The 264,100-nt window shown below is 36.7% G+C and overlaps 7 protein-coding genes and 6 non-coding genes across 18 annotated transcripts; 2 read left to right on the top strand and 11 right to left on the bottom strand.

Moving 5' to 3' along the window:
* Nucleotides 1-6,013: 6,013 nt before the first annotated feature.
* On the top strand, nt 6,014-79,565 carry LOC117335400 (lipoxygenase homology domain-containing protein 1-like). Of its 5 annotated transcripts, XR_004534398.1 has the most exons (49): nt 6,014-6,189; nt 10,637-10,790; nt 17,026-17,172; nt 17,902-18,056; nt 18,337-18,504; nt 19,543-19,716; nt 20,138-20,303; nt 20,454-20,698; nt 21,297-21,432; nt 21,920-22,064; nt 22,827-22,929; nt 39,774-39,906; nt 40,584-40,967; nt 41,271-41,654; nt 42,510-42,664; nt 43,791-43,948; nt 44,535-44,605; nt 45,692-45,885; nt 46,654-46,846; nt 50,343-50,357; nt 53,462-53,622; nt 54,080-54,166; nt 54,334-54,700; nt 56,690-56,841; nt 57,189-57,322; nt 57,454-57,596; nt 57,896-58,000; nt 58,446-58,554; nt 59,035-59,219; nt 59,783-59,961; nt 60,512-60,628; nt 60,975-60,983; nt 62,921-63,083; nt 63,510-63,664; nt 64,180-64,389; nt 64,841-65,012; nt 65,362-65,567; nt 66,058-66,247; nt 66,781-66,941; nt 67,224-67,310; nt 69,971-70,097; nt 70,728-70,958; nt 71,693-71,869; nt 72,336-72,471; nt 72,602-72,769; nt 73,235-73,350; nt 74,299-74,490; nt 75,047-77,601; nt 77,644-79,565. XR_004534398.1 is itself a non-coding variant. In XM_033895362.1 (48 exons), exons 2-48 carry the CDS (start codon nt 10,643-10,645, stop codon nt 75,226-75,228), a joined length of 7,695 nt encoding a protein of 2,564 aa, XP_033751253.1. In that variant the 5' UTR covers nt 6,014-6,189; nt 10,637-10,642; the 3' UTR covers nt 75,229-79,565. The 5 variants fall into 5 exon arrangements, 4 of the variants coding, with proteins under 4 accessions (XP_033751253.1, XP_033751255.1, XP_033751254.1 ...); XM_033895362.1 differs by having other exon boundaries at nt 75,047-79,565; XM_033895364.1 differs by lacking the exon at nt 50,343-50,357 and having other exon boundaries at nt 75,047-79,565.
* On the bottom strand, nt 28,154-36,531 carry LOC117335402 (putative leucine-rich repeat-containing protein DDB_G0290503). Its single transcript, XM_033895366.1, has 2 exons — nt 33,576-36,531; nt 28,154-28,994 (listed from the first exon to the last, which is right to left on the bottom strand). Exons 1-2 carry the CDS (start codon nt 35,794-35,796, stop codon nt 28,891-28,893), a joined length of 2,325 nt encoding a protein of 774 aa, XP_033751257.1. The 5' UTR covers nt 35,797-36,531; the 3' UTR covers nt 28,154-28,890.
* A 10,042-nt stretch (nt 79,566-89,607) lies between the features above and the next one.
* On the bottom strand, nt 89,608-99,495 carry LOC117336797. The gene is made up of 4 exons (XM_033897449.1): nt 96,584-99,495; nt 92,297-92,962; nt 91,731-91,893; nt 89,608-90,527 (listed from the first exon to the last, which is right to left on the bottom strand). Exons 1-4 carry the CDS (start codon nt 96,765-96,767, stop codon nt 90,236-90,238), a joined length of 1,305 nt encoding a protein of 434 aa, XP_033753340.1. The 5' UTR covers nt 96,768-99,495; the 3' UTR covers nt 89,608-90,235.
* Nucleotides 99,496-104,629: 5,134 nt separating this feature from the next.
* LOC117336613 lies at nt 104,630-111,165 on the bottom strand. The gene is made up of 2 exons (XM_033897225.1): nt 110,812-111,165; nt 104,630-105,452 (listed from the first exon to the last, which is right to left on the bottom strand). The coding sequence occupies exons 1-2, from the start codon at nt 110,823-110,825 to the stop codon at nt 104,630-104,632; spliced, it is 837 nt and encodes a 278-aa protein (XP_033753116.1). The 5' UTR covers nt 110,826-111,165.
* A 1,236-nt stretch (nt 111,166-112,401) lies between these two features.
* Nucleotides 112,402-120,363, bottom strand: LOC117336068 (40S ribosomal protein S11-like). Of its 2 annotated transcripts, none has more exons than XM_033896429.1 (4): nt 118,079-118,126; nt 116,035-116,238; nt 113,032-113,237; nt 112,402-112,561 (listed from the first exon to the last, which is right to left on the bottom strand). In XM_033896429.1, the coding sequence occupies exons 1-4, from the start codon at nt 118,109-118,111 to the stop codon at nt 112,438-112,440; spliced, it is 567 nt and encodes a 188-aa protein (XP_033752320.1). In that variant the 5' UTR covers nt 118,112-118,126; the 3' UTR covers nt 112,402-112,437. The 2 variants fall into 2 exon arrangements, with proteins under 2 accessions (XP_033752320.1, XP_033752322.1); XM_033896431.1 differs by lacking the exon at nt 118,079-118,126 and adding an exon at nt 120,249-120,363 and having other exon boundaries at nt 112,407-112,561; nt 116,035-116,163.
* LOC117336971 lies at nt 113,604-113,682 on the bottom strand. Its single transcript, XR_004534732.1, has one exon. It is a non-coding gene; the product is annotated as a small nucleolar RNA SNORD35 (small nucleolar RNA).
* On the bottom strand, nt 114,128-114,206 carry LOC117336974. The gene has a single exon (XR_004534735.1). It is a non-coding gene; the product is annotated as a small nucleolar RNA SNORD35 (small nucleolar RNA).
* LOC117336975 lies at nt 114,569-114,647 on the bottom strand. Its single transcript, XR_004534736.1, has one exon. It is a non-coding gene; the product is annotated as a small nucleolar RNA SNORD35 (small nucleolar RNA).
* On the bottom strand, nt 115,924-116,002 carry LOC117336972. The gene has a single exon (XR_004534733.1). It is a non-coding gene; the product is annotated as a small nucleolar RNA SNORD35 (small nucleolar RNA).
* Nucleotides 119,003-119,081, bottom strand: LOC117336970. Its single transcript, XR_004534731.1, has one exon. It is a non-coding gene; the product is annotated as a small nucleolar RNA SNORD35 (small nucleolar RNA).
* On the bottom strand, nt 119,535-119,613 carry LOC117336973. Its single transcript, XR_004534734.1, has one exon. It is a non-coding gene; the product is annotated as a small nucleolar RNA SNORD35 (small nucleolar RNA).
* Nucleotides 120,364-122,673: 2,310 nt separating the features above from the next.
* On the top strand, nt 122,674-125,870 carry LOC117336756 (NADH dehydrogenase [ubiquinone] flavoprotein 3, mitochondrial-like). The gene is made up of 3 exons (XM_033897389.1): nt 122,674-122,770; nt 124,976-125,066; nt 125,556-125,870. Exons 1-3 carry the CDS (start codon nt 122,726-122,728, stop codon nt 125,717-125,719), a joined length of 300 nt encoding a protein of 99 aa, XP_033753280.1. The 5' UTR covers nt 122,674-122,725; the 3' UTR covers nt 125,720-125,870.
* Nucleotides 125,871-138,143: 12,273 nt separating this feature from the next.
* On the bottom strand, nt 138,144-258,216 carry LOC117335705 (protein cycle-like). Its single transcript, XM_033895874.1, has 19 exons — nt 258,085-258,216; nt 209,013-209,246; nt 181,633-181,772; nt 180,706-180,777; nt 169,012-169,047; nt 165,870-166,027; nt 165,343-165,422; nt 164,962-165,054; nt 149,498-149,615; nt 148,123-148,290; nt 147,047-147,293; nt 146,200-146,306; nt 145,603-145,753; nt 144,572-144,669; nt 143,194-143,311; nt 141,738-141,813; nt 141,182-141,230; nt 140,778-140,870; nt 138,144-140,247 (listed from the first exon to the last, which is right to left on the bottom strand). The coding sequence occupies exons 3-19, from the start codon at nt 181,710-181,712 to the stop codon at nt 140,045-140,047; spliced, it is 1,947 nt and encodes a 648-aa protein (XP_033751765.1). The 5' UTR covers nt 181,713-181,772; nt 209,013-209,246; nt 258,085-258,216; the 3' UTR covers nt 138,144-140,044.
* Between the last annotated feature and the right edge of the window lie 5,884 nt (nt 258,217-264,100).

Below are 264,100 nucleotides of genomic sequence, written 5' to 3'. Positions count from 1 at the left end.
AACTTGGCTTGTTGTAGCGTCTTACATATACAACAGATTCTCGGTAATATCTATAATCCACCGGGTTCAATCGTACTGACCGGGCGCCGGTGCTTACACCTGGGCGTCGATGAATTTTACACCCAGGCAACGATAATTTCTATAGAAAATGAACGCCGAAGTCCGGATCGGGAGAACGGTTGAGATATGTTTCCTTTTTTTGATGTGATAATGCTGTCCTTCAAGGAAAATAAACCGACCACGGAACAATATGATAAATTGGCTATAACTTGCAAGGATAACGGACGGGAAAAACACTTTTCATGTTTTGCTAATTCGCCCACAGTGTAGGCGGGTATGACCAAATTATGCCCCAATCCACGAATTATGTAACATATACAGCAAAATTCGCGATCGAAATGACTGTAAATCTTACAGTTTATTGGAATTATATATTTTGACATTATCAAGTCTTATTGGATTGATTGGTAATAGTTAAATAGGAAAATTAGACATTTCCGTATTTTACACCTGTGGCAACGAAGACGCTCTGGAGCTTAACACCCGGGCTGATGTGCATGGTAGTGATGTAAAAATTACCAGAGTTGGCCTTTTGATGATTTCTGTTTATGTATTTTTTTGCATTTATGCTTCCCGATCAATACGTTACAGTTCATTCACGGAAAGGCCTCTTTAAAGGGTCGAGGAAACGGAAGTAAACACAGAAAACACCTACATACGTTTGTTCTGAATTCAGCAAAAGTCTTACCACAAGTCTTTTATCATGTGCACATGTAGATTGTAACACACAGATCGATAAGGTGTGCATTATGCGCATATTTGATAAGGCTTTAAGGTGTTTCTTAACATTAAACTTGTGATAACGATGGAGAACAAGGAATATACAATGTGTGGCTGATTGTGTTTCCTCTTCGCGAGATTAAATGTGTTTTCTGCATAAACGACCTCTGCAACTATTGAATGCATTTTTTTCCTTCTTTTTAGAATGAGAAAAAAACGAGTAATGCTGTGATATATTATATGATAATAATTACGGTGTAGTCAATAATGTCAGACCAGATTAATAGTACATGTATATAATACTGTCTTGATATGTATGATAATTATTGAATTAGGATATACGTATATTGTAGCTTTTCGCCGTTAGGACCGTTAGGGCCGTTGACACCTTGTATCATGTGATGGAAGGTCAAATGCAGTTGGTGTATCATGTGAAAGGAACGTCTCACGGTTGTCACACCACCGGTATTTGTATGGTCTGTGTGACCAAATGTATCCACTGTATCCAAGTGGTCTGTGTGACTCAACCTACACTAGTCTGTGTGACTAGATATCTTACTTTAGTCTGTGTGACAAATGAGACTGGTCTGTGTGCCCTGGTTACACTAGTCTGTGTGACCGATGGTGGCTGATTACCTGTGTGACTTGTCTGTGTGACCTGATTGCACGTGTGACTGTGACTCGATATTAGCTGGATCCGTGACCAATGACATTTGTGTATCAGTGGGTCGGGAATAAGAAGTACAGCGTTCTCCGAAAGCTACATAGACTTCAGGTGTCACTGATTTTGAAATATATCACATGTTATTAGTGAGAGAAATGATAGGCGAGAGAACCATTTAGAGTGTAAGTTATAAATACCGTATATAATGTAGTGACTATTCTTCCCTTATGTATTCGGGAATCAGTGTTCAAGTAATCCTGGTCGGTTCTTGTTACAACGTGCTAATAATCCAGGTGGTTTTCAGGTATTGCGTTTTTGTCGCTATTCGTTTTTATTTATTTATTTTTCAATTAAAAGAGGAGTTTTCGATTAAGTTGATAAGTCAGACTTTGCTTAATTAAGAAAAAAACAATTTTTGCACCTATGCCATAACCATATGGGATGGTAACCAATCCGGTACACCTGATTTCTCTGCTGGTGTTTAAGATGCATATGTTACTTGGCGTAGGTAGGTTTTTCTGTGTTTACTTCCGTTTCCTCGACCCTTTAAAGAGGCCTGTCCGTGAATGAACTGTAACTTATTGATCGGGAAGCATAAATGCAAAAAATACATAAACAAAAATCATCAAAAGGCCAACTCTGGTAATTTTTACATCACTACCACGTCAGCAAATTACGGCGCCCGAGTGTAAAGCTCCAGAGCGTCTTCGTTGCCACAGGTGTAAAATACGGAAATGTCTAATTTCCTATTTAACTATTACCAATCAATCCAACAAGACTTGATAATGTCAAAATAAATAATTCCAATAATCTGTGAGATTTACAGTCATTTCGATCGCGAATTTTGCAGTATATGTTACATAACTCGTGGATTGGGGCATAATTTGGTCATACCCGCCTACACTGTGGGCGAATTAGCAAAAAACGAGAGGTGTTTTTCCCGTCCGTTATCCTTGCAAGTTATAGCCAATTTATCATATTGTTCCGTGGTCGGTTTATTTTCCTTGAAGGACAGCATTATCACATCAAAAAAAGGAAATATACCTCAACCGTTCTCCCGATCCGGACTTCGGCGTTCATTTCCTATAGAAATTATCGTTGCCTGGGTGTAAAATTCATCGACGCCCAGGTGTAAGCACCGGCGCCCGGTCAGTACGATTGAACCCGGTGTAATCGTACTGGCTGGGGAATATTCAGTAATATCTATAATCGTGATGGCTGGGGAATATATTTCCTCGTGAGATATGAAGTTATTCAGTAATATCTAATCGTGATGGCTGGGGAATATATTTCCTTGTGAGATATGAAGTTATTCAGTAATATCTATAATCGTACTGGCTGGGGAATATATTTCCTCGTGAGATATGAAGTTATTCAGTAATATCTAATCGTGATGGCTGAGGAATATATTTCCTCGTGAGATGTGAAGTTATTCAGTAATATCTATAATCGTACTGGCTGGGGAATATATTTCCTTGTGAAATGAAGTTATTCATTAATATACCAGGTATAATCGAGATGGCTGAGAAACATATTTCCTTGAGAGATGAAGTTATTCAGTAATATATAATCGTGATGTCACGATACAGTGTTAGCTTTATTTATTTTACAATAATTACGATACATGTTATATCAACTTAAACTATTCACGTTGCTGAAGACCCAAATTGTGTGCTTCGATCTCACTTTGGAGGTGATGTGCGTTTTCCAGGAAGAAGAGATGACGAACGTATTGTCCTTTACTGTCGTGGTTGCGTACTTGTGCAGGAGACTTTTCTCTGATTGCTCTATATGGCATGCGACGGGCCTCCCGTATGTGTTTCAGTGAGGTAGCCACCAGCTACTACAAGGACATACCGCCTTTAACCCTGGTTCATCAATTGTTAACTGCTACCTTCATATATCAATATATGCATTGAAAGTATTAAAGGATCGTCAAAAAGCAACATAAAATCACAAGGTCCGTCACTATTCGTAAATAAACAACTCTTGTCCAACATTTGCATTGCGATAAACGAAAACGGTCCTGAAGAAAACCCACAGTTCTTGTCCGGATCGTAGTATCGAACTCCGGCCATTATGGTGATGATCAGTATTCTACAAGAGCCACGATGGCGTGTGAGAATCAGTGTTTTCGTCTGATATGCGTGACTTCCATTCAGATCACTGTCTATTCTCTTTGATATACCTATATATCTACACTCTATAATGCTATTTGTATAGATCAAACGGTCGACATTGATTTTTCAATAATGGATTTCCACGTTATGCGACACGAGTGCGTGCTTTCAACTTTCAGTGAAAAATATTCAGCACAAGCAGTAATTGATGACATATAAGGGGGAAGACTTACATGCATGACAATTCATATTAACCCATATTTGCCAAGCGTAGTCTTGTCTCTCTAGCTGTGTGGACGGACAACGCCACGTTGGGAAGTAAATGGTGATGGTCTGGCGTCCTTAAAAGATATTAAGTATCCTACTTGAAATATAAAAAAAAAAACTTGTAAAGTAAAAGTATATAAGGAAGAGTTCTTAAATTTTTTGTCCTGTTTTTTTTTTTTTTTATTTATTCATTCTGCATTGAAAAGCCCCCCACCCGCACCCCACCCCACCCCCTTATACACGGTGTGTATGGAAACCTTTCAACACCCAGAGATATGCACCGATTATCCGGACCATTTTGGGAAATTGCCACCTATAACGGATTTTTTTTTCAGCCAAGAAGTACAAGGGAAACATACATTGCTGGATTTTAGTTTCCTTACCTAAAACATATCATATTTAAAGATTTAAAATTTTGATTATTATATTGAGAAAACTAACAAAACGAAATGGGGCCTAAATTCGAACCCAAATTATAGGCATACATAGACGTTCCGGCGATGTCGATCGGTGAAAGAAATTGTTGTCTTCTGTTATTGTGTTATGTACAGAGAAATGAGATTCCCTTGTGTGATTGAATCGAAGAACTATGGTAAATTTTATGAAGGAGTTATGCATTTAAAATACGCTAATATCCGATAGGGTATACATTTACATACACTGCTTTTCACAGACATACACAAAATTGAACTCATGTGTACGATATAGAAATATACCTAATTAACACGAACAATGAAAAAACAATAAGACCAGCGTCTTAACAATGAGGTGGGCCTATCGAGTCATCAGACCGAATGTAATGTAGAATGTTGAAGGCACCATAGACTTTCCTCGTGATGCAATTTATTAATTTTCAATTTAAGTGCCAAAAATAAATAGAGCTCAAAATCTTGGAAGCTGGTTTTAGCGTAAAGCATGAAACTTTTGGTAAAAGATGTTCATGTATATAAGGATATACAACAGTTCATTCTTGTTTCAGTCCATCATAATTACTTTTTAGGAGTAGTAGAGTTTTGAACATTTAGTTTTTTTCATGTCAAATATTCACTAATCACATCTAGAAACTGTTTCGTTGTGTACATTTTCAAACTTTTCAAACCGGTTAATGTTTTTTTTAAATAACTTGAGCCGACCAATCCAGTACCGCTTACATCTGTTAGGGTCGTAACACATTGAATCGTCTTCAGTTACCTGTGTCTATTGGCAAATATGAATATTTTATGCCAACTGTTTAAGCAATTCATGTCCCTGATATCAGGGACAAATACATCAGGTTTTGATTTTGTTCATGGAATATGTATCTGACAATATCAGACATTTAAAATGATTAAATATGTCATGTTGATATCTCCCAATGAAACGATAAATTTGAAGAGATTCGATGTCGTTGCAAACGTGGAACTTAAGCAAGTCTACGGGACCTTGTGCAATTACAGCCGTTTGAAATGGATATAGAAATTTTAAACAAAATAGAAATAGATTATTTTCCATATCACGGTATTAGTTTGCGCATAAAATATCTATATGTCAAAAATCAAATGTAATGATGTCTTAATAAAAGTACAATTTGTAATTAATTGTATAAATGAAGTCAATCAGGGGGCATAACTCTACAACCACTTGACTTTTCGTACTATTATGTACTTTTGCTATATATTATTTTGTTGTTGTTCAATAATATTGAAAAAAGGTAGATTGAACATTTCTCAAAGACTTTTAGTAGAAAATGTTTGAAATTAATGTTAAAGTTAACGTTCTAAGTCGAGAATCTTACCAGAGACCTATATACTAAATTATTAACATAGGTCTCTGATCCAGAGTCTCTGTCTGATCTTACTAAATTCTAGATCTAGATCTAAATCTAGAATAAAACTTTGATCCTTTATTTAGCATCAAACATTGACGTTATAGATCTACATAATTCCTGTTTTATGTTATTATTTAAACAAATTTAAAGCAAGCAGGCAAATTGTGATTAATATGACTAGAATCTAGCCTTCTGTATAGTCTTATAGACTGTGTGCCGGTATACGTAGTACTCGGTAGTCTACAACGGCGCGAAATGAATTGGTGTTACTGCGCATGTGCTGTGAAACTCAGGCAACGCTTGTAAACAATGGCATACAAATCCTACTAGCACTGGCCCAAATGGGACTCGCTCCCACGTGTTTACATGAAACTACATGTCCGAGTACCCAGAAATACCCGTACAAAATGGCAGACCCGTATCCATTTAACTAACAGCAGAACTAAGGATACCAAACGTTATATTGTGTGAGATTTATTACCAAAAGGCCATTAGGAAGCACAAAACAGGTGCTCGTTTTGTATAGTATATTGGAATTACCAGTTCAGAAGGTATGTATTTTGTCTGTTTCCGTATTTATTATATTGGGTGTACAAGAGTTTACCACAACGACCGGTTGTTTGTTTACAAAATAAATTTACAACCGTATGTAACTATCACTTTAAATGCTATATATATTTAATAATTATCTACATGCAATAATTATATAGATATGTATAGTGTTGGTATACTGGACTGCATGTTATCAGGTGAAATATGACATTTTTATAGCCTGTTTTTGGCGAAAACCTTATTGATAATATGATTTGTTGATATTAAAGATAGTACAAGAGGGCTTCCTGTAGACTCTTGAGAGAGTCAGAAATAAAATAGGTTGATTTAATTGGTAATATATATAATTATATGTAACCAGCTGTACACATGTATACATGTATTTAAACACAGTATTCTGATTCATAGAGAATACATGGTCAGTGTCTTAAAATATAAGCTGTATTTTGGCGATGGGAAATAAAGACAATAAAAAAATAATCATCAAATATAATCATTTTGAAGTGAAGCAGTGTCAAAAATGACAGAAATATGTTCGCCTTTCACTTTGAAGTAGGTCAGTCAAATTGACGCACATGCTAAGATTCCAAAATTCAGCTGTTTTCCGTCACTGCTGTATACAACAAAAATATATACAGTGGGTGTATTCCAACAATACGGTTGCAGTTGTACATTTTATCAAGATAAAAACTTAATATATATTTTTATCCTACAGTAGGATAAAAATATATATTAAGTTTTTGTCTTGATAAAATGTCCATGTGGTTATGCTTTCACTCACTCAGATGTAACGTGATAGTAACTTGACAACCTTCGTAATCAATATGATATGCTAACCTCTTTTGCATTGATGATATAGTGACACTGTGATATCATCAATACAAAAAGGTAGCACATAACATATATTGATAATCACAGGTGTTTAACACACAACAATAAATGTATAATTTCACATTTCGGTATGCCCATTACTTGTGTCCAAAAACATATTTTTAGAAAAAAATATGGGCTAATTGCCAGATATTGCTGACGGACAATAAAACGACACATAGCTAGCATTAATACATACCTTTTATTCCATACATGCATAGTCAAGGATTGAATTGAAAAGAATCCATTGAACAGCTGTGAATTCATTGTAAATGCTTATCAGATTTATGAACAATTGTAAATGACAAAAAATTAGGTTAAAAATTTCATGAATTAAGTTCATCCTTGAATGAAGACCTCAGTAGAAGCATGAAATATATTCCTTTACTTTAGATCCTCCGCAGATCCAACAACCTCATATATATATGTGGCTTGAGGAAGAATCCTTTTTACAAATTTTATTTTCCTGAGATTTAATTTCTGAATGAAAATTTGACATCAGTTGTTTATTGCAATATCATCATCTCAAAGAAGTGATGTATATATCTATATATAAATATTCTATATGTAGTATATTTACACCTGTATAGTTCTGCCCCATATCTCCTCCTTCTACCCAGAAAATATTAATTATAATAAAAAAATCTGTCTTAAGATATTTGTTAAAAAATTAAAAGCTTTCAATTTTTGAAATTTATTTTTTACAGAGCAGAAGTCATTTGTTGATTATTTTATGCCGTAATTGATGATGATGATGATGATGATGATGATGATGCATTTTCATGATATTGTCAAATGGAGTCGAGATTTAAAAACTAATTCCTAGTAGTATGAGAAAATTTTAATAAGTACAATGGTGATATCTTAAAAAAAGGATAATTATAAAATTAAGGGTACATATGACACATTTCTCATCATAAATAATGTTCAGGTTAGAGCTACCGCCATTTGAAAATTACATTTTCCTAAAACTTAATTATTTGTTTCTTGGTTTAAACATGACAAAAAGAATTAGGCACAAGTTCTTACAACTTAGTTAGCCTTTGTCCTAACTTATATACATTTTACATACATCATGGCTGTCTTATCATGTACATTTAAATAGAATTTTTAATTAAATAAAGACCTAAGAGTTTGTAATTAGAGGAGATTTTTATTTATCCATGATTTGATATGGATCCTATACACATTTTGGTTTAAAAGTGGCTGTCTGAAATAAGGTAATAGAATTCAGTCAGCTGTCAAAAATTTGAGTTTGTAGGTATGCTTAAAATACGCAATTTATATTTTTAGGTCTGAGTAATATAAAATTATGCAGCTAGAATTACAAAGAATTTTAACAAGAGGTAATTACAGGTGGAATCACTAATTACAGGTGGAATCATGTGTTCAAAATGCAGATAATTATTACTGAAACATATGATTATATTATTATAGAATCACTATTTAAATGATATGTCACGCACTGCAACACAATAGGGAAATTTTATTTTTTTCTTTCTCTCGATATACTCTTTCTTTTACTCTATAGTTGTCCCCTTGTGCCAATCTTCCGTTGATGACCCTGACACTTAGAAGGACATTTAACCTAGAAAAAAAAGTCCCCTTTAATATCCCGTACCAGAGGGTATACTATCTGATCTATAAATACACAATGTTTATTTTGTCTGTTTATTATATACCATGGTGTCTAGGTTGATTAACACTGTAGTATCCGGTATTGATATTTTTTCCCATTAAGTGATTACTAAATAATCTATATATGTATAATGACGAATGTCTAGTAATTGCCCAAAGCTGTATAGGAACATGATGTACTTAGGTTAAATATCCATTAATATCAGGCCAATCGATTGTACCCTTAACCATAAGCTGGGGCGTATGTCATGTCATTAAAATAACCCCATGAAAATACAAGTGATGGGGTAGCACAGGTGTAACGAGTGTACGAATGGGTTTTTCCAGAAGCTCGTTAGGGCTGTAAAAGTCATAGTTCTAATCAATATTATTGATTTTTTGATAGATATTTCCTATACGCCTGACACAACACCGGCCATTGAGCCATAATTAACGTTTCCATCCTTCTCTTCAGATATATATTATCTCACCGGATGCACATTTTTGCCTGAATGAAAAACTGTTTTCTGATGAATAATTAAAGCTTAGAATAAACGTTATAAGGTTAATCAGCTGAGAAGAAATTTAATTTGTAAATGCATTTTTTGATTTATTTTGATATTTGTTTTATCAATTAATTACTGAATTTCCAAGATTTTCTGCAGATTTCCATTTTATGATTAATGAGCAGTAAATCAAAATGTATGTCACCCTTTGAAGAAATTTACCTTTAATTATTTCCAATTCATTACCATATAAATTCTCAAATCAACCCTTCCCCTAATGTTACATTTATTTGTCAACCATTTTCAGCTTACCGATTGATGATTCTACAGAATTGAAGAAGAGTGCTTACATTTGTGAGCAAGGGCTTAATATGTTAAATACGGGGTCTGTGGACTTTCTCCATTATTCCTCATCCTGTGTCATCCTTCTGCTCAATTAACAATTCCAAGGCCTTCAACGTATTTCATTGCTTCCAGATCCGTATAATGCATTGTGGTAAATTGGATTTTGAGTTGATTGAGTATTAAGTGACGTCTGGCCTTTCTCATGCAGACAGGCATTCATTGTTCTCCAATAAAACAAGTAAATGCTATGACTATCACTTGACCATTGAAAAAATATTTCTTCAGATCTTTCCTATACTTCTTTGGATACTGTAATTGTTGAAATTAACGAGAGTAGGTAATTTACGTTAAATGTGTGATGGCCATTTAGCTGTAAAAATCCCCACAGTGCGTATCATTTTGTGATGCATGTGGTAATTATGGAACAGACGAAAAAGAAAAAAATTCACGTAAATAACCTCCATGCGTATAGTTTACTTATCAAAATCGGTAAATTAACCCCCACAGAAATGACTACATTTACAGTTAGATCTTGCCACTGGGTGCTGCAAGGAATGTCACTCATAACAAGTGACAGCAATAAGTCACTCAAGTTTATTACATTTCGGTTAGAATGCAAACAAATGTTACATGGTTGTTATACAATAAGGCAACCCTGTAATTCATATCAAAGTTTTTGTGTCGGCCCCCTGACAGGATATATTACCTACAGTAACGAATGCATAATGGATATACATGTATTTGGATTGAGAAAACTACCAAATAAAATCAAAGCAGATACAATAATATCTAAATTAAAAAAGTAGAATTTTTTCAAAAAGATGTGTTTTAGTACTGTAATTGCTTATTGAAAAATGTTATAGACAGAGACTCTGACAATTGGCCGCATGATCGAATATGGCTGGTCATGTTTCTTCCTATATCTACCAACAACAGTCCCAGAAACAGGAGCAAATACTGTATCTATAAATTGGGAAAATTATTCTATAAATCATAAACATGTCACATATATATGTATCGTACAAAAACTTTGGAAGTGAATTACAAGAAAATTTGAAAGTTTCCATGGGAGGTTAATAGTGATTTAACATTGATTTATGATTTTCAGTGAAGAATGCAGGCACCATGTACGAACTCGGAGGCAGTGAAGAGATGCATGTCATTCCCAAACAAACCACTGTCCAGTCAGATGCGATATATTGAACCACGACCGCCTTATGCCGCCGGGAATAATGTGGTCAAACGTGAAAGACCATACTCTGGTATGTATGATCACACTTGGGTAAACTTTCATCATACTTTCATCTGGAATTTAGACACGCTCAGAGGGACATTGTCTCCACTTCCTGTGGTGATTTAACCATTCTGTCAATACATTTGAGTTAGATAAGTTTACTGGCTGATTTCGGTCAAAAATCATGAAAATAATAAGGCCTTCAGTGTGCTGTTTAGTGATGTAGCCACCAGCTACTACAAAAAGATTCCCCCTCAGAATGACCCTGGATGCTCATGGGGTGATTGACCCTGGAAACAAATAGCTCGAGTGCTTAAAGAGGGTTATATTATGTTATTCATTAAAAAATATGATTCACCCAGAGTGTTATTTAGTTAAGTGATAACACTTAATGATGATACAAATGTACATTTATAGATATCACTAAATCAATTAAACCTCTATTAAGATATCGCTTAATTGATTTTATAATGATATCACTAAATTGATTTTGTGATATCTTTAATTTTGATGGCAACTTTATCTTAAATTGTTTAAAAGTATCATAAATCCAAAACAGAGAAATCAAAGTTTTAATTAATAGTAAAACAAATTTCCGAACAGGTAGACTAGAACAGGTCTCATCTCCACGTTAAACAGGCTATAACATCTGATGTACTATAATACAGGGGTGATTCATAAAACGTTGAGGGGGACTTTTAAATCTTCAGAAAACGATACAATTGATGGGATAGGAGTCAAGGTGTCATCATCCTTTATAAAGGAATAGTAATAAAATATTGTACGACTTAAATCCACACAAACAGCGTGCTGATCGGCTTTAGGAATGCTGTGCACTTATCAGAGTGGCTTTAGAGGGCATGTATATGCTGTTGGTTGGCTTGAAGTTGTTTAATGCCAGAATTTCTACCTCATTGATACAAGTATATCATACATATATTTCAAAACTGGTGAGGTTTTTCTGAAGAAGTGTTCAATTTCTTTTAAGACATGTGATATGCTTTTGACAGGTAAGGGTTCCTAAAAAGACAGGTGAGGTATATCTGATAGGTGGGGGTTCCTAAAAATACAGATGAGGCATATCTGACAGGTAGGGGTTCCTAAAAATACAGGTAGAGGTTCATAATTGGACAGGTGAGGTATAGTTCCTTAAAAGACAGCTGAGGTATATATTTGACAGGTAGGGGTTCCTTAAAAGACATGTGAGGTATATTTGACAGGTAAGGGTTCCTTTAAAGACATGTGAGGTATAATTGACAGGTAAGGGTTCCTAATAAGACAGGTGAGATATATTTGAGAGGTAGGTTTTTTTTGACAGGTATAAGAGTTCCTTTAAGATAAGTGAGGTATATCTGATAGATGGGGGTTCCTGATAAGACATGCGATGTATATCTGATAGGTGGGGGTTCCTGATAAGACATGTGAGGTATATCTGATAGGTGGGGGTTCCTGATAAGACATGTGAGGTATATCTGATAGTTGGGGGTTCCTGATAAGACATGTGAGGTATATCTGATAGATGGGGGTTCCTGATAAGACATGTGAGGTATATCTGATAGGTGGGGGTTCCTGATAAGACATGTGAGGTATATCTGATAGGTGGGGGTTCCTGATAAGACATGTGAGGTATATCTGATAGGTGGGGGTTCCTGATAAGACATGTGAGGTATTTCTGATAGGTGGGGGTTCCTGATAAGACATGTGAGGCATAGAGTGGTGAGATATATTTGACAGGTAATTAAGGGTTCCTTAAAAAACATGTGAGGTATATCTGTTAGGTAGGGTTCCTGAACCCTGATAAGACCGGTGAGATATAATTTTCGCGATTGATCCACCTTCGTTTGTAGTCCGAGATTATGCAAATTGATATCAAAATAATATGCGTGGGGGAAATTTTCGCAATCGTGTAATAAGCGTAAATTTCCCCCTCTCATAAATTTCCATGTTTACAGTAGTATTAAGTAGGTTATTATTTGCGATCAGTAGATATACTAAAATGAAGTAAATGTGATTGGTCTTTGATCATATTTTCCCCGCTGACCATGGATATAGTATATCTACTCCTCATTACCTCCATGTTGTTTATGACTTCCAGCCAGGACAAACCTAATTGCACCATACTACCCCAATTACTGGAGGTCCCAATGACATCATGCCTCAATGAATATTCATCCCATACCACAACATTGATAACCTTGGTGATACTATTGATTTTATGCCATCAGAATTGCAAAAGACTGATTAGGTTACGTAACATTAATCAGACAGAAAACATGTCTATTTCAAGAGTATACCCAACTCTATGCATAACAACTGTAAATTGTTTTAGCTAAATTTTTAATGTACATTTATAAGTTAAACAGTAAACCAATATTAGTTTCATATATGAATTTGTGGTACAGATATTTAAAAAACAGATTACAGGTATTTTTAAGTCTTTTGTTACTGCTGTTGAACCGGAGGCCAGTTTTTCGTACTGTAGTACAATATTGCACTATTGGTGCAAAGAGTTTCGTGATCACACAACATTGTTTCATTAACGGTGCGAATATAATCAGACATCACTGGGGGCTAACAGGCAGATCAGTGTAGATAACGATGCCTCAGGCATATTGGTAACATATTGAATATGGAACGGAGCAAAATATCGTGATATAAACTGATCGAGTGGTACCGTATTTATATTTTTTAAATGTGCCTTTTACGATGTTGCTAGGCTGCAAACATAACATTTATTTAGGAAGCCAGGCAAAATTGCTAATCGGCAAAATGTTTCATAGTACGAAGAGAATTAAAAACTGACAATTTTTTTGGCAGGCATTAGAATTTAGGTTAAGCTGGCGAATTTCAGACACATTTTGTAAGATTTTACTTATTGATTTGGAGCATACATTTCATTGGTTTGAACCTTATTTCAGCATTTTAAGGTGAAATTTTGGGTGCGTAAATTACATAGTTTATTACGTTGTTTTGCAACAATTATAAACCATGTGACATATTAGTATCATTGTTCTTGAACGTTTACCTAGAGGAAGTCAAAACATGGGACTTCGGTGTGGTTTTACATCCAAGTAAAACAATAGGGTCATTTTTAAGGACAGCTAGATGTATGCTTTTTCACATTACGATAAAAGCCAGGTGTCTTCTCCACCGACTATGAATGAATGGTTTAAATACCAATATAAAAAATGGTAGTCAATTCTAGTAAAATGGTTTTAACTCTTGCCCACTGAAGATTGTTGTCTTTTTTTCACAGTTCATTGATTAGGAAATTATACACAGTATATATAAGATCTGTGTATGTCAACATTTGTATAAATGAATTCTGTATTTAGAGACAAGGTAAATGATGTAAACCCTTGGATTTTTAAGTAGACCTGTGCTGTATCACATCAGAAAATTATGTCCTAAAGGTTGCATTACATCATGCCTGGGTTCAAGTTTTTAGCCTTTCAACACACAATTCAGTTGCTTCATAATGCACAATAGTATTGGCTCGATCAGTTTTATGTGATTAGATCGTGCTGACAGGTGTAAACCTCACAGGTAAACATAGGTGCTCGTTAACACTTACCTGTAAATTATAGATGATTATTACCATGGGGATGTATGTATTTTTGTGCAGTTTGTACATTATTGATTGAAGGGCAAGTCTACAGGGACTTAGAAGTGTGGGAGATAGTAGGATATGACAAGTTGGCCATGAACATGTCTAGTTTTCTCCGCCAAGGTGTCGAGGCATGATAATCCTTGGCTCTACCTCCTTAGTCAAAGAAGCATGCTCTATCAGTAACTAAGACAATATAAACACTACCTGTTCCTTAATTTTACAGAAGCAATGGCAGTGTTAAGATATAGTACACTTTATATGGCACTTTTTGCCTTTAAGAAATCTTTTTAGATGCTACACACACCCTACATACAGCCTACATACAGCTTACATACAGCTTACATACATGCTACATACAGCCTACATACAGCCTACTGTACATACAGCCTACTATACATACAGCCTACTATACATACAGCCTACTATACATACAGCCTACTATACATACAGCCTACTATACATACAGCCTACATACATACAGCCTACTATACATACAGCCTACATACAGCCTACTATACATACAGCCTATTATACATACAGCCTACATACAGCCTACTATACATACAGCCTACTATACATACAGCCTACTATACATACAGCCTACTATACATACAGCCTACTATACATACAGCCTACATACATACAGCCTACTATACATACAGCCTACATACAGCCTACTATACATACAGCCTACTATACATACAGCCTACTATACATACAGCCTACTATACATACAGCCTACATACAGCCTACTATACATACAGCCTACTATACATACAGCCTACTATACATACAGCCTACTATACATACAGCCTACATACATACAGCCTACATACAGCCTACTATACATACAGCCTATTATACATACAGCCTACATACAGCCTACTATACATACAGCCTACTATACATACAGCCTACTATACATACAGCCTACTATACATACAGCCTACTATACATACAGCCTACATACAGCCTACTATACATACAGCCTACATACAGCCTACTATACATACAGCCTACTATACATACAGCCTACATACAGCCTACTATACATACAGCCTACTGTACATACAGCCTATATACAGCCTACTGTACATACAGCCTATTATACATACAGCCTACTATACATACAGCCTACTATACATACAGCCTATTATACATACAGCCTACTGTACATACAGCTCACTATAGATACAGCCTACTGTACATACAGCCTACTATACATACAGCCTACTATACATACAGCCTACTATACATACAGCCTACTATACATACAGCCTATGTACAGCCTACTGTGCATACAGCCTAATATACATACAGCCTACATACAGCCTGCTATACATACAGCCTACTATACATACAGCCTACTGTACATACAGCCTACTGTACATACAGCCTACTATACATACAGCCTACTGTACATACAGCCCACTGTACATACAGCCTACTATACATACAGCCTACTATACATACAGCCTACTATACATACAGCCTACTAAACATACAGCCTACTATACATACAGCCTACTATACATACAGCCTACTGTACATACAGCCTACTATACATACAGCCTACATACAGCCTACTATACATACAGCCTACTATACATACAGCCTACTGTACATACAGCTTACTATACATACAGCCTACTATACATACAGCCTACTATACATACAGCCTACTATACATACAGCCTACTGTACATACAGCCTACTATACATACAGCCTACTGTACATACAGCCTACTATACAGCCTACTATACATACAGCCTACTATACATACAGCCTGCTGTACATACAGCCTGCTGTACATACAGTCTACTGTACATACAGCCTACTGTACATACAGCCTACTATACATACAGCCTACTATACATACAGCCTACTATACATACAGCCTACTATACATACAGCCTACTGTACATACAGCCTACTATACATACAGCCTACTATACATACAGCCTACTATACATACAGCCTACTGTACATACAGCATACATACAGCCTACTGTACATACAGCCTACTATACATACAGCCTACATACAGCCTACTATACATACAGCCTACATACAGCCTACTATATATACAGCCTACTATACATACAGCCTACTATACATACAGCCTACTGTACATACAGCCTATATACAGCCTACTGTACATACAGCCTACTATACATACAGCCTACTATACATACAGCCTACTATACATACATCCTACTATACATACAGCCTACTGTACATACAGCCTACATACAGCCTACTATACATACAGCCTACTGTACATACAGCCTACTATACATACAGCCTACATACAGCCTACTATACATACAGCCTACATACAGCCTACTATACATACAGCCTACTATACATACAGCCTACATACAGCCTACTATACATACAGCCTACATACAGCCTACTATACATACAGCCTACTATACATACAGCCTACATACAGCCTACATGCAGCCTACTATACATACAGCCTACTATACATACAGCCTACATACAGCCTACATACAGCTTACTAAACATACAGCCTACTATACATACAGCCTACTATACATACAGCCTACATACAGCCTACTATACATACAGCCTACATATATATATCTAATTAACGAAAATCATGAAAGTTTTAATTGTATATTTCAGCTCCAATGCGACGCATCACAACCAACAATCACACAGAACCCTGGCGTGGGCCAAAGTATGACCGAACCCCCGCCCGGCCAAGTTACAACGTAACACTCAATCATCATACATGGGACACAGAGTTCAGTCGTCGTGCACCTTATGCCCGTAAGTACTATTTTTTAATGCCGATAAACCCATGCTTAGTAATAAGCCCACCCCTTTATCTAAAGACATGTACAGGTAATGATATCATTGTTTATAGTGTCAATTTTTGGACTGAACCTAATAACTGCTAATTAGGTCAGTTGGATGTATTTTTAGAGAAAATAGTAGATACATGTATATCAGAATGCCCAGTATTACTGTAGACTGCCATATTTCTGGATGAGACATATCCAGTTTTCATTTATTCAAACACCTGCCATGTCCCCACGTAATCTGTTTGAACATTTTGTCCTAATATCAGATATCTGAATATCTGTATAACTGCAGAAAAATACGTGCCCATGATGAGTCTGGATATGCGACATTCTGCTGTACTGATAAACTAAACAACTTTTATATAATAAACAGAAAGAATGACTCATTTGTATCCAAATTTTGTTATTTCATACATTTTGCTAGAAAAAGAAATTAGCTTGATCCCATTGTCACCATATTATGTGTAATATTTTGACTGACAAAGATCCTGTTGTCGTATTATGTGTAATATTTTGACTGACAAACATACTGTTGTCATTTGTGTAATATTTTGACTGATAAAGATCCTGTCATCATATTATGTGTAATATTTTGACTGACAAACATACTGTTGTCGTCATATTATGTGTAATATTTTGACTGACGAAGATCCCGTTGTCGTCATATTATGTGTAATATTTTGCATGTTTGTAGCAAGAAGAAAAGATGTTTATTCAAACTCCATGTATGATCCTGTAGACAGAGGAGGGAAGACACCCCCCTTCCCACCGTACGACCCCCTCAATGACCCTCACCTCACAGAATACTTCGACAGACGCTTTGGACTCATACAGGCAGCTTCAGCTACGGTAAGTATAATGAGAGAGTTTGAACAACAGCTGGATCATTTAATAGCTGATATCAAAAATTAAAAAATTATTTTAATTTGATTTGTACCTCTCAGCCAAATTGCTACAATTAATAATGTAAAAAGAAGAATTTTTCCCTTTACATAAATATTCTCATAGAATAATTGAATGATGGTAATTTTAAAGAAAAAGAAACAGGAGTATGATTTTGTTTTTATGCATTTGTTACTGGTACATGGTGTTTTAATGTTTTAAATATGTATTGTGTTTTCCTGTACAGAAACGAGGCTGGGGGTCGCGACCTTCCAGCGCCAGTAGTTATATGTCTGGAGGCAGTAAAAGAATTAAAAAGTCGAGTGGCATAGGAAGTTCCTCTGGTGAAAAGTCTACGTTGTACAAGGTCGCTGTTCTCACAGGGGACCTCAAAAATGCAAGCACAGATGCCAAAGTAAGATTTATAAATAAACGCCTCTACATTTAATTAACTGTATAAATCCACAAAAAAACCTATCCACAAATAAGCCTCTTCTTCGAATCATCAAGTTTAAAAGTGGTTCACAAATAAGCCCGGGGGGGGGGGGGGGGGGGGGGGGGGGGCGCTTAATTATTTGAAGATAAATACAGTACTAAACCAGTACACTAGGGGGGCTTATTTGAGGATAAATACAGTACTAAACCAGTACACTAGGGGGGCTTATTTGAGGATAAATACAATACTAAACCAGTACACTAGGGGGAGGGGGGCTTATTTGAGGATAAATACAGTACTAAACCAGTACACTAGGGGGAGGGGGCTTATTTGAGGATAAATACAGTACTAAACCAGTACACTAGGGGAAGGGGGGCTTATTTGAGGATAAATACAGTACTAAACCAGTACACTAGGGAGGTTTATTTGAGGATAAATACAGTACTAAACCAGTACACTAGGGGGGCTTATTTGAGGATAAATACAGTACTAAACCAGTACACTAGGGGGAGGGGGGCTTATTTGAGGATAAATACAGTACTAAACCAGTACACTAGGGGGAGGGGGGTTTATTTGAGGATAAATACAGTACTAAACATTTACACTAGGGGGAGGGGGGTTTATTTGAGGATAAATACAGTACTAAACCAGTACACTAGGGGGGCTTATTTGAGGATAAATACAGTACTAAACCAGTACACTAGGGGGGCTTATTTGAGGATAAATACAGTACTAAACCAGTACACTAGGGGGAGGGGGGCTTATCTGAGGATAAATACAGTACTAAACCAGTACACTAGGGGGGCTTATTTGAGGATAAATACAGTACTAAACCTTTACACTAGGGGGAGGGGGCTTATTTGAGGATAAATACAGTACTAAACCTTTACACTAGGGGAGGGGAATTATTTGAGTATGTGCATTGATTGGAGTAGTTTCAAATTCACCAAAATGCTATGTTCCTAGTGTCTGGCTATTTGTACGAATCCATGAACAATTCTTGTTTTTTTCCCCCAGGTTTTCATCACTCTAAAGGGGCTTAAGGGCAAGATACCTAAAACAAGGCTGACCAAGAAAGCTGGCTCAGTAAAATCCAACAAAGATGTTGCTTTCAGATTCTCCCGGGATAGTACTCACATTTTCAAAGTCCGCGGACCGAATGTGGGCAACCTCAAGTCGGTCATTATTGAGGTGAGGGTCATGTGGTAAAATTACCGTATGAAAAATCTTTGTTCTAAAATATTGTTTGAAATGCCTAATCAGTAAGAAGATCTGCTGATGTAGGAACTATGTTTATATTGAACTTCCATAAATTGATACTGAATTTGTTTTCCATTCTTGGTAAGGAATCTACTGGTATTAAAACATTTTGACTATTAAAGGTGTATTATGAAATTGATATCCCATTAACTTTTTCCAGGCACAAAAATGTGTGTAAATGTTCAGAGATCATTATAGAAATATAAGGTTTGCGGTAAATTCATGGTTTGAAAATGACCTCTCATTTCCATACATAAGGAGATACTTTGCTTTTGAGAATCGAAAAAAAAGGCATATACATGCTATTTAGAGATCTGATTTTTTTTTTTTTTTTTTTTTTTTTCGTAAACAGCACAATGGTACAAAGAAAGAGGATGCCTGGTTTTTAAGGGAGATTGAAGTTGTTCACGTCAAGACGAAAAAGAGCTGGGTGTTTGTGTGTAACCAATGGCTGTCCCTGGTCCACGGCGACCAACAGACGCAACGTGAACTTTTCCCTCGCATGTCACCTAAAACAAGTAAGTTGTCCTAGCAACGGTGTGTGAAATCTCCAATAGTTCACTCATATACCACCTCAAACTGAAGTGAAACAGGAAGTTAAGCTACAGAAATACACATTGCTAGAAACAGATTATAATCTTATTTTCATAAATTGCATTGTGTTACAGCTTATGAGATCGTGGCAGTTACCGGGGACAAGATGAACGCCGCAACGAATGCCAATGTGTATTTGACAATTTATGGTAGAACTGGTGCTACTGAAAAAATACCACTGAAAAACAACACTGGCAAAATGTTTGAACGAGGCAGTAGTGACATTTTCAAAGTGAACACAAGATGTGTAGGTCCGATGCGTAAAGTGCGTGTTGAACATGATAACACAGGGCTCGGCGCTGGCTGGTACTTGGAAAGGGTAAGCTTTGTTTTACATGTATGGTATTTCTCTCATATTCATACCGTATCACTCGATCAAAGCTATGTATCCTGTGGGTTTCAGTCACAAGTTGTAATTAGCTTTGATTGTTGATCCAATCCAATTCGACTTTAAAAAAAAAAAATTAAAATCCTAATTTTATTTTTTATGGACCTGCACAGTATATGCACAAATTTATGGTATTTCTCTATCCATAATGCATCACTCGATCAAAACTATTGGCCTACATTAATATAGGTTTAATAGTATTGAAAATTCCCCCCCATTTGCTTAAATTTTCCCCATAATATTCATTAATATTTTAATTTTGGAAATAGTAATTGGAAGTGAATCTGGAGCTTGTTTGTTTTTGAAACACATCATCTCACAAATATAGGTCACCATCACTATTTTTAGAATCTGAATATAACAATATTGCCTGCATTTTCCTGAATAAAGTACATGTACTCCATATATTTTTTATCAAAACTCCTGCAATGTTGCCTCTTTATCATGTGACATGATGATGTCATGCAATGTTAGTTGTGGTTACCTTGGTAACAGAATTTTTATTTTGACATGTTTTTATTATCGGTAGATTGTCGTATCCGACATGAAGCACCAACAGTGGAAATACTTTTTCCCGTGCGGACAATGGCTTGCACGGGATGAGGGAGATGGCGCCATCTGTCGGGACCTCATTGGCAGCAAAGACCCGTTTGGTATCAGAAAAGGTAAGTATTGGTATATTATTTGTTAATTTAAACAAATCATGACGTAAAATGTTAATCAAGAAGCTCCCAAAATTATACTGAAGTTCTCCGATAATTTCATACTTCCAAACATGTATGAAAATGTCACAAAGTGGTTGTCTAATGGTGTCTGGTGTATATATTTGTTTGAATATTCATTTGGTATACAACTTATTTGACAATGAAGGGTGTTAAAATAGATAGAAAAAAATTTGTTTTAGGAAGATTTTTTTAACTAGAAAAACATTGTGTTTTTATATAAAAACAATAGCTGGAAAATATTGTTTTTTGTGTACTTTTGTTTGTTTTTTTATGCAGAATTGAGCCTATTGCATTGGGAATGTAAAAAATGTACTTATAAAAATAGGGTACAGTTGTTTGGAAGGAGCAATATGATACGTTATGCAATTATTTTGCACCTTCTTTTTCCAATTTTTTTTTCTTCTAAAATTTAATTTTTCTACTGTAGAGAGCAAGTATAAAATCACAGTCTACACTGGTGATAATCGGGGAGCTGGTACAGACGCCAACGTATACGTCACAATATTTGGGGAAGTTGGAGACTCTGGAGAGAAACGACTTGACTCAACTTCGAACAATTACAGACGAGGAAAGTAAGTGTATATCTTGTTAAATAAAAATCTTCCTACCTGGAGGAAACATGAAAAACCGTGAAAATAATATATAATAATGTATGGAATAAGTTAATGCATGTGTATAAATAAACAGACCTTTAAAATATACTACGTTAAGGAAAATATTGGTATTCCAGAATTAGTCTGAAGATTTGGATTGTTGGATTGTGTACTTACCTCCCTTTACACATCAGATTGCCAAAAATGTATATAATAGTGTTCTACTACAATAATTTTTATGGGCCAATTTTTTATGGAGATGAGTCTCTGATTAATATTCTCAGGAAATTTTACCAGTGTTATCATCATTTCCTTTTATATACTTATATATTTTCTATATCATTATTAATCAAATTCTAATAAATTTTTGTATTTTACAATATATTACACTTTAAATCAAAGTCTAACAATTGGTTAACAGTAGAATGTATAATATTAAACTTATAATATTAAAAATTAAATTATATTATATTAACTACCCCGTAATGTTAGTTACAGATCACATACTTGTATATCCAGCAATTAGCCCATGTAAGGTAGTAAATGTCTATTGCAGTTCAGTAAAAATGATACAAAATATTATTTTCCTTTTTCCTGCACTGTAATAAGCCCACCTCTACTTGAAGTCAAAGTTCAATTGTTAGCCTCCTTGGGTTTATCACAGGATCTTTACAGGTACTGTAAATAAATTCCAAACAATTCAATTGTTTTAAGTGTTGACATTATTCTTTTCCCTTGCAGGTCTGATGAGTTCATGGTGAAGGCGCCATGTTTGGGGAGGTTGGAACGTATCCGGATTGGACATGACAATTCAGGATTTGGTCCAGGCTGGTTCTTGGACAAGGTGGGTTTAGGTTTCCATGTCATTTTTTGGACCAAGGTTTCTGACCAAGGTGTCTGACCAAGGTGTCTGGCCAAGGTGTCTGACCAAGACTTGTACCCTCTCTACACTTTTCAGCTGGTTGTAAAAATAGTTTTTAACCTTTTATAGAATTTAAACAGAATATAGAAAAAGATTCTGTGTTAAAATTTTTTTTTCAAGTTATCATATTGGATATGTATTTATGGAAACAGAAAGTAGTTCTATATATAGACACTCAAATACAGTTTTTTTGTATATCGGGGCACAGATGTGACAAAAACCAAGTGCTCTTTTCAGGTGTTATAAGATGTAAATGGGAACTATCCATGTCAATGCATAAAAATAACTGGAAAGTGATAATCAAGTTGTAATTGCCTAAGTTTCTGATTAGTTGAAATTATAAAGTGATGTCATAATATTATACAGTCTCTTAGTTGATTACCATCAAATAATCACTGGTATGTAAAAGAATAAAAAAACAATAACAAAAATGGATGAATAATCTAGATGAAAAAAAGTGTAAACAAGATGAATCAGACCTTCCTAGATATATCAGTTATACATAGGGGTCAGGGGTCATTGTAAACCAGGGTCAGATTAGACAGTGAAGTCATCATTGTAAGGTCAGATTAGACAGTGAAGTCATCATTGTAAGGTCAGATTAGACAGGGAAATCATCATTGTAAGGTCAGATTAGACAAGGAAGTCATCATTGTAAGGTCAGATTAGACAGTGAATTCATCATTGTAAGGTCAGATTAGACAGGGCAGTCATCATTGTAAGGTCAGATTAGACAGTGAAGTCATCATTGTAAGGTCAGATTAGACAGTGATGTCATCATTGTAAGGTCAGATTAGACAGTGAAGTCATCATTGTAAGGTCAGATTATACAGTGAAGTCATCATTGTAAGGTCAGATTAGACAGTGAAGTCATCATTGTAAGGTCAGATTAGACAGGGATGTCATCATTGTAAGGTCAGATTAGACAGGGAAGTCATCATTGTAAGGTCAGATTAGACAGTGAAGTCATCATTGTAAGGTCAGATTAGACAGGGAAGTCATCATTGTAAGGTCAGATTAGACAGTGATGTTATCATTGTAAGGTCAGATTAGACAGTGATGTCATCATTGTAAGGTCAGATTAGACAGTGATGTCATCATTGTACGGTCAGAATAGACAGTGATGTCATCATTGTAAGGTCAGATTAGACAGGGACGTCATCATTGTAAGGTCAGATTAGACAGGGAAATCATCATTGTAAGGTCAGATTAGACAGGGAAGTCATCATTGTAAGGTCAGATTAGACAGGGAAGTCATCATTGTAAGGTCAGATTAGACAGTGAATTCATCATTGTAAGGTCAGATTAGACAGGGCAGTCATCATTGTAAGGTCAGATTAGACAGTGAAGTCATCATTGTAAGGTCAGATTAGACAGTGATGTCATCATTGTAAGGTCAGATTAGACAGTGAAGTCATCATTGTAAGGTCAGATTAGACAGTGAAGTCATCATTGTAAGGTCAGATTAGACAGTGAAGTCATCATTGTAAGGTCAGATTAGACAGGGATGTCATCATTGTAAGGTCAGATTAGACAGGGAAGTCATCATTGTAAGGTCAGATTAGACAGTGAAGTCATCATTGTAAGGTCAGATTAGACAGGGAAGTCATCATTGTAAGGTCAGATTAGACAGTGATGTCATCATTGTAAGGTCAGATTAGACAGGGAAATCATCATTGTAAGGTCAGATTAGACAGGGATGTCATCATTGTAAGGTCAGATTAGACAGGGAAGTCATCATTGTAAGGTCAGATTAGACAGTGAAGTCATCATTGTAAGGTCAGATTAGACAGTGATGTCATCATTGTACGGTCAGAATAGACAGTGATGTCATCATTGTAAGGTCAGATTAGACAGGGACGTCATCATTGTAAGGTCAGATTAGACAGGGAAATCATCATTGTAAGGTCAGATTAGACAGGGAAGTCATCATTGTAAGGTCAGATTAGACAGTGAAGTCATCATTGTAAGGTCAGATTAGACAGTGAAGTCATCATTGTAAGGTCAGATTAGACAGGGAAGTCATCATTGTTAGGTCAGATTAGACAGGGAAGTCATCATTGTAAGGTCAGATTAGACAGTGAAGTCATCATTGTAAGGTCAGATTAGACAGGGATGTTATCATTGTATGTTAGATAAGATAGGGAAGTCATCATTGTTAGGTCAGATTAGACAGTGAAGTCATCATTGTAAGGTCAGATTAGACAGGGAAATCATCATTGTAAGGTCAGATTAGACAGTGAAGTCATCATTGTAAGGTCAGATTAGACAGGGAAATCTTCATTGTAAGGTCAGATTAGACAGGTAAGTCATCATTGTAAGGTCAGATTAGACAGGGACGTCATCATTGTAAGATAAGATTAGACAGTGAGGTCATCATTGTAAGGTCAGATTAGACAGTGAAGTCATCACTGTAAGGTCAGATTAGACAGTGAAGTCATCATTGTAAGGTCAGATTAGACAGTGAAGTCATCATTGTAAGGTCAGATTAGACAGTGAAGTCATCATTGTAAGGTCAGATTAGACAGTGATGTCTTCATTGTAAGGTCAGATTAGACAGTGATGTCATCATCGAAAGGTCAGATTAGACAGGGAAGTCATCATTGTAAGGTCAGATTAGACAGGGAAGTCATCATTGTAAGGTCAGATTAGACAGGGAAGTCATCATTGTAAGGTCAGATTAGACAGTGAAGTCATCATTGTAAGGTCAGATTAGACAGGGAAGTCATCATTGTCAGGTCAGATTAGACAGGGAAGTCATCATCGTAAGGTCAGATTAGACAGGGAAGTCATCATTGTAAGGTCAGATTAGACAGGGAAGTCATCATTGTAACGTCAGATTAGACAGGGAAGTCATCATTGTAAGGTCAGATTAGACAGGGAAGTCATCATTGTAAGGTCAGATTAGACAGTGAAGTCATCATTGTAAGGTCAGATTAGACAGTAAAGTCATCATTGTAAGGTCAGATTAGACAGTGAAGTCATCATTTTAAGGTCAGATTAGACAGGGATGTCATTATTGTAAGGTCAGATTAGACAGGGAAGTCGTCATTGTAAGGTCAGATTAGACAGGGAAGTCATCATTGTAAGGTCAGATTAGACAGGGAAGTCATCATTGAAAGGTCAGATTAGACAGGGAAGTCATCATTGTAAGGTCAGATTAGACAAGGAAGTCATCATTGTAAGGTCAGATTAGACAGTGAAGTCATCATTGTAAGGTCAGATAAGATAGGGAAGTCATTATTGTAAGGTCAGATTAGACAGTGAAGTCATTGGTGTGAACAGAAAATAAGGCTGTCTTGACCAGTATTTATGTATACAATGCATTAGTTGTACTTTTGAGTCTGAATCATTGGCCTGGCTTGTTTTCTGTAAAATACATCTAAAATCAGGTGGCAACTTGTGTGTGTGATTTAAAGCTTTGGAATAAAGCCAAAGTATTGTCGGATCTATAGATAAGAAGTACCACATAACCATCGTTATCAGTGACATAACACTCATTACAGTAATTGTGTTGTGAATGTACAGATTGTATGTATTAAATTAGCATCTAGCTGAGCTCTGATAGGCTATATGTTCTCATTGTTTCAATTGTAATATTCCAAAATTACATAGAGAAAAAAAGTTTGGAGTTGTTGACATGATTCCTCGGTGGCCGAGTGGTTAAGGTGTCCTGACAGTTAATTACTAGCACTCTACCTCTGGGTTGCGAGATTGAAACCTACGTGGGGCAGTTGCCTGGTACTCACCGTAGGCCGGTGGTTTTTCTCCGGGTACCCCAGCTTTCCTCCACCTCCAAAACCTGGCACATCCTTAAATGGCCCTGGCTGTTAATAGGACATTAAACAAACATGAACCAAAATGATATCTCACAGATTGATAAGATTTCTTGCTCTCTTATGAAAGAGATCTTGCAGCATGACCACTTCCTACACAGTGATGCTATAATTCTAAGTATAAGATATCCTGTTCTGTTATAAAAGGCCTTTCCCTAGTGACAAGTTCCTACACAGTGATATTTCTACTAGTTGATAAGATGTGTTGTTCTCTCATAAAAGGTCTTACTCTAGTGACAAGTTCCTACACTGTGGTGCGCTCCCTGATTGATAAGATGTGTTGTTCTCTCAGAAAAGGTCTTACTCTAGTGACAAGTTCCTACACTGTGGTGCGCTCCCTGATTGATAAGATGTGTTGTTCTCTCAGAAAAGGTCTTACTCTAGTGACAAGTTCCTACACGGTGGTGCACTCCCTGATTGATAAGATGTGTTGTTCTCTCATAAAAGGTCTTACTCTAGTGACAAGTTCCTACACTGTGGTGCGCTCCCTGATTGATAAGATGTGTTGTTCTCTCATAAAAGGTCTTACTCTAGCGACAAGTTCCTACACTGTGGTGCGCTCCCTGATTGATAAGATGTGTTGTTCTCTCATAAAAGGTCTTACTCTAGTGACAAGTTCCTACACTGTGGTGCGCTCCCTGATTGATAAGATGTGTTGTTCTCTCAGAAAAGGTCTTACTCTAGCGACAAGTTCCTACACTGTGGTGCGCTCCCTGATTGATAAGATGTGTTGTTCTCTCATAAAAGGTCTTACTCTAGTGACAAGTTCCTACACGGTGGTGTTATGATTCCATGTAGTGTAAATCATCCTCCCCTCTCTTCCCTGTAGACTAAGCAGTGCTGAGTATGTTTATCTAAACGCCATCTGGTGGTGCACAAATAGTCACCAGGTGGAGCCTCTGTGTTTTCAAGACGTAAACTGACATGAGTCAAGGCAACAAGTATTCATGCTGGGTCATTGTGACCTATATAATGCTATCAAGGTCATATGAAAAGAGTGGAATTCAGGATATAGCAATATCAGTATTGATTACAAATAATAAAGATAAAGACATATTGGAAATATATTTCTATTGCAATATTTTGAACTGCAATTTCTTCCTTTGTGAATTGATTGATTTTTTTTTTCTGGAGTCTTTCTTAAAAATGTATGTCAATACCAGTACATGTCATCAATATTATGATATATATAGAGCCCTGTCCCATCTATCCTGTATACAAACATACAAAATCTATTTGTCGTAGCCGATAGCCAACATAGTATGGGATGATCTCCCTGCTAATAGATGAAATATCATCAAAACATTTCAAATATAAAAAATATTCAATTTTATTGTATTTGCATTGCTGACAGCCTTTCACAATTGTACATGTATTCTCATTGTCCCTGTTGGAGAGAAACTAGTCTTAGCATTCCTGTACACATTTAATTTCACAACCTGTCTTTGATACACTGGAATTCTTCAACAGAAACATTCTTCAAACAGGAGTTATCTCCCATTGTTAATATGTTAATTACATTCTGTACAAATCTTTCCATTCATTCCTGAAATTCATGCACAAACTATATTTTTTGTTCATTCACATTTTTTCTTTAAATTATTATTTATTAAATAATTTATCAAAATTATTGTTTTATGACTGTCTCCGACAGTTAATCACAGTTATCTTTCCTTCTCTAGAGTTTTCTCCCCTTGCACATTGTTGCCATTATTTTTTTGTCATTGTATCACAAAAAAGGATATCTCCCCTTTTCTTTGTCAGTTCCTGCAGGAGTTATCTCCCCTTTGTTTTGTTTCATCGCCATTTGCTTTGTTAGAGTTATCTCCCCCTGTATGAGAAAGGATATCTTCCCATTTGTATCCTTAATACACAATGTTCTCTACTCTTGAAGGGGAAAATATATCCTGCTTTCTGTCTGTTAATTGTCCTTATATTAAACTCATTGACATTCTTCACTTTCCTTCTGTTATCACAGAGTGATATTTGTTGTAGAGATTCTAACCTCCTTGTCACATAAGCTTCTGTTTCTGGTCAGATAAACTGGTCAGGGTATTTTGACACCACACTCATACCAGCTTGCAACAGGAGTCAGGATGGGAGACATGTTGGCAAGGTGGGGCTCCTGACCCCAGTCTGCTCGCATATATGCTGTGGAAAAACAACAATATGTTTATAAATGTATAATGGCATGTTTAATTGAAGAAATCAACATTTATGCTGCAATCAAATTTTTGTTGTAAATGTTTTTTGATCTACAGGCATGGCTTACTGTCTGCATTCTCTCCCTCCTATCCCTTCACATTCTCAGCAACTCCTTAAAGCACCATCCCCATTTTGTCAACCCCTTTTTCCTAATCCCCATTCTGACCAACCCCTACCTCAACCTCATTCTAAACAATACTGTGTGCTATTCCCCATTCTAACCAACTCCCTGACCCCTCTCTCCATTCCTACCAACCCCTTTGTCACATTCCCATTCTCACCAAACCCAGTCTCTATCCAATACTCACCCACCCCGGTCCCTTTGCTATTCTCACAACCCTCTGCCTCTGCCCTATTAAAACAAAATTATTTCATCTTCCCATTCTCACCGATTGTCACCAATTCCTGTCTCTACCTTATTATCAATCCCATTCTCACCAACACCTTAATTTGCTATTTCCCAATTCTCACTAATCCTGGTGGTCTCCCCATCTGACCAATTCCTTGCCCCCTTCCCATACTCACCAACCTCCTACCCCCACCACTTTTTCACTAACACGTTGTCCGTTTTCCATCTCATTAACCCCCTGCCCCCTCCCATTTCATGAAACCTTGAGCCCTCCCAAATATCACTGGCTCCTGCCCTCTCCCCATTCACACCACCTGCCCCATTTTCACTAACCCATGCCCTCTCCACATTCTCACTAACCCCCTGCCCTCTCCCAATTCTCACTAACCTCCTGCCCTCTCCCCATTCTCACTAGCCCCCTGCCCTCTCCCCATTCTCACTAGCCCCCCTGCCCTCTCCCCATTCTCACTAACCCCTTGCCCTCTCCCCATTCTCACTAACTCCCTGCCCTCTCCCCATTCTCACTAACCTCCTGCCCTCTCCCCATTCTCACTAGCCCCCTGCCCTCTCCCCATTCTCACTAGCCCCCTGCCCTCTCCCCATTCTCACTAACCCCTTGCCCTCTCCCCATTCTCACTAACTCCCTGCCCTCTCCCCCATTCTCACTAACCCCCTGCCCTCTCCCTATTCTCACTAGCCCCCTGCCCTCTCCCCATTTTCACTAGCCCCCTGCTCCCTCCCCATTTTCACTAGCCCCCTGCCATCTCCCCATTCTCACTGACCCCTTGCCCTCTCCCCATTCTCCCCAACTCCTCGTCCTGATTCTTCCATGACCTGATGTGAGAAGAACTAAAACACTTTAAGATGGTTTTTGTTTTTGTTGACCGCAGAGTTAATGATATGGCTAATTGAAATATGATAAAAAAATAAACCCAAGAAAGTACACATGATTGAGCTCAATTATCTGATCTGACTGCTTGCCAGCATATAACCTTGACAATTTATCATATTAGTTTATTATGGCCAAACGAACCTTAGATACCACCTGTTTACAGATATACCCCCTCCCTATTTATACTTGAAAACTCACCATGTGTTTATAGTCACAACAGTATTCCTATCTATAAAGGAAGTATATGTTTCCAGTAACCACCTGTCAAAACTATAAACCTGCTGGCCACTTGTCTACAGTGATATCCTGTCTATTGGTTTATCTGATTAAAAATTTACCAAGTAAAGTTTTTCTATATTTTTAAGATATTATGTTTACATGTTTTTAAATTGCTCTCTTGCTTAGAAAGATGAAGTTTTGTTTTCTAAGATTAAAAATCTAGATATCATCATTATATCAGTTTAACAAGATATAAAATGTGTCTTTGAAGACTTAAATTGACTATGAAGGAAACAGAATCTAATTTGTTTCCTCTTGGCATGGATCTCAGAGCAGATAATTTTACAGACAAAGAATGGCCAGTGCAGGAATACACCACACCAACAGTGCCAATTTATAAATCAAGTGTGAATCATGGCTGATTAGGGGCTGAAACAGACTAGACAAGTGTGAATTCTGGAGGATGTGGGGGTGGGGGTGGGGGTATCTGGTTGTAGTGTCGGAGAGGGTAGCTTTGAAAGTTCGAGGGGCTTAACAAATGGAAAGTCTAGGGTCTGGAGGATGTGGGGGTGGGGGTGGGGGTATCTGGTTGTAGTGTCGGAGACGGTAGCTTTGAAAGTTCGAGGGGCTTAACAAATGGAAAGTCTAGGGTCTGGAGGATGTGGGGGTGGGGGTGGGGGTATCTGGTTGTAGTGTCGGAGAGGGTAGCTTTGAAAGTTCGAGGGGCTTAACAAATGGAAAGTCTAGGGTCTGGAGGATGTGGGGGTGGGGGTGGGGGTATCTGGTTGTAGTGTCGGAGAGGGTAGCTTTGAAAGTTCGAGGGGCTTAACAAATGGAAAGTCTAGGGTCTGGAGGATGTGGGGTTGGGGTTATCTGATTGTAGTTTCGGTGAGAGTAGCTTTGAAAGTCTAGGGTCTAGGGGTGTGTGGGGTGGGGTATTCGGTTGTGGGAGAGGTTAGTTTTGAAAGCATTGGAGAGTGTGTAGTCTGGGGGATGTTGGACGGTGTGTAGTCTGGGGGATGTTGGATGGTGTGTAGTCTGGGAGATGTTGGATGGTGTGTAGTCTGGGAGATGTTGGATGGTGTGTAGTCTGGGGGATGTTGGATGGTGTGTAGTCTGGGGGATGTTGGATGGTGTGTAGTCAGGGGGATGTTGGATGGTGTGTAGTCTGGGGGATGTTGGATGGTGTGTAGTCTGGGAGATGTTGGATGATGTGTAGTCCGGGAGATGTTGGATAGTGTGTAGTCTGGGGGATGTTGGATGGTGTGTAGTCCGGGAGATGTTGGATGGTGTGTAGTCCGGGAGATGTTGGATGGTGTGTAGTCTGGGGGATGTTGGATGGTGTGTAGTCCGGGAGATGTTGGATGGTGTGTAGTCAGGGGGATGTTGGATTGTGTGTAGTCTGGGGGATGTTGGACGGTGTGTAGTCTGGGGGATGTTGGATGGTGTGTAGTCTGGGGGATGTTGGATTGTGTAGTCTGGGGGATGTTGGACGGTGTGTAGTCTGGGGGATGTTGGATGGTGTGTAGTCTGGGGGATGTTGGATGGTGTGTAGTCTGGGGATGTTGGATGGTGTGTAGTCTGGGGGATGTTGGACGGTGTGTAGTCTGGGGGATGTTGGACGGTGTGTAGTCTGGGGGATGTTGGATGGTGTGTAGTCTGGGGGATGTTGGACGGTGTGTAGTCTGGGGGATGTTGGACGGTGTGTAGTCTGGGGAATGTTGGATGGTGTGTAGTCTGGGGGATGTTGGACAGTGTGTAGTCTGGGGGATGTTGGACAGTGTGTAGTCTGGGGGATGTTGGACGGTGTGTAGTCTGGGGGATGTTGGACGGTGTGTAGTCTGGGGGATGTTGGATGGTGTGTAGTCTGGGGGATGTTGGACAGTGTGTAGTCTGGGGGATGTTGGACATGTGTGTAGTCTGGGGGATGTTGGACGGTGTGTAGTCTGGGGGATGTTGGATTGTGTGTAGTCTGGGGGATGTTGGATGGTGTGTAGTCTGGGGGATGTTGGACAGTGTGTAGTCTGGGGGATGTTGGATGGTGTGTAGTCTGGGGGATGTTGGATGGTGTGTAGTCTGGGGGATGTTGGATGGTGTGTAGTCTGGGGGATGTTGGACGGTGTGTAGTCTGGGAGATGTTGGACGGTGTGTAGTCTGGGGGATGTTGGATGGTGTGTAGTCTGGGGGATGTTGGATGGTGTGTAGTCTGGGGGATGTTGGATGGTGTGTAGTCTGGGGGATGTTGGACGGTGTGTAGTCTGGGGGATGTTGGACGGTGTGTAGTCTGGGGGATGTTGGATGGTGTGTAGTCTGGGGGATGTTGGATTGTGTAGTCTGGGGGATGTTGGACGGTGTGTAGTCTGGGGGATGTTGGATGGTGTGTAGTCTGGGGGATGTTGGATGGTGTGTAGTCTGGGGGATGTTGGATTGTGTAGTCTGGGGGATGTTGGACGGTGTGTAGTCTGGGGGATGTTGGACAGTGTGTAGTCTGGGGGATGTTGGACGGTGTGTAGTCTGGGGGATGTTGGACGGTGTGTAGTCTGGTGGATGTTGGATGGTGTGTAGTCTGGGGGATGTTGGATGGTGTGTAGTCTGGGGGATGTTGGATGGTGTGTAGTCTGGGGGATGTTGGATGGTGTGTAGTCAGGGGGATGTTGGATGGTGTGTAGTCTGGGGGATGTTGGATGGTGTGTAGTCTGGGAGATGTTGGATGATGTGTAGTCCGGGAGATGTTGGATAGTGTGTAGTCTCGGTGTGGGAGTAGTTAAGTTGGTGCATATAAAGGAGAGGGTGTGTGAAATGGTGACTAGACAATCGTAAATTCCAGAGGAAGGTGTTTTGAGTTTGATTGGGTGAGGTGGTACTTTTGGCCATTTAGGGATTATGATTTGATTCAAGTCAAACCTAACAAATCTGAATATAAAACAAATCAAATATGATTGACAAAAGTGGATTAGGTGTTAGCAATCAAATTTTCATTTTGTGTGTTTTCACAGAAAATATCTGGGCTAAAACATGACTGCAATTAAACAAAATGTTTTAATTTCATTGCAAATATTTCACTTACCTCTTGTTGAAGGGAAAAATGAAAACTCTTTTTCCACCAAGGCCTGCTTTTCTCTTGACCCGCCCACAAACTCACAATGATCCTCTCCATGTCCTCGTTCATCTGCAATGTCCAAAAACTCATCATCGAGGGAGTTTCCTAATAAAATCTTGTATTTGTCTTCAGAACACAAAATCACACCAACGAATCGGGCGGTTGTTCCGCTACAAACGCTGTTCTGTCGGACATATTGGAGTTTGTTACAGCTGTTTTTCACACTGTTATAACTGAAATTGTAAGCCATCCATTCTCCTGATTCCAACCTATGTTGTATGTATAAGTACTTTAGTGTAATCTCGTTTTTGGAGACTTTTTTCTCCATTGTTGATTGTTTAACACCCATAATCTGAATGTTCCGACTCATATTTGTAAGCATTGTAAATCTAGATTGCACACGATGAAGATTTTGCTGAATGGATCGGAATTTGGTTCCAACTTCTCGGTCATTTTGTGCCATGGAGTCTTTGATACGATCTAATTTTACGTCAAAAGCATTTTGCTTGAAATCAAAGTCACCGAAGTCTGCCTCAAGATCGTTTACACGCATTTCCACATCGGAGTTTTGGTTCCGTGACTTGTTGAGATGTCTGATTTGAGACTGAACTGCGTTTATGTCCTGTTGGAGATTTCCTATCATATTTTGACTCTCGTTGCGATAGCTCTGTAACGTCTGCTTGAATATATTAAGATAGCTACTTGACATATTATTATTTCTCTCCAAAATCGTCACTCTTTGTTCTAGAGCTGTAACTGAGGTATCCAGCCGTTCCTTCAGGTTGACCTGAATGTGTGTTTTTAGAATGTCAAGCTCATTCTGTAAGTGTGATGCTCGTTGAAGTGTATTTTGAGGTCCGTCCACTCGTCTGCTCAGCGACTCCAGTCCAGCTTTCAGGTCGGCAACCTGTTGTGTCATTAAGAGTCCAGCAGACAGAGATGACGTTCTCTCAGTTCTGTAAAATTCGGTCAGATTCTTTTTTAGTTCTGAAAACTTCATTTCAAGTTCCGAAAGTTTTTCAGTGACGTTGCATTGAGTTGTTTCCGTGTCCTGAGGCACAGTTGCTATAGCAACCTCTTCCTGCTGTTGTTGTACAGCCTTTTTAACAATGCGTTGTATTATAACTTGAAGTTGTTGAGATATTTCATTTGTAACCTGGTCTTTTTCCTTTGCTGTCAAACTGGACTGTGATCTGTTGGGGAATACCGATGACGAGTTCGATGACAATGAATCACTCAACGATTCATTCTCTGACAATGTATTTTCTGTTGATATGTTATATTGTAAAACACTTTCTGTCTGGTCAGTACCATCCGACACATTTCTTTGCTGTTCATCATCTGAAACACTGGAGGTGTTGGTGTCGGCTGTTAGATTGGAATGGTTCGTTGATGTGACGTTCACTTCAGAATCGCCCAATTCTTTCTCCAGTGCAATTTCATGTGTTCGCTCTTCCTCATTTCCCATGTTGATTCTGCCTGTTAATTTTTGGAGTGACCGAGCAAGTTGGTTGATATTCACTGAGTCAACTTCCAATAATTCATCAATTTCTTGGTCTTTTGTCCTAAGTAGAGAGTTATCCCCCTTTAGCAATAATTTCTGCAATGAAGAACTTTCCGATAACTCCTCCATGCCCGTGGCTGAACCTATCTCCTCGAGGTTCTGGGAATATAGATGGAAAAGTTCCTGTTCCAAACTCTGCATTAGATTTGCTTTTAGAATTTGAAACTCTTCCATCAGCAAGGGTTTGATAGGGTCCAATAATCTATCTGAGCCCTCAGATGATCTTGAACTTGATCTGCTTACAGATTCAAGTTTTGACTCAAATTCGTGATATTTTGATTCCAGATATCGGTTTTTCAATGTCATTGCACTCATTTGACTTTCCATGTTCCTGACCTTATTTGCCAGGTCGGCATATTGTGTCATGGCAGGCTGAATGCGTTGTGTGTCAATAACTCGTACATGATGTGTCATTTGTCGTAGCTGGGCCTCGAGGGACTGAATTTTGGCCAGAAGTGCCTCGTGGTTGTTACAGTTGTTTTTTATGCTATCCTTAGGAATAACGAGGCTTAAAACACATGTGTCCTGTGCTGAATTGTAGTACTGAGGAATTGCCCCCACAGGAACCACTTGGGACCAGCAAAGTAGAAAATAAGTCACAAATATAGTATACAAATATTCCATAGTTCTATCCAAGAATTACACAAAAGCTTGATTGTCTAATTCCACTCTTTAAAAGTTTTCGTAAGAAAGTTCCACGAAATCACTCAAAGAATCATGATCGTCATCCAATCTTTGTGTACCGAAGTTATTTACATTCAAATGTTGAAATCATTTCACACTATTGAATGTGAAGAGATGAGTTTAAATACAAAGTCTTAAAAAATGACAAATTTGTCACTTTCATGAATTTTACAGATATTATTTATCGGTGTTACAAAGATAATAAGCATGCTCTCTGCTGTAGTCTGTATAGTAAACTCTGTGGAGCTTCATGCTGGGGAGGAATTCATATCATTTTTACACGGAAACCGACACTTCCTCAAGTTTTTATCCTGTCGAGCAATCCCTCCTCACAGACCACCGATATATTACAACTGTTAAATGTTCATTTTTTTTCTTTCTGTCCAAGTTTAAACCAGATGTATCCAGTTTGTAAATACACAGATATTTTCAGTGTATCTTGTAAACATGGGTTCTGATGATTGTGTTGGGAGATTCGCTAGATCATTAGACATATTTCCATGCCGTTTGATGTGAGTTCTGTCTGTGGTGCCGGTGTGAAGTGAGAACTACTCCATATCCCACCAGCTAACTCTGATTGGTCTGGCAACATACCACAACCAATTCATTCACTGTTTACAAATGTCTATAATGGTCTCCATCCTCCCAGACATGCCCTCTTGTTTGTAATTTGATGGATCATTAGTTCTGGCACTGCACATTGGACTCTGGTCAAAAGAATTTTCTGCAGCGGGAAAGTTCTGCTGTTGTTTGTAAATAAATTAATGTTTTAACTGTGAGTCAGGTACTTAATACTGAACAAACAAATAGGTAGTTCTTACTGGGTGTAACCCAAACACAGTCCGACCCCCTACCCTCCCCCTCCCCCTCCCCCCTTCTCCCCACTCCCACCCTTTCCTCCTTCCTCCAGCCCAATGGCCCATCAGTCACCAAAGTTACTCATCCAGATTAAGTTTCCGATAAGATTAGATATTCTCTAGGTGTTCAATGTTTTTAATTGCAGATCATACTTTCGGTATTAGACTTGTGTGCGGTGATTAAAACATATTTTCAGATATTTGAATAGTAGAGACACTACAACAAAGTATTTTTAAATTATAAAAGTTTTCTAAAATGTATGATAGTGGGCCATTTCCATCAAAATTCCTTAACTTGAGAAAGTTTCTTGATTATTAATTTTTAAAATTCAAAGAAATGTCTTAAATTCAAATTTTTTTATGGAAAGCATTACAGAGTTTAAGGAAAGTTACTTAACTGAGATTTTTTCTTTCAAAATTCTGTAATGATGTCTTACGGAAAATTTGATGTTAAAGAATTTCTTGGTATTGATGAAACTGAATCCAGATAGTTAAAAATTTTGTGGACTGTAAGTAGTTTCTATGTAAATTAGAAAAGGATGCACATGTTATGTAAAGAATTGGTATAAGTATGTATTTCAACAGGAAATTAAATTATTTTCACATTATTAGATAAGTTAATGAATGCTTCTGGAATGCGTCTATATTACTCCCATCCCAGATGAATGATTAGAAGAAAATAAAGCTTTAGAATTCTTAGATCTTTAATTTGACATGAATATAAAAATATAATTAATGGCCAATCCCTTTCTGCTTTTACACTATTCGCCATTTAATGATCTCATTAGCACTAAAAATATGTATGTAACATGTGTTTAGTTAAAAGTGAACATCAGAAGTGGAGTATGCTACCGTATTTCCTAAAATTAACGTCCCTCTGATGTTTTCGTTACTAATTGAAATGATAAAACTTTGGGGAGCTAAAATTTCACTGTCCAACCTCAATGTTCCTTACAACCTCCTTCAACCATTTAAAAGAAATTAAACTAGGAACTTTTTTATATTATTTTATGTCAATTATGGTAATTGCTCACAAAAGGAATATATATTGGTTTATATGAATTTTTGAACAAATATATTAATACAGTGCTATACCTGGAGTTAATGTGCTGTGTGTGTTTATATCTTAATTACAGATATCGAAGGCATAAACTAAAAAGATTCTTTTTCAAAAACATCCTGCGGTTGGTGTGTATGTAAAAAGTATTTACATTAAAATAGGAGGAAACTTTTATTGAAGTTTTTTTTTTACTTCAAGGTTATAGTCTTTCATAAAAATATATATAAAGGAACATTTTACCGATAGGAGCCACAAATATACAGATTTTATATCGGATCCGGGCCACTGGCTTCAACCTGATAATCTATAGAACCATATCATCCCATAGATAAAATAACCATTAAATATTCAGAATTCATTGCCCACTTTCTACGGTTCATTATGATAAGAATGAGATATAAGTTTGCCTGATTTATTCGTTGTGTGTGTAATTTTGATTAGACAAGATCTATTGTCTGAAGATTATATGGTTTATACAGACTGGTTACAGCTGCTGGGGGGATGAGGGAGAGTAGTACACACAGTAACTAGCTACTTTCTTTGGGAGGGGGAAGTAGATAATATCAGTGCAGTGATATTTCAGATAAAGTTTACCCGTGGTTCTAATTAAGCTGTCAACACCATAATGAAATATCTTCAGAATATTGACAGCATGCATTTGTTATTTTACAAAATAAATGTCTGCTTTTCTAAAATCTACTTTTAAGTTATTTATTTCTACCAGAACAAAGATGGGAAAACTTTTGTGTGGGGGAGAGGAAGGAAATTCCTTTGGGAAAAATGTTTTAATTGTACATTACTAAACCTGTTTTTCTATTAATTTGAAAGTTTTTTATGCAGTGTAGGACGGCCAAGCCTACCAGAATTATAAATGCTCTCTTTTTCAATGCTCTCAGCATGATTAAATTTTACTGAAATGTATATTGTAAAATTTCTTCTTTTTGTGTACTCCAATTTTGAAGCATAAGAAAATTTTAAAAGATTAGCGCAATGGCAAAATGGTATACATGTTTTAGAAAACTGTATCCAGAAACTGCAATTAGTGCTATCAAAATTAAGCAGAATGCTTTCAGTGTGAAAACCCACTAAAATAAGATCATTACATTCACTGTATTTATTGTGGCTCACAGTTTATGTTGTCAGTTGGGTTCTGTAAGGAATCCTAATTAAAGAATGACTTTGCACTGCAGAAATTTGGGGAGGGTTTGGTCGAGATTGACGGCAAGATTATAGGTAGAGAGAGTTAGAGAATAGTGTGGTTTTTACACAGCAGGGATTGGGGGCGTAGCGAGGGTTTGTGGTTTTAACATCAAAAAGATATGGTAGAAATCATTGTTTAAACTAAAAAAAGAATGAAGGCGTCTGGTTTTGGTTTAAAAAATATTTGTTATGTCAGCATCTTAAACCTGATCTTAATTTTCAACTTTAATGAAACCAGTGAAAAAGCCGAATTGAAGAAAAAATAGTTTGTCTATTTCCTGAGTAAAAACATATGTTGAGCTTGAAGCTAATCACTCAGTTAAACTAGTCACAAAATAACCTGTCTAAACTGGTCCCTGTATAGTATGGACACTTCGTTAATTCCAGAATTCCTCATTGTCCCACTGTAAGCTTTGGTACCTGGTATTGGGGAGCCGTGTATAAGAATCGGTTTGATTTACCACCTGATAAAAAAAATGTTTAAGGGCTGAGATAGGAAGATAATCATGTTCTTTTTAAGTTAGGTTATGAAAAGAATGGTGATCCATATTCATAAACAACTCTGTTCATTCTCAAATTGATAAAATTTGTTTAATAACTTTCTTTTAAGCTCAATTCCTTTAAGAAATTTAAGTAAGAATCAATACTAATTAATAAAATATGTCATTATCAGCTTAAGTTTGTTCTTTCGGTGATTTTGTCATTTATAAATTCATCAGTTAAATGATGATGGAGATATTTATAGGATTTCACACCTGTAAAATTGTTACCTGTCTCACCTCTGTCACTTTGATCTTCAGGTAATCGTTGATGATGTTGACAACAACATTGTGTACGAGTTTCCTTGTAATCGATGGCTCGCTATGGACGAAGATGATGGTATGACATCTAGAGACCTCATTGTGAATGTTGGCCCGATGAACATCGCTCCAGGTAAAGATTTCAGTTAATTGGTCATTTGTCTGATCCCTTGTTCAGAAAAATATTTTCTTTCAATTCAAACGGCGTTTTCTAGTTTAGTGATATCTTAGCAAAGGGAGATTACTCATGGTACCACCATAAAATATCTGTCTTGCTGTAAAAACCTTTCATACGGTAAAACTTTCTTAAGACAAGCAGGCTTAGACAAGCAAGCTTGATACAAATTTCTGCTTATTATAAAGTAAATTAATTCCCAAATTTGACTAAACCTTAAATATTTTAAAACCCTATAAGGAATTTCTGATATATCAAAGTATCTCCTCTGATCCTGTAGGATTTGTTACAAACAACTTTTTCTGTATTATGATAGCATTATAATATAGCCATCAAATTGATTTAGAAAATTGCTGTCTATTTAATCAAAATTTCTTGGATTCAAAATATTCATAACTTTTTTCATTGAGAAATATAGTTTTAATATCTACCAACTTTTTTTCATGTGCATCCATCTACTCCCAAACACTGGCCATTACTTCAAATCAAGGACCACTCTAGATGAAAAGTTCTCTTTTTTCATTTGCTGCCATTTTAATTATTTTTATCAGGCAGATTCTTTTTTAAAAATAAAGACAAATATCTGGCCCTCATTTTGTCCATTGTGACTAATATGAACATTGCTGTTCCTGCAGGAATTCCTTACGTGATTACCGTGACAACGGGGGATAAATCCAATGCTGGTACAGATGCCAGAGTTTTCGTAGTGATGAATGGACCACAGGGGAAAACAAGTGGGAAAATTTGGTTAGAGACCGGGAAATTTGAGCGAGGAACAACAGATATCTTCAATGTTGATGTTGTGGAGATGTTGAGTCCCCTTAAGGAGATTGAGATCGGCCATGACAACAGTGGTCTAGGACCTGGATGGTATCTGGAGCAGGTGATTGTCTTCTGCCCAAGCACGGGTATAGAACAAGTGTTCCCCTGCCAGAAGTGGTTCGCCACCAACAGCGGTGATGGACAGATACAGCGTACACTTAAAGAACAAAAAGCTGTCCGAAAAACAAAGGAGAAAAGTAAGTTACAAAGTCATAGTTAAACGTCCCACCACTTTTCCACGGTATAAAGGTATTTTCTCTCATATTTCTGTAACTGAAGTCTTCACTCTTTTGAACAGTGACAATTAAGCTTAGTGGTGTTTTACATTGTGGAATATTTAATGTCAAAATGTGCATTTATGCAAAAATATTCACAACTAAAAAACTGCTGGAAATATAAAAAGAAATGCTTGATTTTCATCATCTGACACATTTCATGAGCTGGGAACTCGTTCGTGTTTGTATGTATTAAAATCTTATTTTCTTTTCTTTTTCACTCAGAGATCCCATGGCTTGTTGTCGTATCAACAAGTGATATTAAAAGTGCTGGTACAGATGCAAACGTCTACATGGTTGCCTATGGTGACAAAGGAAAGTCTGACAAGGTCACATTGAGCAACAAAGGTGACAATTTTGAGAAGGGGCAGACAGATCACTTCAAGGTCGGCATGGTTGACATCGGCAAGCTGTATAAGATACGAGTGTGGCACGACAACGAAGGACTGGCCTCGGGCTGGCATCTCCACAAGTTCGTCCTCGAGAACATGACGACCAAAGAGAAGTACAACTTCAAGTGTGGACGCTGGTTGGCAGATGATGAGGACGACAAATCACTCATACGTGAAATGCCAGCGGAGAGTAAAGAAATCAACAAACCGCTACCATGTAAGTATTTAAATCTTTGTAGATGGGTCTCTTGTAATCTGTTGATTTGATTCCAGGATCAACCATTTTAATTATATGTGATTTCATACATGTATTATCCGTCTCTTTCATTTTCACAAATGGATAATATTTGTTTGCTGGGTTTATCGCCCCATGAACAGCCAGGGTCATTTTGAGGTTTGGGTTCACTTGGTCTGGTTTGGTTTATTTTGTTAAACGTCCTTTTAACAGCCAGGTTGATTTAAGGTTGTGCCAGGTTTTGTAGGTGGAGGAAAGCCAAAGTTTTAGTAGAATAACAACTGACCAACCGTCAGTACCTGGCAACTGCCCAACATGGGTTTCGAACTTGTAATCCAGAGGTGGAGGGCTAGTGATAAAGTGTCAGGACACCTTAACCACTTGGCTGTACACAGGACGATAAATCCAACCAACATAATTTTATTTAAAGTTTGATTTGTGTCACCACTACCAAAGATATCCAGCAATGACAGATGTATTGTGTAGCCTGCCTATTGTTTGATATATGATTCTGTGAAGCTCTTAATCTCACAAGATAAAAAATAATTTTGAAACCATCTTCTGCCAATTTCACTTCTGATATTTTTCGGGACCATGAGAACCGCTTGCTGATTTTCCAAGTCTGTAATTCCAGATTCAGAAAATTCTAAGTGAAGCATTTCAGACCTTAAATTGCCAAACTTTTGTCTTTTTTTTTTTGTTATTTTAGAAATTGACTGTAAAAGCTTGTAATAACAGTAAAATTTATTGTAAATTCTGATGATACTTTACATGCAGCTGTTTTGAAAAAACTAATAATGTAAATGATAAAATGTATTTTTTATTTTTGTCTTACAGTGGTTAAATACAATGTAGAAGTTCATACAGGAAAGAAAATGCGAGCTGGGACTGACGCCAATGTGTTCCTGAATATGTTCGGTGAACTAGGTGATACTGGGGACCGACCTCTAAAAGAATCCAAAAGCAACAGAAATAAATTTGAGAAGGGAAACGTAAGTGTGACACTCTTTAATATCTATTATTTATTTTGATGTGTTTTTATAGGATATTTGTTTTTTACCATATTTATCCTCAAACAAACCCCCTCCCTAGTGTTAATGTTTAATACCGTTTTTATCCTCAAATAAGCCCCCTCCCTAGTGTAAAGGTTTAATGCCGTTTTTATCCACAAATAAGCCCCCTCCCTAGTGTTAATGTTTAATACCGTTTTTATCCTCAAATAAGCCCCCTCCCTAGTGTAAATGTTTAATACTGTTTTTATCCTCAAATAAGCCCCCTCCCTAGTGTAAATGTTTAATGCCGTTTTTATCCTCAATTCTACCATGTTTGCTATGTAACGCCAGTTTTGATTGGTTTAAAACCATGTATTATTTTCCAATAACCCACGCTCGTGCCAATAATACACGGTAGTGAGTCACGGCTGTTACAATTTTATATATCTAATATTCACACAATTTACAATTTATGAAAGGTTACTATAGCCGAGTGGGCTAATGGGTTAGTCTTTCAATAATTTTTTATCACGATGCGAGTTCGAATCCTACAGAGCCCCCCCCCCCCCTTTTATTTTTTTTAAAATTTTTTTTATCCTTTTTTTTCAAAATCAATGCCATATGATAGATGCTCTTGATCATAGTACTGTATTGCCTGTATATTTCATCAACAAATAATGCAATATTCCAGAAATAAATTACAAGGTTTTCTCGAGGGTTTCTTTGCTTTTTTTTCTGTTAGAAAGAGGTCGATCTCAGAACTAAACAGTACAATAGTAATGGTAGAATAGAAATAATCAGCTTTGACTCGTGTATTGTTGCAGGATATACAACTCGGACTCGGATATTTTGCAATTTTAATTAATAACTCAGGCCTGCGGCCTTCGTTATTAATTTAATTACAAAATATCCTCGTCCTCGTTGTATATCCTGCAACAATACACGAATCATCGTTAATTATTTCTTAAATAAACCCCTTCCCACTGTTAAAGTTTCAAAGACATATATACCAGAGCAGTAAATTCTTCATGTAAAGTCTTCAAATCAAATTCAGTGTTGAACAGATCATAAACATCGACTGTTTATCCTCATAAAATAAAGGATCACAAATGTTTTATATTTCCAGGTTGATATGTTCACATTAGAAGCCGTGACCTTGCTCAAGATGAACAAGGTCATTATAGGGCATGATGGGAAGGGTGCCGGTTCAGGCTGGTTTCTGGACAAGGTAGTGGTCAAACAGGAAGGCTCGGACAAATACGACTATACATTTGAATGTGAACGGTAATTATGCTTACGTCTTTCATCTGTAAAAACATTTCAAAATTTTTTGTTAATTTTTAAACTTTGATGTTTCAATAACTGATAGATAAAAGAGTACATCAATTTATAAAATAGTACATATTGTGGTATCATAGAGTGAATTTAGAAGTCAGGAGAGACCTCTTCCTGCTGAAAAATTACAAAAATAAATTCCTGATACAAGTTTGTTAAAATTTGACAAAAAACGCATACTTACAGACTCAAAATGAATTGAATGTTCTGCTGTTTATAAAAAATGGAATTGTAAAAAATAAAGAATAAAATAATAGCACTTCCAGTGATTGTAGAGTTATCGCCCTTGCTGTGTATTGTGTAGATGTCACTATATCATATACATTCACTGTCAGTATAATTATAAAGTAAATATTGTTACTGTATTAGGATCACATGATATGATGTAGGTTGCTTCCTTTCTAGATATCTTATAGTTAAATATATATTTAAGTTATATTAGATGGAAATATTATTTCATTTTCCATTTAAAATAAATGCTTTTGTTGAGAATAGGAAAACTGTCATTCATTTTTACTTTGTGTGTTGTATACAGTTGGCTTGCCACCAGTGAGGATGATGGTCAGATTGTCCGGGAGCTGACCCTAGGGTCACACATGTTGTCCAGTAAGTAAAATGGGATAGATCTTAATTTTTTTTATGTGTGGTCGGATGGCCAAGTGGTAGCACACCAACCCTTCATTTAAGCACTCGAGTTTCATCAGATTCCCTGATTCAACGTAGAAAGGGATGGGGTCCCCTTGCTGACCACATGGGTTTTCTCAGGCTACTCTGTTTCCTCCCACAGTAAAATCCCTCTTTGAACGTCCATCCAGTCCAACTAGAATGATTGGTATACCGATCAATACTACCATAGGTATCTGGTAATGAACGTGTGCCTGGTAATAAGCCTGCTCCTGGTAATAAGCCTGTGCCTGGTAATAAGCCCGTTCCTGGTAATAAGCCTGTGCCTGGTAATAAGCCCGTTCCTGGTAATAAGTCTGTGTCTAGTTATAAGCTATGTCTGGTAATAAGCCCATTCCTGGTAATAAGCCCGTTGCTGGTTATAAGCCTATGTCCGGTAATAAGCTCATTCCTGGTAATAAGCCTGTGTCCGGTAATATGCCCATTCCTGGTAATAAGCCAGTGTCCGGTAATAAGCTCATTCCTGGTAATAAGCCTATGTCCGGTAATAAGCCCATTCCTGGTAATAAGCCAGTGTCCGGTAATAAGCTCATTCCTGGTAATAAGCCTATGTCCGGTAATAAGCTCATTCCTGGTAATAAGCCTGTGTCCGGTTATATGCCCATTCCTGGTAATAAGCCTATGTCCGGTAATAAGCTCATTCCTGGTAATAAGCCTATGTCCGGTAATAAGCTCATTCCTGGTAATAAGCCTGTGTCCGGTAATAAGCTCATTCCTGGTAATAAGCCTGTGTCCGGTAATATGCCCATTCCTGGTAATAAGCCTGTGTCAGGTAATATGCCCATTCCTGGTAATAAGCCAGTGTCTGGTTATAAGTCTGTGCCTTATAATAAGCATGTGCCTGGTAATAAACCCACTGATATATACTTCAGTGCTGTATAAATGTCAACAAGAGTTATATTATTGGTCTGCAATAAGCCCACCCCGACCTTGAATCAAGGTTTGTGTATCGGCCCCTGAGCTTATTGTAGGAAAACTGCTTATAATGTATCTCCTTCTTGTATTCAGCAACCACATACAACGTTTTTGTGACAACGGGTGACGTCAGAAGCGCAGGAACAGACGCCAATGTTTCAATCAAAATATTTGGGTCTAAAGGTGACACAGGAGAGCTTCAGCTTCGGTCATCAGAAAATACCTCAAACAAATTTGAAAGAGGAAAGACAGACATGTTTAAGCTGGAATCTGTGAACATAGGTGTGGTAAGTAAGGCGGAGTCGATAGTGTTGTGTTGACACCCCTACTGGTACAACTGATGGGTGTGGTGGAGCTTTTTGTTTCCTTCTCATTTGTCCATTCATAAGTCTGTCCATCTTTAGTTGTCCTCTTTTTTTTATCCTGCTTTGTTATAAAATGTTAGACATATTTTATTTTCTGTTCATTATAAACCTTTCCAACAAAGTTATGGCCCTTTGATCACCTGTCTTAGTTGTAATTCTTTTGAATTATTACCGTGTAATAACTTTCTGGGCCGTACAAAGTATATTGTTAATTCTTCATTTAAAATTTGTAAACATCAGATATTGTTTGTAAACAAAATCTTGTGATTTGTAAACAATATGTGATTGTTTTTCTGGTTGGTAAGTAATGTGAATAGGTTCATATATTATAACTCATACTAGATTTTTATGTGTGGTTTTTCAATGACTTTTTTCTGTCACTTTCATTAGACAAATGACCATTGAAGTGTATGTTCACTGAAGTGTGAATTTTATGTTAACTGAGGTGTGAAGCATATGTTCACTGAGGTGTGAAGTGTATGAGATTGTATCAACTCAACAAGTCTGTTTGTCTTCAATGTACAAGTCAATACAAATATGCTTCATCTAGAACCTGGTCATAGATGTGCAAGAGTGTATGGGCCCCCTCATCTCTATTTAGAACAAGTCTGCTACAGTGTTTCCAGATGGTTCCCTTCCCCTGTCAATTCAAAAAATAAAAAGCATGAAACATATTTTTTCTGTTTTTAGTTGAAGAAGATAAGAATAGGACATGACAACTCCAAGCCGGGAGCTGGTTGGTATCTCGATGAAGTCCGTATAGACATTCCATCACGGGGCGAACACTATTTGTTCGCGTGTCATCGCTGGCTGGCCAAGGACGAGAAGGATGGTCTAACAATGGTGGAGCTTGAACCTTCACATAAAGAAGACCGTGAAAAACGTAAGCGACAAATTTCACTGTTTTATTATTTGAACAAACATACATTTTCTGCAAATGCATGATGTTTGGTTATAACTTAAGTTCATGATTTTGCTTACCATGTGACTTCCGAGATTAATCGTGTTTGTTGATTCTGTGTTATCTTTACTGTGAAGGTCTTATGTGCGTTCAGGCATAATGTACTAACAAATTATTTTCTCACTGAATATTTCTATATATGTAACATTTTATACACGTATTTTGCACAATATAACACTGTGTTTAACATTACATGTGATTTATTATTTATCATGTTGTATCTATTTTCATATTACTGATGTGAATGTTTCCCTGGGCATCACCAGTATATGTGGGAGGGGCTATGTACATGTGGGCAGAGTTACATGTATATATGGAAGGAGTTGTGGGTACATGTGAGAGAGGAGTTGTGTACATGTGGGAGGGGCTAAGTAAATGTGGGAAGAGTTATGTATATGAGAGAGGAGTTGTGTGTACATAGGGGAGGGGCTATGTACATGAAGGAGGGGTTACATGTGTGTGTTCATGTGGGAGGGGTTACATGTACACGTGGGAGAAGTTTTGGAAACATGTGGGACGGGTTATATAAATGTAGGAGGCGTTTTGTAAATGTGGGAGGAGTTACTTGAACATGTGGGAGGGGTTAAATGTACATGTGCCTGATGTGGGAGGGGTTGTGAGTACATGAAGGAAGAACTGTGTGAACATGTGGGAGGAGTTGTATGTACATGTCAGAGAGGTAGCTGTGAGTACATTGCATAACTTGTGTACATGTGGAAGGAGTTGTGGGTATATGTGGAAGGAGTTGTGGGTACATGTGGAAGGAGTTGTGGGTACATGTGGAAGGAGTTGTGGGTATATGTGGAAGGAGTTGTGGGTATATGTGGAAGGTGTTGTGGGTACATGTGGAAGGAGTTGTGGGTATATGTGGAAGGAGTTGTGGTTATATGTGGGGTTTTGGTTTTGGGGGGGGTTTGGGGTTTTGGGGGGTTGTGGGTTTTGGGGGTTGTGGGTTTGGGAAAGGGTTGTGTTTTTGTGGGGGTTTGGGTTTTTGGGGGTTGGGTTTGTGGGGTTTTGGGGCGTGGGGGGGGGTTTATGTGGAAAGGGGTTTGGGTTTGGGGGTGTTTTGGGTCTGTGGGGGTTTTGGGTTTTGGGGGGTTGTGGGTTTGTGGGGGTTTTGTCCCGTGGGGGTTTGGGTTTTTTGGGGGTTTTTTGGGTTTGTGGGGGTGGGGTTTGGGGGGTTTTGGGGTTTTGGGGGGTGTTTTGTGGGGGTTTTGGGGGGTTTTGGGTTTTGTGGGGGTTGTGGTTTTGTGGGGGTTGGGTTTTTGGGGGTTTTGGGTTTGTGGGGGTTTTGGGTTTGTGGGGGTTTTTTGGTCGTGGGGGTTGGGGTCGTGGAGGGTTTGGGGGTATTGTGGGGGTTGTGGGATTTTGGGGGGAAAGGAGTTGGGAATTGGGGATTTATGGTATATGTGGGAAGGTTTTGGAACAGTGGAAGGATTTGGGTCATTGGAGGAGTTGGGGTTGGGGAAAGGATTGGGGTACATGTGGAAGGATTTGGGGGGGGTTGTGGGGAGTTGGGGTATTGTGGGGGGGTTGGGGGTAATGGGGAAAGGATTTGTGGTTATGAAAAAGGAGTTGTGGGTACGTGGAAGGATTTTGTAGAAACGTGGGGATTTTTGGGTTACGGGGAAGGGTTGTGGGTTTGGGAGGGGTTGTGGGTAATTTGGAGGTTGTGGGTACATGTGGAAGGAGTTGTGGGTATATGTGGAAGGAGTTGTAGATACATGTGGAAGGAGTTGTGGTTATATGTGGAAGGAGTTGTGGGTATATGTGGAAGGAGTTGTGGGTACATGTGGAAGGAGTTGTGGGTACATGTGGGAGGAGTTGTGGGTACATGTGGGAGGAATTTTGTAAATGTGGGAGGAGTTGTGGGTACATGTGGGAGGAGTTGTGGGTACATGTGGAGTAGTTGTGGGTACATGTGGAAGGAGTTGTAGGTACATGTGGGAGGAATTTTGTAAATGTGGGAGGAGTTGTGGGTACATGTGGGAGGAGTTGTGGGTACATGTGGGAGTAGTTGTGGGTACATGTGGAAGGAGTTGTGGGTACATGTGGAAGGAGTTGTGGGTACATGTGGGAGTAGTTGTGGGTATATGTGGGAGTAGTTGTGGGTATATGTTGGAGGAGTTTTGGGTACATGCGAGAAGAGTTTGGGTACATGTGGGAGGAGTTTTGTAAATGTGGGAGGAGCTTGCACATGTGGTAGATAAACATTTTTTTCAGTGCATTATCTCGACACCAGGCATGGAGACTATGATTTTATTTATCTCCATGAACATTCTAGTGTGGGAAATTGATTGCTTCAAAAAAATGATTTTCACATAATCATCTTTTCTTCTGATATTAACATGTTGGCTTTATAATAACCCCATATTAACACTTCGATCACTTTGATCGGATTGATCTTGCTAAAAATGTCTTCATTTAATAAATGGAGAAATAATTATACGATTATAAAGATTTTTGGAAAGAAGACATTTTTAGTGAGATCAACAGGAACATTTGTTCTTTGTTTTTCTAGGTACACAGTCTGTTTTTGTTGGTATCAGTTTCAGTGGTATGAAAACGAGGTTATGCTGACCAATGGTAGAAAAGATAGAGTGAAATTGACCAATACTAATATCTAAACCTATGGTAAAAATTAAAATCTATCTTACCAATAATAAAAGAGATAAAATTGAGTTGATCAATAATAATGAGAGATGAAATTGAGCTGATCAATGATAAAAAAGATGAAATCTAACTGATCAATGATAAAAGAGATGAAATCTAACTGATCAATGATAAAAGATGAAATCGAGCTGATCAATGGTAAAAAAGATGAAGTCTAACTGATCAATGGTAAAAAAAGATGAAGTCTAACTGATCATTGGTAAAAAAGATAAAATCGAGCTGATCAATGGTAAAAAAGATGAAATGGAAGTGACCAATGATAAAAAAAGCGAAATCGAGCTGATCAATGGTAAAAAAGATGAAATCTAACTGACCAATGATAAAAAAAATGAAATCTAACTGATCAATAATAAAAAAGATGAAATCTAACTGACCAATGATATAAAGATGAAATCTAACTGACCAATGATAAAAAGATGAAATCTAACTGATGAATGATTAAAAAAGATGAAATCTAACTGATCAGTGATCAAAAAGATGAAATCTAACTGATCAATAATAAAAAAGATAAAATCTTACTGATCAGTGATAAAAAAGATGAAATCTAGTTGATGAATGGTTTGAAAGATGACGATTAACCAATCAATGCTAAAAAAGATGAAGTTTTACTGACCAGTGGTGAAAAAAATGATACCTAACTGACCTTTGGTAAGAAAGATGAAGTCTAACTGACCAATGGACTGTGTACCAGCTCTACTGTCTATTCCATCACTGAACATTATATTTATCTTGCACAACAAACTAGGACGCCGTGGGCCAGGTAAGCCAGATTATCTCCCTTGGAGAATTAAATTGTCTCCCGTTTTCAGCTTGTCTTTTTATATGTATGGTATCACTGCATGAGCTCCATAAAACAAAGAAATATTATCAGCAAAAGAAAAAAAAAAGGAAAAAGTAAAAAATTGACAATATAGAAAAGTTAAAGTGAATTTTTGTTTTCCAATTTTAATTTTTATCATTTAATGTCTCTTGCTAGGATTATTTTGGCTGACATTTCTAAGTGTTTTGGAGCTAATATTGGCCTGAGCATGCCTAAACTGCGTGTCTGGTGAGCGTTTGTCCTCATTTGTTGTATGGCTTACAACCCCTCCTGTGTACATTGCAAATGATATTTGATGTATATGATGCTGATATCTAGGTAGTATTTGGGATGTTTAGGGCTTGACAACAGTGTGATGGTATTATCAGTGGATGTGTTCGTTTAGATATAGGTACCAAGGTAGATATAGCTGCATGGAGGAGTCCGGTAGCATTACATCCTATGTTCAGATGTACCGTATTTATCCGCAAGAAAGACCCTATTGAAAAAATTAACCTCATACTCAATTTTTGTTTAATCATCAATTAAAAAAATCAAACTGAAAGTGGTTCATAAATGCCTACCCTGATCTTTTACTAAACTATTACAACAGGGGAGGGGCTTGTTTGAGGATAAATACGGTACTTTCTGGACAGCAGAACCATTCTATATGAAGTGCTGGTACAGGTAACATTATATCTAGCTGATTACATAGAAACCCAGCTGCCCAATATTCTGTGTGGTTTTGTAGATATTGATACTGATGATTAACTGTTTGTGATGTATGTCATTCAAATTACATAGAGCATGTGTTAGCTATACAAGCAATCAAAGGGAGGTAATTAAGGTGGGGGAGTGGAGAGGAAATGGAGGTGTGCGGGGGAGGAAATGGCAGTAATGATAATCACATATAAAAACACTGGAGTGTTGTTTTGACGACCTTGATCAACACTGAGTAATAACAAATCTTTGTTTATAAAACCTCTGTGTGGCTTACTGATGGTATGATCATTATACTCCTACCCACCTACATGTGTACTACATGGTGTTACTGTACGCAAGTAAAGGGGAATCCCCCCCCCCCCCCCCCCATATCATAAGATCAGTCTGAGATGGTGTTACTGTACACAGGTAAGGGGAATCAACCTCCTCCATATCTACAGACACATAATAGGATGAGTCTGTGATAGTGTTACTGTGCACAGGTAAGGGGAATCAACCTCCTCCATATCTAGACATATAATAAGATGGGTCTGTGATGGTGTTACTGTACACAAGTAAAGGGGAATCAACCTTGTCAAACTGTGATGGTGTTACTGTACACAGGTTAGCGGAATCAACCTCCCTCATATCTACAGACATATAATAGGATGAGTCTGTCATGGTGTTACTGTACACAAGTAAAGGGGAATCAACCTCTTCCATATTTACAAAAATCTTGTCGACATCTCCAGGTAGCTGAATTTGCTCTGGTCTTTGTGATATCTTCAGGCCAAATTAATTGTTATTTGTTTTCTAATTCTCTATCTTATCCTTTATTCCTGAAGTTTTACCTACATTGATATTGTTTTATTTTAAATCTTCTAAAAATAAAATGTTTTTGTTTACTTGTAGATAGAAAGTTGTTTATCTAAAATGCTCTAAAGTTTTATCAAATCAGACTCCATAACAATCTTTATCTGTTTATTTCATTGCTGTTCATCAAAAAATAATTAATAAGAGAAACAGATATCTGTAAACACTATACCCAGGCACTAAGATAACTACTAGCTATGTCATCCCTTCCCTGTGCTGCACCTACAAGCTTAGATTACCACAGCATAAGGTAAACCATTCCCTCATCACCTTCTGGCTGAGAATACCAGTTTACCACAATTTCACCATTTTCACAACAACAACACACCCACTCGTACATAAACCCCACCCATACAATGCCCCCACCCATACAATGCCCCTACACTGACCCTACGCCTACACTGCCCCCACCCCTACACTGCCCCCACCCATACAATGCCCCTACACTGCCCCCACCTCTACACTGCTCCCACCCCTACACTGCCCCCACCCATACACTGCCCCACCCCTACACTGCTCCCACCCCTACACTGCCCCCACCCCTACACTGCCCCACCCCTACACTGCCCCCACCCATACAATGCCCCTACACTGCCTCCACCCCTACACTGCCTCCACCCCTACACTGCTCCCACCCCTACACTGCCCCCACCCCATCTCAGTATTCAATTGTTGTTGTTGACAAATATCTACTGTGTAGAATAGCTCAATGATAGAGTCCACAAAACGGTTAATTTAGAATAACAAATTTTAAACCAGTCTTAACTTTATTGGGTTTAACTAATAAGTTATTGAAAAAAAATCACAGCCATAATGACTGCAATATATGCTTTAACAAGTATGTATAATCAATGACATCTGCCTTACCTGACATCTTAAAAATCTATAATATAGACTGTGACAAACAGCAGTACAGGAAGTGAAGTACCTGGGCCTAATATTATTTGGGTAAATTCCATTTCAGTGTGGAGATAAAGTGTTCCCATGAGTTTTCCCTGCATGGATACAAAATAGTTTAAATATGATTTTGTTAGATAGTGAATGGTATGTTTGCCTTTCATATGTATTAAAAAAGAAAGAATTTTATAATTCCTTATTTCAAAATTGACCACCAACATTTTTGCTACAGGTAAACTTTACATGGCTAAAATATTGCTTTATCTATGTGCTCATGATAAACAAAAAAAAACTTTATTTTGGCATATACTTTATGATTTTGATATCAATGAAAGTATTTATAGAATGTTTAAAAGTTTTTCATATGTATCAGAAATGACCAAAAATGTCTCTTATTTTTCCAATATTGAATCTACATCATCACTCAGTGCCGACCTGTCATCAGTGATGGATGCTTAGAAACCTATGAAGCTTGATCTTTCCAAAAAATTGAGGGGAAAAAAATTCAATTTCAAAATTTGAATTTATTACAAAGATTATGGTAAAATTTCAGAACTAGTTATTACTTATATTGGTGTTTTTGTGTATTCAAGGTCTGCCATATGAAGTAACGGTCTGGACGAGCGACAAATCCAGTGCTGGAACCGATGCTAATGTCTTCCTCCAGATGTATGGTGACAGCGGGAAAACTGAGAAGGAAGTCCTCAACAACCGCTCGGACAATTTTGAACGAAACAAGAAAGACACGTTCAAGGTGCCTTGAACTTATATATATTGTAACATTATCTGATATGACATCAAATAATATTATCATCGAATATAAATGATTAAACTCGATCCATATTGGACCGACTATGATACAGAATTTGTTCTTGTAATAGCCCAAGTAGTTAACATGTAAACTTTGAAGGAAAGAAGCGAATGAGCTTATTGCAGTACAATCAGGTATTTTGATTGCAATTTTTATTGAAATGTAATAGATATGGATGGGTTCATTACCAGGCACGGACTTATTGTGATATAAATATGGTAAGGGATCAGTGTCAAACTGACAAAGTTGATAACAATGATTCCATTTACAATTTCAAGGTACACTGTATATTTACGATTTCAAGGTACACTGTATATAAGTGTATTGTATTTTTCCCTGAATTTATTTTTAAGAACAAATTCTTTGAGAATAACTAGAATCATTTTTATTTTTATCATAGATTGAAGCAGCTGATGTTGGCAGGCTCCAGAAGATCAGAGTTGGTCATGACGGAACAGGGATGTTTTCTGGATGGCATTTAGAAAAGGTAGGAACTCTCCTGTCTCACTTCCTGTTCTGTCATAATATCAAACAATGATGTCACAAATAAAATTTAGGAAATGGATATTGAAATATCAAGCAGAATTTTTTTTTTTATGAAAATATTATTTTTATATATTGTGTTTAAGTAACAATACATATTGTCTGAAACAGGTATTGATTCAGAGGCACCCTAGAAAGGGAACACGTAAAACACCAAAGCGTCGCCGAACCCCATCAGCAAACGAGCGTCGAAAGTCCCTGGTATCAGACCTACAAGAACGAGACGAGGACTCCGATGGAAGTAACTCGTCATCATCTCCAACACCTCGTCGAAGAAGAAGTTTCAAAAAGCACAAAGAGCCAGAGTTGAAGACAGTTGAGGAAGAAAGTGAAGAGGATGTGTATGATGGTACAGAAACTGAGGACTACTGGTTTTTTGTCAACGAGTGGTTCTCACGTGGTGAAGGTGACGGAGCTATTCAAAGGGAGTTTACTCCTACTGACAAGGATGGAAAGCCACTCAAGGGAGCTCTCCAAGGTAATGCTTGATATAGTATTTCCACTTGCAGTGTGTAGTAGAAATAGCTTGTTCCTAAAAAATATAAGACTTGCATACTGTATAGACAATTAAAATTTTTTTTTTTTTTTTTCAAAGATGAATTCTGGTCCAATTTTATAAGTTGCCTTCAGACTTTTTATATGGGAAACCAAGACCAGTCTTTAGAATGGACAGGGTCTGGATAATGCAGGTTTTAAATTACTGATAAGAGAAAAAGTACAAATGCCAAATACCAAAGCCAATGCACTCAGGATCCTGATAGACAGGGGCTGTTTAGCCAGGTTTTACTTCATATATGTGATGAAGTAAAGGTTTTTTGATTCTCTGACAAAACACATCAGTACTAGGTATATTTGATTTTGTAGGAAGAGATGGCGGTAAGTTTAGATATTGTACACACTTGATCACTGTCCATGCCACATCACACATTAGTTTGGTCCCAGGTATTTTCACAGTAATGAGTACGATTTCATCATTTTGACAATTTATAATGGTCAATTTTGTTCATCAGTTGGACCAGTTGGACCGGCTGAATCTTTTGGACCAGAGTTGATCATTTATGAAATAGGATGGACTTGATGATTTTATGTAGTTTTCAGAGGAGCGTTGACAATGACTTTCAAGGCCTGTATTAACACCTACAGGGCCATCAAGATCTATGCAAGAAATGTTACATTTAAAAATGTTAAAAAAAGTTGTTCCGCATAAAAAAAACACACTTAAAGTAATTAATTGTATTTAAAATCACTAGATACATTGTAAAGACAAAATCTGATTTTGTTTACGCAAGCAGAGTTTTGAATCATTACTATGTATTTTATGAGTTATACATTAATTACATTTGTTCATGTACCTGAATTTAACAAGTCTGCCCACAAACTTAGTAGGATAGAGGTATCTGCAGATGTTTGGAGGAAATTAAGTGAGGAATTTTTTTATTAGAGAACTCACAGGTTTTTGACAGGTGTACATTTCACAGTTGGTAGGTGTACATTTCACAGTTGGTAGGTGACATTTCACATATCACAGAAATCACAGAATCACACAAAATATTTTGAATTCACCTTTTTACTTTGCAGTCATAAAAATAATGTTTGTATTTTGGGGATTTTGCATGTCATCAGAACTTATCATGTTCATGATTAAAATTTAACTTTAAAAATAACATAGCACAGGTATAATAAAATAAAGAGTTTAAAGTATTGTATATTTTTAGTTCAATATAAAGAAAAAATTTGTCTCTGGAAAGAATTGTATTCAAAAAACAAAAGGGGAGTACTAATAAATAGCTAAACATAACTATTTCTAACTCAAAAGTGTTAAAATGAGGGCAAAATATGAACTTATAGTTTTCATAGAGACCATTGAAAGAGTACAATAATAATGCTACCAGGGCCCGGTTGTTCAAAGGGTGATTAGGCTAATCAAAGTTAACAACAATATGAAGATATTGATAAAATAATTTCTGATAAAACTTATTTGACAACATTTTCTGAAACTGTAACACCTACCAGTCTCTTCATACCTGCTGCTTTTGAAGGATATACATACACATGATTTGAAGTTAAGGAGAAATGAGATTTTCACTAATCAAATGATTAAGCTAATCACCTTTTGAACAACTAGGCCCAGGTGTTCTGGAAGGACCAGGTGTTCAGGAAGGGTAAGCATCTTCTGCCTCATCACTGACAATGGGCCATGTAGATACAGCTCAAATCCAGCTGATGCTGCGGAAAAGAGCATATAAACTAGGGCAGTGTTAAAAAACCTACAATTCTTTTGAATGTACTTGAGTTAGGTATGGTATTTCTTTGAACTTTGAACTTGTTATGATATCATGAGCATATCAAAACTCATGATAATGAATAAAAGAACAGAAATGATGACATGGTTGTGCTCACTATATTACACAATAGACCTGGAATCAAATTTCAATCTGTGACCTGTTATTGTGTTTGAATGTTTCAGATGTTGAGTACGAAATCCATGTTTTTACTGGAAATGTACGAGGGGCAGGCACTGACTCTAATGTGTTTATCAACATATACGGAGAAAACTTTGACTCTGGCGAAAGGCAGCTTAAAGATTCAAATAACTTTAACAAGTTTGAAAATGGACAGGTATGGTCTGAAATGTTATATTAGCATAAAAAAGATTCCATCAATCCATACTCCTCCTGCAATCATTGTCCATTTCTTATGTGGTAAATCAGTCCATTATCTACCCTATTACACTAGAAATGATTAAATGCTGGTTAAAATAATGTATTAAAACCAAATTAATTTAATTGAAATTAAGTTCATTTGTTTCAGCTTTGATAGTTTCTGCTACATTTCTTCAGAGAATTTACGGTAATGAGAATCAGATATTTTGATTTGTTTAGCCTTTTTGATAGTAAAATATGTTGATTGAAGAATGCTGATGATGTGATATTTCTAAAATAAAAAAGATTTTCTCAATTCAACAGGAAGATATATTCAAGCTCAAAATCAAGGAATTAGGACGATTGGTGAAATTACGTATTCGCCATGACAACAAAGGAATAGGGGCAGCCTGGTATCTTGATAGAGTCGAAGTTGTCGATACGAAGAAAAGGCAAACGTAAGTTTGATATAATTTTTTTGTAGAGAAAAGTCAATACAAGTCAAAGTGTTTCTTAAATGAGTAATTTTTGAATAGTTGATCACTGACAAGCATGCTAACCAGACAATGGGAACTCTTTTGTGTTGAAGGTTCTACTTCCTGTGTCAGCGTTGGTTGGCAACAGGAGAAGACGATGGACAGATCTGTCGAGAACTTGTGCCTGTTGATAAATCCTTGCTCAGTAAATCAGGAAAGGATTCGGCTAGGGCTGAAGTTGCCCTGGAAACCAAAGGTAATTCTTAAAGCTTACAGTTAGATCCTCAGTTTGTATGACTGTTTATGATAAAATTTCAAATAAGAAAATGAGGAAATACAAATTGAACATATGTAAAAATGGTTTCTCCTTAAATATGGCATGTGTTTCCTTTAAAACTGTTCTGATTGGTCAAACACAAAAGCTATACCAACACAGTGATAATCTAAGTGTTATAAAAAAATTATCAAGTTGACAATTTCAAATATTTCGCTGGAATTAAAAATGTAATAAAATAATATGATATTTGATCTAATTAAATTTTCTTTTGATGACAGCTGCCATGACAACTTACTATGTAAATGTGAAGACAGGGACAGTTTGGGGTGCGGGAACTGACGCCAATGTCTACATCGTTCTGTTTGGTGACAAGGATCATACTGGTGAGAGGGGAGACAACTCTAGTTTTTTGTTTGATGACATAGTTTTTATTAATTGGATTTGCTGTGTGGACCTTATGCTTAAACTTGGACTCAAATAAGTAGAGGATAGGATCATTACAAGACAACAAAATGTTGTTTTTTAGCATTTTCAGTCGACTTATTGCTGTATAATTATTGCAGTTGATCTTTTATGTACTTTAAATTTGCACTCATCTATAATGCGCAGGTACATTTGAAGTTCATTTTAAGAAAAAAAAATTGTTTTAGAAAATGGAATTATGTTAAACTTGAATTGCATGGAAGCTGAATACTCCAGCATAAGAAGATAGAAATCTGTAACTTATTAAAGTTACATTACAACATTTAATTTGAATCAACAGTCAGATTTGTCACATTGGATTGTAATTTTTCAGTTTCTAATAAGGTTGGTGGTTTTTTTTCGTAGATACTATATTCCTGAAATCCTCCATGACAAATAAGAATAAGTTTGAGGGTGGACAGACAGATAAATTCCTGGTGGAAGCCGTCAACATCGGCGAACTCAAGAAAATCAAGTAAGATATTTTATGTTTCCAGTTTTCATTTATTTTTATGCATTATTGCTAACATTTTGTAATTTCTTTAGGCATTCCAATGTTCAAGTCTCAGAAAAGTACACCTGTAGACCTCCATTTGGTATTAAACTCTTCTATGTCTAGAATTTTTTTTTAAAAGTTGATTATATTTTAATGAAAAATATTTATTTTGGAATGAAAATCAATTAGTTCATTTACAATATGTCCTGACAAGAAGTTTAAGTTCATCCTTTCTGTCTTAAAAAAGTTTTCCTCTATACCCTTTCTTACTTTAACCTTTGTTCCTGTTTCATTCATCATGTCCAAACTTTTATCATAACAAATCTACACAGGTAAATTTTTAGATAAAATAGCAAGGTAAAAACTTCCACCAAGATTTATTATAAAATGCTGATTTTCAGCTTTGTGTGTTCAAATGTGATTTGTTATTTTTACATTACCCCCTTCTTTCTTGACCAGAATCGGCCATGATGACGCTGGAGGTGGCGCCCCCTGGTTCCTTGACGATGTTGTTATTGACAGTCCGTCGTTAGGTAAATGCTGGGTGTTCCCTTGTCACAAGTGGCTCAGCTCCAAAGACGGAGACTGTCAACTGGAACGAGAGCTGTGGCCGCAGGAACTCAATACTCAGGAATACACACCATGTATGTATATATATATATATCATCTTATATATACGATGTTATATGAGTTTCAGTTTCATAGAAGATATTTTGAAATATGTCTTTGAATTTTGTTTTTTTTTTGTGATCCTTGTCGAGCAAATATTAAAACTTCAAGATCATGCAGTTTCATCAAATCTCATATGAAACGAAAATATTGATCACAAATTCAGAAAACTTACATTTTCTTAGGTTTTAAAGACAAAACTGGAGGACAAATTCAAAAGGGGCTGCCATTTTGTTGCACCATCTTTAATTCAGGATAAAGTGTCATTGTCCATATTTTGACAACACAATCGAGTTCTGTTAAAAACACTCAATTACTTAAAGGACATACACAAATATTACGTGGACAAACTCACGGGATAACAGGCAGATTATGTGATGATATGTATTACGTTTATCATGCATATTTTCACAAAGTTCGTAAAATGTCCTACTGTTGATAATTTTGATCAATATGATATTAATGTTCCTTGGGCTATTATATAAATGACAATAAAGTTTAAGTTAAGTTGCTGAGGTGTAATTTATCCATTATCCAGGTATTCCGTACGAGCTTAAAGTGTACACGTCCGACAAGTCAGGGGCGGGTACCAGTGCCGAAGTCTACATCCAACTGTATGGAAAGGAGCTGTGCACCACTCAAAAACAGATGTGTCCCACCAAACGGGAACGAAGCGACAAATTCAAACGAGGTGCTACCGATCTCTTCCTGCTTGAGGTAGGTTTCGTAGTTTCAGAAATATTTCTGAATAACCTGGTCTTATTTGCCTTGTAATTTTAAAGCATCTCTGTATCAAGGGGGGCTACAAATGATCTGTTGAAGTTTTTTGATTCAAAAAATTAAACTACTATGAAACTGAAACATGATATGAAGTGATTTCATTTCTTATGCATTTACAGTTAAATCTCACTTCTCTTGTATACTATGAATAGTATGCTATGTCAGGGCTTTTTCGGAGGCCTTTTTGCGGCCGTTTATGAGCCCCATTCCCAATTGAAATTATTTCATATTTAAGCCAAATTCCCAAAATTGGACGTTTACTTCTGAAAAAATCTTTCCCAATTCATTAATTTTCTTCCCAAAACGAGACAAAAAGGCCCGTTCCCAATCCAGTTAGAAAACGTACTGATTTCTCCCTGATATGGAAGTCAAATTGGATCAAATTTAACCTTTTTGAAGATATTTCCCAGCATGCAATAAGACACTGACATCCATTGCCATATTTATTTCTATGCTAATTGACGGTGTTTGTTGTTACTATCACCAGATGGAAGATGTCGGAGATACGATAGAAAAGATCAGGATCGGTCACAACAATGCTGGCTTGACGGCTGGCTGGCATCTCAATCGTGTGGAGATACGCAAACTCCACGAGACTGGACGGGTAAGAATTGTTATTAATTGACCTGGAAATCACACAATGTTTTGAGAAAGCTAACATTATAATCAAAATTTCTGGCTGTTTTTCAAAATACATTGAATCTTTCTGATTGAAACTCTCTTCTACATAAAGTTAAACTTTACATATTTATTTCTACCATACATCTCTAAATATCACTGATATAATTAACAGTCACAATTTGACAAGGAAATAAAGATATTGTTCTTTTCACAAGTGAAAATCTTCACAAATGAATTGTTGGATGAGAAATTTGATTTTAAAATATCTCGGACTTGCTAAGGTCAAGGTCACACTAATAAAACATTTCTGTTATATTTTACCTCAACAGGGACCACAGGTAGGTTGTCTGTTGCCATGGTGACCTGGTGTTTGCTAGTTTGTGTTCCGTAGTAACCCTGCATGTGTTGTTTTCCCTGAGTTTGTTTGTTATTGTTGTCTTTGATAACTCAAGCTGCTATTGTCTCCAACATCCAAAGTTGGAGACTCTAAAACCTTTGGGTTGTCAAAGACAACATACCCCAGTATTGACTTTTGTTCAAAGGGTCAAAGGGCCAACAATATGGCCTTGTGACCAATTGATGAATTTTTCTTTGCAGTAATCAACCAACTTTTATGACAATAAATCATATTAATTTTTGTAAATTAAAAGATCATTACCGATTGCTAAAAACTTCCAGTCTGGCTATGCATGCTTTATGCCACAGGGGCTTGGCACGGAAAATTACGCTTTATGCATGTAGAACTTTCTAAGACCAATGTGTTGGGACCTCCCTAATGTTTCAAAATGATAACTAGTGTTTGATATTTCATTAAACTTATGTATTTTACTGAAAATTCATCTTTTTAAAATTATACTTAATACAGTCCCAACTATCACAGCTTACGCCTCACATTTCAGCAAGAAATCTGCCATAATTTGTTGAAAAAAAATCATAATGCTTAAAAGCTCGAGGTAGGCTTGTGGAAGATGCATGCTAATCCCAGTGTCATTTCATTATGGTTGTTTAACTTTAAGTCATAGGGTCTATGATATTTATGTATAAAAATGATGCCCAATTTTTCGGGAAAAGACTCCCAGGTTGAATAAATGAATAAGAAATACCTTAGATTAATTTATTTTCACTAACATATCGCAATTGACGAGATATTGACAATAGTTTTAAGCCAAATGTAAATTGAAGATAACTGATTGTGCATGATGATATCCGAGAAGGCAAAGTGCAGACCTAAAATTGCTAACCTAGATATGCATAAATTCAGAGATGACGTGTGTCATTTACACTAAAATGTTTTAAATCTGTAATTGTGTGTATGTTGCTAGATTTCTTAGTGTTTTGCTATAAAGATACTTTCTGAGCGCATCGTGGAACAACTTCACTTGATATGAAATGATTTACACTTTGAAATGTACATCCCATGAAATGAACCATTTACTGTTAGAAACGTCTTATTGGGCTATATTGATCTACATCCTATAAGAGACATCTTGTATAGCAACATAACATGTCTTTATCTTCTAAACTGTTAACATAAGCAAAATTTTGAACTAATTAGGAGCTGTCAGTCAGAACAATAAGAAATGATTAACAATAGCCATGTATATTTGTAATTTTAAACGATCTACGTGAGTGTACCAGGAGAATTTTAACAATGATTTTTTTGCTTGATGTTGATTCATTTGATTCATTTGATTCCGTTTTTTTACTTACCTGTTATTGGCCATAATGACTAGTGTTGATGGGCCGTTAAGAATGCAATAACATTGATACACAAAATGATATATGGAATTATAAGAATGACTTAATCAAACACTTCAAGTCTTCTGGAATTATAATTATAAAGATAAATAATGGAAAGTTAATTAATTTAGATGAATATAGATCAATTAATGATAGAATATATAACTCAAAGTTCTTTTTGACATTTAACAATTCCAAAAGTCATCATGCCTTTATGTACAGCAGATATGTACTTTTCATTTTATTTTGACAAAATTATAGTTCAAAATGCAAAGGGATAAGGCATAAGGCAACGCCTCCATACGCCTTCTCCTTACCACGTATTTTATAATCATTGAAATAGGTTTAACAATCATATTTTACATATCCTTTACAAACAATTTCTAATTCGTAATTGAATAAATGCAGTCCTTGTTAATTTTACAATGTCTACTGTCCCTTGAACCTTTGGGGCTGGGTGTCTTACTAAGTTGACGTACATGCATGACTAACACTCCCAATAACCTGTTGACCTTTTGACTTTGACCTTTTGTAGGGGTCAGTGACGTATGTGTTCCCGTGTGATCGCTGGCTGGCTCGAGATGAGGATGATACGGCCATAGAGCGAGAACTGATCGCTGGGAAAGTCCACCAAGAAATGATAGGAAGAGATGGACAGGTCAAGAAAAAGGACATCAAACTACGGGATCAACTTCAAAGTAGGTCATCATTAAAGGTCACGGCTTCTTAATTTCATGATATTCTGAAATGCCTCATTTTATCCTTACATCTCAGTCAAAGATCAGTGACTTCATAAAATCTAATGAACAATAGTTTTGGTATTAAGAAATTATGTTAATTATTAGTTGGTGAAATAGTAATGTGATTTTACAAAGTCTAATGAAAAAGGAAAAAGTATATCTCATAATTCATTATGGTGATCAGAGTTACTTCCCCTTGGTCCATCAACAGCATCACCATTGACAAGATTTCAAAGTAAAAATTTCTGTAGAACAATTTTTTATTTATTTTTTCTGAATTCTATTGAATTATATTCATCCATAAATCAGAATTGCACTGTATTAGTTAGGAAAACATCTTTTAATGTAACATATCATTTAAGTTGTTTCTCTTCCTCCTTGCAGACAAGCAGTATGTGATAAATGTCCACACAGGTGATGTGAGTGGGGCTGGTACAGACGCCAATGTGTTCCTCACTATCTGGGGTGACCGTGGTGACAGTGGCGAAAGGAAACTGCACAAATCGGAGACGTACTCAGACAAATTTGAACGCAATCATGTGAGTTTTCTACACTACATATCTATCAACTGAAGTCCAGTTTGGCACTTCATTATTTATCAGATTCATTCAATAGACCCTATTTTAAGAGACTAGTGTACCTTTTCAGGCCTTTTCCTGGGGGCTTTTTGGGGCCGTTAATGGGCCCCATTCCCAATTGAAACTATTTCATATTTAAGCCTAATTCCCAAAATTTGCAGTTTACTCCTGAAAAAATCTTTCCCAATTCACCAATTATCTCCCCAAAATGAGGCAAAAAAGCTCTTTCCCAAACCACTGAGAAAAAGCCCAGCTTTTCTACCAATAAACGACTCCATGGACCACTAGGAACCAACCCTCTGACCATACAATAGAACCTGTTCTGAGAGACCACATTTTCTGTCAATAACCTGCTTCAAGGACCACCCCTATGCCAATATTTCAGATCCTGTTTTGAACAAATGCCTTGATGCCAAAACACATTTTCTATCTGCCTTTGATTACAACTCAAATGTTCTGATATCTTTTGTTGACAGATTGATGTCTTCAGGATGGACATTGTTGATTTAGGAAACATTTATAAGATCAAGATTCGCCATGACAACTCCATGTTTAACCCAGCATGGTACCTAGACTATGTTGAAGTAACCGACACGACAAACAATCAGAAATTTATGTTTCACTGTGAGAGGTGGCTCGCTAAGAACAAAGACGACAAAAAAATACAACGCTCCGTCTATGTTAAGGTTTGTAGGTCTGGTACAATGTATTGTCGAGCGATATTTTATGACAAAAACAATCAGTATAAAATAGTAATTAGTGCAAAAAAAGGCATAACATTGAATTCCAAACAATAACTGCTTGAATGCTTGACTGATGGGACTTAACTTCCTTGTTCTGTTGAATTTAAGCCTTGGACACTCTTTTTAAACATTTATTTTGAAATTATTGAATCTGCATATTTAATATCATGATTTGTGCTTTTTACTCTGTAAAGAAATATTTTGTGACAAAAACACTTTAAACGAAATTGTACAAAGTTATAATTTCAAAAATATTATTGTTAGATCAATAATGTATGTAATTAACTTCATCCTTTATTGCCTGAGATAATTTGAAATTTGATCAAGGGAGATAACTCATGATACATAAAATTCCATCATAACCCAATTAATTTAATATGTAATTCCTTTCCAGGGCTATGATGGTGATATGGAGTCGAGTACAGGGACCCTGGGTACCATGAAGTCTACTCGTTATGGTTCCGTGGCCAGTTTGGACTCCCTAAAGAGTTCAGATCCATTTTCCAAGTCTCCCCGTCTGTCTCGCAAACAACAGCTCGCTCAGGAGGAAATGCCAGATGGTGATAGTAAGTGCAGGAAGAAACTTATGATTTAGTCGAAAAATTATGAACCTATCTTTATTGTATGGCAAATACAATTTTACATTCCTTTATTTTCAACTGTTTTGTTTTAATTCTGCAGTAATATTTCATTGAAATCTTTATTTTTTTTCTTACAATTTTCTTACAAGTTTTAAAGTGAATACATGTATTTTCATGAATATCAGACACTTTTTTCTGAGATGAACGTTACGTATGTAAGTTTCTTGTGTCACCTGCATTAAGTGACCACTTGTGACTGTTCAGAGGTAAAGGACATTTAAGATTTCCTTTGGATGAATTATTGTGTAAATGAGAAACATTTTTGTTGTTACAGCGATACCGTACACAGTCAAGGTATCGACAGGGAAAGGGAAGGATGATGGAACGAACAGTAATGTTTGGGTGAGAGTGATCGGACCGCGAGGGAAGGACACGGGACGTCTATTCCTAGAACTCGCCCAGAAGGATAAGTTTATGCCTGGGTCTGTAGAAACCTTTTCTCTGGAGGCAATCGATGTAGGGGATGTCAAGAAGCTGGAGGTAAGTCTTTTGTGATTCTAAATCAGTAGGAATGTCAGGAAATAAAATCATAAATCATTGGCTCCCAGGAGGAGGACTATTTTTGACATTTGTTTTTTCAATTTCAGATTTCTGATTTTTTCTTGGGTTCTAACCCAACATCTATGCTGAGGGGTTGGGTGTAGGGGTTGTGGGAAGAGGGTAACTCTAATTTTTTTGTCCGTTTGTCTGTCCCAGCTGAGATGCTCTCCATAGATTTTTAGTTAGGCCTACAGATAATGAGTAACAAATTAGTATAGATTCCTAAAAACATACTTCAGATGAAGTTCAAATTTCAGTTTGTTATTGCCTTTTTTAACAGAGTTATGGCCCTTTGAACTAGCAGATAGCAGAAATGAATTCAGTATCTGATGCTTGCTTTTTCAATTCAATATATAGAAGTTTTCAGTCTTGTTTCATTCCTGTTTAAATTCTAAGTGAAAAAATTATATTTCTTTATACCTGGTAACAGATCGGCCATGATGGTGAAGCTCCAGGAACCGGCTGGTTTGTTCGGGAGGTCAGCGTGGATGTGCCAACCAAGGGGAAGCATTATCTGTTCCAGTGTAAACAGTGGCTTGCCCGTGACAAGTTTGATGGCAAAACAATCAGGATTTTCACTCTGGATGATGGTGTTAGTACCGTCACTTCCTACAGACCGAGTAAGTGTCTTCAATATTACAATAATAGCTGTAGAGACCCATTTTGTGACCTTCATATCGGAGGTACATTGTACATAGCTTGATGACTTTAGGACAATTCTTGGTCACATCTTTATTGATTTGCTATAACAAGGGGATTGCTGGAGCACACTTATTACTGTCTGTTGTTGTTTCCGACATCAAGTTGTTACAGGTACACCATACCCCTGCCATCAGCCCATTACACAGATTTTATGTACAAATCGGTCTATAGCAGGAAACACCTGACAATGTCCAAGGATTTTAATTATATAAACTAGCAGTCTACTATAGATAATTTGGATTTGTCATCTGATGTTTGACCTTGTGCATTCTAATTTATGACCTTTACATTACCGGTAGTTCTGCACTCACGATGAGATGATCTAGCTGACCTGTGACCTTGTGCATTAATTCTTTATTAATTATGATATGACCTGACCTCTGACCATGTACATTGATTCTACACTAAATATGAGATGCTTTGACCTCTGAACTTTGACCTTGTTTTACAGTGGTACAATACGAGTGCGAGGTAACAACTGGTGACATCACAGAGGCAGGCACGGACACCCAGATCACACTCACTGTATTTGGTGCCAAGGGTACCTCTGCCCCCGTCCTCCTGGAGAAGATTGGAGACAGATTTGAACGAGGTCACAGTGACCTCATTAAGGTAATCCTATAGCACTTTTGTTATAGAGCACAGTAATTTTATTCCTCCTTAGATTTAATTGATAAATACAAGTACATGTATCAATTTCATTACAAAAAATTACTTTCAAAACTTTTCAATTTTTTTGATCCCGAAACAGGAATAGGTACTAATAATATTTTTCTATAAAAAAAGTCTGATCAAACTGGAAAATTTACAGTAAACTAAGTGTACAAGCATAACATGGCTAGCACTTTCTGACAAACAGACATCAATCAACTGTCTCGGTTTAACCATTCACAGATGGAGATAGAAGATGTAGCTCCAATTAAGAAGATTAGAATACAGACCAATGGCAAAGGCAGCAGACCTGATTGGTACCTAGAAAAGGTGAGAGGTCGTCAAGGTCAGATGTGTAAGGTCAAATGAATATTGACTGTTTTAATATCTACACTCAGTAATGGTGTCATATTTCATGCATGTATTTAAAGCACACTTAAAAATACGTTCTGTAGCTTAGATTTAAGTATTACTTGTATAAAGATTAGTTAGAAGTAGGAATTAATATTTCATAATTAATGAAATTAACTAAAATAAGTGACAGGTGTCAGAGTTAATTAAATAGATCCACTGCAGTCTATAGAGGTTGCGATAGCTTACTCGGTTAGAGCCCGACCAGGCAATCTCAGATGAAGATCCACGGTGGTTAAACGTAGTCTCAGGAAACTGAGAAACGGGCCGGCCTGGGCTGTTGTGGTTATGTCCTTGGCAAGACACTTTACCTTAATTACTCTGAATGACATGCGACGGGCCTTCAATATGATGTTCAGTGAGGTAGTCACCAGCTACTACAAGGAGACCCAGCCTCTAAATGACACTGGCTTTCCACAGGGGATAAAACAAGAAAACAAACAAGCACTTTATGTCCTCTGTGCAATGAATATTAAAATCATATCACAAAAAAAAATTGGCTTTAATGGAGCACGATACCTCCACATTACAGAACATTTGCTGTATACAGCCAAATTCCTACGTGATGAAATTTTGACACATTAGAAATTGTTATGTAATACAGTCGAACCTGTCTATAAAGGACACCTAAGGGACAAGACAAAAGTGTCCTTTATAGAGAGGTGTCCTTTATATAGAGGTTCAACGAGTTATGTCCCTTATAAACGAAGAAACAAACTAAAGTCTGTTTATAGTACACTATATGTCTCCTGATTTATTATATTTAAACACTTAAACAAATGAATAAAAGACAAAAAAATAAAGATAAATGCTTAATTTTCAATCATTCATCCGACACAAAAATTGAAGTTGATATTTCTAATAATTTATATTAAGCCTATAGTTTCAAAACAAATCTTCACAATATCATACTATACTGAATATCTATTCAGACAAATACTCAACATAGTCAAAAGTGTAAAGGTAATTCTTATCAGTGTAAAACAATTTTTGTTAATCCTCAATATTTTGGAAAATAAATATGTTTGAAATATCTTTTCTATTACAACATTAACTCTTTATAAATGAAAGTGAATTTTCCTCTGATGATTATAATCCCTAAGCATTTATTTTGAGACATATTTTCTGAAATCCATGTAGGGATTTAATTTAATAAATACCGTTTTCTGGTTCAGTCAATTAGACAGTATAGTGTATACAAAGACACTCGGAACTCTTCAGCTGTTCTTAGGGCGAATTTGTTCTCCTAAAACCAGTTTTAGTTTCGAACCGGTTCTGTAAACTTTCCATTTGTTGAGTAAACCAGTTTCAAACCACATTTAAACTGAAACCGGTTCATTCATTTGTTTCTGATAAACCTAAACTAGTTTATTAAACCATTCAAACCACCACCGGTTGTGGTTTGGAAGGTTTCGTTTCTGAAAACAAGATGGCGAATGTTGTCAACACACATGCAGAATGTGCTCTTGAAGTGCGCTACGTGCTCCAAACTTGCCAGCTATGGCTTGTAGTGTCATTTGACTGGACAAATAAAATATATATTATAAATATTAATAATTGTTTTCCCATTGGTATGACAGTTTTCCCTTGTGTTTGAAAGAAAGTCTGCTAGAACTGCATGCGTTTCCCTGTCATTGCATTGTGGAAGTATGTCTTCAACATAATTTGGGATTCGGGGGATTTTTGTGCGTTCAGGAGGTATTAACGTTTCAAATACTGCTCTGAAGCTTTTTCTCCCAAAGACACCATATTGAAAACTAGAATTTCGCATTTGTTTCTCAAGAGCAAACCAGTTTTAGTTTACAAACCGTTTTGAAAACCAGGTTTAAACCATAAACCCAAACCTAAACCAGTTTATTTGCAACAAATTTGCCCTTAATATGTTACGTAGTCATATTCAGAGGAGTTCCGAGTGTGAGAAAATGGCGGCTGACAACCATGTGCCTGCCTTGTCAGATTTGCATACAGTTGATTTTGTAAGTAAAACAATTATGACAGACATCACTATTGCTTTGTCCCTCTTTTGTTGGTCTTGATAATGATTTTATTACCCCCTGACCATTCTTGTTGTCTAGGCTATGGTTGAATGGCTATAAGCTTCGCTGTCACCGGTGGGGTTGAGTAAACAAACACCTCTGCCGATGGCGATCGGTCACTCTCTTGTAATTACTGCCCATTGTTACAGCAACTTACAGGTAACAGGACAATTAGTGACTGATGAAGTGGCTTCCTAAGTTAGCATTGCTGCCAGGGGAGTTGAGTAATTAAGGCTTTGCTTGTTATTTAGAAACGTTTTACACACAAATATCAACACGGCTATGGTTTCACGTGTCCGTTATACAGATTTTTTAACAACTTTACGGACAAAAAATAAGTGTCCGCTGTCCGCATTAGGAAGGTGTCCGCTATATACATGATATTTATATAGTGATTTTCATTGGGGATTCCTGGAAATGTCCGTTATGGACAGGTGTCCGCTATATAAGGCTGTCCGCTATTACAAGTTTGACTGTATAGCTAATTTCTTCTGTTCTGCAATATTGATGTAGATATTTTTAAAATTTGGTTTTGAATTTTAGCTGACACTACGCAGTTATGAGACTGACGCCCTTTCCGTGTTTGAAGTCAATGATTGGTTCGGGAAGAAGAAGGGCACATTGATGCGTGACATCGCTGCAAAGGAGAGAGGAAAGTTTGTCATCAAAGGTCAGTAACAATTGTCTATTATAATAATAAGTCTATAAATAGAAGAGATTGGTAATTCACATCCTAGGATTATAAGGATTGTCAAATACATGTAGCTATATATAATAAGAAGAGTTCCAATGATATTTTTAAAATGATAAGCACGAGCTACAATCCATCCATTAGAGAAAGACCCATTGTCTTTATATAAAAACAGGTTTTATTTACCGACAGGGAAGATATATATAAATAAGATTAATTGAGTCGTGATATTCAGGTATTCTTTATAGGCAGGTATTGAAATATGCAGGAATTCTTTATAAACAGGCATTGCATGTGTATGGAGGAATTCTGTAAAGACAGGTTATGATGTGTAATTTACCAGGTAGGGTATACATTAGACGGTTTTTATAGAGAGGTATTCCTTATAGACAGGTTATGTGGTAGTATAATTTAGGGTATACATTAGACGGTTTTTATAGAGAGGTATTCTTTATAGGCAGGTAGTGTTTCAAAGGTGAACAACAGGTTTATCGATAGAAGTATACTAATATATAAAACTGTTTAAGGTTTTCAATATTTAATCAAAAACTACAACATGAATGTACGAGGCTGGAGTTCAAATCACATTTTTTCCTGTTCTGATTTTAGAAACATCCTACAGGATTTCTGTTAAGACTTCTGATGTTAGCGGAGCTGGTACGGATGCCAAGGTGTTCATCACGTTGTTTGGCGCCAATGGAGATACGGGTGAAATTCATCTAGCTAAATCAGAAACCTACAAAGATCCGTTTGAGAATAACCAGATTGATGTGTTTACAATTCAGAAGATCCTCAGTGTTGGGGAGCTCTCCAAGTGCCGAGTCTGGCATGATAACTCAGGTATGTCTGATTTCCTGATCATCAAGTCTCTCTAGAGATGTGTATTGTATAAACATTTGTTGATTGCTTGCGGTGTAAATAGTGTGTGGATTTAATTTGTATGTATCCTCAGTATATTATGGACTTTTATGGTCACAGAATTCTCCCCAATAGAAATGATTGGCAATTTAAATTAAAGGATAGGATCTTACCAGTTCAAAATTATTGGTTCCCCATGTACTTTATAGATATACAAAATGTATAAGGATTAAATATGGCCCATTTAACCGTAAGATTTCCCTGTCCATGAAATACCAATCTGGATGAAGATCTATATATAGTAGCAGCTACATGTGTGCTAGAATTTACTCTGAATACATACATATATATACATTGTAGAATATTCAAATGTACTCGAACCAATTGTTTGTCATGAAGATAAACAGATATGTCTTTCATCTCGAAAAGATTGATATCAAATGCCATATGTCAAAATTGTTATCAAGCTATCTAATATTTCTGTGTAATGTTTTAAAGTTGAGTAAACTTCACCAATAAAGCTAGTTTGCCCATAGTGACATTTTCTCACGAGAAGGAAGAGAGATGGTGCCATGGGAAATCCTTCATGAGCAAGGACACTCAGCTAAATGTGAAATTGAATTGTGAAAATGTGAAATCGAATTGTGAAAATGTGAAATTGAATTGTCTGTGAATCCTTATAGCCTGTGATGTTGACAATATCTGTATATCCACAGGGTTTGGGGCAGCGTGGCATCTGGCGTATATTGAGGTCGAGGACCTCAGTAATAAGAAAGTCTACACTTTCCACTGTGACAACTGGCTGTCCAAGAAGGATGGTGACAAACAGATATTACGGGAGCTGACGTGTGGTACCATCGCCAAACCTGCCACCGGCGCCAAGGAAACTACCAGTATGTTAACTTTCCATGTCGGAGATCTTTTCATTATGCCTATGCCACAGGGTAGTCAGAAGCATAAATGCTACCAGTATTCTTTGTCTATCTGTCCGGTAATCAAACTTTGCAGAGTTTGGCTATTCATTGATATTGGATGTTGATATTTTTGAATGAAAATTCTTTTTGGATCAAAAATCTCTGCGGTGCGGTCATACCAGGTATCAGAAAATTAACTCATTGTTGGCATTTGTGTCATAATTTAAATTTTGATTGAATTTTGGTTCAATATTGTGTTAAAAAACACCATTTCATCAAGAGAGCACTGGCATACAAGTTTCTCAAACATTATTTCCTAAAGTTTTAATCTGCTAGTTTACCTTAAAGAATTTTAAATGGCAAGTTTACCTCAAGGTGGATTTGATATGTTTATCATTGCCTCCCTGAACACCTAATCACTGAGATATATCACTAATCTTTACAGCTTATGAACTTGAGGTGAAGACTTCTGATAAAAAAGAGGCAGGAACTATCCATCATGGCTGGGTCATATTAGAGGGCAGCAAAGAAAGCGTCAAGTACAAACTGGAAAACAGTGCACGCAACAAAATTCTCCGCAGGTAAGTCCAGTTGTCCATACGCTGCTAATTTTAGTACTCAGCAGTGTAATTGGGAATTGTAATAACCTGTAATTTATCTTTAAAAAATCAGAAATAAAAATTAATCAAATGCTTGATTTATTGTTGTCAGGGGCAACACAGACTATTTCCAAGTTCCATCCCGACCCCTCGGGAAGCTGAAACGTGTGGTAGTGGGCGCCACCGAGCGTGAGGACCACCCTCTACAGGATATGGAGGGTCATGAAGCCATGTGGTTCTGTTACGAAATCAGCGCCACTGACACCACTACTGGTAACAAGTAAGTTTTACAAGAGTATAGATCCACAAGGTTTTACTGTCAGAAAGTGTCCTGGATTGTCAGGGTACAGATTATAGAGGTTCACTGTCAGAAAGTGTCCTGGATTGTCAGGGTACAGATTATAGAGGTTCACTGTCAGAAAGTGTCCTGGATTGTCAGGGTACAGATTATAGAGGTTTCACTGTCAGAAAGTGTCCTGGATTGTCAGGGTACAGATTATAGAGGTTCACTGTCAGAAAGTGTCCTGGATTGTCAGGGTACAGATTATAGAGGTTTCACTGTCAGAAAGTGACCTGAAATGTCACAGTGCAGATTACAGAAGTTCTACTGTCAGAAAGTGTCCTGGATTGTCAGGGTACAGTATATTACTCGGGTTCAGCTATCAGAATATATTTTTTTCAGATATTCTGCTTTAAGAAATGAAGTGAAATGAATATATAATACTGCAATATCTTGTTTCCATAGATACCTGTTTCCCTGCAAGAAATGGATTCAGATATCTGACAGACTTTATTCCAAGAAATACAGGGAAGTTTTGGAGGTCAAATCTGTAGAGGAATCCCAGGTTTCTGTAGTACGAAGTAAGTTTATAAAAACATCACAGTCTATAAACAGGACCATACATAACTCACAACTCCTATGTCAGTCTATGTACCCAGTAACCTAAAGAAAAATGTATGTTTATGTTACCATGGTGGGGGCGATCCTTGATACTCCATTGGTTACCTTCACTTTCACTTTCACTTTCACTCTGAAATTGAAAGCTCAGTCACCACTGTCTTGTGGATAAAAAGACTTGCTTGATCATCTCGACATAGCCATAACATTCCATCGACTGGCATTGAACTTGTTTGTCACTCCTCAGTAATTTTCAAAAGATATTTTGAAGGGTTTCATTGAAAACCTGACCTGTTTCTATGCTGAAACATTTCCTTTGAAAATTACTGAGGAATGACAACCAAGTTCTAAACCAGTAATAATATAAAATCAGCCTTCAATTTTGTCCTGACCATATCCCAGGTGAGGGGAGCAGAGAGCTGAGAAGGAAAGTGAATGTAACCCCTAGAATATCAAAGATTGGCTTTATAGTGCATGATAACTTGATTGTTAGGGCATCAGAGAATTACCGCAGCCTCCTGTAAAGATTTGAGATGTATGGTCCTGTGATTCTCAGGAAGTTGGGATTACAGACCATCCTGGGTTGTCCCAGTTATGTCCTTGGACAAGACACTTTACCCTATTTGCCCTAGATGGCAATGGCATGCAACATGCCTCCAGTATATTCTTCAGTGAGGTAGCCATCAGCTACTACAAGGAGTTGATGCCTCTAAATGAAGGGCAATAAACCCAACAAACAAATAGACAAATTCAAGAATACTTTATCAAGTTGTGTATTTGTTTAACTGTTTAAATGTTATGTTGGTTTTAGTCAGAATAATTTGGCCACTTGAATATAGAACATTGAATCGAATTATTGAGTTTGACGCTTCTGGAAGGTGTAATGAATTTTAATTTCAAATTTGCTTCAGATTTAGCCCCAATTAAGTACGAGATCATCGTATTCACTGGAGACGTATTTGGGGCGGGAACCAATGCCAATGTCTCCATCACCATATTTGGCTCAAACGGTGACAGCGGTAAACGAGCACTTCAACAGAGCTTCAGGGATCTGTTCGAACGCAACCAGGTCGACAAATTCCAGATGGAAATACTTGACTTAGGTGAGATATTCCTGTACAATGTACAGTATTTTTCTTGTAGTTTTAAGTTTTTTGAAGATTGTTCAGATTAAATGAGATTGTGGTTAAAACATAAAGTACATCTTTGCTGAAGAATTGTGGACGATTACCTCCACTTGTCACGGTTCATTGGATATTTGGATAATTCTATTGACTAAGTATATCCTAGAATTGAGAACATATTACTTATATAGGAACTGTTTAGGATCACATTGTTAACACATAGAAGATGGTTACATGACTAAAGTTACACGACTTAGGTGACCATTAGGGCCCATGTGACATTTTAAAATTATCATTTTACAATGTTGTTTGTTCTTAATTTTTCTAGATTTTTTTCTTTTGATCTTCTGTTTTACTAAAGTTTAAAAACAAGGAAGGTGACATTTTTTTATTCATTTCATTTTCTATGTATCCATTTATCATTGTTTTTTTCTCTCCTCTAAAGCGGCAAAAAATATATCCTTTTGAAATGAGTAAGCTGTGTTGGTGTCAATCTGGTAAACCATTTCATGGTAAAACAATTTTTTCATTTCAGGAGAGTTACACAAAGTTCGGATAGAGCATGACAATAGTGGTTTCCGTCCGGCCTGGTTCCTTGACAGAATCGAGATAGTCAACCTCGGCACAAATAACAACAGTGTTTTCCCATGCAACAACTGGCTGGACAAAAACAAGGGAGATAAATCTATCTGTCGTGATCTCCTAGCCAGGGAATGAGAATTCCAAGACTACAAGATTAGGATTTTATAAAGAATTATTAAATTATAGATTTTTTTTTATTAGTGCTAATATTAATGATACTCTGTGATAAACAAATATAGTTGGTGTCAAAGCTAGATAAAGCAAATACCAAAGACGTTTTAATCTCAGAGGAAAATTACTTTTCCTTTTGTTTTATCAAATAGCTAAACGACATGACCTTGGTATCTGTGTTAAAGTGTTATGCCTCTAATACTTATGAATATTTACAAAAGATTGTAATAATGTTAATTTTTTATATTCAATACAAACATTCCGTGGAAGTAATCAAAACTATACATATGGGCCTGGTTGTTCAAACCTATAATTCGTGGGAAGCTTTGTCAACTTATTGAGTCAAAATTTAATTTTCAAATCAGTATAATTTAGATTTATTTAAAATTTTGAAAATACCTGTGTGTATTTTGCCTAAAGATATGGAAACTGAATCATACATTCAAATTTAATTCCAAATTTTGATATTTTTGAGAAAATTTCACATCAAGTTTTTATTAAAATAGGCATAAAGTTGACCTAGGTTTGAACTTCCGGGCCATGGAGGACTAGCAATCTAGTGGTTTGTTTACCAATGTAGTAGAAATGGTAGTGGTGTATTTTTATATAAATGAAATTATATATGAGCTAACGAACTTACCTCACATTGAATCGAAAATAATTTATGTATGTCATTTATTTAATTACACTCATGTTTGGTAATTTATTTGACTCTTTTTGTGATAGAAACTTCAATGAAATCCTTAATGGCTGCCAATGATAACTATGATTTATTCTATTAGTCATGATGCTTAATGATTTTAATGTCAGTCATCCTAGATTTTATTATAAGCATTTCTGTGATTTCAATTCCTTAAGCTTACTTGATTAGTTGAAATAAGTAAGTAAACAAAACCTATATAGCATAACTTATTTCATGTATTGTTTTCATTAAATTCATGTTCATATACTCAAATCAACATCCCTGTGGCCTTTTGAACCAAGTTTCCAGGTGAAAAAAATCAGGTATTTTCCAATTATGAATATTATTTTGTTTTATTGTCTCTCTCAAGCCATGATTTTTATCTTCCATTTGTGGATTAATATAGGAATGAGGTAGGTCCTGGGCAGATATGACTAGAGCCAAGAGCAAAACCAAATATGATATGCCTCAGGGACAGAACTGTGCTGCCTTATCCGACATTCTAGCTTTAACTCTGATTGTCTCCCCTTTTCCAGCTAGGACTTGTCTCCCTTTGATGACTAACTGTCTCTCCTTGTATCCATAGCTATGACCTTGCTCCCAGACAAGGGTAATTGTGATGTCACTGTCCTAAAATGTGATTGTCTCCCTTTGATAACTGATTGTACTCTTAGTTATATAACCGTGCTCTAGTTAGTGGTTATGGTAATGCTAGCTGTTCTCATAATAAATTGTGATTGTCTCCCTTTGGTGATTGTTTCCCCTTTTACTCTTAACTATGACCTTGCATTTTATAGATAGATTTTCTTCAACATTCCGTCCTTGGGTAGAATACTTTTGTTAAGTAATATCATGATTTGATTTTTTACATATCTGTATCATATTTTTGCTTTTTGATATTAAATATTATTTCATAGTCGTAATCTACTTTTTAACATTTTTTCTAGAAATAATAAATTTTCCATTTATAACTGTTGTTTTCTAATGTACAATCAACAAACTTATAGTAACCCAGTGATATATCTATAAATTTGTACATTTTGCTTAGGAATCATTTTATGATAATTTAATATCTTTAAGACTATAAAAAGTACTCTAATTCCTTATTTCTGCAGCATCCAGTTGTCATGTGGGAGTTTCCTTTTTTCACTATATACTAGTATGTAAAACAAGAATTGATTAAAGGGTTCAATATTTATATAATTATAACTGTTGAACTTATATATAAGTTGTGAGGTTAAATTGATATTTAAAATGAAACGTCTTGTGTATTATTTAATATATAATCCATTATTTTTGTATAATATGTATATAGATTTATAAGTATGTTTGTATAAGCTTTGTATATAAAAATGAATTACTACTAGAAATCATGTTCAATGTATAGTTTACATTTCCTAGTCCAATAAATTAAAATTGATCTTGTTTTCCTGCAATATGTGACACCATATTACTACATAGTACCATGAATGTACATGAACTACTATCATTGTATGGCTGAGGATTTATAGATCTATAATAAGTCTGAGGTATGACCTTGGTATTGCGAGGTACGACCTTGGTATCGCGAGGTACAACCTTGGTATCGCGAGGTACGACCTTGGTATCACGAGGTACGACCTTGGTATCGTGAGGTACCACCTTGGTATTGCGAGGTACGACCTTGGTATCGTGAGGTACCACCTTGGTATTGCGAGGTACGACCTTGGTATTGTGACATCTTAAAATTAAAATGAAGTATCAAAAGCAACTGCCTTTCATATTCATGTACATGTACATTGTGCCTTTTCTGTTCACATGTGCTGTAACCCCTTCTCCCTCCACCTACACCTACCCCCTACTCCTACCCTACCCCCACCCCTCAACCCCTTAAGGTGTTAACACCAATTGGAATTTGTATTTCATCAAATTAAATCTGTCTCTTATCAAATGTACATGCTTTTAAAATTGGTATCCTCATCATTAAAATGATCATCCATGGTATTGCACTTAATGTCTTAAATTCACATGAATATTAATTTTTATTATATTTATATCATTTCATTTATAACGTACAATTACGTTGTTTTTTTTCGTAAACTTGCATACAAAATTATAATCCTAGGCAAATATGCCTTGGTTGGTTGGTTTAAGACATAGGTTTAAAGAATCAGATTAACTAGTTGTAAGATCATCCATAAGTAACAATTCATAGACAATAGAACACAGACATTTAGTTATTTCCCTATAACAAACATGTACATTAGCAGCTAGAAATGATAAAACACATCCCTGTTTTAATGATACGATTTCTATTTTTACCTGACATACCAGGGTACATGTACAAAAAAAAAACCTTCACAACCTAAAAAAATCTTATACTTCTCATCAGGATTACTGCCTAAGAGTTTGAAGGTCACTGTTTCTAGAAATAGATCTTTTAACTGTAAAAGTAAAATATCAGTTTCCATTCAAAAATCCAGTTCCTTTTGGCTGATCAAATTCCTATGGAACTGTTTTTAAAGTTCAAGGTCACTGTAGATAGATCAATAACTTCATTTCTCCTGGTTAAATCAAAATTTAACACAGTGCTACCTTATGGGAAATGCTTTTTAAGATTATTTTCCATCATGAGCTTATGAAGCTAATTGGCCTCATTGAATTCAGTGGAATACTTAGTTTTGTATATAATGTAGGATTGTGTTTGCATACATTGTATGTGACCAAACTCTTTGATGCTTTTTATGTGCCAACAGCCTTAAAACGAGATGCTAGGATATATTTAAAATCTATTGCTGTGAATTTCAAACCAGAATTGTAATCACTTTGATTAAAAGTGAAAACTTATTTTCAGACTCGCCTCTATACCAGATATGAAGTTATATAATTATTATATGTATCTTAACTCAATTTTCTGTGCCATGTTAAATTTTTATATCAATCATCAAACTCACGAAAAATCTGTTACCATTTAATTAATATTTCAACGTATGAATGGATTAAGAAGTTGAATACATTGAACCATACTCTTGTTGTTTACTTTAGAATATCTTAATCCTTTATGACGAGGCATTATGCTGTTCAAAAAGAAAACACGTTATCCCTATATAGATCATGTTCATATTTCATTTCGAAATTTCATACTTTTGGACTAGCATTGCTAAATTCGAGCTCTATGCTGTAACATTCAATATTTATATCAATATTTATGTAAACAATGTTATTGTATCTATGTATTTTAATTGTAAACATCATTAAGAACTCTGAACCCTAGCTATAGCATAACTATTTTAGCATCCTTAACAATAGCGTAATATATGTCATTTTACGATTGTATATTGTATTATAAATAATACTGTGCATTGTATTATAAATTATATTATACATTGTATTACATTATAAGATTTAATTATATTATACATTGTATTATATAACATTATACATTGTATTACATTATAAGATTTAATTGTATTATACATTATTGTAGATATGGTTCATGTACCATTGGGTTGTATATATTGTTTACGCATTATTTTTAGACTATGTTGTGGAAGGTCTATTGCAGTGTTATGTACTTTGTCGACACGTCTCTGACGTCATGTCAAAACTGCTGATTAATAAAACCAGTCTAGATAGAATACTCAATAGCTTGTCTTCATTCTTATTTTACCCTGACAACGGGCCTGTTTCCAAAATGGCCCCTTCTCTGATTCAAATTTCCTGTTGGTGGTGCATTGCCCATGCCGTTGTGGTCACAAATCTATAAAGTATAAAGATTTAGGTCACTTGGTTTGTTTTTTATGGCTCCTCAAAGTTGTACCTTTCAGAAGCTGTCTAAGTGTTGATAAAATGTGCATGTTATGTAAAATATTAATGAAAATCTAATCAAATGATGGTCACCGTAAAGAATACATTCATGGCATGATTGTGACAAAAAAATCATGTTTCCATCGCGCCATTTGGCTGTATTATGGAAGAAACAATCTCAAAAATGCCATTTTCGATGATAACATTTTAGACACAAAAACTGTGTTTTTTAGAGAATACACCCTTTTATGGGCGTTGGATGCAAACCAATTTTTATCCTATTAAACAGTACGTAATATGCTATTGATGAGAGGAGGAAAAATCATCAACATGTAAGTGGTGGAACATTTTCAAATCTTGGGTTGAATTAGCCTATGGTTGAATTGCCGATTTTCGACTTTCTTTAGATAATTAACAAAAACACGAGAGTATTTGCTCGGTATGTTGAGAATATGTACACAGATATGAAAAAAAGTGAGAGAAACACTTTTTCATAAAAAAAATCCAAGATGGCTACTTCACAAGTCCCCGTGGTTGAAGACATTGGCTGACAAATAGACAGAACAACAAACAAAACGTGTTCCTTATGGTTTTGGTTGGTTTTCGCATTTACGGGAGTGTTCATAGCTACGGGCGATTGTATAATACCTATATTTATAAGTTTGGTTAGTCACATGGTAACGGGGATCTTTCATATCGAGCCCCAAACATACTTTCGACATATGCACTCCGTTGTCGCATGGAAAACTATTTCAAGTTTTGTCGGAATTTCTTCACCTGTGGTTGTAATGGTCGAGGGTTTTCCAGCGCCCTGTAATACCCAAGGTAGTACAAGATACTGGAGATGTGCGCACACATTCCCATCGTTCTCTCTCCAACTGGGCACTGGCAGTAGTAGTCCTTTATTGGGGCTTCATCATCGGGTGAAACGGTGAACCGTATCCAAACGTTATATTTCGTTTGGATTTTGTGTCGAGAATGTATTTGACATCGAAGAAGGTCTGGGGAGTGCTGGTAAAGCCACACCTCATAGTCTCCGTCATCACTTAAATGTTCGGCGATGTAACCAGGAGCCAGAGATATCTGATACGTTCCACTCGTAATGGTTCTCAAGTAATCGAGATCGAGACGGGGAAACAGTACGGAAGATGCATCAATCTTGACAAACTCGGACCTTGCCCGTCTAGATAGATCCGGATCTGTCTTGACTCTCTGAGCTAAACCATTCGGTGTTGTCAAACGGTCCTTCATACGTTCAGCCATTAGCCTATCTTTGGCATCTCTCTCTGGAGATCTCTGGTAGATCGGTCCTCTAATACCATTCAGACAGGCTGTGACGGTTCGAAGGAAAGCCTCGATGACATTGATAAAGCTGTTAGACACCAATTGCGTTCGGAAGAACGTCCAGTGTTTCAGACGACCATGATAGGATTCCACAATCCACCTCGATTTGGTGATAGTTCTGTCAAGATTTGCTTGGACGTCAGAATGTTGACTTTGACCGGGTTTCAGGTATGACGGCATGCTAGCATTGAGGCCAGAGGCTTCGAGAACTGGTAGGACATCTCTAAAACCTCAGTCAACGACAACATTGTCATCTGGTTGTAGCCAAGTAACTAGCTTTTTTTGTAATTGTAGCATCATTTTCGCTGCCAGTGAATGGTCCTACTGTGTCCAGAATGTAGCCATCTGGTAAGGCGATGCTCATGAATTTGAGATAGTTTCTCTTCTTCTGGCCACAGTAGGACATTCTCTGGAGCTTGTGGTTGGAGCTTTTCTGGATATAAATATAGGTGCCATCTAATATGGCAGAGGCTTTATCTCCAAAAAATGCTTCTGAAAAGACAGTATTGTGCCCGAGCAACTGTTCTCTTGTCAAGTGATCCGGACCTAGAAATTAAACGCAGACTGGTTCTGTGAAAGGACGTGCGACACCTCTAGGAGGTCATTAATGATTTCGGACGATTTTGATGGTAACCGAGATTCCAAGGGACCTCTACCATCAAGGACAACCTCTGTAGACGGATCTAAGTCGTTACCAATAAGGTGAATGGAGCAGACGCGGGATGAGGTGGGACACCACAGTTTGTGTGAATAGATCAGGTGATGTCTTGCACGTTTTGGTAAGACTGATGATTTTGTTCCATTTATTGCAACGGTAACAAGACAGAGACGGCATTTTTTGTGTGAAGATGATCCATTCAAAAGATCATGAAGGGTCAGCAACGGCAGGATATGGGACGGGGAGTCGTCTTCTTCCTCTATTTCCTGGTTCTGCTCGGGTTCAGGTTCAGGCTGATTTTTGTTCCGAAGATACTTCATGTAGCACTTCTGGCAAATAAGTGCTTGTTCCTTTGCTGACATCAATCCTTGTTGCACCAGCGTATCTAGTAGCCATTTATATTGTGGACTATTTACATTGCGTGTACTTCTGTTCTTATTGCCACTACGTTTCTTGAAGTATAGTTGACAGCCTTCTCCAACACATTTACCCTCCATCTTGAAACAATAACGATTGGTTTATGAAGCGTCGATAAAGTAACAAAATAGCAAGCCACCGATGATTGCTGTAAACAGCTAATACTTAGTAGTTTGGTACAATTATGCGAAAATGTGTGATAAATAACGAACAACTAATTACACAAAATAACAAGACAATATAATAAATCACATTCAATACCTCCAAGAAGCGCAGAATTGATTGATTACTTAGAACAAAATAAAGTATTTCATATGGATAATCTATCTATTCGATGTGGCGTGGTCGGCAGGCACAAAGAAAGTGAGACAAGTCAGGGTCCCAACCCTGACAGAGCCACAACACTTTGGAGATGGGACAATAAAACAAGGAAAGTGAGACAAGAATAGCTAGCGTCGAGTCAATGATTCCGTAAACGTATAGACAAAGACAAGAAGATACGGATAAATGTACAAGGCCACACGATCAGAAAATTCAAAAGAGGACAACTTGAGATAGAACAGTATCCATGTATCAGGGTGTCCTCAGTGTAAATCTTTATATCGATACTGTTTATTTAGTCGTTAGATATCATAAAACTGTCATGAAAATATCCGCTCTGATATTCAATATAACATTTTGTATATAATAAGCTATATAATAGGGTTTCAGACAAGGTTGTTACTCATTTCCCCTTTTCTTTCAATTTACAACCACATTCAGGCGGCGATATGAGAACGTTCCACCACATGGAATTAGCTGATTTTTGGTACACATATGAAACAAGTAAAGCTCTATCCGATTTTGTGATGGAAATTTGCATCCAAAACTATATAACGGGAGAAAATTGCAATTTTATGGCATTTTTCTTCATAATTGTGTCTCTGCAAGTGCATTTTCATCCGACAAAATTTTTGTTTTATGTTTTATGAATAAACACGATGTTTTGGAAATATTTATCAAAAGAAATTTATACTATGTTGCGAATTACAATTTCGAGATAACCTTCTTTTATTTACGACCTTATGTCTTTGATGCTCAAAATGACAACTTTATAAAAATACATTTTCACTGACATTATGAAATCTGGGTGTCGGAAAGGTGTAAAATTATTCTTCGGAAAAGAAAAAAACTGTAGTTGAGCTAGATAAGAAATTATACGGGGGCAGGCTCCTATGGAGAATTAACATTACTGGAAACAGGCCCTTTGGGCTATGCATAGTACTGCTTGGACTTTTGGGGTGTAGTAACTCAACTAAATAAGTTCGGATATTATATTTTCTTTAACGAAGTTTGCGGTATGGTAATTCCTGATTTCTAAGGTAGTATAATTCATTAAAGTAATGTGATTGATGCAGCAAAGTCTGGAGCATGAAAATCAATTAAGTTAACGTTTAGGAAATTACAAATGTAGGATATTTCCAATTTTCCTCCGATAAAGAACGCTAATGATAATTTTCGCCACGTCCCCAATGCCACTTTATAACAAGAGCTGTTGGAGTACAGCATAGCTCGTCTTGCAAATGTTTGTCAATAAATAATTAAATCATATTAATTGGTATGGTTTCGCAAATTGCATTAATAATATTTATATTGTTTACTTGATGAGGTTGTGTATTGTGTATTCATGCAATTTTCAAAACCATACCAATTTATATATATATGAAAATTATTTATTGACAAACATTCGGGAAACAAGCTATGCTGTTGTAGATTGAATAAATATATTAAATAATTGCTTTTGGACCTATTTCTTCAATTTTTTGATAACATATTATCCTAGAGTTGTCTCCCTTGAAAAATGTGGAACGTATAAATTGTCTAATGTGAGCATTTTCACATTCGTTTTTCTCGAAGGGATAGCGTAACTTCAGAGGGACTTTTTTTTAAAAAACAAATATCAGCACCCTAGTACAATTATAAAGTGATAGTTTTCAACACTTGCACAAAAATTTGAAAAATCTGTTGTTTTTTTTTCCAAAAAATAATCTTTCAGTTTAACTCCGGCAAGGGATAGTTTAACCCCCACAGGGACCCTAATACCATGTATTACAAACTTAACCCAAAAAATTTCAAAAGTCCAAATATTAAAAAACACAACAACAAAAAAACAGATTTAAAAGGAAAAAATCCTTAGGGATAGTCTTACTCCAGAGGGAGTCGGGACTCTTGCTAATTATCAGCACCTTAGTACAATTATAAAGTGATGCATTAATACCTTTCAACACTTGCACCAAAAATTTGAAAAATCTGGTTTTTAAGCAAACAAATCTTTTAGTTTAACTCCGGCAGGAGATAGTTTACCTCCAGAGGGACTCTATTGCCAATTATCAGCATCCTAATACAATTATAAAGTGATGTCTTAAAACCTTTCAACACTTGACAAATCTGGTTTTTAACAAAAAAATATTTTAGTTTAACTCTGTCAGGGAATAGTTTAACCCCCACAGGGACCATATTACCATAAATTACTATGCCTTTCAACACTTGCACCAAAAACTTAACATTTGAAAAAACCAACGCCGACGCCGGAGTGACAACATGAGCTCTCCCTCTTCTTCGAAGAGACGAGCTAAAAACTGCTCTTCCAAGACAGCACTCTGCCATAGTCTCCACCATGGACAACATCTACTGTCAGTTCGTCTAATGATGGATGTATCAGCTGTCGTCTTTAAGCAGCGTATGTGCTATTCAAGGGCAGAGTACATCTATACGGTATACCTGCCGAAGAAGCATTCTTGGGACCAGTCCTACTTGAGGGACCAAGGATAACGAAAACAATGGTAGACGAACGGTCGTCGGTGACAGAACCGTTGAACGAGGTTCTGTACGGATCTGTGCTGAGACCAACAAAATGAACGTCTGTCGCAGACAAAATCTTACCTGTTAACAATTCTGAACGTCTGTTACAAACACAATCTTACCTGTTAACAATTCTGAACGTCTGTTACAGACAAAATCTTACCTGTAAACAATCTTACCTGTTAACAATTCTGTCTTACCTGTTAACAATTCTGAACGTCTGTTACAGACAAAATCTTACCTGTTAACAATTCTGAACGTCTGTTACAGACAAAATCTTACCTGTTAACAATTCTGAACGTCTGTCGCAGACAAAATCTTACCTGTTAACGATTCTGTCTTACCTGTTAACAATTCTGAACGTCTGTTACAGACAAAATCTTACCTGTTAACAATTCTGAACGTCTGTTACAGACAAAATCTTACCTGTAAACAATCTTACCTGTTAACAATTCTGTCTTACCTGTTAACAATTCTGAACGTCTGTTACAGACAAAATCTTACCTGTTAACAATTCTGAACGTCTGTTACAGACAAAATCTTACCTGTTAACAATTCTGAACGTCTGTCGCAGACAAAATCTTACCTGTTAACGATTCTGAACGTCTGTTACAGACAAAATCTTACCTGTTAACAATTCTGAACGTCTGTTACAGACAAAATCTTACCTGTTAACAATTCTGAACGTCTGTCGCAGACAAAATCTTACCTGTTAACAATTCTGTCTTACCTGTTAACAATTCTGAACGTCTGTTACAGACAAAATCTTACCTGTTAACAATTCTGAACGTCTGTCGCAGACAAAATCTTACCTGTTAACAATTCTGTCTTACCTGTTAACAATTCTGAACGTCTGTTTCAGACAAAATCTTACCTGTTAACAATTCTGAACGTCTGTTACAGACAAAATCTTACCTGTTAACAATTCTGAACGTCTGTTACAGACAAAATCTTACCTGTTAACAATTCTGAACGTCTGTCGCAGACAAAATCTTACCTGTTAACGATTCTGTCTTACCTGTTAACAATTCTGAACGTCTGTTACAGACAAAATCTTACCTGTTAACAATTCTGAACGTCTGTCGCAGACAAAATCTTACCTGTTAACAATTCTGTCTTACCTGTTAACAATTCTGAACGTCTGTTACCTGTTAACAATTCGGAACATCTGACGCAGACAAAATCCTACCTGTGGAACTGTTTGGGACACCTGTTCACACTTAAGAAATACATAAGTGTATCACCCGCCACACTGGACACATTTTCCTATCTGTCGCACACAAAATCTTACTTGTGGAACATTCTGGGACATCATTCAAGGACAAATTCGTAATTGTGAAACTATGTGGGGCATCATTCGCGGACAAAATCGTAATTGTGAAACAATTCCTGATGTCCGTCGTAGACAAGGGCCGTTTTCGTTTTTGCGGTCCAAACGGTTAGACCACTTAGACCGTTTATGAAATAAAGACGGAACTGGTGATTTTATATTGTTTTCAGACGAGCCTTGACAAAGACTTCCAAGGCCTGTTTCCATAGCCCGTTCCAAGACATTTGCAGGTCCGTCAATATTTATGTTTGAAATATTACATTTAATAAACGAACAGGCCCCAAATCTTCCTTTTGAAGCAACTTCAGCAGCACAATTCCCGATTTAGGGATATCTACTACAGCCTTTTGTTAATGGACTTAAGTGAATCCAGGTGTTATAAAATACTGTCGATAACTCCATAACATAACTGTGTTTGCTGAAAATAAGTGACGATTGTATTATCATTGAAACTTAAAACGGGTATAGCATGCCAAGTTAATATGAATAATATCAATATAATTTGTCAAAACACTGCTCCATGGATAAATGCTATATCACCCCTGAAGTGAGGTTTCCGTTGAGTGGAGCCGGGGGTTTCGATTTCGAAGTGGCGTTGAGCGCTCACGGGTTGACCGAGTGTATTTTGGGAATATTTGGTCACTCACCTGATAACAGGCTCAATAGTTTAGAAGCTTACTCTGGGCAAGTTTAGTTTTCATAAATTGTTGTCGACCACCTTATTGTAGACCATGTTTTTCCTCATTATGACTATTTTGTTCTCCGTTGTTGTTTAATTATGAATAGTATACTTTGAAAATTCAATGTGAAGCAGAGTTTTTTGTGAGGCAAAGTGTTTCTACGCTTTTTACATTTCATGTTCCCAAATCACTTTGAATATTGAAATTACGCCTATATCAGGTAACTTAATTGGTTTCGGTTATACTAGAAAAGCTAAAAGAAAGACAAATAGTTTGTGACTATCAAAACCAAAGTTGTCGGAGTCCTCTGTCGTACCAAATTACTCATATTCAGAAATTACGAATATCACAGTCACTCCAGTTAAACATTGACACCAAAATGGCTACGTATGTATACCTCCCTCCCTAACATCCAGTCTCTGATTCTCTTCAATCCATACCTATTGAACTTCATTTGGAAACTCCGCCATCACTCTCGTGTATGAATGTTAGTGAAGATAAATGTCAAATAATAATGCCGCGAGAAACAACAAGACCTGCTAGACAAGGTCCTAGAATAACTAGGCGAAATTAATCTTCAGGGAGAGAGTCTATTGTTTCTTGAACTTGCAGAAAACAATACTGTAAATTCTCCATTGGTACCATGTCACTCTTATTGTTGGGGATTAATTTTTCACTAAAAGTACATCAGAAATACATTATTCATTCATCGCTAAACGACTTATGAAAACTGGCTGTCTTCTGTACCATGTTGGAGCCCCAAAAATCCAAAATATCAGAAAACGGCAATTTTACAACTGACTTGCAATTACCTATACAGTTTATACTCATCATCAGTACCCAATGAAACCCTGTCATCTGTTCTGAAATCGCCAGTCTACAAATGAAAGATGATTTATGCTTTGAGTTGATGGAAAAGGGGTTACGGCTGGAGTTGATTCCAAAGGAGGGGATGAGGACATGTTGAAGAGCACAGGCCGGATATTAGTGTGGGAGGATGTACGTTGCCATTTCGGTGTCGATGTTTTTACTGGCTTGACTGTGGTCATGTTTAAAAGGTCTTTTTATTCTTCTTAATATGAGTAGTTTAGTTAAAAAAATTGATCTGACACCTGTATTGCTTTGGTCATGGTCGCCAAGTATTTCACCCATCTAGTATCCGAGTATCTAAAATCAAACTATTATTAATATACTTGATTAAGTAATTTCAATATGCAAAGTAATTTGCCAACATGAAATACGAAAAAGAGTAGAAATGCCATGCCTAACAAAGATAGAAACCCTCTGCTTTACATAGGATTTTCAAAATAGCATGCCTGTCATAGTTAAATTAGAATTTCATTTAACATATATTTACATTCAGTATGCTTGAAAGCTTTGGCGAAAATTGTATTCATTTTTCATAACATTAGCCTCATCACAGTGTGTAGTGATTCCGAGGACCGCGTTACTATTCTCGTGTTCTTTTAATCATGGAATATATCCAGAAGCAGCCAATGTTGTTATGACCTAATGAATGTTGAAAAAATAAATTTCATTCCTTAATAACTACTGAATGTTATGAAGAATACAATATACATGTACTTTTTCAGTGTTTATGATATCCACAATGAAATGAATTCATGATCTACATTCACGTCGTCGACAAAATTCGTGAACATTTAACTTGTCAAGAAGTAAGCTCCTAATTATAATCTGTTTCGTCGTGTAAGTGATACGTTCATAACACCACCCGACAACCCGGGAGCACAATTGTATGGCATATTAACGTTGGTTAAGAAAATAATAACAAATTTTACTCACCGTGCCACTGTATTTTCCGCTTCGGAATCGAAACCCTTGGCCCCACTCAACAGAAACCCTCGTTAGGGGTTTAACAAGATGCGTATGCGTCAAACTTGTGGTATTTGGTAAGGTATCGGTATATTATAAGCGTTCTGATAATTATAACCTCCCGTTACAAGTCTTTTTTCAGCAAGCCATGCTTCAAAACAATTCCCTATCACACAGCATTTCTTTAGTTTGCGTTAAGTTATTCAGTATCTACAATCCATTTCTTGTCCACATCGACTGTTCTCCAGATGATTCGCACCCAAGAACGCTGTGCTCTCGTCTAACAGTATCAGGTATGTAAACAATAACCTATCACCATGTTTATTAATTTCACCACAACGACTATCGTTACTAGTACTGACAATGTGAAGGTTTTTACAATTATTTCCTTTTTTATCTGAAGATTTTCGTCATAAATTTCACCAGTAATTACCGAAACCACACAGAAAACAAATACACAGTTGTATTTGGCTGGCTTAGGACTCGTTATAATTTAATTTCAGAAAAAAAAATTATTATTCAAGGGGGGGGGGGATTTATATGTCGGTATACAATGTAACACGGAAATGAGACGACTAATTTTAATGAGATTTATCAACATGTCTGCATTGCTCGTTAGCACATGAAATCACGCCTGCATGCATGCTTTTGTGTTCTAGGAAAATAGTGATAGAATAAATTGGATCTAGTCTCCTGTTACAATTATGTTATTAACATATCTGCCGCACAAAGAGATGAAATCAATACGGTTTTCAAAACTAAATATGTATCATACGATCCACATCACCTCTTCAGATGTGTTGATAGTTTATTAGATTTTTTTTTACAGAGCTATCAAAACGTTTTTTTGATAATTGATATTTCATTTCGGATGACATGCTCGTGCAACATTGCCTCTGACGTCACAATCAGTTCGACAAATCAGAACATCATCGCTGTGATGAGGTTAAAACCAATTAATGAGATATGATAGGATAACAGATTTTCTAAAACAAATTGTTCTTTTCTAATTATCAAGAATGTTCCTCTTGCCTTGCTCCATAGTGCGTCTTTTGTAGGATAGAACCATCTAATCTTTATCAAGATACAAATTTAACTCAAAACTTAACACCGTAACCCCCAGACACCATCAATAGCTGTTGGAGGAGTCGCACGATATCGGGGCACATTTATAAATTGAAGCATTTTCAATTTACATAGGACGATAACCAGCCATGGTCTTCTAGGGAAGTAACCTGTTTTTGTTGTGATGTGACATTCTGACAAAAAGAATTATTTACCAAGTCTACAATTTATGGTTACTTTTTCATTGAGGTACTTTGTATATAATCCTCTCTCACAGGAGACACAACACCATGTTCAGAATTCAAAATGAGTTCAGTCAAAATGAAAAGAATGCCTCAGCGCTTGCTTCTAAACTTGGAGCTGTCGGGATAGCAGGCGGTTTCGGTACAACCCATGAACGCCATATTGCTTAACATCTCTAGTCGGTAGATAACATCAGAGATAATCCGAACATCTATCCGGAAAAATCCCGTAAAAGGCGAGTCGAGATCGGCGACGATGTAGCAAAGCATGACGATGGAGAAGAGAGTGAGCATGCTCATCACTAGTTCCATCCGGTACGAGTAAGCTTTGATCATGAGGACTCCAAACAACGAAAAGAATCCAAGTGTTACCAGGAATGCCCATCTGCAACATAGATAAAGGGAAATTAGCCATACATTACACAAGAGGACAACTAAACCTGCTTTTTCCATTAGTAAAACTGTGTAAAACAAGGAAGCAAAACCAAACAAAAACAAAACAAAAAACCCATAACAATACCTTTTAAGAACTACAATATTAATTCAAGAAAAGCATTATTTCAATGATAAAACGACGTTTAGCCAGGCTTCTATATCCACGCAACATTTGTGGAGATAGGAAGTTTCATTTGTAGATACATTTCCCGTTCAAAGGAGATGAATGAAAGGAAATTGTAACAACCTACACCAGAAAAAAACTGATAAAGACAAAAAATCGATTTTCCCAAGAAAAATACAAAAGACTAGAACAGATTCCAAGGAAGTGCAATTTCTTATAGAACATATTCAACAACACCATCTAGAGGTTAAATATCCAGTAACCAGTCAATATCATTAGTGATACATTGTCCTGTTAATTGGATACAGTTACAGTTAATAATATTTAGATCTTAACCAACAGGGAGAACAAAGGGGGCGATGTTTTTACTCTAAGAGATAAATTAAAGGTAGTCATTCAGTCTCCAAGGTTTGCCGTAACCTTTATGCCACGTTTTAAACATCCAAAATAGCAGCACGGCTGAGATGTTCTTTTTAAATCAAAAACTGAAAATCATGAAATTCATTTAATTATGGGATGTTATTGGATATTGCATCTTTGAATCCAGATTTTGGCCTTACTTACGACTTCTTTTGAATGTTTTGGTCGCCCGTAATGATCAACACTACAGAACCTAAATATCACTGACGATTCCTAGAAGGCATAAACAGCTGTATGATGCCATGTAAATTCATATCCGGCGTTACTCGTTTAGTTAGATCTCAATTTGTATAGAATGATGTCAACATCTTGTGTGCCTTATGTACAATCTTTGGTATTTCATCGTTTCACTAAAATGTGTTTACAAAGGAACAGTTCTTAAGCATATATAATCTAAATGAATGCTTAGTTCAGGAGTTTACATTGGATTCATGGCGCAAAGCTGAAGAAAAACGGCAAAGATTCCAAAAAAAAAATCTACAATAAACTAGGCTATCTTAAATGGTAGAACATGACTGACACGTAGAAGTGGTCAGATGAGACTCACTGATTTTAGGACAAAACGTAATAAGTTTCTGAATATCAAATGCACTGTAAAAATCAAATTACTTAAGCCAGTGTATCTTTGAGTGAAGAATGCCGAGTTGATCCGAACAGATACTGTTTAGGGCCATGATGTACTCCATGATTCTCTGACTCATTACTACATCAACATGGTGATGTGGGTTATTCGACAGCATGTGTAGATGGTCGATGATGTTCCAAATTTCAACTGAAATAAGATGAAATGATGTTTCAATGATAAAATTTTCAAGTCTGGAATATAATAATTTTTAACATTTAGTCATATATCAGTCATATCAGATTTCTTATACGAGTTTTTGTGCCTACAACTAATGAAAGCAACGCCGAAATGTACAGAAAAATGACGTTTCGTACACAAATACCGTCTGCCTTTGCGGTAATTAGTTATACTTCGGGTCGAATTGAGAATTTTATGGTATAATACTTGAAGCACTTTGGTTTCCCTTGAGAGTAAAACTACTGTATTAATTTAAAGATGATAACTGTTACTATTTGGGAAAAACTCATATTTCCCATTAAGTTTCATTTTGGCGACATACACTTTATTCAAACGAAGGAATGTCCCTTTAATTAAGCCTACAGAATTTTACCTTTGATATTCTCCTGTGGACGGTGTCTATATTTTGCCATGTCGCCCTTCTGAACCTGAAGAATCATGTACAGCGCCTCAGCTTTCAGTGCCCGATACATACTAACCTTGACCGCAGGTGACCGTAGTTTAAGTTTACTTGTCAATGTGGCCGCCTGGTCAAGGTAGCTAATTTCGGTTGTCATTTTCTCCAATATATCACATTGTTTGTTGATAGCTTGCTGGAAGGCGAATCCGAAAGAAATTGCGTAAACCAATCCAGCTGGGGTGAGAAAACAGGCAACGCACTGATTGATGTTTGGCAGATCGGGGTAGTCTTCAATCGACCAGAAAAAATCTATAATTTCGTAATAACCCATCATAAACACTGGTCCTATTACCATAGTAGAGAACGCTGGAAAGCAGATACGGATAATCTCGCCCGGTTGGACGTGGAACGACCTGAGATTATCTAAAACCTCCCTGTCAAACTCTCCTAGAAAACTCTGTATAGTTTTCCTTTCTGTTATTGACAAATCGTCTAAAGCTACTCGTGTGGTATGGTTGATGATAGAGACACCAGCGTCTGTAACAACCGCCATTTCCCATCGTTCCGCAGTCACACGTGACTTCCGGCGATTTCCGGCGTTCACATGAAACGATGCGCAGATAAGCATCAGTGCAAGGGCTGAAAGTACATACAGAAATATATTAATACATAAAATAGACATGGAATTGTATAGATTAAAGAGGCTTGCCCGCAGAGAGATCAGAAAAATTGGCTAATAGAAAAAGATTGTTTACACATGACAGATTGGTGGAATTGTTGAGTTTTTCATTTTATTTTCCTTATAAAACGCTGAAAAGTGATATTAAAACCTCATTTTTTAAATATTATTTATTTAATCGCAACCCGCAATAAGTCTAATTTGATTGACACATCAAAGAAACAAGCACGTGCACAGTGCCGCACAGTGATAACTTCAAAGGCAGCGGCGATTTACAAAGAAGATTTGCCGTTATATTCCATACATTTCCCTCTCAGGTTGAGTTTTAAAACATCTTTTAAATACATATTCTGTAATTGTTTTCAAGAAATAAAGTCGGAAAGCCTCTAATTTTGTCACATAGAAACGTGTACTGAAGTTTATTTAGTGATCGGAGATGTGCCGTTTACCGGTCCGTCTGCGGGTAAGCCTCTTTAAGATAAACTATACTAAACAAGAAATATCTTTAAAAAAGATAAACGGCATAGTTTTAATGCTGGTGGTTATAATGTAAAACTACTGGTGAAATAAATTAACGAACTACGATGTAATTAATAAATGCGCAGTTTCAGCACGGATAGCAAAATTATATCAGTTTGAATCATTTTTGGTGATAATAAGACTGCAAATGTGTCATTTGAATAGATGCATCCACTTATTCAGCTTGCATTCAATTTAAAAGGGACATCACGGTAAAAACGTTGCAATTTTCACTGAATGTACGCGTTTTGTTCCTTTCCAGTTATGTTTCTGTGCTGTTCCAATGTTCACAGTCAATCCCTATGTCCAGCTTGACCACTCGATTTAGTTGGGAATCCCCCTCTTTTAGCGCGGAATTTATTTTTAGATCATTACGTGACTGTTTTGAAATCGTGGCAACACAAACACACGATAGTTTACAAGGCGATATCTATATTCCATCTGGGTTAGTTGGATAACGATATCATACACAGTGGTTTAAATGTTAAATAACACGTTCTGTAAATATTATTTATGTGTAAATAAGTGTAAACACTGTTCATATAGTATAGTGACAGTAGCGATGTACTGGTACAGACTGTATTTGTGTAAATATTACCGAGATTATCATGACCTACTATCAAACAATCAAGCAGAATACGAGCGGCGTCCGTATTACTGCTGTTTTCATGTTTGAACTGTTACAATCTATTGTTTAATTCTAGGATTGTGTTTGACCCATTTTCCTATTATTCTCTTCATTGCGGAAGATGTTATAGTTTTCAACCGCAGTCGATTCATATTGGAAGCCATTTTTGTTTTCGTATATGTCACAACATTTGCATATTCAGAGTGATAACCTTTTAATAATTGATGTTTTTATGTATATACATCATCAAATTCGAATGGTCATTGTTCAGAAGGTTATTTTTTTTAAAGATATACCCAATAATATGATAAAAAATACAAAATAGATATTGGTTTACCGTGAGGTCCCTTTAACTTTGTTTCGTTTTTAACTGTATATCTTCATTTTGCATTGACCGCTACATTGACCAATCACATACTTCATCTTGACCAGAACGCCACCTGTCGCGTCATATCCGGGGCCAAAAGAAAATTAGACGGCTATGCCGAAAAAAGGTAACACGCACGATAATTTCTTGACATTTCCATAAGTATTGTCAGCCATATTTTTACTACTTCTTCCGGGGAAAAATAACAGAGGAATGCCGACGGGAACATTTAATTATCTTGCTAAATATGCAACTAGCGGGTAAATTGTTACTATATTATACATTGGATGTTTATTAGCCTGTAGTGCCCTTGAATTCAAGTTAGCAAGGTATATTCAATCGACATGGTGAATACTGTTTGTTATTCAAGGACAACATATACATCAAGCAGAAGTTGAAAGCCATGGTCTTAAATAGTACCATGTTCCGATAAGCGCTCTTCGATGAAATTTTACCTGGTACTCGTATAAAAAGATATATATATATATATATATATTAGCTAAGAGAAGTGCTTGTTCCCACGGATATGCCGGAAGAGCATGTTGAAACAAAACTCCGCTTAGATATTGTCAGCCAGAAATTGAACAATTTCATTTTCGGTATATAATTGACCTTGGCATCACGAAAAGTATCGTGACTCCAGCATAGTTATATACATCATTGTATACATACCTAGTGTCTGCATTGTCGTTCGCCTTTGTTGGAAAAGAAAGATTTAACAATACCTTCCCGGTGTTTTTGAATGGGGAGGATAGTTTGTGGAGTGTATCAAATTGTTTGTTACATTAGACTTTTTCGTGAGAGGATGGTCAAGATTCTCTACAATTGTTTGCCCATCATTCTCTGCCATTCTACATTCAATTTTTGACGAGCTCTTTCTTTTTCAAGAAAGACATATTTTTCAAAAAAGACATCTTTTTCAAAAAAGACATTTTTTTCAAGAAAGACAAAGGGCGTTACACGTACATGGGGGTGAACTGCAGAGTACCTAATAGTACTGTAGGCATACAACGCTCTAAGCTGAAATAATTCAAAGATAAAATCATGACAAATATAGAATTTCTTAACGATAGCACAATTGTTGAGTTTGGTAAGATAATCCAACGGACTGCTAGCATACCAAACTGTGTCCTACTCAAAAACGACTACTGTAACCTCTCTTGGACGACCTTGTTTTTGTTTCCATACGAGACCAATTTTGAAAAGGTGATCAGACCAGGTAACTGAGACCTTGTAAAGTTCTTCAATTTTTCCTGTAGGTATATTGCAATCTCATTAAAATTAGACTTGTAATTTCCGCTCCTCTACGATATTCTACAACACACTGCAATACTAAAAACAAGTCTAATTTTAATAGACTGTGGTATATTGATGAAGAATGACACGTTGTGTCAATATATACATGTACTACAATACCTGCTTTGATAAATGTTGATATAATCAGTCTAGCAGTGTTGGTATGACAAAAGCTAAGAAGTCGTTCAGCAGTAGGGCACAGTTTATCACGATGGGAATGCCAAAAGTCCTAAAACCCAACAAAGGTGTTGTCGTCAAGAAGTTCAGTCATTCTCATAATTGCGACAACTAATTCTTCGTGTTTCGGGAAAATGTGGATAGTATACAAGGCGGGCTTTCTAAATTGCCTAAATAAATCTTTGTTCCTTTTGTATTCAAAAAGAAATAATCCTTTCCATAAAGGTAATACTATTAGATATACCTTCATTTTTTATCATTTGAACTTTTTTTTAATCGCATGTTGTATTAAAGTTTTAGAAATATGCCCAATAAACTGTATTACAATCTGAATCACATGTATTATGATAGACATTGGTAAACCATTGATCACAAAGGTAAGCAGTATCACACACCAGCCACATGCAAACGTAGGCACGATTAAAATGCAAATATTAATATTACAAGCTTACCATCAATGTGTATACAAAATATAATACATTAACTTGATTATCATTACATGTATATATAAAGAGTTAAGTATGAAAATGTCCTTATTTGTCTAATAGTGTAATGAAGCGTTATTTATCAACATTAATTAAGATAATTACTTACACAAGATGGCGGCTGCTAGGACAGTGTAACAGGGAACGAAAATCTCCATTATTGTAGGAACACTCCGCTTGTTTACTGCGGTGCTGGTAGAATTTATAGCGTCCAGGGGAGGGACAGTGGTCAAGAGTATTTCGACAAGAACGGACATGGCTCCTGTGGTCATCCCTCCGATATTTAGTGACATTCTTCTCGATTACATCTCATACGTACGCTTACAGTCCTCGGTGTGTTAAAATACGTCAGATGGAATAAAGATCGAAAACAAAATAAAATCATCATTGATTCTATCAAAGGACAAAATATGGGTCCATTGGTCTTGCACTAAAGTAGACTGTTTTTTCTTTTTCTTTTTTAAATATAATAGTTTGTATAATAATTCAATCAATATACATCGCCTATTATATTTATTTCTATTCTGAAATGTTATTGTTTCCACAAGGAAGTCTTCATAGATGTTCGTTCAATAATTGCTTTTTCCATAATCTATCCCACCTTTAAATGGCGGTGAAATCGAAAGCCCACAATCCTGCTCTGCTCTTCCATTGTCCGTATATGTTTTCCATCGAGAATAGATGATGTCCCTGAGTTTACACAGCGTTCCAGACCGGAGTGTTAACTTGAATATATATCAATTGAATTCAAAGTATCGCCATTACAACCTACTGCCAAACGTACTTCAACAGCGATCCATGGGGACGGAGAAAAGAGCTGTTTACCTGTGAAATTCATACACGAGTATCTCTCATGATTCTGCAATAATCAATCGAAACTCAGGTACAGATCATACTCATTCGTATGCAGCAGTGTTTATTAAAGTTGTTTTTCACGTCATTACGAACTCGTTGGTATCGATAACGGATAAAATCAATGGTTTGCCTCGGTGCAGAAACTAGTTACACTGACAATGCATATAGGTCCTAAGCGGGTGACTGCAGTCGCCACGTCGACCAAGCACGTTACAACGTTCCGCGACACTAGCCTGCACGCGCAGAACCTCCTACTACTAGTCGTCGTTATGGGGGAGCCGATAGTTTTTGTAACAACGTTGGTCATTGTAATCAGTACTTACACCAAATTATCTGATCAGTCAGTGATATGGAACTATGGTCATTTCCATCGCATTACCGTCGATGACCGTAATTAAATTAGCTGTGTGTTTTGACAAAACAATCAATGTGCCATCTCGAACGATGGGAAATCAATGACTTTCTCCGCTATAAGATCTGTTGATTTTTTAACTGGCGTATGACACGTGCTGTGTAAACCAAGTAAACTCCAATTTTCAATTCTATATAAAACGTACTAGCCTTGAAGTGGGCGTAACAAATCTATACTGTAAACTTTAGATATTCCTCCAGAACATAAACACCCGCCTAGTATTTCTAAAGAGCGTTGTTTACATTTATCCTGATATGGAAATACCAAAGGCATTATTGTACGTTTTAGGGTCTCGCCGACAGAACACCGAGATCCATCCGTGAGACGAGATCTACCTCTAGAAGTTTTCAGCGTTAAGACCATCTCTTGGGAAAACGTCTTTTGACAATCATATCTTCGAATATGTATCAGCAACGATATAACAAACCACCAAAGGGGAAAAAAAGTTCAATTAAATAATTCAATATACATTTGATCTAATAATTTCATTTACAATGGCATCATTGGATCACGTTTAGCCTCTTATGTCTGTTAACGTTGAAGCAAGTTATATATAGTCAGACGAAGTACTGCGCTAAATCGAAGACGCCTTTTTTGTGGCGAGCAGTTCAGGAAAAGGCCAGGAATATTGCTGTATTAGAAAGCAAGCAGGTTTTTCTGAAACTGTATTTTAAAGATTTAAAAATGAACCGCCTCGACACCATTCGTTCAGACTGTTTTCCACTGTGGGATCCATTTTTTACTTGCCACATGCACAATAAAATGCTATAAATCAAATCATTCGCGCCGGCTATCGGATAAAGTGCGCCGGCTATCGGATAAAGTGCGCTGGCTATAAGATAAAGTGCCAAGACGTAAAATGCAACAACCGGAATGGAAGAAATTCTCTGTTTCATAATACTCTTGGATGTACATGTATACAATGGCAGGACGTAACGAAGATGGTTTATATTTTTGTCGCGGCTGGGGGGACAGTACCCAAAGCCTTCCTCAAATGAGCGAATGCTCAACTAAAGGCCAAAAGAGTGGCATTGTCAAAGGTAACATTAGGAAGAAGAAAGTTGTTCAGAAAAAAAAAGAGAAAAGATAAGATCCCAAATTTATTCGCCTCTTACGATCATGCAATAGGGGCAGCGGGTACAATTCTTACGTCCACCTGCAGGGCAGTTGCTTATACAGCGACAGAAAACAGACATATCAAGCCAAACACTTGCAAGCGATCGAAATTCTGACGGCAGTGACAATGTCAACCGCAGTCATGCTTGACACAATTTTTTTTTACAAACAGTTAATCTTTTTGCCTGATCCAAAAAGGAGATATGAAAGATAGCTATTCTCAAAGAAATAATAATGTGCCCAACCTTCAACCAAACAAACCACAGTTACACCTCGATGTCAACTGGCAGATGGTATCTACAATGGCACCAGCAAGATCTACCTAGCTCCAAAGAGGTGAATGGACACTTCCATGGAGTAAACACGATTTCAACGATTGGCCAATACACTTCACCACAATATGTGATAGCGTCTTCTTCACTGAAGAAGGAATGTTGTTGACAGATCAACTCTCCTTTAGGAAAGAGAACCATACCACGGTTCAAACAAGTGAAGAGTTTGAAGAAACCGGGTACTCCGGCTTTCCTCCACCTCCAAAACCTGGCACGTCCTTAAATGACCCTGGTTGTTAATAGGACGTTAAACAAAAACAAACCATACCAAACAAACCAAGGAATAAACCAACCAGGAGGATTGATATGGGCGATTTTGAAATCTACTGTCGAGTGTTATGTCTCTCAAAAATTCTTCAATAGTAAATAACAACAACAGCTTGGGAACGTCGGGGAACCATTGAAAGCTGTAGAGAAAAGATCTCACGGAGGACAACGCCAATGTATTCATGTAGTGTTTGCGACATAAATACATCAAGTTATCTCAGAGATACATCTGGATGATGTCGGGAAACAAAGAATGCTGGGAAATAGACAACATCTCCAAGCTCTCAGTAAAAGGGTGAATGTTCTAGCACACGAAATAAGAAACAAATAGACAAACAACCAAGCAATCAAACAAAACAATAAATCGATAGAAAATATAAAGATGCAAACAAATCTTAACTCTAACTCAGAACAGATAAAACAAGGGAAAATGAAAACAAATTAAAGATTTCCATAGAGACCTTTAGAAAAGTAACAGGAGAATAAGACCACTTGCTTCGGAAGGATAAGCGTCATTCGCCATGCTAATCCAGGTCATGTTCAGTTCATGCGAATCCAGGACATGTTCAGGACATGGCGTGTCCACAAAATAGATAAAACAAGGGAAAATGAAAACAAATTAAAGATTTCCATAGAGACCTTTAGAAAAGTAACAGGAGAATAAGACCACGTATTTCGGAAGGATAAGCGTCATTCGCCATGCGAATCCAGGTCATGTTCAGGTCTCATGTTCAGGACATGCGAATCCAGGTCATGTTCAGGACATGGCGTGTCCACAAAACGAGGAACTGTGTGTTTATGACACCGGACCAACAGGGCACATAAATGGGCCGAGCAAGTCTGACTCAATATCTCAAAGGAAAAACATATTTCTCAACGAAATCATAACATTAACCATAAAACTGTCCCATGGTCTTCATCAACCTGCGTCTCTCGAAACAACGTGTTGTTCTTTATTCCGTCAGAAATCGAAATATGTCACGAGAATTATGATATGGAATCAATTACGACATGTAAACACCTTAGGTAGAGGAAACAGGAATGTTACTGTCTAGAAATGGAAAGTTGAATAATCACTCTGATTAACAGCTTAGTTGTAAGCTGTCAATGCTGGTAAAATTGTAAGTAATGATGGAGGTAAGTGGCTGATGCTGAAGACTATATTGTCCTTGATTTGAGGATATTCATGGTATATATCCGATCGATATTGGGTAGTCAGCTATAACTACCAATCGGGTAGGGATTTCAAAAACACGCTAAACAGGTTTAATTACATTATCTGGCTACTTGTTGATATCAATTTACAATAGATAACAATTAGAAAGTCGGTGTACACTACTATGTTTTAAAATATAGCAAATGAGGGCGATCCCCGGATTACTAGCGATAAAAAAATGGTAACTTTGGCATATATGGACATTGCATTAAGATGTGCGCATGTTAATACTAAATTATAAAACATTTTTCTTACTGAGCAAGTTACAACGTTGTATTATAAAACCAAAGCGTAAACACGAGAATTGTCCAGCTTTCATAATGAAAGCCATGTGTACTGACGTGATGCTTATCCGTAATGTACGTATGTATTCTATGTATGTGTAACAACATGTTTCCTTACGATAACGATCTTTAGGGATCTAGTTTGATGTAAATTTAATAAACCAATATACCGACAACAACGACGACGATCACAACAACAAAAAATATTTCCATACGATGACGATCTTGGTAGCTCTTTAAGGATCTAGTTTGATGGGAATTCAATAAACCAGTGGAACGTATAAGGTTTCTCACGACCGTAAGCTCTGTTGACTGCAATATCAATATCGTACGCGGTGACCTAATTAACTGGTGTAAGAAGTTACCACTGGGATCGCCGTGCACAGGGACCTGGGGCCCTATTAATTTTTAGTATTTTCTCGTGTGTATAGCACATTTTCATTCGGTAAAAATGTCAACCCTCTGTATTCATTGTAACAAATTCACATGTCCCGGGCTGTGCCGCCGTCCACTACACAAGACGCGAGATGTGCATATTATAATGCTCGCTCTACCATGCCGAAGAGAATCGTATTGTTCTGGCCATTTCAATGTAGTTATCTCTTTTGTTTTTCAAGCGTGACCTTCATAAATTCGTTAGGCTGTATTTCAGAGCACATAATTAATTAAATTTAAATCACTGCCTCCACTAGGGATCAAATCCGGGACCTTTTGACTTACAAGCCTTAAGCTCAAACGATCGAGCTAAAAACATGCACGATCAGATACGAAGACAGATTGATAAGTTGTGAGCCTCATATTGAAGGATTTGAATTTTGCCGGACATATTTTATTATTTTTTTCGTTTTCAACATAATCCCCTTCAGTATCTATACAATTTTGCCAGTGGTGTTTAAGGGCCTCAATGTCACTTTTATAGAACTCCTTTTCTTGGCTGTTCAGAAAGTCATTCACTGCATGTTAGGGTTAGGGTTAGGGTTTGGGTGCCTGAAATAGCTGTTTTCAGTTTTGGAAATAGATGAAAGTCTGGTGGAGCGAGATCAAATGAATAAGGCGGATGCATAATCAATTTAAAGCCACAACCGTGAATGACAGCATGGCAATGACAGACTATTTCACCCTAACCCTAACCGATTTTGTTCATTTTGCAAAAGCCGCTTGTCTTGTTTACTTTAGAGTGCTACCTCGTCGATATAAACTAACCAAATGAGACCAGTCCTTGGGTACACGGCCCTATATTCAGAGAATAGTAGGACTTCAAAATAACATCCTTGAGTACCTCCTTCAATAAAGGCTCACAATATATCAACCAACTCTCGTATAAGAACTTACAATTTTGTGTATATACATAATACATACCGGTATAACATCAAGTTTGGTGAATGACTATTGGGATGTCCCGGAAACACTCTTTTCGTTTATGGTAAGGAGAGTTTCATCTTGTACTTCAAGAGGAGTTCGACGCTCAGCAGTGACTGAAGTACCACTCTGGCCAAAGTATAGTATACAGTTATATTGTATATATGAGGGAAATAGCACTTTTATTGTCCCCCGACACATAATAAATATTTTCCGAGCCGCTCCAAAGAATTTCTATGCAACACTGACAGTGAGCTGCCATCTACTTGTGGGGAGCATGTGACTAACGAAGGAAGTCGCGTACCGCCACAAGATCATCGCATAACCCAAGATACATCACATAAGTCATTATGACTTAATTTGATGTCAACCAGTGATTACTGTAATAACTCTCCATTTTCTTTTGCTCAGGGGACATTGGAGTCTTTAATAAAAAGGCCAGCTGTACCCCGAGGCAGACTAGAGACAAAAATAGATCTCATGTTCCCTTTAAGTCTGTCCTCATCGCTCTGTATTGTGTCTCCTAAACACCCGTCCTCATATAACCCTGGTTCTTTGGGTCTCCTTTATAACCGTCCTCATATGACCCTGGCTGTTGGTGTCTCCTTGACACCCGTCCGTCTCCTTGACACTCATCCTATGACCCTGGCTGTTGGTGTCTCCTTGACACTCATCCTCATATGACCCTGGCTGTTGGTGTCTCCTTGACACTCATCCTCATATGACCTTGACTGTTGGTGTCTTCGTGACACCCGTCCTCATATAACCCTGGTCATTAGTGTCTCCTCGACCTCATATAACCCCGACTGTTGGATGCCACTTGACACCCGTCCTCGTATGACCCTGATCATTTGTGTCCACTTGACACCCGTCCTAACAACCCTGACTGTTGGATGCCTCTTGACACCCGTCCTCGTATGACCCTGGTCATTAGTGTCCACTTGACACCCGTCCTCATATGATCCCTGGCTGTTTGGTGTCTCCTCGACACCCGTCCCAACATAACCCCGACTGTTTGATGCCACTTGACACCCGTCCTCGTATGACCCTGGTCATTAGTGTCCACTCGACACCCGTCCTCGTATGACCCTGGTCATTAGTGTCTTCGTGACACCCGTCCTAATATGACCCCGACTGTTGGTGTCCACTTGACACCCGTCCTCGTATGACCCTGGCTGTTGGTGTCTTCTTGACACCCGTCCTCATATGACCTTGGGTGTTGTTAGGACGTTAAACACATACCAAGAGTTGTCACAGAGCAATTAGCATCGTTCCCAGAGTGGGATAAAAATCAGTTTTTTAAAAGGCCAAAGGGCACAATCAAGGTCAACAAATGTAGTACCAACATAAACCAATTTGAAAGCCATTGCTCATAAGGTGAACATACTATGGACATGGTTACAAGCTTTTTCAAAGTAGGTCAAAGGTCACAGTCAAAGTCAGCAGCCCGCAAATTTAGTTCCAATGGGAAGGTCATGTCACAAGCAGCACACGTGAACTGCCCAAGCTGTATGCTTATATGTACCGAGACAACACTGTTTTATAAAATCTTCAACCTAGCTGTCTGTGGAATTAAAAAAATTACCTCAGTAATTTGATTGTTCCAAGATGTATGCATATTAAATCAGTGCAAAAAAATATCGCTCTTATCGAGAACTAAGCCCATCAAATACATCAATTTCAGGGGTAACAATAGGATGACCAACTTATTTTCGTTGTGATGATTTACCTGGTACAAGGATCAGAGTTTCAACCTTCAATAAATATACTGAATGATTTCACAGAGTTGAAGCCAATACATACATACCACAGGGGCTTGGCACGATTTTCCAAATGATAGTCTATATATATATGTATATAGTATCAAGGGTAGTAACTACAAAGAGGGGAAAGACCAACGTATTTAAAAAAAAAATTGTCGTATTCTGCGGGTCAAAAATCTTAGTGACACATACATTACCTTAAAGAGAATGTTTTATCTTTCCAATGAGTGTTCGATGAACAAAATTGGCCAAGTATTATCCAAGTTATGACCTGACGAATTCGGAAATAAATGCTGAAATGGCTAGGTCGGAATCTCCCTGTCCGGTTGAATAGTCGCCTCGCCTCTAATGGGTACCTCAATAACCATTCAGAAATCGAAAAATCGACGCTTGCAGCGGTATACAGTAACCATAACTATGTCAATATAGGATGTCGGTTGGTTATGTTATCCGTCATGTGCCGTAGCCAATTCCATATTACATCACCGAGCTTACCGTCTTCAAAAAGAACGGCCATCTTTCCCTAACCTTTCGTGACTTTGTTTATGTCGTCACAGTGGTCGTACAGCCAAGAAGCGTTCCGAATCTTTGTCACAAACAGCGTCCAAGTTCACAGTATTTTCATTTTCTTTCGGGTTACTAATGAATGACTGCAAATTATGCCTGCATCTTGAACAGACATCTTTTATTGAAAACCAACTTATAACACCAAGACAATGAAGACTTCTGAGTTTTTTTATTGTGGTCTGTTGCCCATTTTCAGATAGTGTTACATGTTCACATAGTATGTGATTAGGTACTGGAGTTTTTTCATCCTTGTCACAACCTACACACAAGTCTAAACTTTTCACAATGCGCAGAATTGTCTTGAAGTTACTGACACTCCGATCAAATTTATCACTTATTCCGAGATTTGACAAGTCAATCGATTTCCCACGGACATTCAGCTGCCATTTCATGTTGGAAAAATTCAAGCAGATTTCTTTCATCAACATGTTGCCATTTGCAGAAATGTTTGTAGGCATCAAGATATTGGCCGATTCGTGAGTTCTCGATGAAAGAAAGCATGATTCATCTAGTTGAAGTTGCAAATTTTCAACAGTTATAAATTCTATGTTGTCATGAGAAAGACCACAGAATGATATTCCTTTAAACACATTTTTACGGTTGTTGGACCCACTTTTTCCTCCTGTCCTTATTCTGGAAAATTTAATGTCCGGAAAGAGTTTACACACAATTTTAGCAATACAAGTAATAGATAGTGATTTCACTGAATGTTTGTCACATTGCTTTTTGTACAATTCATATAATTGCTGCTTATCGACCATTCCATCTTCAGGCTCATCTGTATCATATTTCAGCTTGGAACACAACCTGAAAAATAAGACAAAACATGAAAACATTTGTCCCTTTTTTAAAAACTTAAATTTTAATTCTACCCAAAAAATTTGAAAAAACTAAATTTCACCATCCACCAAAGTGCAAATGAAGTTTCAGATCAGGTGTTAAAGTTTGGAGAAATGCAGATTGAAGTTATTAGGTGTTTCTTTCTCTTCAAAAAAACATCTATTGTATGATTTTCAATAGCTCTTAGGTTAAATTCAGAAATGCGTGGTCTGTCTGCAAAGAAACCTTATTATGATATCTCTTCAGAAGAGATATTTCTGTTATCAGATTACTAACAGAAATGAAAGAAAAGAGCGAAAATGGAGTGAAGATCAGTCTAACATTTAATCAACAAAGATCATTCATTGATCAGCACCAACATCACTATGGGATGTAAAATGTTGATATGATATTGTTTAAAAATTGTAGCTAATTAATGCCTTATTATATCAGAAAGAATCTGTCTGTGTTTCCTGTCTGATTACGATGCGTTATTTATTTACCGAAGTCCATGAAATATGGTTAAGATTGTTGCTTACCAAAAAAATATGTACCGGGTTGAAATGTCAAGGTCAAAGGTCAAGGTCTAAACATTTGGATAAAAGATTTAGATATGTATTTACATATTCATAAGATATCTTTTCAATTTCATTTTATTAAGTCTTTGTAAGGCAAAGTATATTGGAATAAAAAACAAAATAACGTTACCAATAGTCAATCTCATAAGGTCAAAGGTCATAACCGAAGAGAAAGTTAGTTGAGGCTCAATAGCTTGAATATGTTAGTTGGAACACTCACTTTTATTAATGGTACACTTATATTCAGATTTGAAGGTGCACAAATTGCGTAACCTGATATGATAAGTCAGTACTCTAATGAAATTTGCATTGATCCTTAATTTTTGCTTATTACAGGGGATGACCAAGTGTACAAGGCTGAGGATGATGGACAAACGAAAGGCATTAATGGAGAGAAAGAACTACATCTGAAAGTGGGGTGCCCAGTTATACTTCTTGTGAATCTAACAGATGATCTGGTAAATGGATTGAGTGGAATTGTGAAAAATCTTGGAAATGACTATGTGCATGTATACTTTCCATCCATCAGTAAGGAGTACAAAATAACCAAATTCACCTTTACAAAGTATTCTCCAACTGAAAAGAAAGACATAGGTACTCGCAAACAAGTTCCATTGAAGTTAAGCTTTGCCATGACTGTCCATAAGTCACAGGGCATGACAATGGATAGGGTTTCTGTAGACTGCAGAAATATGACTCAGTATGGACAAGTTGTCGTAGCCATAAGCAGGGCAAGGAATAAAAAGGGACTGCAGATATTGAATTTCCATCGGAAACTGATCAAGAAACCAAATGATGTTGTTGACTTGTTCTATCGCAAGGCTATGTTGCCATTGTGTGATGATCTGGAATGTTGTGTGAGAGCAGATGTACCATTAATAACACCAGAAACAGATGCTGCTGCTGGCGGTGAATGTGTTTCTCCAAATTTAGAGTCATCTCATGCTGTTGATGATGAGCAAGAGGATGACAGTGATGCTGATTTGATCACCGAGTTACAACATATAGAAGATAGTTTGTCAACAAAGCCAGCCAAGTTTCCATTACCTGACAATGTGGAGTGGTGCAATATCATATCTGCTCTTATCAAAGAGCCAGCAGAAACACAAGAACAAGTACAGGAAAATATTGCAGTAAATTTTCTTCAAGATAATATGACCAAAACTATATTGTTTATTCAAAGCATGTGGGATCAACTGTGTGATATCAGTGAACAACATCTGAAGTCTAGGAAAATGGAGAACAAAGATTTTACCAGATTTTATGCAGCATGCAACAAAGTATTCACCGGGGACATTTACTACCTGCGTGTTAATGAATTATTTGGACAGAACCCCAGTCCAGCACATTTCAATATTGTATTCAAGTTGTCATGTGCTATCAGAAAAGAGGTTGTACAAAGATTAACAAAACAAATAAGAGAGGATGCTTTGAAGGAGTCCAAGAAGGTGGGAAAGAATTTCGAAGAATCAGACGGAGGACGTGGAAAGATTAGATATCTAGCTGGATGGTGTATCGTTAAGTTAATGCAAAATCGCAAGAAGAAACTGGTTACTCATATGTACAACAAAACAGAACAGAACAATGTGGGGAAATGGGCAAAAGAACGAGAGGTTTTGAAAAGTCTGGCAGCATGTGAGGCAGACTTAGAAGAAATGTCCACAGACAAGGGATCCTTAGGTGAAATCTCAAGAAGGCAAAATGTTAGGAAAGGGTTGACAAATGTCACAGACTCCTGTCATGATTTCTTTCTTGATTTAGATAAACAGATCAGATGTCTTCAGACTGAAGAAAATGTCAACATTCAGGGAACTAAATTGTATGAGTTTTTGTCTGTAAAACTGAAAGAAAACTCAAATCTGTTCATGAAGTGGAAGGAGATGTTATCACTCTCTCAGGGCTCTGATTGCAGTTCAACTTCAAGTGACATTATGAAATCATTGTTTGAGGAAGTGCTAAATAAATACACAACAATGAGTATATCTCAATTTAGGAGAGAGTACCTGGAAAAGAAACATGCTAAAAAGGTGGAAGCGACAAGAAAACAAATCAAGATGAGGAGTGACAATATCAAGAAGAAAACTTTCACAATGGACAACATCCTACAAGATACCACTGCAAATAAACTTGCATGCCATAAGAGACTTCAGTCAGAAATAATGATAGACAGAACATTTTTGAAAAATTTCAAGAAATCTGACTTAATGTTGCTTTCAAAAGCATACTGTTTAAAGGTAAATTCACACAGTTCAAAAACTGACATAGTAAGTGAATTGAATGACGCTGTTTTGAAATCAAATGAAGTAACAAATTGTGGAGCTTTACAAAAAGACACAGATACTGAGTGTACCCCAGGACCTTCTCACATATCTACCGTTAACACCAGTGCTAGCACTGGTGCTGCCTCAAAAACCGATCCAGAATTAGAACTTAAAAGAACAGCAGCACAAACTGGAAAACCAAAAAAGCGCAAAGTTACTGTAGGAAAAGGAAAAGGCAAGAAAAAGAGGACAAGTGCTGGAGTGAAATGGCCATGTGGTATTTGTAAAAGAGATGCAAGTGTGAACTCTGTGGGTTGTGATGAGTGCGATACATGGTTTCATGGGGACTGTTTAAAAATTGAAGATCTGGATAATTTGCCAGATGAGTGGTACTGCCAGAACTGCAAAACTGAAGATGGTACTTTATAATAACAGGTATAATGTGATGTTACATTTTAATGACATAGCTGAAAATGTGAATATATTACTTGTGTTATTATACAAGTAGATACCAGAAAGGAGAGGAGGATTTGAAATAAAACTAATCACAATAAACAAATGAACATTAGACTGGTAGTATTTACAATTTTAGGTATAGTTATAGTCTTGTAAATATGGCGGTTGAAGGAAACAATAGCCAAAGCATAGTAAATGTGAAATGTTTATTTTGCTTTCTTGCGATTATCTTTATCTACGTCCAAATATCAAAAATCAAATTTAGCTATATGGGCAGATGACTTTTTGATAATTGTGGGGGATATATTGCCACAATACAGGGCCTTTAAACATGTTATCTGACAATGGTATATTTTTGTTTTGTGTAATAGATAATAATAAATATTTCTGGTTTGTAAACAAAACATTCAATAGTTAATAGGTATTGTAAATATACTCGAACAATTAACACACTTTTCTATTGCTAATGACTAATTAAGAGAAGAGACAATATTGTTTTCAGATTAACTGTCACTAGGTTAACCTCACTAGTTAAATATTAAAGCCAAGGAGACATGGTTTTCCAATTATTTCCCTAGCTTTTCAAACTTTACAAAAAACTCCTTAGATATTTACTATAAAAATTGGTATATTGTGTTAATCTTTCATTGTTCCAATGCATTTGTAATTATTGGAACAAATCATTTAATATGAGACATGTATATATGTTATATTAGTTTTTAGCCATGAAAAGTTTTTCATTATCAATTCTACCATTCACTTTTTAATTTGTAAGGATCCAAATTGATTAAGATTCTTCATGAAAATCAAAAGGAAAAATTTCATCAAAAATTATCAAAACTAAAATTTATATCTATATATATATATATATATTCAATTTTGGATTTTTAATAATTAGACAATAATAATTGGTTCAACCTCTTTAATACAATTATCATTATTTAACATTACATATATGATACAAATAACAAGAGTTCATGAGAGCTATTAGAGTGATAAACAGATGAACATATGGTTAACAACAACATGAATAAAGTCATGAAAAAGTAAATAGTTTCTCTGTCATAGAAGGTATATAGAACACTAGAATTTAATACACATACCCATGGTTACTACACCTGATCATTCAAACAACATCTAGACAAGTGTAATATACACATATGCCTAATATAGCAAAGAGTAAAATTTGACAGAATATACACTAATATAATTTAGATTAAAAAATATTCATCAGGTGGAAGTATCAAGTGCAATGTGTACAAGTCTGTTTTAATATGAAGTACTATTTGATTTGGATTTGTTGTGATTCCATTAATGTGATATATTAATGTGATATCCATCTTTTAATTGATAAGAAGGATACTGATCTAATACATGACAAATATCAGCAAAATATCTTGATTGCCCACTTGGTATAAAGGGAGAGAAGTTACTTGTAAAAAGTTAAATGGTCCATGCCTAAGCAACTCTGCATATACCATTTTTTACAGAATGAGAAAAATGAAAGGGTACAGAGAGATGTTTCCTCTTGTTCCAAAAAGTAGTTTCAGATTTGTATGTATATTTTTTCCAAAAACTCATAACTCACTTGGATATCACTTTTTTGAAGGTATGTCATTTTTATACTTTAGCATACATATGCATTACTGTCATGATTGCCATTCAAGTACTAACTTTATATTTGTCAACATATTATAGTATTATCTGTCAACAAGAGTTGAATGACTCCTAAAAAATTTGGTTTCAGTTAAGCATATTTGACATAAAGTTTGTATGATCAAAATTACAACAGTATTTTAGCGTTTTCTTAAATATGTAAAATTGCCATGTCCCTGTGTTAAAATGTTACACAAGACATGCCCCTGTGCTATGTATATACCATAGAAATTGTATGAAACAAATACATATCAATATATCTAAAACCAATAATCAATTACCATGTGACGGTAAAATCATCATCTTCCATTTTTTGAATTTACCCGCTTGTATTTGTTTATATTTTTAAAAATTAAATATATTAACTGCGGAACTGTTGTTATATTCGATACTTACCATGACACTCCCATAGCCGCAAAAGTATCATCCGAGAGGTTCCGAAAGAGGTGAAGGTCATGTGGTCTTAGGCTCGAAAAATTCAGCTGGTCTCCGCCGCATGAGCCGATTAAAGTTTGATTTCGGCGGCTATGATGGATGTTTACATATATAAAACGTGTATAAACCGATAGATTGAAGTCTCCTGAAGAGATCGGTAGTAGGATTATGTAGGTAGGTGGATATTTTGTTCGGAAAAATAAGTTTTAAAAAATTAGGTCAGAATTTCAATGGCGATAGGATATTTCCCTTGTCAATATATATAGGTATTTCCGACTATTTTTTGTAATATAAAACTAGACATGCCCCTGTGTTCCGACCTAACCATTTCAGCATTTATTTCCGAATTCGTCAGGTCATAACTTGGATAATACTTGGCCAATTTTGTTCATCGAACACTCATTGGAAAGATAAAACATTTCTCTTTAAGGTAATGTATGTGTCACTAAGATTTTTGACCCGCAGAATACGACAATTTTTTTTTTTTTTTAAATACGTTGGTCTTTCCCCTCTTTGTAGTTACTACCCTTGATACTATAAACATAAACAGGGATCAATCTAGGGATTTTTTACTACCGTTTATGGGTAGTTTCCCCTCAGGATTTTGTTCCATTTTTCCCCTTAGGCTTCTGTTAAATTCACTGAAATATTGTATTTTCCCTCATTTTTATGGCAATAATATTCCCAAATACTCCAGATTTGCTTTCCTAATTAACCATTTGTTGTTTTTACTTGGAAAATGTGTTTTTAAAGCCAAAAACTGAAACTTTGTGATGTTTAGATTTCCCCTTTTCAGAACTGATTTTCCCCTTTTGTCCAAAAAGGGTAGTTTCCCCTAAATTCTAGATTAATCCCCGACATATATATATAGACTATCATTTGGAAAATCGTGCCAAGCCCCTGTGATACATACAATATAGCCATATTCAAGAGAAAGTTGGAATAGTACTTACTTTACAAGAAAGCTATAAAAATATGCAAGTCTTTACCTTTGCCAAATATCCAATGGCCAGCACCCCTTATTTTCAGAGTTACTCTTCTATAATATTAGAATACAAGAGGCCCAATGAGACTGCATTGCTCACCTGGTATTCTCTGCTTTGATCACAGCACTTTTCTTTTCAGCGAATGAAAAGTTGATAGGATTGTTTCCAACAACTATGCTGGACTTCACCCCAGGAATCTTCAGTAAACATTACCATAGGCCTCTGGTTTAGGTCATTTTTATGACCTTAATATGTGCCAAGGTTACTTTTCTGACTTCGTTCAGGCTTCAACCTACATCACAAATATCAATTCTGTGGCGGACAATGGAAGAAGCACCACTTGAACAGCCCACCGTCATCAGATGTTTGGCTATAAAGTTGATCCCAGATGGATGACATGCCAAGGCATATTATATCAGGCCAAGTGAGCTATAATTAGACTAAAACTGACCGTAATCCAGATATAAAGAAGGTAAAGGACTACAACCTTTATTTCCCTTTTGGGCCCAGCCACTTCACTCCCTAGGAGCCAGACTCTAAAAATGTCTAAAAATAAGCATGGATCTTTGGTTTCTTTGTAATTTTTTTATTGACAGTACATTTAGAATTTGGAGAAGCCTTTCTTTGAGCCAGCCCCCTTGGTGACCTTCAGGACATTGTATCGCACAGTCTTGCTGAGTGGGCGGCACTCTCCAACTGTCACCACATCTCCCGGGGTAACATCCCTGTAACATAGCAACCAAACATACAAACATCAAAATAAAAGTAGAGGAAATAGACTACATCATGTAGAATACAAATTACTCTATTGTTATCAGTTTTTATCAGGAGTTTCTCATCATGGCCATACTTTCAGGAGTGTATCAACATTATATTGCCAGAAATTTTCTGAATACCAAACCCCAAATAGCTATAGACAACCAGTCTGTCATTTTGCACATTGCTAGTACTTCAATCAAATTAGTGCTTAGGTCATAATAATTCAATGCAATCATGCCTCTAATAATCTAAACCAAAAGTAAGATCTGTATATCAGCCAGAATGAAAACAAACACAAGATTGCATTTCTAGTGCTGTAAATATGTTTTATATACCAGAACATCATAGAGTCGCCATCCCTGAACCAATATGCTTGTAAATCCAGGGCATCAGACGAGTTTATTTTAACCACATTCTAATTAAGTTTTTGGCTCACCTGAAACATGGGCTGATATGAACAGACATGTTCTTGTGACGCTTCTCAAATCTGTTGTACTTTTTCACATAGTGGAGATAATCCCTACGGATAACAATGGTCCTCTGCATCTTCAACTTCATGACCACCCCGGTAAGAATTCGTCCTCTGATGCTCACGTTGCCAGTGAAAGGACACTTCTTGTCGATGTATGTACCATCAAAAGCCTGTAATTACAAGATATTATGGAATTATTTTAACGAATACAGACAATAGGAAATGGATACCATAATAAGCTTCATTCAACAACTTCAATTCCGTGACAATTGGGAATATATCTCGCTATTAAAGAAAACAAACCTAAGAGAGCATGGTTATAATGGAGAGTATTCATTCTTTTCTTCACAGTTAACATTCCCTCTTTTCCCTGGGACAATAAGGCAAAAAGCTCTTATCCCAAACCAATGAAAGAACAAAAACCCTCCATCACAAATTCACATTTTGGGGTGGAGTTGATATGATGATTTTAATTCTGAGACTAAAGAGTATCGATTTGGCTTCCAGAATCCAGCTCAACTTTTTTAAAATCAATGTTTGTCACATCAGTCAAATGCCATGAGGCAGTGTCATCAATGATTTCAGTAGACCATCGTGATAAAAACATCATCTGTGACATACAAAATGTTTACAATCTGTGAACACTATAATTACATTTTACCAGACATTGCTTTGTTTTGTTTGGTAGAAGATAGCTATGAATGAATTTTTTTATACATTTCTTTTTTTGATTGAGAAGTATGGTTATTAATGTACATTTTTACTGCACTTAGTCAGTACCATGTCATTTTGAACCAATGATAATGTATGTGTACCAGTGTATGTAGAAAAAGATGTAAAGGTTTCAATATTTATTGAGCACCGCCAGAAAAAAATGCATGGTTTGATATAAAGGTGATACAAGTACAAATACTTGTCATCAAAACAGCAAACAAACACTTTTCTGGTTGTGAGTTATAGACCGAAACTACATGTATAAAACCTTTTTCAACAATTGTAGACAATTTCAGTAATTATGGAGGTGTCAATCATGAACTTCTAAATCAATTGGTAAATGAGTAATGTCACATCAGAGAAGTGCCATGAGGCAGTGTCATCAATGATTTCAGTAGACCATCGTGATAAAAACATCATCTGTGACACACAAAATGCTTCCAGTTTTATAAAGTCGGTTATGTTTCCAGTCAATCTACATCAAGATTTACAATATATCCTATATAGCTAATAGTCTCCTGTCCATTCAGTGTTGAAGAATATATATATGACTTTTTCTTCTGGTATGTATTAAAGCATGCTAGGATATCATAAAATCAAATCAAGATATTTTATCAGAAATAATAGAACTGTCTGAACATTAACGATCTTTCACCTTTCCCGACATGCTACTTCAATAACAAAAGGCAACTGGTCTACAGAATATGACCTGATGTCATGTGCCTACTGTAACCTCATATTTCCCAATCATGAACATATGAACTAATAAATCAATTGGTAAAGGAGTAATGTCACATCAGAGAAGTGCCATGAGGCAGTGTCATCAATGATTTCAGTAGACCATCGTGATAAAAACATCATCTGTGACATACAAAATGTTTTCAGTATTAAGTCCGATTTGTTTTCAGTCAATCTACATCAAGATTAAGACTACTAGTTTCCTGTCCGTTCAGTGCTGAAGAATATATATCCCAAGTGCCGGTATGACCTTTTTTTTCCTGGTATGACTTAAAGCATGCTTAAATAATAAGAATCACAATATTTTAGATATATAACAGAACTGAACATAATAACGATTTATCACCTTTCCTGACATGCTTGTCCTATAACATAAGAGGCCACTGGTCTGCTGATTTATTACCTATGTTACATGGGCCGACTATGACCTATTTCCCAAGCACTATTTCTTTGATGTGCATTTTGCCCTGATTGGCAGCCAGAAATAGGACTTTCGATAATATCTTTAATTTATTTACGGCTTAAACCTTGATGGCAAAATATGTGTACTACCAAGGCATCCAGTTGATCCTAGATTTTTAGCAATTTCAGAAGCCAAATAACCATTTCCCTGAAAATTGCAGGGCCAAACCATGTCAAATAGACATGTCTCTTCAATCTCAAAGAGTCATGTTTCATTTTGGGGAGTCAAACACATACTTTTAGGATCTACTGGATGCTGTGTGTACTTACAGATTATGTATTAATTATCCCATTTAAATGCTCCGAGATAGCATTTAAATAATAATTTATCATGAAATAAACTCTTGGGTTCAGTCCATGGCTGATCTTACCTTACTTTCAAACATGACAATTTCTGTCAATACAAAAATCAAATTAGTTTTTTTTGTACGAAACAAAATGCTAGTAACGAAAGGAAAGCAATTCAGTTTTATTTCCTATGTGCAAATCAGTTTTATTTCCTATGTAGATCTGTGTGTTCCAATTATATATCAACATAACATGTTTTGTATCCCTTCAGTGGAGAGTTCTGAAGATCCATCACTTTCATGTTGGAAGAGGAAAAAATAATTATTACTGCATTTTTTATGAAAGAATAATATTTTGCCTTCAACTGGTGGCAAGGATGAATTCTTTTAACATTTTGTTGTTTAACATTTATGTGAAAATGGAGAATGTTATCAAATTCTGAATTTCTGAAAATGTGACCGCCAACATCAGGTAAATAGCCATAGGGAAGTTAGAGGTTATGCACCACCAGTGACCTATCATAAATTTATTGCTGTGTCAAACTTCAAAACATTGCTGGTGTACGGATACACCAGAAAATACCAGTGATGCTTAAAAGTCTATCGCAAATCAAATCATATTAATATCTATTTAGCAAACTCTGTGATTAACTTTACAGTCACATCAGTCAAGTGCCATTTGGCAGTTTCCTCAATGATTTCAGAAGACCATCGTGATAAAAACATCATCTGTGACAGGAGATACGAGTTCCCTGTATATACCTACCTCTCGGGGTGTTTTGAATCCTAGACCAATAGACTTGACATATCGCAGGTTCTTTTTGCCTTTGCCTGACAATATACTCTGCTTCTTGTTCAAGAACACATTGTTCTGTTTCTGGAATGACCTTTCCGTCTGTGAACAAAGAAAACTTTGAATTAGTAAATTTTGTATGTAGGTTCTGACATTAATTTTCTTATTCAGTATAAACAAGAGATCCCAGAGGGATCTTGGCGCCCACCATTGAATGATCTTCATAGGTTCCATGTCAGATTGATCTTTTCTCTACTTTTCCCTTCATTTTACTAATCTGTGCAAATTGAGACATCCCTCCAGTACTTTTCAAACAAGGGAATCCTAGCTATATAAGAAATTTGAGATTTAACGATAATGGCTGTTTGTTTGCCAGGTTGTTTTCAGGACAGACAGACTGGTTTTCACAACTGTCCAAAATGCAATACAAGGGACCAAGGGGAACCTACTTATGAAATTTGAGAAAGATCCATTCAGTACTTTGAGAAATAGAGATAACAAACTTCAATTGTCAAAATCCAAGATGGCGGTCTGTCGGCCATATTGTTTTCCAATTGATCTCAAAATGCAATAAGCATAACGAGGCACCAAGGGGAACCTCCATATGAAATTTGAGAAAGATCCCTTCAGTACTTTCTCAGAAATAGTGATAACAAACTTCAATTGTCAAAATCCAAGATGGCTGCCTGTCGGCCATGTTGTTTTCAGATTGGTCTCAAAATGCAATATGCATAACTAGGCACCAAGGGAAACTTACATATGAAATTTGAGAAAGATCCCTTAAATACTTTCGCAGAAATAGTGATAACAAACTTCAATTGTCAAAATCCAAGATGGCTGCCTGTCGGCCATGTTGTTTTCAGATTGGTCTCAAAACGCAATATGCATAACTAGGCACCAAGGGAAACTTACATATGAAATTTGAGAAAGATCCCTTAAATACTTTCTCAGAAATAGCGATAACAAACTTCAATTGTCAAAATCCAAGATGGCTGCCTGTCGGCCATATTTTTTTCCGATCAGTCTCAAAAAGCAATATGCATAACTAGGCACCAAGGGAAACCTACATATGAAATTTCAGAAAGATCCATTCAGTACATTCTCAGAAATAGCGATAACAAACTTCAATTGTCAAAATCCAAGATGGCTGCCTGTCGGCCATGTTGTTTTCGGATTGGTCTCAAAAAGCAATATGCATAACTAGGCACCAAGGAAAACCTACATCTGCAATTTCAGAAAGATCCATTCAGTACTTTCTCAGAAATAGTGATAACAAACTTCAATTGTCAAAATCCAAGATGGCTGCCTGTCGGCCATGTTGTTTTCCGATTGGTCTCAAATCGCAATATGCATAACTAGGCACCAAGGGGAACCTACATGTGAAATTTGAGAAAGATCCCTTCAGTACTTTCTCAGAAATAGCGATAACAAACTTCAATTGTCAAAATCCAAGATGGCTGCCTGTCGGCCATGTTGTTTTCGAATTAGTCTCAAAACGCAATATGCATAACTAGGCACAAAGGGGAACCTTCATATGAAATTTCAGAAAGATCCCTTCAGTACTTTCTCAGAAATAGCGATAACAAACTTCAATTGTCAAAATCCAAGATGGCTGCCTGTCGGCCATCTTGTTTTCCGATTGGTCTCAAAACGCAATATGCATAACTAGGCACCAAGGGGAACCTTCATATGAAATTTGAGAAAGATCCCTTCAGCACTTTCTCAGAAATAGCGATAACAAACTTCAATTGTCAAAATCCAAGATGGCTGCCTGTCGGCCATGTTGTTTTCCGATTGGTCTCAAAATGCAATATGCATAACTAGGCACCAAGGGGAACCTACATCTGAAATTTCAGAAATATCCCTTCAGTACTTTCTGAGAAATAGCGATAACAAGAATTGTTTACGGACGGAGGGACGGACGGACGGACGGAGGGACGGACGGACGGACGGACGGACCACGGACCACGGACGCAGGGCGATTTGAATAGCCCACCATCTGATGATGGTGGGCTAATAAATACAAGCACACTATATATTGTGTGCTCATTTATGATCAGTTGAAATTTTGTGTAGTTTTTTTCTCTCACAATAACTAATTTACGTCCTTTTTCATTTCAGAACACAGACTGAATTAAATCTGAGTAAAATGGCAGAGGTGTAAAAAAAGATGTCTAACCACTAGTCTAGGGCCAGTATAATAAGTCACCAAAAATCCGCTAGCCCAACAAGTATGGGGTAAAAATGTCGGAAAAATTAATGATTTATTTAATAAACATATTCTGAAATGCTCTTTTAGCATACAAGTGAAAACTATGATAGTCTTGTGATAATTGGAGGTCTTTCACAATAATTTGGCACAAATAACTCCATATTATACTCAGATTAACAACTAGGTAAGGCCATTACCAAGAATTTTAATGTTTAAAGTGTGTTTTCATATCTGCTGAAACATCGGAAAGTGACTAGCAGTGATATTTCTACATGCCAGTCCTGGGTCAATTGCAAGGACTCACAAAATTTTGTTGCGACTCGTATAGATATTCTGGAAACATTGAATTTTTTAGAGCAGGGCTCATAGCTCAACACAACATGAAAATGACACATGAAAATACGAATTTAGATTAAATAATAAAAGTATCACTGTGTCAGTCTTAAGATATAACTGAATTAATGTCTGCCTATGGTTCAGATTTCAGTGATTCAAATTCTGCTCTAATCCTGATTTTTTCCTCTACTTTTACACCTGTCTAACGGACATTTTCTTTTCTTTTTTAAATTTCTGTTAAATGTTGAAAACTATTTCTGTGATATTAGTGAGTCACATCAGTCAAATGCCTGAAGAAGGCAGTGTCATCAATGATTTCAGTAGACCATGGTGATAAACAAACACTTTTCTGGTTGCGAGTTATAGAACAAAACTACTTTTTTTAAATCAATGTTTGTCACATCAGTCAAATGCCATGAGGCAGTGTCATCAATGATTTCAGTAGACCATCGTGATAAAAACATCATCTGTGACATACAAAATGTTTACAATCTGTGAACACTATAATTACATTTTATCAGACATTGCTTTGTTTTGTTTGGTAGAAGATAGCTATGAATGAATTTTTTTTATACATTTCTTTTTTCTGATTGAGTAGTATGGTTATTAATGTACATTTTTACTGCACTTAGTCAGTACCATGTCATTTTGAACCAATGATAATGTAGGTGTACCAGTGCATGTAGAAAAAGATGTAAAGGTTTCAATATTTATTGAGCACCGCCAGAAAAACGCATGGTTTGATATAAAGGTGATACGAGTACAAATACTTGTCATCGAAACAGCAAACAAACACTTTACTGGTTGCAAGTTATAAAATTATAGACCGAAACTACATGTATAAAACCTTTTTCAACAATTGTAGACAATTTACGTTATTATGGAGGTGTCAATCATGAACTTCTAAGTCAATCGGTAAATGAGTAATGTCACATCAGAGAAGTGCCATGAGGCAGTGTCATCAATGATTTCAGTAGACCATCGTGATAAAAACATCATCTGTGACTGGAATCAATGCACCATGCATGATATTTTTTGGGTAGGACGGACTCTTATGTAGTAGTGTACACCCAAAACCGACATCAATATACTACAGAATATAGGTTAAAGGAAAAGTCAATATATATCTTATTTTGTTATGAGAACTCGCCCAAACTGCATTTTCTCATATTTGCATAAATTTAGATTTATGAATGCATGGCAATATGGTTTGGTAATCTTTCTAGATTATTACTATGGTTTTATTTCTGAAATCTGCAATATTAACAATAGCCCAAAATACAGCTATTGTTCAAAATATCATTTGTCTGACGATTAATATTTGCATCCGAGCACTGAAAGCGAATTACAATATGAGAACGGTTATGTAAGTGTCAAGGCCTGATTCTATTATGACCCCGATGCACAGCATACGAATTTCTCGCACTGGGCACAGAGGAACGTGCCCCTGTGCTGTGATGAAATAAGGAACATGCCAGCTAGGATTAAATTGGTTATTACCAATGAAGTAATTACTTTATTATATATTTAATAAGACAATTTAAGAGCTTATTTCCTAAAACTACATTGATCTGGTAACCATAAGATTCTATTTCAATGAGAAATGCTATATTTCTCCTCTCCCCACATGGCTATGTACCTGTTCCGCCATGTTGGTCGTGTAAGAGACCGAACGGGGTCTACACACTTCCGGTTACAGGGCAAGGTTGTGTTAAGAAAAAACGAAACGAAATCATCGTTTGAAAGGAGGAAACTATTTTCGGGTTGATGTCAAGATTAATGATTAAATAAAATATCTAACAATATCATAACACACAAGCATGAAAATCTATCTTGTTAAAAGTATTAATTATTTTAAACGCGATCAGCGAAAACTGATTTCGGTGGGAATGTAATATTAAAGATGTCACCGCATAACTTGGAAAATAACATTTTGGTAAGACTATTAACAGCAGACAGTAAAATTAAAGTCGGATCTTGTCATTAGGCGCCTAGTGTGTTTCTTTTATATTCATTGGCTGTGAATATGTTTCAAATGTGTAATTAGTTCGTCTGTTTACTTAAAATAATCAGAGACGTATATGTCATAATGTGATGCATTTACGTTTCTGATATAATATGTTTATATAATGAATTGTGTATCCGGTGATCTGTACATGTCTGGGTGTAGATCGAAGGGCTTCTTGAATACGGAACAGTTTTCCCAATCAGACAGATACTGTTCAGGATTTGCGAAAAGGGGGGGGGGGGGCAGTCATTTAGCGATAATGCGAGCGCCGTAGGCCCGAGCTTTTTTCTTTTTTGGCGAGGGGTCCGGGGGCCGCCAAGGTAGCGCCCTGGTAGGGGGCAAATTTGCAATCATTCGGGATCGTTTTATAGAGGATTAATTCCTTCTAGTGAGTAAGTTGCACGAATTCATCGATGCATTCAAAGTTATATCTGACGTGACTTTCACGTGCGATAATAATATCGAAAGTTTGTAAGTTGCTCGTGTAGAGAAAGTTATTGACTTTTCGTTAATACACCATATTTATAAAGTCAACATGGACTAAAACAAAAATAAAAGACTTTTAAAACATTTTTTTTTCCCGCTAACGGATCAGAAATCGGAGATCGCAGTGTGTTACGCGTGCGTGACCATTTATATATATTAAGCTTCAACTTTCGGCCATATTATTTTTCGATTTGATTAAAACATGTTTTATTTGCATGAGTATATACAAAAGGATTGGGCAAAGGCTTTCAAACTTATATGAAGCCATTTCCCAATTATATATATATGTTTTTAGATCTATCAACAAATGACACAATCACAACATGGTATCATCGCGAGCATACATTAGATTTTTCATTTTTTTCTTCTTGTTTAGGCAGCCGCAGAGATATCCTCAAGAAATATGACAAAACCATGTTCTTGATCCGCTAGTGCTGTTAATCTATTACTGCTTCAAACACTTACATGTATACATACATATATACAGAGACCTATATAGTATATAGGTCTCTGATATATATATATAAAAATTAAGGAAATGCTCCTACATATCATTTCACTTTCTCTTCCTTCTTTTCTTTTCTTCACTCTGTTTTTATTATAATATACATGTACTGTATTGGATAATATAACTTCACTGCTGTTTTTTTTCTTTTTCTTTATATAACATGATATTTTGGGGAGAGGGCGTTACTAAGTTGGAAAAAATCGCTCAATCCTTATTATCCTTGTTTATGATGTTTTGATAATACAAATATTTTCAAACTAAACTAGACTTAATATGCTATCTACACTTCGGAGGTCTACGGCGGAACAGAGGTGACATGAAAAATATTTGTTTATGTAGGCTGACATTCCCCCCCCCCCCCCCCCCCCCCCCCCCTTTACGTGCTCACGTAAAACGTTTGTGTACGATAAAAAAAATCAATAAGATACAACCATGGATGAAGCAGGGCAAGTGATTGAAAAAGTTGAAAATCCAAAGATAGTAGAAATATTATGTTGTGCGGAAAGACTTTTGACCCGAAACTGTATATGTTACTCATTTATGACCCGACATAAACCCATTTTTATAACAAGAAATACATTGGCCATATAACTCGTATTATATATCCTCATGAGCTTGAAGTTGGCAACACCGAGTCGCTCTGATGTCAGCCGCATACCTCGATCTCCACTGAAAAATGTTATAATTTCATTGTCCCATTTAAGAACTTACATTTCGTGTTAGTAACGCTGAAACTTCAAAAGCTGCGATACGTAAATATTGCAGTTGATTATCATATATTTAGGGGTAAGTTTGTAACATTGGCACAGCTTTCTTGATATATATCACATACAAAGCATCACAAGGTTTCGATATATGGTTCATCTTGATATTTTGTTTAATACTATGAGCTGACTCAGAAGTTAATTACCCTTCCAGTACACCTGGCAGTGTATGTTATCCTTGAATGATTCAATGGTTATTTCCAATCACCAATACATGTATTTAACCACTGAAAAAAAACTGTAGCAATGTTCTTTTAAGCGAGAATATGAGGTGTGTGCATCTTTAATGCTGTGCAATGTTCTTTCCATTATATTTAAAATGAGAAATTTATAACAACCGTCAAAGCAAGATGGCGACCATTTCTCGACGACTCGTCTCTAAACAGATGATTCGGGTATGTATTCTGCTTTGAATGGACGAACATGTATTTCTGATGCCAGAAAGCTCCCTCTCTATCTTACTTTTGCGAACTTTTAGTAATTGTTTGAAACGGTTACAGAATAACTTTAAAAATCGCATTAAGCGACCCAGTTAGTTTGCCCTTGACGCCAAATGACGGGACATCAAAAATATTTGCTCTTCCGATCGACGGGAACTTTCGTAAGCTGTTATATGAGGATATCAGCTGAATGTTGCAGAAAATTTAATAGAAAAAATATCATTCAACGAATTGCAGGGCTTGTAAACATACACATCAGGATCTTCACTAACTGTAATTTCAATATGAGTTGCCTCCCATCCATTGCTTTTAGATCACTTGATTGTGTCATTTTTTTGCCAGTGTTCTTAGTGACAGGTATATATTATAAAGAAAAAAAGACTTCGGAAAAAGCTCATTTAAAGAATTTCAGTGTGTGCGAATGCTTCACAGGACACTGTCAAAGTCAAACTGTGTATGAAAGCTATATATACGAGGCTAGGGGTACGTTTCCTACCTTAATAATTGGTAAACTTTTCAAACTTCATCTAAAGTTCAACCTGTGTGATGAATTATTACAAACTTGCCTTTGTAGTTGATCCTGAGACCAAGTGTTGTTATTTTCCAGGTTAGTCTGAAATTCAATTGATAGGGAACAGATCTAGAGGAAAGGAAGCTTTAATATTAGTCAACAATCTGTTATTTTTTGGCCTTGTCAACTTGCCACTTGACTTACTACGTACGTGTATACAGTAAAACACGGTTATAGCGAATCCCAGGGGACCAACTGAATCAGTTCGTTATATTGATAGTTCGTATAATATGTGTATTATGAGTTGTTGTTTTTTCTAAAAAATTCGCTGTATGAAAATATTCAAATTAAAATACAAACAAACAAGTACAAATTAAAAGTGATGCAATTATTTTAAGTCAGTTATAACTTTTATTTCTGATGAAACTTTTCGTGTGAGGCAAGTGTGTACAAAGTACTAAAAACATCTGAGGTATCATTTTGAGACTGGCGAAAACGGCTTGTTTCGTGTAAATAATCACTCGTTGAAGCACCACTGATTACGGAATGTTCCTCCTCTGTCTCTAGCTGTTTTCTCCTCGTCTTCACTGTCCGAAACGTTCACAACGCCTTTTACAACATCTGCATCAGTCATCTCCGTAGTATTACTGACGAAATTGGTCGCTGTGACCTTGACCCCGGCAGCGTTGTTTTCACTAGCTCTCAGTCGCTTGATGATAAAGCCATTGCGAAACATTTTAGTACTGTGTAAACACGGAGACATCTAAGAATTGTTGAAATAACACGGAATTTCAGGCGGAGGGGTCGCTAAATTGGTTCGTAATAGGCAATACAATGTATTTCGCTATGTGAAATTCGCAATAATAGAATTACATAGAAGTAAGAGGGAGAATAGCTGGGGAATCAGAATCAGTTTGTAATATCCATAAAATCACTATAAGCGTGTTTGTACTAAACGTGTTTTAATGTACAGCCATTTTGTACCACTACTTAGCAATCGCATCATGATTTTCCTAAAACAATACCATCTTGAAAAATAGGTTTTAAACTTCTCAAGTTCTGCCAATGGAATTTAGCTCAGACTTGCCTGAAACAATCCTGAGATGGTCCTGACCAAGAGCTGTTAATTATTGGGTCACTTTAAATCCAAGATGGCCACATCACTATGGCCTCAATCTTGAAAAACATTATTTTCAACTTTTTCTTCAGTTCCAACATAAGAATTTAGCTAAATTTTGCAAGGAATGTTCCCGATATGTTCCTGACCAAGGTTGTTAATTTCCAGGTCAATTAAAAATCCGAGATTGCCATGATGGTTGCCATTTAATTTTTAAAAAGAAAAAAAATGTTTAGTTCCATTTTATGGAATCAAAATAAAACTTGCTAGAAAGCTTTAATTAGATGGTCCTGATCATGTGTTGTTATTTTTCAAACTGGTCCAAATTTCCAAGATAGATGCTGCAGTGGCCATTTTATTAATACAAAATTGTATAACAAGAATACACATCTATTAAATTTAGATAAAACCTAGGGATGATCCCGACATAATCCTGACTTTGTGTTATTTTTGGGACAACAACAGTATTGCAATTTGCACAGTTGTTTTCAATATTTAATATGCAAGCTATATTTGGTTGTTATTTTTGCAGATTCCTTCAGTATTCTGGAGAAATGAAGGAACAGCATCATCCACTCCACCAACTTCCCAAAAGCCTCCACAAGAGGCTAAATCACCAGCAGGTAAATACACTACTTTAGTTTGCTGTGGTCAGGATTCAGGATTTCTTCTGGCATTTGACCAGTTGCACTTGTGCAAGATTTTCTTTAAGTGCTATTCTTGTTACTCTCAACACAGACTCTTTAATGTATCTATATCATTTTTCGAGATAATCATTCAATATCCTTTATTTATTGAAATCTCCCTCCGATTATTATTCTTACAAACATACCATATTTTTATCTGCAATTAATGAGTAATCCCTCCTTTTAATTTTTGCAGAATCATCACTTTAAGATAGTCGGCTAATATAAAAGTGGTTTACAAATGAACCCTCCCCAAACTTTAATAATAAATTTTACACTAGAGGATGGGGCTTATTTAAGGGTAAAATTTACCGTAAATAGGGTTGTAAACTTTAACACTAAGGGAGGGGCTTATATGAAGATAAATATGGTTTACAAATAAAACATGAACTATGTTAATGACATGAAATATCTGATACTTTGCAGCAACAGGCCCAGAACCACTCCTTGATCAGACTGACAACACCAAATACCAAGCAGAACAAGTCCACCACTATAATGAAATGTCATTCTACGACATTGAGGGTGAAATGGATCAATTACGCCTCAAACAACCATCAAACAAAGTAAAATTTGAGCTCGATTTATGATACAGTCTGTGTTAATAAGACACTAGATTGATGGACACAGTGAAATGTGAATGTGTGCTACGAAATGAATTCTATGTGGTTAATTACTTTAAGGAGTATTTCTGTAAATTAATGTATTGGTCGTTATATATTAAAAATGTTAGAAATATGATGAAATGGTTTTGTTTCCTTATATATAATTACTGCCTATTATAAATACAATTAAACCTCGCTACAAATTAAACTCTAAACAACTCAAGGATTCTGCATATATTGAAGTTAAAATTAATTTCAGACCGTTAAAACTGAAACTCAGGATATCTTGTAGTGTAATGATCCTACTGAATTACAGGTAACGAGGTAGGAATATATATAGGATCTGATAGTAATAGAGATGGTATTCAATGCAGGAGCCAGATCCAAACGAAACTGGCATTCAGTGAAAGATTATTTCTTAAAAATGTAATCAGAAATAATGTGGACAGAACTGGTTCGGAAAGGGAATAAGCTCAACTACATTTGTGGAATGCAGAGTACCTTTTAGTTGTCCTTGTCCAACACCCAATTTCCAAGTTCTGACTTGTGCTTTCCTGAAATTCAGCTCTTGTTTGTAGGGGGAGGTAGCACACAAACACTGAAGGTAGGGCTAGAATTGGAAAGTTAGCTGGTGTTTTATTGTTGACATATCAGCACATTTCTACTGTGTGCCTGTCTGCAAGGTGGCAACAAGAAATCTTATTAATTTGGTCAAAAATCCAAAAGGTAGATGGTGTAAAATTTTTCTCAATTGCCAAACAGGAAAAATAGGAAGATTTCAATTTGGAGTAAGCGGACCTCGCTGATCATGAGCAGTTCCCCTAACAAAATTTGGCAAATTGCTCTCGAGGTGAAGGTTAGCAGGTTTGCAAATGTAGAAGCAATAGAAAGGTCTTGGAACAAGGAACACAAATTTAAAATATGAAAGCCTTACGGGTATCTTGTTCAGTTGATCTACTGTGGCCAATGTTAAAAATGCTTTAAAAGTAGGTCAAAGGTCATGGTCAAGACCCGCAAATGTAGTACCAATGGATAGGTCGTGTCGCAAGGAACACACATCAAATATCAAGCTGTATCCTTGTTAGTATAGTTGTCTAAGGACGACACTGTGAGTAAAGCAATAGCTCCCCTTGACTTCATCCCTGCAAGCTGAAAATCACTGTCTACATCACACAAGAGTACTGTTGTAATAATTGTAAACCACTTATCCTCATTAACGTGCACAAAACATGAAACAAAATTGATGTTATTAAATTTTTATCATAGTTATGGTGCATTAAGTAATGATGTTACTTAATTTGTTGAAAATAAAACATCCATTATACATGTACTTATTCTTAAGAGAGAAAAAATACTAATGGAACTTGACTGAGCTTAACACGGTTGTAATTAAGGCAGCTCAAATAGTTCAGATTGTTCGTCCAGAGCGCAGAGGTCCTGGGTTCAAGTCCTGGTCTTCTATTACACTTGCAAAGCATATCTCCATACCAAAACCTCAATCTTTTTACAGTTGGGAGAGAAATCTCCCTATATGACAAAAGTAAGGTAAAAAAAAAACGAAAACACAACAATACAGGCTTGTGCAGTTTTCAACTGCATATTTAATATCACTGGTGTTGTATGCACATTAAAAACTTGTGATGATGTACAACTGTAGTAACCTTGATAAAATAATGGATATACAAACTTCAACAGGGATAGTAAATACTTTTAAATATTTAAAATATTCAACACATTGTTAATCTAGAACATTTTACTCTCCATTTTCCAAGTAGAATATTTTAATATTTATTGATAAAACATCACAGGCATAGTTTAGGGCACTGTCCAAACATGTACAACTTCAGGGCACAGCCATAATGTACTTGTAGTAAAATATTTCAGTCTACTTTTTGAGGTGGGGGGGGGGGGGGGGGGGGGAGGGGGGCAAGGTTTGATCCAAACCTATTGTGTGCTATAACTCTTTCAGTACTACTGAATACACTAATGACAAAACAATGACATCATTGACTTTTAATGAATCGTTGGAATCATGCTTAAAAGTCTCGTAGAAAGAGTCAAGGCACGAATGATTGATGTCAAAAGTTGAACTACTGAATGATAAATATATCTGAATAATGAACTAGCTCTATAATTCTACATATAGGTAAGAATTAGGATCACATACTCTATGTACCAGTCTTTTCAATGTATATAATGATTGCACACTAAATATTATCCCTGTTCCTACTTTTGATATACTGAAGCATATTAGTCAAAGGAAGCTCTCATTTAAAGTACTAAACTCCACATCTTCAAAATAATGAACAAATTTTGAGGTTATTTTTTCTTTTCTAGTGCCAAGAAATTATTCTCTTAATATTCCCCCAACACTGCAATGTATGATGCATGTGGTGTATGTGGGACATTTGGAGGGAATGGAGACACACCTACACATGGTCAAATGTTAACTATTTATATACCAGGTATCTGAAATTCTATTAAAAAAAATATCTTAATACATATTGTCCAATGAAATAAAGAATGTATTGTGATACTGAGAAAAAGCTTTTTCATTAACGTTTGAAAAAGAGATAATAGAAATTACTTCACCTTATGTATCGTGTGTATTTTAAGTTATAAAAAAAACTATTCATGATCACTTATTTCATTCCCTAGAAGGAAATAAAACATTTATCATTGATATAAAATTAAATTTGTTACCTTATATTTAATAATTAAAAACAATTTTAAGCATTTTTTAATACGGTAACCAGTCCAAAGTAAGTCGTGAAGTGTATAAACTTTTTAAATTAGAAATTGAAGTCATATCATTATAGCAGTCTCATAAAATCTTGCTCTGATACATGTACATTACACCTCACTACCTCACTGTGTACACAAATATTTGTTTGAAAATTATCATTATTATTTTTTCTATTGTGTACGGAATGTACGATTGTTCTGTAAGACGTCAACATGTGCTTTCCTATGCAACCTCATTTACATATTGTATTGAATAATATTTTCTTAAGTTCTTGACATTCTGTCAATACAGACATAGCTTTCATGAGACATTTCAACAGGAGTGAAACAACTACAATTTATTTTCACAAAATTTCCTTTGAATGATTTCCATCCATTCTTTAATTATGACAACCCTGATACTTACTGTTGCTACATCAACGCTACTAAAACAGCATTGCAAAAATATGTGAATTTGTATAGATTATAAACATTCCCAGCCATGTTGTCCATGGAATTCAGACGCAACTCGGTTTCCATGAAATAAATATGTTCTCAATGATTTCTTCCTAAAATGAAATCTGATAAACTCATTTGTACAAAAACTGCATCAATCCATTTCAAGTTTTCATAGGCACAACAAAATGATTGCAAGCCTTTGGATGAATGTTATAACTAAACTTTACTATAAGCTGCCCTAATTTTTTAATATTACATATAATATGTAATTGGAGTACTGGTACACCTAATTTAAACAGCCACCTCACCTATACAGATTCATTTCTGATTTCTGCTATTTTTGTGCCGCCAATGACGGATGTCGGAATGGTGGCACATAGGCATTGCTTTTTTGCGATTAGCTCTGTTTCCGACAAAGCTAGACTATCAAAACCTCAATCATAGTTGTAGCATGGGTAGTAGAACCTTTAAGATTTTTGTATTTTTTTGGGAAAGAAAGTCAAGGTTAAGATTTTGAATCTGTTTCTGTATTTTTTTGGGTAAAAAAATCAACGATAAGATTTTGAATCTGTTTCTGACTAAGTTTGAATCTGTTTCTGACTAAGTAAAAAGCTAGACCAACCAAACCTTGAGTCATAGATATAGATGTATCATAGGTAGGAGAGCCTACAGATATGTTTATAATACATGCTGCATATACAAATCAATAATTTCTGTCTATCTAGCACTTCAAGATATGCACCTTCAATTTCATTAATCTCTTTAAACTTATCCTGAAGTACCCATGTAAAATGCTTATGATATTGACAAAGCGGGACAGGCAACACTTATACATGTAATTATGGTAATTCTTGTAGTAAAGTTCAGCCACCCGGACCACAATGTTAAGTTTTCATTTATATACTTCAGCTCTAACTGTACAAAATTTCAGCCATGAATCGCCAACAAAGTGAATATTGGATCTGATCATTGCAGAAAGTGATTCTTGAAATACTGAAATAGCTGTTTTTTGCCAAAATTTAACAGACATATATATGGGAGGAAAATGTTTACAAAATATCAATAATAAATACTGAAAACGTTTACCCATGCCTTTCCAAGTTCTGCAAAATACAACTGATGAAAGATTTAATGTACAACACACAATGATACAGTAAAACAAGACCTAATTATGGTATTGTTATAAAGGATGTTAAAAGTCGATTTAACTACTGCCACACCATCATCAAACAGGACTTACATTACAGCAACAAACTAACACCACAACAATACCTATGTCTGTAATTCACAACATATCATTTGTAACATTGGAATTTCCAAATATGGTCTTTGGTTTCCTTGAGAAATTGCATGTAATCTTATCTTTTAAATACCATACTGGAGTATTTATCTGACAAGATCGTGCCCTAATGGGTCTGTATTGCCATAATTCTTTCAGTAAAAAATACAGTTCAGCTTTCTTTCAGTAAAAATACATTTCAGCTTTCTTTCAGTAAAAGGTATATGTCATATACATTTTGTAACATAACCCTGTGACATTTAAGAATGAATGATTTAAGAAATTAGCTCATTTCATCTTTTTAGAAAAAATGAAAAAAATTGTAGGCTTTCATCTCGGCAAGCTTTTGGAAAATGTTTTGACCTTTCAAGAAAATCACAACACATTCCCTGTGACCTTGAAAGTAGATTAAGGTCATCCATACAAACTAGATAACCCTTCATCACAGAATACCACTAGCCCTGACTCTGGGCCTCTTGCTTATTGAGAAGCTGTTGCTACTAGAGTAATATCGTGACCATGAGAAGATGTTGAAAAGATTTTAATACATTTGACCCCTGTGACATTCAAGGAAGGTCAAGGCAGTCATTTTAACAAAAATGATAGCTATTCAGCACAGAATACCAGTGGGCCTCTTGATTATTACTTTTGTGTTGAACAAAAATTGATACTGGGTACTTGAGGGCTTAATACAGGATAGATAAGGTACTACAATATACAAATCACTCCATTTTCTTGAAATACATGGACTAATTTCAATATCTAAATTCATAATGAAACTTATTGGTGAATTTAAATTGTTATATACACCACACAGCACTCGATCAATTCAGAAATAACATCCCCCATCACATATAATTTTGAGAACAAATCCAACAGGCATAGTTAAATTGGAATAAAGTACATGTAAAAACAAAGACTTACCAAAAACATTCTTTGCACAATGTAATGTTTGAAGGGTATTCATTATAAAGGAGTACCCTTCCTTGTCAGGCAGTTCATATTTAATTCTGTTCTATAATCATCCTTAAATGACCTTAGATGTTGAAAGGATGTTAAACAATACTAATCCCGTTCTATAAAATAAATTACTTTCTCCAGGTAAGGTTAATATAGGCACATGCCTTGGTCTAAATGTCCTTGCTTTAAGTGCTTAAAAAACACTTTCTGCAACAGACAACATGAAGCTACGGTTGTAAAATCGTTGTCATTTGAATTATAAATAATATGTAACAATTTACAAATATATACACTGTATATGTTATTTATATATGCAGATATATACATCCAGTATTTATATATTTCTCTCGGTACAATTACGACAGGAAATTCAAATCTATATCTTCGGATCACCAACACATAGTGTATATGATACATTGTGCTATTAAATAGATATATAACTTAGCAACACAAATGACGAAGGAAGACAACTTTTTGACTCGTGCCCTGACCGGGCCTCGAACTCACAATCTACGGCACCCAATCGCCTAGCCAGAAATACCCGCAGCCTATACCGCTGCGCCACATCGGCGTTCTTAAAAAAGAACGTTTCAATGGCGCAGTGATGGTCGGCCCGATACCCTGACATGATCATTGTGGAAGTCGTCTATAAGACGATATGAATACCTGGATACGAATTGTACATATATTATATATTTCTCTCGGTACAATTACGACAGGAAATTCAAATCTATATCTTCGGATCACCAACACATAGTGTATATGATACATTGTGCTATTAAATAGATATATAACTTAGCAACACAAATGACGAAGGAAGACAACTTTTTGACTCGTGCTGCACAATCTGTAAAGTAAAAGAGATAATATACCTCAGTACAGACCAAGGGTGCTCCAAACCAAATTCTTGAACCCATGAGGTAGTCACACCCTCCACTTATCATGAGTCAATATTACCTTTCCAAATGCTTTAATTAGATCAAATTTAAAATACCTACGCAAAATAAGAAGGATTTTAAAGATCCTGGGGATGGGGGAGAGGTGTATTTTTGACATTGCTCTTCTGCACCAAAGACTCCTGTATGAAAACAACAATTTCAAAGGTTTATCTGAAAGTACCCTGCTCCCTTGCCTACAAGGAAACCTCAACCTCTGGCTACATAATAATGAGTCATCTCACAAACACTGCTCTCTATGCTTTCAAAACATATGAATTATGACATATGTTGAATGATAGAATTTATACCCTAATGATGATATAATGTGAAAATCAATACTATAGTTCTTCATAATTGCAATTAAAACCCGGAAACCACCCATTGATTACGAGGAATCTCCATTGCCTTTAATTGGTCCACTCTCTAAATGAGCTGCGGTAAATATGTCATGCATGTGCAAACTGGTTTGTTTTGAAGAATGGTGGGCTGGCCATCACAGCCATACATCTAAGCCCGAGGTTGATCAGACCTACGGGTTGCTGCAGCGAATGCGAACAAAACGATTGGGTAAAATCACAACATCATCTACGACTTACAGAGTCAATGCGGGCCTTTTAGACAAAAACCATCATGAATTGGCAGTGAATCTTCTCGGCATTTGATAAAAAAAAAACCAACATGTCTGTTCATCACCTGGGGTTGTAACTGTATTTTTTTAATTGTTGGCGTAACTGAGCAGGTTTGACAGAAATTAAATGAAGATAATTCCAGAAGTTATAAAGATTAGCTTGATAAAGTTTTACATGTATATCTATAAGCAAAAACATAGAGAAGCTTTAAATCTGGTAAATATCAACGTTGTTAATCTGGGCATAAAGTTAGTTCTTTTTTATTGAAATTTTGAACAAAGAAATAACTTCTGGGAAAAAAAATGTTGAATTAAAATACCATTGAGGAAACACCAGAACACCAGAGAATGAAGCACACTAAATTTAATTTCAATGAGATCAGTTGAACAATGATCTCAGGACGAACAAAATTTATCCCAGACAGATGGACAACACCATACCACAATGCTACCACAATGCTCCTATCAGATATTGACAGGCCTATAAAAAAAGTATCATATGAAATGAACTGAGTGTATACATTCAGATTAGGGGTGGAAGCAGTTGAAAAACTCTAGAAAAACAAACCTGCTACACATCACGGGAAGATGTTTTCTCACATAAAATATACTGAGTGGCACCAATTACGACGAAAAGATCATTTTATAGTGTAAAATATCAAAATCATATTGTACACATATTGTAACTGCTGTAATGAATCATTTAAATCAAAGATCCACATCCAGAGAAGGTGGGGATCTGTATGAATCACTCCATCCAACTATATTTGATAGCTGTCTCATTATTCATTGATATCATGTCTACAAGAGATACATTTACAAGTGGTCCAATGGGCCTGTATCGTTCACAGGTTATGATTCAAGGCCTTCCAGTTAAGTGAAAGGCAAAGTTGACCTCTGTAACATTGAGTATGGGTCAAGGTCATTTCTTTTAACAAACTAAGCTGGAATTCATCCCAGGAAGTATTTCGTCATACATAATGATTCAAGGCATTTTTTTTGGTAAATCAGAAGAATTAAATTTTTTAGGTTTTGCTTCATACCAGGAACAAAGTACATGTACTCGTGAAATATTAAAATTGTAGTCCTTTTAATAGATGTTTCAACAAATTTGACCTCTGTGACCTTGAATATGGGTACTTAGGTTGTCATTTCTTTCCACAATCCTTTGTCAGGCTTCATTCCAAGAACCTGCTGGCCAAATATCTTGATTCTAGAACTTCTGGTTTTTTAAAAAGAGGTTGTTCAAATGATTCAACAAATTTGATCCAGTGACCTTGAACATGTGTCAAGGTAATTTCTTTGCTCAACCTTTGTCAGATTTCATCCCAGAAACCTATCAGCCAAATATCTTGATTCTGTGACTTTTGCTTATTGAAAACAGTTGTTTAAGGGGAAAAGTTGATGATATATGGATATCATACCTGGGTACTGCAGCATGAACTCACTAGTACTTAGGGCATGTGAGCAAATAATAAATAAAGACCAATGTCTATATCTTCAACGGTAGTTTAACAAATAAAAAATTCAAGAATGTACAATAAGGAACAGTCTGACTGACAGAGGACAGAAAACCAACTAATACAACAATAATCTAAATTGAAATTTTAGCTCTACAAAAGAGTTTGTCAATACACAAAAGATACAGCTGCTGAAGAAACAGAAAATTGGGACCTTGAAATATTATATAATGTAGAGGGATCTGACACAAATCCCAACCCACTTATATATGTGTATTAATATACCGGTATGTATATAGGGACCGTGGAGATGAATGTACCAAGTCCCTGTGGTATCATGGGAACTTTTCATAAGGAGAAATATTCACCATTGAATGGCAATATCAAATTCTCCAAGTGTTAATTTAGCCTTTCACCATAAAAATACTATATATACAATCATGCATTTCTATTGAATAGCCTTCATATCTGATTTGTCCTAAATTCAATAATATACACTTTTGAAACATTTTGTGGGGATCAAAGTGTATGGTTTATTAAGATAAAGATTTAAGACAAGAAGTAACATAACAAAACTTGTCTCAATAAATATTTACTGGTACAAAATAGTTAAAAGCTTTATTAACAACGGAATATGAGAGTGCTTTAATAGAGAACATGGTTTTAAAATTGCACACTTTAGATACCAGCTCCAAAGCAGATCCTGAGTAGCAAAATCACTTTCCTTCCTTCAATGGAAGATAAAACCTTGGTAAAAATATCTTAATTAGCAGGCTACAATCCCAGTTAGTACACTATAGCCCTTTAAAATTAAATCTAGGGTATAAAAACATTGATATTTCTACCAAATAGTCTTAATGTACTTATTTTGGACTCAAGTCTTAGCACAAATCTGGATTAAAAGGAAACGCCATGATGAATGAGGGCTACCAAAATACTTTAAAAGGAAACGCCATGATGAATGAGGGCTACCAAAATACTTTAAGAAAAAAATATGTACAGAAAATGCAATTAGGCCAATTATCATATAGCGGAATGCTCCAAGCGCGGAAATTGCTAAAATCTAAAATATGTGTTTAGAGTAATACTTCATTAAGTGAAGACTTAATAGTGAGATGACTTTGAATGGTAAATATATACATTACACATGTAGTTTACTTTGTTAACTATTTCACACAAATAAACAACAGCTTAATATAAAATGCAATATAGAGAGGATATTTAACAGTGTCTCATACTTGCCAACTTTTTGAAATTTATTTCTATGGGTGTGACTGCAAATGAAGATTTCAAACTTCGATCAGCTGAGAAAAAATTACATTTATAGACTTGCTTTACACTTGATACTTCACAGTTGATGCCACACTTTATTCTGGACCGATAGCTAGGACTTTTAAACTTATGAACAATGAAAAAGTTTTAATGATAACTTTTTATAAAATTAATGTCCCAAACTGGGGAGAATCCCTTCTCAAAAGCAGAGGGGTGAGATTTGCTTGGTAAGAAGGGTATTTTCAGTAACAACAAGTATCTATCTGATGAGTGGGGACAATTTTGTTATCTTTCATCAATTAATATTAGTCAGAGGAGTGAAATATTAAAAGACATTATTAAATATTCTGTTGTTTTTTGTACTATATAATATATCAAATCTAGGGTTGGCAACATACAGTTAATCGATTAACCGTTCATAACATTACTAACACAATACTAGTTTGGATAACCGGTTAATCGCAAAAACAAAATGCTTGGAATGTCTCCCTTACATCCCGACAGCTTTTGACAAAGGTACCGACGAGTACAGGTAATTATCAGTCTGGAAACCAAGACTACTCAGTACTGAGGGTATCAATACAGTTGTTTTGAAAACCAACCATACAGATTTTTAGGAGTTATTTTAGGAGGCCATCAATTGGACATGACCCACAATCTATACTCTTACGGCAACTTACAGTACTAGTCAAACAGTTAACTGGCTACATGTACGTGATCTCCTTATCAAATATTAAAAAAGTTTTATTTTCTCCTGATGAATTAGATAATTTTTATATCAGAATAAAGGTTTAAACAATATGTCGTCATCTGAAATTTTGTAGATGGGATTGTCTTTCGTTTGTCACATAAGATCAGGATGCCGTTGCGAGTGTCACTTGCACATGTGATGGGCTTGTGTATCATCAGAGATTGCTAATTGAGGTTACATTTTTCTGTAATTTTTCATTTGATTTATTTACAAAGAGTGCCGCTGTTGATTTCTGGCATAGCGATCAAGTTAACATTACTGTACAGAACCAGGTTAAAATTACATTCCCATACATGTCAACCTCTGAAACCTCCAATGAGGGAGATCTCCCTCATTCCACATCCAAAATGAGGGAGAAAGTGCGTGAAAAAAATCGCGACATTTTTGTTGCATTTAGGTGATGTTCCTCATGAGCTTGTGCAGGTGTAAATTACCTCGGTCTACAATTTGATATTAAAATTTGACTACAATGGTTAATTTTAAGGAATAATGATAATAAAAAAAAATTAGAAAAACATGATTAATTCTTTAAAAAAATATTTTTAGAAATTTTATAGAGAGGAACTGTATTTAGTGAATTAATGATGATGTAGTCACTTGAAATCTGCAACCATAAACGAAAGTAACTACTTATCTCCTGATTTTTTTTAAATTTTGTTCTGAAATTTATCTAAATGTATTTATCAAATTATCTCCCTTTCTTTCTCAAATAATAATTACACAGTAATTTATTAATTTTTGTTTTACTACTAGTTCTATTGTGACATAAAACAAACTTCTTAAAATGATTCCTGTAATAAAAGTATGTTACTCTTCAAAGAAACATTCTTTAAAGCATAAATTGATTCATAAAACACAGAAAGTATATCTTTTAAGCTGTTAACCGTTTGTAAAGACATTATGAGTAACCGGTTAGAAGTTTTGAAACCGTTTTGCCAACCCTAATCAAATCATTTAACAACCAAGTACAATAAAATACTTATTTTGTTCTAAATCCACCAAGTTTAAAGTATACTTCACGACCTGTCTGTATTGAAAAGAAATATTCCACATTTGTAATTTGTAATTCAATTCAAACATGAAAACCAGTTGCTACAATACAAACTGCTTAGCCAATGTTCTACATTCAGAAAGCTGGGAGAAAATAAAGATAAATATTTCTTCTACACACTTAATTTCAGCTGAAAATCAATTATAATCTACAATTTGAAAATTTACAAATCTAAAAATGATTATCCTCTGATTTGCACTTCAGCTTAAGGCAGAAATTGGTTAAAACAATCCCTGTTTTTGTTAACAATAAGAGACCCATGCAGAAACCAATAGCTCACCTGTTTGTTTTTTTTAATTATTTCTAACTGATATGAAATATGATGCTTTGTATGTACATATCAATATACAATAAATATGGACTGATCAAGTTCTATCATGCTTTTTGATCATATGCACTACTGGAAATTTTCTCACTGTTCTTAAGCTTTTAAAACTATGTCAGCATCAACTTTCCAGCGGTCAATTTTGACAAGGAAATTGGTGGGAAAAGTGTGTATGATTTCTGCTGGGATAGCAATTTCATTGTTTTATTAGTCTTAATTCTTGTCAATTGTAGAATGATCACAAATACTTGAAAATTGTATACTTGGTACATGTTTATATGGTAAATCAGCCATAAAATATGAGTCTGTCAGTATAGAAGCTTTTTTATTACATTTTTACCAGTGAAATATAAAAAATTATTCATTCTATAAAAGTGATATTTTTATTTTCATATCACTTTTGCTGATTTGACCAATCAAATTAATGATTAGAAAATACCGAAATAATTGACCAATCAGAAAGCCCGACATATATGTCAGCACCTGGACAGGGGGAACTACTTTTTTTGTTTACAAATTATCGCTGTAGGCCTAGTTAGCATACGGGGTAGGTTTTTCGTTGATAAAAAATGTAATAAACAGAATATCTAACAGTGTCTTCAGTAATACCAATTATATTTCACGAGTGTGGTTAATATTTTGATATTTTTCACTCGTGCCCCGACCATAAACTGACGGTGGCCTTAATATCTAGTATGAACACTTTATCAAACAGAAATGCATATGTGTGTAAACTACCTTAAATCCTATGGTTATCAACTTCTTCGGAATTTTACATGGGTGATTTCATAGTTCAATTTAACTCTTCAGAATAACAACATTAATCAATTGTAGACCTTTTTTGACAAATGAATACCATGTCCACATTAATGATACTCATTCTGATTGACTACACAAGGTGTATATATATATTTTTAAAATCATGACAACAACAAAATATGTATCTGTCAGGCAGGGAGAGTTGGCAAGCATAAAAACTGTAGGAGCTTTATGTTGCAAACAAAAGCTAGTCAAAATCCTTTCAGTCATTTGGGAAACATAATGTTTATCTAACAAGTTGACTTGGGAAACATAATGTTTATCTAACAAGTTGACAAGACGATGGACATGGTACCAACACATAAGCTCACTTGACCTTTGGGCCAGGTGGGCTAAAAATTAATCCAATTGCACACTTGATATTTCAGAATCACATTCCAGAATTTGCACAATTATTCCTCATTTTTTTGCTATATTTATTAACATTAAAAAATCATCTCCATGTATTCAATTTTTGCTTAAGGCAGATTTTTTAATCAAAAACATAAAAACTTCCTTTAAATACAAAAATACACAGTCTGTGAGTACATACTGGTGACAATACACAAGGGATCACCATATCTAGTGGTTTGCATATAACTGTTCTTATGGAGTATTCTTCTTTTGGAATTCTATAAATTTCACACACAAAAATATCTATTTAGTGATTACAATATTTGAGCTCTCCATGTAATTATTTATATATTATCATATATATATATTTACTGTATATAACCACAAATAAACTCCCTTCCCAAATATAAAGGTTTTGTATTAAAGTTTTTGAGGGTTTATTTGTGAACCACCGGATTCTGCAAAATAATGAAATATTTGTGGGCAGGGCTTATTTGTGGATTAATACAGTACAATGTATACATTTACAAATGAAATGGCATCTCCAACAGTGGCCATCTTAGAAACAACAACAATTATCACATGGACAAAACTGAAACCATCAGAAATTCATATCTGCATGATTTTCATATAATCAACAAGGACAAACAGGTTTAAAAGATTGTCACTGAAATATTTGATTTCAACTCCTAAAATATCATCACAGTAGCTTTAAAGCTTGTCAAACAAATTACAAACAATGCTAAGAATGTAATCTTTGAGCACCTTCCTCCTCCATGGAAAATTAGAAAATCACCCTTTCGATGTCTTTATTTCCATTTATATAAATAATCATCTTGCACCTCCACTGAATCATAGATATGAATGCACTTCTTAAACTTATATCACACTTTCTTGCAAAAGCACTTATAACTGAACTAAATCACATTCACCTTTTCATTATATCTAAAAAAAAGTTTAGGCCATCAGAATCTTCTTAGGCACAAGGTAGGCTAGCATGAACAACCCTGTCTCTTCCTTTATCTAACACACAGACCATATTTATTTTATCACATTTTGAAACCTTGCATGTTCAAGGCAGAAAGATGTTGTATTCTGCAGCAAGATCCTGGACTAAAGGCCGACAAATGTCAATGTCCAGGGAAAATGAATAAAATAAATTCCTATGATCAGAGGGAGGCTATGATACAAGTTAACTGCTCTGACACTCAGAAGAAAACTGCTAATGGGAGCAAGGAGACACAGCTTTGCATTTCTTATACTAAAGAGTGAATGTCAGCAAAAGCCTGTAAGACCTTGCTCCCTGTACAATCATAGCGGCCAGGGAATGTCGTTGAAGTCTATAGGACCCCCTAGTCCTGCGTCTGCCTCCAGAAGACTGACAATAATGGACATAGCTGCCTCGTCATTGCCATCAGAACCATCCATGTCCTCGACGGCTTGTTGTTCTGCAATGACATTCTCTATCAAGCTGGACTCCGACATCCAGCAAGATGGTGTACTGGTACTGGGTGCTGTGGACACATAGCAATAGAAGATATATAACCATAGTAATATGCTATTTGATAATGTCTGCAGGAAACTCATATATAATTCCTCACAATCAATATCAGAGTGGAACAAGTAAACTAGAAAATACAGTTTTTGCTAATTTTTTCACCATTCTTTGTTAATTAACATCAATGTCTTTCCATTGAAGTTATTATGTCGCTCCCATAACATAAATATTCTCAGTATCAAATAAATTAACAATGATGTTGATTCAAACTCCCATGAATCATAATATAGCAACAATATTCATAGATAGTTCCAGGGTTGTAGTAATGGTCACAGACAAAGCTTGTTTCTGACTCAAAAATTCTAGCTTAATCTCAACCTGAAATCTTTCTACAAGATTATTTCTGATCATGAGCCTATTCTATGACCCTGTATCTTGATTTTGATAAGTATATATAATGATCCATACGTTTGGTAGTGACCTTGAGTTGGATACCTACCCATGACCTTGACACATAGTTTCAAACTGTGACCTATATGTACTTACCGGCAGCCTTGAAGGACATGCCATTGATGGGTGCAGAGGATGTAAGGTGGGTGGATGAACTTGCAGAAAGGTGAAGGGGTGAGGACCTTGATGCTGAAATTGCCAAAAAAAAACCTGTTAATTAGATTAAAGTTCATGCAAAGTTGTGTCATACAAATACAAAGTGATTGGAAATTCTCTGAACTTGTCCTTTGTAATTATTTGAAGTTTAATCAAAATCTCTCAAAGAATAAAACCTCAAATGATGACAATGGTTTTCTAAAATAGTAAGTGACCTTGACCAAAGCTCGAACCTATCCTAAGAATTATTGTCGGTTATAATTGTGTGAAGGAATGAAGCTGCTCGAGAGCTGACAATTTAACCTGTTTCACCAGTAGGGGACTAAATAGACATTGAGCATTACCTGATGTGACGGTACCAAACTGCGTTCTTGTTTTCGTACTGCTGACACACTGTAAGTACATTTATATGGATACAAAGTCATAAAATAGTCTATTAGTACAGTATAGTTCGATGTTGGCAACCCTGTGACAGACTATGTACAAAAGATGGTACCATCTGGCCAGGTAAGCCAGAAATCATGTTAAAATGCTGACAAAAATATATTCTTGAGTATACTAGTTCAGAAGGTTTGTATGGAAACATCCTCAAAAATGTTGATGATATCACAAATATGAATCAATGTAATCTGAAAATAGTCTGATATATGAAATTAAATAGATTTATAATGATATCACATTTTGTGAATTAATACAAAAATTGTACCTTTTAGCATCTGTTATTTATGTATTTATCTGCAATAAACATAGGGACCAACACTTAAAACTCTGACTTAAGTCTGACGTAGAGCTTATTGTATTTGTTCACAACAACAATAGACACGGCTTATTACAGACATAGGCATATCGACTGATATAGTAGGGTATTCATATAAATATCAACAGTACACTAATACTTACAGCTTCAGGAGAGGGAGTACTTGTAGGGTTTGTACTATCAGCTAAGGCAGTGGCTGTGTGACTACTCCCCTGACCACTGTAAAACCAATCAAATCATCATTTACACAGGCAGTACACACAGGAACAAAGGAATCAAAATTCTGTACTTGACATCCCGCCCCACCTACCTACTTTTTCCCTTTTTCAGGATAAAGTGTAGCTATATGTCCATTTTTTTTTAAAAGATTGATGTAGAATTTTCCAAGCTAATACCAATATAAAAACCTGAATGTGGTTGTTTTAGATATTGCTGATTTCTATGTGAGAAATTGCGCGTGTCTCAAAATTTCAGGACTCAGAAAAGAACATTTACATGTTCAGACATCTGCTTGACAAAACACAAGCACCATTATCAGTTTGGGTACCACGACAGTATTGAGTAAACAATCACAATTATGCAGCCTCATTAATAATTGGTAAACAAGTGGAAATCACAATGGTTATCAAAGTTAACATAAAATGAGGTTTGCCATTATGTATATTTGATTAAGAAAATCGGTTGAAATTAAACCAATTTTTAAGGAAGTAATTGTACAATTACAATAAAGATAGTAGTGGCTGTCATTGATCTCTTCTTAACCAACCAAACAGATTATATAGTTATTAGTGATAACATGTGGTTAGCCTTGGACCAGGTCCCCAGGGGTGGGGATACGCCTGGTCAGATGTATGTAGAACTTGATGTTATACTGATGTGATGTGAATGTAAAACTAAATCTGTCCAGTGGTTAAAGAGACAAAGCTCATATACAAAATGTTCGGTTTACAATTGGTCAGGTATGAACTTTGACCTTTTAATAATGCAATGACCATCAATATCTAACCAGATGTAGAATATGATTTCATGAAGATATGATGTGAATATGAACTCAATTGGCTGAGGAGTTCATGTGATAATTCATACAAAAAGCGCTAGCTTTGTGCTTCAGACAGACTCATGACAAAACAAGAGATAAGAGATTCTACGGGTATAAAAACATATTCAATCTCATTAATTATGCATCAACATGCTATGATGACCCTGGTTAGGCATGTATCCTGAGACTTACTGGAATTAAAACCTGTTTAGGGTAGTTGTTGAAAACAAGTCAGATAACCTTGAATGAGAACAAAGATCATCAATCAAATTTACCCTGAGGTTTGCCATGATGTATGAAATAAGATATTAGAAATACATTTTAATGGCATTTATGAACAGAAATAGACAAGATAGGTGGACAGATTGATGGATGAATACCCAAATCAGTATCAGTGTGAACGAGGAAATCACCTTATCTGAAGAATCACCAAAAGGCAAACAACAGATGCAATTATACGGCACAAACTCACCTTCATACTTCAAATCAGATGAGTTGATCAATACATGCAATAAGATTTTACTTTTTAACAGCTACAGGAAAATAAAATAATTACATACCGTTGTAGTTCAAGAATTTCCTCTGCTATTTGCCTGCCAATGCGCCCAGCTCCCAAACGTGTTCCACTGGCCATTCCTGGCACATTTACCTGCCCACGTTCAGGCTGACTTTGAATTTCTGAGAAAGAAAGACACATTGAGGATTGGAAAAAGAATTCTACTGAACAAAATCTGAAGTTTTCAAAACGAGTGAAAGAAATAAAGGAGAGGCCTGATAGCCTAAACAGGCTTTTGACATTTATTACTGTATACTCTCTCGCTTACTATAGCTACTAAATAATATAACACAAAACCATCAATGCATACAGGCATTGACAGAGATTTTTGTTGTATCATTTCTAGTACTCCACTCCCTGGGAGTGGGGCAGAACTTCAGATTAGATGACCTAAATTGATGAAATTATAGGGTTAGTTATGTATTTTTCTGACAATGCATTCTCTTTTGGCATTCAATTCTTGGGGAATTTTTACCCCCAAATTCAGTATATATATACACTATGTGTTGGTGATCCGAAGATATAGATTTGAATTTCCTGTTGTAGTTGTATTCATATCATCTTATAGACGACTTCCACAAAGATCATGTCAGGGTATCGGGCCGACCATCACTGCACCATTGAAACGTTCTTTTTAAGAACGCCGATGTGGCGCAGTGGTATAAGCTGCGGGTATTTCTGGCCAAGCGATTGGGTGCCATAGATCGTGAGTTCGAGGCCCGGTCAGGGCACGAGTCAAAAAGTTGTCTTCCTTCGTCATTTGTGTTGCTAAGTTATATATATATATATATGTATACATAGTTACACCAATAGTGGTATTGTCTAAGTGAGGCTGTATCTTAACTTGTATGTACAGATGTTGTTCCCCTTTTGTTAAGGTTCTATACCTGCATGGGGAGATACCTCTTGAGTCATGCTTTACGCTCACTTCTCTTATTCTACTGCGATTTTATTTGAGATCTCTCACATGACTCTGTATTGGTGGACTGATTCCTCCTCTTTGTCAGTACTGTGCAAGTCTTTGTACCTGCAGTCGTAGCCCCATGGTAAGTCGTGTATGACTCTTATACCCACAAGGGGTTATAATTACCTCCAATGTCACATTCATGCTGCCAACTTTTTTACTCACCTTAGTGGATCACTCACTGGGCTACTCGCTTTTTATTTAGTTAAGTATTGTTGTATCTATATAGTGTATTGTTGGTTCTAGAGTATCTTGTATTTAAGAGAAGTTTTAACTTTAGGAAAGATTTATATAATCTTGAACAGCCCAAAAACTTTCAGTTATACCTTCCTGAACCTTTAATAAATTGTAAATTGTAATAACTTTTGTTTGTTTTGTATAAATATTTCATTTAAACCCCAGAGGAGTACATTCTTACCTAATTCGTTGTCTTCGTAATTATTATCTTCACAATCAAAACCTATCCCTGAAGTTCCCGTACTTATTTCCTGTTCTGAGCTGCTTACTTCCTGCGAACTATTAACAACAAAATAAAAATAACAACATTAGAAATGACGTTTCAAAAAAGACTGGAATAAAAAGCGTGACCATTACAAAACAATCAATTTGAAAGAGCATGGGCGGAACAATATATGTCTGAGGTGAAAATGATATATATTTTGTATTAAATGCATAAAGAAGAATTGTTTGATAAAACTTTAACTACCCATGATTATAAATCCTGCCTAATTTCAAAAGAGATTAATTGAAAACTGAAAGATCCAGACAAGATCAAAATACTGGAATAAACAAATTGGAGGGATATAACTTTTTCAAAAATTTTCACATTTAAATGTCACTTTCGAAATCAGAACTATGTATCGTGATTATAAAGTGCACCAAGTTTCAAAGAGATTAATTGAAAACAAGGAGAGATCTCTGGACAAAAAAGTTCAGATTGAAGGACAATGTGATATACCATATCACTCCTATATTGACTGACAGATGTATATAAAACACTGAGGGTTGAAATGCTTTTCATATCAATTCTGACTAATCCATGCATTTATTAGAGCTTTCATTTTTTTAGTTCATGATAAAATTTCAATACATATGTGTATAATTAGAATTGGTGTGCCCACAATACATCAAACAGAATCTTTTAACCCTTATCATGCTTACAGCGACAAATGTTGCGGTGCCCATCCACCGTCCTGTTTGCTTATCGCAACATATATGTTGCTTTTCAATGTGCTGGTTTTACCGTCCGAAAATATATTCAGGAATACCCCCAATTGTTGTGAGTCTAATACGGAATAATGTCATACCTTCCCAACATGCCTTTGCGGTAATTCTGTGTAATTTGAATGGCTGATAACAATACTATCGGAGATTTTTTTCAGTGACACAAACTTGGTTACAAAATGTGTAAAATATTCATTCTTCTGTACTATGTATAATTTTACTCACGGTATAATAGTGTTTGTAGACACAATGTATTCAACCTCCTTAGTCCAGGGGTTGTGAAAACTGAAGACACGAGATCGCAGGTGTATAAATGATCCGTCCTTGATTTTGAACCTATAAACACATGTCTCCACTTTTTCCTGTGACTTGAGCACTGCAAAATTCAATTCGAGTAAGAAAGTTCTTTCAAAAACACATACTACTAAACAAAACTCATAGATTTATTTACTTTCAATAATACATAACAGAAATTACTTTTATTATAATTAATTCCTCCTTATAATATCTTAAATACAAATATGAAATAGAATGTGGATTTTTTTTTCTATTTCACAGTATCAAGCTGATCAAATGACTTAAAATTTCAAATTATTGAAAATGTTTACTGCAGTTTTTTTTCTTCTTTTTTTTTTATGCAAGGCTTTGGAATTTGTATCCATGATTTCAATGAAGATCTTAATGAGTTGGTATTTTTTTTGGGAAAATACTTCATGTATATAGTGTCACATAAGAAAACCCTATCTACTCTATTCAAACTTTGAGATTCTCCCATAACATTCACATTCCAAGCATATTTGACATTGGAGCACTTTTTATTACCTTTTCTGTGTATTTCGGCCATCTCCAAGACATCATCCTGGTGATAATATTCATACACTGACGTACCCAACAGCTCCTGGGGAAGGTAGCCTAGTAAAATGGTTGCCCTACAGAAACAACAATAATCCATCTACATCACGATGTAACTTCAACTCCTTTTGAAGATGCATGTATTCTAAATATTCAAAATGCATGAAAAAATGACAATGAAATTGTAAATTAACAAGCAAGCAGGGTATTACTAAAGCAATACATGTCCCCTAGTGGCCCCCGCTAAAAATATTAACATGACCTTGACCTTAACCCAAAAAAGCTGAAACTCAAACTTGATCTGTAGCTACTCATAATGAAGTTACATACCAACTTTCATACCTTGAAGCATGGCTGAGAAAAGTGTAGACAGATGGGTGGGGACTCACGGGAAACCCATAGTCCCCCGGTTTCACCAGCAGGGGACTAAAAGTAACTAAGGACAACAATATGCCCAATAAGTGCCAAAAGGATCTGTCTAAAACCGTGTTTGAGATTTTCAGACAAAATAAAGGGCATTAACTCTTTCCAAAATTAATCAATATGCTGCACAGAACACATCACAACATGTCATGCTTTATACAGTCTGTAAAAATATTGGTAAAGAACTGAGAAAAATCTCTTCCTTTTTTTTTAATCCATTTAATAAATTTTAAAATCTGTATAATGGTAAAGCTAAGAAGCATTTCAATTTGATTAGACTTTTTACCAAAATAAATGTTAAATTGATGCTATAAACATTGAAATTATATGATGTCAATATGCAATTTCTTATAATGGCAGGGTACCATTTCTAAAGAATAACACCAAAACTTACCCCTGATCAATGTAGGAGAACTTGCCGTCAATGCTGTGTTTGGAGATATACTCTATGGGGCGGACATTGATCTTATCGTTGGTTGAAATCTTTAACTGGTCAAGGGAAGATTTCACCTGACAAACTGCTACTAGACAACTGAGGTTACAGTTATCGTCAGCCTCATCTGTCTCACCGAGATCAACTTTGGATGTTGACCACGACTTCAGGTATCCTGTGCAGTGGATCAAAATGTAGGACTTCCGGTCTGTGTATAATAATGCATATATAGGTATTAAAGACTTACACATTTACAAAAAAAAATTATCAAAACACTAGGTTTCCAAAGCTGTTAAATAATATTGGTCTCCCAGCAAATTAGGACTGGTCTTGTAAATATACCTAAAACTGGTCTCATGGTCAGTTAAAACCCAGTTTTGAGTGTAGAAGTGGCTAAAATGATTTGGCTACCATTCATTGAATGACACTGCAAAACATATATAAAATTAATCATATAATCTGTGTATATAGGGAACAACCAACCAATTGAAAAATAGACTTTTGAAACATCCCCTGTGAAGTTGAGCCAGGGATAAAATGTCTGGCAGCCACTGATTAGCCAGTATATTATGAAGTTACAAAATAGATATGTAGCCTGATAGGTTACTATCCATAGGAAATGTGGGATTGATATAAATTTCATAAGTCTGATTTTTTTTTCTCAAAAGTTCAGGTTATAATAATTAACAGGTAAACATTTCAGATTTTAGAATTTTTACTGCGAAATTCACCCATTTTCAAAATGGCTACCCTGGAAAAAGTTTGAGCTGAAGGACCCAATTTTTTTATTTTTTTTATTAAGATTTATGATTATGAATTTATGATTATGAGACCCTAAACTTTTGTTATAAACCACAATTGCCATATTGAATTCAAGAATTTTTATGAAATACTCCAAAACGTTAACACTAAAGTCTACGAAAAAACAATTGGTAGGTTGGTTTGGTCCCTGAAATGATTTACAAAAAAAACACTTCCTTTTTACTTCAAATTTTAAGGTTTTAATTTTGTAGCTTAATACTCTAAGGAACACAAACCTGTTTTTTTCCGCCTCTGACAGAAATCAATGTCATCTATTTCTGGCTTGATAGAGGTCAGATCACGGTTACCACACTTCATCTGACAGAAAAAAGCTCGCCGGGCTCCAGAACACAGGTGTGTGGGTGTCGGTCGGTGAGTGAACTCTGTTTTCACCGGCATCATTGCTATAAATAAACAACAACTGAAGAACTTAGCTTGTGTCATTTTAAGTTATTGACCTAGTTTATTAATTTGATTATGTTATGGGAGGTCGGCTATGTAACAATAAAAGACCAAATTTAGATGGTAAGGACACCTTTTATCTTAGCAACAACAGTAACTTCAAAATGTACATATACAACTAAGATATATATACAGTTGTTTGAGAATAATAGCAGTAACAAATTTTATGTGTGAAAATCTGAAATGGCAGCTGTTGGCTTTCGAAATATCTGACCAAGTTCAACATAATGCCATTACAACTTGGACTTGAACTGGATGTATCCAACAAATAGGACTTGAACTGGGCGTGTCCATAAACTTTCAAAAGTATTCATTCTCTAGTTCCTGAGGAACAGTGGTAACAAACTTCAAAAGACAGAATCCAAAATGATGGTTAGTGGCCATCTTGAATATTTGCATTGCATTGTTCAAAGGATGAACCATAGAGAAAGATGATTTGAAAAATAGATGGTGGGCTAAAATTTGGTTTGATTATGATTAATTACAAGATACTCAGAGGGCCTGCATGAATCACCATGATATTGCAGTAATGATGGCAAAACACTCTGATTTAAGTAATATTTCAAATATTTTCCCACTTTTGTACTGCCCGTTCCAACAATGGTTTCCTTTCTCCAGCCCCAAAAGTGTGGCATCCTTCATTTATACAACATTAGATCTCATATGCCCAATAATGCTCCAGAACAAATTTCATCAAAATTTATTCAGACCCCAGTTTCACCACTTTCAGACTAGTAGGGTTTAAAAGGACTCACCTCAATTTCCCCTATTCGGCCCCTATTCGGCCCCTGCTCCTCCTCCCCTAGGGGAGCCACACCCTCTGTTTATACACCTTTAGATCTCCTTTAGCCAATAATGTTTCAGACCAAATTTCATCAAAATCAATTTGGGTATTCAGGACTAGTAGGGATTTAAAGAACTTACGGTACCTCAATTTCCCCAATTGGGCCCAACCCCTCAGTCCCTAGGGGAGCCACACACCTATTTATATAACATTAGATATCCTTTGCCCAATCATGCTCCAGACCAAATTTAATCAAAATCTATTTAAGTCCAGGTGAACTAATAATTAGTTCTATTAACTTTTCTCTGTGTCATGAATGCCAACTGATCTAGAGACAATTTGAATTAGTTAATGGCAGTTCATACTTCTGGCATCAATGAGTTTTTCTCGAGGGGAAACATCGGATGATGACAACTGTTCCTTCACTTTGCTAATGTCTCGAGGATGTAGGTAGTCAAACATACTCTGGCCAATCAAGTCATTCTGTGATAAAAGAATACAATGGAGTAATTGGAGTCTATTTCTAACCTCAGAGGCTTAAGCAAGCTTTAATTAAAAGCTATAAATTCATCGTCATTACATTTTTGAAAATTTCCAATCTCAACCATAAATCTAATTTCAGCTGAACAAGTCCCATAATTCAAATTCCGAGTCGTAGGAAAGTGATATTCTTTAATACAATTTGGTTTATTTAATTACCATTTGACTCTACTCATGCTGGCCATATTCTCTGTAATTACCATGGAACTGTTCTCCGAATGTTCAGCTTATTTCAATTAAGTAATCAACAGAATATGCATAAAAGCATGCTTTAGAAGAAAAGGCAATGGAAATCATTTTATTGTCTTGTAAAAACACAATAAAACATGTCGAATTGCTTGCCTTGAAATATTTACTCCTTAATTAAACATAATTTCTACTATTAGTAAATGACACTGCCTTGTAGTATTCAGAATAACAGTGCCATCCAAGTGAAGTCTCATATGAACCCTGTAAACCAACTTGTTTTCACGGTGATTTAATTTCACAATTTTCAGTCTTAAATCTGGATATTTAGAACCAGTATCCAGTTCCGTCTGTCTAATACATCTGTTTCTCACTTTATTTTAAAGTAAGTAAATCAAGTTCGTGTTGTTAGTGCCTTGCGTACAGGGATTTTAATTATCTTCCATAGATAAAATGATAACTATTTATGATACGGCAGTTGTCCATCTGTCGACTAAAAAAACTAGAACACTGACACGTCAGAAAGGGCCCCGCTATGTGTCTGACCCTTCAGGGTAAATGTAATAATTATTGTCAGTGTTTTTCCTGCCTATATAACTGGGTGCGTCAAACGACCCCATTCTCAATGCGTTTTAGCCTGATTTTTTCCCAAAATCAACTCGAAAATTCCAAATAACATTTGTATGATGACTTTTCACAATCAATGAAAAAATTCCCAGTTTCATTTTTAGGAATACACTGTGCACTGTAAAAATACCCAGGAAAAACACTGATTGTAATATACTGACATGAAACTATTAGATATATGTTTTTGATTAACCTTTGCTATTGTTTCATTAATGTTAGCATTAATAGGGCCACTGACAATACTGCTTATTATTATTGTATGGAAAAGCTAGCTAAAAGAATTCTACAAGCATTACACTTTTCAAATTTGTTTCAAATCTAATATCAAGGAGCACACAAACTGATATAAACTCAATGCAGTTATTCTAATAAGGTCAACTTGAGAGGGTTTTCTGAAAAACAAAACATACCAAATGTGAAGAAAAGGGGAGAAAAAAAGGATTTTTTAAAATATTTTAATAATGTCCTTTTTTTGTCATTTGAGGTATAAGAAATCCAAACCAGTACTTTTTTCACCTTTTTTTGTTTTAAAACTTTTTATATTTAGACCCAATCAACTTCAAAATTTGGTCGCTTGACACCAACTTACCTTCATAATGTCATAACAAAATCTTTAATACCATTTAAAAAATGTCAATCCGACCTTAACATATGACCCATTGACTTTGAACTTTGGTCAGTTGATACCTTGTTTGATTGTGACCAACTTAAGATTTACCATTTAAACAAGAGGCCCATGGGGCCTGTATCGCTCACCTTGTTGGATTTGACCAAATGTCAAAATAATGTTCATGTTCAATTTGTTCATACACATACTCTCTAAGGGACTGAAAGACCCTATGGATTATTTTTACAACCTAATTGTGAAGAAACTAAGTCCCTTAGGGTGGGGAAAGACCCTTGGGCCTCTTAGACTCCGCCCCTCAGGCCCCTGGGTGTTCAGAGTAAAATTTATACAAACTCTAGATCTGTTCCCCTCCCCCCAAGGATGTTCCTGACCAAATATGGTTCTAATTCATTCATAACTTTATGACTTGTAGCGATTTAAAGACTTAATCTCTATTTCCCCTATTTGGCCCCGCCCCTCAGGCCCCTTGGGGTTCAGAGTAAAAATTTATACAAACTTGTTCCTGACCAAATTTGGTTCAAATTCATCCATAACTTTAAGACTAGTAGCGATTTAAATGATTAACCCTATTTCCTCTATTTGGCCCCGCCCCTCAGGCCCCTGGGGGTTCAGAGTAAAAATGTATACAAACTCTGTTCCCCTTCTCCCAAGGATGTTCCTGACCAAATTTGGTTCTAATTCATTCATAACTTTATGACTAGTAGCGATTTAAAGGATTAACCCTATTTCCCCTATTGGGCCCCACACTTAAGGCCCCTGGGGGCCAGACCAACCGTTTATACAAAATTGGTTTCCCTTCACCCAAGGATGTTTCAGACCAAATATGGATCAAATCCCTTTATTCCTACAGAAGAAGGATTTCAAAGAATTTGCTATATTTCCCCTATTGGGCTCCGCCCCTCAGGCCCCTGGGAGGCCAGACCCACCGTTTATACAAAATTGGTTCCCCTTCACCCAAGGATGCTTCAGACTAAACATGGATCAAATCCCTTTATTCTTGCAGAAGAAGAAGGATTTTAAAGAATATGCTATATTTCCCCTATTGGGCCCCGCCCCTAAGGCCCCTGGGAGGCCGACCCACCGTTTATACAAAATTGGTTCCCCTTCACCCAAGGATGCTTCAGACCAAACATGGATCAAATCCCTTTATTCCTGCAGAAGAAGAAGGATTTTAAAGAATATGCTATATTCCCCTATTGGGCCCCACCCCCCAGGCCCCTGGGGGGCCAGACCCACCGTTTATACAAAATTGGTTCCCCTTCACCCAAGGATGTTTCAGACCAAATAAGGATCAAATCCCTTTATTCCTACAGAAAATTGGTTCCCCTTCACCCAAGGATGTTTCAGACCAAATAAGGATCAAATCCCTTTATTCCTACAGAAGAAGAAGGATTTCAAAGAATTTGCTATATTTCCCCTATTGGGCCCAGCCTCTCTGGCCCCTGGGAGGCCAGACCCACCGTTTATACAAAATTGGTTCCCCTTCACCCAAGGATGCTTTAGACCAAACATGGATCAAATCCCTTTATTCCTGCAGAAGAAGAAGGATTTTAAAGAATATGCTATATTCCCCTATTGGGCCCCAACCCCAAGCCCCTGGGGGGCCAGACCCACCGTTTATACAAAATTGGTTCCCCTTCACCCAAGGATGCTTCAACCAAATATGAATAAAATCCCTTCATTTCTACAGAAGAAGAAGGATTTTAAAGAATTTGTTATATTTCCCCTATCGGGCCCCGCCCCTAAGGCCCCTGGGGGCCAGACCAACCGTTTATACAAAATTGGTTTCCCTTCACCCAAGGATGTTTCAGACCAAATATGGATCAAATCCCTTTATTCCTACAGAAGAAGGATTTCAAAGAATTTGCTATATTTCCCCTATTGGGCTCCGCCCCTCAGGCCCCTGGGAGGCCAGACCCACCGTTTATACAAAATTGGTTCCCCTTCACCCAAGGATGCTTCAGACTAAACATGGATCAAATCCCTTTATTCTTGCAGAAGAAGAAGGATTTTAAAGAATATGCTATATTTCCCCTATTGGGCCCCGCCCCTAAGGCCCCTGGGAGGCCGACCCACCGTTTATACAAAATTGGTTCCCCTTCACCCAAGGATGCTTCAGACCAAACATGGATCAAATCCCTTTATTCCTGCAGAAGAAGAAGGATTTTAAAGAATATGCTATATTCCCCTATTGGGCCCCACCCCCCAGGCCCCTGGGGGGCCAGACCCACCGTTTATACAAAATTGGTTCCCCTTCACCCAAGGATGTTTCAGACCAAATAAGGATCAAATCCCTTTATTCCTACAGAAAATTGGTTCCCCTTCACCCAAGGATGTTTCAGACCAAATAAGGATCAAATCCCTTTATTCCTACAGAAGAAGAAGGATTTCAAAGAATTTGCTATATTTCCCCTATTGGGCCCAGCCTCTCTGGCCCCTGGGAGGCCAGACCCACCGTTTATACAAAATTGGTTCCCCTTCACCCAAGGATGCTTTAGACCAAACATGGATCAAATCCCTTTATTCCTGCAGAAGAAGAAGGATTTTAAAGAATATGCTATATTCCCCTATTGGGCCCCAACCCCAAGCCCCTGGGGGGCCAGACCCACCGTTTATACAAAATTGGTTCCCCTTCACCCAAGGATGCTTCAACCAAATATGAATAAAATCCCTTCATTTCTACAGAAGAAGGATTTTAAAGAATTTGTTATATTTCCCCTATCGGGCCCCGCCCCTAAGGCCCCTGGGGGCCAGACCAACCGTTTATACAAAATTGGTTTCCCTTCACCCAAGGATGTTTCAGACCAAATATGGATCAAATCCCTTTATTCCTACAGAAGAAGGATTTCAAAGAATTTGCTATATTTCCCCTATTGGGCTCCGCCCCTCAGGCCCTTGGGAGGCCAGACCCACCGTTTATACAAAATTGGTTCCCCTTCACCCAAGGATGCTTCAGACCAAACATGGATCAAATCCCTTTATTCCTGCAGAAGAAGAAGGATTTTAAAGAATATGCTATATTCCCCTATTGGGCCCCACCCCCCAGGCCCCTGGGGGGCCAGACCCACCGTTTATACAAAATTGGTTCCCCTTCACCCAAGGATGTTTCAGACCAAATAAGGATCAAATCCCTTTATTCCTACAGAAGAAGAAGGATTTCAAAGAATTTGCTATATTTCCACTATTGGGCCCCGCCTCTCTGGCCCCTGGGAGGCCAGACCCACCGTTTATACAAAATTGGTTCCCCTTCACCCAAGGATGCTTTAGACCAAACATGGATCAAATCCCTTTATTCCTGCAGAAGAAGAAGGATTTTAAAGAATATGCTATATTCCCCTATTGGGCCCCACCCCCAAGCCCCTGGGGGGCCAGACCCACCGTTTATACAAAATTGGTTCCCCTTCACCCAAGGATGCTTCAAACCAAATATGAATAAAATCCCTTCATTTCTACAGAAGAAGAAGGATTTAAAAGAATTTGTTATATTTCCCCTATCGGGCCCCGCCCCTCAGGCCCGTGGGGGACCAGACCCACTATTTATACAAAATTGGTTCCCCTTCACCCAAGGATGCTTCAGACCAAATATGAATCAAATCCCTTCATTTCTACAGAAGAAAAGGGATTTTAAAGAATTTGCTATATTTCCCCTATTGGGCCCCGCCCCTAAGGCCCCTGGGGGGCCAGACCCACCGTTTATACAAAATTGGTTCCCCTTCATGCAAGGATGCTTCAGATCAAATATGAATCAAATCCCTTCATTTCTACAGAAGAAGAAGGATTTTAAAGAATTTGCTATATTTCCCCTATTGGGCCCCGCCCCTCAGGCCCCTGGGAGGCCAGACCCACCGTTTATACAAAATTGGTTCCCCTTCACCCAAGGATGCTTCAGACCAAACATGGATCAAATCCCTTTATTCCTGCAGAAGAAGAAGGATTTTAAAGAATATGCTATATTCCCCTATTGGGCCCCACCCCCAAGCCCCTGGGGGCCAGACCCACCGTTTATACAAAATTGGTTTCCCTTCACCCAAGGATGTTTCAGACCAAATATGGATCAAATCCCTTTATTCCTACAGAAGAAGGATTTCAAAGAATTTGCTATATTTCCCCTATTGGGCTCTGCCCCTCAGGCCCCTGGGAGGCCAGACCCACCGTTTATACAAAATTGGTTCCCCTTCACCCAAGGATGCTTCAGGCTAAACATGGATCAAATCCCTTTATTCCTGCAGAAGAAGAAGGATTTTAAAGAATATGCTATATTTCCCCTATTGGGCCCCGCCCCTAAGGCCCCTGGGAGGCCGACCCACCGTTTATACAAAATTGGTTCCCCTTAACCCAAGGATGCTTCAGACCAAACATGGATCAAATCCCTTTATTCCTGCAGAAGAAGAAGGATTTTAAAGAATATGCTATATTCCCCTATTGGGCCCCACCCCCCAGGCCCCTGGGGGGCCAGACCCACCGTTTATACAAAATTGGTTCCCCTTCACCCAAGGATGTTTCAGACCAAATAAGGATCAAATCCCTTTATTCCTACAGAAGAAGAAGGATTTCAAAGAATTTGCTATATTTCCCCTATTGGGCCCCGCCTCTCTGGCCCCTGGGAGGCCAGACCCACCGTTTATACAAAATTGGTTCCCCTTCACCCAAGGATGCTTTAGACCAAACATGGATCAAATCCCTTTATTCCTGCAGAAGAAGAAGGATTTTAAAGAATATGCTATATTCCCCTATTGGGCCCCACCCCCAAGCCCCTGGGGGGCCAGACCCACCGTTTATACAAAATTGGTTCCCCTTCACCCAAGGATGCTTCAAACCAAATATGAATAAAATCCCTTCATTTCTACAGAAGAAGAAGGATTTTAAAGAATTTGTTATATTTCCCCTATCGGGCCCCGCCCCTAAGGCCCGTGGGGGACCAGACCCACTGTTTATACAAAATTGGTTCCCCTTCACCCAAGGATGCTTCAGACCATATATGAATCAAATCCCTTCATTTCTACAGAAGAAGAAGGATTTTAAAGAATTTGCTATATTTCCCCTATTGGGCCCCGCCCCTAAGGCCCCTGGGGGCCAGACCAACCGTTTATACAAAATTGGTTTCCCTTCACCCAAGGATGTTTCAGACCAAATATGGATCAAATCCCTTTATTCCTACAGAAGAAGGATTTCAAAGAATTTGCTATATTTCCCCTATTGGGCTCCGCCCCTCAGGCCCTTGGGAGGCCAGACCCACCGTTTATACAAAATTGGTTCCCCTTCACCCAAGGATGCTTCAGACTAAACATGGATCAAATCCCTTTATTCCTGCAGTAGAAGAAGGATTTTAAAGAATATGCTATATTTCCCCTATTGGGCCCCGCCCCTAAGGCCCCTGGGAGGCCGACCCACCGTTTATACAAAATTGGTTCCCCTTCACCCAAGGATGCTTCAGACCAAACATAGATCAAATCCCTTTATTCCTGCAGAAGAAGAAGGATTTTAAAGAATATGCTATATTCCCCTATTGGGCCCCACCCCCCAGGCCCCTGGGGGGCCAGACCCACCGTTTATACAAAATTGGTTCCCCTTCACCCAAGGATGTTTCAGACCAAATAAGGATCAAATCCCTTTATTCCTACAGAAGAAGAAGGATTTCAAAGAATTTGCTATATTTCCACTATTGGGCCCCGCCTCTCTGGCCCCTGGGAGGCCAGACCCACCGTTTATACAAAATTGGTTCCCCTTCACCCAAGGATGCTTTAGACCAAACATGGATCAAATCCCTTTATTCCTGCAGAAGAAGAAGGATTTTAAAGAATATGCTATATTCCCCTATTGGGCCCCACCCCCAAGCCCCTGGGGGGCCAGACCCACCGTTTATACAAAATTGGTTCCCCTTCACCCAAGGATGCTTCAAACCAAATATGAATAAAATCCCTTCATTTCTACAGAAGAAGAAGGATTTAAAAGAATTTGCTATATTTCCCCTATCGGGCCCCGCCCCTCAGGCCCGTGGGGGACCAGACCCACTGTTTATACAAAATTGGTTCCCCTTCACCCAAGGATGCTTCAGACCAAATATGAATCAAATCCCTTCATTTCTACAGAAGAAAAAGGATTTTAAAGAATTTGCTATATTTCCCCTATTGGGCCCCGCCCCTAAGGCCCCTGGGGGGCCAGACCCACCGTTTATACAAAATTGGTTCCCCTTCATGCAAGGATGCTTCAGATCAAATATGAATCAAATCCCTTCATTTCTACAGAAGAAGAAGGATTTTAAAGAATTTGCTATATTTCCCCTATTGGGCCCCGCCCCTCAGGCCCCTGGGAGGCCAGACCCACCGTTTATACAAAATTGGTTCCCCTTCACCCAAGGATGCTTCAGACCAAACATGGATCAAATCCCTTTATTCCTGCAGAAGAAGAAGGATTTTAAAGAATATGCTATATTCCCCTATTGGGCCCCACCCCCAAGCCCCTGGGGGCCAGACCCACCGTTTATACAAAATTGGTTTCCCTTCACCCAAGGATGTTTCAGACCAAATATGGATCAAATCCCTTTATTCCTACAGAAGAAGGATTTCAAAGAATTTGCTATATTTCCCCTATTGGGCTCTGCCCCTCAGGCCCCTGGGAGGCCAGACCCACCGTTTATACAAAATTGGTTCCCCTTCACCCAAGGATGCTTCAGGCTAAACATGGATCAAATCCCTTTATTCCTGCAGAAGAAGAAGGATTTTAAAGAATATGCTATATTTCCCCTATTGGGCCCCGCCCCTAAGGCCCTTGGGAGGCCGACCCACCGTTTATACAAAATTGGTTCCCCTTAACCCAAGGATGCTTCAGACCAAACATGGATCAAATCCCTTTATTCCTGCAGAAGAAGAAGGATTTTAAAGAATATGCTATATTCCCCTATTGGGCCCCACCCCCCAGGCCCCTGGGGGGCCAGACCCACCGTTTATACAAAATTGGTTCCCCTTCACCCAAGGATGTTTCAGACCAAATAAGGATCAAATCCCTTTATTCCTACAGAAGAAGAAGGATTTCAAAGAATTTGCTATATTTCCCCTATTGGGCCCCGCCTCTCTGGCCCCTGGGAGGCCAGACCCACCGTTTATACAAAATTGGTTCCCCTTCACCCAAGGATGCTTTAGACCAAACATGGATCAAATCCCTTTATTCCTGCAGAAGAAGAAAGATTTTAAAGAATATGCTATATTCCCCTATTGGGCCCCACCCCCAAGCCCCTGGGGGGCCAGACCCACCGTTTATACAAAATTGGTTCCCCTTCACCCAAGGATGCTTCAAACCAAATATGAATAAAATCCCTTCATTTCTACAGAAGAAGAAGGATTTTAAAGAATTTGTTATATTTCCCCTATCGGGCCCCGCCCCTAAGGCCCGTGGGGGACCAGACCCACTGTTTATACAAAATTGGTTCCCCTTCACCCAAGGATGCTTCAGACCATATATGAATCAAATCCCTTCATTTCTACAGAAGAAGAAGGATTTTAAAGAATTTGCTATATTTCCCCTATTGGGCCCCGTCCCTAAGGCCCCTGGGGGCCAGACCAACCGTTTATACAAAATTGGTTTCCCTTCACCCAAGGATGTTTCAGACCAAATATGGATCAAATCCCTTTATTCCTACAGAAGAAGGATTTCAAAGAATTTGCTATATTTCCCCTATTGGGCTCCGCCCCTCAGGCCCTTGGGAGGCCAGACCCACCGTTTATACAAAATTGGTTCCCCTTCACCCAAGGATGCTTCAGACTAAACATGGATCAAATCCCTTTATTCCTGCAGTAGAAGAAGGATTTTAAAGAATATGCTATATTTCCCCTATTGGGCCCCGCCCCTAAGGCCCCTGGGAGGCCGACCCACCGTTTATACAAAATTGGTTCCCCTTCACCCAAGGATGCTTCAGACCAAACATGGATCAAATCCCTTTATTCCTGCAGAAGAAGAAGGATTTTAAAGAATATGCTATATTCCCCTATTGGGCCCCACCCCCCAGGCCCCTGGGGGGCCAGACCCACCGTTTATACAAAATTGGTTCCCCTTCACCCAAGGATGTTTCAGACCAAATAAGGATCAAATCCCTTTATTCCTACAGAAGAAGAAGGATTTCAAAGAATTTGCTATATTTCCACTATTGGGCCCCGCCTCTCTGGCCCCTGGGAGGCCAGACCCACCGTTTATACAAAATTGGTTCCCCTTCACCCAAGGATGCTTTAGACCAAACATGGATCAAATCCCTTTATTCCTGCAGAAGAAGAAGGATTTTAAAGAATATGCTATATTCCCCTATTGGGCCCCACCCCCAAGCCCCTGGGGGGCCAGACCCACCGTTTATACAAAATTGGTTCCCCTTCACCCAAGGATGCTTCAAACCAAATATGAATAAAATCCCTTCATTTCTACAGAAGAAGAAGGATTTAAAAGAATTTGTTATATTTCCCCTATCAGGCCCCGCCCCTCAGGCCCGTGGGGGACCAGACCCACTGTTTATACAAAATTGGTTCCCCTTCACCCAAGGATGCTTCAGACCAAATATGAATCAAATCCCTTCATTTCTACAGAAGAAAAAGGATTTTAAAGAATTTGCTATATTTCCCCTATTGGGCCCCGCCCCTAAGGCCCCTGGGGGGCCAGACCCACCGTTTATACAAAATTGGTTCCCCTTCATGCAAGGATGCTTCAGATCAAATATGAATCAAATCCCTTCATTTCTACAGAAGAAGAAGGATTTTAAAGAATTTGCTATATTTCCCCTATTGGGCCCCGCCCCTCAGGCCCCTGGGAGGCCAGACCCACCGTTTATACAAAATTGGTTCCCCTTCACCCAAGGATGCTTCAGACCAAACATGGATCAAATCCCTTTATTCCTGCAGAAGAAGAAGGATTTTAAAGAATATGCTATATTCCCCTATTGGGCCCCACCCCCAAGCCCCTGGGGGCCAGACCCACCGTTTATACAAAATTGGTTTCCCTTCACCCAAGGATGTTTCAGACCAAATATGGATCAAATCCCTTTATTCCTACAGAAGAAGGATTTCAAAGAATTTGCTATATTTCCCCTATTGGGCTCTGCCCCTCAGGCCCCTGGGAGGCCAGACCCACCGTTTATACAAAATTGGTTCCCCTTCACCCAAGGATGCTTCAGGCTAAACATGGATCAAATCCCTTTATTCCTGCAGAAGAAGAAGGATTTTAAAGAATATGCTATATTTCCCCTATTGGGCCCCGCCCCTAAGGCCCCTGGGAGGCCGACCCACCGTTTATACAAAATTGGTTCCCCTTCACCCAAGGATGCTTCAGACCAAACATGGATCAAATCCCTTTATTCCTGCAGAAGAAGAAGGATTTTAAAGAATATGCTATATTCCCCTATTGGGCCCCACCCCCCAGGCCCCTGGGGGGCCAGACCCACCGTTTATACAAAATTGGTTCCCCTTCACCCAAGGATGTTTCAGACCAAATAAGGATCAAATCCCTTTATTCCTACAGAAGAAGAAGGATTTCAAAGAATTTGCTATATTTCCCCTATTGGGCCCCGCCTCTCTGGCCCCTGGGAGGCCAGACCCACCGTTTATACAAAATTGGTTCCCCTTCACCCAAGGATGCTTTAGACCAAACATGGATCAAATCCCTTTATTCCTGCAGAAGAAGAAGGATTTTAAAGAATATGCTATATTCCCCTATTGGGCCCCACCCCCAAGCCCCTGGGGGGCCAGACCCACCGTTTATACAAAATTGGTTCCCCTTCACCCAAGGATGCTTCAAACCAAATATGAATCAAATCCCTTCATTTCTACAGAAGAAGAAGGATTTTAAAGAATTTGTTATATTTCCCCTATCGGGCCCCGCCCCTAAGGCCCGTGGGGGACCAGACCCACTGTTTATACAAAATTGGTTCCCCTTCACCCAAGGATGCTTCAGACCATATATGAATCAAATCCCTTCATTTCTACAGAAGAAGAAGGATTTTAAAGAATTTGCTATATTTCCCCTATTGGGCCTCACCCCTAAGGCCCCTGGGGGGCCAGACCCACCGTTTATACAAAATTGGTTCCCCTTCACCCAAGGATGCTTCAGATCAAATATGAATCAAATCCCTTCATTTCTACAGAAGAAGAAGGATTTTAAATAATTTGCTATATTTACCCTATTGGGCCCCGCCCCTCAGGCCCCTGGGAGGCCAGACCCACCGTTTATACAAAATTAGTTCCCCTTCACCCAAGGATGCTTCAGACCAAACATGGATCAAATCCCTTTATTCCTGCAGAAGAAGAAGGATTTTAAAGAATATGCTATATTCCCCTATTGGGCCCCACCCCCAAGCCCCTGGGGGGCCAGACCCACCGTTTATACAAAATTGGTTCCCCTTCACCCAAGGATGCTTCAAACCAAATATGAATAAAATCCCTTCATTTCTACAGAAGAAGAAGGATTTTAAAGAATTTGCTATATTTCCCCTATTGGGCCCCGCCCCTAAGGCCCCTGGGGGGCCAGACCCACCGTTTATACAAAATTGGTTCCCCTTCACCCAAGGATGCTTCAGACCAAATATGAATCAAATCCCTTCATTTCTACAGAAGAAGAAGGATTTTAAAGAATTTGCTATATTTCCCCTATTGGGCCCCGCCCCTAAGGCCCCTGGGGGGCCAGACCCACCGTTTATACAAAATTGGTTTCCCTTCACCCAAGGATGTTTCAGACCAAATATGGATCAAATCCCTTTATTCCTACAGAAGAAGGATTTCAAAGAATTTGCTATATTTCCCCTATTGGGCTCCGCCCCTCAGGCCCCTGGGAGGCCAGACCCACCGTTTATACAAATTGGTTCCCCTTCACCCAAGGATGCTTCAGACTAAACATGGATCAAATCCCTTTATTCCTGCAGAAGAAGAAGGATTTTAAAGAATATGCTATATTCCCCTATTGGGCCCCACCCCCAAGCCCCTGGGGGGCCAGACCCACTGTTTATACAAAATTGGTTCCCCTTCACCCAAGGATGCTTCAAACCAAATATGAATAAAATCCCTTCATTTCTACAGAAGAAGAAGGATTTTAAAGAATTTGCTATATTTCCCCTATTGGGCCCCGCCCCTAAGGCCCGTGGGGGACCAGACCCACTGTTTATACAAAATTGGTTCCCCTTCACCCAAGGATGCTTCAGACCAAATATGAATCAAATCCCTTCATTTCTACAGAAGAAGAAGGATTTTAAAGAATTTGCTATATTTCCCCTATTGGGCCCCGCCCCTAAGGCCCCTGGGGGGCCAGACCCACCGTTTATACAAAATTGGTTCCCCTTCACCCAAGGATGCTTCAGATCAAATATGAATCAAATCCCTTCATTTCTACAGAAGAAGAAGGATTTTAAATAATTTGCTATATTTCCCCTATTGGGCCCCGCTCCTCAGGCCCCTGGGAGGCCAGACCCACCGTTTATACAAAATTGGTTCCCCTTCACCCAAGGATGCTTCAGACCAAACATGGATCAAATCCCTTTATTCTAGCAGAAGAAGAAGGATTTTAAAGAATATGCTATATTTCCCCTATTGGGCCCCACCCCCAAGGCCCCTGGGGGGCCAGACCCACCGTTTATACAAAATTGGTTCCCCTTCACCCAAGGATGCTTCAGACCAAATATGAATAAAATCCCTTCATTTCTACAGAAGAAGAAGGATTTTAAAGAATTTGCTATATTTCCCCTATTGGGCCCCGCCCCTAAGGCCCCTGGGGGGCCAGACCCACCGTTTATACAAAATTGGTTCCCCTTCACCCAAGGATGCTTCAGACCAAATATGAATCAAATCCCTTCATTTCTACAGAAGAAGAAGGATTTTAAAGAATTTGCTATATTTCCCCTATTGGGCCCCGCCCCTAAGGCCTGTGGGGGGCCAGACCCACCGTTTATACAAAATTGGTTCCCCTTCACCCAAGTATGCTTCAGACCTTCGGGCCAGGTGAGCTAAAAATGTCAATCCGACCTTAACATATGACCCATTGACTTTGAACTTTGGTCAGTTGATATCTTGTTTGATTGTGACCAACTTTGCATAAGTCATAAATTATGCTAATGGAAGACTGTAATAGTATTGTATATGTATGTGTGTATTGTGGTTTTATGTCAATATGTAAAATGTTACATCATCGAAAATCGGCTTCCCTCAATACCTGTATGTACCAATTTTCGCCGCAATCAGAAGCCTCTGTTTCATTCCCATGACAACACAGGTTTTGGAAAGGTGAACCATTGTTCCCTCAAAACCCCTATATACCAATTCTCTCACCAAAATCGAACAATAACTAAATTTTGACCAATCAGAAACCTCCATTTGTTACCATGGCAACAGACGATTTTGTAAGTGGTACCATTGTGTTTGGCTTCCCTAAATACCACTATGTACCAATTTTCACCGAAATCGAACAATATCGAAATTTCAACCAATCAGAAACCTCCATTTGTTACCATGGTAACAGACGGTTTCATAAGTGGTACCATTGTGTTTGGCTTCCCTAAATACCACTATGTACCAATTTTCACCGAAATCGAACAATATCGAAATTTCAACCAATCAGAAACCTCCATTTGTTACCATGGCAACAGACGATTTTGTAAGTGGTACCATTGTGTTTGGCTTCCCTAAATACCACTATGTACCAATTTTCACCGAAATCCTCCAACTCTTGTCAATAATTTGGCGCAAAAGAAAAAAACGGACAGACGGACAGACAGACGGACAGACAGACAACCTGATTACTATAGGGCACCGCATCTTTGATGCGGGGCCCTAATAAACAATTCTGCAATCTGCTATAACTAATGTTTCAAATTTATATAAAAGCATATCAAAAACAAGATCATTCATTGATAAGAAAATGTCAAAATTGTTTTGACTGCTAAAATCCAAAAGGGTCGATTACCTGGCATTTTGAAGCCAACCCAGGATGACCTTGACCGTTGACCTTTGAACTTGTGACCTTGAACTATGAGTCTGTCAGTTAACTCTTGGTTTATTTCTTGACAACTTTGCATAATCGAATAGTGAACAGTTAAAAACAACAAAGATCCAGTATTTTCATGTTAATGTTAAAATCCAATATGGCCGCCTAACAGCCAAATTTGAATTCGATTTGCATGAAATACTACACATCTGATCTAGGATGCATGAGGAATCATCAGTTCCAATTTGATACAAATCCTTCATCTCCTTCAATCATTTTTGTGCAGAAGAAAAAAAACGGACAGACGGACGGACGGACGGACGGACGGACGGACTGACAACCTGATTCCAGTATACCCCCCTAACTTGGTTGCAAGGGTATAATTCTTTGCGGGGGTATAATAAGTTGGTTTAAAGTATATGGGGATAATGAGACAGTCCTCAGAATGATTAAACTTGGGACTCTTACAGATGACCCTAAAACTAACCTCAAATAATTAGTAGTTGAAATCACCATATTGCTTTAACGTCAAAATACATCTTCAAATTTCCATCAATAAGAGTCACTCAATGGTGACCAATGAGTTAATGAAAATTCATGGATATTGCATCAGTGTTTGTAGTGTAAAAAGATATACCTCCATATTAAAACATATTAGATTTAAAATGAAATTTAGCAATATCTTCTTAATTTCAACAATCAGAAACCAAATTATCCACAGCAGTGCAGATTGGCTTCATTTCGGGGACTTAATAACAAACGGGGTAAACAAAAATAAGCCCCCTCTCCCTATTTGATGAAGAAACAGATAAAAAACAAACAATTTAATTGATCATCGATATAAAAATATTGAAACAATGCAATATAACCAGAACTGAATGGAGACAAATAGTACAGTAACCCTACCCTTGAGTAGCTGAGGACATTTTTCACAGATTCCGACACGTACAGGATTCGGGCACGGTCACAGCTCACCACAAGTAGGAAGCCTTCAGCAGCCTATGAAGATGAATTAGCCAATTCAAGCCAATAATTTATAGGACGAAGGTTTAAAAGATTATCATAATAAAGAAATATATCATATTTTCATTCTTTCCCTTTTTATTTTTCATATGCTGGATACATTTTTGTATGGATAGACTGGTATATCTATTATAACCCAGATACTTTTTTACATTTTAGTAATTTGATTATAGTTTAAAAGTCAATTACCAGTGTGAAGTATTATGATTATTTGTTGAAATTAAAAAACAAAGTTTGTTACTGTATATAAACCTTTTTAATTACCTTTAGAATTAGATGTTTCATTTCATCCTCAGAAAGAAATGACGGTCGTGATGTTTTCTCTGAGCAGACACTGGCAGATCCTGAAAATTTAAGATGATAAATGTATTAAAAGTAATTAATATAAACCATGTATGATGTCTACAATTTAACACTTGGCACTAGTATCACACAGTGTAGTAACAAACTGAGAAAGAAATTGCATCAACCAATATTAATTACTCTTGTTGACCCAGATAGAAGCATGCGACGAAAGGTCTCAATGTTGGAGGAAACAGAGTACCTGGGGATAACCAACGTGGTTGGGGAGGTGACTCTAATACCTTGTAACATCCGATCAAGGAATTCGACCATGGTTGCCTAGGAAAGGTAAGTGTATTACCACAACCCAACTTGACAGCCCATAACAAATTGATTAAATATGTTATCTTTTTTTCTTTCTCAATGAAACCTCCTCCAAGGGGAGCAAAATGAAAATCCATAGGATACATTAACGTAAGCGAGTCAGCTACAAATTTTTAATAATTCACCTCGCAATGACTTCAGATGTTGTACAGCCATCCGTAGCACAGTCAGTTTGTCTAGCTTTCGGCTCATAGAACTACACATCGGTAAAAGTGAAGACAACTCGATAATATAAGTGTTCATCTTGTCCCGTCTTCGCTTCTCAATCTCGCTATGGTTCTGTCTGTAATCAAAGCAATTTGAAGCTAATTTCAAATAAAAGTCAGAGTGGCATGCAGTTGAAGCATTGTTTCATTATAATTTCAAAACAATACACTGCCATCAATTGGTCCCATGACAATTTTCAGACAAAATATTTCATAAAACTGATCTCAAAATTTGATACAATTGTATAAAGATTTTCATTCATTAATTTGCCATCATGATGGAGTCTATCAATTGTGTTAGTTGAAATCCTCAAAAATACAATTTGTTTGCAATAATTTATACATGTGCATATATTGAGAACATTTTTTTCACCAAGAAAATAAATTGTGAAGAAATGATTCTTATCAGTGTAATTTTATGCTACAAATTGTTTTCAACATTCAACTCCAAGTAGGCAAGAATTTTATTTATCTGCAATTGTCACTTTCAAATTAATTAATTCCAAGAAATAGCGACTACAGTTTTGATTATAAAACAGGCCAAAACAAGACATCCCAGAAGATACAAATCCCCTTGCACAAAGAACTTACCACGTATCTCTAATGAAATGTTAATGTTGTACTGACCTCAATCACAGGATATAGGATTTACATTTGCTAGTAGTTTTGACTTAACAGCAATAAATTATATGGGTAATGGCTTATTACTAGGCATGAGTTTATTGCTGGCTTAACAGGGAAAATACCTGGCAATGATCAATGCTACATCTCATAATATATGTATTTGCTGATTGAATATAGTATCAACTTGTGATGAATTCAAGAGGACTGAAGAGGAGCTGTGTATCAATTTAAAATTAATGTAAATTTTAACTGACATAAAGAAGGCATACAGACTATAAATTACAACAATGTGTAAGACAAAGATGATCAAAACAGTATAACTATGGTCAACGTGTAAAATGTTTCATTATAACTTAACCAGCATAATCTGTCATGTCAAACCATCAATTTCACCTTTCAAATCAGAAGTCAGACAAGTGATGTTTTTTAGCTTTTGTATCTGAAGGTGAGGTTTTAAATTTAAATACAATTTTAATATTGCTAATAATAAATTCACTTTAATCTGTTATTGTCTCCATAAATCTAAAGTCAATTTTCTAAAAGTATCAATCAAATACTCAAATTAGATATTTTGAAAAATAATTTTTGAAACATGAATATTCAAATTTGTATGTTTTTTAACATTGGAGGGCACCTGCTTTCACTAAAAGGCCCTAGTAATTATGAATCTGTATTTGTATCATTTATGAACAAGAGGCCCAATGGGCCTGTATCGCTCACCTGGCTCTACAGCAACTTTGAAGTTGATTGAGTTCATTTCTACAGATACTATGCTGATTATCATAGTAAGCTAGGTTTATTCATACTAATAAATTTTCTAGTCCTTCATTCCAGCATTTTATTGGCCTAATATCTGGTCTAGGAGGCTCTTGGCTATCACAAAATTATTGTTTACAGATTTAAGCAGATTTCACCCGTGATCTTAAATGTAGGTCAAGGGTCATTCATTTGAACAAACTTTGTAGCCCTTCACCCCAGCATGCTACAGGCCAAATATCAAGTCCCTGGGCCTCTTGGTTATTAAGAAGAAGTCATTTGAAGAATATAGCCTATTTGACCCATGTGACCTTGAATGAAGGTCAACATCATTTATTTGAACAAACTTTGTAGCCCTTCACTCCAGCATGCTACAGGTCCAATATCAAGTCACTGGGCCTCTTGGTTATTGAGAAGAAGTTGTTTGAAGATTATAGCCTATTTGACAAATGTGACCTTGAATGAAGGTCAAGGTCATTTATTTGAACAAACTTTGTAGCCCTTCACCCTAGCATGCTACAGGCCCAATATCAAGTCACTGGGCCTCTTGGTTATTGAGAAGAAGTCGTTTGAAGATTATAGCCTATTTGACCAATGTGACCTTGAATGAATGTCAAGGTCATTTATTTGAACAAACTTTGTAGCCCCTCACCCCAGCATGCTACAGCACCAATATCAAGTCGCTGGGCCTCTTGGTTATTGAGAAGAAGTCGTTTGAAGATTATAGCCTATTTGACCAATGTGACCTTGAATGAAGGTCAAGGTCATTTATTTGAACAAACTTTGTAGCCCTTCACCCCAGCATGCTACAGGCCCAATATCAAGTCCCTGGGCCTCTTGGTTATTGAGAAGAAGTCGTTTGAAGATTATAGCCTATTTGACCCATGTGACCTTGAATGAAGGTCAAGTTCATTTATTTGAACAAACTTAGTAGCCCTTCACCCCAGCATGCTACAGGCCCAATATCAAGTCCCTGGGCCTCTTGGTTATTGAGAAGAAGTCGTTTGAAGATTATAGCCTATTTGACCCATGTGACCTTGAATGAAGGTCAAGGTCATTTATTTGAACAAACTTTGTAGCCCTTCACCCCAGCATGCTACAGGCCCAGTATCAAGTCACTGGGCCTCTTGGTTATTGAGAAGAAGTTGTTTAAATGAAAAAGTTGACGCCGGACGGCCGGACGGACGGACGGACGACGGACGCCGCACCATGGCATAAGCTCACTTGCCCTTCGGGCAGGTGAGCTAATAACACCATTCAATATAGAATATTTTGCTTTGAGACAATTTCAGAAAATAACAGTTTATAAAATCTTGCTTATACCAATCAAATTGGATTTTGAGACAGAATCTAAGATCATCCTTAAGCATAATCATCAAGATCATAAATTTATTGAAGAAAATATTCACAAACTGCCTATCCAAAATCTCATAATGTGAAAATTGCAGATTCCACTCTTAGGGTGAACAGGAAATTTATTCAGGTCAAAGTGTAGACGACATCTTCTAACAAGATTAATCAATAAAGGGCACCAGTTTTCCTTCACCAATGGGCACTATAGTATATGTATCACCAACTTAAAATGAATATCTAAATGAAGATACTTATTTCACACAGATGTTTTCTGATAAACAGCCATATCATTTCAAATGAAGCTTCTTATAAACAGTGTTAAACTTACCTATCACCAGGGTTTGAGACAGAATCGAAGGACATCCTGTAACAGATTAAGATGACAAATTAATGACACACAAAATAAACCAGGACAAACACTATTACATGAACTAAACAAGAGATCCCAGAGGGATCTTGGCGCCCACTATTGAATGATCTTGATAGGTTCCATGTCAGATTGATCTTCTCTCTATTTTTCCCTTCCTCTTACTAATCTGTGTAAATTGAGAAACATCCCTCTAGTACTTTTCAAACAAGGGGAACCTTTATATGAAATTTGAGATTTAGCGATAATGGCTATCTGTCGGCCATGTTATTTCAGATTGGTCCCAAAATGCAATACGAGGGACCATGGAGAACCTACATATGAAATTTGAGAAAGATCCCTTCAGTACCCAGTAAAATAGAGATAACAAACTTCAATTGTCAAAATCCATGATGGCTGCCTGTTGGCCATGTTGCTTTCCGACTGGTCCCAAAATGCAATATGCATAACTAGGCACCAAGGGGAACCTACATATGAAATTTCAGAAAGATCCCTACAGTACTTTCTGAGAAATAGCGATAACAAACTTCAAATGTCAAAATCAAAGATGGCTGCCTGTCGGCCATGTTGTTTTCCGATTGGTCCCAAAATGCAATATGCATAACAAGGGACCAAGGGAAACCTATATATGAAATTTCAGAAAGATCCATTTAGTACTTTCTGAGAAATAGCAATAACAAGAATTGTTTACGGACAATTGTTTAAGGAGAAAACATTGAAATTCCACACTAAACAAGAGATCCCAGAGGGATCTTGGCGCCCACCATTGAATGATCTTTATAGGTTCCATGTCAGATTGATCTTTTCCCTACTTTTCCCTTCCTCTAAGTCTTACTTATCTGTGTAAATTCAGAAACAGCCCTCTAGTACTTTTCAAACAAGGGGAACCTATATACAGAATTTAAGATTTAGCTATAATGGCTGTCTGTCGGCCATGTTGTTTTCCTATTGGTCCCAACGTGCAAAATTGGGCACTGAGTGGAACCTACATATGAAATTTGAAAAAGATCCCTTCAGTACTTTCACAGAAATAGCGATAACAAACTTCAATTGTCAAAATCCGAAATGGCTGCCTGTCGGCCATGTTGTTTTCTGATTAGTCTCAAAATGCAATATGCATAACTAGGCACCGACGGGAACATGCATATGAAATTTTAGAAAGATCCCTTCATTACTTTCTGAGAAATAGCGATAACAAACTTCAATTGTCAAAATCCAAGATGGCTGCCTGTCAGCCATGTTGTTTTCTGATTGGTCTCAAAATGCAATATGCATAACTAGGCACTGAGGGGAACCTGCATATGAAATTTCAGAAAGATCCCTTCATTACTTTCTGAGAAATAGCGATAACAAATTTTAATTGTCAAAATCCAAGATGGCTGCCTGTCAGCAATGTTGTTTTCCTATTGGTCTCAAAATGCAATAGGCATAAGTAGGCATCAAGGGGAACCTACATATGAAATTTGAGAAAGATCCCTTCATTACTTTCACAGAAATAGCGATAACAAACTTTAATTGTCAGAATCCAAGATGGCTGCCTGTCAGCCATGTTGTTTTCTGATTAGTCTCAAAATGCAATATGCATAACCAGGCACAAAGAGGAACCTGCATATGAAATTTGAGAAAGATCCCTTCAGTACTTTCACAGAAATAGCGATAACAAACTTCAATTGTCAAAATCCAAGATGGCTGCCTGTCGGCCATTTTGTTTTCCGATTGGTCCCAAAATGCAATATGCATAACTAGGCACCAGAGGGAACCTACATATAAAATTTGAGAAAGATCCCTTCAGTACTTCCTCAGAAATAGCGTTAACAAACTCCAATTGTCAAAATCCAAGATGGCTGCCTGTCGGCCATGTTGTTTTCCGATTGGTCCCAAAATGCAATATGCATAACAAGGCACCAAAGGGAACCTACATATGAAATTTGAGAAAGATCCCTTCAGTACTTCCTCAGAAATAGCGATAACAATCTCCAATTGTCAAAATCCAAGATGGCTGCCTGTCGGCCATGTTGTTTTCTGATCGGTCCCAAAATGCAATATGCATATCTAAGCACCAAGAGGAACCTACATATGAAATTTGAGAAAGATCCCTTCAATACTTTCTCAGAAATAGAGATAACAAACTTCAATTGTCAAAATCCAAGATGGCTGCCTGTCGGCCATGTTGTTTTCTAATCGGTCCCAAAATGCAATATGCATAACTAGGCACCAAGGGGAACCTACATATAAAATTTGAGAAAGATCCCTTCAATACTTTCTCAGAAATAGAGATAACAAACTTCAAATGACAAAATCCAAGATGGCTGCCTGTCGGCCATGTTGTTTTCCGATTGGTCCCAAAATGCAATATGCACAACTAGGCACCAAGGGGAACCTACATATGAAATTTGAGAAAGATCCCTTCAATACTTTTTCAGAAATAGAGATAACAAACTTCAATTGTCAAAATCCAAGATGGCTGCCTGTCGGCCATGTTGTTTTCCGATCGGTCCCAAAATGCAATATGCACAACTAGGCACCAAGGGGAACCTACATATGAAATTTGAGAAAGATCCCATCAGCACTTTCTCAGAAATAGCGATAACAAGAATTGTTTACGGACGGAGGGACGGACGGAGGGACGGACGGACGGACCACGGACCACGGACGCAGGGCGATTTGAATAGCCCACCATCTGATGATGGTGGGCTAAAAACTTGTTATTCACAGGAGCTGAAGCTACCAAGAAATCTTGTTATTCATCGATTCAGTGGCAACTTATATAAATAGGTATCACCATGCATTCTGACAGTATCTAGCTTTCTCGGCTTTTCACACACTGCTTAGATGTTAATGATTCTCACCCTTTTGTAAAAACAAGAGGCCCAATGGGCCTGTATCGCTCACCTAGCTCTAGAGCAAATTTGCAGTTGATTGCGGTCATTTCTACAGATACTATGCTGATAACAACTTTATTCAAATATCAGAGTAAGCTAGGTTTATTCATGTCAATATATTTTTTAGTCCTTCATTCCAGCATACTATTGGCCTAAGATCGGGTCTTGGCTCTTGGCTCTAAGCATGCTACAGACAGGCCCAATATCAAGTACCTGGGCCTCTTGGTTATTGAGAAGAAGTCTTTTACAGATTTTAACCTAATTGACCCATGTGACCTTGAATGAAGGTCAAGGTCATCTATTTAAACAAACTTGGTAGCCCTTCACCCAAGCATGCTACAGGCCCAATATCAAGTCCCTGGGCCTCTTGGTTATTGAGAAGAAGTCGTTTGAAGATTATAACCTATTTGACCCATGTGACCTTGAATGAAGGTCAAGGTCATTTATTTTAACAAACTTGGTAGCCTTTCACCCCAGCATACTACAGGCCCAATATCAAGTCCCTGTGCCTCTTGGTTATTGAGAAGAAGTCTTTTGAAGATTATAGCCTATTTGACCCATGTGACCTTGAATGAAATTCAAGGTCATTTATTTTAACAAACTTTAAAGCCCTTCACCCCAGCATGCTACAGGCTAAATATCTACAGGCTAAATATCAAGTCCCTGGACCTCTTGGTTATTGAGAAGAAGTCATTTGAAGATTATAGCCTATTTGACCCATGTGACCTTGAATGATAGTCAAGGTCATTTATTTTAACAAACTTTGTAGCCCTTCACCCCAGCATGATACAGGCCCAATATCAAGTCCCTGAGCCTCTTGGTTATTGAGAAGAAGTCGTTTGAAGATTATAACCTATTTGACCCATGTGACCTTGAATGAAGGTCAAGATCATTTATTTTAACAAACTTGGTAGCCCTTCACCCCAGCATGCTACAGGCCCAATATCAAGTCCCTGGGCCTCTTGGTTATTGAGAAGAAGTCGTTTGAAGATTATAACCTATTTGACCCATGTGACCTTGAATGATAGTCAAGGTCATTTATTTTAACAAACTTGGTAGCCCTTCACCCTAGCATGCTACAGGCCCAATATCAAGTCCCTGGGCCTCTTGGTTATTGAGAAGAAGTCGTTTGAAGATTATAGCCTATTTGACCAATGTGACCTTGAATGAAGGTCAAGGTCATTTATTTGAACAAACTTGGTAGCCCTTCACCCTAGCATGCTACAGTCTCAATATCAAGTCCCTGGGCCTCTTGGTTATTGAGAAGAAGTTGTTTGAAGATTATAGTGTATTTGACCCCTGTGACCTTGAATGAAGGTCAAAGTGATTTATTTTAACAAACTTGGTAGCCCTTCACCCCAGCATGCTACAGGCCCAATATCAATTCCCTGGGCCTCTTGGTTATTGAGAAGAAGTCGTTTGAAGATTATAGCCTATTTGACCCATGTGACCTTGAATGATAGGTCAAGGTCATTTCTTTGAACAAACTTGGTAGCCCTTCACCCCAGCATGATACAGGCCCAATATCAAGTCCCTGGGCCTCTTGGTTATTGCGAAGTTGTTTGAAGATTATAGCCTATTTCACCTCTGTGACCTTGAATGAAGGTCAAGGTCATTTATTTGAACAAACTTGGTAGCCCTTCACCCCAGCATGCTACAGGCCTAATATCAAGTCCCTGGGCCTCTTGGTTATTGAGAAGAAGTTGTCTGAAGATTATAGCCTATTTCACCTCTGTGACCTTGGATGAAGGTCAAGGTCATTTATTTGAACAAACTTGGTAGCCCTTCACCCCAGCATGCTACAGGCCTAATATCAAGTCCCTGGGCCTCTTGGTTATTGAGAAGAAGTTGTTTGAAGATTACAGCCTATTTGCCCCATGTGACCTTGAATGAAGGTCAAGGTCATTTATTTGAACAAACTTTTTTGCCCTTCACCCCAGCATGCTACAGGCCCAATATCAAGTCCCTGGGCCTCTTGGTTATTGAGAAGAAGTTGTTTGAAGATTACAGCCTATTTGCCCAATGTGACCTTGAATGAAGGTCAAGGTCATTTCTTTGAACAAACTTGGTAGCCCTTGATCCCAGCATGCTACAGGCCTAATATCAAGTCCCTGGGCCTCTTGGTTATTGAGAAGAAGTTGTTTAAATGAAACTTATGAACATTTATTAAATTTAAGATACCATCTCTATTAAGAGACCACTCTCCATTAAGAGACCGTTTTTCAACTTCCCTTGAGTGGTCGCTTAATACAGATTCGACTGTATCTAGTATAAATTTATATGTCATTCGACACTCTCCTGTATACTTTATATATGGAAAATTATATGTTAATTTCCTGTGTGTATATAAATCAATTACGATTAATATTAGGTTGTATTGTAATACATGGAATGTATGTACACACGAATGCTTAAAATAATGCTGTCTATGTATTTTTAATGTTTTGTGGGTAGGTGGTTGAGAGAGGGAGAGCCTGTGGGTGTGAGTGGGTGAGGGTGTGCTAGCCGCTAGGGTGCGTATTATATATGGTTGTTACATTTTAGTGATAAGTTGTAAAACTTAAACTAATAAAAGAAACTGAAAAAAAAGAAACTGAAACTTCATAAGTGCACCTGTATAAACAATGGGATGATGTGCGACCGACAGCCAGAAACTAACAATAGGCTCTGGTAACACCGTTACAGCTGATTGGCCACATTCGGTCAATCAGGCCGATGTCAGCAAATTTTACCTGAGAAAGCATGACGACACCAAAATGGAAATTTTGGTATTGTTTAGAAGGGAGGGACCACAAAATATATTCGACACAACCGCAGTATTCGATTCAACAGTGTTCGAATCATCCGTGTTTAATTTACTAAGATAAAGAAGAGAAAAAATCGGAACCGAATGAAACAATTGACTCATCCGATGTATTCGTTTCAAGCGTGTTCAACACAAGTGAGTTTTACTGTATCGTATTACATGAAATTAAAGTGGGCAACATGCATAAAAACATGAAACACATGACATAGCATTAAGAATCATTATATGTGTTGGTGTTCAGTCATCAAGTTCCTTTGAAAGTAATCAATATAATTAGTAAAAAGTCTACCAAGCAAGTTTCATCAAATCCAATCATTCCTTTAAAAATTATCGTGCAGAAAGCAATCATCCAATCAGATCACAGTAGCCTAATTAAATATGCCAATAATCGAAATTGAGCAAGGGATTTAGATAATAAATCTACCAAGCATGTTTCATCAAAATCTGATCATTCCTTCAAAAGATATATTGTGCGGAAAGTGAATCTGGAAGGACAGACGGAGGGACTGACTGAAGGACGGATGGATGGAACTGTTACATATGTCCCCAATTCTACCCCTGCAGTGGTAAATAAAGAAGTTGATAAAGATATAGTGTTTGTGATGTCATATTATTCCTATATACCAATTTTCATCAAAATCGGACAATATCTAGATTTCAACCCAACAGAGACCTCTGCCAAGCTGACTGTTTGACTATTCTGGAAACAAAATGTTCTTGCATCGCTGGTCATACACCACCACTCGTGTAAAGTTTCATTGAATATATATACGGTCCCAATTTTCATCAAACCTATGGAGTTGTATTCATGGCCCTAACTCCCAAATACCCCTATATACTAATTTTTAATGAAATTGAACATTATTTATATTCGACCAATCAGAAGGCAGGAAATGGTGGACATTTTATCAAAATGTGAAAGTGAGGTTGGGGGGACCTAATAATAATAATAAACGGAGCAATCACAGTCTCCCCAAACTTTGTTTTGGCGACATATATAGAGAAATCAGTACATAATGCTCTACTAAGGAAAATGGAAATTTCATCTATGTGAGAAACATTCAACGGAGTGTTGTCCTGAAAGAATTAAGGTTTAAGCTTAAAACCATGGAACTAGAGATCCCACACTTGTGGTTTTCGGAGCAAATTTTCTTGTGTTCCTGTTTTTTAAATACCAGCGGCAGCAATCACACTATGCATTCATTTTTTATGTATGTATAAGCATGTCATTTTGAAATTGTACGTCACATAACCTCTAATGGATGTACAAATAAGAAGTGTGTGGAATTATAAGCTTTCCAAAACTTACCCCAACAAGAGATCCCAGAGGGATCTTGGCGCCCACCATTGAATGATCTTTATAGGTTCCATGTCAGATTGATCTTTTCTCTACTTTTCCCTTCCTCTAAGTCTTACTAATCTGTGTAAATTCAGAAACAGCCCTCTATAGCTAGTACTTTTCAAACCAGGGGAACCTATTATATATAGAATTTAAGATTTAGCGATAATGGCTGTCTGTCGGCCATGTTGTTTTCGAATTGGTCCCAATATGCATAACTAGGCACTGAGGGAAACCTACATATGAAATTTGAGGAAGATTCCTTCAGTACTTTCTGAGAAATAGCGATAACAAACTTCAATTGTCAATATCCAAGATGGCTGCCTGTTGTCCATGTTGTTTTCCGATTGGTCTCAAAATGCAATATGCATAACTAGGCACCAAGAAAACCTACATATGAAATTTGAGAAAGATCCCTTCAGTGCTTTCTGAGAAATAGCGATAACAAACTTCAATTGTCAAAATCCAAGATGGCTGCCTGTCGACCATGTTGTTTTCCGATTGGTCTCAAATGCAATATGCATAACTAGGCAGCAAGGGGAACCTACATATGAAATTTGAGAAAGATCCCTTCAGTACTTTCTCAGAAATAGCGATAACAAACTTCAATTGTCAAAATCCAAGATGGCTGCCTATCAGCCATGTTGTTTTCCGATTGGTCTCAAAATGCAATATGCATAACTAGGCACCAAGGGGAACCTACATGTGAAATTTGAGAAAGATCCCTTCAGTACTTTCTCAGAAATAGCGATAACAAACTTCAATTATCAAAATCCAAGATGGCTGCCTGTTGGCCATGTTGTTTTCCGATTGGTCTCAAAATACAATATGCATAACAAGGCACCAAGGGGAACCTACATATGACATTTGGGAAAGATCCCTTCATTACTTTCTGAGAAATAGCGATAACAAACTTCAATTGTCAAAATCCAAGATGGCTGCCTGTCGGCCATGTTGCTTACCGATTGGTCTCAAAATGCAATATGCATAACTAGGCACCAAGGGGAACCTACATATGAAATTTGAGAAAGATCCCTTCATAACTTTCTCAGAAATAGCGATAACGAACTTCAATTGTCAAAATCCAAGATGGCTGCCTGTCGGCCATGTTGTTTTCCGATTGGTCTCAAAATGCAATATGCATAACTAGGCACCAAGGGGAACCTACATATGAAATTTGAGAAAGATCCCTTCAGTACTTTCTGAGGATTAGCGATAACAAACTTCAATTGTCAAAATCCAAGATGGCTGCCTGGCGGCCATGTTGTTTTCCGATTGGTCTCAAAATGCAACATGCATAACTAGGCACCAAGGGGAACCTACATATGAAATTTGAGAAAGATCCCTTCAGTACTTTCTCAGAAATAGCGATAACAAACTTCAATTGTCAAAATCCAAGATGGCTGCCTGTCGGCCATGTTGCTTACCGATTGGTCTCAAAATGCAATATGCATAACTAGGCACCAAGGGGAACCTACATATGAAATTTGAGAAAGATCCCTTCTGTACTTTCTCAGAAATAGCGATAACGAACTTCAATTGTCAAAATCCAAGATGGCTGCCTGTCGGCCATGTTGTTTTCCGATTGGTCTCAAAATGCAATATGCATAACTAGGCACCAAGGGGAACCTACATATGAAATTTGAGAAAGATCCCTTCAGTACTTTCTGAGGATTAGCGATAACAAGAATTGTTTACGGACGGACGGAGGGACGGACGGAGGGACGGACGGACGACGGACCACGGACGCAGGGCGATTTGAATAGCCCACCATCTGATGATGGTGGGCTAAAAATCTTTGAAGAGGGTTTTTGTGCCACAAAAATTAAGTCCACTAAATGGTAAAATGCCAAAAAAATCACAATTTTTTTTGCATGATTTTGCCATAACATCACTCCTGGACATCTAATGAATGCATATAACCAAATTAGAACGGTGTGAGAGCATAATTTTGGACTTACCCCAAAAACTTTAAAGTGGATTTTGGTGTTAAAAAAGTTTAAAGTGGATTTTGGTGTTAAAAAAGTTAAGTTCACAAAATTTTAAAATGCGAAAAAAAATCACAAATTTTTTCTGCATGATTTTGCCATAACATTACTCCTAGACCTCTAACAAATGTATAAACCAAATTAAAAGGGTGTGAGGTGTATACTTTTGGACTTAGAAGCTTTCCAAAAACTGATCCCAAAAATTTTAAAGTAGGGTGGGACGCCGACGCCGATGCCAACACCGACGCCAGGGTGACAGCCTTAGTTCACGGTTACTCGTAACCAGTGAGCTAAAAAGTATTTACAAGGATATTTTCCTATATGTTAAATCAAATTTGGAAGAAAAGAAAGCTGATTTTTTTTAAAATAAACTAAAAGTGTCTAGATCTCTTTGAAATGAAGAATCAAATCACATCAATAAAAGTAAAGTAAGGAACCATTTATGAAATTAATTAATTAAATGCATCTATCCTCTTTCTCAGTAAAAAGGTGGGTATGTTCCATGTTCAAGTGCACTTATCAAAGTTGCAGAGATAAGGATTACTAATTCCCATCAAGAGGAATATCGCTGAAAGCTTGGAACTACAGTGATGTTTCCCTACAGGAAGCGAGTACCTTTGACATTATCATTTAGTGACATTTACTTCAGTGTCATTTAGCGAAAAAAACTTTATTGGAAATTCTTGCAATTTTGCTCGTGAGAAAATATAATTCAATATAAATATCTTAACTTTTACAGACCCAAGTCATGAAAAATTCCCTTAACAGTCAACTGTCTCTCATTTTTTTTTATGATATTGTGCATGCTATTCTGATACTTAATTAGAATGGATCTTTTTTTAAAGTTTGAAGTCAGTCCCTGTCTAACATGAATTAATTCATAGCTGTATATCTTACACAGATAAACATTAACCCTCACCCCTATAGCTACATGTGTAGTAGGGGACCAATAAGATTTGCATCAGATATATGCCTGTCGAAAGGCATATATTGTCATATACTATCTTGTATTAAATCAGAATTGCATCACCTTAAAAGTGGCTATCTGGCATGCTATAAATCTCACATTTCACTACAAAGACAACATCTAATTTTCTGACAGTTTGATGAAAACTACTTAAGATTTCAATTTCAGAAACTGACAGAACATTTTCTAGAAAATATAACTTTATACCAATTACTCTGGAAATTGATTGAAAAATGTAGGAGGAAATCTCCATAAAAAAATCAAATAAATAAAGAAAGGGCAAAACCTTTGGCAAAAATTGTTGATTCAAATTTTTTTTCTCGGGGAAACACAGCAACATATCATGATTATAGCGACCACCAGGAACACAGATCTTCGACATTAAAAAGGAATACCGACAAACACAAAGGGGATATAACTCTTGCAAAAACAGTTGAATTTGAAATTTCACACAATTTCATATCAGGATCATAATGTATTCTAAGTTTTAAAGAAACTGGTTGGAAAATGCAGGAGATGACTGGACAAAAATCAAATACTGAAACAAACAAAGACAATCTCTTTTCATAAATAATTTAATCAAAAATTTTTTCCCCAGCAAACACAACTTTATATCATGATTATAAAGCAAGCCAAAATTTAAAGAAATCAGTTGAAAAATGAATATTGAAATGAAGCAAGCCAAAATTTAAAGAAATCAGTTGTAAAATGAATATTGAAATAAACAAAGCTGTTGCAAAAACAGTCAAATTGTAACTCTTTTCTGGGAGACACAGCTACCTATCATGATCAGATCGTCGAAAAATGTAGGAGTAGATCACTGCTAGACAAACGAAAATTTATGCCAGCTGGATGGACAGATAGATGAATGGACATCGTCACACCATAATACTCATGACTGATTTGACAGGCATATAAAAACAAAATCTAAATCCAAATGTGTTAGTGTTGGAGCTACAATTTCAGGGATATTGAAACACAAGCTGGTGATAAATTGTCCTTTGATATATCATGCTTTGAACGTCACATACATGTACATCGTAAAATGACATTAACTGTTTCACTTATTCTGTAAATGTTTTTAGTTAGCTGTAGTGTGGTTGTTTACCATCTTCCACAAAGCTTCCTTCTAGCCAAGTTTCTATAGATGTATTTAACTAGCATATTTCATGACACACCTGAAAAAATCTAATATTAAGGGTAGGTGCATGCAGGCAGCGCTAGATATGAAAACAATAGTAGTTTTAGCCTGAATAGGTCATTTTCACAGCTAATTAAGTCTACAAAACTCATTCAATTGTTTGCAGCCACATTCAAAATCAGTAAGTTGGAATTTATGAATGAGCAAGAAAAAATTTGAAAGCACAAAATTATTATCCTTGATATTAAAATGTTTTTGACCTTGAAAGATAATCCTGTCCAGGATACATTTTAGTTGTTTTTTTCTCTCTTTTATGAAAATTCTGGTTAGAAGGCAGAAAGCAATTTAACTGCTGTATGGGTACACATGTAACAATTCATAATACTTCGACAGTCAGTCAGTTGGAGTGTTAGTCTTGGCCAAATATGTATTTAATTTTGTAGTAAATAAAGTTTATCATTATGAATAAAATGTGTTTCTTAGCAGTTATGAAAGCCTACAGCTGTTTAATTAACATGGAAATCATACAAACTTTGACATCTTCATTGATCCTGTCTCCAGAAGACTGTCATCATCATCAAAGTCTTCCAAAACATCTAAGTTACTGTAATAAATCAATATTTAAACATATAAGTACCAGCAAATGGCATTAAAGTAATTGTGGTCATGATCATAACAAAGGAAACCATATTATGAGTGTTAGTATGTGTTCCTTAAGTCTCTTTGAAAAACAGCTAACATTTTATACATGATGTAAATCTCTAAAAGAAATTGTACATCTGATCTTTAGAGCATTACTAAAATTACTCTCAAAGCTGTCTATAGTCACTAAGGAATTTCTTAACTACTTATCACATATGAACAACACGATTACAGACCATCTTATTTAAATGTTTGGGAAATACATTCAAAATTACTATAAATAACTCTTTGATTTTTTAACTACAGCCCCTTTAGCCTTGGATCCATAAAGAGAGTATACCTCCTTTCCTGTACATTCGACTCCATTCCCAAATAATTGCCCGATATGTTTTCCCCCAATCATTTTGGGATCTAGCTAGCTACCTCTTGAGAATACCATGCATTTGAGTCAAAACTTTCCTTAAATGACGTTTAGCTTTCTGGTTACATAGAAGATTAAAAGCAAATTTACTTGAAAAAAGCACTCAATCAACCTAAATATTCATTCTTTGACCTTCTCTATTGGCCCTCTCTTTTTTGGTTATTCTTTTTTTTTTGCAAAATTGAGCCCCATTTTTAGTTTTGAGCCCCATTTTTAGTTCTTCAGTGGTAGAATCAAATGAAAAAATGTTCTGATGAAATCTTTGTAGCTATAATGTTCAGCCTATCAACCCATTCACTGGTGATACTTGAGAAACAAAAAATCCTAATGACAAAATATTATCACGTTTTTTTCTGTTCCTAATGGAGGTAATGATTAAGACTGTTACTACGGTACCTGATAGTCCTCTTGCGTGACTTTTCAGAACTTCCCTGCCGCGGCAGCAGCCCTGTGTATTCCATCATGGCGTCACACATCGTACGCCATGTACAGTCAGCTTCACCAGTCACTGCCGCTAGTCAGTCACCTTGGACAAACTGTAAAATATGATGTGAATACTCTATTGATAATGCTAATTATATGATTGCACAAATTAAGGACATTATAAATTAGCACCTTTCAACACAAATTGATAGTTAGATACAGTAGAGCCAAAATGAATTAAAATGCATCATACAGCTGTGTTACCTTCTAGGACACATCAGTTATGGTGATGAGCCTTAAAGTGATAACAGGGCCTAAAGTGTTAATAGAGCCTAAAGTGTTAACAGGGCCTTACAGTGCTAACATGCAAACCGTTGAAGGTTCAGGCTGTGTATTACCTGGCACCACCCGACGACTCGGTGACCCATTTGTCGAACATCGTTGTGCAATACAAAAGACCGTGGGCGGGACCACGATACCAATTACCGCAGCTCATTATGATACACCTGCGAATCAGCGCTCTCAAATCGACGGGAGTGACTGAATGGTCCGGCCTTCTTGAAATGTATCCGGCCAATCAAATTACTCGGAGGCAGAGCATTCATTACCCATCCTCTCATTAAATGAATGTTTTTGAAAACCCTAGTATCGCAGGGACTTGACATGTTACCTTGACAGAAGATCATTAAATGTTAAAATTATTCCATTTACATGTAATCCACTTCATATTCCTATGTATTGAACACGTTTCCGTGATAATAATAATATATAAATCCTACCCTAGATGTTTTACACTGTGTGACGGAGCTGACTGTTATACAATTTTGTAACTTGTATCGCTGCTTCTTTGATGAACCGAGGTCCTGTCAAATGCATTCGGTGTTTTCTCATAATTTGGCATGCTAACCAGTGCCTTTTCACTTGAAGTCAGGTTTGTCTCCGGTTGTGTGCAATAATGGAGAAGAATAAGTTGGGGCGACTTTATCATCCTGGAAAACCAGCAAATGAAAGTTTACGGCTTACGGTTTTGGACCTTTTTTTTCTGATGGATTATCCTACGGTAAAATTAGTAGGAAGTGCCGTTTAACCAAAGAAGGCTGTAGGAAAATTGTAAAAAATTCTACTTCCGTGAAAACACCAAGAAATCATGATGTACAGAAAAAACTTACCGACAACGTTCTCCATTTTATTTAATATCAAACATATATATACCGCCAAGTATATATGCTAGAGAGATCAGGACTAAACTACTCAATGAACACGTGTGTACTGACGATACTGTTCCGTCAGTAAATTTAATAAATAAGGCTATCCGGGACGATTTAGGAATGTCACGTAAACGAATTCAGTGTACAGTGGACCCGCGATAATCCGGACGCCGATAGTCCGGAAAACTCACAGTCCGGACGGAATAGCACGGGAACGGATTTCCGTAACGTTATTTGTACTCACCAGTCCGGAAATTCGGATTCCGATTCCGGAAGCCCATTTTGGGAACGGAACGTACTTTTTAATAGTAAATTTCCCGCAATAATCCGGACAATTTTTTCACCACGAGGAGAGAAAAATGTCGGGACAAGTCACCCGTGTCGACAGCTGTACAGAGTATCACTTGACACAGTGCGTAGTCATAGCGACCGCTGCCAGGTCATAGCCCCGGGTGTTTACCTGGACTGAGACCACAATTAAGTACTTCTGGGTTCAGGCCCCACGAATGAAGTCCCCTCAAAAATGTATGTATTTCAGGAAAACCAATCAAATGCCTCTTTGAACTTGATTTCTGTTGATGAATTTAATGTGGATTTATAGCAGAGATGTCAATCTAGGTTTTGTGATGTAAAATAATAATATTGATCATTTATTATGTGCTCCAGGACCCTGTGTGATGAGTCCTGATTTGACCTCTACCCCTGACCCGGATGTATATAATCCACGTTGGTGACACATTTTGACAGCTATCTCCAGAAAATGCCGAACATGCTGGGTTGAAACTTTTATATTTTGCTTCTCAGATGTTGGTCTTGGCCAGGTGAGATGGAAAGTTGCATATGAGATGTTGGGAATTTATTATGAATTTTAATGTTACAATGAAACATATAGCGAAGCTAATTGTGGTCTCGGTCCTAATATCTGTGTTACAATGTAGCTCTGTTTTTATAGCAAGAATTCATGCTCTAACATACAGTACGTGATACGATAATTAATCAATCTCAAATTTATGATCGGTGATTAACATCATTAACACTTGTATTGGGTAAACACGGATATCGGCTTGTAGGCCTAACACCGTTACGGGAAACGACGACTCATTGAAAGATGCATGTTATTAATTACATACTGTACACATTTACGTATTAAGCAGTGATCACAAGAACTGGGTTGATTACACACAAATTAGTTAATAGTCGTCTGATACCTCTGATCTACTTAATTAAGCGTCACATTGTTAAGTGAATACGGGTTTAATAATTATCGGACAGCTTGGGTAGTTCTCGCTGGTGTCGCGTACTTTTAAATAGGTAACTAGGGGTTTCTGGTACAGCAAAGTGAGTTACAATTCACCACATTAATTAATTATTTAAGATTTTTAACTTACGTAAAAATCATAAAAAACATGGACTGATGGTAAGTTGTACAGACCGCGGGTCTTTCATTTCAGGTTTCTGATTTACGTAAAAAACGTACATTGTACATAGCGGGCCTTTCATTTTAGGGTTTTAACTTACGGTAAAAAAAAAACGCAAAAACATGGACTGTTGGTAAGTTGTAAAATCCGGGTCTTTTATTTAAGGTACATGTATTTAACGTTTGTAATTTCTACTAGTTTGTGAACATCCGGGACGTGACACATGTGTGTTGTTTGTAGGTCACATATTCCCGCTATAAATAAAACAACTTTCACTTTACATGTTCTTTTAAAAACATAGTTTATTTTCTAGTTTCTACAAAATAAAACAAAACAAGAATCATATCAGAAACATAAGTATATTTATTGTTAAAAAGACTGACAATTAGACGTGTTTATGAAACGTCCCGGATTGTGTATAATCAAGGGAGATAACTCTTACACGACAATTTTTTTTGACCTGGTAGACGAAATTCGGCAGTCCGGAAAACTCGTTATCCGGACGGTTTGGGCTGGGAACGAAGGTGTTCGGATTATCGAGGGTCCACTGTACTCCAGCGGAATCGCTTACAGATAATGTTATTCAGAAAACTGACCAATTCATTGCCGCGGCAATGCACTACCGACCGGAGCAGCTTCATTTTTTCGACGAATCTTCCGTTATTTAAACTGCACGAAACAGGAATTACGGACATAGTTTTGTAGGTACACCAGCCGTCGAGGTTCAGAGATATGCAAGCAATAGTACGTTGACAGTTAACTTGTGTTGTGGGTTTTTTTGGGGTGGACTTCTTTGATATTATTCAGGGGCCGTCAAATGCCCTAGAAATGATCAACTTTTTTGACCAACTTTTACAACAACGGAATGAATTTAGAAATCCGATTATTGCTAGGGATGACTGTATTATTCTTGATAAATGCGGCTTTCATCATCACAGGGTCGGAGAACAATTACTACGTAATCTTCTTGGTCAACATGGCGTGGAATTGTTATTTCAGCCCCCGTACAGTCCGGAACTGAACGCTGCCGAGTACATTTTTCACCTCATGAGAAACGGCCTACGGGAAAATGCTACGTTAACATATAACTTTACTGAACTCACAACGACATTGGCAATTACTGCCATTCCCAATCATGCCTGCGAAAAACTATTTGAAAAAATGTGGATATGTATAGTGACTACTGTTTACATTTCTAATTTAGTACTATATATATATCATAGACACAGTGGAATTTAAAAGAGAAGTCTAATAAAATCCTGTATATAATTGAACATTGTATCAATCTCATGTTGTCTGTTATTTCTGTCGCACGTGGCTTGTCAATCCGAGAGCGCTGATTCGCTCGTGTGTTATAATGAGCTGCGGTAATTGGTATCGTGGTCCCGCCCCCTGTCTTTTGTATTGCACAACGATGTTCGACAAATGGGTCACCGAGTTGTCGGGTGGTGCCAGGTGATACACGGCCCGAACCGTCAACGGTTTGCATGTTAGCACTGTGTTAACAGAGCCTTAAGTGTTAGTTAACAGGGTCTAAAGCGTTAACTTACAGGAGGTGACTATAAGGAAACTAGAAAAGGTTGAAAGAAATTTTCATATCATTACGCAGAGGTACAATAGCCCACTTATTCAATACATAATACTTAAATAAAACTAAATCAAAGTAAGGGAAGTACTGAAGGAGGCATTAGACAGATTTTTAGAAATAGAAAACAATGACATGTTAAAGGTGAAATTTAAAATAAAGCAATAATAGATGGTTACATGATTGTTGATATACATTCAAGAATGAGTGCTTATTTTTAGATTTAGAACTAGAATCATCAAAGTTATGTATACCCACTATCAAACAGTGGAACTTCATAAAACTGTCTCCATGATAGGTGCCCAAAACCCTCCCGATATTGGTCTGGTTCCCACTCTGCTCCAACCATTTGTTATATGATCAAAGTAGTAGCTGAGCCGATATTTGTAGCATGGGAAATAAAGTTGCTTCAACTTTACAAAATAAAGACTAGTTTATTACTAAACTGGTCAATAATTTTGCTTTGTTGCTCTGATAATATATTGTGATTTTTCCATCCCCTTTCTCTCCCTTTTTTGTCTATTTATCTTTCTATTTATGTATGTCAATACTGGCTGTATGTCTGTGTCTCTGTTTAGTCTGTCTGTGTCTTTCGGTCTAAGTAGGTTGGTGTTAGTCTATGTATCTGTTTGTCTGTATATGTCTGTCAGTCTTTCTGTATATGTCTGTGTCTCTGTTTAGTCTGTCTGTGTCTTTTTGTCTAAGTAGGTTGGTGTTGTTAGTCTATGTATCTGTCTGTCTGTGTGTATGTCTGTCAGTCTTTCTGTATATGTCTGTGTCTCTGTTTAGTCTGTCTGTATCTTTCTGTCTAAGTAGGTTGGTGTTGGTTTATGTATCTGTCTGTCTGTGTGTATGTCTGTCTGTTTGTCTGTACATGGATGAATAGCAGGATAATAGAAACAGAATGTGTGTTTAATATGCATTTTCTTATATATGTATGTATACAATAATATATACAACATGTGTAGTATGTGTGCACTTGTATGGGTATATTTGAGTTGTAGTAGGTGCGGTATGTGGATATGTTTTCATGTAAGTGCTGTGTGTACATGCCAATGGATGGATATCAAAATAGTACATGTATGTGTAGTAAAGCATGTGTGCTCATTGTCATATGCAATAGTTAGTATATGACTATATGTAGTACGTATGAACATGTATATGTGTATAGTATTGTGTGCATGTATGTATATGTACTAGAACATTCATGTGTGTGGGAAGGTGTTTGCGTGGGGTGTGTCATTCTCATTCATCAGAGTTACTTCCCTTTGTTTCATATGTCACTCGGTCAGTACGGTGGTATAGCGTAGCTTGCGTAGCTTAGCAGACTCTGGGGGGCGAGAATGGGTGTGTATGTGTGTGTGTAAGCTTGTGCGTAGTAAATTATAATAGAAATACACATCAGTGCTGAAAGGTGTGAATGACCATAAAATGTAGATGTCTTGTGTTTGTTGATAATTTATGTTTAATTGAATAAAATATAAATTACAAAAAAAAAAAAAAAAAAGACTAGTTTATTGGTGTATAACATACATTTGTTTCTAAACAAGCAATGAATGATGTTCTGTCCAACTGGAAATGAAGCACTTAAATATGTATATTATTAGGGTATTTGTTTAAGCTTAGAATACTAGAAAACCAAAGGTTTCATTTAAATTTACTCGAGTCAAGCTGGTTTTTTATTCCTACATGATATCAACATTACTAACTGTTTGATGGTCATTTTGGTTTCCAATCAGCCCAAAAAAAGTGTTAAATACCTAACTAGGCACCATGTGTAAAAAAGAGGAATAATGCAGGCAAATTTCAACACACAAAATCTTAGATGGCACCTATCGGCCAACCTGGTGATCAATCAGTGCCCTCCAAACAAGGACGTTTCACACCTAGTTTGGATGTAGTCCACCTAAGGGCTAAGAAGGAGTAGGGTTTTAAAGCAAAATTTCACCCAAGTTCCCCTTATAAGGCCCTGCCCCTCTGTCCCTATTGGTTGGACCAGCCTCATTTATATACAAGTGATCCCATCAGTGATCTCTTTCAGTCAAATGAAAGACTGATCTTTTCTCTTCTTTTCCCTTCTTTCACTCTTCCTTAAAAACATTCAATAGCTTTACATAACACTAAAAAGCAGGAGTAACCTGCAATTTTCATAATTCAAGATGGCCATACTCTTTGTCATCCATTTCCTTCAATCAGACTTGCATGCACAACTAGGGACCAAGGGCAACCTCTATATTCGATGTTGAGAAAGACCTGTAATAGCTATTTAGTACCTAAATTTGAGAACTAACAGTAAGAATCTTCAATTGCCGAAATACAAGATGGCCACCTGTCAGCCATGTTTTCTCTGATCGGTCCCAAAATGCAATATAAATAAATAGGGACCAAGGGAAACCTACATAAGAAATTTGAAAAAAATCCCTTCAGTACTTTTTGGGATCTAGCTGTAAAAAACTTCAATTGTCAAAATCCAAGATGGCTGAATGTTTGCCATGTTGTTTTCAGATTGGTACCAAAATGCGATATGCATAACAAGGGACCAAGGATGACAATTGAAATTTGAGAAAGATCCCTTTAGTCCTTTCTGAGAATCAAAGAGCCAAAGGCCCTGAGAAACGTCAGGGTCTGAGGGCATAAAATAAGAAATTTAAAATTGGATTTTATAGTTAGACAGCTACATTTGTATCAGATGAAATGTCTTAATCTGGTTATTCCTATTCTATATATATATTTAAGAAAACATATAACATATTTATCTGCTGAAAACTTTCCAATAGTTGAGTATAGTTCTTTCCCTGACCTATTTCTTTAATGTTTGTGGAAGATTATTGATATACTTCTGAATCAGTAAAGCTGCTTGTAAACTTTGAAAAAAATCACCTGAAGGACAAATCGGTCTATTAAAAGGTTTTTTTTTATTTATAAATTATATTATAAGATGTTAATTAGGCCTAACAAACATCTATTTTATGACCTCTAGAAACTTCGAAAATGCAAATATTTTACCTCCAATAGCAAACTGCGGTCGTGCTGTCCGACGAGACATTAGGCCTACAGTTTTGACAAACAAGACCCCAGTACATATCATTCGATTCTTTTCAAATAAACAAATAATAATCTTATTTAATTAAAATCCTCAGGAAAAACGGCAATGTAGTTTGTTACAACTTGCCTTCAATTCCTGTTGATATTTCTTGCGTTTTCTAGCGACATACAAATAAATGTGAAAATGCGAACGGTCGCATTAGACATAACCGCCATTTTGGCCGATAAGTGATGATCACGTGATCAGTCACGTGACAGCTGAAGTGTTTGGCTGCAAACCTATTTATAGAATTGCAAACATTTGACTACGTAAACACGGTTGGTTTTAGGCTTATATGAAATGTTCCTACATATGAACTCAGGATGAACATATGTATCTAAGACATGTGGATAGTTTCTCTGTGGACGCATGTAAATTTCCAAGACGATCAAACTGATTTTTTTTTCTCTCGCTTTCAAGGCAGGATTGAGACAAAACTACGTAATCCTACGCCAACAAAATTGCATATATAGATGAGGAAAATGTTTATATTTATTTTCTAAAATAGTCTAGAACACCAAACACTCATATTTACATTTTAAACAAGGCATCGCAAACGATACAAATCCCCTCGCGTGCTAACACATGAACTCTGACGCAAAATGGGGGGTTGGGTTATTGCAGGACATTGAAATAACATCAGTTGTCATTTGCACTGAACTGCAATAGATATGGATGGGCTTATTATCAGGCATGGACTCATTGCCAGATAAATATGACACGTTCAAGGTATTCCCATGCTGGACCCATATATGAAGTTTGGTCAGAACCCGTTTAAAAATGAAGTCGCAAGAGCGGTGACGCGTTCGAGGTATTGCCATGCTGGACCAATATATGAAGTTTGGTCAGGATCCATTCAAAAATGAAGTCGCAACAACGCTGACAAAGATTTTCTATAAATAGTAACGGTGACCTTGACCTTAACCTTGGCGCCCTGAAACACGAACTTGTTTGAGGTATTGCCATGCTTGACCCATATATGAAGTTTGGTCAGGATCCGTTCAAAAATGAAGTCGCATTACAGTGCTGACAAAGATTTTCTATAAATAGTAAGGGTGACATTGGCCTTGACCTTGGCGCCCTAAAACACGAACTCGTTCGAGGTATTCCCATGCTGGACCCATATATGAAGTATGGTCAGGATCCGTTCAGAAATGAAGTCGCAAGAGTGCTGACAAAGATTTTCTATAAATAGTAACGGTGACCTTAACCTTGACCTTGGCACCCTGAAACACGATCTCATTCGAGGTATTCCCATGCTGGACCCATATATGAAGTTTGGTCAGGATCCGTTCAGAAATGAAGTTGCAAGAGTGCTGACAAAGATTTTATATAAATAGCAACGGTGACCTTGACCTTGACCTTGGCACCCTGAAACAAAATAGGAACTATATCAGGCTGCGGATGTATATCGTTTGTATTACAGAAAAGAGAAGTTGTTAGCCGGAAACAAAAGTGTGACTAACAAAATTTACCCACCACGGCTATAACGGCAGGTGCCAAAGGCATCCTGACGTTAAAAATGATAACAAACTTTGATTGTTTAAATCCAAGATGACCACCTGCCGGCCACGTCGTTTTCCGATCACTCCCAAATTGCAATTTGGATAACTAGGAAGAGAAAGATCTCTTAAACACATTTTTGAGAAATAGCGATAATAAGAATTTTTTACAGAGGGACAGATGGACTACAGACCACAGAGCATGGATGCAGGGCAATTTAAATAGTATACTATCTGATAATGGTGGGCTAAAAATATGATTACCCTTCCCAAATTAATTTTCACACAAAATTTGGTAGTAATCTGCTGTGTGAGTAAGGATGAGTAGCATTCTGAAAGTAAAAGTTTAACGGCGCACTGCAGACGACAAAAGACTGAGCATGACGGCTATAGGTCATCCTGACCCTTCAGGTCAGATGACCTAAAAATCTATTTATCCATGTTTTTCAAGATGGTAGAAGCCATCTTGGAATTCCGACCAACCTGAGAAATAACAACACTTGATCTGAGGACAATCTCAGGATCATTTCAAGCAATTGTGAGCTGAAGTTCAATAAGTGAAAGTTTATGCATGCATACATGCCACACTTTCAGGAGACCAATAAGGGAGATTGATGATTATTTTAAGGGAGTTTTGCCTGAAATAAGGGAGATTTGTGCGCGACATGAATATCAACATTTTTACTCAATTTTAAAGCAACCAACTAATTTTAAAAGTGATAAAGAATATTTATATTTATTTTGGATATTAATCATATTGTATATGCAAACAACAAAAAGTTGTATAAGGTAAAAAATGCAATAAGTATATGATCAGATTCTGATGATGTGAAATTATTTTTAGATTTTTTTATGTAACACAGAAAGTTTCACAGCTTTAATGCATATTACATAACAGCATTTAAAAAGAGTATATTATAATTTCATGTAGCTAAAGATTAAGACAAGCAAGTTAATCATTTATCAGTTTAGATTTTCTTAAAATTAGAAAGCTTGATCCACTCTGAGGGAACACATCAGTTGTAAAAATCACCATAAATGTCCTGTGGGATCCCTTATGTTGGACCATTTAGATATAAAAATATTCCAAGTGTGCAAGTGTATGTTCATATTAGGAGACTGCAGTAAATCTTATCACGATCATTCTAGATTTTGTATATTATCTCTGTCATGGCCAGTACAGTCATTGTAAACATCATAATTGACCACTACGACCAACAGATGTGCTAATTTTGATAGTTTTCTGAAAGAAAATATCGGATTTCATCATGCTGTCACTGATCCACGATACACATAAATATGAAAAACGTGTGATTTTGCGTCTGACCAGGCTCTGTATCAATTACCATCATCAAAGTATGGTCCTAAAAGAAAACAAACAATAATTCAAGTCTGTTAGCAAAGAGGGTTAATGTTGTTTGTAAGCGACTTGCCTTTATTTCATGGAGATAGATATTCTAGCGCAAACATTAGCCGTGTCCAACAGGCGCCATTTTGATTGAGTGATCACTGTGATCGCTAAATTTAGCCAAATCTCATTAAATCTCGCGAGAATCTACTGAATTGTAAACAAAAATGGCGTCGGCAAAAATACCGGAGGGAATTACAAAATACGGGAATTTGGGCTTTCCTCCTGGGAGGAAATAAATGACTTGAAAATAAGGGAGATTTTGTCTCACGCCGGGAGGTATGGCATGTATGTGCATGGTGGACAAATGACCTAAAGAAGTTCCTCTAGTACTTTCTTACAGACAGCACTAAGAAAAACTTTTTAAGGATGTACTACAGACCCATGGATAAAAGTGTCAGAATCTCAAAATAATGAAATACCTGTTTTGCAAAAAAAAAAAAATAACATTAATATATATGGGAGAACATATTTCCGAATAATGAATTCAATATTAAAGTCAATTTAAACTGCACACCTTCCTGAGTAACCACAGAATGATGTGGGAACCTAATGATATAAACTTAGTATTTATCATATCACGATAGGTGTTCAAACTATAATGTTAAATGTCAACCCTACTAGATACAATAGCTATGACCGTTGATAGGTGGATCAGTTCAAGTGTAAGTAAATATGTACACACACCCATAATCTCAGAGACAGCAACTCCTCTATTTTCAAAGGAACTAAACAGTATTTTGTAGGACAGAAGCACGAAACAATTGGAATGACCGTAATATAAGAATGTGTTATGCTTAAAAAATCCTATTATAACGTCAATCTGAGTACTTGCAGTGGAAGAAAGTAATCCTCTTATTCTTGACTGTAACCAAGGCAAACTGGGAAATCAATGCACACAGTAATACAGCACCATAAGCCCATCACTGATTAACTGTATTGTAATGTAACAAATACAGTTGGCTTCATCAAGAGGCAATTTATTACATTTTTATCAGTGAACGATCAGAAATTATCAATTTGATAAAAAGTAATATCGTCACTGCTTATATTGATCGATGTAACATTTCATGATTGAATAAGCAGCAGGACGCTTTTGAATTATTATTGGAGATGCAAATGAAGGTAAAATGAGTATATATTTTGCTACATCTTTCCATCATTACTTGCATTTTTTAATTAAATACATATTTGACGTAACTTTTGTTAGCAAAACATCACAGGCAAGAACAAAAACAAACTTAATTCAATTCTAGCCCAACCACTGTTGCGATGTCAACCTCGTAATTAAGCTACTGATTCCCATGGTATTTTGACACATTTTTTCCCTCTCTTTGTATAAAAATGAAAACAAATAGAAAACTAAACTGTTTCCTGTTTTATATCAGATGTACATCTCACTCATATGACAGAGATTGACATATAGTTTATCATACTCATGACACGCAGAATATTTTTATTGATGCATTCAATGCATAGCTATATAAGTTCCACAGTCACTGATTTCATATGGAAGATATGTTTACTAGTAAGCTTGGCCTGTAATGTCAGAGCTGGAGATAAAGTTTACCCCTCAAGGCAGAATTAAAGAACTCAGTCCCCAATAGGCTGTTGTATTGGTGTGTATTATAGTCAAGACATAAACGCTCGAAACAATTAAAGTGAAGTGAGCATTTATTTATTTATTCATTTTCATTTTCAATGCGCATGATTTTTTTAATAATAACACATGCACAATATATAAAGAAAATGAAGAAATGAAGTAACGCATTTTGCTATAATTTTACATATAAGGTCATGGATTCAGACTTTCGGTGTCAATGGCAACAATTGTAATTGTTCTGAGTTTTGATGAAGCCAATTAATTTTCCTATGTTGTTAATAGCAGTTTATTGTTATTCTGTTCAAATTTTTTTTACTAAGGGAATGTCTTCTTAGTGCCTCTTCTACCTCGGTAACATTATTTCAGTCTTTTGGTCCAAGCAAAATTATTGATACCGCAGTGAGGTCAGTTGTAAACAAACCGGACCAGGACTTAGCAACTGCCAGGAAAACTTGATACAGATCCTCCAAAAGGCCCAAAGATAACATGAAAAGCAAGAATGGTCCTTTCAAAACACCAATGGAAGAGGAACTATGGACTTGTAAGCTGTGTTAAAATGCCTTCCAAAACTCCAACAACAAAATCATAGAATGTGAAAGATGCCACAAGCATTTCTGTACTAAGTATCTTGACAAGGGAGATAATGTGTGTAATATCCTGTCAAACTCTGACTCAATGTGGTTCTGTGTATTGTGCTGGGTCAATGCATGTAAAGACACATTTTAAGATAGAACAAAAATGTGGAGAGATTATGAAGAAGTATGAAGAAAGAATAAGAAACAAATAGAAGAACTCACAGAGAAGTGTGAAGAAAAATAAGTCAGGGACATCGTCAAAGAAGAAATAGCAAGGTTACCTGAGATATCAACTTACTTGGAAATGTTCCGTAAGATAAAGAAAAAATATTAAGCCAATCCTTGCCATTTTTAATACCATGGAAGACTAAAGAAAGTTCAAGGATATGAAAGAACTTCAGAGGCATGAAAAATACAAGTTACTATGCCCATCAACAATGACATAATCATAACTAAACATGAAGAAAGAATTAGAACTGAGGAGGAAGGATCAAGAAGAACAAATTAGGATTCAGGGGAATGTGTCTTCCAGATAAGGGGCTCGTCATGGGACAGAAAAATATGAAGTTTCAAGTAGGAAAGTCCAGTTACTGATCCCTTGTGTAGCTCTGACCAACATAACGTTATCATAACATATCGAATTTTTTTTCACTAAACATACACAATGATCTTGATCTTTAGTCAAATGACTTATTTCATTCTGAACAACTTTGCTTCATCAACATAATGTGTTAATCAGTGAAAAGATGCAAAATTTGACCTTGACCATTGAACCTGACCTAGACTTTTGACCTTAATTTTTTTTTGCGTCAGTGTGAATTTTTGTTAACTCTATATATTTTTTTGCGTCAGTGTGAATTTTTGTTAACTCTATATCTTAACTAAGTTTTATGTAAACCCATCAATAACTCTATATCTTAACTAAGTTTTATGTAAAACCATCAATAAATACCAAAGTTATCGCCAGGAACAAAATTTGTGGACGGACAGAGACACAGTGATTAGACTACTGTATCTATGATATGAACCCACAAATTTGATATAGACCAACTGATATCAAGTACTTAGTGTCCTTTACAATAGTTTTAGCTCTGTATGAAAATTTTATCAATGTAGAATTTTGATATATCGCCTTAATACCAAATTATATTAACATAGAATCTGGATGTCTTTGCATCAGCAGAACACTTAGCTATAAGTTGCCCCAAGAGAAATTTTTTTATTAGGTATTTTATTAGGTAGTTATATTTTCAATCAATTGTGTTAACATATAATAGCATCCTTGTGGAAGAAAATCTAAATTAGTAAAAACTGACAAAGACACAAATCCGCGCATGATGGAGCGAAAGCACTAATTTGTGTCTGTGTTGGTTTTTACTATCTATTATGTCTATGGCAAAGCTAATTTGATTCTATCTGTTCATGTGTGTATCAATACAGGGACCTTGTAAATGTTACAAAAAAGAAAGTATACATCAATGTTAAACTTCAGAGAAGTCGACTGAACCAGACTGTTAATAATATTTTGGCTAAATCCATGCAATGGTCAACTGTGGAGGAGAAGTCAATTGATGCTTTGGTAGTCAGTGTCCCCTTTATGCCCTATCCTCATCCCCTTAGGGATCAGCCACTTCTCAAACATAGATTCTGATTCTCATCTAGAGTAAAAGATCATTGTGGCCAAATGGTCAAAATCCTTTCAGTCATTGTGAAGAAGACACTAACTAGAAAATGTCTGTTCCTGAGATTAGCTATAGTCACATTACATCCGGAGTTCCTGAGATTAGCTATAGTCACATTACATCAGAAGTTCCTGAGATTAGCTATAGTCACATTACATCAGGAGTTCCTGAGAGTAGCTATAGTCACATTACATCAGGAGTTCCTGAGATTAGCTATAGTCACATTACATCAGGAGTTCCTGAGATTAGCTAGTCACATTACATCAGGAGTTCCTGAGATTAGCTATAGTCACATTACATCAGGAGTTCCTGAAATTGGCTATAGTCACATTACATCAGGAGTTCCTGAGATTAGCTATAGTCACATTAAATCAGGAGTTCCTGAGATTAGCTATAGTCACATTAAATCAGGAGTTCCTGAGATTAGCTATAGTCACATTACCTCAGAAGTTCCTGAGATTAGCTATAGTCACATTACATCAGGAGTTCCTGAGATTAGCTATAGTCACATTACATCAGGAGTTCCTGAGATTAGCTATAGTCACATTACATCAGGAGTTCCTGAGATTAGCTAGTCACATTACATCAGGAGTTCCTGAGATTAGCTATAGTCACATTACATCAGGAGTTCCTGAGATTAGCTATAGTCACATTACATCAGGAGTTCCTGAGATTAGCTATAGTCACATTACATCAGGAGTTCCTGAGATTAGCTATAGTCACATTACATCAGGAGTTCCTGAGATTAGCTATAGTCACATTACATCAGGAGTTCCTGAGATTAGCTATAGTCACATTACATCAGGAGTTCCTGAGATTAGCTAGTCACATTACATCAGGAGTTCCTGAGATTAGCTAGTCACATTACATCAGGAGTTCCTGAGATTAGCTATAGTCACATTACATCAGGAGTTCCTGAGATTAGCTATAGTCACATTACATCAGGAGTTCCTGAGATTAGCTATAGTCACATTACATCAGGAGTTCCTGAGATTAGCTAGTCACATTACATCAGGAGTTCCTGAGATTAGCTAGTCACATTACATCAGGAGTTCCTGAGATTAGCTAGTCACATTACATCAGGAGTTCCTGAGAGTAGCTACAGTCACATTACATCAGGAGTTCCTGAGATTAGCTATAGTCACATTACATCAGGAGTTCCTGAGATTAGCTATAGTCACATTACATCAGGAGTTCCTGAGATTAGCTATAGTCACATTACATCAGGAGTTCCTGAGATTAGCTATAGTCACATTACATCAGGAGTTCCTGAGATTAGCTATAGTCACATTACATCAGGAGTTCCTGAGATTAGCTAGTCACATTACATCAGGAGTTCCTGAGATTAGCTATAGTCACATTACATCAGGAGTTCCTGAGATTAGCTATAGTCACATTACATCAGGAGTTCCTGAGATTAGCTATAGTCACATTACATCAGGAGTTCCTGAGATTAGCTATAGTCACATTACATCAGGAGTTCCTGAGATTAGCTATAGTCACATTACATCAGGAGTTCCTGAGATTAGCTAGTCACATTACATCAGGAGTTCCTGAGATTAGCTATAGTCACATTACATCAGGAGTTCCTGAGATTAGCTATAGTCACATTACATCAGGAGTTCCTGAGATTAGCTATAGTCACATTACATCAGGAGTTCCTGAGATTAGCTATAGTCACATTACATCAGGAGTTCCTGAGATTAGCTAGTCACATTACATCAGGAGTTCCTGAGATTAGCTATAGTCACATTACATCAGGAGTTCCTGAGATTAGCTATAGTCACATTACATCAGGAGTTCCTGAGATTAGCTATAGTCACATTACATCAGGAGTTCCTGAGATTAGCTATAGTCACATTACATCAGGAGTTCCTGAGATTAGCTATAGTCACATTACATCAGGAGTTCCTGAGATTAGCTATAGTCACATTACATCAGGAGTTCCTGAGATTAGCTATAGTCACATTACATCAGGAGTTCCTGAGATTAGCTAGTCACATTACATCAGGAGTTCCTGAGATTAGCTATAGTCACATTACATCAGGAGTTCCTGAGATTAGCTATAGTCACATTACATCAGGAGTTCCTGAGATTAGCTATAGTCACATTACATCAGGAGTTCCTGAGATTAGCTATAGTCACATTACATCAGGAGTTCCTGAGATTAGCTATAGTCACATTACATCAGGAGTTCCTGAGATTAGCTATAGTCACATTACATCAGGAGTTCCTGAGATTAGCTATAGTCACATTACATCAGGAGTTCCTGAGATTAGCTATAGTCACATTACATCAAGAGTTCCTGAGATTAGCTATAGTCACATTACATCAGGAGTTCCTGAGATTAGCTATAGTCACATTACATCAGGAGTTCCTGAGATTAGCTAGTCACATTACATCAGGAGTTCCTGAGATTAGCTAGTCACATTACATCAGGAGTTCCTGAGATTAGCTATAGTCACATTACATCAGGAGTTCCTGAGATTAGCTATAGTCACATTACATCAGGAGTTCCTGAGATTAGCTATAGTCACATTACATCAGGAGTTCCTGAGATTAGCTATAGTCACATTACATCAGGAGTTCCTGAGATTAGCTATAGTAACATTACATCAGGAGTTCCTGAGATTAGCTATAGTCACATTACATCAGGAGTTCCTGAGATTAGCTATAGTCACATTACATCAGGAGTTCCTGAGATTAGCTATAGTCACATTACATCAGGAGTTCCTGAGATTAGCTAGTCACATTACATCAGGAGTTCCTGAGATTAGCTAGTCACATTACATCAGGAGTTCCTGAGATTAGCTAGTCACATTACATCAGGAGTTCCTGAGATTAGCTAGTCACATTACATCAGGAGTTCCTGAGATTAGCTATAGTCACATTACATCAGGAGTTCCTGAGATTAGCTAGTCACATTACATCAGGAGTTCCTGAGATTAGCTATAGTCACATTACATCAGGAGTTCCTGAGATTAGCTATAGTCACATTACATCAGGAGTTCCTGAGATTAGCTATAGTCACATTACATCAGGAGTTCCTGAGATTAGCTATAGTCACATTACATCAGGAGTTCCTGAGATTAGCTAGTCACATTACATCAGGAGTTCCTGAGATTAGCTAGTCACATTACATCAGGAGTTCCTGAGATTAGCTAGTCACATTACATCAGGAGTTCCTGAGAGTAGCTACAGTCACATTACATCAGGAGTTCCTGAGAGTAGCTATAGTCACATTACCTCAGAAGTTCCTGAGATTAGCTATAGTCACATTACATCAGGAGTTCCTGAGATTAGCTATAGTCACATTACATCAGGAGTTCCTGAGATTAGCTATAGTCACATTACAAGGAGTCTGAAAATAGGTCAAAATTAGGGTTGCTGAATTACAGTCACATTAAATCAGATTTAGAAGGTAGTAATTTCATAGGAGTTTGAATTGACAGTCACAAATCAGATCCTGGTTTATATACACCTAGAAATTCCGAGATTTTTTAATGGGGTTCCTATATAATCCTACATAGGACTAGATTGTTGCCATACACAGGATTACGAGATAGCTTACAATCAAATTCCTTTGTGTCACATTTCTCAGGCTTACTGGGATTACTAGTTTACCAAACAACTAGTATATTCATTAATTTCCCGTTGTAGACATTACATAAACTTTTTTTTCAGATTCGATTGAGAAGCTTGTTTAAATGGTCTACCGAATAGCATATCCATACTCATGAGTTTCTGAATTAGACATTACAGGGTTCCGTTTGACCTCATATATTACATCATGACACTAGATTCACTTGTCCATCAAAGGAGTTTTTAGATTAAGATATTTTCACATTTCTAGGAGTTCCTGAGATTAGCTATAGTCACATTAGCATCAGGAGTTCCTGAGATTAGCTATAGTCACATTACATCAGAGTTCCTGAGATTAGCTATAGTCACATTACATCAGGAGTTCCTGAGATTAGCTATAGTCACATTACATCAGGAGTTCCTGAGATTAGCTATAGTCACATTACATCAGGAGTTCCTGAGATTAGCTATAGTCACATTACATCAGGAGTTCCTGAGATTAGCTATAGTCACATTACATCAGGAGTTCCTGAGATTAGCTATAGTCACATTACATCAGGAGTTCCTGAGATTAGCTAGAGTCACATTACATCAGGAGGTTCCTGAGATTAGCTATAGTCACATACATCAGGAGTTCCTGAGATTAGCTATAGTCACATTACATCAGGAGTTCCTGAGATTAGCTATAGTACATTACATCAGGAGTTCCTGAGATTAGCTATAGTCACATTGCATCAGGAGTTCCTGAGATTAGCTAGTCACATTACATCAGGAGTTCCTGAGATTAGCTATAGTCACATTACATCAGGAGTTCCTGAGATTAGCTATAGTCACATTGCATCAGGAGTTCCTGAGATTAGCTATAGTCACATTACATCAGGAGTTCCTGAGAATAGCTATAGTCACATTACATCAGGAGTTCCTGAGATTAGCTATAGTCACATTGCATCAGGAGTTCCTGAGATTAGCTATAGTCACATTGCATCAGGAGTTCCTGAGATTAGCTATAGTCACATTACATCAGGAGTTCCTGAGATTAGCTATAGTCACATTACATCAGGAGTTCCTGAGATTAGCTAGTCACATTACATCAGGAGTTCCTGAGATTAGCTATAGTCACATTACATCAGGAGTTCCTGAGATTAGCTATAGTCACATTACATCAGGAGTTCCTGAGATTAGCAAGTCACATTACATCAGGAGTTCCTGAGATTAGCTATAGTCACATTACATCAGGAGTTCCTGAGATTAGCTATAGTCACATTACATCAGGAGTTCCTGAGATTAGCTAGTCACATTACATCAGGAGTTCCTGAGATTAGCTATAGTCACATTACATCAGGAGTTCCTGAGATTAGCTAGTCACATTACATCAGGAGTTCCTGAGATTAGCTAGTCACATTACATCAGGAGTTCCTGAGATTAGCTAGTCACATTACATCAGGAGTTACTGAGATTAGCTAGTCACATTACATCAGGAGTTCCTGAGATTAGCTATAGTAACATTACATCAGGAGTTCCTGAGATTAGCTATAGTCACATTACATCAGGAGTTCCTGAGATTAGCTAGTCACATTACATCAGGAGTTCCTGAGATTAGCTATAGTCACATTACATCAGGAGTTCCTGAGATTAGCTATAGTAACATTACATCAGGAGTTCCTGAGATTAGCTATAGTCACATTACATCAGGAGTTCCTGAGATTAGCTATAGTCACATTACATCAGGAGTTCCTGAGATTAGCTATAGTCACATTGCATCAGGAGTTCCTGAGATTAGCTATAGTCACATTACATCAGGAGTTCCTGAGAATAGCTATAGTCACATTACATCAGGAGTTCCTGAGATTAGCTATAGTCACATTGCATCAGGAGTTCCTGAGATTAGCTATAGTCACATTGCATCAGGAGTTCCTGAGATTAGCTATAGTCACATTACATCAGGAGTTCCTGAGATTAGCTATAGTCACATTACATCAGGAGTTCCTGAGATTAGCTAGTCACATTACATCAGGAGTTCCTGAGATTAGCTATAGTCACATTACATCAGGAGTTCCTGAGATTAGCTAGTCACATTACATCAGGAGTTACTGAGATTAGCTAGTCACATTACTTCAGGAGTTCCTGAGATTAGCTATAGTAACATTACATCAGGAGTTCCTGAGATTAGCTATAGTCACATTACATCAGGAGTTCCTGAGATTAGCTAGTCACATTACATCAGGAGTTCCTGAGATTAGCTAGTCACATTACATCAGGAGTTCCTGAGAGTAGCTATAGTCACATTACCTCAGAAGTTCCTGAGATTAGCTACAGTCACATTACATCAGGAGTTCCTGGGATTAGCTACAGTCACATTACATCAGGAGTTCCTGAGATTAGCTAGTCACATTAAATCAGGAGTTCCTGAGATTAGCTAGTCACATTACATCAGGAGTTCCTGAGATTAGCTAGTCACATTAAATCAGGAGTTCCTGAGATTAGCTAGTCACATTACATCAGGAGTTCCTGAGATTAGCTATAGTCACATTGCATCAGGAGTTCCTGAGATTAGCTATAGTCACATTACATCAGGAGTTCCTGAGATTAGCTATAGTCACATTACATCAGGAGTTCCTGAGATTAGCTAGTCACATTACATCAGGAGTTCCTGAGATTAGCTATAGTCACATTACATCAGGAGTTCCTGGGATTAGCTATAGTCACATTACATCAGGAGTTCCTGAGATTAGCTATAGTCACATTACATCAGGAGTTCCTGAGATTAGCTATAGTCACATTACATCAGGAGTTCCTGAGATTAGCTAGTCACATAACATCAGGAGTTACTGAGATTAGCTAGTCACATTACATCAGGAGTTCCTGAGATTAGCTAGTCACCACATTACATCAGGAGTTCCTGAGATTAGCTATAGTCACATTACATCAGGAGTTCCTGAGATTAGCTATAGTCACATTACATCAGGAGTTCCTGAGATTAGCTAGTCACATTACATCAGGAGTTCCTGAGATTAGCTATAGTCACATTACATCAGGAGTTCCTGAGATTAGCTATAGTCACATTACATCAGGAGTTCCTGAGATTAGCTACAGTCACATTACATCAGGAGTTACTGAGATTAGCTATAGTCACATTACATCAGGAGTTCCTGAGATTAGCTATAGTCACATTACATCAAGAGTTCCTGAGGTTAGCTACAGTCACATTACATCAAGAGTTCCTGAGATTAGCTACATTCACATTACATCAGGAGTTCCTGAGATTAGCTATAGTCACATTACATCAGGAGTTCCTGAGATTAGCTATAGTCACATTACATCAGGAGTTCCTGAGATTAGCTATAGTCACATTACATCAGGAGTTCCTGAGATTAGCTATAGTCACATTACATCAGGAGTTCCTGAGATTAGCTATAGTCACATTACATCAGGAGTTCCTGAGATTAGCTAGTCACATTACATCAGGAGTTACTGAGATTAGCTATAGTCACATTACATCAGGAGTTCCTGAGATTAGCTAGTCACATTACATCAGGAGTTCCTGAGATTAGCTATAGTCACATTACATCAGGAGTTCCTGAGATTAGCTATAGTCACATTACATCAGGAGTTCCTGAGATTAGCTATAGTCACATTACATCAGGAGTTCCTGAGATTAGCTAGTCACATTACATCAGGAGTTCCTGAGATTAGCTATAGTCACATTACATCAGGAGTTCCTGAGATTAGCTATAGTCACATTACATCAGGAGTTCCTGAGATTAGCTATAGTCACATTACATCAGGAGTTCCTGAGATTAGCTATAGTCACATTACATCAGGAGTTCCTGAGATTAGCTAGTCACATTACATCAGGAGTTCCTGAGATTAGCTATAGTCACATTACATCAGGAGTTCCTGAGATTAGCTAGTCACATTACATCAGGAGTTCCTGAGATTAGCTATAGTCACATTACATCAGGAGTTCCTGAGATTAGCTATAGTCACATTACATCAGGAGTTCCTGAGATTAGCTAGTCACCACATTGCATCATCACAGGACACAACAGGACAGGATGTGATAGACCAAGGTTATACTATATGCCCCCATATTCATGGCGGGGGCATAAAAATGTTAACACATCACAGAGGAGGAAATGGAAAAGGAATGATAAGAATAGGTCAAAATTAGTGTTAGCTGAACTTATACAGCAGATAAATCTACATTTATGCAGGTTATAATATATATGATTTAATTGACAGATGACGAATGCTAGACAATGGTTTTATACACCTTGGAAATTAAAATTTTTAATGTTACTATATAATCCTACAATAGGACAACCCATTGTGCCAGCACAGTGATTACAAAAAACTTAAATCAATTCCTTTGTGTACTACATTTTCAGGCTACTGGGAAATCTACTATTTACCAAACAACCAGTATCTTTCATTGAATTTCTTTGTAGAAAATTAACTAAACCTTTTTTTTTCAGAATTCTGATGAGAAGTTGTTAAATTCTACCTAATAGCAATGCAATACTCTTTGTATCACTCCAGAATTACGAAGGGTGATAGCCAGTTTGATCACAGCAATTATTACATCATGACACTACAATCCACTTGGTTATCCAAAGAAGTTGTTTACAGTAAAGATTTAAACATACTAGGCCCATGTCACCTTGAAATTAATTAAAAGTCATTAATTGAACAATCCTGATCACACTTCATTCCGCTACTAGCCAACCATTATGACCGTTAAGTTCCCCACCCTATTTTCTGAGAAATAGCAGTTGCAATCTTCAAATGTCAAAATTAAAGGCACTCATTTCAAGTACCATATCAATCTCAAAATTAAGCATGCGCAAAACAAGGTTCCTAAAGTTGCAACCAGCTGTCTTGTGCGTGGTGTATTTTGCAATGTGAAAAATTGAATTAACACTAAAATATGTAGCATATATATATTTTTTCTGTCATAGACATGCACACTTCAATGATCACACATACAACCATTAATTAACCTAAACATGCCTGTTGATCAAAGTCTTGCCATTTATATTGGGCCGATAGTCACGAGCTTTCAATGGAGTTTGCCAAAGAAAATCTTACTACACATTCCATTTGAAAAGTTAGAACTATCTAAAATAGTGTCAGTTATCAACAACCAGGGTTCGAAGTAATACTAGCTAGAAAATCACTGTTTTTATTGAATTTTTAAAAAAAATATTTGAACTAACCGGAGGTTTACTGTATATGAAACATATAGTGACACAAATGACGAAGGACGACAATTTTATGACTCATCTGTCCAAAATTTAAATCACACAAACTTGGATAATGTAAAATGTAAACTTTATATATTTTACAGCGATTGAGAAATAAAATTAATTATAGTAATCATGCCTGTTGGTCTTTACTGTAAGAGGAAACTGGATTACCCGGAGAAACCCATGTATTGGGGTAGGCAATTACATGTGTCAGGTGTGACATTAACTCTTAATATTGACCAATGTCTGTGATAGCTAGCACCGATATCTAATCAAGTGGTGATAGCTAGCACCGATATCTAATCAAGTGGTGATAGCTAGCACCGATATCTAATCAAGTGGTGATAGCTAGCACCGATATCTAATCAAGTGGTGATAACATGACATTAAATATGAATTTTAAATATTGAGGTGTTCATAAGATACCTTAAAAAATTCCTCTCAGTGATAAATTGTGATAAATTACATATATATATATATAGTAAATATCCTACTGTTATATTTTTCTCATCGTCAAAGATTTCAGGCTAGCCAAGTTGAAGAATGAAAATCATCAAGAAGACATCTATTCAAATCTACTTCAGTTGACATAGCATTGACTACTTTAAATTGGAGGAACATGAATGTTTTACTGAGGTGATTAAATAAATAGTTACTGATCTAGACAACATATTATAAGGGTATTGACAGATAAAACTATTACATGTGCTACACCACTTTTGACAACACTAGAAATCTATACTAAGGGTTGTGCTGGTATGATAGTATATACTGTGTACTGTGTAGTATGCACATGGAGCAGTAAATCATTTCTCTTGAGATGTCATGACATTCTGAAGGTTGCTGTATGTACCATTAACAGGTTACTGACACCAAATTGAAATAGGAAGCAACATATATCATAGGAATTAGACATATCAGCCAGTAGTTGTATTATAACCTTGCAATGCAGTATTGGATATATAATAAGGTCATTAAAAGGTAATAATTATTCTCACGAGATTGCCAACCTCTAGCGATACCAATGCAGATCTCATTCCACTGTTTTGTTTTATGAGGGAGATGTGTGCAGCGTATCAATGTACAAGAGGCCCTGCATCGCTTACCTGCATATTTCAGTGATTATTTGGGTTGGATACGGTTAAGAACAAAACAATACAATACGATAAAGATACCAATGAAACGATACCCATACTTTATCGACATTGATATCGATAGCTTTTTGAGTGATCAATCATAACTGTAATATTTGGATTTACATGCTTCTATGCAAATAACCTATGCAAAAATGAATTTGTTATTGTTTTGAGCATTGCCTTGATAATGGTAATGTACCATTAGTTTATGAATAAAGACAAGGGCCCAATGGGCCCAAATCGCTCACCTGCAATGCAGTGATCTTTTCATATATGGATCCTGCAGTTATTTGAAAGCATGCTACAGGACCAATATAATGTCTCTCTGCACTTTGGCTTTTCACTAAAAGTCATTTAAAGATTTAAGCATACTTGATCGACGTGACCTTGAATGTGAGTCAGGGTCATTCATTTGAACAAACTTGGTAGCCCTTCACCCCAGCATGCTACAGACCCAATATTAACTCCATGGGACTCTTGGTTATTGAGAAGAAGTCGTTTCAAGATTTTAGCCTTTTTGACTCCTGTGACCTTGAATGAAGATCAAGGTCATTCATTTGAACAAACTTGGTAGCCCTTTACCCCAGCATTTTACAGACCCAATATCAACTCCCTGGGACTCTTGGTTATTGAGAAGAAGTCGTTTAAAGATTTTAGCCTTTTTGACTCCTGTGACCTTGAATGAAGGTCAAGGTCATTCATTTGAACAAACTTGAGAGCCCTTCACCCCAGCATGCTACAGGCCAAATATTAGGTCTCTGGGACTGTTGGTTATTGAGAAGAAGTCGTTTAAAGATTTTAGCCTTTTTGACTCCTGTGACCTTGAATGAAGGTCAAGGTCATTCATTTGAACAAATTTGGTAGCACTTTACCGCAGCATGCTACAGACCCAATATCAACTCCCTGGGACTCTTGGTTATTGAGAAGAAGTCGTTTAAAGATTTTAGCCTTTTTGGCCCCTGTGACATTGAATGAAGGTCAAGGTCATTCATTTGAACAAACTAGGTAGCCCTTCACCCCAGCATGCTACACACCCAATATCAACTCCCTGGGACTCTTGGTTATTGAGAAGAAGTCGTTTAAATATTTTAGCCTTTTTGACCGCTGTGACCTTGAATGAAGGTCAAGGTCATTCATTTGAACAAACTTGGTAGCCCTTTACCCCAGCATGCTACAGACCCAATATCAACTCCCTGGGACTTTTGGTTATTGAGAAGAAGTCGTTTAAAAGATTTTAGCCTTTTTGACTCCTGTGACCTTGAATGAAGGTCAAGGTCATTCATTTGAACAAACTTGGGAGCCCTTCACCCCAGCATGCTTCAGGCCAAATATTAGGTCTCTGGAACTCTTGGTTATTGAGAAGAAGTCGTTTAAAGATTTTAGCCTTTTTGACTCCTGTGACCTTGAATGAAGATCAAGGTCATTCATTTGAACAAGCTTGGTAGCCCTTTACCCCAGCATGCTACAGACCCAATATCAACTCCCTGGGCCTCTTGGTTATTGAGAAGAAGTCGTTTAAAGATTTTAGCCTTTTTGACTCCTGTGACCTTGAATGAAGGTCAAGGTCATTCATTTGAACAAACTTGGGAGCCCTTCACCCTAGCATGCTGCAGGCCAAATATTAGGTCTCTGGATCTGTTGGTTATTGAGAAGAAGTCGTTTAAAGATTTTAGCCTTTTTGACTCCTGTGACCTTGAATGAAGGTCAAGGTCATTCATTTGAACAAACTTGGTAGCCCTTCACCCCAGCATGCTACAGACCCAATATCAAGTCCCTGGGTCTTTTGGCTATTTAGAAGAAGTCGTTTAAATTTTTTTTTAGCATATTTGACCCCTGTGACCTTGAATGAAAGTCAAGGTCATTCATTTGAACAAACTTGGTAGCCCTTCACCCCAGCATGCTACAGACCCAATATCAACTCCCTGGGACTCTTGGTTATTGAGAAGAAGTCGTTTAAAGATTTTAGCCTTTTTGACCCCTGTGACCTTGAATGAAGGTCAACGTTATTCATTTGAACAAACTTGGTAGCCCTTCACCCCAGCATGCTACAGGCCCAATATTAGGTCTCTGGGCCTTTTGGTTATTGAGAAGAAGTTGCTTGAATGGAAAAGTTGACGCCGGACGGACGGCCGGACGGACGACGGACGCCGCGCCACGGCATAAGCTCACTTGCCCTTCGGGCAGGTGAGCTAATAAAACTGTAGAGCAAACATGAAAAACATGAAATAGCATTTAGAATCATTACATGTATTTGTGTTCAGTCATCAAGTTCATTTTATTCAACAAAGACATCAATTTTTAAGGACAATTATTTCAAATTAAGATATTAATTCCATCTATATTAATAGATCCAATGTCAATATTAACAATAAGCTGTGAATTGTTTCAGAATTGAGTTCTGAAATACATACTGATAGTTGATGTTTTTGTTTTCAAATTAAGAATTAAACTCTTTTGAGGTGTGTGACCTTGAAGGTATAGGTCAGGTGATCAAGGCTCAATATAATGAGTATGGGCCTCTTGGTTATTGAGAAGTTATTTGGAGATTTTGATATATTTGACCACTGCTATTTTAGTATGTCAAGGTCATTCAGATGAACAACTGTGGACAGCCTTCATTCTAGTATGAATCTGACCCAATATCATGGCTATAAGCTTCTTGGTTATTGAGAAGAAATGGTAAGAAGAATTATTTACGGGACAGAAGAAGGACAAAAAGCAATTCGAACAAGTGGTGCATGGGCTTTGATAGTCACATGAGTTCTGAAACAAGTACTGATAGTTGATGTTTTTGTCTTTAAATTGAGAATTTAAAACATTTGACCAGTGTGACCGTGAAAGTATAGGTCATGGTCAAGGCCAAATATCGTGACTATGGACCCCTTGGTTATTGAGAAGATGTTTGAAGATTTTAACATATTTGACCCCTGTGACCTTAAAAGGAGGTAAAGGTCTTTTTTAACAACTTTGGCAGACCTTCAGCTCAGCATACTTAAATGGGCCAATATCATGACCATCTGGGCCTCTTGGTTATTGAGAATAAGTCAAAAATGTAAGTTGTTTACGGCACACACCATACAATACACTATGCTGGAAGAAAGATGATCGCAGTAAGTCATCTGAGGCTTTGTTTGAGGTGACCTACAAACTCAATATCTGATGATGGTGGGCTAAAAGTATGTTTGAACAGTTTCAGCTGAATCAAATTACACAAGTTCCCAGCAGGATTCAAAGCAACCTTTACTCACCAAAGATTATCAAAGACAAGATTTTAATCAAAGCTGACTTACTGATGCTATTGATAAAAATTTGAATGTACTTACCTCATTCTTTATTCTATCCCTGCAGCTTCCAAGATATTAAAATAGTTGTATTAAGTTGTTTCACGTTGCCAATATTGTTAACATGTTTAAGAAGACCTGCTAGCCATTGGAGATTTTTCATGGATGCATTATCTTCATCAATTCCAAAAAAATGGGAGATAATTTGTGAATGTCATCTTTCATCCTTCTTGTCAACTGATTTAGAAAATGAGAAATGGTCGAGGCCCTTCAGATCTGAAATAGACAAGATTGAATGACCAATCAATTTGTTTCAAAATATCATATGATTGATTTCCAAGAAATTAAAATCATCCTGTACATGTTTTTGGAGAAAATCTTAAGCTTAATAATGACGTCTCATCAGTCAGCAATAATGCTATAATTTTTTATAGAAAGATGTGTGTTTCTACAATGCCAGGAAATGAGTATTTCAAAGTAATTCTATGAAATATGAGCATTTGCTAATGGATTTCTCACACAAGAAATTCTTGGAAAAGTTGTTTCATTAATCTTTTTATGAATTTGACATAAAATAAAATTCAAGGTCAAGGTCTCTTTGATTAGAACATTTATTTACATTAAAGAAACATGTTCAGCTACAAATGACATAGCCAGGAGTCTAGGTAACAAGACAAAGAAGTTTACGAGACTTTTGACTAATGTGTATATATTTCATAAAGCAATAAATTGTTTTGGCAGTGTTGCATTTTCCTTCAGGCAGGAACGTGAGTGCCAAGTATAAGTAAACATATATCACATATGAAATAAGTTTGATAAACTCCAATAAATTACAGTACATGTACGTAATAGGTTCTATTTATCAAATAATTAATTTGGGAAAAAAAGTGAAAACCTTCAAATTTTTACTTGGATGTTAAACTTCTAATCTGATGATGGTGGGCTATAAATAGTCATTCTGATATATCTTAAATTGACTAATTTGCTCTGTGATCTCTTAATTATTGATGAAGAACATGTCATTGAAACAGAGGAGGCTTATACATCAGTTATAACAGGTTCCTGGTAATTAATTCAATCAATCAGTCAAGCTGACATGATAGACAAAGTGGATTTTAAAATATTAATATCACATAATCATGCTCCATTGTCTATTTCAATACTTCATTTAATGCTTATATAATTAATTCTTCTGATTTATAATTATAATCTATCTATTGGAAACAAGGCTATAACTCCAAAAACTAATTTTTATTGCTTAAATTAGAAATATTAATATACAGATATATCAATTTAAAACAGAAAAAAAGAAATTATGGGACAATAAAATTACAAAGAAGGGAATTTGATGATTAAATACTCTTCTTATCTGGTACAAACAAGGTGTTTTGCAGTGTAAGTGTACGGTATAAATAATGAAGAAAGCTAAGCTGCCCTTCATCCACACATCATATATTACTCCCCGTCTCTACTCTTGTTAGTATTGAATTCTATTTTTCTTTTTTTTCTTCATTTTTTGTTAATTTCGAAAATGTTCTTCATTACATACATGTATCTTCAGGTTCACCAACAACATAAATCGGGCAAATTATGAACTACATGAATTTTATGCAAATAAGCGGGATATTCAAATAACCGATATGCAAATAAGTGGGCTCCTCTGTATTTAGTCTTTCCCCTCCTAAAGAGGAAATATGAGACCCAAGGGTCATGAATTTCACAATTTTGGCAAAGCCCCTTATATTAAAACTCTTCTATCAATAAGTAATTGATTCTGCCATTACTGGGTTACTTGAGAATAAGACTTTTGAAATTTCAGTCAACCTGACCCCTTTTCACTCTGCATGCCAGGGCCCAGTGGCCCACTACAATAGAATCCACGCTTTTTGTTCATCTTATATGCCATAGAAGCTTTGGCAATGTTTCATAAAAATCACTTTAGGGATTTTGAAAATGATGTCAAAAATTTTGAAAAGTTTAGAAGCTTAGCTAACTTATCTTTTCACGTAGGAAAAGACCTGACAAATTTGACAGCCCAAACATGTAGTCAGCCATTCGACTTGTTTCCACCATTAGGACATATCCATTCTATTTTCATAACATCATCAGTAAGATTGAACTATTAAAATTTAACATAACCATCAATTTCTTTTGAGGTTTAATATTAGAAAATCTGCTAAATGAAATCAAGATGAAATATCAACCACACTTACACCAAAAATAACCCACATGATTGTCAATTATATTAAGATTTTAATTTGAAAATCTGTAATGATATGTAAGAACTACTACATCAAACATAAACATGTAAGCTATTATTGCAAATTGGACAGGTAAACTTACAATTAATAATGACAGACAGTCGATCATGTCTTTATATATTAATTAAATTAAATAACACTTAATTATAAGTAAATACATCATTTTAACCAGAAAAAGTACATTTTCACAATTTATGTTTTTTGTTTACTTTTATAAGTTTTGTTTTTCTGTTTTGTTTAAGACATTAAAAAGCGGGGGATGGGCTAATATCCTAATATGGGCCTATGCAGAGACAAGAGGCCCAGAGTGCCTGTATCACTCACATGGATATCGGCAAATATGAACTAGAACTGTAAGCCCATTGGCTGACTAATACAGCTTCATGCACATCTACACATTGTCATCTATATTTTTTTGTGAAGTTTCATTGGAATCATTGAGGGGCCGCGGTGGCCGAGTGGTTAAGGTGTTCCGACACTTTATCACTAGCCCTCCACCTCTGGGTTGCGAGTTCGAAACCTACGTGGGGCAGTTGCCAGGTACTGACCGTAGGCCAGTGGTTTTTCTCCAGGTACTCCAGCTTTCCTCCACCTCCAAAACCTGGCACGTCCTTAAATGACCCTGGCTGTTAATAGGACGTTAAACAAAAACAAACCAAACCAAAAACATTGGAATCTGCATGCCCACCAGTTTAGGAGGAATGATTTGGACAAAATAACACCTGTTCAGTGACCAGTTACCATAGCAACTAAATTTTTGAGGAAAAAAAAGTTGCATGCACATCTACACAATGTCATAATCCTTCATATTTGTTTGAAGTTTAAAGTGGAATCGACTCACTGGTTTAGGAGAAGTTGTCCGGACAAACGTAAAGTTATGGCCCTTATTGGAAAACCAGTTTATAGTAACCAGTTACCACAGCAACCATAATTTTGTGAAAAACGAAGTGGCTCAGCCCTATCATTTGTATAAGTTTGAATCCAATTACCAAGGGATGCTACCACTGAAGTATATAAATATTATATTTTGCTTAGTTCCAGAGAAGTTGTTAATATCAATCAATATTGCCAAATTAACTCCTTTTGGCCCTGATGTCAATGTCGATGTCAATTGTTGACCATTTGGACCAGGTGAGCTAAAAATGTGAAAAATATGGGGGGGGGGGGGGAGGTTGCTTATCCCAAGCATGGGCTTATTATACTTGGTAAAATATGGTAGTAAGGCTTGGGATGACAACAGTAATCAAGAGTTTAGAGTCAAGAGTTTCAAGTTCATGAACATAATTACATGCTACAAAATTTAGCATCAAGTAGGATTAATTTCCTTCCTGTGTTCTTCTGTATCATCATGCACACGTCCAGATGATATATGATCAGAACAGAGAACACAGCATTTATCTAGGTCCCTGTTTTGATAGGATATTAACTTATTTACCATATTTATTCTGAAATAAGCCCCATCTGTTAATGTTAAATTTAGTACCATAAATAGCCTAAATAAGCCCTCTCCCCTTGTGTTAAGTTTGGAGAGGGCTTGTTTGTGAAGCGCTTTAAGCTCAACCATTGACAATTCTGCAAAAATGAGTTGGAAGAGAGCTTATTTTTTGTGAGCAGGGGCTTATCTATGGAAAAATATGGTGCAGGTATATACAGAATGGCTTTTAAATAATCTATACTGTGTTGACCATACAATGCTATTATATAATCACATATAGGCCATCCTTTGTTTTTGCCCTGCAGGTAGGGCATAAGAATTGTACCTGCTGCCCCCATTGCATGATCGTAGGAGGCGACTAAATTTGGAATCTTATCTTTTCTCTTCTTACTAAACAACTTTCTTCTTCCTAATGTCTCCCTTGACAATGCCTCACTTTTGGCCTTTAGTTGAGCGTTCGCCGCTGTGAGGAAGGCTTTGGGTTCTGTCCCCTAGCGGAGACATACCACCTAGCCGAGACATACCAGAGTCTTTATAAATAGTAGTACCTACTCCTGCTTAGCGCTCAGCCTATTTGGAGTGGGACGACTGGTTCGCCCGTTGTCAGTATAATGTGACCGGGTGGGGTGTCCTGCTGGGTGTCTTCGGCAGTATGCTTTAGTGAGGTAGCACTATAAATCGGCAAAAGTTCCGGCCTATCACTAGGAGACTTAACACGAACATACCGCAGCCTCCCAAAACACACATACGCACTCACCACATGCATGCATGTCGCATGCACGGGAGGCCGTCCTTAAATGACCTTGGATGTTAATAGGACGTTAAACAAAATAAACCAAACCAAACCAAACCCATCCTTTGTTTAAGTACTAATTGGACTGGATGTACTTGATACATATCAAACCTATCTCAACCCACTGTGACACGGTATACTTTATTGATTAGCATATGCATGGGTATGTAATTCATGTCTGTCAAAGCACTATTCATAGCCAGAATCAATATAAGTTAACTAATTAATGACAGGGAGTTGTTTTCAGGTGTCATTTACAACTTTGTCATAGGACTGCACAAATTCCTATACATTTAAGTTGGACCATTCAGAGACAACAGAAATTTGATGTTTATAGCTGCATGTTTTACATTACTGTAAATATTCGCATATAGTGCACACTTTTTTTCTTCAAAATTTGACAAGTGAAAGACTGAGCTTTTCTCTTCTTTTCCATTCTTTCGCTCCAAGATCGCCGCCTGTCAGCCATGTTGTTTTCTAATTGGTCCAAAAATGCACAACAAGGGACCAAGGGGAACTACATATGAAATATGAGAAAGATCCCTCCCTTCAGAACTCTGAGAAAGAGTGAAAACAAACTTCAATTATCAAAATCCATTATCCAGGATGACTGCCTGTCAGCCAACTCCTATAACATAAGAGGCCGTTGGTCGGCTCTTTTTCTATCGGATATGATTTTGCCGACTGTGACCTCTTATTTCCGAAGCACTTATTCTTTGATGCAGCTTGCGCCTGAAATCCAGGCGCAACGAAATATGCTTGAAAAAACCACTTAAGTGGTTCACAGGTCATTACAACGATGTCTACGCATCATTTATGCAATATATATCCCATATGTATGTCACAGACTCAAATATATAGTATAATCCGGTATAGAACACACAAAATACAAGTCCATGTCGTTGTAGCACTTTTCTAGCCGGTTTTAAAAATGGCTGCCTAAAGGTTGATACAAAATAGTCTTGGTATTTCAAACGGAACGAAATGATACGGATTTTGTTGTATTCCGCTTGTAGGACATAGCTTGTGATCCATTTTTGTATTAATCGGCAAATCACATGGTATTTCTACTTTCACTACCAGCAGTATTGTCTGCTTGCATGAGCTCTGCTCCGCTTCGGAAGAAGAAAACTTCATAATTTGTGTGTTTGCTAAGAAATTCTTCTCATTTAATCATGGGATTATGGAAAGGAATATATATATTGGACCCTGTTGATCATTTAAATGTAAGTTGACACGCTATATTTTTTCAAAATACAAACTTTGAAAATTTCATCGTCAGCATCGGGAAAATCAGCTATGGGCAGTTAGAGGTTACACGGTGCATGTCAAAAGCATCTCGCCGTGTAAAACCTCTAACATTGTTGGAGTACCTGTCAGCCATGTTGGTTTCCGACATGCAGGTCCCAAAATACAATATGCATGCATTATTATAGGGACCTAATGGAACTTAAATATGAAGTTTGAGAAAGATCCCTTTAGTACTTTCTGAGAAATATTGATAGCAAACTTCAATTGTAAAAATCCAAGATGGCCACCTATCGCCATGTTGTTTTCCTATTGGTTCAATCAAAGGGCCAAAGGCCCTGAGAAACGTCAGGGTCTGAACTCATATAATAAAAAATCTTAAATTGGATTTTGTAGTCAGTCGACAGCTACATTTTTATAAGATGAAATGTCTTAATCTGGTTATTCCTGTTCTACAGTACGAGGAGGGTGATTTGGTACTCAAACGCTCACAGAGCGTTGACCTGCGCAGCCCTCCGCTCAGAATTTGCGCGGGTTTGCAGCGGGATTGCCGCGGGTTTTGAGCGGGCTTCGAGCGGTTGGCAGCAGGTTCGGGCGGGGCTTGAGCGGGTTCGGGCGCGGGCTTGAGCGGGTTCGGGCGCGGGCTTGAGCGGACTTGCAGCAGACCCGCTCGCCGGGCGGGCTTGTAGCGGGCCCGCTCGAGCGGACTTGTAGCGGACCCGCTCGAGCGGAATTGTAGCGGACCCGCTCGAGCGGAATTGAATAGGACCCGCTCAATCAGTAATGACGGTAGACTTTCAACAGCCTGGTGTCGATTAATTATACTTTAATTACCATGTATATGTTTTCAGTTGTATCGTCCATCGTAAGTATTTATTGGATGATGTACCTCAACTATGAGATACAAATTCATATGTGTAATGTATTGCTCATGAAATCTGTTATAAGTTGAATAATATCTGCAATGATGTACAATATGACAGTGTACTTGATGTCAGCCCATTTTGATAAAAACTATTTGTAGGGAAAAATTGTAGTTATAAAAGTTCAAATAAACTATTTCCATGCATGTGCAAGATCACTGACGAGTCATAAATCCAGTAATATTGGATATAGTCGTCATTTAGTGTTAGGAGCCGAGTCAATACATTGTAAATGTATCCTGTGACTGCTAACTGGGGACCGCCTTCTTTGGGAAAACGAAAATGTAATCATTCTGGTTAATGGTGGACAATGAACTAATTAAGTGTCCGCAGTAGCATTATTTCATTCTTACGGAATGGGGACGGGTCAAAAGGCGGTTTTGTCATCATTTCTAGAGTACTTAGGACGGTCGGATCTTGGTCAGAATGTTTGTGCACCTCGAGTGGGATATGGGGAACACGGAAATGCATGTGCTCAATCCGGTAGCTATTTTAATAGTGGACAATGAGCCACGTGTCCACGGCAGCATTATTATAATTCTGATTTAGCTGACCTTTGTATAGATGGCGTTTTGTGCATGACCTCGGAGAGGCCACATAAGGGGCTCGTTATTTTGATCTCGACCTATTTTTATGTAGACATTTGAAGTATTTAGCTAGCAACATGTCTGTTTGAGAAAATTATCTTTGAATTTCTGTAGTAAGTTTCATAAACTTTATAATTATTTGAACATTTTGTAGTTTTAAATCCACGGCCTAAAGATATTGTGTTTTTATTACTATCATTATTTATGTGTCCATCGGGGACATCTCTTGCATAAAAATAAAATACAGTTTAAACTATATAGACCACAGAATGATTGTGTGTGTAGTCCAATATTCTTTCTTTATTGTGAGAAAAACAATACATTTGTGTCATCTGTCATGTGTATGTGATAAAAACGTCAACAAAAACACATTTTAAACATATTTTAATCAATTATAACGACAACATGGGAATATTTCCTGTCCTTTTTATTTCGGAAGTAAAAAAAAATAAATACGTACTGACTATGCGAAAGTCACCATTATTATCAAGACCTAACACCCAAACAATGTGAAGTATTTCGTCCTTCACCGAGCTATTGACCAGTCCATTTTATGTCCGATGAAGCCTGAGATTAGATTCATGTAATTGAAGTTTTCCATTGAAACTGGTAGGTAACAAAGAGTTTCAGGAGAAGATATGAACCTTGTCTTCAGAGAATGTAGGAGATGAGTATCATTATCTGTTTTCCTGTAAAAACGCAATCATTGAAAATTTGCAAAGAAATTACATATTCTAAATTATTACCGCTCAAATCCAAATAAAACTAAACTGAAAGGTCTGTTAAAAGGTCATAATTATAAACGAAGTTCTAAATGGTTTGTCTTTTTTTTTTCTAAAAAAATCTCTTCTTTGATTACGTGTATGTAATATAATCCTATGAATATTATGTTTTTGTACCTGGATTGTTTATTCATATATATGTATGTGTGATACAATGTTAATGTTCCTCATGTAACACATTTCCATGTGTTATAGTATCCAAAAAAACTGTGTATGGAGACCACGTGGTTAAAATCGCGTCATTTACAAATCATGATTGGAGTTAATCAATGTGATATAGATAAATCCTCTATACACAGGACAAATACCGGTGGTGTACAGTGTAGTTACCATTATAGAAATGTTTTCACCTGCTGTTAACATCGGCCAATCACAGATTTTGATTACAATAGCGAGTATACCTGTATCGCAGTGACCCCATCGGACCCCTACGGCTTTTTTTTTTACCCGCGGGCAGAATGTTGTTACATAAGGATTTAGCCTATGCTCCATGTTTACTAGTCTACATGTAACTCACCTCTTACATTTAGGTCTTTTAGAAGAGGTCCGGGGGGGGGGGGGCTTTCGTCCGGAGGGGCTTTTGTCCTAGGGGCTAATGTCCGGGGGGGGGGCTTTTGTCCTACACTCCTTTTAGAATAAGGCACCTGCCGTTTTCCTTTTGAGGCCGTAATAGCGGAAGTAAAACCCGTGTTAAATCCGTATGCGATGATAGTTGTATTAATCATTCTTAAATCATATATATATTTCAGATTTAAATACGTAATTTGTATTGTTGAAAGTTATACATTTATAATATGTACGTATTGGTTAATGGTTGCAACATATCAAGATATACACATGCATTGAAATAAGAGCAATTACTTTCACTATATCTTTATATATCCCCCCCCCCCCCTCTCTCTCCCACTAAACCAATTTGTAAACATGTTAAAAAATAATATTATATTAAAATATTATATTATGCCATCTTGCTGTATTTTTTTCATGTATACTTGTGTCGGGAAAGGTGGTTTTTGCCCAATCTCTTATATACATATAAGTTACAATAAAAATATGTTTAAATAAAAAATCAGGGTAACTATTTATGTCAGGTTTCGTAAGAAAATAGAACACTCAGTATCCATATTTTTAATTTCAACACATCTTAATGACGAGATGTTAAGTCAATAGGATTGGACATCAGGCATAGCCTATATAGATCGATATCGTGATACACTTATTTATTGATCTTCATATTACTTTAATAAGGACGAACTTGGATATTTTTCCCAAACATGCATATACAATTTACATATATACACACACAATACTAATCATAATAATAACATTATCCGTAATAAATCATGTACATGTATTTGTTTCAACAAGCACATGCAAATGTACATGTACATGTATAATGAGACATACGTTATGGGTCCGGTTGTTCAAAACGAATGTGTTTTCATTTTATGAAAAATGTGAAGACTGGTTACCTATCAAACGGGTGATATACAGATTAATATGTTTACAATACTGTACATTTTACCGTCTCAGCTTACGTAAATGATAAGGATGACCACAGTTAATTTCAAATATTTCATTCAGAGAATTACATAAATATTATATATATATATACAGTGGAACTTCGTTAACTCGAACTCGGATAACTCGAATACCCCGCTTAACTCGAAGTACCTCGCCGGTCCCGGCCGAATTCTCTCTTTATCTTAGTAAAAAAAACTCGGAAAATTCGAATTCGGATAACTCGAAAAACTCGGATAATACAAGGTAAAAATTTGGTCCCAACAATAAAAATCCTACTTGAAATGTTCGAATAACTCGAAGTATAATTTTCGTCGATCGGTGGCAAACGCCGACATTTTTTAAGAGCTAAATTCCGTTTGTAATACTGAACATATCGGCACTACTAACCTAAATGCTATTATAAGTGTTTCATAAATTCATAAAAGAAATTGTCGGTTGAATCTTATAACAACAAGTCTTGGTGATAAAAAGTACTGCTTTACTTACATCAGGTAATTTCCCAAGGCGGTCGCCGATATCAGTACACATGATAGTCAACAACTCATCTACCCGTTCGCTCAAGCGGAACTAATCTCTGACACACCGGTAGATCTACCCGGCTGATGTTTTTACAGGTGTAGAAATGACACAGTCACCGGCGCCTATTAAATCTTTAAACTGCTGAAACAATAGCGTAATTACTGCCGAGATGTTCAGAGTACAACTATAACGGTCAGTGCTGTCTATTAAATCGGATAAAACGCCAACTCAGTTACAGTAACATTTTATACGCACATGCGCAGCCCAACTTCCGGTACTAATACACATGGAAATGGCGTGGTTATCAATAAAAAGTAAGTAGGCCGATCAAACAGTATTTTATATATGTCAAATAAAAGGTAATAGTTCTGTTACGTTTTGTATGCAATCTGTGTTAGACTTAAACGGTTATTTGTTTTGACATTAATAACTTGTTATTTTGTCGAATTCCGTTTTATCGTTTACCTTTTGCAAACATGACTTGCACATCAGATCGTTATTGAAGTGACTAAGTGAAAGAAACTTTATCGTGACTGTATATCGGCAAAACTACACCAAATTACAAGTGACATAACGAAACATTACATATATATTTACATGTATTGACCAGTCTTCACACTAAACTGATGAGCGACAGAGCGAAGTTATAATGATTATATAATGTTGACAAATATTGACCAAACTTTTCACCAAAAACGATAACTCGCTTAATTCGAACACTCGGATAACTCGAAGTTTTTTCGTGGTCCCGTCGACTTCGAGTTAACGAAGTTCCACTGTATATATATTATATATGAATGGATTGGACAACAAACTAAGCCTACATGTATCAGTGTATACTGCCCATCGCCAGCCGTCGAAAAACTGTCTCGGTACCCTGTACATTGCGCGTGCATTGTGCATACTACGACGTTTACCGAGCATTGAATACATTTGTAGGTAACTCAGATGGGCATGGCTACATAACGGCTGGCGATTGTACAATTCGACCACATTTCAAATCCTGCCTATATCAAAGAAAATGTTTCACTGACAGAACTGATTGCCTTCTTTATTTTAATATATCATACATAACTACGATACTTTAAGTGGATATACCACGCACAAATGTATAGAGTATACAAGATAAATGATTGTTCGCGCACAGCGCTAGCGAGAGCTTAACTAGAGTACATGTGAAATATCACGTGACCTATTGCGAATCTACATCACCTTATACCAAAATAGATATAAACATATATATTGCACTCATATTTTGCTCAGTTGTCATGTTGTAAGCTTCGCAACTTGTAGATACTGTATGTACATATGTATGCAAAATAGATAAATGTTGGTGGTTTGATCTCTTAATCTTCCGTATGCTGCATAAACTGATGGTTTTGTTTTCTATTATTCATGTAGTTAGTCTAATTGACATCCAAACTTAAATATTTCATCAACTACGTCTTCCCCATGTTATTGACACCAGCGAATATCAAATCTGAGAACTACTTTTTATTTGAAAATGGTCACCTTTAGGTCGAAACAGGCCAAATTGCGTCATGTTCCTCTTTCATACGATCCAGCTAACATGTACATGTACTGTATGTACACCAAAAAGACAAAACAACTTAGAAATATATCAGAATACTCAATCTAATTAAAATCAGATGTACATTTGCATTTTGCACTACGCTACTCTCCGTATGAACATTTTTAGATACAAGATGTTGTTTAAAAAATAACTTTGTGTTTAACCTTTTTCTATGATTATACTTTAAGATCCATAAAATGTATTTTTGTTAAACTAAACTTCATTACTTACGCTACCAAATTACTCTTGATTTGATACTTACACAAGCAGAAAACAACTCAAGCAAGTGAATACGAAACACATTTTGTAAACGTTACATTACATTCTGCGAACGTTTCTGATGAAATAAATATGAGTTCCTTCTCATTCATCGTTATATTTAAAAAAAAAAAGATTGCAGGATTTCTTGTGTCCATGTTACGGGAGCGGTATCGCTGGCTGAGCGGGTTTGCTGGCCCGCGGGAGCGGGATCGCTCGCTGAGCGGGTTTGCTGGCCCGCCGGAGCGGGATCGCTGGCTGAGCAGGTTTGTAGGCCTTCCGGAGCTGAATCGCTGGCTGAGCGGAGTTGCTGCCTTGTCAGAGCGGAATCGCTGTGTGAGCGGGATCGCAGCGACATCGCTTGCGCGGGATTACGGCGGGATTTCAGCGGGGTTTTAATCCCCATCGCTCGACGGGCGCAAACGCGCTGTGAGCGTTTGAGTACCAAATCACCCTCCTCTTACTGTATATATATCTATGTAACAGAGCGCATGATTTATTAAATTTAAATCACTGCCTCCGCTAGGGATCGAACCAGGGACCTCTGGCTTACTAGTCTTACGCTCAACCGATCGAGCTAAAGAGAAGATCTCTCTAGCCGAGCGGTATATTGCGGCTAGTATTTACCAGGGTTACAAGAAAACATGTATAACATATATTTATCTGCTGACAACTTTCCAATAGCTGAGTATAGTTCTTTCCCTATTTCTTTAATGCTTGTGAAAAATTATTGATTTACTTCTGAATCAGTAAAAAAACTGCTTGAATTAATTGTAAACTTTGAAAAAAACAAGAGGCCCAATGGGCCTGTATCGCTCAACTGGCTCTACAGCAACTTTGAAGTTGATTGAGGTCATTTCTGAAGATACTATGTTGATTACCTCTTTATTCAAATATCATTGTAAGCTAGTTTTATTCATATTGAAAATTTTCTAGTCCTTCATTCCAGCATTCTATTGGCCTAATATCAGGTCTTGGAGGCTCTTGGCTATCGCAAAAATTATTGTTTACAGATTTAAGCCGATTTCACCCCTGTGACCTTGAATGTAGGTCAAGGTCATTTATTGAACAAAATTGGTAGCCCTTCACCCCAGCATGCTACATGCCCAATATCAAGTCCCTGGGCCTCTTGGTTAATGAGAAGAAGTTGTTTAAAGATTTTAGCCTTTTTGATCCCTGTGACCTTGAATGAAGGTCAAGGTCATTTATTTTAACAAACTTTGTAGCCCTTCACCCCAGCATGCTACAGGCCCAATATCAAGTCCCTGGGCCTCTTGGTTATTGAGAAGAAGTCGTTTGAAGATTATAGCCTATTTGACTCATATGACCTTGAATGAAGGTCAAGGTCATTTATTTGAACAAACTTTGTTGCCCTTCACCACAGCATGCTACAGACCAAATATCAAGTCCCTGGGCCTCTTGGTTGTTGAGAAGAGGTCGTTTGAAGATTATAGCCTATTTGACCCATGTGACCTTGAATGAAGGTCAAGGTCATTTATTTGAACAAACTTTGTAGCCCTTCACCCCAGCATGCTACAGGCCCAATATCAAGTCACTGGGCCTCTTGGTTATTGAGAAGAAGTCGTTTGAAGATTATAGCCTATTTGACCCATGTGACCTTGAATGAAGGTCAAGGTCATTTATTTGAACAAACTTTGTAGTCCTTCACCCCAGCATGCTTCACCCCTAATATCAAGTCCCTGGGCCTCTTGGTTATTGAGAAGTCATTTGAAGATTATAGCCTTTTTGACCCTTGTGACCTTGAATGAAGGTCAAGGTCATTTATTTGAACAAACTTTGTAGCCCTTCACCCCAGCATGCTACAGGCCCAATATCAAGTCCCTGGGCCTCTTGGTTATTGAGAAGAAGTCGTTTGAAGATTATAGCCTATTTGACCCATGTGACCTTGAATGAAGGTCAAGGTCATTTATTTTAACAAACTTTGTAGCCCTTCACCCCAGCATGCTACAGGCCCAATATCAAGTCCCTGGGCCTCTTGGTTATTGAGAAGAAGTCGCTTGAAGATTATAGCGTATTTGACCCATGTGACCTTGAATGAAGGTCAAGGTCATTTATTTGAACAGACTTTGTAGCCCTTCACCCCAGCATGCTACAGGCCCAATATCAAGTCCCTGGGCCTCTTGGTTATTGAGAAGAAGTCGCTTGAAGATTATAGCCTATTTGACCCATGTGACCTTGAATGAAGGTCAAGGTCATTTATTTGAACACACTTTGTAGCCCTTCACCCCAGCATGCTACAGGCCCAATATCAAGTCACTGGGCCTCTTGGTTATTGAGAAGAAGTTGTTTGAAGATTATAGCCTATTTGACCCATGTGACCTTGAATGAAGGTCAAGGTCATTTATTTGAACAAACTTTGTAGCCCTTCACCCCAGCATGCTACATGCCCAATATCAAGTCCCTGGGCCTTTTGGTTATTGAGAAGAAGTTGTTTGAATGAAAAAGTTGACGCCGGACGGCCGGACGGACGGACGAACGACGGACGCCGCACCACGGCATAAGCTCACTTGCCCTTCGGGCAGGTGAGCTAAAAATCAACTGAACAGACAAATCGGTCTATCAACAATTACATGTACAACCAGAGATAAAATCCAAGATGTACACATGACAGCCTAAGTCTTTTTTATCTATACTATAAGATGTTAATTAGGCCTAGCAAACATCTGATTTATGACCCCTAGTAACATCAAAAATGCAAACATTTTACCTCGGATAGAAAACTGTGGTCGCGCTGTCGGTCACGCTGTCCGACAAGACAAGACAAACAAGACGCCAGTACATCAGTCACGGATCATAATCATTTCATTCTTATTAAATAAACAAATAATAATCTTATTTAATAAAATCCTCATGAAAAACGACAATGTAGTTTGTTACAACCTGCCTTCAATTCCTGATGATATTTCTTGTGTATTCTAGTGACATACAAATAAATATGGAACTGCGAACGGTTGCTGGTTTAGTTACATTAGACATAACCGCCATTTTGGCCGATGAGTGATGATCCCGTGATTAGTCACGTGACAGCTGAAGTTAGTCTGTGGAATGTTTGGCTGCAAAGCTATTTATAGAATTGTAAACATTTCACTACGTAAAGACGGTTGGTTTTAGGCTTATATGAAATGTTCATGCATATGAACTCAGGATGAACATGAGTCTAGGACATGTGGATAGTATCTCTGTGGACGCATGTAAATTTCCACAACGATCAAACCGATTTTTTTACTTTCGTTTTCAAGGCAGGATTGAGACAGAACTACGTAATCCTACGCCAGGAAAATTGCATATACTGGTGAGGAAATGTTTATGTTTATAATCTAAAATAGTCTAGAACACCAAACATTCATATTTCATTTTAAATAATTGCAGTAAACACGGGAACCATCAGTTAAATCGTGTCAATAATTGCTGTCAAAATAGGAACTATATTAGGCTGCCGATGTATATAATTTGTGTATTACAGAAAAGAGAAGTTGTTAGCCGGAAACAAAAGTGTGACTAACAAAATTTACCCACCACGACTATAACGGCAGGTACCAAAGGTTTGTTTGGTTTGTTTTTGTTTAACGTCCTATTAACAGCCAGGGTCATTTAACTCTTTACGTACTCATTCAAATTTCGCGGTCGCTACCGGAAGTGAATGCTGGGTAGGTCCTTTGTGTATTGGAGCATATGGCTATCACATCAGACGTGTCGGTACACCTTAACCACTCGGCCACCACGGCCCCATAGGTACCAAATATATTGCATTTTTTAACGTCAGGTACCAAAGGCATCCTGACGTTAAAAAATGCAATATATATATATGCACAACAAGCTTAAGGGGCCAAGGGGAACTTACTAGACTAATATTTATGTCATCCAGTGACTCAGTGATACATATGAAATTTGAGTAAGATCACTTGAGTACTTTCTGAGAAATAGCGATAACAATAATTGTTTTTGGAGGGATGGACAACGGACACAGGGCAATTTAAATAGCCCACCATCTGATGGGCTAAAAACTGCATGGCCAAATAGTTCAATCCCTGTGACATTCAGTTTAGAAAGGGTTATGTTCTAATAATCTCAATGTCTTTTGTGAAGACAGGAAGTGAACCTGAATACAGGAAGTGACCTTTGGATTTTACATTTTCATGTTTCTAGGCAGGATTAAGCTGTTTATCAATCCTTCACAGGAAATCAAAGCAGACAGATCATCCTGGCAATGGAATTCAGAAACAAAGCTTTAGCTTTCAGCCCTGATCCATAATAGATTAGTTTGGCTGTGGACTTGCAGCAAGTGCCCTGGACAAATCTGATAACCACATTCAGGACATATTTAGCAGTATGTCACCATAAACAAGTCTAACCAGCATCTCAGCCTCCCTGCTGAATAAAATAACCACACATCTAACTGGTAATGAGCACATTCACAGCAAAAGATCATCTGTCATAACCTTAAGACTACCTATTTCTAAAATAAAGGCAGCTCCTATGGATATTATATGTTGCTGGCAGTACATAACTGTAAAAGTGAGGAGCAAATATGACACCTTAATAATAGCTCAGTTTAACAGAGATTTCCTTTCAGCTTAATATTAATTAGTGACTACAGGCTGTCCATGAACTTATAAAACAAACTAGACCACATTTTAATCTCATAAGGAACAACAAAAAGTCCATTTACACATTTCATATATACTAGTTTCAAATAATATTGAGGCCCTGCAGGACTGAAAATTTAAGCTCTGTTGAAACGTCCCAATTCTTGGAAGAAGGTCCAGTCCCCTGCATGATTATTGCAATAAATAGAGCAATTTTTATAAGGAATAAGAAAATTGATGTTTCACAAAGAGGACCAAATTAATAGGAATCACTATAATAGGGTAACATAACTCAAGGAAAACCTGTCCAGTACTTCCTGAGGAATATCAATAAAAAAAATTGGTAACATAACTCAAGGAAAACCTGTCCAGTACTTCCTGAGGAATATCAATAAAAAAAAATTAAGTATGGAGATCAGATCCGCAGGTAACTGATTGTGATGGACACCATCAGCTATCATAAAGAACAAAACTAATTAGCACATTTCCATATATGGAATTCTTGGAAAATACAAGTGCATCATAGTATGGTGGTTAAAACAAACAAATCAAACTAAATTCTAAGGTCAAAACATCTTGGCATCTGATTAATAGAGCAAAGGTATACAAGACTACACAGTCATATTAATTATGTTGTTTAATCAGACAGGAAGCTTATAAATACAAAATATTACATGCATGCAGGTAATATATATATGTGTGCAAAACCTTTTCATTCCTTTTATACATTATCTTTTGATGGATTTTTTCTCAAACAATGTAAAGTGCACATAGGCTTCATGGATGATTCATCTCTCAGATATGTGTCACATCCCTGTAGCTATATATAACCAATTGTAATATAACATCACATTTATTTTTAACTGGCTTGTTCTACCTTAATGTAATATGCCTCTTTGTCATAAATATCATAAGACACATGTGTAATTAATACAATTGCTATCTCACAAATGCATTTAATTAGGATGTCACAATAAACATATGTCAGATGACAGTTTACCTGTATATATAGACCACCTCTGTTTACCTATAATACAACATACCTGTATATATAGACCACTTCTGTTTACCTATAACACAACATACCTGTATATATAGACCACCTATGTTTACCTATAATACAACATACCTGTATTATAACACAACATACCTGTATATATAGACCACCTATGTTTACCTATAACACAACATACCTGTATATATAGACCACCTTTGTTTACCTATAATACAACATACCTGTATATAAATACATACCTGTATATATAGACCACCTATGTTTACCTATAATACAACATACCTGTATATATAGACCACCTATGTTTACCTATAATACAACATACCTGTATATAAATACATACCTGTATATATAGACCACCTATGTTTACCTATAATACAACATACCTGTATATATAGACCACCTATGTTTACCTATACCTGTATATATAGACCACCTATGTTTACCTATAATACAACATACCTGTATATAAATAACCACTTCTGTTTACCTATAATACAACATACCTGTATATATAGACCACTTCTGTTTAAGTAAAACTTACATGTGATAATGGCTAACACCTTCATCTGTTTGTCAAATTATTCAACATGTTTCAAGAGTATTTATGATCTGACAGTCCAATGACATACATGTATTTGCTAGAGGTGCAAATTGAAATTAATTAAATTGTTAAAATGAGGAGCTAAAAGCTGAAACCTGTACAGATATTTCTTTAAATTCTTTTGATGTACAATATTCAGGTCCGGTATCCTGTGACATTGGAGGTGTGTACATTTTCATGTTACCTCTGTGAGATGGACTTAAATAAATAACCAGCCATAGGAAGATTTACTGGTCTACATGTATATATATAATTATATATATATGCAATGTCTGTTTTAAAGTGGTCTGTGTGATTTGTACAGGTATGTGTTCTTACATATATATATAATCATATCCTATCAAAGAGTAATGGCATACTACTTATATGTACTGTAGTTACATACTTAGTACCTATGTATACATATACAGCCAAATATTTCATTTATACACAACACAAACAGTATGAAAGTTCAGACAAAATTTATTGATTTACTGAAACGTATAACTTGTTCAGGCTTTTAAATAAGATTTGGCATTCTCAGGGGCTACTCATTCTTACAATGAATATGAAGATTAACTAAATACACTTAACTATATACTGCTAATGTCGGGGCGACCCCCAAGCTTGAGCGCTCCCAAGCTTATCTCCGAGACTTGGTAGTGAAAGGAGCGATCCCCTCGGGCTGAAACCCCTCTAGCTTATTGACCATTGGTCAGCCGAGTCACGTGATACGTGAGGATGTTGGAGTTGAATAGAACTACTTATATACATATACGCGCAGGGGAAGGGTAAAGTGTTATATACATACGCGCATGGGAAGGGTAAAGTGTTGTGTATAAACAAATATTTAGTAAACCAAATATACATTATATTGAGGCTTATGTAGATAAGCCAGGTTTAAATAGTTAAATAACATTTACAACACTAGTCCATTGTTTGACACAATATATAGATGTTCACATGTAACAGATATGGCCAATGCTAGCCTCAGTCTTGTCACACTTATGTTTATGGTACGGTTATATTTATGATCATGAGTTAATTGATTAATAAGAAACAGATGTGTTCAGAAGGATATACATGTATCCCATATACATATTACGGGCCTGAGGGGTCCAGCTTGAGTGACCGGTCACGTGACATTAAGTAGCCATCTGATTAGTCCTAGCGGAGTGACCAGTCACGTGACATTAATTAGTAGCATCTGATTAGAGTGATTCTGATAGCGTCACTTGTCCAGCTCAGCAGCATTGGAACCAGCTTTTATGTTATTCTCTCTGTGATTTTATCCTGTGATTTTAATCTTCGATCCCGTCATCGTAAGAAATTCATCAAATCACTGCAATATCGTGAAAGAACTAGGCCTATTTATTGTGTGAACAGTAGGTGAACTCTATTCTGATTTGGTTAAATTCATTTTGGGGATAACGATCGCGAGTGAGGATACAAAATTCTTAACAATGGCAAGTCGCAGATCTAGATCCCGATCGAGGAATGCACCGTGGGATTCATCTAACCCAGCCAACTGGACCATGTTTCAATTAAAAGACGAACTTGTAAAATTAGGCACTAACGTCCCGTCTACGGGTATGACGAAGACAGCACTAAAGGCGCTGTATCTGGAGAATGCCGGACGTCCCGCGATGACAGGCAACTCAATTAATCGGACAGAGAATTTGAGTGAGGACAGTGAAAGTTACAACCGGACCGGGGATACAGGCAATATCCACATTTCACAGGAAAATGCTGATGTTCGGCAGCAGAACAACGATTCTAATTATACGGAGTTGCTACGTAATGCTGCAGCATTATCAAGCACAACTTCCGAAACTAACGCGCGTCATATGTCACTGGAAGTACCTTCATCAATGACTTCCAATACGGCGGCGCCCAGTGCGATGGAAGGTATGCTTTCAACCATGCATACTATGACGCAAACCATGATGTCGCTGCAACAAACAGTGCTTCAGCTAATGAGCAACAAAGACAGACAACAGAAACCAGCTGAAGAATTTACGCTTACCACAGCGTATGCATCCCTGAGAACACATGACCAGACTACGACTAGCGCAGGTGGGTGCCCTGTTAATCTTTCAGAGGGCATAGCTTCTGAAAGCATTCCTCACATTGACGTAGTTTCAGACGCAAATCGTAAGAAGATTCTGGAGGGTAAATACGTCAATTTAGCCTCCCTGCTGATTCCCAGGTATGAAACTGATAGGCCAGATGACATTCAGAGGAATTTGAAAATCAATCTTTACAAAGAATCTGACGATCCCAGACTAAACAAAACTCTATCCATCGCTGAGTTCATCACGGCATTTGGGAAGTTTAAACGCGTTATGTGCGATAAATTTCCAGAACGTAGGGACGAACTTACGGAAGCGTATTAGGCTCACATTGGAGTATGTTTTTCATGGCATGCGAAAATATTTTATCTGGTAGCCGCCACTTAATTTTCTGGCTGCCGCCACTTGATTATCTGGCTGCCGCCACTTTAATTATCTGGCGGCCGCGACATATTTATCTGGCGGCCGCCACTTAATTATCTGGCGGCTGCCACATAATTATCTGGAGACCGTAATTTTGTTTTTACACTTTAATATGATATCTGCTATGGTAATTACAGTTATTGTCGTTTTTAAATCCAATATTATGATTTAGAAATGATTTGTTAAATTTAAATTTCATTTTCATAATTTCCAGGCACAACAAGCTCAACAGTTAAGTTTTCGCAGAATAATCCAATGCCGTATTAAATATATAGAGGATAATACGCACTCGTGAAAATATAAAAAAAATCAGCCATACAAGTGAAATATATTTGATATTAAACGGCAAACCATTGAATTTTCTTTTTATTACATTAAAAACTGCTATAATCAATTGATTTTTTTTTTATTTCATTAAAATACGCTAAAAAATATAGTTCTACAATTAAAAATGTATTAAAAATAATAAACGACATAAACTTTAGTTCGTGTTTATTTATTTTAAAGTAGTTCTGGCAAAACCTTATTTTTTTTTTAGCTTATATTTTTCACTAGTGAAAATATAAGAAAAATCTTACATTTTCATTGCAGTGAAAATATAAGTTTTATTAGTTAGACAATTCTCTATATTTCACTGGCAAAAATGTAATAAATATTTTTTTCAAATATAAAAATGGACTTCCATCAAAATGTACAGTTACTGGAACATAAAATGTTACTTTTATTCTTTATTCTTATCATGAATTTTCGCCAGATAATTAAGTGGCGGCCGCCAGATAATAAAGCGGCGGCCGCCAGATAATTAAGCGGCGGCCGCCAGATAATTAAGTGGCGGCCGCCAGATAAAATATTTTCGCATGCCATGAAAAACATACTCCAATGTGAGCCTAATACGCTTCTGTACGAACTTGATATCTATGAGGCCAACATTATTCAGGTCAGTAATGTGTATGGGCAGCGATTCTACGACTACCATTGTCAGTTCGCAATGAAAGCTGCCGCAGCTCTTCGCAACAACAACCAGAAAGTTCGTTGGGAACTAATGGACCATGGACTTCTTAGCATGGTTGTAGGCAATGCTAAGGTTAATACATGCCAATTGTGTGGTCTCACATCACATTCCACTCCATTCTGCCCCCAACAACGAGACAGAAGAAATAGTCTTAATTACGGGAAATACTATTCGTCTGAGACATCATTACCCGGCAGACAATCAAAAAATGATAAAGACACCGATAGGCTAGGACGCCCCAAGATCAAAATTAACGGAGCAGAGGTGTGTAACAACTTTAACGAGGGCATGTGTCAGTTTGGTTCCAATTGTGTGTTTACTCACATATGCCTGAAATGTAGAGCCTCAAGTCACGGGGCTAAAGTATGCAGGAAAACAAGCAAAACTACGCAAGAGGATAAATGACTTGAGAGTTTCAAGGCCGACACCCCTATTAACGTAGATAGATTGAGATATGAACTTCGTCAACATCCAGATAAGCATTTTGTTAAATATCTGTGTGAAGGATTAACTTTTGGCTTTGATACCATGGTTCCGGGTATATGGCTCTACCAAGTAAGGAATGTCACAATCTTCAATCAGCATCGAAAGATGCACAAACAGTTACAGAATTAATTCAAAGTGAAAGGAAGAAAGGTTTCCTAGCGGGTCCATTCAAAAAATTGCCATTTCCAGTGTACCGTGTGAGTCCAATAGGAGTAGCATACGGAAAATATTCAGGCAAACCTCGCCTTATAGTAGACTTATCTTCACCTCACGAAGATGATGTACATCCCAGTGTGAATGATCTGATTGATAAAGAGAGTTGTTCTCTGTCATATGTTCGCATCGAAGATGCGATTAAATTGATTCAAGAACTCGTTAAGGATACCACCATGTGCAAAACGGACATATCGGACACCTTCAAACTTTTACCTATTCACCCATCACAATGGCATTTATACGGAATATGCTGGCAAAACCAATACTATTTTTACACACGGTTAGCTTTCGGATGCAGGTCAAGTCCAAAAATTTTTGACAATCTTTCACGTGCCATTTGCTGGATAGCTCAACACAATTATGGTATCACTTCATACTCCATCTTTTGGATGACTTTATTACATTCGAGAAACCAGGTATATGTGGGGATAGGAACATGAAAATGTTATTCCACATATTTAATACTTTGAACATTCCTATGGCTCTCCACAAAACTTGTGGACCAGAGACAGCGTTAGAATATTTAGGAATCATATTGGATTCTCACAACATGGAAGCTAGGTTGCCCGAGGACAAACTTCAAAGAGACATTGACACGTTGAGGTCATTTCAAAGACGTCAGTCATGTACAAAGAGGGAAATTCTGCAACTGTTAGGGCATTTAAATTTTGCCAGCAAGGTAGTGATCCCGGGGAAAAGTTTCTTGTCTTACATTATTAAGCTGTCCACTACAGTCAAGGCTCTACAACATCATGTTAAAATTAGTAAGGAATGTAGAGAGGACATCAGAATGTGGCTTTCTTTTCTGGAACATCGGAACGGTGTGGCCGTATCTTATTTAGATGTGACAATTTAGCTACAGTAGCTATCCTCCAGAAGGGACGGTCCAAAACAGGGAATATCATATGCCTCTGATGCGTCGTTTGACTATGTGTGCCGCAACTAACTCCTTTGTTGTACTTTCTAAGCATGTACCAGGCAAATGTAATCTTATCGCTGATTCACTGTCTCGTTTACAGATGGCAAGATTCAGAACCTTGGCTCCAGATGCCAACCGAACGCCCTGCACAGTACCAAACCCATCGGAAGTTTTTTGGGACTAGGCTCGGTGATAGATGATCTGTGGGAGACGGCAATAGCCCCTAACACCCGACAGGCCTACAACACAGGATTCAACAACTTCATTAAATTTCTGATATTGGCTGGTATTATGGCCAGTGTCAACTTTTTTAACCTACAAGTTACTGAGGACATGCTCATTTACTTTGTGGCCCATTGTTACAGTTTGAAACTTTCATATGCTACAATCAAATTATACATGTGCGGTATCAAATTTATGTGTCTCAAACACAATATACCATTTCCTAGTTCTGCCGAATTGAGACGGATGTACGCCATCCTGGGAGGCGTGAAACGTGCACGTGGGAAGATCAGCAGACCTCGGTACCCAGTGACATTCAACATTTTGAAAGACGTATGTGGATATCTACGACAAAAGTCAACTTCTTTCGAAGACTTGACGATGCAGACAGCATGCATCGTAGCTTTCTTTGGCTTCTTGAGATGTGGTGAATTTACTGTTAAAACATCATTTGATCATACAGTGCATTTGTGCGTGAGCGATTTGATAATAACAGATGAATACGTCATGGTACACCTCAAAAGATCTAAAACGGACCCGTTTAGGGAAGGGGTGAAGTTAAAACTATTTAAAGTCGGGGGCATTTTATGTCCTTATGTCACATGTTGTAATTACGTGTCAGCCAGACTTAGGCAGAACCCTTCACCAGACGATCCCCTGTTCATTGTGGACAACGGACAAGCTTTAACACGTTCAATATTTATTGCCAAGTTCAAGCATGTATTGCAGTGCATAGGAATTAATTCAGAACTTTATAATGGACATTCATTTCGTATTGGAGCTGCCACCTCAGCAGCAGCAGCTCACGTGGAGGACCATCTGATTAAGGTTCTAGGAAGATGGTCCTCAGACGCTTACTGTAGATACATTAGAACGCCTCAATCTTGCATCAGAGAGGCCCAGATTGCACTTACAAAGCATTGATGTTTATCACCTATGCTACTATTTGAACTGATGTCATAGCTATAGGTCATGATTAATGTTAGATTGCATGTCTTTACCAGATTTTGCAGTCTTATAATTAATTTACAAATTTTTCAGGCCAGAGACTAGTGTGTATTTTGCAGTGTTCAAATTCTTTCTACTGACAGCAATGAAGTAGTATATTTTTTATATTTATATATGTATGGCCATTTCTTTTTTTATTTATATATTATTACTCTATCTATTCTTTTTGTCTCCTTCGTTGACATCATTCTTATCAAAAGAATATGATATGTTTATATGTATATGTATACTGAACTAAATAACAATTGTATACAAATATATTAGGCACTTATTTTTTTATCATAATTTATCAGAGTTTGGGCAGTATTTTCATGTATAAATATAAGGGTTGGTTAAAAACCAATCTCTCATGAAAATTACCCCAAAAATATTCTAACAGTTCTGTTTTTAACCTACATATTTATATATAGGTCCAAAGGCTGGAGCAATGTAACCAAAGAGTTACAGCCAGCCATTATTATAAGTTAAGCTGGAGCAATGTAACCAAAGAGTTACAGCCAGCCATTTTATAATAAGTAATGCTGGAGCAATGTAACCAAAGAGTTACAGCCAGCCATTTTATAATAAGTAATGCTGGAGCAATGTAACCAAAGAGTTACAGCCAGCCATTTTGTAATAAGTAATGCTGGAGCAATGTAACCAAAGAGTTACAGCCAGCCTTATGTACAGTACGAGGAGGGTGATTTGGTACTCAAACGCTCACAGCGCGTTTGCGCCCGTCGAGCGATGGGGATTAAAACCCCGCTGCAATCCCGCCGTAATCCCGCGCAAGCGATGTTGCTGCGATCCCGCTCACGCAGCGATTCCGCTCTGACAAGGCAGCAACCCCGCTCAGCCAGCGATTCAGCTTCGGAAGGCCTACAAACCCGCTCAGCCAGCGATCCCGCTCCGGCTGGCCAGCAAACCCGCTCAGCCAGCGATCCCGCTCCGGCGGGCCAGCAAACCCGCTCAGCCAGCGATCCCGCTCCGGCGGGCCAGCAAACCCGCTCAGCCAGCGATCCCGCTCCCGTAACATGGACACAAGAAATCCTGCAATCTTTTTTTTAAATATAACGATGAATAAGAAGGAACTCATATTTATTTCATCAGAAACGTTCGCAGAATGTAATGTAACGGTTACAAAATATGTTTCGTATTCACTTGCTTGAGTTGTTCTCTGCTTGTGTAAGTATCAAATCAAGAGTAATTTGGTAGCGTAGGTAATGAAGTTTAGTTTAACAAAAATACATTTTATGGATCTTAAAGTATAATCATAGAAAAAGGTTAAACACAAAGTTATTTTTTATACAACATCTTGTATCTAAAAATGTTCATACGGAGAGTAGCGTAGTGCAAAATGCAAATGTACATATGATTTTAATTAGATTAAGTTTTCTGATATATTTCTAAGTTGTTTTGTCTTTTTGGTGTACATACAGTACATGTACATGTTAGCTGGATCGTATGAAAGAGGAACATGACGCAATTTGCCCTGTTTCGACCTAAAGGTGACCATTTTCAAATAAAAAGTAGTTCTCAGATTTGATATTCGCTGGTGTCAATAACATGGGGGAAGACGTAGTTGATGAAATATTTAAGTTTGGATGTCAATTATACTAACTACATGAATAATAGAAAACAAAACCATCAGTTTATGCAGCATACGGAAGATTAAGAGATCAAACCACCAACATTTATCTATTTTGCATACATATGTACATATCTACAAGTTGCGAAGCTCACAGCGATGACAACTGAGCAAAATATGAGTGCAATATATATGTTTATATCTATTTTGGTATACGGTGATGTAGATTCGCAATAAGTCACGTGATATTTCACATGTACTCTAGTTAAGCTCTCGCTAGCGCTGTGCGCGAACAATCATTTATCTTATATACATTTTTGCGTGGTATATCCACTTAAAGTATCGTAGTTATGTATGATATATCAAAATAAAGAAGGCAATTCGTTCTGTCAGTGAAACATTTTCTTTGATATAGGCAGGATTTGAAATGTGGTCGAATTGTACGATCGCCGGCCGTTATGTAGCCATGCCCGTCTGAGTTACCTACAAATGTATTCAATGCTCGGTAAACGTCGTAGTATGCACAATGCACGCGCAATGTACAGGGTACCGAGACAGTTTTTCGACGGCTGGCGATGGGCAGTATACACTGATACATGTAGGCTTAGTTTGTTGTTCAATCCATTCATATATACAAATGTATATAATATTTATGTAATTCTCTGAATGAAATATTTTAAATGAACTGTGGTCATCCTTATCATTTACATAAGCTGAGACGGTAAAATGTACTGTATTGTAAACTTATTAATCTGTATATCACCCGTTTTGATAGGTAACCAGTCTTGACATTTTTCATAAAATGAAAACACATTTGTTTTGAACAACCGGACCCATAACGTATGTCTCATATATACATTATACATGTACATGTACATTTGTATGTGCTTGTTGAAACAAATACATGTACATGATTTATTACGGATAATGTTGTTATTATGATTAGTATTATGTGTATATATATGTAAATTGTATATGCATGTTTGGGTAAAATATCCAAGTTCGTCCTTATTAAAGTAATATGAAGATCAATAAATAAGTGTATCACGATATCGATCTATATAGGCTATGTCTGATGTCCAATCCTATCGACTTAACATCTCGTCAAGAAGATGTGTTGAAATTAAAAATATGGATACTGAGTGTTCTATTTTCTTACGAAACCTGACATAAATAGTTACCCTGATTTTTTATTTAAACATATTTTTATTGTAACTTATATGTATATAAGAGATTGGGCAAAAACCACCTTTCCCAACACAAGTATACATGAAAAAAATACAGCAAGATGGCATAATATATTTTAATATAATATTATTTTTTAACATGTTTACAAATTGGTTTAGCGGGAGAGAGAGAGGAGGGGGGGGGGGGGGTATATATATATAAAGATATAGTGAAAGTAATTGCTCTTATTTCAATGCACGTGTATATCTTGATATGTTGCAACCATTAAACCAATACGTACAATGTACATATCATAAATGTATAACTTTCAACAATACAAATTACGTACCTAATTTAAATCTAAAATATATAAATCATTTAAGAATGATTAATACAATTATCATCGCATACGGATTTGACGGGTTTTACTTCCGCTATTACGGCCTCAAAAGGAAAACGGCAGGTGCCTTATTCTAAAAGACCTAAATGTAAGAGGTGAGATACAGGTAGACTAGTAAACATGGAGCATAGGCTAAATCCTTATGTAACAACATTCCGCCCGCAGGTAAAAAAAAGCTGTAGGGGTCCGATGGGGTCACTGCGATACAGGTATACTCGCTATTGTAATCAAAATCTGTGATTGGCAGATGTTAACAGCAGGTGAAAACATTTCTATAACGGTAACTACACTGTACACGACCGGTATTTGTCCTGTGTATAGAGGATTTATCTATATCACATTGATTAACTCCAATCATGATTTGTAAATGACGCGATTTTAACCACGTGGTCTCCATACACACAGTTTTATTTGGATACTATAACGCATGGAAATGTGTTACACGAGGAACATTAACATTGTATCACACGTACATATATATGAATAAACAATCCAGTTACAAAAACATAATATTCATAGGATTATATTACATACACGTAATCAAAGAAGAGATTTTTTTAGAAAAAAAAAAGACAAACCATTTAGAACTTCCGTTTATAATTATGACCTTAAACAGACCTTTGGTTTAGTTTTATTTGGATTTGAGCGGTAATAATTTAGAATATGTAATTTCTTCCCAATTTTCAATGATTGCGTTTTTACAGGAAAACAGATAATAGTACTCATCTCCTACATTCTCTGAAGACAAGGTTTATATCTTCTCCTGAAACTCTTTGTTACCTACCAGTTTCAATGGAAAATTTCAATTACATGTACGTACACTGTGTATCTAATACAATTAGACTTAATCTAATCTCAGGCTTCATCGGACATAAAATGGACTGGTCAATAGCTCGGTGAAGGAGGAAATACTTCACATTGTTTGGGTGTTAGGTCTTGATAATAATGGTGACTTTCGCATAGTCAGTACGTATTTTTTTTTTTTTTTTTTATACTTCCGAAATAAAAAGGACAGGAAATATTTCCATGTTGTCGTTATAATTTATTAAAATTTGTTTAAAATGTGTTTTTGTTGACGTTTTTATCACGAATATTGGACTACACACACAATCATTCTGTGTTCTATATAGTTTAAACTGTATTTTATTTGACAATTTCCATTTAATAGCATATATACAACATAAGATATACATACATACGTATATACTATTATGCTCGGTCTTGTAATCAAAGACCGTACTACATGTATTTCTTTGCTGGCAAAAAGAGATCGGGAAGGCAATCGATTATCCTTTACAAAAGTGTTCGATATCTCACAAAATAATTTTGTACCAGGCTGCTAAAATGGTAACAATTTTTTTCAATTCTTTATTAGTCTTGCGAGTATACATCTCATCAACATCATACGATTACAAAAAATATAATTCAAGTCAGCTCGAGTAGAGCAATGCACTTGTGACGATTTTTTTTCTGATAAGAAAGTAATTAAATGATTAGCTACTATAGTTGGGAAACTATTAGCACTGATTTCGATATCTACCGGTAATATACATGTAAGTGTATGTCCGTGATATTAGCCATGCAAGAGATGACCCCGATGGACACATAAATAATGATAGTAATAAAAACACAATATCTTTAGGCCGTGGATTTAAAACTACGAAATGTTCAAATAATTGTGAAGTTTATGAAACTTACTACAGAAATTCAAAGATAATTTTCTCAAACGGACATGTTGCTAGCTAAATACTTCAAATGTCTACGTAAAAATAAGTCGAGATCAAAATAACGAGCCCCTTATGTGGCCTCTCCGAGGTCATGCACAAAACGTCATCTATACAAAGGTCAGCTAAATCAGAATTGTAATAATGCTGCCGTGGACACGTGGCTCATTGTCCACTATTAAAATGGTTACCGGATTGAGCACATTTCCGTGTTCCCCATATCCCACTCGAGGTGCACAAAAATTCTGACCAAGATCCGACCGTCCTAAGTACTCTAGAAATGATGACAAAACCGCCTTTTGACCCGTCCCCATTCCGTAAGAATGAAATAATGCTACTGCGGACACTTGGTTCATTGTCCACCATTAACCGGAATAATTACCTTTTGTTTTCCCAAAGAAGACGGTCACCAGTTAGCAGTCACAGGATACATTTACAATGTATTGACTCAGCTCCTAACACTAAATGACGACTATATCCAATATTACTGAATTTATGACTCGTGAGTGATCTTGCACATGCATGAAAATAGTCTATTTGAACTTTAATAACTACAATATTTCCCTACAAATAGTTTTTATCAAAATGGTCGACATAAAGTACACTGTCATATTGTACAACATTGCAGATATTATTCAACTTATAACATAGATTTCATGAGCAATACATTACATGTATGAATTTGTATCTCATAGTTGAGGTACATCATCCAATAAATACTTACGATGGACGATACAACTGAAAACATATACATGGTCATTAAAGTATAATTAATCGACACCAGGCTGTTGAAAGTCTACCGTCATTACTGATTGAGCGGGTCCTATTCAATTCCGCTCGAGCGGGTCCGCTACAAGTCCGCTCGAGCGGGCCCGCTACAAGCCCGCCCGGCGAGCGGGTCCGATACAAGTCCGCTCGAGCGGGCCCGCTACAAGCCCGCCCGGCGAGCGGGTCCGATACAAGTCCGCTCAAGCCCGCTACAAAACCGCTCAAGCCCGCTGCGAACCCGCTCAAGCCCGCTCGAAGCCCGCTCGAATCCCGCGGCAATCCCGCTGCAAACCCGCGCAAATTCTGAGCGGAGGGCTGCGTGGGTCAACGCTCAGTGAGCGTTTGAGTACCAAATCACCCTCCTCGTACTGTATGATAGATACATAGACCTGTAACAAGAGTTACAGCAGTGTTTCATGGTAGAGCTGGAGCAATGTAACAAGAGTTACAGCCAGTTCTACAGACATCTATAGCTGAGTCTTGCCCCATGTGCCAAATTTATATTTTATATGTTTGTTGTATATGTGTAATATAATCTTGAAATTTAGTGTCCATGTACAATTGTAGTATTTTTATGAATGAGTATGTTTATATATGTAAATAAATATGGTAACTATATATATCAATCATCACTGTTATTTGTTCTATTTAAATAGGTCAATATCAAGGTTAAACCAAATATGCATATATATGACACATGAAGTGTGTACCATAACAATATAAGTTCCATGCTTATAAGTCCATGTGGATATAATATAGCAAAAAATGTGTTATTATATTTACACATTTTGTCATTTAATTTTGATCTCCTATATATATATATATATATATCAAGTAACTTATATCTGACTTAGCCAACTGAACTGAGCTTGACCTTGTCCAATATATACTATATGGTTAAATCAATAATATACACATGAATACCTTTGTATTGGCGCATGGTCAGTACTCAAACAAGAAACTCTCTTTTTAAGTGTCACAATGCCACTTTTCATGATTTGGCAACCATAAATTGATATTCAATTTTACTTAATTTTATACGGTAGCATTTAAGATTAACATAATACTTTGGATATTTACATAACTGATTAAAAAGTGCCACCAAGAGTGCAGCAAACATTTGCATAATTCGCCTGTAATCTATAAAGTACCTGGTACCCTCCGTCTTGTCTAAAAGGTATACACTGATGACACTTCTGTTATCAAGATCTAGAGTAGTAGTTGTCACCTTTAGTGGTAACATTTAATGTAATATGTTATAGTTCCTTAATTAATTATATGCCTGACATCTATTTATTCAAGGACTCCTTATAAGTGAAAGGTCTGTGAAGTGTTGATGTTGTAAATTTTTATTTCAAAATTTTGCGTTGTTTCAGGAAAATTGGGAAACTTAATAATAAAGCAGGACTTTTTTTCACTACTTGGGGAATGGGGCCTATGGCTTTGGGATTGGGAAAAAATGCGCGGTAACAGGTAAATTGGGGAAAAAGGACATAATGGTAAAAATAACAAGTAGACACAAATATGGATCTATCTATGCTATATTTATTTAGACTCTAGAGCATTAACTCCCTTTATCAGGCCAGAATAACCAATAAAACGTAGACGGGACAGCACTATCCGGATTTTTAAAGGCATAATTTTTTTATAGATCATTCAATTGGGAATTTTAACTGGTCGGATTGGGAAAAATATCCAATTTTGCAGTGGGGAATGGGGCCGAAATTCGGCCCCAAATCGGCCCCAAAAAAAGCCCTGTAAAGCAACATAAGGTAAACCCTGAGGTACAAGGGCTTGTAATTATGAGGTTGACATATAGATATACTTCAGCAATCTCATTAAAATATTTTGTGCAAAAACATATTGCTCAGTCAGGATATCCAGTAAGATTAAAATCACAAAAGTCAACGACTCTCAGCTTTGAAATCCTGAGAGTCAAATAAAAATCCAGGGAGTTAATATTTGAGAATTCACAAAATTTGACAGTCAACATTGATAAGTAATCATCAGTATATTTATAAATGAAATAAATTTAGTTCTAAGGATTTGCTTATATTCCAAATTTCAATTAACTTTTTGAAAATTTCCATTGTAAATATATTTAACTGATAAGTTTTCAATTTAACAAATTGAATGGTTTATATTTATTCCAGGTATCAGATTTCATTTGACTCAGTCTTAGACAAATGGTATAGAAATCATAAATCAAGATGAATTGATCCCTTTTACTTATCTATTTTAAATTACCTCTCAAAATGTAACAAAACAATAAAGTCCAACCTGCCTTAGAGACTCATTGAATTCAGTAACTTCCTGTCTTGCCCAACCTATTCACAGTTCTCGCAACAATTTCACGACCTTCCATGACTGTATTCAGTGACTCCTTGTGCAACACGACTAACAACCTTGATAGTATATGTTCTTGCCCAATGAGTTTTTAAACCTTTATTCTACCATGTTTGCTATGCAACGACAGTTTTGATTGGTTTAAAACCATGTATTATTTTCCAATAATACACGCTCGTGTCAATAATACACGCTCGTGAGTCACGGCTGTTACCATCTTTCCCCTCCGAAATCGTGCATTTGTAAACAAACATGGCGGCTCCAAAACGATTGAACGTCGGAGACCATGTATTTTACAACGGAGAAATTTAGCAGATTGTTAATTTCTATCCACCCAGAGCAGACTTTGCTTAACAATATGTTGTAAGGTCTATTTCCACAGGCAACCTTTGGAGAGCATTTCTACATGAATTGCTTGCCGACATCCCCGAAACGGCTTGGAATTGACGTCAGCTTTTGAATATTAATTAGCATGCGCGCCTTATCGTTTATCTTGAATTATAACAGCCATGTAGCGACACATTTCCTGGGGTTTCGTTGCCGTTTTTCTATTAGGAAGAGGTAGATCTCAGAACTAAACAGTACATGGTAGAATAGAAATAATCAACTTTGACTCGTGTATTGTTGCAGGATATACAACTCGGACTCGGATATTTTGCAATTTTAATTAATAACTCAGGCCTGCGGCCTTCGTTATTAATTTAATTGCAAAATATCCTCGTCATCGTTGTTTATCCTGCAACAATACACGAATCATCGTTAATTATTTCTTAATTAAATAATTTTTATGGGGTTTCTTTTCCATTTTACCATGGACTTCCATCAAGATTGCCTCGGTAGTGTTGAAGAAATGCTTGATGTATCATTTATTAAAGTTTTTCCAATTTGATGCAAGCATCTAGGTGATCAAGATCAAGACTTCTAAGAGGACTGTGGAGTGGAACAATATGCGCCCGCCATAAAAAGAAACAAAACTTTATCATGACTATAATACATTCCAAATCAACACAAAAAAAGTAGGTCTCCATACAAAAATAATTAACTGAAATGAACAAAGGGCAGTCGCTTTTGCCAAAATAATTGGATCAAAATTCTTTTCAGGCCAACACAAGTAAAAATTTTGCTCCTTCCAGATTGCCATACTGTAAAAATAATACTCATGTCAAATTGGACAAAAGCGTATAAAACCGGGAATTCCATAGACTACTAGCTTGCCAGCATCCTACATCGCGGTAATGTTACTATAAGAAGGCATACAGTACATAATGTACATGGCATTTATCTATTTGATTCAACTTCCATATGTCTTGACAGATTCATTGATAAGTTAGCTCTCAATTTGATAATACATTTCTAGCAAGGTCTGATGTGGTATTTATATTGACTTAAGTTTATCATCGTCGCGAACTCAAAATGACAGGTTTAAAATCACAGTGACAGCCTATAGCTATATCAAGTCTGAAAAAAAACTTACAACAGAATAATGAGTTTATCTAATCATTAATTATTAAATCAATTATAAAAATTGATAACTTGATTTACTATCAGACACAAGTCTGAAAAATGGTGATATGTGAAAAAAAGAATATCACATAAATATCATTGTTATTAAATGTTCCTTGTGTCTATAGATAATTTCAGATTCCATCAATTCAGATATTTTCAGTTATTTTTTTGACAATTTGTGTCATGAAATTTAAAACTAAATATTTCAACAAGAGATCCCAGAGGGATCTTGGCGCCCACCATTGAATGATCTTTATAGGTTCCATGTCAGATTGATCTTTTCTCTACTTTTCCCTTCTTCTAAGTCTTACTAATCTGTGTAAATTCAGAAACAGCCCTCTAGTACTTTTCAAACAAGGGTAACCTACATTTAAAATTTAAGATTTAGCGATAATGGCTGTCTGTTGTTTTCGGATTGGTCCCAAAATGCAACACCAGGGACCAAGGGGAACCTACATATGAAATTTCAGAAAGATCCCTTCAGTACCTTCTGTAAAATAGCGATAACAAACTTCAATTGTCAAAATACAAGATGGCTGCCTGTCGGGCAGGTTGTTTTCTGACTGGTCTCAAAATCCAATATGCATTACTAGGCACAGAGGGCAACCTACAAATGAAATTTCAGAAAGATCCCTTCAGCAATTTCTGATAAATAGCTATAACAAACTTCAATTGTCAAAATCCAAGATGGCTGCCTGTCGACCATATTGTTTTCCGATAGGTCTCAAAATGTAATATGCATAACTAGGCACCAAGGGGAACCTATATATGAAATTTGAGAAAGATCCCTTCAGTACTTTCTGAGAAATAGCGATAACAAACTTCAATTGTCAAAATCTAAGATGGCTGCCTGTCGACCATATTGTTTTCCGATAGGTCTCAAAATGTAATATGCATAACCAGGCACCAAGGGGAACCTATATATGAAATTTCAAAAAGATCCCTTCACTACTTTCAGAGAAATAGCGATAACAAACTTCAATTGTCAAAATCTAAGATGGCTGCCTGTCGGCCATGTTGTTTTCCGATAGGTCTCAAAATGTAATATGCATAACTAAGCACCAAGGGGAACCTACATATGAAGTTTGAGAAAGATCCCTTCAGTACTTTCTCAGAAATAGCGATAACAAACTTCAATTGTCAAAATCCAAGATGGCTGCCTGTCGGCCATGTTGTTTTCAGATTGGTCTCAAAATTCAATTTGCATAACTAGGCACCAATGGGAATCTGTATATGAAATCTGAGAAAGATCCCTTCAGTACTTTCTCAAAAATAGCGATAACAAACTTCAATTATCAAAATCCAAGATGGCTGCCTGTCGGCCATGTTGTTTTCCGATTGGTCTCAAAATTCAATATGCATAACAAGGTACCAAGGGTAACCTACATATGAAATTTGAGAAAGATCCCTTCAGTACTTTCTAAGAAATAGCGATAACAAACTTCAATTGTCAAAATCCAAGATGGCTGCCTGTCGGCCATGTTGTTTTCCGATTGGTCTCAAAATCCAATATGCATAACTAAGTACCAAGGGGAGCCTACATATGAAATCTGGGAAAGATCCCTTCAGCACTTTCTCAGAAATAGCGATAACAAACTTCAATTATCAAAATCCAAGATGGCTGCCTGTCGGCCATGTTGTTTTCCGATTGGTCTCAAAATGCAATATGCATAACCAGGCACCAAGGGGAATCTACATATGAAATTTGAGAAAGATCCCTTCAGTACTTTCTCAGAAATAGCGATAACAAACTTCAATTATCAAAATCCAAGATGGCTGCCTGTCGGCCATGTTGTTTTCCGATTGGTCTCAAAATGCAATATGCATAACTAAGTACCAAGGGGAGCCTACATATGAAATCTGGGAAAGATCCCTTCAGCACTTTCTCAGAAATACCGATAACAAACTTCAATTATCAAAATCCAAGATGGCTGCCTGTCGGCCATGTTGTTTTCCGATTGGTCTCAAAATGCAATATGCATAACCAGGCACCAAGGGGAATCTACATATGAAATTTGAGAAAGATCCCTTCAGTACTTTCTCAGAAATAGCGATAACAAACTTCAATTATCAAAATCCAAGATGGCTGCCTGTCGGCCATGTTGTTTTCCGATTGGTCTCAAAATGCAATATGCATAACTAGGCACCAAGGGGAGCCTACATATGAAATCTGAGAAAGATCCCTTCAGTACTTTCGGAGGATTAGCGATAACAAGAATTGTTTACGGACGGACGGACGGACGGACGGACGGACGGACGGACGGACGGACGACGGACCACGGACGCAGGGCGATTTGAATAGCCCACCATCTGATGATGGTGGGCTAATAAAAATTACTAAGCTTAATTTTGAAATCACAGTCAACCTATTTATTGCATTTTTGCCAGTGAAAATATAAATTTATCAAACTGATAAAGCTTATAAATACATATATTAAGATTTTGTAGTGAAAATATAAGTTTTGAAGTGAAAATATAAGTTTTTCGTTTTTAACCAATCAGGGGGAACCTTTGTATTCACCTCATTGAAACTTGCCGATTTTTCCAATCGGAGTGAAGATAGATAAATGTTTTATTTTGCTGTATTTCTGAAATATTCCGCTAGTTATTGATAAAATACTCACTTGAAGTTAGCTTTTCAAACATAGATTCACCGATAACAGCAGAACACGCTTAAATTGCATTGATCAATCCTTTCAAAATGGTGCCGTCAAGTTGATGTGGAGTAACGTCAAAAAGAGATGACATCATGAATATATTAACTGATTCACACACTTTTTGACACTATTAATTTTTAGATGTTTTTAATTTTGTTTTAAGCATATTAAATGTTATAAAAAGAAAATTGAATGGTTTCCCGTTGAATATAACATATATTTCACGAGTGTGACAGAATATCAATATTTTCACAAGTGCGAAGAGTGAAAATATTGATACTCTAGCTGTCATACTCGTGAAATATATGTTATATTCAATGGGAAACCAGTCAATATCCTCTATCTATTTTATATACATACACTTTTTGAAAACATGTATACCATCAAGGGATCTGGACCATGAACAAACATATAAAACATGTAACTTACAAAGGATCTGGACCACGTACAGACGTATAAAATATGTAACCCATGGATCTGGACCATGTACAGACGTATAAAACATGTAACCCATGGATCTGGACCATGTACAGACGTATAAAACATGTAACCCATGGATCTGGACCATGTACAGACGTATAAAACATGTAACCCATGGATCTGGACCATGTACAGACGTATAAAACATGTAACCCATGGATCTGGACCATGTACAGACGTATAAAACATCTGGACCATGTACAGACGTATAAAACATGTAACCCACAAGGGGGCTGATGAGCAACAAATCATATTATTATGGTTATTTGGACCAAGATGCAAGCTTACAGAATTACGGTTAGTGTGACAATGTTATTTACTAATTATACAAATGAACAAGTTGGCACATGTATCAAACATACACAATAATTCAATCTCCCAATGAATATTCCTTAGAGAGGTCAACGCAACAGGCCTTTCTGACCAGATAGTTCCCATTCAAAGGATTCTGCTTTTATGACATCTTGTGATATATTGATGATACAAACATGGCTTCATTAATCCTGTCTTTGGGGATTTCATTGGTTGGAAAAACCTTCACATTCTTGAACTTGACACAAATATAAGTATTCACATTCTTAAACTTGACATAAATTAAGTATTAAAGTTTAAATTCTTTCATATACATGTAGGAGTATTACTTGCAATTGTACCATTGACAAAAGTCTGTGACTTCAATTTCATCCAAGTTTCCCACAAGGAAGCAGCACTGTATAGTTTTAATACCAGGCCAAGCGCAAACTGATTTTTAAACATACATGTATGGTATGCAGACAAAGAGGCCAAGTTTGAAGGGAGCTATTAATACATAGTTATGTCACTCTATATATGTCACAGGTGAGTACAGGTGCACATGTGCATTAAAGGTATTATTTGTAGATATATAGGTGTACTGTTGTACAGTATATAATGCACAGATAAATCTACAGTAATGTCACATCACCATGACATATCATGTTGACCCCAATATTACCAAGTTGATAACAATGATGTCAATATTCATGAGGAGCACAGGTTATTAAACCCTTGTCTGGTAAAAAACCGACCAATATATAAATTGCAGTTACCATATACATATATCCACAATAATAAGCCCCATCCTTCATTCTTGCAGAATCATCAATTTTAAATAAATATTAAGGAAATGGTGGCACACAAATAAGCTGTCCCAAAATAATGATATTTTTTTACACAAGACAGGAGGGGGGAGGGGAGGGGAACAGAGGGGAGGGGAGGCTTTTTGAGGATACTTATGGTATGCCATTGCCAACGTTAACAGATACATGTACTTATCACTACTTATTGCATTATTCTTCAAAAAGCCCATGAAGCTCCTACTTTAAGAAAAGTGTATTCTATTGGTCGTCCCTCCCCCTTTAACCCCCCCCCCCCCCCCCCCCCCTCTCAATTAGCCAAGGAGGTCAAGGTCATTCATTTGAACAGACTTGGAAAATATTTAAATGGAAAAATTGATAGCAGCAAATATCACAACACTGCATAAGCTCACTTACCAGTACCCTTCAGGTAGGTGAGCTAAAAGTACAGCTGAAATAATATCGTCATATAGTTTATTATCTATCAATAAGTCTTTGCCCTATAAGAAGCCAATATACTCCACCTTTGACCTGTGCATTCATTTAGGGTGAGATTTTCTAAATCCAAGTGACATCAACTTTTTTGATAATTTCATTTGGTATTGTTGTTTACATGATGACATACTTATAAAGTTAAACAAGTTACATCGGTGAACACCATCAGTACTTTTGGCAATTTATAAGATATGATATACATAGTATGCATATGATCTAAAATCAGTGCTAGCTATAAATTCATTTTAGATTGTACTATACAAAAAGTAAAAGAGTAATTATTTATTAATATCATAGTTTAAACCCAGTAGTGAGTGAAATACCAAGTTAATTTTTCAAATGATTTTGGAAGATATCATACCAAGACTGATGATCCATTATAAAACAAAGGTTCGTGATGGGGTTGTCTGAATTGATAAGTGGAGTGATCATAGGTGTGACTGGTATTTTCATAAATGAGACATGTACGGGAATCTAGGTCTCTCTCTAACTAAATTTTCTATGACATAACGGTGACAATCTCTCCAGCACTATTACCTCATGGTACATGATATTGGTAACAAAGTGATGACACTATAATGTCATATCCAATCACCTTTCAGACAGTCACATGTATACTTTTTTGTCTAGGAATAGGATCATGTCTGCTAGCTGGTGATTCATTTCTAATGCAGTTCAGTAAAAAGTACAAAGAAATTCTATTTCATTGTTATATGTGGACACACTGAGTTTATTTTTATAACAGGATGAAAATGGAACACCACAATGGAAAAAATTCAATAGAAATAATTCATGATTCATAATGGAAAAAATTCATAAATCACAATGGAAATAAATCATAAATCACAATGGAAATAATTGAATGGAAATAATTCATAAATAACAATGGAAATAATTTATTGGAAATAATTCATTGGAAATAATTCATTGGAAATAATTCACAATGGAAGTAATTCAGTCATATTGAATATTTTTAGAGAATACATTAGTTTTAGGTCATTTTAACACAATTATGTATAAAAAGGAGAACTGATCACCAAACCAAATGTCTTTCCAAATCGTCATTCCTCATATGAGAAAAATTGATCTAAAACACTTGAATATCTATAACAGCTAGATGACAGATTCTCTTATTTTTTACTGATCAACCATCACCAGATATAATTATAAACATGAGTTGTGTTATCTAGTAGTATATTATTTATCATGAATGGTGTTTTATTATTACTACACATCAGCAGTCTTTATATTTGGAATAATAATGTATCATCAAAGATGGAAAGCTGCCTATTTATACATATATAAATTGTATATAATGATACCCCATTATTGATTGTTTAGTATATATTTAAGGATTAACATCAATTATTTTTTCTGTTATACAGTCATAACAGAAAAAAACTGGAGTGTACTCTAAATAAACCGCGAAGCGGTTTATGAAGAGAGTACACTCCAGTTTTTTTATGTTATGACTGTATAACAGAAAAAATAATTAATGTTAATTCTTATAATTTAATTTCGTCTTATACACACCAAGATATTTCACTTTCTTTGGCGAACTCTTTTATGTGATAAATTATTACGCAACGTCATCAGCAAATCAAAAATGACGTTACATTTCGCAACGTCAAAAATTTTGTTATGGAGGTATAACAAAATTATTTCAGCCAATGAAAATGCGTGTTTCATACAAAATTAAATTATATTCTAAATTATTGTGTGAATGTTAGTGTGTATATGATGAACATGTTATTACTAGCTGTACCACTGGCTCCACATGATCAGGGAGCCATTAGATCAATCCACAACATGTATAACTTAGATCCTAAATTCCTATAAGCTGTAAATAAGGACTTCATTTCCCAATGTACACACATATAAAAACAACAAGGATGCAAAAAAGCTTACCGGGTAAACAAATTGCAAAGAACTTAATCAAAAGAAATGTAATTATAAAAGTAGAGAGTATGAAGTCACCTTAAAAGCTCAGACTAGTGGGAATTTCCCTTTAGCTTAGCTACCAGGGTATATAATCACGGTTTTTGATGCTTATTACATATACATTACAACTCAGGGTGAAAAAAACACTGCTTTTTTATATAATTGGTCAAATGTGACCTTTGGCCCTTCACCTTTGATTGATGATGACAACTAAAGCATTATCAGGCAAAGAATTCAATGTTTTTAAGCAATGTTGCAAATATGTACAACTGAATTATTTGAGGGGTTCGTGATATATCTTGTACACAATCCTTTTCATTCCAGAGTTCAAAGTGGTCTACATATAATGTAACCTTTCATGACCTTTTAACACATGATCAGACAATTCAACCTGATTACTACAGGTCCCCAGCATCTCAATGCAGACATACGGTCCAAACTTTTATTTGAAATTAATGAGCGAAATAATTGAAAATAAAGAAACATGTTTTTGAGTACTGTGGATTCCCGTTACAAACCTTTTCAATCACAATATTCCAATTAAAAGATGTATCATAAGATATTGATATTGAGTTACATTTATCATGCAAAGACACCATTAACCAATCAGAAGTAATTAATGAATGATTACTGAGGAGATCCATCATTATAAATTAATATTTTCTATTTATACCAAATTAAATGACACACTATAATCTTTGGAGTGTTGTTCTGAAAATAAAGTGTATGTTTGATAAAATGCTTTGAATTGTAACAAATAAATGATCAAATTCCTCAAAAACATTATTTTAATTTTGAAATTCATTTCTGCTAAAGACTAATTATCTCTTTAATCATAACATTATTCCAATCTGAATTGTAATTGCTGGAAAATAATACATAAAGGTCTTAATAGGGGCTTTTTCTGTTGTTCAAACCTTGTAGGTATACTTGTTTTCAATATATTTTTGGTGTAGACAGTGAAGACAAATTCCAGGCATTGCCAACACTGACAAAGACAACATACCTTCTACACAATTCCAATACCCATTCTCTAGATTTTCAGTTAATTGAGCGCTCAAGGTGTATGTCTGGGACTCATTTAATCCCAAACTCATAACAGTACCAACCTGAGACATGACATTGATCACAGTGATAGCGTGTAACACGATTCCAGACCAACACAGACCATGAGTCTTACTGTTCTAGGAAAATCTACACTAGTGGGTTTACATTTTGTTCTCACTTTCGAATTCTGATCTGATGTAACAGAAACAAGCAAAAGCTTGATACATATCATGTAGGGTTGCCTGTCTTTTTGTAGAAATGCCAGTGTTCGAGATATTTTTGTATTTTTTTATTCTCTTGCACTCATGATCAGAGTCAAAAGTTTCTGTTTTCAGTTTTAGAGACATGAAATACCTCGTTTTCGTAAATAGGCCAAATTAATTTAATATTATACATGGATAACATCTGTGACAAACATTGCAACTTATATCAAGAAACACTGACAGTTCACTGATCTTACATAAGGAAAAGAAAAAAGAAGAAAGAGAAGTTACGCAGAAGGATTCCCTTACAGCTAGAGCTCGCTCAGACTCGTCAAACAATCAAACAGATAAGAAAGAGATCTAGAGATGGAAGAAAGAAAAGGTGATCCATATAGATAGAGGCTGTCCACTGACACTGAAACCTTTTTTTTTTCTAATGCAATATGTGGGAGATTTATCATGAAAACATTTTACTGACGTGAAATCACTGATTTTAAATTGTTTCCATGCATCCAGCACTCATAAAACAACCATTATAAAGCATGAAATAAAAATATATATTTTTCATTAATTGCCCTATAGCTACCAACTATAAATTTTCCTGTTTAACACAGATCTAGAGTCAGACAAGCACATAGTACCAAAATTGTTTTGAAAACACCTAATGAGTCAAATTACGTACCATTTAAGCTTCTAATAGTTACAGTTTTAATAAAAACAATCAAATGGCTCATGAGCTATGCATGAGGTGCACAGGGGGTAGATGTGGACCTATGTCACAAAAAATAATTGTCACATGACAAAATAGTCCCTCCCGAGTATGACCCCCATGGGGTGGGTCATACTCGAGAGAGGCTATTTTTTCATCCGACGATTATTTTTTTGTAAGGTAGGTCTGTGCCTACCCCGTGGGTACAGTCCTTTTCATACAACAAACTGCATATAGTATTAGTAACCATGACAATGGAAATTTCTGCAAAAAAAAACTCATTAAAATCTCATACAAATCAATATTCTTAATATTTAATTTTTTTCATTGAAATTGCTTCATAATTTTAGGAGCTACTTTATTTATCCGGGTATTTTTTTCTTCATTTTTCTTATTTTTGCAGACACGTGGATGGACAGACATAATAATAGTTAATTCATAAAATATTCCTTCAACAGGGACTGCAATACCAGGTATATACCATGATCTCATTTCTGAGATATTTTTCACTTTCATTTAAAAGTCTGATTTTCCTTATAATATAGACTCCTAAACTTTTGGCCCTAGCAATTGAAGACTGAGCACAGTGGGGGTCAGCTGTGTATGGTGCAGTTTAATTATTTTAGGCATATATATTTATATATATACAGTTGTTACTAAAGATCATGTGTTGATAAACCTTTAGCTACCTTGATTCTTCCAATGTAAACCTGCCAACTTTTCTCAGAAAATCCTCAGAGGATATTGAGCATGCTCCAATCTGAAGTCTTAGAATGTACCCTTTGACAAACTAATAACAGGAGATGGAGTTTTACTAATGATTATATCTCTCTTCATGAACAGATTTTAGACTTTTTCTGCTGACAACTAGACTCCTCCTAGTCAATGATTCAATTTTAGTAACGTTACAGGTTTGGAGTCAGTCATACAAACATGATATATTTATCAATTAGAACCAGATTATCAAATGTAATGGACAGCAATTATGTATGATGATGCTCAATAGTCATATTTATCATACAGAATACATAAAGCAAGAATAAATGAAAGGACAACACAAAGCTGATCCAATAAATACAGCTGGTCGATTATAATGAATACTTGGCTGGAAACAACAAGTCTTACATTATAACATATTTCATTGTTATCACTAAATCATACAAAGTCTTCCATTATAACAAATGTTGCAGGTTGTTATCACTAAATCATACTGGCTGTTAAGCCTGTTCTTTCAGCTTGTATTTTGCTGTCAATTTGTTGATCGGCTTTCAGATATAGCACAAAGAGAAATCATATGAACATGTATTGCAAAATATTTACAATGTACAAATTTTTAACATTTGTGGCATTGGGAATTTTTTCGAGGGAAAACCGTGTCAACAGGACTGGTATATATATAATCTAGGCACGGAGTTTGATTGTCAAATTCTGAGTATTGAACTGTCTGACTTTTGGTTCATGGCAGGCATCTAATACATCTACAGGCTTTATGACAAGTGATTTTCATGGCTTTAGAAACCTCTGTTGTGGTGTTTCAGCTTGATGTCTGTCACCATCACTTGCAACAAACAGTTCCATCAATACACAGATAGCTAACCTTTTTCTTAAAGCCGTCTTTATTACTCTTTCACTATTTCTGTGCATCCAATTGCAAGCTAGGTGAAAAGTACACATCTACAGTAACAGAATTATGGCAAATTACTGCAATGCTTTCTCAACACTTGGGACCTGCTACACCCAAATGATATAGCATATTTTTGTGACATGAAAATCATGCTATGAATGCTATTATGCATTATATATGTATTTTGACTTTTGACAACCTATCTAGAACAATAAATATGACAGGGAAAAGTGTTTCATCTCCACTGACCCCCAGGGTCTGGATCCCCCCCTCCACCCCTGAACTAAACACAGATAAAACTATACAAACATCCTCACATTATCATATTTGACCGAATCATAATATAACATTGAATCCCTTACATTAAAAGACTATCTTTTAGTCATATTAAATGTTTAATGAACTAGGTCAAAATCTCTTCACTCCTGAATTTCAAAAAACGATTTTAAAGGTCATAATTAACCATATACATAAATAGAAACACCTGATGGACGTGCCCCATTGTTATTTGAATAAATGTACCAGGTATATAATTACAAAAGCTGGAAAGCATTTCTGTCAGGTGGTAAATGCTGTTCCTGCAGCAATATAACCTATAACTATTATCTAAGAAGGCTTTTGTTGGTTCAGTTCTTCTTTCAGTTGGCAGCTGTACATAGCACCATCTAATCAACTAATGGTCTCCGAATGTAAACTATTTCCAGACAGATTCACACTTCAGAGTACATGTGTGTACAGATTTTAATTAACGTGCACTGATCATATTCAATGCCAATTTCTTACTCAATGTGATCAGAACTGAACACAGAAAATGACATGGTATCACAAAAAAGACAGAGTGAAACATTGACCTTGTGGTTGTTCTTATTTTTATGATATACAGTAATTGATGAAGAGCTTATATAGACCCCTATATTTTTTAATGATTTCATTCAAAAGAAGAATCTAATTTAATCTGAGAAGGACTTAAATATTCCAATGCAAACCATGTACAAATATATCATGTACTACTATATGTAAGCCTTCTAGATCACTATTGATCACTAAATCATAGCACTCTGCATTAGGGTAAAAGTAACTAAAACTATTAATATACCATGTTTGAGGACACCTTTCCCTCAAGTGTCATATAGTGCGAACCCAACCTTTTTCCAGAAAAACAGGACGTTGTGCTAATTGAAACACATACATGAGAACATCCTTATCTTGATGATGATCCAAACTGTGAATTTCATCTTATCTCATCGATCTGCCAAACTGTGAATTTCACCTTATCTCATCGATCTGCCAAACTGTGAATTTCACCTTATCTCATCGATCTGCCAAACTGTGAATTTCATCTTATCTCATCGATCTGCCAAACTGTGAATTTCATCTTGAGTCTTTTAACTGAGGTCATATGTAAAGGTATATGTAAACAAACAAAAAAAATTGTTTTTTCCACAAAAGTTTCACACAGAAAGTGCACAGTGCATTCATAAGGTTTATTACGGTATGCTCATTTCATATGTCAAAGACTAAATGTGACATACATAAGCATGTATACTTTGTCAATCTTCAACTATTTATGAGTGTGTTAAATAAACACTTATTCAGACTGTATGCTCATTTCATCTTATGTCAAAGACTACTCACAGTCAATCTTGGACTATTTATGGGTGTGTTAATTACTGTGTCTTTATTAGATTGAATACAGTAAGCTCATTTCATAATATGTCAAAGACTAGTAAAAGTGACATACATATAAGCATGTTATGTATACTTTATTGTCTATCTTCGACTAACCCATGAGTGTGCTAAATATAATGTTCCTTTATTAGATTGAATAGGGTATGCTTATTTCATATTACCTGTGGGGTATGTCAAAGACTAAATTAATAAAAGTAACATACATCAGCAAAAAAAAATGAATTACGTATAAATGTGCTAATTAAGAATCTAATGTGTCTTAACTTAAGAAACATGCGAAGAAATTTCTTCTGAATTTAGACTGTACATGTTTTAAGTAGCTCCATGTACATGCTTTTTATTTTAAACTAACGACTTCATTATTTGTTAACACAATATCTCCATATGATCCAATTTTCTATAAATCTCAACCTTAAAAGCACTCATGATATCATTGGCAGTTTATATATATATTTTAGTTGTTAAAATTTATTCATGTACTATGAGAACAATGCACCTGTGGTCAGTTTTTCTGCATCAGTTATCAAGAGTATTGGAAACATCTTTCATAGATATACACAATATTAATGTGGACACATCTTTCATAGACGTACACAATCAAATAAATATAGACAAAGTTTTGGTTTTTATAACGAACTCAAAATTTGCACTTTCCAGATGCTAAACACTAAAATAAAACCTTAATTTGCACATTTTTTTCCAGGAGCATTGATGAGATTCATGTAAATAGCAGTAAATAGATCTAGGTCATTTTGTACTCATTGTTAATTTACCATTCAAAGGTTGTCATGCTATATTTGTTTAACTGGTACCAGATGCTAGTTCATGTACAATCGATATGAATACATTGAATATTTATTTTGATATATTTTGATTGTTTGGAATATTTATTTTGAAGTGAAAAAGTGGGAATATTGCATCGTGAGACTGCATGTGTTTCCACGGAAATAGTTAAATGTTTCCATTATTGACTGGATGTTATTTCCCGAAGAATATACATCCATTTCAGCATTTGGAAATTCTAAATGAAAGTCATTCTATCAGTAGATGACAATGATTCCAATGACACTTTGTTTAAAATAGATAGCCATGTGTAATCTACCAGCAGATGATGTTGACAAACTTGTTTATATCTGAAATGGCACTTATAATACAATTTTGTGGCACCTAGGTTTTTGACAAATTTAGATTTGTAATGATGCTTTAATTTTTCTTGAAGCTCCGTTAACATGTACATTGAGACCCGAAAAAGACAAGTCAGGTGGCCAAATTTATTTACCTGTGTATATGTACTTTGAGCTGGCACTTCTTTCATTAACCGAATCACTGCAAATTATAGTACATTAGCTATATATATATAATTTGGTTTACAACAGTACAAAAGGAAAAGAAGTGCTATATCTCACAAATTTCATATCTCACAATTAAGTTACACAGTTTATTAAATTTTTACCAGTGAAATATAAAAAATTATTTATTCTATAAAAGTGATATTTTTCACTAGTGAAAAAATACTGCTTACAAACAACAAGGGGGGAAATTAAAAGCTGACTCGCCTCGGTATATTTTGCTATAAAATGTAATAAACAGAATATCTAACAGTACCTTCAGTAATACCAAACCTATTTCATTCGTGCTGCACACTAGTGAAAAATATTGAAATATTTGCCCCATTTATGAAATATACTGTTAGACTGTGTTATGTTAGTACATGTAGTGTATACATACGAAATAAAATACGGCATGTAATATTGCACTGTATACAAGCCTATTTACATCTCACATTTGTATGATCTCCCATGTTTATTTCTCACATTTGTATAATTTCCCATGTTTATTTCTCACATTTGTATAATTTCCCATGTTTATATCTCACATTTGTATAGTTTCCCATGTTTATTTCTCACATTTGTATAATTTCCCGTGTTTATTTCTCACATTTGTATAATTTCCCATGTTTATATCTCACATTTGTATAGTTTCCCATGTTTATATCTCACATTTGTATAGTTTCCTGTATTTATATCTCACATTTCTATAGTTTCCCGTGTTTATATCTCACATTTGTATAATTTCCCATGTTTATTTCTCACATTTGTATAATTTCCCATGTTTATATCTCAACATTTGTATAGTTTCCCGTGTTTATATCTCACATTTGTATAGTTTCCCGTGTTTATATCTCACATTTGTATAATTTCCCATGTTTATTTCTCACATTTGTATAATTTCCTGTGTTTATATCTCACATTTGTATAGTTTCCTGTATTTATATCTCACATTTCTATAGTTTCCCGTGTTTATATCTCACATTTGTACAGTATATATACATTGTAGTTTCCTGTGTTTATATATAAGATCTCACATGTTTCCCGTGTTTATATCTCACATTTGTTTAGTTTCCCATGTTTTAATTTCACATTAAAATTTTGTAGCATTTCCAACTTTTTGAATTTCATGGAAAAGATTGTCAATGTTCATGTATGAGGGAGGATTAGCAATTAGGCCAGTATTATGCACATATTGTTCAACTACAGTTGCCATGCAATGGAAAACTTGTTTTCCATTAATATTTTAAAGATCATTGATGAATAACGATGATAATGTCCATTCAATATATAATCATATACATATACATATATATTTCAAAAAAAAAACAATTTCTTAATTACACAAGAATTATAATTATTCTGATTATTTTTTTTAGAAATTGGGGTATAAAACATCCGGATTTGCCTCGAAAATTACACAGACACTTGTAACACAGTTACGTAACAAGAAATGAATACGGTTTTTAGTGTTTTTGAGAAAATGTCGTTTAAACATATACTAATCAGATATTTGATCGTTAACATCATCTTCAAATGGAAATACAAGCAACATGTTTCAAAAGTCAGCTGATCGCAAACTAAATAAACAATATAGAAAATGTAAGGATGCACAGTCTTCATGTAACTTGTCAGAACACCTCGATCGCTTGTAACAAGGCGAGCGAAGTTTAATTATTTAGACTTACCCGTGGCCTCCCTATCTATATGTAAGGTCCATACATACTGACTTGACCACTCGAACGTTATCTTGCTATTTATTGTTCCAACCCACACTATCCACCGTCACGCTGACCACCAGCGATTAGCTCGGGTTGTAAACACTGAAAACTCGGCAGACGACAGCGTAACGAAACTCGACACTGGTTTCCTGATGATTCCAAAAATAGTTCCTGTCACTTACCTTGTAATGTCTTGAATTATGCACCAGAATACATATATGAAGTCCAAATGAAAATGCTGCCATTTTTCGACACCTGGATGAAGAGAGTGCCACAGTGCGACTATTTAGGTCAGAATCATCGAGGGTCGACAGTACAGCTTACCTTGACCCTGAAATATGCCGCGAGAGTTGCCTCCCTTTATTCACGTGTTCACAGAGTAGTCTCGTGTTTTAATCTCGCCTGCAAATAACTAACGTCACAATGTCTTTACGCCTAGTTAAAAAGGCAATATATCAGAAGTATTATAGATTCTAGCTTGTTTTTAAAATACAGATATCTGAATTAAATGGATAAACCTAAAATATATTTATCTTAAAATGAATAGGCTATACAGTATCTGAATAAAGCTATTTGAATCTTCCAAAAGGCAGTACCAAAATATAAAATATTTGAACAGGGGCGTGTAATGATCGAGTTTGGTTAAATAGCAATAACTTAAATTGCCTTACAGATATTCTATAGACGATAAAGACCTCTTAATAGAGATTATAAATATATGTAGAAATAAAACCCAAGTAAGGATCGACGCTTACCAGGAAGTCAGTGAAACTTAATGAAATTTAAAAAAAAAAAAAAGTCAAGAAAACCTTAAAAGTTCTGACAATACGCAAAATCAAAACGAGCTATAAAAGCCAAAAAGTCAAAAAGGGGGATGTCATCTAATCGGACACGTAGAACTCTTTCAGACGGTTTTTACGAAATAGGGCCGGGGGTTGGGCAAAACCCTCCGGACTGAATTGGTGTAGAGTCTAGAATCGTTAATCGGAGTGATATTAATTATGTAATGAAACACTCGATGAAAAAAACAATCTCTTTAGTAGAGCTTAATTTGGATTTATAAATGGCAGATCGTAAATCTCTTTAGTAGAGCTTAATTTGGATTTATAAATGGCAGATCGACGACCATTCAGCTTATCAAAATCATGGATAAATGGATTGATATATCTTCAAGATGGCTGCGTTGATGACATATAAACATCTACTGTGTTTTCGTGAAAACCTTTGATGAAGTTTCCATATAAACTCGTTAGATATGGTACTGCGATTCAACTTACTGTTTGTTCAATAGAAAACAAAAAGTCGCGATGGACGGGAAAATATCTCAATGGACCCACGTTCTGCAGTGGTATTACACATGGTCGGTGTTTTGGTTTGTTTTTATTTTTATTTTTGTATTGAACTTTACAATTAGGCCTACATGCCAAGTGTCGCTAGCCCGAGGACGGGCTCTTTTAGCCGAAGACACAAAATCTTTCTGAGCCATAGATAACGTACAAGATTGTGAAGTTTTCTACATCAGGAGTAATTTTCATCACGGAAGTGGTATGAAACCTGGCACCTGCACTTCCATCCGGATTAATGTAAAACGATGTCACTGCAGAACATCCTGTATATCTTTGTCTATATAATGTATGTTTTGACCCTTCAGATTTCCAAGAAATAGTCATGATTTCTGAAATTGCTGAAAATCAAGGGTCAACTGGATGCCCCACGTTGGAATCACAAAGATGGTTAAATTAACTACGCCTTTTAACCACCATTTAAATTTGTCGACTCAGATAAAAAAAATGTCACATTTGATAAACAAACGCGAAAAGATAAATAAAGCAAATTATATTATGGACATATTGAGGAGAACAATGGAATATATGGACATTAATATTTTCAAACTATTATATACAGCAATAGCAAGACCTCGTAATGGGCATGGAAACCAAATCTGGTGTCCTAATATAGAGAAAAAAAAATGAAATAGCGATAGAAAATAACTAGCGTCGAGCCAAAACACAAGTACCTGGACTTTGACATTTATCAAACATGGAAATTAAAATTATCGACATAGGCATATAAAATAGCACGCGGTGATATGGTAGGTAATCACCTTAGAAGTCATTGAAACATACGAGACCATTACCTTAAAATATACATGCATAAAGAACAATCATCTTAAAATGTTATAAGTGTTCAATTCTTTACACAGCGAATTGATGGTACTTATGACCTCCCAGCACACAGCCAATTGTTGATACCTGGGACCTCCCGTCACACAGCGAATTGTTGATACGTAGGACCTCCCGTCGGTCACACAGTGAATTGTTGGTACCTGGGACCTCCCGTCACACACTGAATTGTTGGTACCTGGGACCTCCCGTCACACAGTAAATTGTTGGTACCTGGGACCTCCCGTCACACAGTGAATTGTTGGTACCTGGGACCTCCCGTCAAACAGTGAATTGTTGATACGTAGGACCTCCCGTCACACACTGAATTGTTGGTACCTGGGACCTCCCGTCACACACTGAATTGTTGATACCTGGGACCTTCCGTCACACACTGAATTGTTGGTACCTGGGACCTCCCGTCACACAGTGAATTGTTGGTACCTGGGACCTCCCGTCACACACTGAATTGTTGGTACCTGGGACCTCCCGTCACACAGTGAATTGTTGATACGTAGGACCTCCCGTCACACACTGAATTGTTGGTACCTGGGACCTCCCGTCACACAGTGAATTGTTGGTACCTGGGACCTCCCGTCACACAGTGAATTGTGGATACGTGTGACCTCCCGTCACACAGTGAATTGTTGGTACCTGGGACCTCCCGTCACACACTGAATTGTTGGTACCTGGGACCTCCCGTCACACACTGAATTGTTGGTACCTGGGACCTCCCGTCACACACTGAATTGTTGGTACCTGGGACCTCCCGTCAAACAGTGAATTGTTGGTACCTGGGACCTCCCGTCACACAGTGAATTGTTGGTACCTGGGACCTCCCGTCAAACAGTGAATTGTTGGTACGTAGGACCTCCCGTCACACACTGAATTGTTGGTACCTGGGACCTCCCGTCACACACTGAATTGTTGGTACCTGGGACCTCCCGTCAAACAGTGAATTGTTGGTACGTAGGACCTCCCAGCACACACTGAATTGTTGGTACCTAGGACCTCCCATTACAATCTCCTATCAAATGTAGTAATCACAGCGACAGTTAAAAAAAATTGAGTATGAACTAGATGAACACTGGAATCGCCAAACAAAAAAATGTCATTTCAAGAAAAAATAAGAGCTAAAACATTATAATTGTGATTATGAATATTGTATTGTGGGCTGACTGTCAAAGGATTGTAAATCCTGTACAAATATTTGTATCTACGTATCTATGTTAAAGGCGACTTAATTTCAGATTAATCTCTACTCTGTTCTGCCTTACAGCTCAGCGTTCACCATGACGAGAAGGCTATGACGTAATTCAGAAGTTGTCCTTTTAAAAAGTGTCACGGATTTCGCGAGATAATAGTATATATACCGATTTACGGTTTTGTATATCATCTCGTTCCCGGTTTCCGGTTTTATGTGCAACATCAGCCACTGCATCCTGACACAGTAAAGTCTGGCCATGTAATGAGATACATCGGAACAGAAACGTGTATGCTGAACGTCAATATTTCAACAAATGGATGTAACAGGAAAGACTACACAATGTAGGATTAGTTTTGCGCCAAATGTATTTAGTTGAATGTCAAGAAGACTCATTTAAGGTATTATTGTTTCTAATGTATTGTAAATTCAACAAAAAATTTGTAATGGCATCAGCATGGATTGTACACGTGACTACGACATGCCGTTATTCCTTAATGTGCATAAAATGAAATTGACACCAAGATTGATCTAGACATGTCACAATTTTATTCTAATATGATCTCATCGTGGAAACCGATAGTCTAATGGCTGGTATGTCAATCACGATAAAGGTCTATGTCAATCACGATAAAGGTCTATGTCAATCACGATAAAGGTCTATGTCAATCACGATAAAGGTCCCTGAAATACAAATAGTTAAAAAGAAAAGATAGAAATCGTTTGAGCATAGCTCTCATCCCGGAAAAAAATACTGTACTGGTATAGAATCTATGAATATACCCCCCACGACTACTGTCACCTCCTGGTCACATAGATATACTACATCCAACTATTGTCACCTTCTGGTCACATAGATATACTACACCCAACTATTGTCACCCCCTAGTCACATAGATATACTACACCCGACTAATGTCACCTTCTGGTCACATAGATATACTACATCCAACTATTGTCACCTTCTGGTCACATATATATACTACACCCAACTATTGTCACCCCCTGGTCACATAGATATACTACACCTAACTATTGTCACCCCCTGGTCACATATATATACTCCAACTACTGTCACCCCCTGGTCACATAGATATACCACACCCGACTATTGTCACCCCCTGGTCACATAGATATGCTACACCCAACTATTGTCACCCCCTGGTCACATAGATATACTACACCCAACTATTGTTACCCCCTGGTCACATAGATATACTACACCTAACTAATGTCACCCCCTGGTCACATAGATATATTACACCTAACTATTGTCACCCCCTGGTCACATAGATATACTACACCCGACTAATGTCACCCACTGGTCACATAAATATACTACACCCAACTACTGTCACCCCCTGGTCACATAAATATACTACACCCAACTACTGTCACCCCCTGGTCACATAAATATACTACACCCAACTAATGTCACCCCCTGGTCACATAGATATACTACACCCAACTACTGTCACCCCCTGGTCACATAAATATACTACACCCAACTAATGTCACCCCCTGGTCACATATATATTCTACACCTAACTACTGTCACCCCCTGGTCACATAGATATACTACACCCAACTAATGTCACCCCCTGGTCACATAGATATACTACACCCAACTACTGTCACCCCCTGGTCACATAAATATACTACACCTAACTATTGTCACCCCCTGGTCACATAGATATACTACACCCAACTAATGTCACCCCCTGGTCACATAAATATACTACACCCAACTAATGTCACCCCCTGGTCACATATATATTCTACACCTAACTACTGTCACCCCCTGGTCACATAGATATACTACACCCAACTAATGTCACCCCCTGGTCACATAGATATACTACACCCAACTACTGTCACCCCCTGGTCACATAAATATACTACACCCAACTAATGTCACCCCCTGGTCACATATATATTCTACACCTAACTACTGTCACCCCCTGGTCACATAGATATACTACATCCAACTACTGTCACCCCCTGGTCACATAGATATACTACACCTAACTATTGTCACCCCCTGGTCACATAGATATACTACACCTAACTATTGTCACCCCCTGGTCACATATATATACTCCAACTACTGTCACCCCCTGGTCACATAGATTGTCACCCAAGTCACCCAGATATACCCTACCCGAACATTGTCACCCCTATCACATAGATAGACCCCGCCCAACTATTGTCACCCCTTGTCACATATATTGTCACCCTAATAACACATATATACCCTTCCCGAACATTGACATCCCCTGTCACATAGATATACCGCACCCGACTATTGCCACACCTAGTCACATAGAAAGCCCCCACCCGACTATTGTCACACTCAGTCACAGAGATATACCCTATCCATAAAGTGTGACACCCTGGTCACATAGATATACCCCACCCGAGTTTTGCCACACCTAGTCACATAGATATACCTTACCCATCTATTGTCACCCTGGTCACAGATACACTCTATCCAACTATTGTGACCCCCTAGGCACCTAGATATACCCTACCCAACTATTGTGACCTCTTGGTCACATAGATATCCCCCACCCAACTATTGTCACATCTAGTCACATAGATATACCCCACCAGACTACTGTCATATCTAGTCACATAGATATACCCCACCCGACTACTGTCACCCCCTGGTCACATAGATATACTACACCCAACTATTGTCACCCCCTGGTCACATAAATATACTACACCTAACTATTGTCACCCCCTGGTCACATATATATACTACACCTAACTATTGTCACCCCCTGGTCACATAGATATACTACACCCAACTACTGTCACCCCCTGGTC

This window comes from Pecten maximus, chromosome 10 (assembly GCF_902652985.1).
Source record: "Pecten maximus chromosome 10, xPecMax1.1, whole genome shotgun sequence".
Taxonomy (NCBI): domain Eukaryota; kingdom Metazoa; phylum Mollusca; class Bivalvia; order Pectinida; family Pectinidae; genus Pecten; species Pecten maximus.
Note: the sequence above shows the minus strand (reverse complement) of the source record. Positions and strands in the feature narration are given on the sequence as shown.

Coding starts and splice junctions, on each gene's coding strand:
- LOC117335400 (XM_033895362.1), top strand. CDS start 10,643: ATGCAGGCACCATGTACGAACTCGGAGGCAGTGAAGAGATGCATGTCA. Junction 71,870..72,335: donor CGGCGCCAAGGAAACTACCA/GTATGTTAACTT, acceptor TAATCTTTACAG/CTTATGAACTTGAGGTGAAG. Junction 72,472..72,601: donor CGCAACAAAATTCTCCGCAG/GTAAGTCCAGTT, acceptor TATTGTTGTCAG/GGGCAACACAGACTATTTCC.
- LOC117335402 (XM_033895366.1), bottom strand. CDS start 35,796: ATGGAATATTTGTATACTATATTTGTGACTTATTTTCTACTTTGCTGG. Junction 28,995..33,575: donor ATTTTTCCCTTCAACAAGAG/GTAAGTGAAATA, acceptor GTTTTTCCACAG/CATATATGCGAGCAGACTGG.
- LOC117336797 (XM_033897449.1), bottom strand. CDS start 96,767: ATGTCACTAAATATCGGAGGGATGACCACAGGAGCCATGTCCGTTCTT. Junction 92,963..96,583: donor CCTAGCAGCCGCCATCTTGT/GTAAGTAATTAT, acceptor ATGTACTTTCAG/CCCTTGCACTGATGCTTATC. Junction 91,894..92,296: donor TCCACAGGAGAATATCAAAG/GTAAAATTCTGT, acceptor ATCTTATTTCAG/TTGAAATTTGGAACATCATC.
- LOC117336068 (XM_033896429.1), bottom strand. CDS start 118,111: ATGAGCACACAATATATAGTGTGCTTGTATTTA. Junction 113,238..116,034: donor GATTCAAAACACCCCGAGAG/GTAGGTATATAC, acceptor TTGTAATTACAG/GCTTTTGATGGTACATACAT. Junction 112,562..113,031: donor CATATCAGCCCATGTTTCAG/GTGAGCCAAAAA, acceptor GCTATGTTACAG/GGATGTTACCCCGGGAGATG.
- LOC117336756 (XM_033897389.1), top strand. CDS start 122,726: ATGGCGACCATTTCTCGACGACTCGTCTCTAAACAGATGATTCGG. Junction 122,771..124,975: donor TCTCTAAACAGATGATTCGG/GTATGTATTCTG, acceptor TTATTTTTGCAG/ATTCCTTCAGTATTCTGGAG. Junction 125,067..125,555: donor AGAGGCTAAATCACCAGCAG/GTAAATACACTA, acceptor GATACTTTGCAG/CAACAGGCCCAGAACCACTC.
- LOC117335705 (XM_033895874.1), bottom strand. CDS start 181,712: ATGTGTGACGCCATGATGGAATACACAGGGCTGCTGCCGCGGCAGGGA. Junction 144,670..145,602: donor TCTACAAACACTATTATACC/GTGAGTAAAATT, acceptor TGTTGTTAATAG/TTCGCAGGAAGTAAGCAGCT. Junction 141,231..141,737: donor GTACTCCCTCTCCTGAAGCT/GTAAGTATTAGT, acceptor ATGTACTTACAG/TGTGTCAGCAGTACGAAAAC.